This window comes from Peromyscus leucopus, chromosome 19, assembly GCF_004664715.2.
Source record: "Peromyscus leucopus breed LL Stock chromosome 19, UCI_PerLeu_2.1, whole genome shotgun sequence".
NCBI lineage: Eukaryota > Metazoa > Chordata > Mammalia > Rodentia > Cricetidae > Peromyscus > Peromyscus leucopus.
Genome location: NC_051079.1, coordinates 23,183,407 through 23,471,764, shown reverse-complemented (window position 1 = coordinate 23,471,764; position 288,358 = coordinate 23,183,407). Strand labels below are relative to the sequence as shown.

Below are 288,358 nucleotides of genomic sequence, written 5' to 3'. Positions count from 1 at the left end.
AGACACAGGCTGACATGTGTCCCATGGATGCAGCATGTGGAAGTCCGTGGCCTTTGAGAGCAGGTGCAGCAAACAGTGTAGGGAAGGGGGAGAGGGAGTTGGCGATGGAGGGGCTGGGACACCTGCATAAGAAGCAGAGGAGCAATGGAGTGGTAGCTGGGGAACTTGTGGGGAGGCCGTGGAAGGATTTATTAAGGATTTGATTGGCGAAGGTATAACAGTTGCCTGTTATGAAGGAACAAATAACCGGGGACAGCAAGTGTCGAGGAGAGACACAGACAGGTGACCTGGTACCAGTGGAGGCAGCCAGGAGTGCTGTCAGCCACACAGCGAGAGGAGTGGCCTCAACAAGAATATCTGTGCAAGACTCAACGTGAAGTGCGAGAGCTTCATTAAAAGATGTTCTGTTGCCAGGCAGGGTAAGTAGCATAAGGGCCTGTAGTTCCAGCACTGGGGAGGCAGAGACAGGAGGGTAAGGAGTTCAGTGCCCAGCCTCAGCTACAAAGAGAGCGAGTTCAAGGCCAGCCTGGGCTGCCTGAGACTCTGTCTTAAAAGGGGGGAGTGGTGAGATCTGCAAGATACTCTCTTCATATCTTTAAGAGTAATTTTAGGGGGCTGGAGAGATGGCTCAGCGGTCAAGAGTACTGGTTGCTTTTCCAGAGGACCTGGGTTCAATTCCCAGCAACCACAGGGCAGCTCACAACTGCCTGCAGCTCTGCTTTCAGGGAGGGAATCTGACACTTGGATGCAGACATGCATGCAGACACAACACGAATGCGCATGAAATAAAGGTAAATAAATTATATATAAAAAGAATCACGTTAGGGGCCCACGAGAGGATTGAGTGGTTAAGGGTGCTTGCTGCAAAAGCTTCGGGACCTGAGTTTGATCCCGAGCCCATGGTGGAAAGAGAGAGCAGGTTCCTGCAAGTTGTCCTCTGACCTCCACACATCTATCTATCTACGCTCTCTATCCTCTCTCTCCCCCCTCCTCCGCATCTCTCTCTCCCCATCTCTCTCTCCCCATCTCTCTCTCCCATCTCTCTCTCTCTCTCTCTCTCTCTCTCTCTCTCTCTCTCTCTCTCTCTCACACACACACACACACACACACACACACACATACACCCATGCATGCATACACACACACAGTATTTTTTTCATAAAGATAATGCTAAATTGAGAAATAGAATTAATGGAAAACTTAGAATGTATGAACATTTTACTCTTTTGATATTTTCAAATGCTTTTGGTACCATAAGCTTTATAATGATTTTTTCCCCTCCTCAAACCAGTCTCTATACAAACTCATTTCAACGAGTTAAGTACAACTGTTGAAAATGATGTTTTCTAAACACCAGTGTTACATCATCTGCTTTGTGTCTCCGGGAAGCCTTAGCTCACTGCCAGTCTTCTGGGCAGATTGGGTTTTAGGTACTTGGTGTCCTTTGTCTCAGCACTCAGTTCCCCATTTGCTAAGCTATATCCTTGGGACATTACTGACAGCACAGACATAATGGAATTTAAATGTCATTCCTGTGACCCTTCGGCCTTTCCTATTTTCATTGTATTTCTGAAAAGAGAAGTGGAAGTTTTTAATTAAATGCAGAGGCATCTGCACATAGCACATTCAACCCGTGAATCTGTGCAGCATTTACTGGGCTCAGGGTGGTGTTGCCTCTAGAGTATTGCCCTGTCCTGGCAGCAGCTGGTCACGGAGCCCTGGTAGGTAAGGAGAGAAAGATGGCAAGAATTACTGACAGAGAGAAGTGGAGAGGGAAGTTGTCGGGGAGGAGGTGAGAGGGAGCGCAGGAGAGGAAGAGAGTGTCGAAGAGGCTGGAAGAGGGATGCTGAGGGTTTTTTTCCAAGGAGGTTATAGGTGATCAGGGAAAGTTATTAAGTATTGGATGGGATAATCCAGTGGTTCATGCTTGTTCAACATGGGCTCCTTGTATGAGTCTTTTTCTGTCCTTCCAGCCAGCTCCCAAATAATGACACGGAGACTTCTTATTAATTATGAAAGCTCGGCCTTAGCTTAGGCTTTTTCCTAACTAGTTTTCATAACTTAAATTAACTCATTCATATTCATCTACATCCTGACATGTCCCTCGAGGCTGTTAACTCCTCCTGAATGTCCTGCTTCCTCTGTGTCTGGCTGGCAACTCTGCCTTTCTTCTTTCCAGAATTCTCTCTCTGCCCAGAAGTCCTGCCTATACCTCCTGCCATTCAGCCTTTTATTACACCAATCACAGCAATACATCTTAAGACAGTGTACAAATAACCCACAACATTTCCCTTTTTTTGTCTAAGTGAAAAGGAAAGGTTTTAACTCTGATACAATAAAACTATATACAATAAGAACAATTATCAGGTGAGGATTACATTTACAATATCCAGTCCATTTGTATTTGGCAAATTTGGAGAAACTACTCTATCTCTTCTATCTTGGTAACTCCAAAGTTTTATACCTAAACCATATTCTATCATAACTTGTATTACCATCCTAAAAATATCTTTTTAGACCTAAAAACATCTTCTTAAACAACTTAAGCTTTTATGTGTCTCAACTTTTCTGTGAAGCAGGAATTTTGAAGACTGCCCTACCTTTCTTTTGTGTTCTGCGTGTCCGATTTGAACAGCATACTGTCAGCAGTCGAGGCAAAGGCAGTTTCTTGCCCAGTGGCTTACTTTGCCACCATAAAAGCAAACTCCATATGAAGGGTCTTTGATGCCCATCATCTTTTTTTTTTTGAAGTAAATTGGTGTTGCCAGGAGCAGACATGTCTCATTGTCATGAAAAGCATTAGTTATTAAAACATCTTAAATGCCATATTCTGTAGGTCTCTGAAGTGTTTGAAGACTATCTATCTAAAATATATTTCTGTTTGATCTTGAAAACGTACCTAACCTGACTACAGTTGATTATTATAGATGACTATGAACCTGTATTTCTTAATTATATTTTACATTTTAAAATGACCTGCATAGGCGCAATACCTTAAAGAAGAGTAGAAACATATATACAGTATAACAAAAATAACCTTACTTTTGTATCAATATACAAAATCCATACCAATGTAAATATTTAAGACTAATAGTTGTTTTTTAGTTTAAAAGTAAATTTAATAATCTACCCCTTTGTCCTATCATTTCTATATCCCCCCTTTTTTTCTTTTCAGAAAGAGATCCCTGTCTCTAACATACTTTGTTTTTTTGTTCAGTTTTTTTCCTGACCATGACCAGTAACAACTTGCAACCAATCCCCCTAAAAATGACAAACATCCACTGAATGACTAAAAAACCACCCACACTACCTCTTGGAGATGTGGGTGTCATGTTCTCTAGACTGCTTTCTGTTGTCTGGGGGTGACGATATCTTTAGGGCACCCTGAAAAAATTTGGACAATGATCAAGTCCTGGGAGAGCTAGCTGTATTATTTTTGTTTAGTCTCTGTGTAATGGGGAAGTGTAGAGCTTATCTAAGTACTGGCAAGAGTAGTCTGTGAGGCAGGACCCTCTCAGCTAGCAGCTTTGAAGTTGTTCTGGATGCAGAATTTTGAGGAAACTGCAACAGAGGCATTTTAAGAGGCTGGATCATCTGGGCTACTTGTCTTTATTGGTGTCTGGTCCTTTTTTTTCTGAAAACACACGAACTTTTAAAGGTAACATACATATCTGCATTAATAGAAGTATAGAATGTGTGTTGTGCACAAATCAGCTAAAGATGATGTTTTTATTCTATGTTTGAGCAGGTAAAAGGCATCTGTTAACTTTATAAGTCCATCTGGACTATATAACCAAACTGTAACATAAATCTCTATGCCATATAAAAGGATGGCATGTAATAATAGGTAATGAGGACTATGTAGTCAACAAGATTTATCTCGTCTCATCCAGTCTTGGAGCTGTTCCCATGTCGAGGGATCAACATATACATCATCTGTCATGTAGTCTTTCTTGGCTTTTTCCCTCATGTCTGTAGCCAAGATCCTCAGGAGGTCTCTTTAGTCAAATCTGATCTTTATTAATTTCAAAGAGATCCATAGCTTTTGTTTCCTATGGAAACAAAGGCATAACCTCTCCCCCAATGCAACATATTTTCTGACTTCCATTCTGAAGTTAAGACATCTTTAAAATGTACAGGCTGGATTAATTCAGCAGTTTTTTCCCCCATATTTTCCATAATCCAGTATCTCTCAGCAGCTGTCATTTTTTGTTCACTAGCATTTAAAAAAGTCAAAGTCAACAAAGCACCATACAGATCCAGACACCCTGTGTATTTCCTACCTTCATGTGGCTTATTTTTTTATATTACTTTACTCTTTCTTTAAAGATTTTATTATTTTTAAACTATTTTTTATGAATGTCTATGTCCATTTTTTTTTTTTTTACTGTATGTTTGACATTTTTATTGGTCTGGACTGCTTTACTGTATGCCTGCAGCCTTCTCTGACTGCGTGAGCCAAGCCTTAAACCCTCTGTGTGCCTCTACACATGGCGTTGTGTAGACTCATTTCTAAACAGTCTTATTAAATAAGAAACACAGGGTCAAATACAGGGGTGAAAGTCGTAGAGATCAGAGAAATAGTGACAGCCACCAGCTAACCTTAGCTCACCATGCTGCCGTAGCTTCCCAAGCAAACCAGCTTCTTCCTGTCTAACCTGTGCCTTTATTGCCTCGCTGTTCTGCTTTCTCATTGGTTCTTAGCCCAGCCACCTGACTTCCTCGTCACTGCCTGTCTGTACACATCTCCAGGTCTCTATGGTGGGTACTGGGATTAAAGGCATGTGTCTTGGCTATGTCCTTGAACACACGGAGACTCTGACTACCATGTGATTGGATTAAGGGCGTGTGCTGCCACTGCCTCTAACTTCTGTTTATGGCTGCCTATGTATTTCCTCTGACCTCCAGGCAAACTTTATTAACATACAAATAAAATATTACCACAGTGTTGGCTGACTCAAGCAAGCAGAAGCAGGCCAGGAGCTGCGTCTTTGTATGCCAAGGCCTGCCTGAGAGACTGCAGGACTAGGAAGCCACGTCTGGCTCTGTGTTTGCATGTTTGGAACTTTTTAAAAAGCTTTTTCAGGTCCTATGTAGAAAAATGCATCCCTATGTTGGACACCATATGTACTAAGTCTTTCTTGTTGGACTGTCTTTGAATCACCAGCCCCCAAGTAATGACTTGGAGGCTTCTTATTAATTATGAAAGCTTGGCCTTTAGCTTAGGCTTGTCCCACTAGCTCTTATAACACAAATTAACTGTTTCTATTAATCTATGTTCTGTTACATGGCTTTTTTTTTTTTAACCTCTCCTTAATTCTGTATGTCTGACTTGGTCCACATCTGACTGGTATCCCTGTGCGCCTAGATTCATCCTCCTCTTTCTCTCTTTCCCCGCAAGTCCCGCCTATAACTCCTGCCTAGCTATTGGTTGTTCAGCTCTTAATTACACCAATCACAGCAATACATCTTCACACAGCGTACAAATATTCCACAACATCTCCTGCCTCTGACAATTCTGCCCTGCATTCCTAGGAGTGTTGGGCACAGCTGAGTGGTTGGTCTCACTACAGAAAGAGCTCTTGAAACCTCTATTTCTAGAGCAATCATTGACTGACCCTTTCTCTACTGCCTGGCTTCTCCCACTTCTGGGTACTCAGTCAGAGTCAGGTTCAAAGGTGTGCTCTGCTGTTGCCAGTCAGTGGAATCACACCCATGGAATCCATCTCTTCCAGATTTACCATGTGTGTTCAGAGGAAGTTTTCAATAAACCACTATCCCTACTTTGGAGGATATAATGTAGCATGGCCAGTATCACAAATATTAAGAAGCAGACAGCAGCTGGATGAGGTGGGACACACTTGTAATCTATGACTTGCTGGCTGAAGCAGAGGGACCCCAAGTTTTAGGCACCCAGGCCACGTATTGAGATTCTGTTAAAAAAATGAATTGTATCTGAAATACTTTGCTACTAAACATTCATGTACAGCCCCCCCTCCCCAGCCAACCTGTCAGGAAGATGGTAATATTTTGACTCAAAGTAAAATAAAAAAGTCATGATGTTTTATTTATAATTCAGCTCTATTGAAATCCCCAGTTTTTCCTCATTTTTTCCCTTAAATTTTCATTTATAATTCAACAAACATTTATTTTGTACTTGGTTGTTGCTAGAAACTAAAGTACACTTAGGAAATGAGGAATAAAATAAGATAGACAAATATTGAATCTAAGAAATAGATATCTTTCGTTAATTTTTCTGGATATTAAATTTAATTATTTTTCAGTATTTTTCAATATGGTACAGTCACATTAAGTTCTAAAATGTCTATGAATAAAAAGATATGTGCAGTTAATTATACTCTGGCCTAAGTACATTTATTTTATGGTTTATTTCCATTCGAGAAGTAAGTCTAGATGTAGGGGTTATTCTTGACCTTAAACAGAGACTGACACTGTTTATTGGGGGTTTAATTCATTGGTGATTAATGGCTTGTTCAGAAGTCTGAAAGAAATCTTGGCCGTTTCAGAGTCAGGGTATAGAGAGAAAGCCTTAATTGTTTTATGTTTTTTACTTTTTTAAAGATGTATTTTATTTTTAATTGTGTGTGTGTGTGTGTGTGTGTGTGAGAGAGAGAGAGAGAGAGAGAGAGAGAGAGAGAGAGAGAGAGAGAGAGAGAGAGAGAGAGAAGATGTGAGTGCTGATGTTCTGGGAGGCCGGTCAAGGGTGTCAGGTTCTGTCTTTGTCACTGTTCTATTGCTTTGTCACTGTTCTATTGCTTGGAGGAGACACCATTACTGAGACAACTTATAAAGGAAGGCATTTAATTGGGGGTTGGCTTACAGTTTCAGAGGGTTAGGCCATTGTCACCATGGTGGGAAGCAGACAGGCATGGTGCCAGAGCAGTAGCTGAGAGCTTTACATCCTGATACATAGGCGGCAGGTAGAAAGGGAGAGGAAGACAGAGATGGAGACAGACAGACAGACAGACAGACAGACAGACACACACACACACACACACACACACACACACACACACACACACAGAGAGCCTGGTGTAGGCTTTAGAAATCTCAAAGCCCACTCCTTGTAAAATACCTCCTTTGACAAGGCCACACCTATTCCAACAAGGCCACACCTCCTAATCATTCCTAAATCCATTAACTATGGATCAAACATTGAAACAGAAGCCTGTGGGAACTATTCTCCTTCAAACCACCACAGGTTCCCTGGAGCTGGAATTACAGGCGGTTTTTGAGATCCTGATATCCACGCTGGAATTTGGACACTGGTCCTCTGCAAGAATAGCAGTCACTCTGATCTACTGGTCCACCTCTCTAGCCCCTGTATTTTTTGTGGGGTGGGGGGATGGGGGCTCACATAGGCTCATGTAGGCTGTCCTCCAACTCTTGATTCTCCTGCCTCCACCTCCTGTGGGCTGGGATTACAGGTATGAGGCACTGTGCTCAGGAAAGAGCATCATGTTGACCCTGTTCTATGCGACCCTTGAAAAGCAAAGCAGCCTTTCAAACATTCATAGTCTCACTCATTCTCCCACCTCCATCCCAGGGACTGAACTGCTCCAGTTTTTATATTACTCTGCAAGTGATATTCCAACATCTTCTAGACCGTGTTAGGAGGTTGTAGCCTGCTTTTAAATTTCTACTTCCCCTCCCCAACTCTGACACCTAAGGAGTTTGTAATACCATGTTTTAGGTCCTAGGCATGATGTATTCAGTGCAGGACAGTGGACCTCCACAGACTTATCGCAGAGAGGAATGTTGTTACAGTATTGGGCAGAAATGCAAAAGTATGTTCTAGAGTCTTGGGGCAGGGGGTAGCACATGGCTTCTTGTGTTCTTTGCATATTAGTAAAGAGTTTTCTACCTTAATATCTTTATATCATGTCCAGGGGCTAAATATGCTCAAGAAAAGGTACTCCATTTAGTAAATTAGCCACATTAGTCACTGCCTGAAAGGGTCTCCGATAGCCCATAGCCATTCTCCAATCTGTTTGCTTTTTGCATAGATCAAAAGCGTAAATAGGTACATGACAAGAATTACTAATAGGTTTTCTGTGGCCCGATGATGGGTTTCTCTGCTGATGCAGTAAGCCAGATCAAGCCAAATTGAAAAAGTAAAGGAACAGGTTTATTTGAGCAGAGCAACTCCATGGTGAGTTCACTAGTCCCAGAGATCGAGGCTGGAGAAGTCAAGTGCCCAAACTAAAGCAGGGAGCTTATATGCCTGTAGGTGAGGGCTGTGATGATGTGTCCACCACAAGCTGGGTTTGTGCCCAAGTATGGTCAAAAGCTGAGCACTTTAGGTAGAGACTTGAGTTGCTGGCAGCTTCAGGGGAGGAGCTGCTACAGCCTTCAGGAATGCAGAACTGGGCTTTTTGTGCCTTTTCTTAGATGGAGATTCTCTGAGAGGGCAGGGTTTAGAGAGAGATGGGGCTTCTCAGACCTTGCAGGAGTGAGCTGGAGGTTCCAACCACACAATTCCCACCCTCCAACACTTCAGGATTTGATAGTTCTCCCAGGGATATGACTTCTTGTTTTTAGTTTACGGTCCTAAGAGAGTAAGTTGAGAGACTTCTGCTTGGTTACTACTATCACACACCCACATTCCATGGCCAGGAGTCCATATGGGAATTCTACCAATGGATGAGTATGTATAATCCATTAGCACAGTCACCATGCAACCTGAAAACTGACCATAGGTGGGACTGTGAACTCTTCAGACTTTCGGTGAAGCAAAAGAGGCCAACTTCATGAGTCATCGGCCACAGTCACCTTTCTTTTGGTGAACAGTGGCATTTTATGGCCCTAGATGTAGAGGAACTGTGCCTTTTCAATAGTAGAGAGGTGAGTGTTGTTCTCTGGGGGAATCAAGACAAATGGAATGTGTGTTTGTTAACACATTCATTTCCAGCCTAAGATCTCTCAGAATAGGGCTAAGCAGAGCATCCATGAGGTCGAACAGGTGGAGGCCAGCATTCTCCATGGCTGGTGTCCTTTTGTGAGTTGCAGGTCCACAGAGGCTATCATTGTGTCAGCAGAGATTGGAAGAGTATTCTTGTTTCACACGTTCCCTGATACTTTTGAACCTGTCTCTCTAATGAGGAACTAGGAATGAACTGCATTGCGTTGGAAGTTGTTTGGACTGTGAAATTCAGCCTGTGCTGATCCATAAACACAGTTAGCACTCCAGAAGCTTGTGAAACATCATCCTGAAGTGTGAAGCGTACCCGTGGAAAGGAGGGTGTAGGGATTCTTTTCCTCCTTGGAGACTGACTTTCAAGAAATTTCAGACTTTATTATTTAGGTAAAATTTTGAGCGTACTATGAACACGTAAGTTCCACTTGGGTACCATAGTGACACAAACTGCATGATACCAGCACAGAACAGAGCTGTGGACCAATGGAATGGAAGGGATGACCTGGATACCAGCACAGAGCAGAGCTGTGGATCATATAGACCAATGGAATGGAAGGGATGACCTGGATACCAGCACAGAGCAGAGCTGTGGACCATATAGACCAATGGAATGGAAGGGATGACCTGGATACCAGCACAGAGCAGAGCTGTGGACCATATAGACCAATGGAATGGAAGGGATGACCTGGAAATAGACTCACATAGCCATAGCCACCTAAGTTTCCTTCGAACTATTTAGAATTGTATTTATTTCTTTGTTCAGGGTGTATGTGTGCACCTATGTGATGTGGTCAGAGGACAGCTTGGCAGGGTCTGTTCTCTCCTTCACCAGGTTGTCAGGCTTGGTGGTGAGTGCCTTTAACCGAGGAGCCATTTCACCGACCCCAGCCACCCCGATGGTCAAGAGAGGTGTCAAAAGCATACGCTGGAAAAAAGACAGCCTCTTTAACAAATGGTTCTGGGAAAACTGGATTTCCACCTGTGAACAATGAAACTAGACCCTTGCTTTTGACCTTGCACAACTCAAAATGGACAAAGGATTCTACAGAAGATCTCAACCTTAGAACCTGCACAGTAGAAAAGAGTCAAGACTTTCTGTACCTTTTGAAAGGGACTCCAGTAACACAGGAAATAATTCCTGGAGTTGGTACATGGAATTCTGTGAAGTTAAAAAAGATTATGTATTGTAAAGAAAACAGTCGCCATACTGAAGAGATAGCCTACAGAATGGGGAAAAAAAAACTTTGCTAATTCTACACCTGACTGGAGATTAATATCTCAAGTATATAAAGAATTGTAAACATTAAAATATTATTCAGTTAATAGGCCAGTCAGCTAAATATATAGCTCTCATAAGAAATATAAATGACTAGTAAATATTTGAAGAGGTATTCAACACCCTTAGCTGCCGAGACAATTAGAGCTGCTATGAGAGTCCGTTTCACCCTAGTGGAGTGGCTGTCATCGAAAAACAAACCAAAATTCTAACAAGGATATGAAGGTAAGGCGACTTCTCTTGTACTGTTCGGAGAGCGCCATCTAATACAGCCAAAACCTGAGACTAGAACTACTGTACGACCCAGCTATACTTCTCCTGGGTACATGCTGGAGGGGTTCTTAACATACCACATAGAGACCTGTATGTCCATGTTTGCAGTACTGTTCACAGTAGCTGAGACACGGAACCTGCCTAGAGTGCTGTCAACAAACCAATGGATCAGTAAAATGTGGTACATACACACAATGGAATTTTTTAGCTATAAGGAAAAAACTGTGACCTTTGTGGGAAGATAGATGGAACGAAATGGAGATTATGATGTTAAGCAGAAATCAGCCAGACTGTCTTAGTTAGGGTTTCTATTGCTGTGAAGAGGCACCATGACCATGGCAACTCTTATAAACGAAAGTAACTGGGTGGCTTACAGTTTCAGAGGTTTAGTCCATTCTCATCATGGCGGGACATGGTGGAGTGTAGTCAGACATGGTGCTGGGGAAGGCGCAGAGAGTGGAGGAGGAGCTACATCTCGATCCTGTTGGCAACAGGAAGTGGTCTGCCTCACTGGGTGTAGCTTGAGCAAAGGAGCCCTCAAAGCCCACCCCCACAGTGACACACTTCCTCCTACAAGGCCACACCTACTCCAACAAATTCACACCTCCTAATCCCTTTGGGGACCATTTTCTTTCAAATCACCACACAGATTCGGAAGGGCACATACTGTGTGTTTTCTCTCATTGGCAGAAGTTGACTGTGTGTGTGTATGTGGGGGTCAAGGAAGTAGAAAGGAGTCAATGAGAGGGAGGAAGATATTTTGAGTGGGACAGGGAGAGGGTGATGGAGCACACAACATGAGAACAGTGGGGGTGAGGACTTCTGGGGAGGATGGAGAGGGGGCAGTGCAGGGAGGGGCAAATAAAACCAAATTATGATTAATGTCTGGAAACAGAGGAAAACTCATCTCTTTGTATGCTAAGAAATATTCCAGACTTTCTTATTTAGGAAAAACTTGAGCATAATGAGATCATCTGAAACACTTGATCTATGCACATCTCATTGATTTCAAGCATCTTGGTTATGTAGGAACTATCTTTGAAATAATTTTCAGTTTCTTGTATCCTCATATCTTACTAATTGTGAGTAAGTGAAATTACTTTATTACCTGTTTTTACTTGTAAGTTGGGAAAGGAGCTTTGCTGTCAGTGGCAAGTGAGATTTTACAGAAGTTTGTGTGCTTATGTGAAATTTCTGGAAAAATGAAACAAGCTTGTGATGGCGGCATTCCCTGGTGGCCCAGTGTCCAGTCCTCTACCCTTTGAGAATCCCTCATCTTTTCCTTTTCACTGTTTTGTAACTGTTCTTAAATAAAAATTTAAAAAGTGGTTTCCAGATCCACAGCTAACAATATTTTTTTTCACTTGAAGCTAATTTTCTGTTGTTAATGTATTAATGTTTTCTGAGACTCAAAAAAGTAGCTACAAATAGAAACAAAAGTTTGCTAGTAGTGTCTTAGCATATGGTTTGCAAAGATCCCAACGTTAACTAATTCAGTATGAATGTCACAATTCATCAGTCGTAAAGTATATATTAGTCACACATCAGAGTGGATCCCTGTAACTCCAGAATCTGGGAGGCTGAGGCTGGAGGATTGCATGAGTTTGAGGCCAGCCTATCCATCTAGTAAGTTAAGTTCAACTTGGGCTATTGTTTCCTTAGGGTTGCTGTTGCTGCCACGGAACACCATGACCAAAAGCAAAGTTGGCGAGGAAGGGGTTGATTTGGCTTACAGGTGCATATCATCACTGAAGGAAGTCGGGACAGGAACTCAAACAGGGCAGGGTCCTGGAGGCAGGAACTGATGCAGAGGCCATGGATGAGTGCTGCTTACTGGCTTGCTGTCTATGGCTTGCTCAGCCTGCTTTCTTATAACTGGGACCTCCAGCCCAGGGTCGGCACCACCCACTGACATGGCTATACTTCAGGCCTCTTCATCCTCTGGAACCTGTCAATCCTAGAAAGTCTTTTGACTTGTCAGTCTTTCACTAGAATCTGTCATCCTGTCCTCTGTAAGCTTCCAGATGTTGTCCTCTCTCTCTACCTGACCATTTCCCCATCGTTTCTTCCAGGCTTTCTCTTTTGCAGTTAATGGGACACAAACATATTGTGTTCTGGACATCTCCAGGGCTTTCCATTTTCCCTTTTCCTGGTGACATTCACAGTTGGCATCCTTCATGCTGTGTAGGAAGCTAGCTGTATTCCCTGCTGTTTGTCTCATTTCTGTTAGAGAAAACTGTCTTCTCACGAATGTCAGCAGAGCTTTTCAAGTCCATGCAGTGGGTTGTTCTGTGAAGAAGACACCCTTTTTTCTTCTTCTTCTTCTTCTTCTTCTTCTTCTTCTTCTCTTCTTCTCTTCTTCTTCTTTCTTCTTCCTTCTTCTTCTTCTTCTTCTTCTTCTTCTTCTTCTTCTTCAAGATTTATTTATTTATTGATTATGTATACAGAAGAGGGCACCAGGTCTCATTACAGATGGTTGTGAGCCACCATGTGGTTGCTGGGAATTGAACTCAGGACCTCTGGAAGAGCAGTCAGTGCTCTTAACCTCTGAGCCACCTCTCCAGCCCAGTTCTGTTACTTCTTATGCAGCTTTTCCTGCACTCCCACCCCCTGTCCAAACAGCTGTGTTACAGACCTTTTACTTCCTGATTGGTCAACCCTGCTCAGCCTCTGGAAGTGACCTAGAAGAAAGGGTGCACACACTCCTCTGTTATCCCATCACTCCTTTCCACGGTCTCTTCTCCAGCTGGCTATCCGAACTAAACCTCTTCTTCCTACACTAGGACTCGGCTCAAGCCCCTCCTGTCCTAAAGATACGTAGATGTGTTTTCTTGACTCTGCACCCCTTTAAAATGATGTTCTTACCCCACTCTTCTCTCTTAGTGTGTGTGTGTGTGTGTGTGTGTGTGTGTGTTTGTGTGTGTTTGTATGTGTGTGTGTGTGTTTGTGTGTGTGTGTGTGTGTGTGTTTGTATGTGTGTGTGAGTGTGTGTGTTGCTAGATTGGAACTCAAGAGCATCATGTATTCGAGGGAAATGCTATACACCCAGCTGTGTCTCCAGAGTTCTTTTCACTTGTTTTGAGACGGGCTCACTAAGTTGCCCAGACTGGACTTGAACTCACTGTGTATAGCCAGCTTGCCCCTGAAATTGTGGTCCTCCTGCCTCAGACTTTTCAGTAGCTGGGACTACAGGCTTTGCCCTACTGGGAACGGCTCCTTTGGCCAATTTTTACAGTTTTGAATTCTCTTCTGTCTGTCACACCTACTGTGGCGTCACTGACCTCACACTGAGATGTCTCTGTGGTGACAAAGTTGTTTGTCACCGCTCTCTCCTGAAACCGTCTTCACTGTTGGGTCCACGGAATTGTGTCTCAGTGTCGAAGAGTGTGTTTGTTCTGCAGTTACTGCCCAGAACCTGTACTCTGTGTCTCACGTGGTTGTCACACCGCACTGTGTGATTCGTGAGGTGTTGACACCCGTCTTGGTCGGGCATCCCAGCATCATGTTGTCGTGTGGTTGTGAACGGTGCTGAGTGGGATGAGGCTCTCGCGAGGTTCCGTGCGGGGATAATGGCTTGCTGGGCAACACCCTGAAACACACAACCCTGATTTGCCCGTCTGCTGTTCTGAACAGACAGATGGAATCCGGGATGCCCAAGTGGGATTCTTGGAATTTTTTTCCTTTTTTCTCTCCCCACAAAACTTGGAGACGCTTCCCCAGTACCATTGTCACGCCCCCCACCACAGTTTCTCTGTAGATGTCCTCTGACCTGCACCCCGCAGCTGTGTCTCTGGCCGGTACCCTGCTGTCCTTGCTGATTGACACTTAGGGCTTCTCAGTGGCTCCAGCTTTTGTGGTCAGCTGAGAACCATTCAGAGCCATATCTACAGACACACCTAGTTTCCAACAGGACAGCCTTCTGCTTAGGTTATATTCTTATTGACCAGTTCTCAGAATGATTACTTGACTTGGAAATTTATGAGGACAGTGTTCTTGGAGGCGCTGAGAGCATTAGAACACGGAATCCATGGCCCTTGCGTTTGCAAGCTGCTGGGAAAAAGTTCTGTTGTGCTTTGTTTTAATTCTGGCACAGGTGCCATGTGGTACCTGCACGTGGAGGGAGCTTTCACAAAGGTTTTGTGAAGGAGATGCCTGGAGAGGGAGCTGGGGGAAGCTTGAGGGATGTGCAGGGATTTCACTTGGTGGAGCCGACAGCGGCAGGGATGGGCAGGTCAGGTGGAGGCAGTGACGTGGATAAAGGAGGAAAAAGTATGTCATATATACTGGCTTTAGCAGAACGTTGGCAGTTGATTGGTGGAAGGGCACCTTGGAAGATAGAGGTGAACGGACGTGCAGCAGAGAACATCAGATGCTAGTCTCCGAGTGCAGAGGGTGTATGTGGTACGTGGCCTTTGGGAGTTTTTGTTGGAGGAGGTGCAGGGATTGGGAACTAGCAAGGCATGTTGAGCAGCGAATGGAAAGTTGAAGATGGTGGAGGGGGTGAGACGGGAACACGTGACTCGTGGCTAGCGCAGGGGGTGGTAGTGATGCAGGCTTCTCTTCAGAGTACCTGGGTTCCCCTCACTGTGCTCCACTCTGATTTGGGGCCTTCGGCCCCTGAGCTTTTTAGACTTAAGACGGAAGTCTGCAGGACAGACTGGGGCTGTCCTGATGTCCCTGGGCAGAACTTTTCCAGGGAATCCCTCGTCTGCTAGTTAGATCTTGCAATGGAACGAATTAGACTCATTCTGATAATCTAGAATGATTTCCCTAAAACTGCGCACAGACTTAAAGCACATCTGTAAAAACCTCACAGACACAGCCAGGTTGGTTCTTGATAAGTAACTGGGAATATACCCTAGTCAGGTTGATTCAAAACTGACTTTTGGACAGAATAGTCTCATGGAACCAGCTTCCCTTCAAACTGTGTCTCCATCCTGCAGCAGGCTTTCTTTTAGGCCACCAGTCAGCTCCCAAATCATGACACGGAGACTTATTGTTAGTTATGAATGCTCAGCCTTATCTTAGCTCTTATTTTAATCTGTTTCTCTTTATCTATGTTTTGCCTCAGGGCTTTTTTTTTTTTTTTTACTTTTCTTTTTTCTGTAATCTTACTTTCCTGCTGTCTCCATGGCTGGCGGGCTGATGAGTTCCTCTCTCTGTCCCTGTTCTCCTCTCCTTCTCTCTCTAGATTCTTCCTATTTATTCTCTCTGCCAGCCAGCCCACCTCCATCCCTCTCCTGCCTAGTTATTGGCTGTTCAGCTCTTTATTAGACCAGTCAGGTGCCTTAGACAGGCAAGTTGAAAAGCAACACATCTTTATATAATTAAACGAATTCAGCACAAACAGATGTAACACATCCTTGCATCATTAACAAAGGCAGCAGAAACAAAAGTAACATACCTTCACAGTTAAAGTAATATTCCGCAGCATAAATAAATGTAACCCATCTTTGCCAGTTAAAAGAATATTCCACAACATTATGCTCCTACCTTCCTATTTTATTTTGAAGTAGATTCTGGTCATTATCTTTTCATATATAAACGTCAATAAGCACTTAAGCATAATCTGGAATTTTCTGTGAGGGCAGGGGTCTCTGTAGGCACTTGGTGCATGTACCTATTGTGTGCAGAGAATGTGGCTAGTGAGACTGAGGAACTCACTTTTTTTTTTTCTTTTTTTCTTTTCGAGACAGGGTTTCTCTGTGTAGCTTTGCACCTTTCCTGGGACTCGCTTGGTAGAGCAGGCTGGCCTTGAACTCACAGAGATCCGCCTGGCTCTGCCTCCCGAGTGCTGGGATTAAAGGCATGCGCCACCACCGCCCGGCGGTTCACTTTGTTTTTTTAAGAATAGGATTTCATTTAGACCTCTCTGGCCTCTAACTATGTATCTGAGGATGACCTTGAGCTTCTGATACTTCTGTTTCTACGTCCCGAGCACAAAGATGACAGCCATGCACCACCATGCCTGATACATGCTGTGCTGGGGATTGAACCCAGGTCCTTGTGCATTCTAGGCAAGCACTCTACCACCTGAACACACCTTGGCCTGGAGCTGCATTTTATCTGTCGGTCTGTCTATCTATCTATGTCTTGAAGGCATATATGTGATATATGTGTTTATATATATATATATATGCATCTATTTGTGTGTGTGTGTGTGTGTGTGTGTGTGTGTGTGTGTGTGACGGTGCTGAGAGCAGACAGCAGCTTTGATGGTGGCTGTGAGGGTGGTGGTGATGGTGGTGAAGGGTAATGACAGGGACAGCATAGCTAACCCCGAGTATCTGCTGCGTACCCGGGACTTTCTAAAGCACTTTCTAGGCATCAACCCATTTCTTTCTCACAAGGGCCCTATAATGTCGATGTGTTAAGATCCCCCCCTTCTAGATTAGTCAAGTAACTTCTCAAATATCACACAGCTGGTGTCTTAGTTACTGTTCTGTTGCTGTGAAGAGACACCATGGCCAAGGAAACTTTTAAAAGGAAAGCATTTAATTTGGGGCTCACCGTTTCATAGGGTTAGTCCAGGGCCATTATGGCGGGCAGCATGGCAGCAGCCAGGCATGGTACTGCAACAGGAGCTAAGATTTACATCTGATCCATGGCTGGGGGTGGGGGTGGTAGAAACAGAGACAGAGACAGATAAAGGAGAAGAGGAGAGAAGAGAGACTAGGTCTGAAATCTCAAAGCCCACCACCACTCCAGTGACTCAACCCACTCCAACAAGGCCACACCCCCTAAACCTTCCCAAACAGTTCCACCAACTAGAGGCCAAGCATTCAAATATCTGAGCCGATGGGACCGCTCTCATTCAAACTGCCACAGCTGGTATCAGAGTTGAGATTTAAACATGACAGTCCAGACTCAGAGTGTGATGCTTCTTGTTTTCAGTTTTATGTCAGTTTGACATAAGCTCAAGTCTGAGTGTGGGGGAGCCACAGTTGGGAGGTGCCTCCATACATCTAGCTGTAGGTAAGCCTGTAAGGCATTTTCTTAATTAGCAATTGACGAGGGAGGGCTCAGCCCGTTGTGGGTGGAGTCATCCCTGGGCTGGAGAAAGCAGGCTGAGCAAGCCATGATGATCAAGGCAGTAAGTAGTTCCCCTCCATGGCCTCTGTATCAGCTCCTGCCTTCAGGTTCTGCCCTGTTTGAGTTCCTGCCCTGACTTCCTTCAGTGATTGGCTATGATGTACCCCAACTTGCTTTTGGTCATGGTGTTTCATCATGGCAATAGTAATGCAAACTAAGACAAAGCAATTTCTTTTTCTTTTTCTTTCTTTTTCCTTTTTTTTTTTTTTTTTTAATGACACAGGTGCATAACAGATTCCCACAATTACAGACTACATCAGCATCAACCAAATGACTTGGTTCTAGGAGCTGATCTCAGTGGTGGGTACTGTTGCTCAGTCTGAGTTCTTACCCCTGTGCTCCTTATCTCCACAGTTTCCTCTCAACACACTGAATGAAAAGTTCATGTTTGGCTGACTCTTAGAGACCTGGACATGTTTGAAATTATGAAGCCAAATTTGAACAAGTGTTTTTCCAGGGCCGCTGGGAGGACAGAATCAATTAATTCTTCAAAGCACTTGAGAACCCTTAATGTAAAAGATGTGATGGAAAGTATACTTGTCTGTAGTCAGCTCCTATTCCCGGCTTCTTAAGTCATGCTTTGTTTATATGGCAGTCGCTTTCAAGTGGAATGTGTTCCTGCAGGCCATGCTCTGAGTACCACGCTTTTTATTTAAAGTCACGTATGGATCAGAGACATCTTCTCAAAAGCCTGCTTAGAGCACACTCATCCTCTACAAAGTGTCTTGTGCCTTTCTAGACTGTTCTTTACCTCTGGGCTGTGAGAGGTTTCTTTGTGCTGCCTAGATGGACGGACGGACTGCTGAAACCTGCTCTTTCAGGTGTGGGTCCCAGGAGTGCGTCCATGCTGCAAGACCCAGGTATCTGGCCTTGGACTTGCCCTGCTTTGTATGCTCATCTGCTGAGTGGGGGCATAGAAGCTCTCCTGCTGGATCCTGGTGGCTACCGGCCCTTCACATACGTCTCTTCGAATCTGACCTTCATGCTTCCTCAGCCCAGGCGGCCACTTCCTCTCGCTGCTGTGTCAGCTTGCCAGGCACAGGAAGGGTAGACATGTTGGCATCAGTGGTGTGTTCGCCTGCAGTGGGTTAAACTGTTACTGATGGCACAGGGAACGTTGGTGTGACCGAGACAAAGGGCCTGGAAAGTGCCTGGCACTGTGAGAGAGTTAAGGTGCCCTGGGCCCAGCCTCTCCTCGGGACTGCCTGTCATTTGAACCTCCAGAGGACCGTGCGGAGCACAGTTTGTGTGAACGCCTAGCAGCAGCAGCGTTAGATATGGTGTAAGATAAGGTGTGTTTTCTGCGTCCACAGCTCAGTGGGAAGCAGAAGAGGAGGCCGAAGAGTTTGCAGGGAGAAGGGAGAAGGGGCTGCTGAGCTGGTTGGGTGCATGCTCCAGTGCATGGTTCATGTCCACGATTGTCTCCTTGTTACTCGGTATCTAATCTTTCATGAGGATAGTAACTTCTATCGAAGGTGACGTTTTAAGTAGTCTTTAAGTTAGATATTTCCTAACAAGGTACTTCCAATACAGAGTTTAGTTTTAGTTTGTTTCTTTTGTTGTTGTTTTTGTTTTTCATGACAGAGTTTCTCTATGTAGCTTTGTGCCTTTCATGGAACTCGCTCTGTAGACCAGGCTGGCCTTGAACTCACAGAGATCCTCCTGCCTTTGCCTCCTAAATGCTAGGATTAAAGGTGTGTGCCACCACGGCCTGGCCAGAGTTTAGTTTCTAATTGCCACCTGTTTTGTGAATTGTCTTGATCTAGTTCTGTTGAATGAAGTAGCTTTACATACAGACATTGGAACAAATTATCTCACTTTTATTTACACAATTTTGGATTACTGTGCAAAAATTTCTTGTTTTTTTTGTTTGTTGTTTTTTTTTTTTAGATATAGCACTCTATATAAGGTGTCTAATTTTTCAGCACATATAGTTAAGGATAAACATGTAAAATCATTTCCCTTCAGGATTATTAGATGTTATCCATGAACAGAAATGCTTTTTTAATGCTTTGCCTGCTCTGCTCATTTGTGAGGTTGATTCAGTATTAGGGAAGTCCTATTATGTGTTATTTCAGTTAATAAAGTATCAAATGATTTAGAAAGTCCACTTGATGGCCTCTGTTAGTAATACAGAGTTTTAGGCTGACAGTGCCAGAGATATATGTGCAAGCATGGGTCTATATGTGTGCACTCATACTCCCGTACACAATGGGATTTGAAATTTATTGCCTGGGGAATTAATAGGAAGTAGGTAAGCTACATTTGTGTCCATTTCAAATAGTAAGGTTAGTATATTATAACTGAATACGGTGGATTATAGGTAGGATATGGGGATTCGATAGTGATTGATTCACTAAATTAATTATGAATGTGAAGGCTGTGTATGTCTTCCTTTCATCTGTCTCAAACTGGTGGCCACTGTGAGGCCAGAGACCACGGGAAATGTGTGGCCTTTCTATCTGCCGTGTCCACATCACCAGGGAGCCTGCCAACATCCGTGCTGGCACCCCATCCCAGACCACCTGGATCAGAAACTGGAGGTGAATGCCATGGCTGTACTAAACAAGGCCGTCAGAGAGTTATCTTAGGCAAAAGCCAGAAATCCCCACGGGGGTACCTGCTGGGAAGTCTTCCTCCATTGCTCCTTCATTGTGTGTGTGTGTGTGTGTGTGTGTGTGTGTGTGTGTGTGTGTTTCTGTGGGTGCACACCTGTGGCCACTTGTATGTGGAGGCCGGGGGACAACCTTGAGTATTGATTGCTTCTTGGGTAACATTCTACTTTTTTGTCTGTTGTTGTTTTGTGACTGAGCCTCTCATGGTCCTGGACCTCACTAAGTAGGTGAGGCTGGGGGGCCATGAGCCCCGGGACCCACCCGACTTTTCCTTATCTATGCTGGGTGGCAGCCGTTGGCAAACCTTCCCTGGGAGAGTTAGGCAGTGAGTATTTCAGGCTCTGTGGGCTGTGAGGTCTGGGTTGCAGCCACATCTCTCTGCCTCTGACAATGTACGAAACAACAGAGGACTCCCTGCCCTAAGAGCTTAGGTGGGAATCCAGCTGTGGCCGCTGCATTGTGCTTTCTTTCCCAGGCCACACACAAGCAGTCAGTCAGCATGTGTGTCAAATCCCCGGTGAACGCAATGGCAAAATAAGGCAGAGCGAGGGGGTGAGTAAGGCTGGGGTGAGGGGAGGGGTGCTTTCTTTTGTTCACTGCCGATAGAAGGTGACTCTCTGATCTGAAGAAGGCGGAGGAAAGCAGAAGCACCTTCCCAGGGTGAGAACACAGGTGCTGTGGCCAGCGTGACCGCCTTAGGCTTGTTCAGGCGTAGAGAGAGCCAGGGCAGAGATAGCAGCGGGAACAGGCCGTGAGAGATAAGAGTTCACAAGCAGGCAGGCAGGGAGGGAGAACTTTGCAGAAAAGGAGCCGCCTGGGGGAAGTTGGGAGGGCCAGGAGGCTGGGCTGAGCAGGGAAGCCATGCCTGTGGTTCCTTCGGATGGCAGGGGAAGGGATGAGAAGGGATCTTCAGGAGTGTGAGGAGCGGGGGTCAGCAAAGTTTGCTTTGACTCCTCTGCCGTGGGCAGACTTTTAGGCAGAGGAACACGATCTGCCTGTGCATTGGAAAAGGTGACAGATGGTATTTGAAGGTCCCGAGATGGGGCATGAGGAGGGTGGAGGGCTTGGGGCTGGTGGATAGAGACAGATGGTAGGTTCATGTATTTGGGAGAGATGCTGCAGTCCCTTTAGTCTACCCGAGTTCTCCTTCATCTCACCATGTCTATGGCAATGAATACCTGCTCTCTATCTTCTCTCGGGGAAGCCTTCTGCTGTCCTCCTGGGAGAAACCTGCCCTGGTCCTCCAGTTAGAAGAACCCACTTCCTTCTAATTTTCATGGCTGCTGCTTCCTGGCGTTTCTCTTCCAACGTGGGTCAGTCGGGGCCCTTTGCTCACATGCCCTTTCCACATCTTAGATATTTTAACACTTGAGGTCAAGGGATTCTTCACTGATACTGGGATCCTAGTCTGTAGTGTGACAGGAAGTACTCTCTCAGGAATTGGCTTTGTGACCTTAGGTCAATGTCTGCCTTTCCAAGCCTGCATTTCCTTATCTGTGGGAGGAGATGAATGTCACCAGCCTCCTGGGGTCTCTAGTCACAGCCTGCTCTGTTCAGGAAGCACTTCAGATAATGCCTGCAAATTTTAAGTGCTCACTCCATGTTTCAGTTGCAACAGGGCTTAACACCTGGTAAATAATAGCTGCTCAACAAACATTGACAGACACGGGGAATGTGGAATGTGGATTTTTGTGGCAGATGGACTGTGTACTAGCCAGACTCTGGTAAAGCTGACTGGAATCAGTGGCTTTGAATTTTGTGCAGATGAAATTGTGAGGTTTCAGAGAAATTTACACACACACACACACACACACACACACACACACACACACACACATCTTAGAAAGCTGTAAAATTCTAGGAGAAAAGATGATACAGTGTCGTTTACATAGGCAAAAATGTCTGTATGCATGCATTAGCGGTGTTAATGATGAGGTGCTTTTACATCTTTCAGGATTTTTGTCTGACAGGTTCCACAGACGAACACTGAAGGGAAATAATTAATGTCAGCAATGCACCTTGCTTCCAGATGGAGAGCTAGCTGTTGTGTTTGAGTTCTCATACCCTTTGCTACACACACACACACACACACACACACACACCCATACACACACACACACACACACACACACACACACACACACACACTGCTATCACTGTCTTACGAGCAAGATTTGTGAACAGACTACAAAAGAAATTGCTAATGAAAATTTTGCCCTAGCGAGGCCACAAGCTGATTTTGGAAAGATACAGACTTGATTGCATGTACTTCTAGAATGCTGTCTACTTACCATTCCTGCATCTCAATTAAAAAAAAAAATATGACCATTATTCATGGGAAATCGTGTCCTGGTTCCTCAGTGGCCCAGGCATGAGGCCTTAGGACATTGTGCTCATCAGCTTTCAATCTCTCCCCTGACTAGCTTTCTAATCATGCCTTGGATCAACTTAGTGGCAAACCCGGTCACAGGTCCCCGTTTAGCCACAGATGTCCAGAAGTGCTGTCCTGCCACTGGGGACATCCTGGGGACAGTTTAATGTCCACTATAGTGATAAGGTGGGATAAAGAGCATCCCACCACAGTGGAGCATTGTGAGAGGGGCAGCCGGAGCAGGAAGGATGGACAAATCAGCCTTTATTCTTGGAAAATTGTGAAGGAGATTGCTGCTGGTCCTGCTAAGCAGCATCCAGGGAAACTGGGGACGACACCCTCCTGACCCAAAACGCCCACCTTGTAGCCTTTTGGTGAGTAATGTCTAAGCCAGGATAGTCCCCGTTCCCTAGGTAACAGACAGCCGTGCCCTTTGTTTGGTCCTTAACTTCTTGGTACAGAGCTCTTGTTGAGGGAATTCTAACTGGAACTCTCCTTTACTGGGCTGGTGCGGAGGTCCTACTGCCCCACGTCCATGCAGTTTTGACTGCAGGTTAATTCGTCAATTCCACCACGAGTTAAACTCCGGCTGTTCTCTGCTTTGTCTCTTGCTCATCTTTCCCTCCTACTTGGAGGACCTTCTCATTTCTCCCCACTTATCCAAGCCTTCCTCGTTCGCCAAAACTCGCCTTCTAGGAAGCTTTCCTGAAGCACAGGCCATCACAGAACACACCCCGATGGCTTAAAACAGTGGGGCAGGTGCCGTTCCCAGACAGGATGGCAGGTGTGAAAGATCCGTGCACAGCTGCCCGGTGCTGGGCGCTGGCTGTGAGGGAAGAAACACCCACCGGCTGGCTGCCATGATGGGTCAGGACCAGGTTGCAAAGGGAGCTTGGAGATCAAGGTGTAGGAATTTGGATTTTTGCCTTTATTATATCGAAACTCTACTAGAGAATTTTAAACGAGACAATGTTAAAGTCAAACTTAGTTGCTAAAATCCTCTGGCTTCTGTGTGGAGGTGTCGAGGGAGGAGCAAAATCAGATGGGACGAGATTCAGAGGCAGTTGCACCAAGGATCAGTGTGTTCGGTAGAATAAGCCTGACTCAGAGAGATGAACACAGCCTGCTTTACCTCGAATGCAGACTCTAGTATTGTGTGTGCATTTGTGTGTGGATTCATGTGAGCCTGTGTGTGCATGCGAGTGTGCATGTGTATATTTGTGTGCACGTGTGTGTGTGCACATGTGTGTGTACGTGTGCGCGTGCACATGTGTGTGTACAATGGAAATAGAGGGGCATGAGAAAGGAAGAAGAGATCCTAAAGGAAGGAAAAAAAGAGGGAGGAAAAAAAGAGAGAGTAATAGAATACATGTGACATGAAAGCAGGAGAAGGACTTTGGGAGGAGCTGGGGACCAGCAGGAGGGATGGAGTATGTTGGTTGAGGAGGGGGATGAATAAGAACAAAGTGAAATGATGTTCAGTATGAATAGGTCATGACAACACACACTCCTTTGTATGCAGACTTCCCAATAAACTGAAAACAAACTCAGTTTCAGTCATGGGGGGGTTGGCGGTGGGGGGGGGCACAGGGCGGTGGCAGTGGGGACAGGGAATCATAGACAGATTTATGTCCAGAATCTTGTCAAAATGATCCACCTGGCTGGCTGGCATACCTGGGCCAGATGAAGTGTGTGGAGAAGGTATATGCCGGCCTGGATTGACGGGGTGGAAGCCTAGAAGCTCTGCACTGGAGGCCCTTCCTTCCTCATGTCCCCCTTCCCTTGACTGTCCAGGCTTGGTGAAAGGTTTTTCTTTTTCTTTTTTAAAGGAAGCAGTAAGTGATATTTTCTGCATGCAGTTCTGCATTGGGTTTTCTTTACCTGTTAAAATGTCCTAGAAGGAGATGTTCGAGGAGGTCCCTGAGCACCGAGTCTCGGCGGCTTTGGAGTGGGTAGGTGTGGACTCTGGTGCAGATGCGCTGGGTTTGTTCCTTGTGCTCTGTCTCTCCCCTTGCTCCCCTGTGCTCACTGTCCAGCCCTGTTTAGTGGCTAAGGAGCTGTCCTGGGGCCAGGACCTCCTCTGTCCAGTCACTGTGCGGCCTCGGCTTCTCTAGCTGCCATAGTGGTTTGGTTTGGGTTTTGTTTTGTTTTCCGGCACAGTGACTTTGTGGGAGTGGAAACAGTTTGGAGGTGAGGTTTCACACTCGTCTAGACCAGTGTTTGGTGGAGCAGTTCCCAAAGCTGCTTTCTCTCCTGGGTTTAACCTTTGGCGGTGCCCAGTAGGACATCTGAGAAACACCCAGACCCGTGGTCTTGTTTTCTAAGACTCTTTCTTAGTGCTGTGGTTGCACTGCAGACCCATGGCTGACCTGAGGTGGGTGCTGAGCAGGCAGTTTTACTTCCTCCCTGGGGAAAATGGAAGGTAAGGCGGAGTGGTTCGACATGTTGTTCCTCCTGGCTAATCAGAAGCCTTGCAGATGGCTGGGTTGCCAGGGAGGCACTTATGCAGAAAGAGCTGGTGACCTCTGTATTAGAAAAGTGGGATACGATTTTGCTGTCAGCGTGTGTGTGTGTGTGTGTGTGTGTGTGTGTGTGTGTGTGTGTGACTCTGTGTGTGTGTGTGTGTGTGTGTGTGTGTGTGTGTGTGTGTGAGACTCTGTGTATGTGGAAGAGAACAGGGCAGGAGAAGGGAGGACAGGCAGTTTCAGAAAGCACATTCTCCCTCCCAGCAGAGCCTTTCTGAGCCAAGGGGCTGCAACCATAGCATCCCGTGGTTCCGCTTGTCTGTCACTGTGCGTGTTTGCTTCTTATCCATCTGCACCTCATCTCCTGGGGCTTGGTGTCACAACCATTATCTGTCCATCGTGAGCTGCCTGCAGCGTTCCGTGAAGACCAGCCATGTGTCTCCTTAATTGGCTGGTGGGGTCACTGCTCATCGACATGCGTGTTTCTGCCGCCTCCCCTCCTCCCCCGCCTCCCCTTCTCTGTCCTTGACATTCCTCTCCCCATCCCCTGCCCCCATGTAGTTTCTAGAAGGAGAGCAGGAGGCATCAGGGGTCTTGCTGAGAAAGGAAACCTGCTCAGGTGCAGCTTCTCAGCTGGTGGCTCCTTTCCAGGGAGCGGTGTTAGCCTTTTGAGAGGGTTTCCGTTGAACTCAGAGGAAGGAGATAGTCCTGTGGTCCGGGAGCTGTGGGCTCCCTAATGATGGCTGTGGTCCTTGCTTCTGTAGGCAGTGGCCACTCGATGGAGTCTTGAGAACCATGAGGGATGCTTAAAAAAAAAAAAAAAAAAAACCAATACCCACCATTTCTCTCCCCCTCCGCTGCGTGTTGTGTGTGATGAGTCTCTCACTGTGCCGTCTGGAACCGGCAATCCTCCAGCCTCAGCATCCTGAGTGCTGGCCTTACAGGTATGGCCCAGCATTGCCTGTCTTGATGGTGATCCCTTGATGGTAGGTTGTGATGCCTTCAAGATAGGAGAGGAAGAGAGCCTTCTGCCATTTGCAAATAGCCACAGAGTCCAGTGTTATAAACGCAAGAATGTGTTTCTCAGAAAATAGTGTAGATATTATAAAAGAAAACACAGCTCCACCACATCTGCCCTATTTTGACTTGCAAAAAATTTTTTTGTTTTTTTTCCCCTACTTGCAAATTCTAACTGTATTTTTTTTTTTTTTTTTATAATATAACGTCTGTTACTGAACACTATCAGTAGGGCAGAAATATAATATAATATAACCGATCAGCCAGCTTTTCCCTACAAGGGGAAAGAGGGAAAGGGAGGTGGGAAAGGAAGTTGTGTTCTGGTTAGGAAGTGGAGGAAAGGCTTTTGGGGGAGTCTGCGGATGACGCAGGAGCATTAGTGTCAATCACGCCCAGAGTTTTATCAAACAAGTCCCAGAGCCTTATCATGGTCTTGCAAAAACCAGAGCTGACAGGTTATTACCGCGTGGTAGATATTTTTGCACTCTGAAATAGCGTGAACAGTGGCCGACACAAAGAGGAGTCAAAGTCCCGATGGTCCCCAGGCTAGACAAGTAGTTCAAGTGATGACCTGGCTTGAGATCCTAGATACGCAGCTGGTGTGCGCTAGGTATTGCCGACACTTAAGGCTTCTTTGTAGCTTTAAGAATGGCTTAGAGGAGGAGAAGCAGCAGAGTAAAGGTTCTAGTTTGCTCTCTGTGGCTAAGTACCACGGATCCCGTAAGCCACAGATCTCTTCACTAGCTTTGGATGGATATTTAAATGTTTTTGAGTGATGGCGGGACACCCATTTAGATTGGGTTCTTGGCTTGTAACCATCTAAAATCCTATAAGAGAGGCAGACACAGAGGGTCAAGGACCTTTTCCAGTTCACTTGACGTGTAAAGGGAATTGGGCTTGAGCAACACAGTCATTGTCTCTACTGTGTTGGTTTAAGGATTTGTGAGACGAGTTCCTTAGGGTACTGAAAAGGTGACTTTTCTTTCCTAAACATGGCCACTGACTTAAACAAGATGGCAAGATCAGAGGATCAAAATAATGTAGAAGTTTACAGAGCAGAGAGTGTTCTCTTGGAGCACTGCATGTTCTCATGGAGTCTTGGTAGCGTTAGGGACTTGCACAGAGTCTGCTGTTGGACACACGCTCCAGGAACACCGGACACATTGCTGTGTTTCCCCGCCCCTGACTTTTAACATGTGGAAGCTTCTTCAGCCCCTTTATTCCCTTAAAAATGACTTTAGCAAATGAATAGGATGTGCTCTCACTGCCGTCTCTCCGTTCTACAGAGCCTGTTTAACATGAAATAGAGGCGTGATGGTGTGCCTCCGGCGTTTAATGGTAGGGATGAGACCAGAACTGTCTGTGTGGTGCTTTATATTTTTAAAGAGAGCTCCCAGGTATGTTTTATTTGATCTTCCAAGACAGCCTGTGATGTGGGCTGGGCAGGGGTTATTAATTCCTTTTTCGAACAAGGACAGAGTTTGAAAGTGATTCAGCCGACTTGCCGAAGGTCACATAGCCTTGCACAGACCTGTGAGGGTGGCAGGTACCCTGCCTCTCATTCAGTAAGGCAGGCAACCCCCTGGACCACTCTTCACCGTTTGTGTTCAGCTGAGGGGAGGATTAGAGTGCTGTAAGTGTTTCCCTCATGGAGGGATAGGTTTGCTCATAACTGTCCACACTCCTTTTCCTATTAAGAGTGACATAGATTTCATTTTCAGGACAGTTCCTGGGATGAGAATCCTGTTCCAGGCCACTGAACAGATAGAATCAGGAAGAGCGAGGATGTTTCCATTGTAAAGGACAGGAGGCAGTGAACCAGATGTGGGAACCGTGGACCTCAGCATCTTCATTGTTCAAAATGGTGACTGGGTCTTAGGTGCTGTCTGGCATTAAAGATGAGGATGCAGAGTTAGAGAAAATAGTGGCATTTCCAGTTCCCCCAGTGAGTTAACTGCTGAGCCAGGGATGAGTAGGCAAGGCCTGTAATAATGTAATTAGTAATCAGAACTGGCATCATCCTTTTTCTAACTCAGGAAAATCTGACTTTCCAAAACCTGTGATTTAGGAGTTGGTGATTCACGTTATAAAATGATTCATTATGTCTACTTTAAAATCTTTTAGTGCCTTTGCACTCTTCTCTAACATATTAGCCTCTAACTGAAAATTGCAGGGAGCTAAGCTGTTTGATTAAGTATTTGGCTATTTGAGGATTAATGAGTAGCTTCAGAAATTTCAGACATAAAAGAAGTAAGTGAATTATAAGATTGCAATGTTACAAATTTTCTTTCCTCACAACCTCTCAGTTGAGCATTGGGTGCTTACAGGTTTAAGCTGAATGGCATTTTTTTGCATGTCAATCATTTTATTACCTACATCAATCACTATAAAATGACGTGTTTCACTCAGACATACACGAACATACAGAACACGCACTTTGATCCTGTCTAAACGCCATCGTACTCTGTTATTCCCATCCACCATTCCCACGATCCTTTCTTCTCTAGTAGAACATTTTCTTTTCTAAAAATTATTTCTTTTTTGAGATGATAATGTAATTACATCATTTCTCCCTTCCCTTTCCTTCCTCCAGACCTATCCCATAATCCCTCCTTGCTCTCTTTCAAATCCATGGCCTCTCTTTTCATTAATTGTTGTTACAGACACATATGCACATGTATATACATATATATCCTTAAATGCGTGAATGTGTGATGTTACTCATATGTGTGTTTTCAGGGCTGACCATTCAGTGTGCTCTTCCCCGAAGACCGTTTTTCCCCTCTCAGGGTTCTTTAGTCGCTTGCAGTTCCTTGTGTAGGGTTGAGGCTGCGTGTGCTTTCCCTCCATGCTAGCATGTGTTCTGTGGTTGTCCTTCTCCTGCTCAAGTGTAGGCAGCCATGTTGGTGAGACTGCATGAGGGCAGCTTCTGACATTACTAGGAGACCAATCTCACAGCGAATCCTGTTCCCCCGGCTCTGAGCAGTCTTTCTGCCCCTCAGTTCCCGGGCCTTATGTGCAGTAGTTACGTGGACATGTATCCATTGGGACTGGGCTCCACAGCTCTGCCTTGGGTTGGCTGTGGTTTTCTGTAATGGCTGCTGTCTGTTGCAGAGTTTCCTTGATGAGGGGTGAAGACTGCACTTACTGTGGCTCTAAGGACAAATATTTAGAAGTAGTTAAGGGTCGTGCTGGTTTGTAAAGTAGTGGTTGTGGGTTCTCCTCCAAGACCCATAACTTCACTGGCTCTGGGTACTTGGGTAGGTCTCTAGTACCAAGCAGGCATGGTTTCTCTCTTGTTCGGTGGGTCCTGGATGGCATTTTAAAGCAAGTGGCTCTGCCACTGAGCAGTGGGGAGAAATGGTTTCTGGTCTGCACTCTGGTTATGAATTGACTCTAGGGTATATTTAAGTTAGATCCATTTCGGTGCTTGTATGACAATATCCACAATTGCTTTATTTGCTGAGAAATAGTTTCTGGTATAACCAGTGGAAAACAGTTACACGGTATTCAACCCTTTATTGTTCAGAAACATAACCCTTTATTCCTAATACTATGTTTCTGAAAATGTCAGAGTCTGCCAAGATCTTCTGATCATCTTCTCCCATACTTTTTAGCATCTTTTTAAAGGGCTGCAACTTGTCTGAATTTTATAGACAAAAAAAGAGATGAACTAGAGGCAAAGTCAGTTCACAGTGGAGACATCACGTGATGCAAACCTTTTTCGATTGCCTGGGCAGCCTCGTTACCAGCTGGGGTCCTGCTTGGCCCTTCCTGCCTGTTCTTTATTATTCAGGGTAATTTACTGAATGTTTACTGTACACCAGGTTATTTGTATTTGGAGCTAAAATTTGTGGGTTGCAGTTCTTATCACAAGAGAAACAAATGTCTTGCTGCACAAGTGTTGATAAGTTTGAAATTATTATACTGTAAGAAGTAGTGCTAGAAGATATTGTATAGAGTTAATGGAATTGAACATGAGGCGCTTCTTGTTTTTAAAGGCTTTGACAACAGCATTTTCAGTTTGTTTTCTTCAACAATGCCTTCTCTAGTTATTCTGCTGAGGAACACAGTTCTCCTGGGTCTTGGCGTATTTGGGAAGGAATGGGGTCGGGAGTCTCGAGCTTGCTTCTACACAGACCCACTTCTGGTTCCGGGGCACTCCACGTCCTGCAGCCGGCTCTTCTCAGCCTTGCTTTCCTTGTTTGGGAACAGGCCTGGGGCTGCCTTGTCCTATCCAGTTGCGAGACTTAACTGATGCGAAGGCCCGTGTGGTGTGCAGTCGCCGCTTGCGCTGGGTCATGGCGTGACTACTGGTCTGTGATGCAGTGAGGGCTCTTTGTCTCTGCAGGGTTTTGGTGGAGTGTCGAGCACACGTGGCATAGATAGGTAAGCACAGGAGCAAAGGAAGTGGGAGCGGAAGGAAAGGAGACTGAGTTCGGGAGAGCCTAGCGGTCCTTGGTACCATGAGCTGTCGCGCATTGCAGCCCTTCTAGAAGTTCTGAAGTAAGAAGCAGTGAACGAAAGGGCCATGCTGGACCAAGAGCCTGTCTGCAGAGGATGGCGGTGTTAGAACGTTGCAGATTTTAAAACTGTTGTTCTACTAGTGTTCTTTCCTTTCTCTGCCTTTTCAGAAATTTGAAATGAAAGGAAGCACTTCGATTTACTTTGTTTTACAGCTTGCCCACAGTCCTCTACAGGGCTTATTACTTTTCCGTGAAGCTGGGAGGCTCTGTTGTAGGGGGCTTCATCACCAGTTGTGGGTTGATTGCACATGCCCCGAGGAAGTCCCCTGATAGCCCTGTGATGAAGTTTTTTTTTGGGTATAAGGTTGGGTATACCTTCCAGTTGGCTTGCGGGGTAGAGCCTGACCAAATGACCAGGAGATGATGGTGTTGGCCGAGGGAGAAACTGATTTCTAAGCTGTTTGTTCTACAGTGTTCTTCGGGCCACAGCTGAGAAGAACCGTGATGTAGTTCAGTCATCTCATTTCGCATATGTGGGCTGGAACCTCTGTAGCAGTTCAGTATCTTCTGTGGTGTTATTTTTCTTTTGTATCTTTGTTTTCTTATGAATCTGAAGATCAAACCCAGGGCCTTGAGCATGCTTGAACACTCTATTACTGATGTTCTTCTATTGTATTTTCAAAACCCTTTTTCCCTGGGTGAAAAATACACTCGAAGTCTTCCTTGGGTTGTGGTGTAGTAGAGCCAGGGTGGAAAGGCTCCCCACATCAGTGACTTGACAGACATTAGATGTTATAAACATTATTTAAACAGCCACAGAGCCAGCAAGATGGCGTGTGTCGGGCGAGGTACTTTCTGCGCATGCCTGGTGTATTAGTTACCTTTCGTTGTGATAAAAGTTACCCGACCGAAAGAGAGACTTATGGAAGAATGTTTTGCCTGTGGTTCCTGTGGGAGAGTCCATAGTGATGGAGGAGGCATGGCAGCCTGGGGCTGGAGCAGGAAGCTGGCTGGCCACATTTCATCACACAGGGAACTGAGAGGGAAGACTGGGACAGGCTTTACGTTCTCAAAGTCTACCCCCGTGACCTGTTTCCTCTAGGAAGGTTCTCCTCAAGGTTCTGTGTTCTCCCCTAACAGCGGCACAAGCTGGGGTCCGGGTGTTCAAATACATGAGTCCGTGGGGGATATTCCTCATTTAAACCACCATTCCTGGTACCCCGAGTTGATCTTAGGACCTACATAAAGGTAGGAGAGAAGCAATTCCACAAACTTGGTTTAGACATCCACATTCTCTGACCTCCACATGCCCGCTGTGGCACACGCTTCCCCCACACCATCACGCACATGGTGATAAAAAATAGATTAAAAAGTGGCTGAACACTGGACAGGGTGAGCTGTGTGTAATTTAGGAGAGCGCATTTTGCCAATAATATAGATAGTAGCGCAGCACTATTTATAGCAAAGCGGGTAAAGCAATTGCAGGTTTTTGTCCTCAGAGAGCATGCCTCTGCTTTTCTTCTACTCATCTGCAGAAGTGAGCTGTAGAGGATGAAATGCCATGGAGAATGCATCCTTGTACAAATTACTCAGTCACCGTGTTCCTACAGGGAAGGTGGGAAGAAGTGGAGGCTGGGAACAAAGCTTTTTGGAATCCTTTCCTTGTGGGCTTTTCTCTTCCAATAAATTTCTGAACACCCAGTGCCCTTTGGCCCTCCTACCGGGAGCTGTGAGTGTCCCATTCTTGTTGGTTATCATTCTTCTGGTCAGTCTGTCTGTCCTGTGATCCCAAACCTTTTGAACTGTCTGTTACCCTAATAATATAAGAGTAGATTGGTGGCTGTGAGTCTCCTAGGTAGTTGTCATGCTTCTAAGCAAGACTGCAGAGACCCTGGAGGCTCTGTGACCTGAGGTCCTTGAGACCTTTTCCCTTCAGCTCCTCAGAGTCACTGTGGGTGCCACCTCAGATGTCTTCACTAGGTGAGTGAAGTACTGGGGTGCCTCAGATTGCTGAAAGAGGCAGAATGGGGATCTCCGCAATCCTGCCACCACTTTGTGGGCCACTGAATGAAATGATACTTCTGTTTATGGTGTGTGTGTGTGTGTGTGTGTGTGTGTGTGTGTGTGTGTGTGTGTGTGTGTGTGTTGGGGGATAGATACTCTATAGATGGAATTCAGGACCTTGTGCGTGCTGGATAGATGGCCTGTCTTAAATACATTAGTGAAAATAAAGGCTACCAAAGTGGCATGCATTGCCTATGCACAGGGACCCCGGGCACAACCTCTCTTCCAGCCTCGCTGCCTCTGGGGCCCTTCCTTCTTTTGTGGGTTCACCTACCTGCCCAGGCTGTGGAAGAAGATGCCCAGGAGGGAAGCAGGCTCTCCGGAAGCATGGCAGTCCCTTTCTGCCCTGCTGGTGCGGTTTTAAAGCATTGACCTTTTGTAGAAAAGCTAGTTATTGAAATGACTTTCATGAAATGTTTTCTTCAGTCACTCTGGGGTGATAAATGTTAACAGAGAAGTTATAATGTGCCACATATCCAGAGTTTCAGTGGAATCTTGTATTACATTGTGGGGTAGAATATAGATGATCCGTGTTGGGGGTTCACAGCCTTCTTTTCCCATACAGTCTTCCTCCTCACTGACCCCTTAAGAAAGGACAAAGGGACTAGGCATTGGACAGGGCTGGAAGATGACACTAATGAGAGCAAGTTGCAGGCTGGCCAGAGTGAGGGAGGCCCCGGGACTTTTGAGGAGCCAATTAAGAAATGATGAAGACTTTATTTAACTTCATTGACATAATTTGAGTCTTCCAGAAGAGCGAAGGAATAAATGCAAAGAACTCTGTACACCCTTCACATTGGGTATGATTGTTAGCGTTTCACCAGAGAAGCTTTATCATGATTTTTTCTCATGCTCAAACATTGGTGGGTTGAAAACACCACCTCTGGGTGTTGTATTTGTGTGCTGTCCACAAGCAAGGGCCCCTACTCCCCAGCCATGAGACAGCTATCCGTCGGGAAACTTGATACAACAGCTTCCAGCCCACAGACCCCAGTTGTTAGTCTTGTCCTTTGGACCAGAATAGGACAGCCTCGGGGTGTCTGTCACATTCATCCATGTGTTCTGAGGCCTCTTCAATTCAGCAGCTTGGTCCCTTCCTGATTGTACTCTTTGAAAGAGGCAGGGTGGTGTTATGTTGTAGTGTTCTTGGGCTTGGGTGTATCTGATGCTTCCTGCTTGTTATGGTTTTTTAATGCTTTCTCCTCTAATACTGTTTTTCACTTGTTAAGCATTAAAAGGAAGGTCCAAGAATTGCTAGTGTTTCATGTAAGGTCTGGCTGTCCTTCATGGAATATCTATTAGGCAGAGAACACTAAGGGTTGGTTGTGCAGTAGTTTAAGGATCTCTGGTTGTAAACAAACCCCCAACGTGGGTGGACAGTAGTCATTCATTCTCCTACCTTTCACGATTGGTAAGCTGGGACAGTGAGCAAGACCTAACACTGACTGCCATCCTTGACGGTGCTCTTCGGTCTGCAGCCTCGGATGTCTTCATCCATATGTCGGGTGCCTGTGAAAGAGCCCCACTTCCGTATTTTTCTAGCTGAGTAGCAAGTTAGGACTGCTTCTACCATAGCTTCAGGCTCTGCAGCAGCAGTGAGGGGCAGCCATCTGCAACTGATGCAGCATCGTTTGTGGAGAACTCATATAGGAATAGTCACAGGCTAGCCCAGAGAGAAGGGGAGGACAGATTCCATCTCATGATGGCAAGAATCGAGAAGTTTGCAGCAATCTGCATTCCACGATAGCTTGAAAGAATTATGAACAGAAGATGAGTGGATCTTCACACCTTTTTCTTAAACCTTCTATATAAATATGGAATATGATTCTTATGCCTTCTCTTGAACTCTTTTCCTTCTGTTGATTTTTTTCTGTTCGACTTAGATGTGATAGTTTTCGTTTTATCTTATTATATTTTTACTTTATTAATATTTCTTATAAATCTGTTCTTTTCTAATGAGAGACAGAAAGGGAGTAGATCCAGATGGGAGGGGAGATGCAGAGGAACTGGAAGGAGCGGGGAGTGGAGGACACACAATAATCAGGATATATTATGTGAGAAGATAATCTATTTTAAATAAAAGGGAAAAAAGATAAAAATAAAACAGTAGGATGTTTTGTTAGTATTAACGATAGTGCATTGAAAGATTATGAAATGTCTTTAAAATTCAAATGAGTTCATTCACATAACCATATATAATTTACTGTTTTTGTTTTTTATAAATCTCATGCTATGGCCTTGCTAGTGCAGAATTTGCCGTGTAGCCCAACATAGCCTCAAACTCATGGCAATCCACTAGCATCAGGCTTCTAGGTGCTGGGATTACAAGAGTGAGCCACCATGCCTGGCCTCAAATATCTATTTTAAGAGAATGTATTTTTATAGACTGGTGGCTTATTGCATGTTTTCCTGCTTTGTAAGGCTTGTGAGAAATAAGCATCTTGATGTTTTAGAAAATTAAAGCAAGGTTATCAATGAATTTTCGAAGATTTCATTGTAAATAGAACCCATTTAAAAAATATAAGTAAGTAAAGGCTGAGTGTGTTGTGTAGCCCATACCTGTGATCTCAGCACCCAGGGAGGCAGGAGGATCTCATGTCACAGAAAGATCCTTTCCCGGATAAACAAAGAGCAACTTGAAAGGCCATGTTATGACATTGTTGTTTTTTTTTTTTTTGTTTGTTTCCAACCTGTAAAGAGTATAATAGGCAACATAAAGTTTCTGAAGCATTTTGTATCTCTTAGCATTCAGAAACTTTCCTCATTAGAAAACTTCCTAACCCTTTTTGGGACACCATAAAATCAGGTTTGTAGAAGAGTTAACAAAATTAAGTCACTGAATGCTGTTCACTCACCCACCCTCAATGTTGCTCTCCTGGAGTTAAACTATATTTGTCCTAACAAGGACATTAACAATTTTAGTAACTAAACTACAGCTTACTTCCAGATTTTAGCACCACCCCCCTTCCAATATCTGTTCTTATTCTGAAATCCAACCTAGGACACTACAACAAATTTAGAAAGATTAATTTTTGAGATTCCGGACTTCACGAATTCGACACATTTTTGTGAATGAAAATTCACTGTGTTGCAGGCACTAATATTTATTTAGTGCAAACTCAATGGAACTGGGCTGTGCCTTAAACTGGTCGTGGAAGCAGCTTCCTGTGGTAGTTCCGATTTCCACTGGCAAAGTGTGGCGCTGTCTGTGGGCCAGCCTCTGAGCAGCCTCGGGCACGGTTCCTCTGTGTCTCATCTCACTAGTGACATTTTACAGGCGCCTGCTGTCACGTGATCAGCAGACATGCGGGAGGAAAATGGCTGGTGCAGTGGCAATCACACTGCATTGATTCTGTTCTTAGACTGCCAGCCAGCTGCCCTGTGTGGCCTGTGTGCAGCTCACCCTTGGGTCCCGTTTCCTCATGTATAAAACGAGGAAGGACTGGGACAGAAGGCTTTCCAGAAATGAAAGAATAAAGAACATTTCCTATTAAAAAATACACACATATATATTATGTATGTGTTGTATATAGATATATATCACCAAGAATATAATTTTGTCTTCAGTATAATGGGGAGCTACTTAGTTTGGAGTTTCTACACTATTTAAAATTATCGAGGATTTTTGCTTATGTAGATTATCACCCATGTATATTTACTATTGTTATAAATTAAAACTGAGAAATTAAACTAGTTCAAGAGGGAGTAATGGAATATATATATGTGTGTGTGTGTATGTATGTATGTCTATGTGCGTGTGTGTATATATATGTGTATGTATGTGTGTGTGTGTATATATATGTGTGTGTGTGTGTGTGTGTCATGAAGACAAATGGGAAGAGTAGAGGACTATTTTGAGGAGGAAGAGGTCTACTAATGGGGGGAGAGGAAGGAGAGGGCATTGAGGGAGCATATACAAACAAAACACAATGTTTTATATGTATGAAAAAGTCACAATAAAAGCCATTTCACATATACTAGCCAAAAACTTAAAAAAAAAATCTCATTAAGTAGCACATGCAGCAGGACATGGTGACATATGCCAGTCATCTCAGCACTTGGAGGTCGAAGCAGAAACTCAGGAGTTCAGGGTCATCCTCAGCTATGTAGCAAGGTCATGGGCAGCCTACGCTGTGTGGGACTGCGTTTCAAAACAACAGTAATAACAACAGTACACACAATTACAAAACTTTCATGTCAACAAAATTGTTTTCATAAACAATTTCATGGTTCTTTTTGCAAAGTGCAACAATGTTCGCTTTGTAATTTTACAGATTCTTTACTGTCTGACTTAATAGTAGATGGCTGGATTCTCTTCCATTTGATGTTATCTGTGGTGATATCAGGAACCATATCAATGCTTCTAAAAGAAGGAGTGTGGAATGATGACTAACTAGTAACATCATAAGGGCTGTTCTGTTTATCTGTTTGAGATAGGGTCTTCCTCTGTAACCCAACTGACCCTGAACTTCTGCCTCTGCCTCCAGAGTGCTGGGGATGCAGGGGTAACCCACACTGGAGTACTGTTGATTTCACAGACCGTGGAAGGTCCCTCATGCCCTCCATGCCTTGAGAGTAGACGGTGTCACAGAATGATTTTGGGCTTTAAGTCAGATACATTTGGGTAGAAATCCTCTCTGATTCCTTTCTATGTGGCAGTAACCATGCTGCTGGTACCTCTTCCCAGTTCTTGTAAAATAGGAATAAAATGCTCATTTCACATAACTTTTGTGAAGATGAAAGTGTATGAAAGCATTTAGTATGCTTTCTTAAATATAGAGGGCTGGAATAATGTACTCTGGTTTGTTCATTGCTTTATTGTAATTTGAAATGTGCGGGAAAGAATGAGTTAGGTGGGGAAAACATTGTAAAGCACAGAACCACTTTGGGAAATAAACAGATCAAGTTCATTGTCTACAAAGATGGCGACCTCTGCTTCCTTCAGCCACTCAACTTAGGTCCATACCAATGCTCCTGTCTGTCGAGAGGAGAAATCTATTTTGGCTCTTTTCCCTTCTGGGCTGACCTTGTGACTTGTTTGAATCAACAGCACAGCAAGACTGACGCTGTCCAGCTTTGGTCTGTGTTCTCTGAGCCCTGACTTACCTTAGAGTGAAGTCTCTTGCTGGAGAGACTTATAAGGCGAAGGGAGAGGATGAGCCAGCCCTGCCACCCCACCCACCTCAGGTGACTTGTCAATGTGTGAGTGAGGTCACACTGGATTCTTCAACACAGTTGAACAAACACCAGCTGTCTTGGGCTCTGGCCAAGTTTAAACCATGAGCAAACGATTGCTGTTTTATGCTGCTAAGATTGGTGCATACCAATAATGAATTAAAATCTTAAAGACTGAGAAAAGTTCATTCTAACTTTTTTAAAATCAGGATACACAAATTGTATATGAAAGAAATAGCAGCTTGAAAAACACCTATATTCTTTTCCACGATAAAGGGTTCTCTTGGTAAATGAAAGTGAGGCTTGCACTTACTTAGAAGCCATCAAGAGCTGCTTATCTTGCTTGCCTGACAAGAGATTCCCACTGATGCCTGAGAAGTGCTTTCTCCAAGTCCCTACTTACTGTACCTACTGGACGTATGCTACAATACTTAGTATGATTTATGTTTTCATGGAAGTCCTTTTGTTCAAAATAGTAAACAAGACAGAGTAGGTTTTCACAGGCCCAGCAGTGAAGTCCTTCGCAAGGCTCATTTTCCCTTTGCGAAGGAGCAAGCTGTCTCGCTGAGTGCAATAGTTATCATTCTGTGTGGCTGGCCAAAACCTGCCTTTCCGGTTTGTAAAGTCACGTTAATCTGCAAAGGTGTTATTACTCATTTGAAGGATCCTTTGTTCTGGTTAAAAGGCCCACTGGTGGTATTTCCAAATCAGCTTGTCCTCATTGGGAGTTGTTCTCAAAGACTCTATCTGGGCCTCTAGAAACTGTTGTTTCCAGAAAGTCACTGGAATGGAAACAGTCTGTGTCTATTTGCCGAGTCCTGTGCATATAATTCACGATCCAGAAATGCCACAGGCCGCTTCTTCACTCTCAAAGTCAAATGAGTGCTCTGTAACATCTAAGGTTTTTCTGAGTTAGTCAAGGGACGATGCTTTCCTTATTTGCTTAACTGTCTTATGCCCAGTCTTTTCTGTTTTCTTAATGATGGAAAACAGAATTCTTCTTGTCAGAGTTATTTTATTGCATGCAAAAAATTATACAGCTCTACATATTATATGTAACTTAATTTCAAGACTCTAATTTTCATGAATTTCAAGCGTAAGATACTGATTTCTTTTTGTATATTTAGAACATATCGAGTCCCCTGGAATTATATATCACTGAAACAAAGGGGACATTTTTAATTAAAAGTGAACTGAATTGATTTTGCTCATCTGATGTAGTAGGATGGCGAATCCACTCATTACCTGTTTACTGTCCTAAATCTGATTGGCCAGGAAAAATGGAAGCTTCATAAGATATGGGAGAAAGGGTCCAATGTTTTCATGATATTTTTGTTTTTCAGTTGTTTATTGGCTCTTAGTATTCATTCAGTGAGTTTTTAAGGTATCTTGCCAGGATTATAAATTATTAGATTATTCACAAAGGAAGTGGAATATAATAGCCAGCACCTGCTTCCAAACCATCTGAAATTTATTGTTTCTCAGCTTTTTGGATAAAGGTCAAATGTAGAATTAGTAGAAAAGAGATGTAACAGATGAACTTAGTAAAGGTCAGAAGATTAAGAGACAAGCAAAATCAAGAGACTTTGCAGGTTTGGTGGGTTGAAAGTCATAACCAAGCTGAGATCTCAGAAGCATCCTCCAGAGAAGGGAACATGACTATCAGGCCAGGTACAAGGGGGTACCCCTTAAAGTGGGAAGAACCCCTTTTCTGATAGTTGAATTCCTATTCAACACGGTAGTGAGAATCTCACTAGTGGAGGCCAATTATGACAGAGAAAATTTTATCTATTTAGAGAACTCCTTAGGCATGTTGCTAAGTGCCATGGTTGTAATTACATCTTCTGCGGCTTCTGGATTTCTCTTAGACATAGACAGGAAAACTGCAGCGATGCTAACTGCAGTCACATCCAGGCCTTCCTTTGCTAGGAAAGAAGCAAAGACTCAAACTTTTCTTAAATTTCAAATGAAGGTAGCAGTCTGGTTTAGGACTGACGGACTTGCTCGTCTTGAGGGCTGGGAGAACTCGGCCTCCGCAGTGGAGTCTCGTGGCCTGTGATTGGTATGCCCAATGCTGTAAGGACTCAAGAAGAAATCAGATGCAGACATCCTGAAGTGACTGTAAATGGGAATAAAGTGACAGCTTACTGCCATGTTCCCGTCTTGTCCCCACACATTTCTTTACAACATCCACTGCAGCAGATGCCAGATGCCTAACAGGGTAGGCATGGACCCAAACAAGATAAAGCCTCTCCTCTACTGCTGTACCTGTGGTTTTTAATGATATGTTACACAGGTAATACATGAAACTGGGTCTCTCCTTGTCTTCCTTCAGAGGTCACTTTAAGATGATTTTTTTGGTCACCCTTTATTTTTAATGTCTCTAGGGTTTTGATGGGCTTCCCTCATGACAGCTCTTTGTACTCGATGTCTTCCTCTCCTCTGGTGCCTATTAGTTTACTTTTCCCCATCTTCCAGAGAGTAATAATTTGAAACTGGGGCGTAAGCGCAATTGGTAGAGTGCTTGTTTCTTAGATTTGAGCCACAGAACACATACAACATCTGGGGTATGGTAGCACAGGCCTGTACTCCTAGCAGTGGGTGGGATGGAGGGAGTTGGGGGGGATCAGGATTTAAAGTCATTTTCAGCTAACAGGTCAAGTTCAAGGCTAGCCTGGGCTATGTGAGACTGAGGGAGACAGACATGGGGGAGCAGGGAGGAGGAGGATCCTAGGCAGGCTTGCTGTCCCGGTCCCCTACGTTCTAATTTCCTTACTGGAAGATGGTTTCTTAGGACTATGTAAGAAAGGAGAATGGAACCCAGGACTCTTCGGCTGACTTAGCTGTGCTCTCAGGGTGTGTTAGACCCATCCTTTCTGCCTAGAGTTCTGCAGATGGAGTCACGGGTCGTCATGTCCTTTCTTAGGGCAGAATGGCATCCATTGCCTAACACTGGATGCTCTCTCTCCTTGTGGTTCCTCTGTAGAGGATTTCCTTCTCTGAAGGAAGGAAAATAGTCCTAAATATTTTCAGAACCAGATTCTCAGTGAATGCAAAGCTGTCCCTGGAGGCTGGGTAGACTCTATTCTGGTACTTTGGGAATGATAGTTTTTAAAAGCTGATGGCCTTCTCATAGGCAGGAAATTCTCATAATTTCCATGTTGAGGTGGCTCCCCAACTCTCTTTTCTTGGGCCAGGGTCTCAATTTGAACCCCAGGCTGCCCTCAAACTCACGGCAATCTGCCTGTGTAAGCCTCCCGAGGGCTGCGATTGCAGGCGCGAGCCACCACATCAAGCTCTGAGGCGGTTGTTTCTCGGTTTGCTTTTGCAGACGCTCTTCATGACTAAGCATGTTAGGTCATTTTATGCTCTATAAGTAGCTTATACGTATGAAAGAGTGCCTGACATTTCTAGTGGATGTGGGGATATGAAAGTAGTGTTCACAGAGAAAGCTTGACTTACATTTTTTTTTTTTAAAGTCTCCAGTATTTCCTGCGTAATTCTTTCCATTTTTGTTCATGCTTTGCTTCTTGTTGGCTTGTTTGGGGATAGAATATTAGGAGCGGTGTGGCTGTCCCTCTCTGTTTATTCATCCTGTTCTCTGTGCCTGTATATAAGAATAGGAGAGATAAGGATAGGAGATTAGCCTTACACTCCAGCTTGCTGTAAACATTTTGAAATGATAGGAAAGTTGTTTAGACATATTCCATAGCCCTTGGGATGGTAAGAGAATGTGATTTTTCACTTGGTTAGAGATTATTTATTTGTAATTCTTGAGAAGCACCAGGAAACAATAGAAGGTGCCTGAATCATAGGCAGGAGGCGGTGGTGGATCAAATAGTCCAGACTTTGTTGCTGTGACTATATGAGACCAAGTGAAGCCTGGGTTCCCATCAGGTTGATGTCTATGGAGCCTACGAGATATTTGGTAATTTTCCAATAAATTGTTTTCATAGTGACATAGGCCATAATCAGCTTTAAAGATCCTATGGAAATGCTTAATATTGCGAGATTAAGTTGTGTTTATGATGACACTTTTTATACTCTCACTTGGGTTTTACTATCATGGCTCTTGGGCCAAGTATCACTGCTTCCATAGGGCACAGGAAGGCAAGTGCTGTGCCGTTTGGCCATTCCTGACTACCTCAGGAATAACGGCAAGCCTGGCTTAGCAGTCAATCACCATCCCTTCTTGTTGCATCTGGGTCCACAGCTAGATACCTCTACTGCAGGACACCTCTGACGGAATAACTCTAAGTCCTTATTATGTCTATATCACTGATCTGGAGGTCAAAGTCCTTGGCTGAACACTAGGTCATGCACCTATGACTTGGCTTCAGTCACTGGGGTTCTGATTCTACCCTCCACTAACACACACACACACACACACACACACACACACACACACACACACACACACACCCCTACACCTCTCCAGACAGGGAGGATGTTCATATTATGTATCCAGGACAGAAAACTAAAATGGGAATGTCTTCATTAAGAACATGCAACTCATAGATGAAAAGACAAAAGTCATTAATAACCATCTCTGCTTTCTAAGGAGAATTTGATGGAGTTATCACTTCTTGATTAAAAATCAAAAAGCAAAACAAAAGACAGAGAAAGCAGATTGAGACACCTTCTGCTTGAAAGAGAGTATATTTCAAGGCTGTGCAGCATCCATCATATTTAGTAGTGAGATTTTAGAAGCAGTGCCAATGGACCAGGAAGAGAAGGATGCAGAGCATCCTTCTGTGTTCTCACAGCAGCCGGTAACTGAGGTCCTTGTCAGCTCAGTAAGAAAAGAGAAGTGAGTAGTCAGAGGTGTTTTGTGGAGGAAGAACAAGAATTCTTTTATTTCAAATTTGAGTCAGGATTTCACTATGAAGCTGTGGCTGGCCTGAAACTATGTAGAGCAGACTGTTCTTGAATTCAGAGACTGGCTCTGTCTCTGCCTGGGAAGAAAGGTGTGCATTGCCACTCCAAAGAACAGAATTCATATTACTTATTTGTGGAAAATATGGTGATCTCAAAAGACAACATAGACATATTTGTTTAATAAGAGTTTAAGAAGATGGCTGGGAGTAAAACTAGGGTCAGCATATAATTGCTCTTCAGCAATGTAAACCAAACTATAACCAATCAGAAAGTATAACAGCAATAGAACTATAAACGGCCTAAGAGTAAGCCTGTGCGAGTTTTCTGTTTCAGCACAACAGATTGCTACATGTGGTGGCTTGAGTTCATAGTCACTCACTGCCTCCTGGTGCTGTAGGTCAGAGTCCAGCATCACCAACCATAGGACCCATGTACTGGTCAGAGTCCAGCATCACCAACCACAGTACCCATGTACTGGTCAGAGTCCAGCATCACCAACCACAGTATCTGTGTACTGGTCAGAGTCCAGCATCACCAACCACAGGACCTGTATACTGGTCAGAGTCCAGCATCACCAACCACAGGACCTGTGTACTGGTCAAAGTCCAGCATCACCAACCACAGGACCTGTGTACTAATCTCTTATCTGAAGACTCTGCTCCCGGTTTGTTTTTGGCTATTGGTAGAATCCCAGTTTTGTGATTATGGGGTGGTTCTTTCCTTACTGGCTGTCAGCTCTCAGCTGCTTCAGCTCCCTGAGGGTGCTTACATAGTATATTACCTTTCTAGTTATTGTGACAAAAATGCCCAGAAAGGCAACTGGAAATGGGAAGGTCTCAGAAGAGATACAGCCCCTCTCATCAGGAAAGGCATGCATGAGACAGTTGGTCACATCACAGCCTTAGTCAGTGCGCTGGTCAAGATTGGTCACCTTGACACAGCTGTACCTCACTGGGAAGAGGGAGCCACAGTTGAGGAGATGCCTCCATCAGATTGGCCTGTGCGCAAGTCTGCGGGGGGCACTTTCTTGGTTGATGGTGGGTGTGGAAGGCCCAGCCGACTGTGGTGGTGCTGTCCCTGGGCAGGAGGTCGTGGGGTGAATAGGAAAGCATGGGGCAAGCTAGGAAGCAGCATTTCTCTGTGAGCTCAGCTTTAGTTCCTGCCTTGGTTTCCCTCAGTGATGGAGTGTGATCAGAACGTGGAGGCCTGTTAGAGCCTTACCTCTCCAAGTTGCTTTCGGTCAGTGTTCAATCAGAAACAGAAAGTAAGTGAAGACAGTTGGGAAGCAGAGAGAGCGGGGAGGGAGGAAGGGGAGAGGAGGGAGGGAGGGAGGGAGGGAGGGAGGGAGAGAGAGAGAGAGAGAGAGAGAGAGAGAGAGAGAGAGAGAGAGAGAGAGAGAGAGACAGACTGCTCATGCTCAGCTCACTCTCTCCCCTTCACTCAGTTTGAGACCCAAATCCTGAATGTGTGCGTCTTTGCTCCTCAATTTAACCCTTCTGACCACACGCTCCCAGACATGCCCAGGTGGTCCTATGATCATTTGAAATCCAATCAGCACACAGCTTCGCAGACAGTCTTCTCCATCTTTCAAGTCGTGTTACAGCTCTGACAGGAAAGGCCTCCCCAGTGCAGGTGCCACAGCTCTGAGGGGAAAGGTGTCCTGGCAGTTGGGAGCCAAAGACGACCACAAAGTCACACCGTACAACAAACCTCACACAAGAGATGTATTGGGAAAGACACAAGAGGGTGGCTGTCTCTGCTCAGACAAGAAGCTACCAGGAACTATGCAGGAGATGGGCTTCTCTGGGGTTTCTTGGAGGTGGAGTTTTCCAGGCTGAGGATTGGTGGGATTTCAAGTCCTGTGCTTGGGGGATTGCTGGGATTTTTGAGCTCAGGGGTTGGTGGGTTTTTGAAACTTGGAAGTGAGCTTGAACTTTTTACCCTACACAAGTAGCAAGGACACTTGAGTCCTCAAGCATGGGTCTTGCTTCTCTTCTGCGAGAGTAACTGCTCTGCATCCTGGTACACCAACTCAGCAGGAAGTAATTTCTTTATCTCATGGTCTCTGTACCACCTAACGCACAATGGCTGGGGTGGCATGATGTAGAGAGATTCCAGAGGTGACGCAGGACATCTTTTCTTGGGAAGAGAATTTCTATAATTTTGTCTGCCACAAAACAGGTAAAATTTTATAAGATTATGTGTACAAGCATGTCCTAGTTCATATCACCATTGTTATGATAAACACTATGACCAAAAATGAGTTGGGGAGGAATGGGTTAATTTGTCTTATGTTTCCACATGGTAGTCCATCGTTGAAGGAAGTCAGGACAGGAGTTCAAAAGGGGCAGGAACCTGGAAGCAGGAGTGTTGCTTACCGGCTGGCTTGCTCCACAAGGCTTGCTCAGCTTGCTTTTTCTTTTTTCTTTTCTTTTCTTTTTTTTTTTTTACAGAACCCAGCTCAGGGATAGTCCTACTAACAATGGGCTGGCCCCTTCCTCATCAATCGCTACTTAAGAAAATGTGTTATAGGCATGCCTAAAGCCAGATCTTACGGAAGCGTTTTCTCAACTGAGGTCCCCTCTTCTCAGATGACTCTAGCTTTTGTCAAGCTGACATAAAACTAGCCAGTACAAAGCGTGTGAAAGAAAACCACACTGGTTTTACCTAGTAAATACTCTGTCACCTCCACTATCTAGTCCTCTAGTCTGTCAATTTAATTCCAAATTCCTAACATGATTAATTTATTTGGGATTTGAGGCATGGTCTCTTATGTAGCCCTGGCTGACCTGGAACTTGTTTTGTGGACTAGGCTAGCCTTGAACTCACAGAGATCCACCTGTCTCTATCTACTAAGTGATGAGAATAAAGGCATATTCCATCATGTCCAGCCTGCTAAAATTTTTAAAGTTAAGTTTGCAAGGTGCCTCTAAATTTCTCATAGAGAAAAATATCTAAGAACTGTCAAAAAACAATTTTGAAAAAAAGTATTTTGTGTAGAAAGAAAAGTATATTAAATTCATTAAAATTAGAAGTATTATTCCTTGAATATTTCTGGGAGAGAATTGGGACCTTAGGTGAAGATACTTCAAACCCTAAAAGAAATCATGGATTTTGAGTAAACCATGTTACAGTTTTTATCCATTTGGAAACAAAATTAGGCCTTATTCCAAGCACAAAAAATAATTTCCAGATGGAGTGAGGAGTTAATTCACTAGATAAAATTGTGTAGGTATTTAGCGCCTCAGAGGGTCAGCTCATAATGGAGTTAAGGACTAGCTAGCCCCTGTGCTGGCGAATGTAGTTGGCTGGTGAGTACAAGGAGGAGGACTAGTTTTTAATATAGTCAAGGAACTATAAATAAAAACGGTTTCTCTTTGCCGAGTACCTCGCATCTCCACCCAAGTTTTGGCAAGGATGAGGGAGCACGCATTTTCACTGAATGAATTAATTACATATTAATATAATTATAATGGTCTTCTTGGCAGTACTCACTCTAGTTTTAAGTTTGATATTCTTTCATTGAGTGATTTCATTTCCAGATGTTGAATGCAGAGAAATACATAGAGACACGAGCACCAAGGGCCATTTACGGGATGAGCCATTGTTATTAGGCAGAAGCAGCCCAGCAATGTAAAGTCCATCATGGAAGGGCTTTTGACTTTAAGTAAACAGTTTAGTGGACCTTGAAGCCTGGGGGTAGGGGGGCAGTAATTTAGTTAAACCAGTGTAATTTAGGGATTTGGGGATTTATAAGAAGGACTATCTTTTCCAAGTGTGTAATTTTATTACTCTTATCATAATCTATTTTCTAGAAGCCCCGTGGTATGTATAGTTTACCTGATATAATTACGCAGCTGGTGGTAATTGTCCAGGAGAAGCTGCAGATGAACAAAAGCCCCAGGAAGCAGTGAGTGAACTGGGAATTTCTTTCACTGCCCAATTATTCCTGCCCATGACGAGGCCAAGGAAGGAAGCTCTGACTCCCGTGCGCCTGTGCTGTCCTGACAGATCATTGTCAAGGCCAGGGTGGCATGCTGTGTGCTGCCTACATGCTTCTTGGATTTGCAGATAATTATGGAAGGGCCGTACTTATACTGTGCATGTGTTTTGGGGGCGGGGAAGACAGGGTAGACTATTTCTATAGGTGCCAGCACTTAAAATGCAACCCAGATGAATGTTTTCTGGCTGTGCTCGTGTGTAAGAGATCACGTAAAATGTCCTCATGAGGGTTTCAACACGTATTTAGCAGCTTTCATCTATGGATTTAGCCTTTGAAGGTTGAGAAAAAATAGAAGCTTTGGCTATTATTTTAATTTTATGGATTTTCTATTCTAGATACTTTTAAGAGTCCTGGTGTATCTCAGCCATGATGCAGGGGGGGAGGGGCTTGGTCTGGCCCCAACTTGGTGTGCCAGCCTGTGTTGACTACCCAAGGGAGGCCTTACTCCTATGGGGAGGGGATGGGAGTGGGATGGGGGAGGTGGGGGGAGCGGGGAAAGGGGAGGGAGGGGGAACAAGGGTTGGTATGTAAAATGAAAAACAATTTTTAAATCAAGAAATTAAAAAAAAGAATACTGGTGTATGTGGGAAATCTCTTCTCAAATGAAAGGATTATGGGAATTTTAACTATCATGATGCTTAATGAATTTATTGAATGTTATTTATATAGAGGGTTATCTTTATTTAAAGATGCATTTTGGGGCTGGACACATGGCTCAGTGGTTAAGAGTATTGGCTGGTCCTCCAGAGGACCCAAGTTCAATTCCCAGAACTCAACGTGGTGGCTTACAACTGTCTATAATTCTAGTTATAGGAGCTCTGATGCCCTCTCTTTGGCTTCTGTGGGCACTGAGCACACACATAATGCACAAATAAATGTTCAGAAAAAAAAACCCTATATACATAAAATTAAAAGTAAAGAAGCATTTCATCCTGGAGAGAATTTGTAATCACATAAGAGAAGGGTCTTATATTAACTAATGCTCCTAAAGTTTAAGGGGATTTTTCAAAGACCATTTCTTTAATGTACTGTAATTTATAGCACATCTGTCTTTGTAACTGAGGCAAAACCTAGAGTGAGTAGCGTGGTTTAATACAAATGCTCCCATGAGGACAGCTCGTAAGAGAGGAGAATATGATTGTGTCCCTGGGAGAAAGACACGACCACCTTGTTAAAAAGCAATCTGTGGATTATTTTGCAGAAGTCAACGAAAGGTTCCGTTGTCCTTGACCATGTTTTCCGTCACATAAACCTTGTGGAGATAGATTATTTTGGGCTGCGATACTGTGACAGAAGCCATCAGACAGTGAGTATAATGACTTCATGTTAACATTGTCTTGTTATAATATCTCTCTCTCTCTCTCTCTCTCTCTCTCTCTCTCTCTCTCTCTCTCTCTCTCTCTCTCTCTCTCTCTGTATCTCTGTCTCTTGCTCGGCTCGCTCGCCTTTCTGGGTGTGATTCTAGGTGGTTCGGTTCTTTGGAACCGAAAACGGCTTTGAATGCCTCGCTCTTGTTTTCCCAGGATAATTTCCTTGTACTTTTTTCTTTTCACGAAGTCTGCCGGATTGCTGGCTCACCCTCCTTTGCACGACAGCCTTTTTGCAGATGGCTGATGTGGCTTCACCTTTGCCGCCGTCTTGTAGGAGGGCTCTCGATGTGGGCTGTTGTTCCCCGCCTCACTGTGTTAGGAGGAAAGAGTCTCCGGAAGGGACAGACATTATTGCCTTTTAAGAAAGGAAATGTGTAAAGAGAAGGAGCATGTCTCCTGCCTCCTATCAAGTTTTAAGAGTGGCTTGGGCTGTGATAGAGGAAAATGAGGAGGTTTCCGTTCTTCGGCCTAGTGGAGTGAGGGCAGGAGAGACAGTCTGCCTTTACCTTCTGATATCAGCTGTCCACAGGTTAGCCCCCCAGATGCTGTCCTGTCTGCTCGGAGGGTAGAGTCTCTGTGACACTTGCCACACTGGGAAGACTCTGGAAGTGACTTTGAAGCATGAGAGGATATTTGTTGATTTAGTCTGCGAGAGATTTTAGTCTCAGCTAAAAACCTTATGCAAAATGCTCAGAGGCTTATCTTGGAAATACCCTGACTGACCATTTCTTTCTTAGCCTGCGAGGCTGTGTTGAAATGAAGATTCTTCCTTTCCTTTCGGGTCTGCTGGCCCTCCGTGGTCATTTGTCGGTGAAGTTGTTACAGAAGATGGCCCTAGAAATTCCTTAGGGTAAGAAGAAGCAGGAAATGTGAGATGCTGTTGCTGGTGGAACATGATGACTTTTTGGTTTTGTTTTGTTTGTTTGTTTGTTTTGGCTAGTTTCACAGTCTATTCTATTTCACAGGAGAATTTCACAAAATAGGGGTAAACATTGGCATGTTGGGTAGATCTTCACAGAAATAACTACATTCTACAAGGCAAGTGGGTATTAATGCACATTTTCAAAGGGTGCAGGCATGTTCAGAGATTCACTGAATTCTGTCCCATGTAGACCAGAGGCCTCTAGAGTACAACTGTAAATTTGTACAGAATAAGTAAACTGGAGGCTTTGGAAGGTCCTTCAGATTGCATTCATATTTTATTGGTAATATTTTTTTTTCTAACAAAGACAAATGCACTTTCCTGATTGATGAACAGACCTTGCCTGGAAAGATTGGCTGCCTTGCTAAAATTACATAGACCTTATCTTCTTTGATGGTGATTCAATTACAGGTGTCCTCATATGTGAGGGAGGAAGGCTGGACAGTCGAGGAGGAGCTGTAACGATGGAAACAGAGGTTGGAGTGGTGCATTACGAGAAGAGGTCCTTGAGCCAGCGAATGCAGGTGGCCTCCAGAGGCTGGGGAGGATGCGAGGAAGTGGCTGCTCCCCTAGAGCGCCTCCAGGAGGCATTCAGCCTGCCTGCATTTTTATTTTATCCTAGTCAAATTCATTTTGGACTTAGAGCCTCCAGAGTTAGGAGATAATACATTTCTGTTGTTTTAAGCCATCAAGTCTATAGCAATTTGTCACAGCAGCAGGAAGCCAGTTCTCATGGATATAGGGAGGAGAATTTCATTCTTGCTTGCTCAGTAGACATGTAAGACTTTCTAGTGTAGATTTTTCACCTCAGGCAGAGCCTGCAACACTGCTAAGCTCCCTGGGTAGTGCTATCTTATCCCTCTGTGTCAGATGAGCAGGGCTCCTTTGTGATTATAGCTGCATGCATGTCCCTGGTGTGTGTGAGCAATGTTGCTGTTTCAGAAGCGCGTGGGGTTCTTGCTGTGGGAGAGGGATGGTGAGATCTGTGGGTCATAGACACAGTGTTAGAATTGTAGCACAGCCTTCTTCACTTTAAATATTAAGAATTTGAAGATAACCGGAGGATGGAAGGAGCCAGGCCACCTCTTAGGGTTTCAGAGACTGTTATAAGTGGAGTATGATGTGGGAAAAAGGACAGCTGCTGTGGGAGTCACAGGTATCTTTCAATCCCATGTCTCTTCCTAATAAATGGTCAAGTCTCTTAATTCATTTAACTCTCTCAGAGATCCACCTGCCTCTGCCTCCCTAAGTGCTGGGACTAAAGGTGTGTGCCACCACTGCCCAGTTTATTTAACTCTTAATACCTGTATTAGTCTGTTTTGTTTTACCATAATGAGACACCAGAAGCTGGGTAACGAGTCAAGAAAAGCTTGCAAGTTCAAAGGCATGATGTTGGCATTTGTTCATCTGGTGAGGACCTCGTGGAGGATGGCATAAAATAACAGGGGTGCATCTATGAGAGGGGAGAGATCGAATGGCGGGAGAAGTGAGAGAGACAAGGAGAAGCCATGATTGCTCATTTATAACGACTTTCTCTAAAGAGCTAGCCAAGGTCCCAGGAGAACTAGATACATCACGTCCCCCCAGGGGGCAACTCCTTCATTAATCTAACTATTCACCACTATTAAAGGTTCTACGTCACCTCCAAATACTGCCACACCGAGGACTTGGCTGGTAGTTAAGTATGTCCAACCCATAGTGGGCGCCTGCTCGGGAATTGGAAAATTAAGTGCCTTTGCCCTGAACTCTCTAGAGTGTCATGGGACCAAAGCAGATTTTCATGAATGATCTCTGTAGATTAAGAGGCATTGAGCATATAATTGGCCTTTCCTGTGGAGGCGAGGCTGAGAGAAAGCAGTGGTCATTGTCTTTTATAAAGAAGGAAGAAGGGCACTGTCTGAAGGAAAGAGACAAAACAAGGTCTAGATTCTTACATATCCCAGGAAAATTTGAAGATGCCTATGATGACATTGAAGTGTTAGCCAGGATGAATGTGACAACCCACACCACCACTGGCTCTCATGGTGGCGGTTTTAACCTTGTTGTGTCTCAGTGTTAACAGCCTGAGGCTCCTTTCCTGATGACTCCTTTAGAGGTAGAGGTCGTAGATTCTTGGGACTTTTCTCACAGAATCGGAACTGGCTCTGAGAATCATGCTTCTAGACCTGCTGTCCTCTGACTTCCGGAAGTTAGGAAGGGAAAGATGAGGCATGCAGCTCACAGTGAGTGACACCCGGGTTTCCTCTTCTTTCAGTGAACTGAACCTTGGCTTCACCCAAACAATAAAGACAAGTGGAAATAACTTCCTGGGTCACTCCATTCCCAAACTCCATCTTTCCCTCTCCTGCCACAGGGGAGAGTCTCGGTGCCTCTGTCCTGAATTCTCTCGCCTCTGTCCTGAATTCTCTCGCCTCTCCCCTCTCCTGTGGTAGCTCCACCTCCCTTCTCTGCTCTTCCTTTCCCGGTAGTGTTGGGTTATGCCCAAGTGTCTCTAATTTAGAAGCAACTTCTGAGATCTCATGTGTTCCTTAACTTCTCATAGTTAATTTGTTTTTTTAAACATCTTTTGCCCTGAAGCTGCCAGAGATGTTCTTAGCCTTACAAAGAACCTCGGCTTCCTGCAGCATTGACAACAGTGACTCATTCTTTCTCGAAATCTTATTTTGTTGTAATGACAGACAGCGCATATTCCTTGTTTTTCTCCTCTCAGACTTTCTGCTGATTATTCTCTATGGTCACTCTTCCTGAGCCATTTAACACTGAGTTTGTCTTTCTTGTTTGTTTGGTTTTTGGTACTGTGTTTTATATGTGGGCCTTATATGTGATAGGCAAGCACTCTACCACTGAACTATCTCCTCAGCCCCAACTGTTGCCACTCATCAGATTTTTAGCCTTGATTTCCCATGTCCTAATGCTGCAGAGGCTCATGCATGTCGTGCTACCTCCAGGTATTCCAGTGTTGAGCATGATCTTGTCCACTGAGCATGAGTAGGCAGTCTCCACTCTGCCCTCTGCCATGAGTAATGACGCTCCACTTTACATCCAGATGCTGTATTTTGCAATGTATGTGAGCTTTCACCTGCTGTCTATTTTGGAAAATACCTATAATGACTGATAACATTGGAAAAGAAAGAAGATTGTCACACTTAGTACACACGGCCTTTCCTGTCTGGGGCATCTTTTGGTACTGGTAGGGGACCAGAGGGCAAAGATGAAGTAGGAAAATCTATTCAGGGATCCCTCTGACTTTGTGAGAAGCAGCATATAAACAGTGTAGTGGCTGGGGAGAGTAATGACTACAGATGAGGGGTGTCTGGGAAAGAAAGCCGCAGGAAGGCTAAGTTTCTCTTTAAGAGGATGACAGGAACATCCTCACAGGGCTGTGTAATGCTAACGTTCTCATTTTCCCGAGGATAAATACGTGTTCTTCCTAGGCAGTGTGATCTGCTCCATAGATACATTATTGTCTAAAGACAGATGATCCCTTTCCCTAATTAGTGTCTCCGGCCCAGGTATCTCGAGAGATGCTATCATGTGCAAAGACTATTGAAGGTCGAGGCTGTCTGGCTTTAAATTACATTCTGTTCTCCAGCAGAGCTGTGTGGTATTGGTGACTCTCCCTAAGGTCTGCTTCGCTGTCTCCTTTATATAGTGGTGTGGGGGCAGTACCAGCTTCATAGGGTGGTGATGACCATGGCGGGCATCTCTATGAATGCCACGGCTGGTGGCTAAATTGTGCGTTGAGCTCATGTGTTAGCCTTTCGTATTCATTGCCTGGACGGCCTCCTGGCACCACACGGGCCTTCAAAACTGAACATGCCTCATGCTCTCCCTGAGATCTTTGTTCTTTCACAATTCTGAGGGCAATGATTTTTCAACTACTTAAAAAAAAAAAACACTTAGCTGTGTATAATTTTAAGTTGAAGATAAGATTTTATCATAACTTTGGTAGATGCAGGTCTTGGTTTACCATAAATATTGACATTTTAAAGTCTATCACATCACTCTTAATAGGATCAGTGAATTTATATTTAATAATTGTATTGTACTTTTTCTTCTCCCTTTAAAAAGAATACAAAAACATGTTATTTACTATAAGTCAGAATTTTTCTCTATTACTAACATTTCTCTATTATTCTGCCCTTAAACTTGTATTATCTCCCACTTTCTCCAAAAATTTTTCTTTTCTATATGTATAGGTTTATTTATTGAGATAGGCGAGGCTAGCCCAATTTAATATAGCTGAGGCTGTCCTTGAATGCCTGATCCTCATGTCTCTACCTCCTGAGTTCTGAGATTACTGTCATGTGCTACCATGGTGGGCCCTCTTACATTTTATTAATAAAATATATTTATCCCTGAAAATACTATATATATAAATTGAAAAATTAAAGCTAATTTCCTGAGAATTAAAAAACCCTAATTGTTGAACCCAAGTGTAATTTTTACTATATAATTAAAGTAGCATAATATTGATTATTGAAGATTTATTTTACATTTATTTAATTACATTTATTTTTAGTTATGTGTCTGTGCATATCTATGTGTGGGAGGGTGCACGTGAGTGTGGATACCTATGGATGTTATGGCTCTGAACTGTGGACATGGGAGCTACAAACTGAACTCAGGTCCTCTACAAGAGCAGCATGTGCTCTTAACTGTTCAGTCATCTCTCCAGCCCTGAGAAGTTGTCATATATGCATTCCTGAGAGTCTTGGGGATCCAATCCCCTCCCCTCACCACCTTTACTTCATAGCTAACCTGTCACCAAGTCCTAATAGTTCTGTTCCTTTTTCTCTCCTAAGAAGTTTTACAGTACATCATAGGAGTTCAGGAGCTGATGTGTGAAAGAACCCTGGAGATGCTATGGTAAAGCTGCTGAGTGGCACCCTCAGAGCTGCCTGGTGGGCTTCATGTATTCCTGCCTGCAGCTCCTGGGACAAGCAGAGGTGGTCTGATTGATCTTGAGTTTCTTTGTCATCTGTGATGGAGTTGACAGGACTTTGTGTGTGAAAGGCTTTGTTTTGTCTAGAACTGTTCTGTGACATGCTTAGTCTAGAGTCTGTTCTGTGACATGCTTGGTCTAGAGTCTGTTCTGTGACATGCTTGGTCTAGAGTCTGTTCTGTGATGTGGCTTGGTCTAGAGTCTGTTCTGTGACATGCTTGGTCTAGAGTCTGTTCTGTAATATGGTTTGATCTAGAGTCTGTTCTATGACATGCTTGGTCTAGAGTCTATTCTGTGACATGCTTGGTCTAGAGTCTGTTCTGTGATGTGCTTGGTCTAGAGTCTGTTCTGTGACATGCTTGGTCTAGAGTCTGTTCTGTGACATGCTTGGTCTAGAGTCTGTTCTGTGATGTGGCTTGATCTAGAGTCTGTTCTGTGACATGCTTGGTCTAGAGTCTGTTCTGTGACATGGCTTGGTCTAGAGTCTGTTCTGTGACATGCTTGGTCTAGAGACTGTTCTGTGACATGGCTTGCATTCTTTTCCTGGTTCTTGATTTATTTTGTTTGCTGTCCTTTCCTAGATGGTTGATCACAGTAGGTGCCGGTGTGTCTTCTGCAGGGCATGTATGATTATCCTGTGCCTAGCCTAGCTGTGTTGTTTTCCAGGTTTAGGGATAAGGAAGGACTGAATTCTTGAAAGTTCTTTATTAATGACACTCAGTGCTTTAAATTTTTTTAAACCCACACTAGAGTAAAGTAAACAGTTGAAAGTAATAAAGGTTCAAAGAAAAGCAGAACTAATTGAAACATCAGTAAGTACAGAAACATTCAAGTGTGTGTGTGTGTGTGTGTGTATATGTATGTATGTATATGATGTATATAAATAAACAAGGCATGGAAGTATGGTAAACATTCTTCTACCAATGAAACAGACACCTGAGAAATTTCTTTAATTTATACTTTATTAGTTATATAAAAGGGATATTGCCAGTTTTGTTTCAGTGAACATTTTATTAAGTTAGACTGCCTTCTCCCTAGTTAAATCAGTGTGAGCTATAAAGATAGAATTTTGGATGTTTGATTGACAGCTAATGTGGAAGTAGTCATTTAAGATTTAATCATTCTAGACCCTCCCTCCCTCCTTCCCTCCCTCCCTCCCTCCTTCCCTTCCTCCCTCCTTTCTTTCCCTTTTAATGATATGGAGTCTTTCTGTTTAGCCCAGTCTGACCTGTAACTTGAAATGCTTGTCTAAATATATACACCACCACACTTGGCCTACACATTTGATTATCATGAGAGACTTTTTTTTTTTCAAATGTACAATTATGACATAAATCTGACAAATTAACCTTGATTTAACTTTGTTCTGAATCATAAGAGGATTCTGTTCTCCATGGCCTCCGTGAACGTTCTGACCTTCATAGATTGGGGTATGACAACCAAAGCCTACTGTTGCGTGCTTTATGCGGTATTTCCCATGTTATTTCAGCTTGAATTTACAGGCATTAAGTGCCGACTCATGTATTCACTATAGAATCTATTTCAGACAGAAGTTCTGAAGGAACTGTTTAAGGTTGGGCACCTGCTTGCTCAGGTAGCTGAGAGTTACACACACTTTCCTGTTGTTATGGACTGCAAAGTTTGAGATTTGCCTCGTGAATTAGAGATGATGATTTGCAGTTTAGTTTTTTGTTTTTGTTTGTTTGTTGTTTTTCCTTGCAAGATACTGCCCAGGTGTCTTTTGGGGGTCAGGATATTCTCTCGGGGATATTTACTTAGGAAGTTTCTTACGTAAAATTCTAAAGTGTTGTAGACGTCCTCTCACAGTACCTCTGGCCTGGGACTGTGCTTACTGTTTGTCACCTCTGTTCAATCAGCAGCAAATATTTCCTGGGCAGCTATTGTGTCTCAGAAGGGACAGGGTCCCTGGTTCCAAGGAGTTTATTTCCAGGAGAGGTGGCCGTTGGTGCTGAGTGCTCCCAAGTTGACACCTCACAGTGGCTGGGAGTCTTCTGCTGGCTGCTCAGATGAGTCATCTGCGATTCAACCAGAGTTGAATGATAAGCACAGGAGGGCTGTGGTGGACAGAGAACAGCCGTACATGGGCCCTAGGAAAGGACAAATAGGTGTCCCAGAACTGAAAGGCCACTGAAGCTAAGTAGCGGTAGAAATGAAGGGGTGATATTGAAGTGGTCATGTCATATGCATGCACATGCCCAGCAGCCTGTGTAGGCTGTATATTGGGCAGGCTCTGGGCATGTGAAATGAGGGAGGAGAGGATACAGTCTGATGGGCAGGCCGGTTTGGGGGAGGAGGGAGTTAGTAGTTTTGTTCTCGGAATACTAAATTTCAAATGTCCTTTAGACTTCCAAGTCCATCCACACTAGGTCATGAGGCTGGAATTACAGAGAGAGCCTAACTGTGAGAGAACAAAGAGGCTGCCATGTGCCTGTTCTAACCATGCAGTTCAGGGCTCTCATTCGATACAACGATGGAGTGTCGATCTGAGCAGGGGCCCCAAGGCCAGGATTACTTCTCAGCCCACCCCGGGCTTGATCTGGTTCCTTTGTGGCCAGTTACTTGGTTCACTGAACTGCATCAACTTTGAGGTGCTAGGACAGAGTTGAGACAAACCCCGTCTTAAATGCCGATGCTTGTTAAATCTCTGCTGTTTGAAAGCCGGTTGCTTCCCCACAGTGTTACTTGGCTTCCTCATAAAACAGCACCCAGGTTTCAGGGCCAAGCCTCCAGAACAGAGGGAAAGAGTGATGACAATTGTATTGTTGTTTATGACTTTTGACGTATTCTGTTCATTTGAAGAGAAGGCCAACCCCCATTTTAAAAATGAGAGGAAACCAGACAGCGCTTAATGATAATGTTAATTCATTTTAAAGATTTTTTTTTAGATGCATTTTATGTGTCTGAGTGTTTGGCCTGCACGTGTGTGTGTGTGTGTGTGTGTGTGTGTGTGTGTGTGTGTGTGTGTGCTTGGAGCCCTTGGAGAGCAGATGAGGGCATTGGATCCCCTGAAGCAGGAGTTAGAGGTGCTGTGAGCCTCCATGTGAGTGCCAGGAACTGACCCCAGTCCACTTCAAAACCAGTGTCTTAACCACTGAGCCATCTCTCCAGCTCTTAAAGACATGTTTTTAAACATCAGATTTCATTCTTTATTCAAACATTGTATTTTCCCCTAAATGAAAAAAAAAAATCTATGTATTGTTCCCATGGCTTCTTTAGATTCTCACTTATTATGATATAAGACTCCGACTTGAAGTCTCATCAGGTCAGACTCTGGGCGTTTTTCTTCAGATTTTCTCCTGAGTATGTAAGGAAATATGATATGCCCAGTGGCAGTGCGGGAGCTCCATCTGGATCGGTCTTTAGAGGATGAGGAAGAGAAGTGAATCCTTGCCTTAGGTCAACAGTGTGATGGCGTGGGTATTGTTGTGGCACCAGCACATCTTAGTTCTTCTTCCATGGCTGCGAGAAGACAGCATGGCGGCTCATAGAAGTCGGGGTCTATTCGGCTTATGGGTCTACAGGGAGAAGAGGCTGCTGTGGTAGCAAGTGCGGTCACAGCAGCTGGAACAGCAGGCTGGCGGGTCACATCTGGAACCCCAAGCACAAAACAGGGAACAAATTAGAATGACTTAAAACTCCCAAAGCCCACCCCTGGAACATACTGTGTTAGTATCAAGTCCACACTTCCAAAACCTACCCAAATAGTGCCACCAGCTGGGGACCAAGTATTCAGATGTCCAAGACTACACATTTATTTATTATTCAAACCTTCACAGTTACCATTTACTTATTTTATTTATAATAATAATAATAATAATAATAATAATAATAATAATAATAGTTTTTATTACTAGAGGGAAAGTCTTACTCTGTAGCCTGGGCTGACTACAAACTCATGGTAATCCTGCCTCAGCCTCTCAAGTCCTGGGATTACAGATGTGATCCACCAAGCATGGCTTGACACTTCTATTTGAAAAGGTGGGGGATGGGGAGAATAAAGAAAATGACAAAAAAAGTAGAAAAGAGAAACAGGAGGCCGTCAGTAGCCCATACAGTCTTTAATTTATGATCTTCTTTACATTTTGTTTTTAAAATTCAGAGACAATATTTGTGTACACTTACAGGGTTCTGCACAGCATTTTGGATTTTGAAATCAAGCTGGGCACATGCAACTCTTTCTTGGTCTTACGGCCCTGGGAGTTGTTCCTGGGATTGGTTGGCCCAGCTGTCTTGGCTGTGGATCTGTTCTCTGGATTTCCCTTCTGTCCCGTAAACAAGTAGTACATGTTTGCAGTCTCCTGTTTGCCTGAGGGAGACCAGATGAGCAGACCCTCTCTTCCTTTGCTTCTCTGCTCTCCTTGGGGACAGGGGTCTGGTGAAGACTATCCCTGTGAAGTCTAGGCGGGCCTTGAACTTGGTTTCCTCCTTCCTCTGTCTCCCCAGGTGCTGACTGGAATTACAGGCTTGTGCTACCACATTTGGTTGACATAATTATAAAACAAACTGAGAAGCGTCTTTGCAGATTTCCTACAAATTGTTTTTTAATCAGCTTTCCTAGACAAAGGCACAGGAACAAATTGCTTTGATATCAGCAGTAAGTTCCACTCATTGGATTCCCTGGAAGGCTGTTGCTGAACAACGCGCTCAGGATTCTTCAAGGAAACTTTTGTCATTTTGTAAGGGTCCGTGAAGCCTCGTGAAATCTTTCTTGAGGACTTAATAAAGAATTTTACAATTACATCTTGTTTTCCTGACGGCTTCTGGATTCAGCCTTTGCCTGGAAGCCATTTCTTAGTTGTAGCACTGGCTGCCTTCTGATAAGATGGGGGAATGAGAAAGTTTTTATTTCTGAACTGTGAGGCCTGCTTTTCCTTTATCCTTCAACTTTTTTTTTCTTCTTATCTCTCTCTCCTTGAATTTCACTGTAGGCAGCAAAGTGAAGCCATTGGCACTTTCTCCAGTCGGCTTGGAAATCTCCCTATCTGGATCATACAGTTCATTAGATACTTTAAAAAAATTTTTTTCTGTGTGTGTTGCCAGAGGCAACAGTATTGCTAAGTCTCTGACTATGTATAATTAGGTTCCTTTCTTCCTGCTTCCCAGGGCTTTCTCTTTGCTTTCTCCTCCTTGCTCTGATAACAGCCTCCAAGATCTCAGGCTTCCAATGATACTCTTGTGTAAGGCGCTTCCTGCTGCTCCACCCCCTGACTCAAAGGAGAAGGGGAGGCAGGAACGGTCTGGACTGGAGGGAGGGGGCCTGAGGAGTGAACTGATCCCACTGACTGGTGCTTCCTGTCAGTTCCTCTTCCTAACTACAAAGGCCAGGATTGGTGGTGGGGTGGCAGGGGGCCATGAAAGGAGTTCTTTTAGGAATCCAGGTAAGCTTGATGCCGTTCAGACCTGAGAATGCGGCTAAACCTTCAGATTTGGTTTCTGTTTAGAACATAGAAGCCAAAAGGATTTGCAGATGGGTAGAAGATAAAGGAATCATGAATAGAGTGTCAAAAAGTCTTATTCCATTAGTGGAGATGGGAAAATGGTGTGCACCTTTTTGTGCGTGCGTGCGTGCGTGCGTGCGTGCGTGCGTGTGTGTGTGTGTGTGTGTGTGTGTGTGTGTTTGCTCAAATAGAAACTTTTTTTTTTTTGACTCTTAGGATCTGAGAGTAAATGAGTTGGTTTCTATAAAGACTTCAGTAGTACCTGGCACATGACAACAACTGAATAGATGTGATTAAATTCATCAAGTCCCTTGCCATTGTTATTTCTTCAATGCTCAGGATGGTGCCAGGGTCCATGGGTGATAGAGATGGGGGTGGGTACTTTAGGAGGAGCCAATAGTGATTTGTGGAAATCGACCTCTGCTGAAAAGCAGAGCTCTCTCTCTCCTTGTGTGCAGATGGCCCCAGTGACAGGTTGTCGTCTGGGGCCATACTAAGGGATTGCTCCAGTGTGGTCCTCAGGCTTTAGTCATATTCGTACCAAGGAGCAAATTCAAGTCATAACCTCTTAGTGTTGCTTAGAGGCCCTGGGATATGTACCCAGAGGCAACGAGAAAAGAACACATTGCTGTTGACACAGCCCTGGACATCTTGGAGTGCAAGTGTGAATTGTGTTGAGTCCTAAGCTCCCTAGGATGACCTATTCTGTCATATTTTTTTTTTCGAGATCTTTGTGGCTCTTGTGACTTAGACTCTCTTTTGACTTATTAAATCAAGAAATTGTTTTGTTATTTTAAACAACAACAACAACAACAAAAATGTGTGTGTGGCAATTCTTTGGTTTGCAGAAAGTAGGTTTAAGGCAGCCTGGTGGGCACAGGCCTGTAATCCCAACTACTTGGAAGGCTGAGGCAGAAGAATCATAGGCTCAAGGCTAGCCTGGACTATATACAGAGTGGGTTCAAGGCTGGGCCAGGCAACTTAAGAAGTGAGAAAGGGCTGAGATGTCGCTCAGTAGTAGGGTTTGTGAAGTCCAGCGTTTGTGGAGCATACCCGAGACCCTAAATTTAATTCTCAGAACCAAGGAAAGGAGAAGGAAAACAGGAAACATAAATGTCTCATTCTTAAGTTCTTTGGTTGTCTGTTTTTGAGACAGATCTCACTGTGCAGACCCGGCTGACCTCTTCCTCCTGAGAGCTGGAATTAAAGTCGCCCAGCCATTCATTCCTAAATTCTTTAAGGAACCACCATTACATCATTACTGTAAACTAGATACAGTGAAACTATGTATACCGTAGATTCTGGCCATTTTAACCCCTGGTGTCCTTTCTCACCCCCTTTTGCTCTGCCTTTGAAAACATTCGTCCCAGCAAAGCCTTCCCCCTGCTTTGATCTTGTGTGTGTGTGACCCACTGAGTTCAGTTGTGGCTGCTTGCCTGAGCGTGAGTGGGAGGCTTTTTACTGGAACCTAGGCAACTTACCCACGTCTACACCACTGAAGAAAACGATTCATCCATCTCTAGGAGCCATTAGCAGCTCATATTCCTTTAGGGAGGGGTGGGGCCTTAGGGGTCCCTCTCGCAGGCATGATGCAGGGGCGGCATGCGCAGGTCGCTGCAGTGAGTTCATGAGTTCGGCAAGCCATGTCATGCTCACTTCCCCTCGTTTGGCTCTTGCGTTCTTTTTACCACGTTTGTGACGTTTCCCGAGCCTCACATGGGTGATACAGATGTCCTTTTTAGGACGGAGCCCACCGACCAGTGGCAAGTCTGCGTTCCCCACCGCCCAAGATACGGCCAAGCTTTTTATCACTGAATGCTGTCCGTTCTTTATTTAAATTGTCAAGGAGTCATTATACTGTGAGAACCCTAAGGAGACTCCCAGTGAACAGTTAGCAATGGCTGTGTCCTGAATTGAATATCTATTTTGAAGGTTGGGATATTGATTTAGTGGACGGTATTAGAATTTAAAATTTGAATCCTGAGACTGTTGCCTAGAAAGTTGATGAAACTGTGACATTTACCAGTCAAGGCGAAAGAAAGAGGCCCAGGGCGTCTAGCCAAGACTGTCAGAGACGACGAAGGCTCTGTCATTTTCCTCCTCGTTACACCAGTGCTGTTATTAAGATTGACAGGCTGGGGAAGGAAAGGTACCTAACTGCTTGCCTCTTATATCCTGGGGAAAGACTGGGGGCGGAGAGGACAGTGGTCATGCTTCCTGAGTAGCTGGGTGTTTAGGGCTTATGTTCATAAGTAGGCTGCATGAAATGAAGTGAGGCAGGAAGGTGTGTTTTGATTTATTGCTGTTTTTGTACAGAATAGGCTCTAGTCCAGTTTGTGAGTTTATACACACACTAAAGAGAGGGGTTTAAAGTAGAGAGGAATGAGGAGCTTTTCTAGAGAACACAGGCTGTTTCTCCTTGGGACCGCCTGGATAGGTGAGATGGCACACCCAAGCCCAGTCCCGAAATGCCACACCCTGATTGTCATTGTAGACTAGCGTGATCCTGAAATCCTTGTTTATCTTTTCCCTTTCACTCTGTGCAGCCGAAAGGACTAGAATAAGTAGAATAAGCTCCTGTTTTTCTTTCTTTCTAAAAATTATCTACCAGCCTGGTTTTTGTTGCTGTGATGGAGTACTTGAGACTGGTACATTAAACAAATTGATTTAGTTTGGTTTATGGTCCAAGGGGTTAGATGTCCAGGATGAGGCAGGTGCCTCTGGCCAGGCCTTGTGCTGGGGTAGGAAGAGGAAGAGGAAGAGACAAAACAGAAGGAGGAGCCTTGCTTCATAATAGTTCTGCTCCCATAAGTAGTTCATCCCCAGGAAAGCAGCATTAATCCATTCCTGAGGGTGACATCCTGTAAACTAATGTCTCTCAAAGGTCATACTCAGCACAGTTACACTGGGGACCAAATTTCAACATGAGTGTTGGGAGAGGACAAATGGTACCCAAACCACAGGGTGCTTCATGAGTACTGATGTCTTAGTTATTGGGTAACACCAATGTCACTATGGTGCTTTTTGGCAAAGGACTGTGCTGCCACTTAGAAGCAGGTTCACTTGCTTGAGCAGCAGTAGAGGAGGGTTAGGGAGGTAGTTCCCTTGGTAAAGGGCCTGACATGCAAGCAGGAGGGCCTGAGTTGGGATCCCCAGCACTTACCTAAGTGCTGGGCGGGGTGAGGCTTGCCTGTAACTCCAGGCTGTGGGGTGGAGATAAGCAGATCCCTGGAGTTCGTTGGCCAATTTGCCTAACTAAGTTCAAGACCGCCAGGCTCAATGAGAGACTCAGTCTCAGAACATAAGGTGGATCACAAAGTTGGGGGGAGGTGGGTTTAGGAAGTTAGGAAGGAATATGAACAACATATATAGTGTGCATGTATAAAATTCTCAATGGAAATATTATATATGAAATATATAAAAATCAGTAGAAACAATCGAGGAAGACATCTGATACGGACCTCTATACTCCACATGCATCCACATAAACACATACACATAGCACATACATACAGGCAATTGAGACAATTGACATGTATTTTATAACATTATAAGGTTCTTTTTTCCTCCAGACATAAATCTTGAGGACCTTTTTCATGAACATATTGTTCAGTGTTTTTTTTTCTTAGTATAGTCTTTTTTCATTTCCCTTGTGTGTAATTTTAATATCATGTATGTACTCATTTTATGTACATTTTCTCATGCTCTGTACTATAATTCTGTGTCTGTATATCACTGGCTAGGCTTCAAATACCTTGAGGTTAGAGGCCCATCTTACTTCCCAGGACAGTGCCTGGTGTGACATATAATGGGTGTCAATAGAGAGTGTTCTGTGCATGTTAAGTAGCTTAAAGCCTACCTCCAGAACCTTAAGAATGGGATACTGCATTCAGTAGCAAATTTCTGTGTCCTTTTTCCTCTTGGGTATGAGCAGTCTGGTGTGTTCAGTATGAACAGAGATGTGCTGTTGGATTGCTTGTTGATAATGTGTGGTAACAGTGCCCTAGTAACTGTGGCTGATTTGGTTCCAAGGTCATATCTCTCCCTTGGTTGAACATAAGTGGATTTTGCATTTTAGGATGTTGGCCTGTGGAACCTGGTAGATTGTGTTTATTGTTTACATTCTGCAGCATTTATCATTGTCTGACCTCCATCACCTCTGCCTTCCATTTTGATAAAATGAGATTTGTGCCTGGCATGCTCTGGATGGATGCGTAGTTAGCATATCTGATGTGCAGGGAGCTGATTGAATGGTCTTTGGCTGGATCTTGCTTTTCTTTGCTTTGCGCAAAACTGTAATTTCTGTTTCATCTCAGGAACTTTACTATGCTTTTTTTTTTTTACATGAAAATTTAAATCATTCTCATGGAAAGAGGTTAAATTGTACAGATTATCATTCATGTGCTTTGTTTGGTACACCAACCATACTTTCATATCCCTTAAAGATAAAAGCTTCCTTCCTGTTTTTTTTTTTTTTTTTTCATGGCTTTCCCAGTGTTTGAAAAACAGAAAATGGCACAGTATATACACAGACTGAGCTCCACGGTGCACCATTAACATACAACTTTTATGTTCTTGTGTACCAGCCAAAAATAAACATCAGAAAGCATTTTATTACCCAAAATGCCCTGAACTGAAGTGTCTATAAAATTTGACACTTTTTAATCATTTTAGAAGAGAAAGTTTAGAAGCTTTGCTCTCATTGGCTCCTTGCGGTTTCAATCTCCCTTCCCGTCCCTCCCATTCCTCCGTTGGCACTTCTTGTATCCTTCTGTGTGTGATGTAAGTCCTAAAATTAAAGCCTAGTATTTGGACCAGCCTTGACCCGTGGGAATGATGGGAAGAACCTCTAAGGGCCCACCTGCCTCCAGTACTCTCTCTTATGGGTTCTGTGAATGGGTCACCAGCCATTGGTGATGTCTTGAGCCCAGCCACCCAGAGAGAAGAGAGCCACTGACCTTCAGAACTCTGAGATAGTAAATGGGCGTTGTTTGAAGCCTCACTTTTTTGTTTTGACAACTTGTTATTTAGCAGTAGAAACCTAATCAACTGTCAAGTGGGTGTTTGTGTTTTTGTTAGCTTTCCCTCTGAAATACATAGGCATACTCAAGTCTTTAAAAAAATACATTTTATTTATTACCCCCCCTTTTGTGTGTGCACTTGCAAGCATGAGTATGGTCATGTGCTGTGTTACACATGTCACACTTAGGTTGCCAGGCTTGAACGGCAATTGTTATTATCCCCTGAGTCACCTCCCCAGCTTCCAACCCTTTCACTTACAGCAAAGGAAAGAAATAGTCCATCTGCTGTATGTTTCCATCTCATGGGAAGAATCCTTAGCTTTATACACAGAGAAGAATGAGTCTGCGTTGTGTCCAAAATACAGAGCAACAAGTGGATTGATTTCGCTCTGCACAGGGAGCCAGCATTTCCCTGTGAAGCAGTGTGTCAGCACTAAAGCAGCATCTTTGGTCACTGTGGGCTCCACAGAACTTCCCTGGTCACAGCCCCTGATTCAAACACCTCTTCTGTTTTAAGTCGGTGGACTTGTGTATGTTAGCTTAGAACTGCCTTGAGAGAGCGGCAAATGGGTGCCGATGAATTGAGGCTAGTACTGCAGTAATATGCTTTACTGGGGCACTCAGTATGAACGCTTATCATATATCACAGATCATTTGGAATAGAAGGTAAGGGGATTGCATAACATATTAGAACCTCTGTTTATAATCACGGTTCATCTAAGGGAAGGAAAGGGAACACTGGTGGGTAGGTTCTCCTGGACCTCCCTTGTAGCACCTGATTCCCTCCTGAGTGTTGGGGGGCAGAGGGAGGGGTCACGGCGGGTGTGTGGGGGGACTGAGTGATCTCATCAGGGTTAATGCGGAAGTGCTGGGAATTCGGTGGCCATAGTTGCAGGATGCCAGCTCCCCTCTCCCTGCTGTGGGAATGGAGCCTTATTTAGGCCAATGGAGATGGATCCTGGGTGTTCCTGTGGGTCCTCCATATTTGTCTAGGGTAAATGATGGAGAGGCTCCATCTGTTTTTCCCCCTGGGCCCTTCAGTGCCTCCCATGAGAGCCTGAGCCTCCTCTGCGGCTTCTCCTTGCTCCTCTTGCAGAGGGAGAGCCAAGGCTGTGGGGCTGGCTTCTTTCAGTGATTTTTGTTTCACGGGGCCAAGAATTCCCCATCCTGCCTGCAGTTCTAGTCCTTAAAGGTTGATGTGAATTAGTAAGCAAATACCTTACATGGGCTAAAGCCAGTTACCAAGAGCGAGCCTCACACCTTAATAATGATAGAGCATTGCATAGCTGTGGGTGAGCCCGCTAAAGACCGTGTGAATTGCAACATCTACTCTGCATCGACACCCAGTAGGGCACACGCAGAGCTTTTCAGTTCTTCATCCCCTGTTTCATGGTGATGGCAAGGGCGATCCAGGTAGAAATGCCCACAGCTGTGCTCCAGATTCAGGACCTCAGCGGAGCTGAACTCCCCTCTTGGGCCCCAAATGACGATTTGAGCTAATTTGATTGCTTTCTTCCTAATACCTAGTAGCAATTGTTACAGGGTATGGGACAGCTAGGGAAGAGGTTGGGGACATTTTTTGGGGAGACGTGACTCAGGGGACCATGAAGGAGGGCCATGGAAAGACACTTAGAGGGTCTTCTTAGTGGCCGCTGTCTTCCAGGTAATACCACTCATTTGTAAGTGTCTGGCTGCCGTCCACCCTTCAGTGAGTACAGTCCAGCTAAAGCACATCGTTGCCCTGGCTCTCCCTGGACGCCAGCGGCGGGCATCTTCCTTTCCTTTAGTACTCTGGCCACAGAAGGCTTCTTAGTGAGTCTGTGGATATGACACGATGCATGATGGTTTACTTGTCCAGTGTTTAAATAGCACTTGAGTAATACCTCAGAAATACTCTTGATGCCGAGGTGGACGAAACACATCTAACTTTACAATGGCCCCTTTCTGTCTTACAGTACTGGCTGGATCCAGCAAAAACTCTCGCGGAGCACAAGGAGCTGATCAACAGTAGGTATTTCATTTTAATTTTGTGAGAAGTGACTTGGGCACGGTGAAAGGTTTGTGATTGATTTAGTGCCGGCGAGGGAACAGTAGGGCTGAGAGAATCGTTCCTGGGTTGTGTGCTGTGAGACTCTCTAGACTGGGGTGGGGTTAATTTAATCAGATGCTCAGGACCCTATGATTGTGTCGAGTGTGTCCTAGGGATACACCTCTCTCTCTTTTTTTTTTTTTAATCTGTAACTTTTGTACATACTTGTCTTTAAAACTTGACCTTAAAAAGCAGAAAGGAGGAGAGAGGAAAGAGTTGGTTCCTGGGTTTTAGAGTGTTTTGTTATCATGCCACAGGGCCTGTGACATGAAAAGTTTCTGACTTCAAGGAGAGAGGTCATTTCTTGTCAGGGGTTAGCTTTTGGAATGATCAAAGTTGGTGTAGTTAAATACATATTCTTTAATCTTAATATCCATTCCCAAGGTTTTATTTATAAACATACTCACAAACTTAAGTATGCAAAAGAATAACCCTTTACAATTTTTTTGTGGTAAAATTACATAAATTAAAAATTTGAAACATTTTGTATGTAATTCACTGACATTAAATAATTCACATTGCTATAGATATCATTGTCTGCATAATTCTTCATTATCCCAGACTGACTTCTGTAGCCAGTGAGTCATTTTGTTCAAATTTGTGACTGACTGTCAATCAGAACCTCGTGGGCCCTCCTGCCTTTGGGCCCCATCGCTCGCTCGCTCGCTCGCTCCCATGCCTGTCTGCCCGTTCTCTGGGGTCCTATTGGTTGTGTGAACTTTCGTGGATCCCAGCTTAGGGATGCAGCCACACCTGAGAAAGGACTGGGAACCTGGAACTGCAGGACCCTCAGGAGCAAGTCCAGATTCTCTGAACATCAGCACCATTGTTATTATCTGCTTTCTCCCTTGGTGGAAATCACCAAAGTTTATAAATTACAGCCCTGGACCATTTGAACCAATTAAAAAAAAATGCCTATCAGAAACTCAGGAAAATTTCAGGGATAATTATTTTAAAACAAACTTGCAGGTTTTTCCTGAGATAATAAAAAAAATGTAAACATTTTAGTGGAACATGGTGGTTCATGCCTGTAATGCTAGTAAAATAGTAGTAGACAGGGGGATTGCCACACACTGAGGCCAGCTTGGGCTACGTAGTGGTTCCAGGCTAGCCTGGGCTACAGAGTAAGTTCTTATTTCAAAAACAAGCAGACAAACACAGGGGCTGGAGAGATGGCCCAGTGGTTAGAACACTTGCTGCTCTTCCAGAGGACCTGGGTTTGATTCCCAGCACCTACACAATGGCTCATAACCTGGGTAACTCCGATTCCAGAGGATCCAATGTTGTCTTCTGGCCTTCCTGGACACCAGACATACATATTGTGTATAGACATACATGCAGACAAAACACCCATACACATAAAAGTGAGTAAGTCTTTCAAAATATTTTAAGGTGATTTTTTTTTTTTTAGAAATAATTCATTTTTATTTTACTTGCATGTCTGTCTGAGAGTGTCAGATCTTGGAGTTACAGACACTTGTGAGCTGTCATGTGGGTTCTGGGAATTGAACCCAGATCCTCTGGAAGACCAGGCAGGGCTCTTAACCATTGAGCCATCTCTTCAGCCCATTAAGGTGAAATTTTAAAGCGTGCCTACTCAATGCATTAAGATATTCTATTTAAACAGCATTGTAAGAAGCAGTACTTTTTTCCCCCCAAATGCAGTGATGTTAAATACGTGATGTATCGTGTGTAAAAGACACAGTCTCAACTGAAGAACTGTGTCATGGAAGACTTTTTGTCTTATCTTGTGAACTGCTTTGATAAGGGAGGAAAATAGCATGGTCGGAGTGAGTAGCCATACAAATGGGAGGCCATTTCTGGTCACCAAAATCCTCATAGGTATATCTGGATTTACTTGCCCTAAACTAAGTGGAAATTCATTATTGTCGTTAAGACACTATGAATGGTAGATTGGGGAATTCCTAGTGTCTGGTTCCTACATTTTTTTTCTTTGATAAAACAAAATGATATTAGCTTCACTTTAAAAGTTTCTTAACGTCGATCTCGTTAAAGGGATGGATTCCAGATTCTACTGAGTTAGTAATTTGCTCCATCAGCATCCATTTTTGTAGTTAGTCTTAGATAAGAAGCCAGAAAATGTCTGGCTAGAAATATTCTTGCATATAAATGACCATTTCTAGGGCCGTAGATTTCTCTAACAGGTGCTCCAGATGGGAGTTTGCACCCAAGGTCTGTTTCCCCAGGCTGTAGAAGACAGTGCCCACACAGCACCAAATACTAGGCATGGGTAAGCTTCCTTCTCATCCCTGGGGTTTCAGGCAAGCTGCTTAACTCCCCAACGCTTCGCCTGCTCTGTGGTGGCTTCCAGGCTGTGGGCAAGAATGAAATATTCATGTATTTGCTGTTGTTACTGTTGTTTGAGACAGGGTCTCACTGTATATCCTTAGCTGACTTGGAACTTACGATGTACCAGACTGGTCTCGAACTCACAGAGATGCACCCATCTCTGCCTCCTGAGTGCTGGGATTAAGGGTGTGTGCCACCACACTGGGCAATATGAACTAACACAAGGCCCTCTGTATGACGGTGGAAAAGGCCGAAGCCCTTAAAGAAAATTAACTCAAGCTGAGTGGTTTTCATTGTGCATTTTTCAAGTTTCTGCTTAGCTACCCATGACTGGACAGAGATGAAGTGTCTGGGCCGGGTGACTAGGGGTCATCTGTCATGTTCCACAGAATGAACGTAGCCCTGGAGTCTATAGAAGGCCTCTTCTCTTTGTGCACATCTTAGTGGCATGCGTGCCTGCGTCCCTGCCCCCCTAGGTGAAAGCCCAGCTGCCTGCGGGCACAGGCAGACCCATCTGCTCAGGAACAGAGCTTGATTGACACAGACCATCAGCCGTCGGCCTGGACTTCCTGCCTCTTCTAAATATTTAATAGTCTTGCCTCCCTGGTGTCTGTGTTGAGGGGTGTGTTTGTCAGAAATACAAACAGTGATTGACTGACTATGCATAAAAACCAAATATATGGAGTACTGATAGGAAACTAGAGCAAAGGTTTTAAAATGTCGATTTAAAAAAAAAATCACGAGCCGGGCGGTGGTGGCGCACGCCTTTAATCCCAGCACTCGGGAGGCAGAGCCAGGCGGATCGCTGTGAGTTCGAGGCCAGCCTGGGCTACCAAGTGAGCTCCAGGAAAGGCGCAAAACTACGCAGAGAAACCCTGTCTCGAAAAACCAAAAAAAAAAAAAAAATCACGAAATGTAAGAAGTAACTCATGAAGGAAGGCAGAGATGAAGGGAGAGGCAGGGGCCTGCCCTTGATGTCTTACATATGTCGTTAATAGGGCTTTGGGAGAGTACAGAAATGTGTGAGTATGTGATAATAGCCAATAATGTGGTTTGTATGTTATAAATGAACTTTATTTTTATTACTGGATCTAATTTGTTTCTTTCACCCAGCATTTAAGTTATGACTTCATTTATTTAACTTAAAATGAAAGCGCATTAGAGTTTCTTTATATCAATTACGTGGCGTCCACTGTTTTCACCAGGCACATGCCATGCTTTCTGTTGGTGGGGCAGAGCCTTGGGTGAAATAATCAGTTGCACCACTGACAATCAGTTGGAGCACCAAGTAAAAAGCCCGTTTTAAAACAAAGGAAGCGGCAGCTGGGAGGTGGAGATGGGGGATCGGGACTTCAGATCAACCTCAGCTGTAGGGCAGGTTCAAGGCCAGCATGAGCCACAGGAGACCTTGCCTCAAAACAAAAACAAAGCATATTAGCTCTACTAATAGTTACTGCCAGCTTGCAAGTTCAAAGTTTTGAAAACAGTACAGTCCACATCCACTCACTCTGAAGTAAGAAATGTTTTTAGGAGCGGCTTACTACAATATGACAGCACCCACGAAACCATCATACTCCTGTATGATGTGTTGACTGTATTTCCCCACGAATCTGCAATGCTAGGCTTTGTTTCTGAATTTTTAAATTTTGTCTTTTTGTCGTCCATAGATTTAGTCCTTTTGTGTGTGGTAAATGAATAAGAAGTATCTTCTTTGCATATGTGAGGAAGTATTTCTCTATTTAGAATAGTTAATGGGGCTGGAGAGATGGCTCAGTGGTTAAGAGCACTGGCTGCTCTTACAGAGGACCTGAGTTTAATTCACCTGTATGGCAGCTCACAACTGTCTGTACTTAGAGTTCCAGGGCTCTGACTCCTTCTTCCAACCTCGGAGGGTGACGGACATGCACGTGGTGTGTGCATACATATATGCAGGCAAACACGCATACACATAAAATAAATGAATTAAAAAAATTAGAATCGTTTAAATGCAACAGATAGTGTGCTATCACATGGCTTCTTTGATTACTTTTCTTAAGAAATATACATGATTATGAAAATTCTAGCTAATCCGTTTGCAGAGTACTGCTACTTCCTCTTCCCAGCATTTGCCACAGTTTACACTTCCGAGTGTATTTTTTCCTGGGACAGACATCATAGATTAACTTTTCTTCCCTGTGAGGTGTCAGGACTGTAGACTGGTGAGCCTCTCTACACCGGCTTATACAGATCTCCACCGTGTGAATACTCAGGGGCTGGTCCATGGTCCCGTGGCTGTGACTCACGGACACAGTCCCCTCTGCTGCTCAGCGGTCTTGACAGCCTTTTGCAGAGAAGTTTAGAAAACCTTCTTTTTGATAGTTGATGTGATAAGTGGATGGCTTTAAAAGGTCATTTATTTGTCAATATGCATCCTCGATGGCAAGAAGAGCCTCTCCTTCCTACCTCCTTCCCTTAATAATGAATACTAGGAAAATATAAATTAATAAAAATTGTACATAGACTGTCTAACCAGAGATGAGAACCGGGACATTGTGATATTTTGGGTCTTAAATGTTTTCTGTGTTTATGTGGGAATGAACATGCGCTTAGAATTCATTTCCTGCTTTCAATAGTCTTGAACCATGCCTTTTCCATTTTGTGTTCTTATGTCTTTAGAAATATTTTGTAAATGTTATTCTGTGCGTGTGTATGTGTGTGTGTGTGCACGCGCGCGCCTGTGTACTTGTGGGTACATGTACCTACATGCAGAGACTAGAAGAGGATGTCAGGCATCCTACTCTGTCATTCCCTGCCTTACTCCCTTGAGACAGGACCCCGCATGGAACCAGGAGCTAGATTATTGGCGGTCAGAAAACTCCAGAAACTCCTCTGTCAGCCCGGCTGGGGCTACAGGAGCATGCTCAGCCACACCCAGCTTTCTGCAGTGAAATTGGGATCTGAACTCAGATCCTATTGCTTGTACAGGAAGTGCTTTTACCCACTGAACCGTCTCCCCAGCCCCTAATTCTGTTTTTTTCCCAAGTAAAGAACCTTCCATTTTAGCACAGTTTAAATTCCAACTCATTAATGATTTTTAAAAGTATATATAAGCTTGGTGTGGTGGCACATAAGGGTATTTTAATCCCACATTGGGGACACAGAGGCAGGTGGATCTCTCTGAGTTTAAGGCCATCCTGGTCTACATGGCAGGTCTCAGTCAGGCCAGCCAGAATTACATAGAGACCCTGACACACACACACACACACACACACACACACACACACACACACACACACACACACATTATGTCAGTGGATACACAGTATACCTAAAGGCAAATTGTAATACTAATATTATTTGATGTGAGAGTGTAAATCTTAAAATATAATTTATATTTTAAATGAACTGTCAACGGCTTGAAATAGATGTTTTTATATTTAATGCACTTTCCATATGTGAATATAATTCCTAATTGTTACATATTACAATGCAACTTTGATTATAATGTGAAATATAATTAGTTTTTATTTTTATTTTTTTTTAAGCTGGACCTCCATATACTTTGTATTTTGGTATTAAATTCTATGCTGAAGATCCCTGTAAACTCAAAGAAGAAATAACCAGGTATAGTACTAACTTTATCTTTGAATAGTGTGCTATATATGAAAGGCTGTATTGAAAGTGGATTACAAGTTGGGGTTAGACACCTGAGTGTGTGTTGAGCTGTGTCTTGTGAAGCATCTGCCGTGAGGATTAAATTTTAGCCTTGCATGGAGGTAGCTCAGTGTCCGATGAGAGATGTGCTGGAAAGCAGCAGGAACCTGGGTGACATGTTGGTAGATTTTCCATCTGCTGTGATAGGCTATTCCCTGTCATTGATCAGTGTGCCTTTGGCCTTTGTGTCTGTGGAAGAGCAGTCGTTTGAACTGCAAAGGGAGGGCATTTGGATGCCAGGTTCCTGCCTGTGAATATATATTTGAAAAGCTGGTTATTTTCCTTTAATTAGTTGTAGCTGAAATATCAGCTGTTTAAATATTTCACTTATCTTTGCCGGAAATGAAAAGATAATTACTTTATTAATATTAAAAAGGGAGAGAAAAGATCAGTATTATACTGTATTACTTCACCTTTATCTCCAAAAACTATATTTCAGTAAAGACAGATTTACTTATTGAAATTGATTATATAGATTACCAAAATAGTCCAGACCAGCATTTGAAAGTGCCCTCTAAAGAGGGGGCGGGGGACATCAGTGTCCTGTTGCACTTTTCTTGTCCATTGAGCTGGCTGCAAAAACCAAAGCATTTGTCGTAACTCAGATAGTTAATTTTCCAGTGAACTTTTATTATGGGCCGAAGCAAAACTTTATACATTATATGAAAAACTGGAAATCATATCAACAAAGGCAGCCTAGTTTTTTCCCCCCATCTATTCCTTCCTTTTGTATATGCATATGCATGTGGGGATATGTGTGCATGTGGAGGTCAGAGGTCAGGTGTCTTCTTCAATCACTCTCCTTCATCTTTGTGACAAGGTCTATTATTGAACGTGAAGCTCATTCATCGGCTAGACTGGCTGGCTCGCAAGTCCCAGGGAAATGTCTGCCTCTGTGACCCAGAGGTGGGGTTACAGGAATGCACCGCTGTGCCTGGCTTGTGACGTGGGTGCTGGGGACCCGAACTCATGTACTCGTGCTTGCTCAGCGGGCACTGCGTTGACCTAGCCACTTCCCAGCCACTGTGCATTCGTGCATCTTTCAGCTCAGACGTTCTTTCCTCTTTATTTTGGACTCACTGGGGTTCCCATCCCACTCTGACCTACACGTGCAGGCCTCGTCTTTAGATCCGTGTGACGTCTGCCTCCACATCACCCACCTCTGTTTACTCCTGAGCACTCTGGAAAGCCAGCACATACACCTTTGCAGCACACAGCTTTCTGTGGGAAGGGAGTTGTTCTGAGAGGAGAGGCATTTATATTAGATCTTCGTGGGGGGCGGGGGTGGGAATCAAGTCTGAAAGTGTAAAAATGCTTCAACGCCCATAACTTATTAGAGAAGGGCAAAGGCACGTTTTGTTTAAAAATGGCGCAAGGCCATCATTTCCATGGACTCTGCCTCAGTGTATGTGTCTTAAAGGACTTTTGTAAGTGTTAGATAGCATGATCTATGTGTTTAGAGTGGTAAGTGCTTAATCAACGTGAGTTCTTAGTAATCCATCCTTGTTTGTCATGACAGTGCAGTGCAGTCACACTTAAGTAGCGTTAGCTTATGTTTATAAATATATCTATATTGTTATATCTATGTTTAACTGGTATTAATAGGGAGCAGGAATTTTTCTTCGGAATCAACTAATGCCTGTGCCGCAGAGTTTGACAGAGTAGACATTTTCCCTCAGGCATCTCACCAGATTATCTAAGAACCAGATGATATAATTGGCTTATAGGTGATGACTATGACTTTTTTCTTTTTGGTCTAAATCGTAGTTAATGTAAGTAATAAACTAAATGCACATTTAATATGTGACCAGTATGTGATATACTGAGGATGATGCCATTTTGCCTTGCGTGAAGACATTGCTCCATCGACAGGTCTGTAATACAATAGACATGAAAAAGTGGACTGATTACATGAAATTGTTTTGGTTATTTGTTATGTATGTACAATTGTAAATGTGAGTGATATATGTGTGTGTTTACGTGTGTGTGCCTGTGTGTGTGAGTGAGTTTGAGTGTGGTGCGTATGTGTCATGGCATGTGTGTGGAGGTCAGAGGGCATCTCTTCAGTCTTTCTCTTCCTGAGGCAGGTTATCTCTTGTTTGGGCTGCTGTGCAGCGCACTTCTGGCTAGACTGACCCATGAGCTTCCAGCATGTTCTCCTGTCTCTGACTTCCATCTTGTAGTAATGCTGGGGTTGTAGATACATGCTACCGCATCATCTAGCCACTTATGTGGCTTCGAGAGCTGGAACTCAGTCACCAGGTTTTTGCTCAGCAAGCACTTTTGCACACTGAGCCATCTCTCTGGCTAAAAGGTAAAACTGAAACCCAAAAGCCAAATTCCCTTATATGGTGTTAAAGGAAACTCTTTTAATGGCCAGTATTTCCAAGACATATTTTTCAGTGTTTTCAAGTTTAAGTTCAGCTAGGTCTTGTGTCTCATGCTTGTAATCCTAGCACTTGGGGAACTGAGGCAGGAGGATTACCATGAGTCCAGGGCCAAAAAGCAAGCAAGCAAGCAAGCAAGCAAAAATCCTAAATAGAGTGACTATCTTGATTCTGTTCTTTGGAGCATTGCTCCACCCTACTCTGTGTTGGTTTTTCAGTTTTCGATAATTTTATATGAAATGTAAGATAAAGGAGACTTTTGTGTATATAATCACACAATCTAGCTGGTTGTGTGATTTTGGGAAAATGGTGTAGCCCTTTTTAAAAATCTCAATTTTCTGTCTACATAGCAGAATTACAGGATTTCCATGTAAATAGTTTTTTTTTTTTTTAATCATACTATTTCATCTATCTTGCTTGGCCCTCATTCACCGAGTTCTCTTGTGGTAAATGGGGTTTGGGTATTTCTACAAGAGAGATGAATGGAGGAATACGATAAGTTAATGTGTGCACAGTGCCGACTCCAGTGCAAATGATGTAGATGCTCAATTGGCAGGGTAGCTGGAGCGGGGGTGGGGGGGATGGTGGTCGTTTTATATGTTTTTGTTTGTTGCTTCAAGAAATAGAAAAAGACCAATGTGGAGCCTTGAGATACAGGCCTTTCGGTTTATCTATCAAACTGTTAGTCAGAACTTTCTGGGCATATGTGTTCCTTTTGCTGTAGCCTGCGTTTCTGGAATCTGTATGTTAAGACTGTATGTATTAACTGTATGTTAATACCCACCTGCTCATTCTTCCTTCAGTAGTTCATGGAGTGTTGTGCTCCGTGTGTGACCACGTGACCAAGGAAAGGCCTGGCTTCCATCACTTGATGAGAACATTTTTATACTTCTAACTATGTAGTGATTTTTTTTTTTTTTTTTGAGCTTAAAAGAAGGAGGACAGTCCTCTTTACCTCTGAAATGCACTCCTTACCCTTGAGCAGACCGGAAGGAGGAGAGATGTGGATGGTGGCAGGCCAGGTTTTAAACTTGCAGGGTCCTGGGTATGGGGTGGAGAGGAGTGTACTGCTGCCACATTCTCATGTATGTTGTGATTGATGTGGATGTCTGGGGTGGCTTTCCAGCATTCTAGGTTTCTCTTACACGGGCACCTGAGACTAGTGTGCCAGCTCCTGAAGCAGCCAGTCAAGGAGGTTTTGCCTCCAGCCTGCAGCCTCGGTCTTCCGGGAATGGCCAGTGTGGCCTCCAGCATTTGGATTTCCTCCTTGGGCTGTAGCTGTGAGCAGGTGGAGAAGAGATTTATCACAGATGATTTCTGCAATCCATTTATTTTTCTTGTCTTTGCCTTTCCCAGTAACATCAAGCGTCACCTTACAAAGAAGGGAAATTACAGGGCAGCCTGAAGATGCAGGTGTGTGTGCGTGTGCGTGTGCGTGTGCGTGTGCGTGTGTGTGTGTGTGTGTGTGTGTGTGTGTAGACGAGAGATTAGCCCTGGGAATTACTCCTCAGGCACTGTCCACCTTGAATTTAGAGACAGGCGCTCTCACTAACCTCGAATTCATCATTTAGGCTAGGCGGGTTTAATGAGAACTCCAGGAATTTGCCCATCTCTGCATCCTGAAAGCTGGGGTTATAAACACACCACCGTGTCTGGGAACAAACTCTGGTTCTTCTCCTTGAACAGTGAGCACATTACCAACAGAGCCATCCCCCAGCTCACATAGAGTCTCTTGATTGGGAGGTTCTAGAATCCGCTTGCTTGGGCTACAGTTCTGTTTCTGCTGACTAACTGGTGGTGAGATCTTGGGCAGTTACCTCATCTACAGAATGAAGATGCTGACCTCATTTTTCTAGGTTATTGTGTGTAAAATACATACAGTTTTTACATTGTTGAAAACAGTTCTTGGCGCTGTGATTATTAAAGGCGTCACGGAATGAACAAAGCTGAAATGATGAGCGGGGTTAATAAGTGGGAAGATACAGGAAAATACACTACGAGTTGATTTTTATCTGGGACACATGGTTTTGAGCCTTGTTGATGACACATGTAACATAGGTAGGATCCTTGTCATTTCTTTCTCTTGAGAATGGCATCTGTTGAAGTACGGACAGTGACATTACATTTAATCTTCTCAGTGACCCCGTGAATTGTTATTATCCTTAATGGATCCTGAGAGGCGACTGGCCTTTAGGGAAACCAAGTAGCATGGAAAAGCAACAGATGTGGCGAGCAGCAGAGCCTTGTGCAAGCCAGCCAGTCTGCGTTGAGTTCAGTAACTCAGTGAGGCCATGTAAAGTCGGTTGGTCGGTCTCCTCCTCCCTTCCTGTCGGTTCAGTAGACTTTTAAAACTGAGGATGATTGAGTTTTCTCTTGCTCATCAGGGCCTGAAGCTTCAAGTCTGAACAGCATCAGAGATTGTTAATCTCCTTTTTCCATTTCTCTTTTAGATATCAGTTTTTCTTACAGGTGAAGCAAGATGCCCTTCAGGGCCGGCTGCCCTGTCCTGTCAACATTGCTGCTCAGCTGGGAGCATATGCCATCCAAGGTAGGTTCCGCTTAAGTATATTTGCTTCAGGAATGCTTGGAGAAAATATTTGATTTTTTATTTGTATGTGAGTTTATTTCCTGAGAACATTTCAAATTCAATGTAGGGAATATGAGATAGCCTGGTCTTTGTTCTTGAGACACTAGTAGACTAGACATTATATAGAATAAATATCCCAGGCAGAATGTCAACTAGACTAATTGAGTTGACTTTAGAAAAATGATTATTACAGGAAGAAGTTGATCAGAACTTTCTGGTTTTTTTCCCCCCTGCTTCTTTGCGCTAAGGGTGACAGGACAGCCCAGTCCTGTAGAGTGTTCTGGAAGCATCCCATGCAGCATGATTGTTTGAAGGCCATGCTTGCTCTTGGTTTCATTGTCTGAGAGGATATATTGGGATCATCTCTAGTGCTCCTAGAATGCATACCCTAAACTCTAGTAGCTATATGACGCAAAATGTTCATATTCATTTTATTTCATCTATACTGATAAGAGTAATTGAAATAAAATGATGATAGACTCTGTGGGAAAGCAAAAACATAGACTTTTATCTTCTAAATCCTAATTTGTTTATACCACACACATATCTTTGGCAAAGTTTTTTTTTAAGTAATATTTTAGAAAAGTTATTTAGTAGTTAGCTACATCAATAAATCAACAAGGCATTTGAAGAAAAATGTTTAAGCGTGATAGAAAAATTCCATTCCTTTATTTTTTTAGGAGCATTTTCCTAAAATACCCTTACCTGTGATAGTTAAGAAAAAAAAAACTATATGAATAAAATTACATTGTGTCTTCCAGCTGAACTTGGAGATCACGATCCATGTAAGCATACTGCAGGATATGTGTCGGAGTACCGGTTCGTTCCTGACCAGAAGGAAGAGCTGGAAGAAGCCATCGAAAGGATTCATAAGACTCTAATGTAGGATCATGCTTTTTGTTGTATCAACCATCGTCATTGTTGGCTAAGACAATCATAATGTGTTTCCAGTGATAAATTCCTGTGCTCTGGATGCTGGTTTTCTTTGCATCTTTTATAACAATAAATGCTCATTGAAAACTCCAGCTATCTAAATAAAATAAAGGTGGCAGTAAACCCAGTACTTAAAGACACCACAGTTTTGGTTAATGACCTTTGACCTCTCCTCTCTATATAATTTCCATAGAGAAAATTGATTTTGTACAGATTTATGTATTGTGATTTTTACTTAAGTGGAGTCATTCTCTAAGAGCTGGGTTTTGTAGTTTTTTTTTTTTTTTTTAATGCTGAATGCATTATGTTTATTGAAGGATGGAGGAGGTCTTGAATACAGGCTTACAGCACAATGGGAGAACCCTGGAGGGCAGAAGTTCACTACAGATGTTTTACAATCTTGCATCTAAGCTGTTAACATCCATTATGCAGGATACACAGACAAGGAACTTCCCTTTAGCATTCAGGAGGTTTTGTAATTTTTTTTCCGCCATCACTACTCTTGTGAAATCCTACAATGTATATATACTACTTTTATTTATATGAAAATAAGTATATGTGCCTTTGTGTCTTTGAGATTTGCCCCATGGTAAGTATGTAAATCTTTAGAATTAGAAGAAAAAAAAAAAAAATCCCGTCTGGGCCATAGCAGTGAGTCTGTGCTCATGAAGACACAGGCGTGATATTTCTGCAGTCATTATGCTAACCCTGCATGCACCTCGACAGTTCACGTGCTCCTCTGGGAAGATTTACAGTTAATAGCCCAGAGCATTGAAGTTATAATTTAATTATAGTATTTTGGTTAAATCCTCTATACTGATTAACTTCGCTGTTTTTGCTTCTTGTGTAACATTTCCCTTTGAATATACTTGGTTTCAGATCTATTATGGTTAAGAAAAAAAATGTAGAATTATTCTGCTCAGCAAAAATGTTCACTGAATGGATCTGCCTCAGTGGGTAGAGGCAGAAATCAATTGCTGAATAGCAATCAGAGGGGCCGACTCTCCATCTTGGATTAGCGTGCACTAGAGTGCTCTGTCGCCTGAAAACAGACTCCTTCGTTTTAAGGTTTTGCTGAAGTGGATGCTAATAAGAGAGAGCTTGTTACACATTATAAAGGGCAGTGTGTTTGGCACGGTCTGGGAATACTAATTCTATTAGGAGTTCCAAAGTACAATTGTATTTTGAAATTATGGGGCTTTGGATAAAGGCGCTCATACATATTTTATGTGATAGTGTGGCCAGTTATCTTTTTCTAGGAATAAAGCATGATCAAAATTGGGTAGTTTTCTTGTGACCAATTTATGAAGAACAGTCTTGCGGGCTTTCATCTAAGTGCACGGCGGCTGAAGCAACAGAATACATCAGAAAACCATTCTCAAATTTGAGACATTCTTAGCAGCTTTTATCTTTGGTTAGCCATCAGCCCCCCCACACTACCCCTCCCTGCATTCATCCATGGAGATTCCTGGCAGATGCTCACCCTCATTATGAGCAAAGGGTGTTCACGGGGATATTACCGCCAGCGAAGGCCTTCGGAAGACTTCCGTACTAATTATGAAAATGACAAGCACTTTACAGTTTCTGTATGTTAACTAATGTGCTTCCAAACCACACCTGTGCTCAGGAGCTGCTGCCGTGACCCCTGCTGGGCGGCGGCGGCGGGGGTGGGTGGGGGGTGGGGGTGGGGGGGTGGGGGGGGGGGGGGGGGGCGGGGGGGGTGCCCTTCCACCCCTTGCCTGGTGTGTGCCAGCTCCTGTTGCTGCCCACGCACAGCTGCTGGTGCTGGTGCATGGCGACATTTTGCTCCCTGGGAAGTGGCTGCTTTTTCATTTGAATGCTTCTATTCTCAATCATCTCTTTGGGAGCTTTTGAAACTGAGAGTTTTTAATGCACACTGAGAATTCGGGAATAGACCATAATGAGCAGAAATAGGTTTGGAAAATGAAATTAACTTAATATAAATATTAACTTCTTGTCACAAGACCAAGAACAAGGCCAAGTTCTTCCTCAAGTACAAAGCCGCATCTTTCACGCACGTTAGTGCAGAGCCTTTCTTGTTTTACTGGCGAACACATTGAAGCATCCTTCTCTCTCAAGTGGTGTAGCTATGAGTAAAAAAGCCTTTGCTTTTACTCCGGGTGTAGGGGTCAGGCTCCTTCGGAAGCTGAGCTGAATTACTTGAGGACTGCCAAATCCCTGGAGATGTATGGTGTTGACCTCCATCCGGTCTATGTGAGTAACATTTAATTAACACGAAATATTTTAAGCGGATGACATTTTTGTTAAAAAGTCAGAGAAGCTCCCTAGGGAAGCTGCCGTCCTCTTGTTTACCAAGCAGATGATAACTTCTCCTGCTTTTCAAACTCAAAGCAGTTCTTACGTGGATTAAACCCTAATGAGTTTTGCATAGAAGTCTGTGATTGTATTTCCACGTGTAGAAAACAATTAACTGGGCTTGCAAACACAATCTGGATAAGAGTTCCAAAGGGCTTCGCTAAATGTCAAAACAGTTTAACATCAGTCTATCATGACATTGATGATATTAGACAGGAAACGGGAGGGTTTTTTACAAATAGATTTTTATGGCAGAAAAAAAAAATGAAGTTCTGTGCCAGGTAAAGTAGGCATTGGGCAACAGTCCTGGTGTGGTGGCTGGTGGATTTAGATTAGTTTTCTTCAGTGGCTATGGACACCTGCTGGCCGTGGTCAGTGAGCATCATCGGATCCACATCAGTGTTTTAAAGCCCAGCACTACCCTCACAGACATTTCTCTTGGACTATCACTTTCGTATTTTCACTCCTGTATTCATTTTATAGCATGTCTTTAGCTCGTTAGTGTCTTCTGAGTCAGTCAGTCGGTCTTTCAGGGTCTTGCTGTGTAGACCCTGGCTCAGACTCCTCTTGTCTGACTGTGGAGTGCTGGGATTCCAGGCACCTGCCGTTGTTCCTGGTCCATATTACTCTTAACTGTTAGAAGCATCCGTGTGCACACATTCAGTGTGATAATGGGAAGGTACAGACTCAGAGGATCCAAAAGTTCCCTGATATTAGATACCAGTCTCATTAGAGAATGAAATGCTGCCGACTTTAAGAACACCTCTAAGATCTGGGTAGCACAGTCCTGTAATGGCAGGATCCACTGTGATCCCAGGTGGAGGCCAGACAGTCTCACATTCGAGACCAGCCTGATCACGTAGTAAGAAATGAAAGGAGGAAGGTAGGTATTAAAACTCCATGAAGTCATTATCTTCTCCTCTGCTGGCCTCTTGGTAGGTTTGGGGCGTGTTTAAGAAAGTGGTGGCGCACACCTTTAATCCCAGCACTGATGAGGCAGAGCCAGGCGGATCTCTGTGAGTTCGAGGCCAGCCTGGTCTACAGAGCGAGATCCAGGACAGCCACCAAAATTATGCAGAGAAATCCTGTCTCAAAAAACCCAAAACAAAACAAAACAAAACAAAACAAAACAACCTCACAACAGCCCCTAGGAAATGTGTAGAGGCTTCTGCCAAGTGCTTTGAATTCTGTAACACTTATCTTAATTCCTAACCAAGTTTCCTGGTTTGGGAGGCGGTGGGAAGGATCTATGGGAAACGACCCAGATCTGTTAGGTCTTCCATCCCTTGAGGACGGTTTCTCGAGGTGAAGGTTGGCCATGACTGGGCTTTTCCAGAGCAGCTGCGTGGTCTGCTTGCGGGCTGTTTAGTGAACGGCTCTGTGCATGTTCTTGGTACCCACCCGGCCCGTGGCTCTGTCATTTCAGAGTCCTGTTTTCTTATTTGAGATTTGTCTCTGCCTGGAAATGGACTGTCTCCAGGATTTATGAGAAGGGATCGTGCTTCTCAATTTTTGAGCAGTCTTAAAGTTCCAAGTGTAGGTAGGAAGGACCATGGTAGACCTCAGGAAATTGAAGCCTCTGTGTGCAGGCAGCTGCCTAAAATTCCTCATGAGGCTTGTGGTACTGGCAGTTTACCAGGCCCAGTTTTATCCACATCAGAGAGCAAAACCAAGACAAACCATCTGGAAGCACCTTTGGTTAGAAGCCAGTGGGTCTCAGGTTTGTGGCTCAGAATTGTTTGAAGCCACTATGTGTTTTGACACTCTGCCTGTCACTGCAGATTCTGAGGTCACCAATTTAGTGGCTCATCCTCGTCAGCATTTTAAGCTGCGTGGCGATTCCCCTGGGCATAAGCACCACTCACTGCGTAAGCAGCATCAGACTGATTGTCCTTGCATTGTGGTGATATTGTGTCCCCCAATATATTGTGCACCCTAATAAACTTATCTGGGTTCAGAGAACAGAACAGCCACTAGATAGACATACAGGCCAGAAAATGGTGGCACACACACCTTTAATCCTATCACTTGGGAGGCAGGGATCCATCCAGATCTCTGAGTTTAAAGCCACACTGGGAACAGACAGGCATGGTGATTCACGCCTTTAATTCCAGGAGTGATGGCAGGAAGCAGAAAGGTATATAAGGCGTGAAAACCAGGAACTAGAGCTGGTTAAGCTTTTAGGCTTTTGAGCGGCACAATTCAGCTGAGAGGCATCCAGTCTGAGGAACTGGCAAGGTGAGGAAGCTGTGGCTTGTTCTGCTTCTCTGACCTTCCAGCATTCACCCCAATACCTGGCTCCAGGTTTGTTCTCATTAATAGGACCTTTTAAGATTCGTGCTACATCCCATGCCTCTTGGTGAACTGAAATCACAGGTGTAGATTGATGTTAAGATCGGGAGGGGAAAGAGCATCCACTTAGTTACTGTTACACTTTAGCTAGTTTTTTGTTTGTTTGTTTGATGTCTTTCAAAACCTAAATCCAGTATTAACTATATTTTAATTATTTTATTATATAATTACTGTTAATTATATAACCATTCTAGCAAATTATGTTTGTATGGCCAATTATAGTTTTACCAGGAACTTCTTTAGGAATAAGTTAATGGTCCTGGGAATATATGTGTTTGCTTATTTTTCTTTTTTTCAGGGAGAAAATAAGTCTGAGTATTTCTTAGGACTAACTCCAGTGGGTGTCGTTGTCTATAAGAATAAAAAGCAAGTGGGGAAGTATTTCTGGTAAGTATAACGTGGGGGCAGAGTTAGGATTAAAGCGGTGTACTGTATACATTGGGGCTTGGGGCCTTGTGTGCCAGCGGGTCTGGGGGAAAAACATGTATCTTTAAGGAAGTGAGTAGTAAGTAGATAAAAGTGCTTGTGAGTTTGTGTATCTTCTTTGTCCTGTTCAGTCCTGGTTGTTCTGGGCTCTCTTGTCCATGGAAACTGTAGAGTAGGCTATCCCAGCCATGTCCCTATGTGCTGGTGGCCCGTGGATCCAGGACTTTCTGGAGTTTTAGCTCTAACTGGGGAAGGAACGGAGGGATTGGGGAGCTGTGGCCCTGTGTGTGTGTGTGTGTGTGTGTGTGTAAGGTGGTACCCTCAGGGCATGGGCGTTCCAAGTCTGTTTGTCTATTAGTGGAGAAGCCTCGGGAGGCTGTCCAGAGCAGAGGGCATACAGGGATGCTCTGGAGTGTCCTCGACAGGACCTAAAAGAGCCTGCAGTTTCTCAGTCCTTTCCTGCCGGATACCCCTCTGCATTCTGAACAACGAAGTTCTGAAAAGAGCAAGCATAGCCTTACCTGCCTTGTTTTTTCAGGCCCCGGATTACAAAGGTGCACTTCAAGGAAACCCAGTTCGAACTCAGAGTCCTGGGAAAAGATGTAAGTTTTTGTGAGCATCTAGCTCTCCTGTGAGGGAGAGGGTCTCACCTGCTCATGAATGACGTAGAAGGCCTTGGTAAGGTGAAGCTACCACGCTTTCTTCAGCTGCAGCAGTGCAGAGCCGGGTTAATTATGTCACACAGGCATTTCTTGTGGGAGAGAAAGGGAAATGGGGATGGGGAAAATGGCATTTTAGTTTTGGCAAAAGAAAGCAAAACCTTCCTAGGTAGAGGAGAGACCTCGGTGGCCTGTATTATCTCCGAAGGTTTAAGTTGCCTTTCAGTCCTGCCTGTGAAGGTGGGGTTCATCTCCCCTGGAAGGTGTAGGCTGTGTGGCACCGCAGAACTGTATCTTCTGAAGTAAACAAGACAACCCGTTGGGTACCACGCATCTGTTCTTGCTGAGCATGATACTCAAGCTGGATGGAAATTCTGGACGCTTTCAGTGGGGACCGGAAGTCAAGGGTGGGCCCTGCTGACCTCGTGGCACCCCGGCAGGGTTTCGGCAGTGGGCACAGTGTCTGTGTCTGGCTGTGCTTTCGACCCTTCACAGGTAGCTCTCGGAAGCTGGTCAAGGATGGCAAAGACGTGAAAGATTCCTTCTGATCTGTCTGTGAAGATCCTGCTGCCTGTTTGTGCTGTTAGGGCAACCCGTGCAGGATAAATGGGTGAAAAGGTGACGCCGGAGGAATCCATTCCTCTGTGTCGTCGTCATCGTCTCCTCCTCCTCCGTTGTTGTTTTGTTTTGTTTTTTCAAGACAGGGTTTCTCTGTGTAGCTTTGCACCTTTCCTGGAACTCACTCTGTAGCCCAGGCTGGCCTCAAACTCACAGAGATCCGCCTGGCTCTGCCTCCCCAGTGCTGGGATTAAAGGCGTGCGCCACCACCGCCCAGCCCTCTGTGTCTTCTTAACTTCATGCAGGGTCAAGCCAAGGAGGGAATTGAGCTGACTTCATTGACTCTTTTCATAAATCTTGTTTTCTTATTTAGCCTCTTACTTGCTCTCTAGCTCAGGGTAGACGTGAACTCACAGCAGTCCTCCTGCCTCAGTCTCCCAAGTGCTGGGATTGTAGGTGTGTGCTGCCACAGCAAGCTTTGAATTGATTTTTTTTTTTTTTTTGGTGCTAAAAAGATTTTAGGAATAAACTGGTACTTTTATGACCACACATGGAACTGTCCGCCCAGTGTAGCAGCCCCAAGGGTTGGGGACATGGCATTTAGCAGAGGGTCTCACTTGTGGAGACTCCTCTGTAATATCTGTCTGTGAAGTGGCCAATGAACTGATTTTTGAGGTATACTGCAAAGACTCAAACTCTGATACCATACGTTTTTTCCTCTAGGGAGAAAAAAAATGGCTGTTATTATTGATGAAATTAATATCAGGTTTTGAGGTGAATCTGAACTCAAGAGGATGAGAGATTGTAGACTTTTCAGACAGTGGTAGTCCCAAAGTCACATACAAACTCTTAATTGTATAGTTTTTTTTGGGGTGGTGGTGGTGGTGGATATTTATTTTGTTTTTCAACTTCTAATTAGATATGTCAGTCTTTAAAAGATTCGCTAATGTGTAAGTAGATTTGAGAAGTAGGGAAGCTAGTTAGGCGAATCTTGTAATTTTCCCCCTGTCTTGCAGGGGGTTCCCATGACTTCATGCAAAGAATCCCACCTACCAAATGCATTCAAAATAATGCTTGGCAGGGGCCGCTGCCTTGGGGCTAGGCCTCCCGTGGAACAATTCCTGTTATCCAGAACATCCTTCCCCTTAGGCCTAAATTACTTTTGTTTCTTCTTCTTCTTCTTCTTCTTCTTCTTCTTCTTCTTCTTCTTCTTCTTCTTCTTCTTCTTCTTCTTCTTCTTCTTCTTCTTCTTCTTCTTCTTCTTCTTCTCCTTCTCCTCCTTCCTCCTTCCTCCTTCCTCCTTCCTCCTTCCTCTTCTTCTTCTTCCTCCTCCTCCTCCTCCTCCTCCTCCTCCTTCTTCTTCTTCTTTGTGTATGTTATCACTGCAGTGCTTTAACTCTTCTTGTGTTGTCTCAGAAGAAGAAATTGGTGAGGTCGCCAGTACCCTGAGCTTCCAGCTTCTCAGCCGCCTTCATTACCAGCCAGAACTAAGGCAGCAAGGTTGATGTCATTGTGCTACTCCCCAGTGGCAGTCTCTGTGATGCTGTCTCCAGATGCCGGCTGGTCCCCGCCTAGCTTTGAGAGAGAGTGGATGTTGGGAGGACCCTGAGTCATTACGTGCCCACTGTCCTGGGTCCTTAAAGGCTACAGATGTTGGTGACCTTTAAATAAGGTGCCAAAGCTGGTCAGTTACTTCAGCTCCTTTTTTTTTATGTGTAGAGCCCAGGCTGGCTCTAACCTTGAGTTCCTGATTGCACTCCTCTACTTCCCAAGTGATGGGATTGCGGACTTGCGACACCATGCCTCCTCCTAAATTTGTTATTAAATAGCACATTAATTTAACCCAAACATTCTATTTCCTGGTTGTTCTTGCTTGCAGGCCTTTTTTTTTCCTTTCCCCTCTCTCCATCAGGGTTCCTGTCTGTGAAGCAGTGATTTGCATAATGGTAGAATTAAGTTGATTAGTATAGAGGCCTAACTGTAATCACAGATTGAATTAAAAAGACCCTGAAAACCCCTCACCTGGAACAGTAATCTCATTCAGCTTGACAAATGGCTGGAGCGCTTCCTTAGCCTGCTGGTGTTCTGGTCGACTGGTCTGGTTAAACCAGGAGACTTATCTCTGTGTGCTTAGTGCTTCGAGACCGAGTTCAGAGACACTCCCATGCATTATAAACACTTCAGAGTGCACTGTGGTTTAAATTGCACCTCGCTGGAAATAGGAACTCTGAATAAAGGTTTCACATAATAATGGTAGAAGATATGGAAAATACAATGCAAAGAAGAAAATCGGTGTTTCCTGTGACCCTAAAATTTAGAGGTAATGATTGTTAACATTTTGGTTATGATTGCTTATAGACTCTTTTTGCCTCATTAGTGTAAATGGATTATGTGTTTATATAGAGATATTATCTTTGTATGGTTGTGTATATCCTTTCTTGATTTTGAGATAGTCTTACTCTGTTGGCCATTTGGCCTTGGAATCATGAGTTTTCTTGCCTCTGCTTCCAAAGTGCTGGAATTATAGGCAAGGTACTATGCTCAGCGTGTGTATGCTTTTGTACTTAATATTGTATCATAAAGATTTCCCTTCTTGGTATATTTGCATATATGTGTCTGCTTGGAGTCTTGTAAGTTCTATTTTTTATGTGTTTTGCTGTTTCTTTTTTTATTAAATATTTTATTTTATAATTAATTAAATTTTACATATCAGCCATGGATTCCACTGTCCTCTTTCCTCCCATCTGCCTGTTTTGCTGTTTCTTTCTGATATTTCAAATGTACACTTTTTTTTATTCCCCCAAGATGGGGTCTCTCTGTGTAGCCCTAGCTGTCCTGGAACTTGCTCTGTAGATCAGGCTGGCCTCGAACTCACATAGATCCCACAGAGATCCGCTGCCTCTGCCTCCCCAGTGCTGGGATTAAAGGTGTGTACCACCACGCCTGGCATGCTTTCTTTCTGTTTTCTGAGTGGTTTTGTTTGTTTTGTGTTTTATTTTTAATTGCATGTATTTGTGTATGGTTGTGTGTGGTATGTGCACACGTGAGTGCAGGTGTCGGTGAAGTACAGGAGAGGGCATTGGATCTCAGTAGAGCTGGAGTTAACAGGAGGTGTGAGCTGCCTGACATGGGTGCTGAGAAGTGAACTCAAGGCATCGCTAAACCACCTCTGGCTTTCCCCAGCTTGGTGTTTTTTTTTTTTTTTTTTTTTTTTTGTTTTGTTTTGTTTTGTTTTGTTTTAAGGAAAGTTCCCAATCTGTAGCCCAGGCTAGCCTCAGACTCCTAGCAATCCTTCTACCTCAGCTTCTAAGTACCGGGATGACAGGATGAGCCCCCTCCCCCACCCAACAGCCCGTGAGTTCTTAATAGAATTCTCATAAATTTTATAGCTGTCTAGCGATACATATTTTTAATGAAGATCGCTCATCTGCTCCTGTTACTCCTGCTTTCCACTCGGCAGTGTTGGTCTGAACGTCTGTAAGTGTCAGCTGGTCTGGCGGTGTGAGGCCTCCTTGAGTCTGAGAGCCCTTGTGCCTCTACTCCAACATCATCAGTGAAGCAGAGGAGGACAGTGCTTCTCTCTCAGCTGAAAGACTGAGAGGTTCTAATTCCACACTTAACCACCAGGGTATTTGGGATGTGGGGAGAAAAAGTCCCAGGTACTGAACAGGGCGTTAACAAGTTTGTCTTGAGGGGCCGGAAAGATGGAGCCGTCCTCAGACAGGCAAGAGGAGGCTCTCCGGGTAGCACCTGTGTGGGGAGAGGCCCAGGAACCCTCCGGTGAATGCACAGAGTTTAAGACTTCTTCCAGGCACCTCAGTAGAGATATTGAATAAGAAGTACACCGTATGAGTTTAGACTTCAGGACCAGAATCAGCATAATATATGAATGTGAGAATCATTAGCCTAACCTGGAATACTAATTTTGATAAAAATTGGGGGAGAATTTGGAATCAAATTTCTCAGCTCTGGCAACAGTAAGAGGGTGTCCAAACCCCAAAACCAAACCTGTAACCTGGCGTGTAAGAAGCATGTTTGGAAGGGATACTGGGAGTACTTTTATGAACAGTGCATCCAGATACCAAACTCAGCTAAGCTTAGTGTCACAGGATGTGAGACAGAAAGGTTCCTGGACCGACTGACAGAAGCTGGGAGAGCTTTGGGGAACATACCCAGGAACTGATGGTGGCCAGGGGTGGCTGGTCCCTGTTGGTCAACCCAGGACGATGGTTAACACACAGGGGGTTCTTGCACATAATGGATATAAATCACTACTACAAAATTACTGTAAATGCTCTTATGATGTGGCTTGACCTGATAATACCCTCCATGCTCCATGGCTCTCCTGTGTCATAGACTGGCTTCAGTCTGGACTTTTTTGTGACAGCGTTCCTTTATCTTTTGTGACATGGACATTTCAGACCCAACCTTAACCCTGCTGTAGTCAAGTAAAACTCTCCCTTCCATGCTTTTCTGGTGGTTTGTGGTTAGAGTGTATCATGCATTCCCAGCTCCATCGTCACATTGGTGAGGGTGTGTCTATTTCAGCGTGCCACATCTGGAGGCACACAGTGACCGTCTGCTGGCCCTTGTTGTCTGGTAAGGTTGAGCTGCCGGCTATGACGTTGAAAGACCCCCGAAGGCAGTCTTCCCTCTGGAGAGACCCTCGCCCAGAGATCACACCGAGACCACAAGTCAGATGCAAACAGCAAGAGGCTTTATTCAGGAACACAGGTACCCGGGGCAACACAGTCCCTCAAGAGGCTCAAGAGACTGGCGCGCCCACGGGCTGGAGTGGAGGGTTTTTATAGGGTCTGGCAGCAGGAGCACGAGGAGCTCGGTTTACAGGGTTCTGATTGGACGATTCAAATGAGCCAGGTTCAAACTCAGGACACCAGGTTCAAACTCAGGACAGCTCGTGGGTTCTGATTGGACGATTCAAATGAGGCCAGGTTCAAACTCAGGACAGCTCGTGGTTCTCCCCGAGCTCGACACGCCTGCTGTCTGGCTCCAAGTTGTTTTTCTGACCTTTAGTACCCTTTTCTGGGGCCAGGTGGCCGACCGCAGACACCCTGAACTTTCCTGTACTTTTCAGGCTTAGCTCAAAATGGTGTTAGGCTAAGCAAGTTTGCTGGGGTCTTTCATTCCCCCATTTTCTTATTTCAGGGAATGGAATCCTCCATTCATGGGGAAGAATGGGGATGTGGCTCCATTTCCACCTGGTTGAGTCGTTGGTATTGTTGGGTCAATACCAAGGTCTGAACAATAGAAACACGTTCCCTGACAAATTGGACAAGTCTGTTTAGGATACAGGGCCCGAGCGTCAGAAGGAGCAATAAGATCAGAAGGGGTCCCATAAGGGTGGAGATGAGGGTGGTGAGCCAGGGGGACCTTCCGAACCATCCTTCAAACCATCCCTGCTGTCCTTCAAAGAGTTTTTGTCTTTGTTCTAATCTCTTTCTTAATTTAGCCATGCTATCCCTTACCACCCCAGTATGATCCGCATAGAAGCAACATTCTTCTCTAAGGGCAGCACATAACCCCCCCTCCTGCAGGAAGAGGAGGTCTAATCCCCTCCGGTTCTGCAGAACTACCTCAGACAGGGAGGTGAGCGATTTTTCCAAGGCACTCACGGATTCCTCCAGTGCCTGGATATCGGTATGCATGGCAGCCTTCACATGAGAGGCGTGGATCCATGCAGCAATCCCGTCGACCTTAAGTGCAGTGGGGGTGGTCAGCAAGACAGTGTAGGGCCCCTTCCACCGTGATTCCAGGTTCTTGGTCTGGTGTCGTCGGACCCAAACGGAGTCCCCGATCTGGAAGGGGTGGGGCACCACCGGCTTGTCTAGCTGCTCCTGATAAGCTTTGGCCAGGGGCTTCCAGATCTCCCTCTGCACCAGTTGGAGGGCTTGAAGATGTGCCTCTAAAGTAGGGGTGGTGGCAAAAGATGAAATATCAGGATGGAGAAAGCTTACAACAGGAGGTGGGGCCCCGTACATGATCTCAAAAGGGGTTAGGCCATGTGGGCCAGGAGTATTTCGGGCTCGGTAGAGAGCCAAGGGAAGTAGGAGCACCCAATCTCTAGTGCCAGTTGCAAGCGTTAATTTAGTTAAAGTCTCCTTGATCGTTCTATTAGCTCGTTCTACCTGTCCTGAGCTTTGGGGGCGGTATGCACAATGAAGTTTCCAATCAACCCCCAATAGTTTGGCCACCTTCTGACTTACCTGGGAGACGAAGGCAGGCCCGTTATCTGACCCCAATATTTGAGGCATCCCATACCTGGGGAAGATTTCTTCTAACAGTTTCTTTGTTACCACGTTAGCTGTCTCATTCTTGGTTGGAAATGCCTCAATCCATCCGGAAAAAGTGTCCACGAAGACCAGGAGGTACCGGTACCCGTAGAGTCCAGGTTTTATTTCTGTAAAGTCTATTTCCCAATGAACACCAGGACGATGGCCTCTTTGGCGGACCCCCTTGTTCAGATGAACCTTCCCTGCATTGACCTGAGCACAGGCTGGGCAGGTAGAAGTTACCTGCTGGAGTACCTGATCCTGGTTCAGCAGCACTGCCCCGGTGTTTTCTCTGTCTAATAGGGTCTTCATCTTGTTTTTTGCTCAAATGGGTCAATGCATGTAGGAATCTCAGCATATATCGGGTATGGGTGGTTGGCATGACCATCCGGTCCCCTAGTATATATGCCTGTCTTCCTTGTTCCCAGTCCGCCCCCATTTTCTTTGCTAGCTCATGGTCTTCTGGGCTATAGGGCACGGGGTCTCTCTCAGGCTGTGGTTCTTGTATAGCCATTAACTGGCTGTTTCCTGCTGGCTGGGAAGCCACTGTTCGAGCAGTCAGATCTGCCAGCCGATTCCCTCTGGCTGCCGCCGAGTCATCCTTTTGATGCCCCGGGCAGTGGACAATACTGAGTTGGAGCGGGAGGAACAGGGCCTTTAGGAGGTCTAGGATCTCTTTTTTGTTCTTGATTTCCTTACCCGCGGACGTCAGCAGGCCTCTTCGTCTGTAGATTTCCCCGTGGACATGCGCAGTGGCGAAGGCATATCTGCTGTCAGTATAAACTGTGAGCTTCTTACCTTCTGCCATCCGGAGAGCTTGGGTGAGCGCAATCAGTTCTGCGCGCTGGGCCGATGTCCCGGGCGGGAGCGACGATGCCCATACCACTTCCGATTCGGTGGTTATAGCTGCCCCGGCTCTGCGTTCCCCCTCTTCCAGGAAACTGCTCCCATCTGTGTACCAGACAGCGTCTGGGTCCTTAAGCGGCTGATCTGTCAGATCGGGGCGGGTGCCATGTGCTTCGGCTAGAATCTGGAGACAGTCATGCTCCTCGGAGGGGCTAGGCAGTGGCAGCAAGGTAGCAGGGTTAAGGGAAACTACCGGCCCAAAATTTACCCTGTCTGAGTCCAGTAATAAAGCCTGATAGTAAGTCATTCTGGCGTTAGAAAGCCATCTGTCGGTGGTTGTCGGACCAAGGCCTCCACTGCATGGGAGGCCAGCACAGTCAACGGCTGTCCCAGAGTCAGTTTTCCGGCATCTTTGAGTAATACGGCAATGGCTGCCACCATGCGGAGGCATGGAGGCCATCCTGTAGCCACCGGGTCCAATTTCTTGGACAAATACGCTACAGGTCTCCTCCAAGGTCCCAATCTTTGCACCAGTACCCCTTTAGCAAGGCCTGAGTTCTCATCCACAAACAGCTCAAAGGGCTTGGTCAGATCTGGCAGACCCAGAGCCGGGGCCTCAAGCAAGGCTTTCTTAATCTGTTGGAACGCTTTCTGATGCTTCTCCTCCCATTGGAACATGGTCCCTGGTTTAGTGAGGGGGTATAATGGGGCTGCCAGTTCGGCAAAGCCAGGAATCCAAAGGCGGCAGTACCCAGCCGTACCCAGGAACTCTCGAACTTGGCGGGGGTTTCGAGGAGGGGGATGGAGATTATCGTCTCCTTCCTTGCTTCTGTTAACCATCTTTGCCCCCCGCTCAGGGTGTAGCCTAGGTAGGTGACCTTGTCTCGGCATATTTGGGCCTTTTTGGCTGAGGCTCTATAGCCCTTCTGCCCAAGTCTGGCCAGTAAGGCTCGAGTGCCCTCCATGCACTCGGTTCGACTCCTGGCCGCCAGGAGTAGATCATCCACGTACTGGAGCAGAGTCAGGGTTGGGTGTTCGACCCGGAATCCGGCCAGATCTGCATGTAGGGCCTCATCAAAGAGGGTTGGGCTATTTTTGAAACCCTGCGGGAGCCTGGTCCAGGTTAATTGTCCCGAGAGCCCTTTTTCTGGGTCCCTCCATTCGAAAGCGAATAACAATTGACTTTGAGGGTGCAGTTTTAAACAAAAGAAGGCATCCTTCAGGTCTAGCACAGTGTACCAGACGTGGGTCGGTGGGAGGGTGCTCAGAAGGTTATAGGGTTAGGCACCGTGGGGTGTATGTCCTCCACCCGCTTATTGACCTCTCTCAAGTCCTGGACCGGCCTGTAGTCTCCTGTCCCCGGTTTCTTAACAGGCAAGAGAGGGGTGTTCCAAGGTGACTGGCAGGGCTTTAACACCCCTTGGTCCAGGAGTCTCCGAATATGGGGCTTAATCCCCTCATGAGCTTCCCGTGACATTGGGTATTGTCTGATTGAAACGGGAGTCGCGGAGGCCTTTAGTGAGATCATCAGCGGCGGCTGATCGCGTGCCAGCCCCAAGCCCCCAGTCTCTGCCCAGGCCTGAGGAAACTCTCTCAGCCAGTTCTGTAGCTCTTCAGGTGATTTCTCCGGGGGTTCTGCCTCAAACAACCGGTATTCTTCCTCTAAGCTGAGGGCAAGGATTTGTAAGGGTCTCCTTTAGGACCCGTGACCCTTGGTCCCTTCTCATCAAAGTAGATTTGTGCCTTCAATTTGGTTAATAGGTCCCGTCCCAACAGCGGATGGGGGCATTCAGGTATATGTAGGAAGGAGTGAGTTACTTGCCCTGATGCCAGTTGGACCTTTCTCTCGGTAGTCCAGTAATACCTCTTGTTTCCAGTTGCCCCTTGCACCAGTGCAGAATGCCGGCTAAGAGGCACTCCGGCATGGGTTAGGACTGAATGTTCGGCACCAGTATCAACCAGGAAGGTCACGGGCTGCCCCCCGATCTTGAGGGTTATCCTAGGCTCAGGGGGGGGCTCCTGGCCTCGTCTCCCCTAGTCCTCTAGACTAAGGAGGTCCACAGTTTTGGGCTTGGGTCGGCGGGGTCCTTGTAGCTTCTTGGGGCAGTCTTGGGCCCAGTGTCCCTTCTCCTTACAGTAAGCACATTGATCCTTATCAAGGGGTGGCCTCCTTCGCTCTCCCAACCTATCTCCCTCTCTCCGCTGTCCCTTAGACACAACGGCGGCCAAAACCTTTTTCATTTCCCTATGCTGTTTCTTGTCCCTTTCCTCTTGTTTCTGCCATCTCCTTTCCTCACGCTCTTCAGGAGTTTCTCTCTTATTGTACACTTTCTCTGCTTCCTTCAATAAGTCTGGCAAACCTAGCGCCTGTAAACCTTCCAACCGCTGCAATTTGGCTCGGATATCTGAGCTAGACTGGTAAATAAATGATAAGATGACACCTGGTGCTTGCCCTGGGTCTTCTGGATCATACGGAGTGTACATCCTATAAGCCTCCTTCAGCCTCTCTAAAAATGCAGCGGGTGATTCCTCCTTTCCCTGCATCACATTCCTTACCTGAGCCAAATTGGTAGGCCTTCTGGCGGCCGCTCGGAGACCCGCTAAGAGCAACTGGCGATAGAGACGTAGATGCTCCCTACCTTCAGGTGTATTGAAGTCCCAGTCTGGGCGGGTCAAGGGAAAAGCTGCCTCGATGATATTTGGGAGTTGGGTTGGCCTCCCGTCATCGCCCGGAACCTGCTTCCGGGCCTCCAGGAAAACTCTCTGCTTTTCCTCTACGGTTAAGAGGGTCTGCAGGAGCTGCTGACAGTCGTCCCAAGTCGGCCTGTGAGTCACTAGGATGGACTCAATTAGGCCGGTCAGGGCAACAGGATCCCTGGAGAAAGGGGGATTATGTTGTTTCCAATTATAAAGGTCTGAGGCAGAAAAGGGCCAATATTGTAACTGATGATTGGGTCCTTCCCGAAGCGGGAAGGCTCTGGACTCAGTGGGGGGGCCGGCTCGGTGGCCCCTGAGGCGGCCTGCGATGGGGGACTGGACCGTTTCTTTTTCTTCCTCCGAGTCTCCAGTGAGCGGGTCATCACAAGGGGGGCGGCCACCGGGGAGGTCACAGCCGGCGTCGCGACTAGGGTCACCGCGGGCACAGCCGCCGCCGCGAGCACAGCCGCCGGGGTCGCGGCTGGCACCGCGGCGGGGGCCGCCGCGAGCACAGCCGCCGGGGTCGCGGCTGGCGCCGCAGCGGGGGCCACCGCGAGCACAGCCGCCGGGGCGGCGGGGGCCGCCGCGAGCACAGCCGCCGGGGTCGCGGCTGGCACCGCGGCGGGGCCGCCGTGAGCACAGCCGCCGGGGCGGCGGGGGCCGCCGCGAGCACAGCCGCCGGGGTCGCGGCTGGCACCGCGGCGGGGCCGCCGTGAGCACAGCCGGCGGGGTCGCGGCGGGGGCCGCCGCGCGTGCAGCCGCAGGGGCCGCGGGTGACGCTGGGGGGTCGGCTGGTAGGGCGGTGGTTCATTCACCAGCATGTCTAGGAGAGGAGAGTTAGGGTCAGGGGGAAGGACAGGGGGCTTGGAAGGCTCCCTGTGGGGAAGGACTGGGTAGAGAGAAGAAAGGGGATTAGGAGGCGCCGAAGGCTGGGGAGTAAGGGGGGGTTGTGGGAGGAAGGGCTTGACCCAGGGGAATGGGTTTTCAACCAGGGATCTCCAAATGGTGATGTAGGAACCTGGTCTGGATGCCCATGGGGGCTAGGGGCAAACACCTTCCTCTCAACCTGGAAATGAGAGAGAGATTAAATGCCCCTCCCGTGGCCATCCTACATTCATCATGACCCATTCAGCCTTACAGAGGTCATCCATTTATTTTTCTTGATGACTACACCTTCATTTCTCCCCGGCCTTTGACGTCCGACCAATGGTTAGTAGTTAGGCTCAAGGGGGTAACGACAGTCTGTCCCATATTAATTCCTGGATGGAGAAGGATTAGACAAAGAACACAGAACAACCCGACAACACAAACAAGAAACAATTTCGCTGCGCGGCTCCGGCGTAAAACCGAGAGCAAAAACTCAGATGGGGACACGGAGTGCTTAAATTCTCCGTCCCCTACCAGCACCACGTATTCTTCTGATTCGGGGATGGCCCCGAAAAACCGTGCCCCAGAGGGGACTTCAAACCGTGCCCCAGAGGGGACTTCAGACCGTGCCCCAGAGGGGACTTCAGACCGTGCCCCAGAGGGGACTTCAGACCGCGCCCCAGAGGGGACTTCCCGTGCCCCAGAGGGGACTTCAGACCGTGCCCCAGAGGGGACTTCAGACCGTGCCCCAGAGGGGACTTCCCGTGCCCCAGAGGGGACTTCAGACCGCGCCCCAGAGGGGACTTCAGACCGTGCCCCAGAGGGGACTTCAGAGACCCGTGGAACGTCTTCCAGGGTTGCAGTGGCGAAGTCCGAGCTCGTCAGCTCCTTCAGCCCACTGACTCCAGACCGATTCAGGCGCGCAAACAGACAACATTCAACATTCAGACAAACCGACAACACTCAGACAGGACAGAGATGACATACACCAAGGCCGGCCGGCTTACCTCCTGACAGTGGGTCGGTGGTCCCGAGGCGGAGGGGTCTCCGATCCCGGACGAGCCCCCAAATGAAAGACCCCCGAAGGCAGTCTTCCCTCTGGAGAGACCCTCGCCCAGAGATCACACCGAGACCACAAGTCAGATGCAAACAGCAAGAGGCTTTATTCAGGAACACAGGTACCCGGGCAACACAGTCCCTCAAGAGGCTCAAGAGACTGGCGCGCCCACGGCTGGAGTGGAGGGTTTTTATAGGGTCTGGCAGCAGGAGCACGAGGAGCTCGGTTTACAGGGTTCTGATTGGACGATTCAAATGAGGCCAGGTTCAAACTCAGGACACCAGGTTCAAACTCAGGACAGCTCGTGGGTTCTGATTGGACGATTCAAATGAGGCCAGGTTCAAACTCAGGACAGCTCGTGGGTTCTCCCCGAGCTCGACACGCCTGCTGTCTGGCTCCAAGTTGTTTTTCTGACCTTTAGTACCCTTTTCTGGGGCCAGGTGGCCGACCGCAGACACCCTGAACTTTCCTGTACTTTTCAGGCTTAGCTCAAAATGGTGTTAGGCTAAGCAAGTTTGCTGGGGTCTTTCAACGTCACCTAATTTCTTCAGTGTATGATTCCTATTGTGGGTACCCGCCCCACAAGCTAGAAAGTGAGTAGTCCACAGGGAGACCCAGTATGTCCATGCAAGCACTTCTTTCCTTGTCAGAATTTTCCTGTGTTTTTGACATTCACTGGACATCTTTACCTAATCCAGTCTTTTCCGGTAATGATGGTAGATGCTGGTTTTCTAGTCTCCCATCCCCCACTTCACATGTATCTTCTGACTCCAGCATTCCACTGTAGGCAAGGGCCCTGCCCTCTCTCCCTTCCATGTATTTGTCTGTTTTTGACATGGACTTATTAACCTTTTCCCCCTCAATGATTTATGATGCATTCCAGCGCCCAGAGGTGTTGATGGTCAAGAATTCCTAGGTTTGATTGGTAGGAGGCCCCCCCCCCAGCCTGACCTCTGTGCTCCTCGGACCTGTTTCCGTCATCATTGTGGTACTTTTTTCCTTTTAGTGTGTGCTCTGATATTTAGATGCATCTTGTCTGTTTTGCCCCTAGCTCAGCATCCACCACATCTCTCAAGGTCATGGTTCCTCACCGTGGGCGATGGTCCAGATCTTGGCTAGGAGGTGGCTGTTGCTCCTCCGTGAGTTTTCTGCCTGAGCTTTTCCGTGGCCAGAACTAGAAAATCTATGCGTGCATGTACACAAGCACTGCCCAGATGCACATACATGACATATAAAGGTGTACATATGTACATGTGCCTTTAAGTGTACACACACCCATGTATAGTTTAGAAATTATGAGTTTGCTTCATACAGGCCTCTCTCTTAGCTTTTTCTCATTTCATGTTTTATGTCCTTGCTTTGACCATGAGACCTTTCACTTCCAGTAGCTACACTTTTAGTCATTTGCTTAATTCTAAAGTACGCATCAGATAGTTGTAGAGTTGCTTTGGCCAAACACTGAAATGGCCATTCTTCCTTCACCCGATGTGAGGACCGAGGACCCCCGCTGTCTTGTGGTCACAACTGACTCGGCTCCCGCCCCCTTCATTCCTTTCTTCCTTCTTCACTGCTGTGGTTGTATATACCCTCAAAATCTAATTAGGTTTATTTATTTCCAGTTATGGTTCCCTCGGCCTTACATTCTTGCTTGTTTAAGTCTATGTTTTAAATATGCAGAAGATTAACATTCTTCTAAAGGTTGAGACTGTACAGAAAGATGCACCCAGAGGAGTACCACAAACTCCCACTCTCTCGGGCTTTTTCTTACCTTTCCTTGAATCTATTGAATTTCGCTGCTTTCTAGTTTGTTTTCTGCATGGTTTTCTTTTGTAAAGAATGTGTGTGTGTGTGTGTGTGTGTGTGTGTGTGTGTGTGTGTGTGTGTGTGTACATGTGCCTACACATTACTCTTTCTTAGCTAGAAGGTTGCATAGTATAAAAGTATTTGTTCATTTCTCCTTATTTTTCTTCTAGAAATAACTCTGTGTCAGTTCATCAGGAGCTTTCTAGTTCCATTTTATCGTTTTTTCTTTAGTGGTGCTGGGGTGGAGTCCAGGGCCTTGTAGATGCTGTACAGGTGCTCCACTACCAAGCCTCACCTCACCCTCATTCTTAGAAGCTGCAGTGGTGTAAGTCCCACGCTGTAGACTGTTTGTGCTCGAATGTTTAGGTAGCTTTAAAATAGTTTGTGTTCCTTCGCTCAGTCACCGTCCATCTGTGTGTTTGGAGTGGCTTGTCTGTCGTCTGTTCATGGGGGAGGATTGATCAGCCACAGGTTAAGTGCACATGTGGGTTTTTTGTTTGGCATTTCTGTATGGTCCTCCCAACTGAAAGTTACACGATTTTGCATTTCTGTCCACAGTATGAAAGTACCTGAAATACAGATTATCAAGTGTGGCCCACAGTAATATTTGGACCCTGATGCCATGTAACGTTTTTGTTGGAGTCTTTCTGACTCCATGAACTGCTGGAGTTGTGGTTAGGTCACGTGATTTCAGTTCAAGGCTGCCACTCACTAGCTAACTTTGGACGGTTCACTGTCATCGTATCGCCTGTGTCCCTCGCCTGCGTCAGGGGTGTGGGGTGAGGGTGGGGGTGGGGATGGATGGGGGATATACAGAACATCTACCTACAGAAGCCTTAGGGGACTGGAAGGACCTAGTCCAGAGCTGGTAGGAGAGGAGCAGCCAGTCTGTGCTTCTCAACTGGAGCTGTCGTGGCACTGGGCCCCTGATGTGGCCTCCTATGAGGTCACCTTGTACCTGCCACCCTTGCCTTGGGTAGCTTGTGCCAGGGCTGGAGGGAAGCCTGCATCTTTCAGCCCATGGGTCTTCCTGTATTTTATTTGTTACCTCTTCTGTTGACTTTCTCCACGATTAAAACAGATTAAACCACTTTTTCAAAAGGAATAAAAACTTCAGAGTGAAGACTATCATACCATTAAATGTCAATAAATGGAATTAATCCATTAGAAACTCAGGTATTTTACCAGATATCTAGACCTTCACTTGGACAAGCATAACAGGGTTATTAGGCTGTTTCCTAATAACGATTTCCAGGCCCTAGTCCTTGAGTGACAAGCACATCACTCACTCAGTTATCTCCCCAGCCCTTGTGTTAGTACCTTGACTATGCAGAAATGTCAACCAGGGTGACATAGTGAGACCTCATCTCAGAAAACAACAAAAACCCAAACCAAACAAAGCTGTGCTAGATACATTTCAAAAGTGTTTATAATGGGTGTGAACATATGTTCATACTGTACATGATGCATGTATGTAGAGGAGTGTTTGTAATCCTATCTTCTCAAACTGGGGGACTTAAAAAATCTTTTCCTAAGACGCAGACAGTTCTCTGTCCAAATTAATTCTGTTGACACCCCAGTGCCTTGCCCGGTGGACACTGACAGTGCATACAACCACATTAAATGTGAGTGGTTACCCAGCATGCCCCATACTTACTTGACATCCCATAGACTACTGTACGCAAATACCTTAAGGCACTAGCATTGTGAGAATTACCCTTTGGGGGTGGGCGCTCTGTAAAGCTTAGCTTGGGAGAACAAGGTGAGGTAAACTCAGAGCTTTAACATTTCTTTCCGACTCCCCTTTTCAAGTAATAACAAGAGTGGCATTTTAAAAATGGGGTTGAACTTGAAGAAAGAGCAATGAAAGATGATGAGAGCCATTGAGACCAACGTCATGTCCAGTGTCTCATGTATGCCCGCGTAATTTCGTGTTTAGGATGGCGGCCGCGCAATCTCACCATTTGAAAGATGAAATTTCCTCATCTGCTTCAAATTCTGTGTCTCTTCGAACTGAAGAATGTGTGTGTTTCCTGATTTCACTGCTTGCCTTTGCTTTATGAGTAGTTCAGAAGGAAGTTATTTTAGTCATTTGCTATCATGTTTCTTATTCTTTCTGTTTCTCCCTGCATGCCTAAAATAAGTTTAAAAGTACAAAATACTGTTTGGATTGAATGGAAAACACCTACAGTATTTCAAACGTTGCACCTCTCCCGCTCCTCAGTGAGGCCTGGGCAGGAACGTCTCTGCCACAGGTCTCCAGGTATTTGCTGAATGACTATAGCTTACCATCTTTAGAAACACCGATCTCTTTGGCTCCCCAGTGGGCATGCAGTGCATCTTATTTATTTATTTATTTATTTATTTATTTATTTATTTATTTATTTATTTAATTTAAAGATTTATTTATTTATTATGTATACAGTGTTCTGCTGCACACATCCTGCAGCCAGAAGAGGAACCAGATCTCATTACAGATGTTGTGAGCACCATGTGTTGCTGGAATTGAACTCAGGACCTCTGGAAGAGCAGCCAGTGCTCTTAACCTCTGAGCCATCTCTCCAGCCCTATTTATTTATTTATTATTCATGCATTTATTTATTTTTGTTTTGTTTTTCGAGACAGGGTTTCTCTGTGTAGTTTTGGTGCCTGTCCTGGATCTCACTCTGTAGACCAGGCTGGCTTCGAACTCACAGAGATCCGCCTGGCTCTGCCTTCCGGGTGCTGGGATTAAAGGTGTGCGCCACGGCCCAGCGCAGTGTATCTTTAAAAAATTACATTTCTTTTTGTATGTGTGAGTGCTTGTATATATGTATTGGGGGGACATGTGTGGAGGTCAGAGAACAACTTCTGTTCTCTCCGTCCATCATGTGGGTCCCAGGGGTTAAAGTCAGGTCATCTGCCTTTACCCACTGAAGGATCTTACTCCCCCATCCCTCCCCCCCCCTCCCGTGGCTGTGTCTCCATAGAAACACAGGGAAGCCGGTTGAACACAGGTCTCTGTGACACAGACTCTTGTGTCAGGAGCACAGGCTTGAGAGACACGGAGAATGGAGTGGAACAAGAGGCCTGAGCAGCTGTGCTTGGCCAGTAAGCCACAGCTGTGATCAGCAGTGACGGTGATGGGTGATGGTGACGCACAGGGGACAGAGCAGAGCAGTCGCCTCCCCCTCCCCCTCCTTAAGCTCCTCAGAGACGCAGCTGGCAGCCATGAGCAAAGAGACCAAGGGGATGAAAGGTGCTCGGCTGGGAGTTTGTGGATAGAACACAGATTCTGCACTCACCATCAAAGGGCATGCCCCCCTCGATTCTCCTTAGAGGCCCCAGGGACAGCGATGTCCACATTCTATCTTAGATACAAAGGACATAAGCTTGGTTAACTTATTGACCGAAAGAACAGATCCAGACAGGAGCATTGCTTGTAGCGTGAATGCCCGAAGCTCTAAAGGTGTTTGCGTAACTTAGCAAGCTTTGAGAGCTGGATAGGGTATCTTAGCTGCTGCTCAGAATGGTTCGCTTTCTTCCGTTAAACTGCTGAGTGGGATGAAAGGAGATGTGTGAACGGCCACGTCTGTCTTGAAAAGGTCCCCAAGTGCCTCGTCAGCTCACTGGTGCCAGCAGCACACGACAAAAGTCACAGAATTTACTCAGAATGCCTGGCTCCTATGTTAGTAATGTCAATCTTCCTTTGATGTTTGGATCATTCTGTCAGTAATACAACAGAAAATGGGCCGCTTATCTGAGGCCTTGTGTACATGGGAATGAGTTCATACTTGCATTTGTTCATGGCAGAGGTAATTAGCCCTCTGGGAGGCTCTTCTGTCCCTCTGTCTGTGCCCAAGAAAATTCGAGAAAAACCAAGTTCCAGTTGGATTTGAACTGACTTTTATCTTTCCATTATGTGATGACAGATTAAAATATATATGAAGAATTAGATAGCCCTTGACCGGCTTTCCATAAGAGAAGCAAAATAATACAGACATGTGAAGGATAACTTGAAAAACAATCCAAGGAAAGTTTGAAATTAGGAGGAAATGTATTGTGTTTAAAAGACGGGACAGTTGTAAGTTTCCCCTGTGCTTTTGGAAATGTGGGGTCTATGTAATTCAAGTTTTGGGAAATTTGACTTAGGCACTTACAAAACATTCTTGACGGGTGCTTTTGCTGAAATGTGAGTGTGTGCGAGACCGGCCTCAGCTGCTGTCTGCCATCCATGCTGGGACCCAGTGTGCACTGCCATCCCTGGTGTTTCCATTGTTGAGAAGCGCAGGGAGATGGCCTGTCACCATGTGTGTGTGGCACAGGGAGAGGCCGCCTGCCCTGGAGGTCCCTTTTCCTTGTGACATACCCCTGTAGGATGCACGCACAGGCCAACTTTGAAACGAGTGACCTGGGCACTGTAGTGTAGTGAGGACAGTCCAGTGGTGGCCGTGTCGGGAGATGGGAAGTGGGGACAGTGTCAGTCTGTCACTGTGGCAGGGGGGACTGAATTGGTACTGTGAATCCACCTTGGGTATCCTGTGCTTTTGTGTCATACATATACGTGCTTGAGAAGGAAACCTGAAGGAGAGAGATTCTCTCCTGGCACTCCATCTCCAGGAGCCTGAGCTTTCTTACCTTGCCCTGGTCTCTGCTCCTCCCCAGCCTCAGTTTCTTTTGCTGTCAAGGAAAAGGTGTTCTGAAGCCACTGAATTTCTCCCTCATCTCTTTTTATAGTCCTCCATCTTGCACAAAAGTCACCATGTAGTCTCACTACGGAAAGCAGTAACGGCCTTTGAATCCCACTTGGCCTTCCTGGGTCCCCTGAGACTTGTGTTTGTCTCTTCCCAGCCTCTCTGACACCCTCGCTCACCTTGACTCACCTCACAAGCATCGTCCTGTGATTCACCTTTAACGCCTGCGCTCTCTTCTGGCCATCTTATGCTCTCAGGGGACAGGGCTTGTGTCAGGAGATGTGACCTCTCTTTTGCATGGGACACCCATGTGCTTCCTGGCCCACTTGGTATTCTGTGGACGTTTCACTTAGTATCTTGGCCTGACCTTACTGTCCATTATCTCCAGTTTTCCCCGCTTCCTGTCTGCTGACGGTAACACGTCAACAGAGACCTGAGGTCTTCCCTACATTTCTTCCTTTACCTCTTAAGATTTTGGTATTGGGCTAGCTTTGCTGTGATGTGGATGTGTTGGCCATGTTTCTGCCATACCCTAGTCTTTACAAATACACTCCTAAGTTAGGCAGCGTCATTCCCGTTGGGCTTGGAAGGAACTTCAGGTATACAAAGGTTACATTCCTTGTTAGAACGGTAGACAGTATTCCAGTTAGTCCTGTGCACTGCCAATATTGTGTTGATGAGTTCATAGGAAACTCATTCCACAAGAATTGCTGTGTTGGAGGCTAGCATTTGATTTTTAAAGTTGAAGCTAAATTATCAATGAATAGCTTCATAGAGCTCCTGGTGCTTATTCTGTTTTGCTTGATTTTCTGTTTAGACATTGACAATAGCATTTCACACACACACAAATGGTTACCTTTAATGTGGTCTTAGTTTCTTATATATCAAAGAACCACTAGATTAAAATGGCAGTTAAATTTTTTGTGTCCCGATTGCTTGGCATGCTGCATCTCTCATAGAATTGAATTTTATCTACTTAATAGTTCAGTGTGGTGGAGGCTGTCTCCCTCGCTGCTGCTTCCGGAGACACTCCCGACAGAGTCTGGGGTGATTTTTTTCCATCTCTGAAAGCGGTAGGGTTAAGGACTGTGTGGACACCCCCCTCTTCGTTAGGAGCGGAATTCCACAGTGTTTGGTGTACACAGTGGCCGCTTAGGGTGGACAGCCTTGCAAGATTCCCGAACCATTGCCTGGATTATCCATAGTCACGAGATGACACAGAGGAATTAATAAAGGTGACTGCGCCGAGATTTAAATAGAAGTTATGTTTCGTAATTGTCGACAGTGGAAAGTCATTTTTCATGCAACCTCCAAACATAGCTGTCTTTAGGCGCTAATCTCTGTTCATCTGAGTTTCCGTTCCCACGAGGAGGGCCGCCCTCCACAGAGCGTGGCAGCCAGTGACCAATATTCTCTTCCTGTCTCTTGCAGTGTAATGAAACCTCGTTCTTTTTTGAAGCTCGAAGCAAAACTGCTTGCCGGCATCTCTGGAAGTGCAGCGTAGAGCATCATACGTTTTTCAGGTATGTTGATGGACCCTTTGTCCTCTGTTATAGGAATGAAGGTAGTGTTTGATGTTCAGGACAAGCATTCTGCTCTGTGAATGTAGAAACATTTCTTTAATTTATTCAGCTCCTCATTCTCTTGGTTGCATTAATGCATATATATATACACACATGTGTGGTACATCTACATATGTACTTATGTTCAGATTGATACATATATATACACACATGTGTGGTACATCTACATATGTACTTATGTTCAGATTGATACATATATACACACATGTGTGGTACATCTACATATGTACTTATGTTCAGATTGATATGCACATATATACACATATGTGTGGTACATCTACATATGTACTTATGTTCAGATTGATGTGCACATATATACACAAATGTGTGGTACATCTACATACGTGCTTATATACAGACTGATAGATATTCTTTGCTCACATTGTAAGAACAATTTAGGGATAATTTTAAAAAACTGTATGTAAAAAGCTCAGAGTTCTGTAGCACCTGTGTGACATGGATGGAAATTTGGTGTTTTGCGATGAAGACACTGCAGTTGAAGTACCCGTGAGGGGTCTCAGAGGAGCTGGGACAGGCGTGTGCTATCACGCTCGGCTCTGTAGGTGCACTTTCTACATCATGACACTTTTTTCTTATGGTTTCACGTCCTTTTGTTGTGAAGTTCAAAACAACAAAACCAACCTCAATTGATAACACATTGTTTATTGACTCAAGATTGGGTTCTTTCCCTAATCCCCATGCTGGTTGACTGGAGTATTACAGAGTGAACTGTTAATCCTGCCTGGTACACGCCTTTAGTCCCAGCATGGGAGGCAGAGGCAGCTGGATCTCTGTGAGTTCAAGGCCAGCCTGGTCTATGGAGTGAGTTCCAGGCCAGGCATGGCTACACAGAGAAACTCGGTCTCGAAAGAAAAGAAGAATCCTTTGTACAGTTTATACTAGTCTGTGAGGGGAAGGGGTGACCCGGAAGCCTAAGCTCTCCCCACAGCCTGCGACCCTGGGCTCAGGATCTGTCCATGGTGGTGTCTGTGGACAGTGCCCCGAAATGGGAAACGCTGGAATATGTCGTACAGAAAGAGTGAGCCAGCACATACACGATGTGATTAGCTGCTGTCCAGCCTTCACTGAGTAAATGAGAACAGTGACAGAATTTCCAAGATTATAGAAGAAGGTGAACCACCATTAGCATTTCCTAGGAAATTTCAGAAAGTATGAATGAGTTGCATTTCCAATTTAAGTTAAAGTAACTGGTTATGGTTATTGGGCTGGACAGATGGTCCAGTTGTTCAGTGAGCTTGTGGTTCCAGCAGAGAACCTGGGTTCAGTTCCCAGAACACTTAGCAGGCAGCTCACAACCACCTTTAACTCCATATCCAGGGTATTTGAAGCCCTCTTCTGGCCTCCATGGGCACCTGCACTCAGGTGGCGCACACACACACACACATACACACACACACACACACACACACACACACAAAAATAAATCTTCAAAATAATAGCTATTATTTCCTCCTAGTATGTAGAATAAGTAAAATATTTTGGTTATCTCTATTAGTTTTCTGTATAGCTTTGTGCTCAGATGTTGTATACATTCTTATATTTACAAGTCTTTGGTTTTCTTTTTAAAATTAATTAGAATGCCAGAAACAGAGTCAAATTCATTGTCAAGAAAACTCAGCAAGTTTGGGTCCATAAGTTACAAACATCGGTACAGGTAAATGGCATTCCCCACACCCCCTCAGGCTTGTGCATGTAAATGAAATTTTAATTCTGTTACCTACATACAGGCATAATGAATATGTGGGTTCCTCCCCCCCCCGCCCCCCCCCCCGCCAGCAGTGCCAATGTACTGTATAAATAAATCTTTCTTGACAGAAATGACTTTCCAGTTTTAAATGTATTTAACATCTCCATTAGCTATGTAAAGTTATGGGCTTTTAGAGCATGGTAGAATTTATTACATTCAGGATTTCATTTTGCTGTAATTATCTGTTATTTCCAATTATGTTCTGTGATTATGAAACAAAGCAGATATTCTGGATCGTAATTGACTGGTTGTGATGTTAGAAGATTCAGTTGATCCCATATTGAACAATTTATATTCTACATCAAAACATGTTTTACATACATAACTTACTTACATATAAACCTGCTTATAGTCATGCTTATTTTATATCAACTTTGCTGGGCATATTGTCTTTGTTATGTAATACTTCCTATTGCTTCAGTTAACTGTCACGGTCTTCTGTGATATTATCTACACCAAAAAACCTGAGGCTTAGGGACTCCAAGGGACTTCTCATAGTAACCTCGCTAGGAAGCAGTGAAGTGGGACCCAGGACTCCACAGCCTGTGCTTAGATTATTAGACAGACTCAGCCTGTGGAGAGAAAACCTGACCGCCAGGCAGCTAGGTGCCTTTCTTATCTGCATTAAAAGTGAGAGTGAGCTCTGTATTTTGAAAAGGCATTGGCTATGTTTCAATTCCTTCTGTTCAGTGGAGAGCTGTGATGCTTAAGGAATGCTGTTAGGGCCTCGGGTGTACAAAGACTCAGCTCTAAGCATCCTGCCATCAAAGAGATGCAGCGTTCCTTAGGCAGAGAAGCAGGCTACCAGGCCTAGTGAAGCCACGCAGGGTGCGGAGATGCCACCTAGGAGACGGGAGACCACTCCATCGGTTGATTAGGGACATCACTGGATGAGCTGCCTCCACAGAAGATGGCAGAAGTCCTGTTGGCAGGACTGTAGTGTGCCAGCTTTTAATTCCTCTTGAATGACTCCCTCTGAAGTCTTAAATCTGAGACAAGAGACAGTCATTGAGAGTGATCAGCTGTAGATGTCCAGTGCCTCCTGGAATATGGTGTCTAGTAGAGCATTCGCTCATTTGGTGACGAAAAGGAAAGTATTATTTATTCTGGGTACTTCTGATTTTGCATGAAGGTTTTTGTTGATATATTCAGCCTTCAGATTTTCAGAATTCTTCCTTAGATGAGAATATGGTTATGAGATATTTAGGAAGGTAGTATACACTCTTACATTGAGAAGAACAATCAATACCCAGTATTTGTGCTGGTTTTCCAATCATGGTATTGCCAAGGCTACAGAGAAAGTGCTTAAATCTGTCTCCTTGTCAACAGACTGCAGCTAATGCAAAGGCATCTGTCTTATTAGCACTTAGATGATTAAAATTATAATCATGCTGTTTAACATACGCTGGAGTTAGTTGGCGTCTGCAAATATAGCCATACCTGATTTCTCAAGTTTATTGAAATGCAAATATTGTGGCTACTGGGAATTATTATTAGAAATTATTTTTATTGGATTTTGCATATTAAATATAATTTTTCTGAGAAAGCAATTAAATGTAACCTTTGCAGAATTGGACATTCTGCTAAATCTGCTCTGATTTCATGGCTAATGTTAACTGCCTGGTAAATCTTAATGAAACCCAAATCTATTTATTTGTATGTAAGAAGTACTAACTTCATGCCACTTGTGGGAGAGAGGCGTTTCATCTGTCTGGTCAGAGGTCAGGCGGGACAGGTCTCTGATTGCTGGGTGGCCACTAATGTAGACTGTTTAGTGGTAAGAGTTGGCAAACTAACATCCTTTTAACCAGTATCACATGCCTGCCTCTTTATTCTGGAGCACAATAGCCAGTCAGCTCTTGCAGCCTTGTGAGATATGGTAGCAAAGGAGCGGTGTCTCAGGGCTGCATTGTGTGAATATGGATGTCTCCATGTGCACATATGCATGAACGTGTGTGTGTGTGTGTGTGTGTGTGTGTGTGTGTGTGTGGTGGTGTGTGGTGGTGCGTGCGTGGTGGGGGGGGTGGTGGTGTGGTGTGTGTGTGTGTGTGTTTGCAGGGGCTCTTATGATGTGTATGTATGGACAGGAAGACAGTTTTCTGGTCTTTCTTTTTTCTGTCTTAGGGCTTACAGAATGCCAGGGTGATTCTTGCATCTTTTAGGAAAACTAGTTAAGATTTAAGAAGGAAAAAAAAAATCAAACATTTTAAGTGATGTGAGACAATCAGATTTCAAAATTAAATTGGGAAGAGGACTGAGCTGAAGCCTGATGTTTTGATTCTCTTGTTTTTATTTTGAGGGGCCAGTAATCTGAAATGAAGACTGATTAAATCTCTGATTAAGTATTTTGTTACATATTGATATCTCCTTATTAGAGTCTCTTGAAAATTAGCCTCTCTTCTTCAGTGTTATTGGGTTCCTTGAAAGAATGAGTTGCCTGACTTCAGAGGAGGTCTGAGAAGCAGGCATCCTCCCTCTAGGATTGAACCATAGGCGCTCTCAAATTTCATGGAGTGTGGAAGAGACCAGTTCTCAGGACTGCCTCCGTGGTGTCGGGTGCTTTCCCAGGCACTGGGTACATGATCTGCGCAGTGGCCCACCAAAGAGGTATCCTGTCCTCAATTACAGGATAGAAATTGGAGCCCTCCCCTGGGAAAGTCTAAGGGACCTGTATACAGCAAATCTGCTCTCTGAAGCCAGGCAACTCTCCCTGTTATTTCCCTCTCCTTCACTGTGATGCTCAAGGACTTTGCCAGCCAGCACAGAGAAGACGGATGTGCCAGGGTGGGAGGAGACACGAAGTGGGGAATCTCATAAGTACGTGCCCATTACTTGAAACCACAGAGAAACAGCATACTGTAAGAAGAGGTATAGTATAATACAGCTGATAAAGGGGGGCTGCAGAGATCTTTAAAAAAAGTCCCAAAGACCCCAAGGCTAGGAAAAGGCAGATCTGAGTTTTCCTCGGGGCTTGGAATTTCAAATCAAATAGCTAAGTGTTCTGTTCTTCCGAGCCTGCAGACTGATCGGTACTGACCAGATGCGGAGTCTGAACGCTGTTCTCAGCCTTGGTCTTGTATAGCCTGTAGTGGATTAGGTGACATTTCTGGACCTTAGTCTTATTAATCTTGGGAAGTTATTTTCCTATTACTTTGTTCCTGAGAAAGGAACTATGAAGAAAAATTGAATAATAAAATATAATTTCGTTATAAAATGCCCCAGTGGTCTGTACACTTAGTTATGTTTTTATGACAAATGTTTTTTTCCTCTGTGAAGTGAGGTACACACTATCCAAGCCTTTGTGATGTCGGAGAAAGTCTGGAGTAGATAGACCTGATCTTTATGCTCCAAACCATATGTAATAATGGAATCTTGTCTTTCTATGGGATTTTTAAAAAGCTGTTCAGAAAAAGAGCCTCTGCACATAGAGCCCTCTAAGCTTGAGGAAGACCGGTTTATTTTGGTTTAGAGTTTCAGAGATTTCAGCTGAAGATTAGCTGGGTTCATTACCTTGGGTCCCTAGTGAGGTGGCACCTCATGGCAGTGGGAGTTTGTGGTGGCAGAGACTGATGATCTCATGCTTGCTAAAGAGGGTGGTGGTCAGGAAGGAGGAAGAGAGAGGAGACAGATAGTTCTGGGCCCATATGTATATTATTCGTATTCACTCAGAAGGCACACCTCAGTGATCTGCTTCTTCCAGCCAGGCCCCGCCTTCTAGCAATCTGCTGGACTATGAACTGACCAATGGATTAACCCATGACTGAGATGATTAACTTCACAACCTAGTCAACTCATTTTGGCCACTGGCTGGAGCCAAACCTTCAACATATAAGCCGTGTGTGTGTGTGTGTGTGTGTGTGTGTGTGTGTGTTGAGAGGTGTGAGAGGAGAGAGAGAGAGAGAGAGAGAGAGAGAGAGAGAGAGAGAGAGAGAGAGAGAGAGAGATGTTTAAACCAGAATGCCAGCTCAGGGAAGGAAGCTTGGGCTCCAGATCCTCACATGACCTCTAGAGAAGCAAACCCCATGTGGACTTCTCGGTCTGTTTCCTCTCTTTCTGAACACATGGTTTATTAAGCGAGGGATATAATAAATGACTGATAGTGTCAGAGCTCAGAGACAAAAATCGCACTGCTCAATTGCAGGGGACGCCTTACAACTTGCTGTGTGAGCACAGGACAGGACAGGCTTGTAGAATTCCAGCCCTTTCGTAGTCACCCACTGTTACTTCTCTGGTGCTCAGCAGTGAACCCCAAGGCCATCAGCAACCTTTATTTTTAGCTTGTCCTACCTAAACATAAACCTAACCTTTGATAAATCATCCCATCCCGGTCCCTCCGCAAGCTCTTCTTTTTACCTGACGTGGCCCCTCCCTTAGGTTAGGGCTACTTTCTTGGTTATCAATTAAAAACCTCTGTATGCTCGTGTCCTGTTGCATCTGTGCTGTTCTTCCTCTTCTTCTTTGCAAGAGACTCTGACTGGACGGTTGTTTGATTCTGTGGCCATATGGTTTTACTTTTGCTAATCAAAATGTCACATTTTCAAGTGGCAGGACAGCTTTGCAAATGAGCCGAGATCTTTCTATCCAACTTCCCCGGCCCAATCAGAACGTGGCAAGAAGTCGAAGCAAGACGTACCCCAAGAGGGTAGCACAAACTCAGCCAGCTGGTAAGTAGTCAAGCCCCTGGGCATTCAAATGATCCAGCAATTTCTTTTAGGCTGGTGTATAAAATGTGCTCACATGGTGACTACAGATATGTAAGCTTTTAATTCTTTTTATGATCTTTTGAGTGCATGATGTGTGTGTGTGCGTACATGTGTGTATATGTATATGCTAACATTTGTGTACGTGACTGTATGCACACATTGGGGTTGGGTCAACTTTGGGTGTTGGTTTTCACTTTCTATCTTGTTTGAGACAGGGTCTCTTTTTGGTTGTTCATAGCTGTGTATACCAGGCTAGCAGGCCTCTGAACTTCTGGGGATCATCCTGACTCTGCCTCCTATGTTGGGGCAGGAACACAGTGACAGCAGGTGCATGACCACACCCAGAGCTTTTTACTTGGGACCAGGGGTTTCGAACTCATGTCCTCACACGTGTACTGCAGATGCCTTGGCCACTCAGCCATCCTCCTTTGCTTCTAATACTAGATTTTTAGTTTGGAAAGTTTCAAACCACCAATAATTATTATTACTGAACATTACTATTGTTACTTTGTGTGTTTTGGAGGAACAGGGTCTCATATATCCCAGCCTGGTCTGGACTCAGTAGACAAGGCTAGACTTGAACTCCTGATCTTCTGCTCCACCACCCAAGTGCTGGGACTCCTTGTTCGCTCACCACATCTGGATATTGATCAGAAATTACCAATAAACAGACAGAGCAGTCCTGGGAGTAGCTACGACTTCCCTATGATTATACTTTGGTTTTGGAGGCATTTTATTTTCCTATGACTATACTTTATTTTTGGAGGAGTTTTATTTTAAGTGAGTAATTTCCTAATTTAGTGGATGTGAGATTGAACCCAAATAACTTTTAATAAAAAGTCTTTATTTTTTAAAATAAGAAAGCATTGTTGAAATAAATTATACGGAACCCAGGACAGCCTTTTAAAATTATTTACTATTCTTTATTTTTATCATGAAACATAAATAGAAGTACATGAAATCATAGACAGACATCCATATGTGACCACGGGTATCTGCACACGTATGAAGTTTAACTGGACTATCAATGCTCGAAATTCTGAAGCAGTTCCCCAATCATGCTGTCACCAGCCCATCTCCCCAGACAGAGGAAACGAAAACTATCATAAAAGATAATTATTTTTTCACACTGTGACTTTAGTGCTTGTATAGCCCTTTTCTGAGCAAGTTAAGTTAGTTTATCTGGTATGTGTTTAATGTTGTGTGACTGGATCAAGCTGCGTGTTCTTTGGGTCTTGGTTCTTCTCATCAGCTCTGTATACAGAACACCAAAGTGCTGGTTTCTAGTCCGAGTATTCATTCTCACACTTATCAGTTTTTCTATTTTGCTGTGGTGGACATGGTGCTGTTTAGAGTTTTTGTATTGCTGGTGCATACTATTTCTTTAATAAAGCCACCCAATTAGTCCATTTTAATGTTTGGTGCTCAAAGCTCACAGAATTTCACACCTCTCCAACCTTGTCTAGTCCTCTCCAAGCCTTACACATGCAGCACCTCCTTTAAGCCTCATAATAACCCTGGAAGGCAGGACCCGAAGAAAAAGTATATTTATGTTTTACAGCAGAGGAAAACATGGTTCTAGGAGCTATAAGGATGTGGGGCTTTCTGATTAGGGATAGGATCCCTTTTCTCCTGGGTCTTTCTGCTTTATTCTTTGAAATGAATTGTTAATAATAAATATCAACATCTAGCCTTTGTGTGAGAGCTGGTGTAGCCAGCCTGCTTCATGCTTTCTTTCCTGTCTTGTCCCGTACCGTCCCTTCCTCCTCCCTCCTCCCTCCCTCCCTCCCTCCCTCCCTCCCTCCTCCCTCCCTCTCTTTACCTCCTCTCTCCTCTCTAAGACAGAGTCAGTCTTTATAGCTCTGGCTGTCGTGGAACTCATTATGTAGACCAGGCTGGATTGGATCTCACAGAGATCTGCCTCGATTTACTCCTAAATGCTGAGGTTAAAAGGCGTTTCCCACCAAGCCTATCTTGATGGATCATTTAGGCATTCACTTCTTTGTTCTAGCCTCACACTAAGGCCATGAAGGGAGTGAGTGAGTTTGTTGTTCCATTCCTGGATTAGGAATGACACTTGATTTACCTTTTTTTTGGTTGTGAGCCTAGCCTTTAATGGCTGAGCCATCTCTCCAGCCCTGATTTACCATTTTTAAAGTCATTTTAATCTGTTCACCCTTAGGTTACCTCCTCCCATTGGTCTTGGAGACACAATCCTTTTTGATGATTCTGTAGTGGCAAAAATAAACCATGGTTTAAATTTGCAGTAGAGTACCTTACTATAATCCTCGTGTCACTGAAAAGGGCCCTACGATTCCAAAAATAGCTGGGTCAGGATTACCGTGGAGCTAATCTGCTGTGCACTGGCTTTCCTGCTTGTCATGAGTCCATTGGGAGAGGACACACTGAGACAGTCACAAGAAATGGATGCATTACTTATTACTTAAGTAAGAAGCAAGGGGCACAAGAAGCCTCAAATCTCCTGTGAGCCGGTCTCTCGGGGCTTAGTCATGCTTCATGGGGCAGGTGGAATCTTAACTGAGTTTGCCTCACTTCTGCCACACCTGAGGAACTCCAGAAGGCAACACAACCCTGCATTCTGTACTCAGATGATCACAGAGAAACCGGGCTAAAGCTCTGACCTGCATCCAGCATGCAGGGAAGAGGAGAAGAGCCCAGGCTATCCTGGGAAGGGACTTTCTAACTCAGGATGCCACCTTCCCTGGGGGGCACAGGAATAAGGGCTGGGTGTGTCAGACACTTCCTACCTCAGCACATGACATTTCCCACACACTTCACAGTTAGTACAGCCAAGGAAAACTGGGTCAACCCAAGGTCACCCAGAGAGCTGCTGCAATCACATAGTAAATCGGTGAAGTCAGGGTCTTAGGCATACACCTCTAGTCTTCTAATGGCTGGTCTTACGTTTTTATTTAACATATTGTACCATCTTTTTATGTGATATCTTTTTATGAAATCCCATCGGGCTAATCATCCTGTGCTTAAGATTAATAAGCAAACTTTCCACTCTTATTTTACTTCTGAAACATCATAAACACCGTCTCCTTCCCATCGTCATACCCCCACCCTTTCCTATTTCTTTGGTTGTTGTTGTTGTTCTTTTTAACTCAGTCTAATTAATGCTGCTCATATGCACATAGGTGTGGGATCACCCCCCACCCCCGGCAAGGGCGGCCTTCCAATGACCTCACTGCTGTGGGAGGATAGTGGTGGTGGTGGTGGGTCCTAAGTTGAAGCAGATATCTGAGGCGAGCCCTCTAGTCTCACCCTCAGCGATCACTGTGAGCTTTCCTCTCCAGCCCTGCAGGCCCTGTGGAGGAGGGCCATCCCTGTGGAGCTGCTCTGAGAGAGATGAGATGGTGGTCTACAGAAAGGCCTCCTAGCATCCCAGCTGCCCAGAGAATCCACCTCGCCAGCTGTGTCCTCCCTCTTATCCTGGTTTCTCCAGCACAGCCTTTCACGACTGTCTCTGTTGCTAGGACACGACCATCACTAACTGGTCAGCAAAGAGCAGTAGTTCTTATTTGTTAAAATTGTTTTTTTTTTTTTTTTTTTTTTTTTTTTTTTTTTAAAACTAGGCTGGAGATACAGTGCAGTTTAAAGTATGTCAGGCTCTGGATTTTATCCCTAGAACTTGAAGAAGAAAAAGAAAAAAAAAAAAAGCCTAAATTCCACTGGTTAAAAGGAAACAAGGTATTACCTTAATAAATAACCTTGCTTAAAATATTTGAAAAATTTCATCATTGAAATGGCAGAAGCAGATTCTTTATTTTGGCAGTATTAGGGTTTGAACCTAGGACCGCATGCTTTACCACTGAATTATATCGTCAGATTTGTTTCTTTTCGATTTTTATTTTGGGAGACTGGGAGATGGCTTAGCAGTTTGAGTACCTCGCTGCTCTTCCAGAGGATGAGAGTTCAGTTTCCAGCACCCATGGCAGGTGGTTCCCAGCCACCTGTAACTCCAGCTCCAGGGCCACACACAGACACACACACCTACATAGAATTAAAACATAAGAAGAAGAATAAATCTTTTTTTAAATAAAATTTTTTGTTTTGGGTAAGGGTCTTGATAAATTGTCCATGGTAGCCTTGGACTGTCCTACTAGACCAAGCTTAACAATTTTTAAAATAGAGACTATGATTTTTTTTGTTTGTTTTTTTTTTTTTTTAGGACTTGCCCTGTATTTGGCAGAAGTGGAGTTATAGTTTAGAGAAGACATAGATTCTTTTTTACTCTAATAAGGCCAACTACTATTGTTTATAGACCGAGTCCTCTTAATGTGATCACCCAATAAAGTTTTAGAACTACAGCTTTTGCAATTATCAGCATATATTCCCACCCCTCATTTCACATTTTTGTATAATTAACAAGTAGCAATTGATTAGAGGTGGTTGTTGCTAGTTTGTGGTTTTAGTTTACACGCACCACCTTTTACCTTAGAAGACATTCTTTAGTCCATGGGAAGAGAAAACAGTTCAGTCTCATTTAGCCCACATCACCCCAGCTCTCCGTGAGTGTAGAGCCTCGGACTCACCTCTCAGTTGGGAATAATAACTGTCTGGTAGCTTAAAGGTCATTGTGTTTAGCATCTGCCAGGCATAGGCCTTGGCACCTCTGTGAGGAAGTACATTCCAGAGTCAAGATTCTGCACCCCGCAGCCTGCCGCCCCACCCAGAGGAGTTCAGTGCCAGGGCAGGCAGCCAGAGCATTCCGCAAATCGGAGCCGCCTCCGTGGCTAGAGCCCCAGTGTGTGGAGGGAGAGGAAGGGAGGAGGCTGCGGCGGGCAGGAAATATGCATATTTGCACAGCCCTGACTCTGATAAGGTCTTGGCAACTCAGGCAGGTGGGTTCTTATGAGAAGTGTCTGCTGTCCGCAGGCAGTAAGGACAGAATATTTAGGCGGAGCCCAGAATTAGCTGTAAGGGACACAGTGGTGAGGCCATTTATACTGTCCGCAGTGCTGTGGCTCAGTGGTTAGGAGCACCTGCTGCTCTTGCAGGGGACGGGGTTTGGTTCCCTTTACCTGCACCGCAACTTATAGCCCATCTATAATTCCTCTTACAGGGGACCCAGTGCCCTCTTCTGGCCTCTGTGGACACTTGGCATGCACACAGTACACATACATACACGCAGGCAAATACTCATGCACATAAAATATTTCTTTAAAGCAAGATGATGTCATTACTCTTCAGGCTCTGTGGAAGGGGCCATGGACACCACGACCAAAGGGATGTGAGGATTGTTGGTCTGGACATGCAAGCAGACAGCTACTGCCTCAGCCATGGCAGTGGAGTAGACCCATTATTTATTCATGGTTCTTCAGTGTTGTAGGAAGCATAAAACCTGGATATTTATGTGTACTTTTCAGAATTTAAAATATTAGTAATTGATTTATTTCATTGAGGAAAACTATGTGCTAAATCTGAGTGATGGGTTTGGTTTGTAGACTGCCTCTTTGAGATTCCTGTTTGGAAGAGTTAGGGTAAATGGTTGACCTATCACATGGCCATGAGATGCCTGCCCCTGTCTTGGGGTTCCCATTGGGCTTCTTTAGTGATCCCTGGGACAATCTATTTCCTTCCAACACTCCATCACTCTTGGCATGAACACTTTGTTATTAGTAGGTTGGTCAGCCAACTACAGGGAGAGAGAGATGTTGCCAAAGCTCTGGGCCATGATTGACCTGCAGGTAGCTGACTGGCAGTGTCTGTTGGAGACATGAGGTAGGTCCAGCCGAAGCAGTAGCTATGGAGAAAGCATTGATACAGTGAAGAACATTTTCACCAACTGCAGTGTAGCTCTGGACTGTCGAAGAGACATGTCAAGAAAGAGGCATTTACTGGACACGTGCTGTAGCTGTGTAGTGAGTGTGTTAGATGTGAGACAGCAGAAGCCCCGCATGGTGAATGGCCATCAGATCTTTCATGGTCAAGTAGAGAAAAAAAGGAAGCTGTGTGAATAGGGTGTTCATCAATCCAGGGTGTGCCATCAACCCAAAGCATCGTGGGTCTAGTAAACATAGGAAGCCAGACCTGGTAAACCTGCATTTGGCCTCAGAGGTCCATGTTAATAAGTGTGTAGCACCGGGTGATGGTGGCGCACACCTTTAATCCCAGCACTCGGGAGGCAGAGACAGGCAGATCTTTGTGAGTTCGAGGCCAGCCTGGTCTACAGAGTGAGATCCAGGAAAGGCGCAAAGCTACACAGAGAAACCCTGTCTTGAAAAACCAAAACCAAACAAACAAAAAGTAAGTGTGTAGTATTTTAAAGGCACATCACTACCTTGAACCTCAGTTTCTTCATCTGCCAAATGGGGATATTAACCCTGCCTCCTGGGTTATTGTCCTGGAGATGGTGGTTCCAAATAAGTTGAATGTCTTATTGTGCTTTATGGGGGCTTGGCACACTTTAGTTTCCTTCCGGAATCCACCCATCTGTGTTTGACTTATGCTTATGATGCTATCATACACAGGATAGTATGGCTGTTATGGGACTGTGGGCAGAGGAGAATGAGGGATTGGGGATGGAGAGAGGCCATGTAAGTACAATGGATGGAGATGGAGAAGAAAATTGGGGACTTTCATGTCACTGAACAAGACTGAGTATTAACAGACTATGAAGGAAGAAACCCACTCTGTTCGGTTCTTTCCCCTTGTGAGATAGGGTTCCAGGCTGGCCATGAACGCATGATCTTCCTGCCTCCCAAGTGCTGGGATGAACATGGTTAGGTCTTGTGCTCCTTATTATTGGCTTCCTACTTCTTAGAGTAAGTAGCCTTTAGTCCAAACTGATTTCTTTGAATTGTGGTAAGAAAACATATACTACTAAGTTTAGTATCTTTCCAACTCTCATAAGTTCAGCAATGCAAAACATTCACCGTCTTGTAGACAGTTCTCTAGAACAGTTTTCTCTTGCAACACTGAGTGTTTGTTCTCACTAAACCCTCCCTCCTGCCTGCTGCCTGCCTCCTGTCTACATCTCTTATGTCCCCTCCAAACGTGCATTGTTCTCTCCCCCTTCAGGATTTCCTATGGCTGAACTGGAAAACAGCTTTTTTTTTTTTTGTTTTTTTTGTTTTTTGTTTTTTGAGACAGGATTTCTCTTTGTAGCTTTGGAGCCTGTCCTGGATTTCGCTCTGTAGACCAGGCTGGCCTTGAACTCACAGAGATCCACCTGGCTCTGCCTTCCAAGTGCTGGGATTAAAGGCGTGCACCACCACTGCCTGGCAAACAATAGGTAAACATGTTTCCTTCCTTCCTTCCTTCCTTCCTTCCTTCCTTCCTTCCTTCCTTCCTTCCTTCCTTCCTTCCTTCCTTCCTTCCTCCCTCCCTCCCTCCCTCCCTCCCTCCCTCCCTCCCTCCCTCCTCTCTCTTTCTTTTTTCTTTTCTTTTTAGCTAAAGACCAAACCCAGGGCCTTGCGCTTACTAGGCAAGCGCTCTACCACTGAGCTAAATCCCCAACCCAGAAAACAGCTCCTTACAGCACATTTGTCACGGGGCCTACCTGACAGTTCCCAAGTTCCCATATGTGATCGTTCCTTCTGTGCCTGGTGGCCTCCCTACTGAAGGAATTGGTTGCTAGTCCTCCCGGGTGCATTTTCCCATCAAGCAGACCATAGAAAGAGAACAGACAAAGAAAGGGCACAGCCCAAGGCTGCAGAGAGGGGGACAGCATTGTGGAAGGCACACACAACATGGCGACACCAGGGCTCTGGATCAAGGAATCCTTAGTAAAGTCAACAGCTTCACCTGTCTAATAGGAGCAGGCTGTGTTGTAGGCACATGGTAACCACCTACATCTCCCGTAGTCAGGAAGCAGCCTAGGAACGCACACTGTGTCCAGGACTACGCATCTGCCTAAAGGAGTCTGAGGACAAGGTTTGAACCTGCATTGATGTGATTCTACAGCCATGAAGGGCCAGTCTGCACAAGGAGCCCATCAAGGGAAGAGAACGTGAATAAGTAGCATCTGTTGGGCATTCTTGTGTGCTTGGGTCCATGCTTGAGCTCGGCAGGCGGTGTCCCACTATTTCTTTCAGAAGATGCTATGACTGTGAGTGCTTAGGTTAGAAGGTTGGAGCTGGGACTTGTCTGGGAACCACAGAGCAAACATGGCTGTAATAAGTATCTAGAATGATCTCTGGGAAACAGCATAAGCAAGGAGTCGGGGAGGGAACAGAGCAGCATGGGCCCTGGTAGTGACTCATGCTCCCATTGTATAAAAAGACATACAAAAAAGCCCTGGGTGGGGTATATGTGTGCAGATACCCACGCAGGCAGGGTATATTACAGGCTGGCAACAATAGTGGCCTTCAAAGGGGAAGTGTTTCTGAGCAAATGGAGAATGGGAGGAAGGTTTATTTGATTTGATCCCCTGCCCCATGTTGTAATTTTAAAAAGCCTAGAGGTTAATTGTCAGGGATGTATTATGCTGGGAAAATGGTTTCAGACATACATCCATGTTTTTTTTTTTTTTCAATAGAGATGGCTCTGAGCTGAAGACACTGATACTATTCTAGAAAGCATTCGGTGTGATTCGTAGAGCAAGTCATGGTACACACTAGACCAAGCTTAGAACACTCGAGTGTCAGGAATGTCTCCAGTGTTGAGAAGCCAATGGAAGAGAGAGGACAAAGAAGGACAGAGCCCGTTGGGCTCAGAGAGGGGGACTGAGTTACTGAACAAGGAGGACTCTGGACACTGGATCCGGGGATCCACAAGTCCCTCAAGTTACAAACTTAGCCACATTCCCTCCACACCATGAGCAGAGCAGAGTTTTGAGGCTGGAGTGAGGCACTTGGGTGCCTGTGCATGTTACCCCAATGTTAGCAAGGATCGCAGATAGTGCCTCATGGAACACCTGCTTTATTCCAGAGAAAGGAAGAGTCGTGAGCACGCAGAGTCCTTGCAGGGCAGAAGTGGGACTGGTGCTTTGTGTGGTAGGTAAGGGATGTGGTTAAACTAATAATAACTGGTTCTTCAGCGCGGAGGCTATCTGGATCATGATCACTTGGGACTAGGGACTGGAAAAAGCGAGAGGAAGGAGCCTGGGAAAAGACAGGACATGATAGTCTTCACACCTGTCAGGCTTTGCAGGTTTGTTTGTGTTTGTTTATCTTCTCTGGTGGTCAGCCGAGGACAGGGAAAGGAGGAAATTGGTGTTCGCTCTCTTCCCAGGGCATTAGAACAAAGCGTTCTGAACAGAAGCTGCCGTGTGGTGGCTGTGGAGATGGTGTCTAGAAAATTAACACAGTGCTATCTTTGTTTTGGACAGCATGTGATTTGGGCTCTTCTTTTTCAATGTGACAGATTAGATAATCTACTGAGATAATGTCCAAATCCCGGTCTCTACATTGTCTTCAGCCTGACTGTAAGAATGCCTTGAGGAGAATTTCGGTTGCTCTTTGCCTGATTATGCAAGCTTCCCGTTAGGAAAGCATGCAGGGGTCAGTGAGGAAAAGGAGAAAGGAGCAGGGAGAAAGGCGTGTGGTTGTAAATAAATTCTGCTCTAACTGTAAAAAGACCTTACAGCACACACTCTCATTCCATTATCCATAAAACAAAGGAACCGGTTATATAAGGACCCTTCTCCCAAAAATTCTCTCTTATGTTCCCTGGCTTACCTGACTCAGAGTTGGAAGACTCAAAACACAAAAAAGAAAAAGAGACTCTGGGGAAAACATCACTGTATGCTCGATTGTTGCCCCTTCAAAAGCCTCACAGATCTGTGAAAACTTGTGCCCAATTGTGAAATGTATCTTTGTGGGGCTGGAGAGATGGCTCAGTGGTTAAGAGCACTGGTTGCTCATGCAGAGGACCCAAGGTCCATTCTAACCCCCACATGGTGGCTCCCAATCCTGTGTAACTCCAGTCTAAGGGACCTGATACCTTCTTCTGACCTCATTGAGCACCAGGCACACACGCAGTGCACGTACATGCATGCCGGCAAAGCATATACATAAAATAATCTCAAATCATTGAAATATATTTTTGATATTGGAAATACGTAGCATTTTATATTTCAAAAAACATTTTAGCATATTCATTAGATCCCCGCAAAGGTTAAATGAAATTCTTATTGCCAAGTTGGATATATTAATTGTAACAACCTTTGCTCTGATCCCACTTTTAAATTATTCTTTTAGTTAAAATTGGCCAGCTGACTGGCGTTTTATCTCTTTGGTTAGTTCCTAGTTAGAAATGAGTGCTGCCCCGCCTGGTGAGACCCAGGGAGAGATGGACATGTCTTCTGGGAGGCTTGTATAGCTTCTGTTTGATTTTGACAGCTGTGCTCACACAGCTTCTTGATCGGCTTGTGGAAGCCAGTGGTGGGTGGGTTTGACTCGGCCTGGGCCTGTGTTTGTTGTCGGGATTCATAACACCGTGCCTGGATCGCAAAGTTGGGAAAATGCTTTGTTAGTGAAATGCACTCCCTGTGTGCCCCGTTTCTCCTCCCCAGGCAGCCGTTAAAGGATGTTTTTGAACTGTTTGAAATTCTGTTTGGGGCATAGGTATTCTGGAGCAGGTGACGCCTAAGATTGACGTCTCTGCTTTCCTCTAAGACTGTGCACGCATTTTCTTCAGACTCTGAAGTCTGGAGTGGACGGATTTGCATGGCTCTGTTTGCCTTAGCTATCAATTTAATATGGAACACGTTTGGGGTTCCCTGAGTTCAGGGTAGCTATAGTAGGTATAGGGAGAGGAGGTGAGGCAGGAGAGAATGGAGCTGCATTCACTGCTGCTGAAGCCCCCTGCTTGGCCTGTGGAGTTCTTTGCTGTGTGGGCTTTCGGACTAGCGGGCTTCCAAATGGGACCGCCCTCGGTATGGGTGGCCTTGTTTGTGGTGAGAATGGGGCATCCGAGGAGCTCTCACGTCAGACTCCTCCAGCGAAGGTGAACCGGAGCGCAGCAGGTGAGTCCCTTGGCTGGGCACAGCCCAACACTAGGGGCTGTATTGGGGGGGAGGAGGGTGTACTGCTGTGAACAGCTGGTTTGCGGAAAGTGGGGTGAGCTGACCGTTTGAAACACTGAGGCACCACGCTGCCCTGAGCACAGAGGGGAAGGGAGGTCGATGAATTCCAGTCTGGGAGACCCCGCAGGGTCCCCACCCTCAATCTCTTTTTAACTGGAGCTGGCTTCATCCCTGAACGGAAGGAACAGTTTTAGTAACACTATAAGGGGGATGGCTTCTTTCTTTCTTTTTTTAATTAACGAGGAAACCAAAACAACTGTGGAGAAGCATCAAGCAGCCATTCGAGGCTGAACAGACACCCGCAACAGACTAGGATTTGAATCCGGGTCTTTAGAATGCTAGGGAACATAATTGAAAAAAAGTCAGTGTAAACTTTAAAAAGTAAAAAGTCTAGAATTATTTGAAAATGCACAAACATGCCCTCCCTCCTGTTGTGTGATTTCTTACTTCAGCAGATACAGCTTGCTTCAAAAGATTGGGGTGTGTGTATGTGTGTGTGTATGTGTGTGTGCACGCTGCATGCATACTATGTGTGTATGTGGAGGTCAGAACACAACACGTGGGAGTCAAGCCCCTTCCTCCACCACGTGGATTCCAGGGGTTGGACTTGGGTTACCAGCCTTGGCAGCAAAGCTCTTGTACCTGCTGAGCCATCTTGCCAGCCCTTAGCAATGTTCTGCTGATTTATGAAGGAACAGCAAGTCAGTCTGCTGGAACTCAATTGTAGCAGTCCAGGCTGGTTTCGAACTTACGCTTCTCTGGACTCTAGAGTGCTGGGCTTACAGAGTTATGCTTGGAGTTTTGGAGGGGAAAGGCCATAACAGGTCAACTTCAGTGAGCATTGGGTAGTGCAAGTGTTGGTTCAAGGCTGCTTCCCTTTGTTCACACCCTTTCCTATTCTGCCTTGAAGCTGATGCTTATTCTCATTGTGTAAAAGATTTATTAATGTATGGCCAGTCTGATTAGATGTATTCTGAGAAACTAGCGTGTGCCCCCTTTCTGCGAGTGCTTGGCATTCCAAGCATAGCTACCCAAATTGGAAAAGCAAGGAAAACTAAAAACCTATTATTATATGTTCACATTCAAGCCTTAACTTTAGTGAAATTACCATAAAGGATACCTTTTTTCTTCTCCTTCTTATTTAGCAAGAATTTATTGATCACCTCTGTGGCATGAGACCCTATTTCATGAAGGAAAATAAATAAATAAAACATGGCCACTGATCTGTACAAGTTCAGACACCCAAACACAAGGCAGCTGTTTAACACTTATAAATGCTATTGCCCGGGACTTTCTATAAATCGTCTAAGTTAATCCTCTTGTTCACTCTGCAAATGGTTGGTGGTACCCCACTTTGCAGATGAGAGACCAGGAACCCAGAAGAGTTTTTGTTCAAGATCACCAGCTCAGCTAGTAATGAGTAAGCTGGCGAAGATGAGAAACAGATCTGTATTTTAAGTTTGCATACTTAACCACTTAAGCCAAGAGGTATAAAAGATGTGGTTCAGGCAGGTGGGATGTGCCACGTGTCTGTGGGGCACTCAAACGGAAGACCAGAGAGGGACCAGAGAGGTGCCTCAGCCTTGAAGAGCACTTGCTCTGTCAGAGGACAGGAATTGGGATGCTAGCCACCCATGTGAGGGGACTCACAGGGGATCTGAAGCTGCCTCTGGCCTCAGTGGGTATATGTATGACACACTAAAATGAAAATAAAATAAAATGGTCTTTAACAACAATAGCAAAGGCCTGATGGTCACACCTTTGATTCCAGCAGGTGGATTTCTATGAGTTCAAGGCCAGCTGTGGCTGCATCTCCACAAATAAATAACAAAACCTCTTGGAAAAAATGAGGAGGATAATTTGATTATGGAGAGAGGTAATCTATAGTGACATTGTGAAGGAAGCCATTTTTGAAGGACATGTAATAATAGTAGATCTCTAGCTGGTATTTTTCCTCCATCCCTAGGTTTGTATATAGATGAATTTCTAAATAGTCTTATTAAATAAGAAACACAGAGCCAAATACAGAGGTAATAGCCAAAGAGATCAGAGCAAGAGCCATGACTACCTTATCTTACTACCTCGGCTGTTGCTTCTCCAGAGAGAGTTTCTTCCTGTCTAACTTGTGTTTTTATTACCTTCCTGTTCTGCCTGGCTCTATGTCCAGCCACATGACTTCCTCGTCATTGCCTGTCTATACAGACCTCCAGGTCTCTATGGTTGGTACTGGGATTAAAGGCTCGTGTCATCACACTTGGCTGTGTCCTTGACCACACAGAGACTCTTCCTGCCATGTGATAGGATTAAGGGCGAGTGCTACCACCACCTGACTCCTGCTTATGACTATGTGACCACACTATATGACCTCTGATCTCCAGGCAAACTTTATTAACATACAAATAAAATCATATTTCAGCACAATTAAACTATCACCACATTTCCCCTTTTATTCTAATAAAAAGAAAAAAGTTCTAACTAATAAAGAAAAACTATATACAATAAGTACAATAACTATATACAATATATACAAGCAATAAATACCTCAACAATGTCTAGTCCATTTGCATTTGACAGGCTCAGAGAAAATATTCCATTATCTCTTCTATTTTGGTGAGTCCAAATGTACCTGATTCACTTTCTGTCCTAACTTATATTACTAGCAGAGAACTATCTTATAATGTCTTTCAAATTTATACACTTACACCTCTTTAGTGAGGTTTTTTTTTAAAAATTCTTAACAAGGAAAACTATGACTACCCAATCATTAACTATAACTATCTAATCTTTAACTCACTATAACTATCTAATTTTCAACTAACTATAATCATAACTATCTAATCTTCAACTCCCTCAGAGACCCAAGAAGGAAATAATATTACCTAATAAAACAAGAAATGCAAACAAGTGACTTCCAAAAAATGTGAGTTGACAGAAACAGCCAGCTGCCTGGACAGTCACCCGAGGTTTCTCCGCAGTGTTGGGACATCTTCTTCAGCCTATAGGCTTAGCGTATCTGACAGACTCATTTGTGAAGGAGGATGTACACAAGGTCTACAGCTCGACCTCACATTGGGTGAGAGCAGTCCATGTACCAGAAACACCTGAATTCCACTAGTGTCCTGTCATGATTCAGAATTTTAAATTCTGGAAATTGTTGATGGTTTTTGGAATTCAGCTGTCCATTCTTCTTGGCTTGTGGGTGGCTTCATCTCGGCATCCCGTTCTCACCTTTGATTCCAGCAGAGGCAGGTGAATCTCTATGAGTTCAGGGCCAGCTGTGGCTGCATCTCCACAAACAAACAGCAAAAACTCTTGGGAAAAAATGAGGAGTTTAGCCGGGCGGCAGTGGCGCACGCCTTTAATCCCAGCACTCGGGAGGCAGAGGCAGGCGGATCTCTGTGAGTTCGAGGCCAGCCTGGTCTACAGAGTGAGTTCCAGGAAAGGCGCAAAACTACACAGACACAGAGAAACCCTGTCTCGAAAACCAAAAAAAAAAAAAAAAAAAAAAAAGGATAATATGATTGTGGAGAGAGGTAATCTATAGTGATACTGTAAAGGAAGTTATTTTTGAAGGACATGTAATAATAGTAAATTTCTAGCTGGTATTTTTCATCCATCCCTAGGTTGGTAGCTGAGGAGTCTATAATAAGATGCAGTTTGTAAGGCAAAGGGTATGGCTTTTTGTTTATTTGTTTACCTGTTACTACCCCCTCCCAGTCTGTCTCTCTCCCCTCCCTGACCCCTCCCCCCAGCCCCTCTCTTTCAGGGTGGTGGTACCCTGCTTCTTTTGCTTTCTCCAGCTCCAAAGAGCTCTATTTGGGGCCATGTGTCCTGATTCCTACTAAGAGTAGGACATCATGGAGGCTTTTTAGGACACAGTAGTTTAGTAGTTTGGATTGAATCCACTTCTAGATTTTTTTTTTTTCCTGAAAGAAATCTATCTGTGGTCCTAGGCATGCCGGCTTTTTTCTCCAGTGTGCCCTTTGCAGTGAATCTCCCCATATTTTATGAAGGAAAATGGAGCGCTCCTCTAACTGGAATCCATTGAGTCTGCGTTCTTAAACCTCCTTCCCTGGTGTTGGGGAAGTAAATGATTCTAATTACCAAGTCACATCTCTTTTTTTCTAAGTCATTTTCTCATTTTGAGTTACATCAAAATTGAAGGATCCAATGGACTTGTGACCTGGTAGAATATTCAGAATAATTGCTTATAATGAGTCACTACTAGAAACGTAATTCTTAGAGGTGCTTGGGGATGTCAGTGTGACCCCTTAGCAGAATACTTTTTTTCTCTACTTGCTTATGTGTGCAAGAAGTCTGAACACTAAGGGAAAAAAAATCAATGGGATTAAAATGGTAATAGAGTCTTTGTTAAACTGCTTCATTCTAGCAAAAGGTAATTTTTTTTCTTTTCTTTTTTTTTCTTTTTCTTTTTTAAGACAAGATTTCTTTGTGTAGCCTCTAATTTTTTTTTTTTTTTTTTTTTAAGATAAGGTCTCACTGTATAGCCTTTATTGTCTTGGAACTTGCTTTGTTGGGCAGGCTGTCCCTACAAACTCAGAAATCTGCCTGCTGCTGCCTCCTGTGTGCCAGAATTAAAGGCGTGCACTGTTACATCCAGCCAATAGTAGAATTTAAAAAAATAGGCATTTTGTTATTTGTGGGGGGGGGGGCACACACGTGTAGATGCAGGTGCCCGTAGAGGCCAAATGAAGGAATCAGACACCAGGAGCTGAAGTTACAGGTGGTTGTGAACCAATGATATGTGATGAGAACCAAACTCTAGTCCCCTGAAAGAGAGACAAGTGCTCTTAACTGGTGAGCTGTCTGTCTAGTTTCCCAAAAGCATAATTTATTCCATTCATTTGTTTTGTTTTGTTTTGTTTTTGATGGTCTCACAATATAGCCTTGGCTAATCAGGAGTTTGCTGTGTAGACCAGGCTATCCTCAGAATAAAAGAGATCTACCTGTCTTTGCCACTTGAATGCTAGGATTAAAGGAGTATATGCCACAACGAGCCCCAAAAGAAAATTCTTAATTGGGTATAATACATGGAACCATTAGGAAAACAGGACCCCGTTTAGCTCATTAAGCACGACTTTCTAGGGATTAGAGAGATGCCTCAGCTGTTAAGAGTGCTTGCTGCTCTTGCAGAGGACACAGGTTTGGTTCCCAGCACCCACATCAGGTGACTCCATACTTCTTGTAACTACAGTTTCAGGGGATCCAATGCCTTCTGGACACCAGCATACATGTAGTGCACATGAACTCTTGCATGTACACATACACACACACATACACACACACACACACACACTTAATTGTAAAAGGATTTTTCTTTGAGCTGGCAGCTCACAAAAAATGACATGTAGACTTATTATTAATTACGAAAGCTTGGCCTATAGCTTAGGCTTGTCCCACTAGCTCTTATAACAAATTGACCCATTTCTGTTCAGCTACATGTTGTCACGTGACTCACGGCTTTTACCTCTCCTCCTGCATGTCTTGTTCCCTCTTCATCCAGCTGGCGACCCTGCCTTTCTTCTTCCCCAAGACCTCTCCGTCCCTAGAAGTCCCACCTAGCCTCATTCTGCCTAGCTATTGGCCATTTAGCTTTATTAAACCAATCACAGTGACACATCTTTACACAGCATAAAGAAATATTCTGCAACAATTGATAAATATTTAAAAAGAACTACTTTCCAGTACAATTTACTTTATATTTAATATTTTGTCAACATTGGTATTATTAGTATGACATGTTATTATTAGCGCTAAATGTAATAAAAATTCAGAAGTTAACTTTTTGTGTGCCTCTCTGTGTGATGTACATGTGTGTTGTATGTGTGTGTATGTGGTGTGTGTGTGTGAAGGCCAAAAGTGGGTGTCAGGTATCCTGCTTGTCTCTCTACCATATTTCTCTGAGAGAGGGTCTCTTTCTGAACCTGGAACTCACCATTTCAGCGATACGCCAGGCATCCCCGGAGGCCAGGCATCCCTGGAGATCTATCTTCTGCTCCACTCCCACCCCCACCCCATCCCCCCGCATGTGCCTCTACCCCTCTGCACTTCCCCTCCCACCAGGGTCCAGGTCATGTAAGCTACAGACAGACTGGCTTTTTACATGGTTGCTGAGGGTCAAACTCAGGTGCTCATGATTGCACAGCAACTGTTCTCGCCTACTGAGCCATCTCCCCAGCCCCAGAAGTTAATTTTATCATCTAGGGAATTATTTTAATTCATGTCTGTATTTGGTCGCAGATAAATATGATAGAGTGATAAAAGATGAATCAGTAAAAAGTCTGTCATCCAAGACCAGCCCAAGACCAGATGGCTTTGTTGCCCTGTGTTATGAAACATTTGAAGAAGAACAAATCATCATCAGTTTTCCTTGTTACTCGATAAAAGAAGATGAAGGAATTCATCTAAACACGTAGGAGGCTAGCACTGTCCTGATAACCAAACCAGGAAACTTTCAAGGAAAAAGCACAACTTTTCATCTTGTATGCACACACTGAGATACATAGCTTTTAAAAATTCTTTGCATGAAAGAATTAGATACCACCACGTTAAAACCTCAGAGAGAGGAGCTTGGACATAGAAATATATGTTGTAAAAGAAAATTTCCAGCTTTCTTTCAACTAAATAGCCTTTTAAAAGTAACCCGTGGGGCTGGAGAGGTGGCTCAGTGGCAGCAGCATTGACTGTTCTTCCCTAAGGACCTGGGTTCAATTCCCAGTGTCTACATGGCAGCCCACAACTCTCTGGAACTCCAGTGCCAGGGTCTCTGACACCATCTTCTGGCCTACATGGGCTATAAACACATGTGGTACATGTATGCTCATGCAGGCAAAATAGCCATACATATAATAAGATGAAGTAATTTGTAAAGTAATCCTTATGCATGTGCTTTGTATACTGTAAAGCAGTGAGCGGCCCAGTGTCCTCCACTGATACAGATGCAGTGAATCCCCCTCCTAGACCGAGAGAACACTGGTTGTGGGTTTGAGAGAAGGCCGCTAGGGAAGGTTTGCTATCTGTTACCCCAAGTTGTACGGTCTCATTTGGGCTTTGGAGGAAATCACCAGAGCCTTGAGAAACTTGGATACCAGCTCTTTCTTCCTATGACACAATTTGCGTCCTCAAATCATGGGGAAAAATAATTGGTATCTGGGTACTTGAGATACTTTCTGATTCCATCCAACCATCCAGAGATCAGGGCTGTCCTTGGGCCCTGAAGGCTGAGGAAAGGGCACCCCACCCTTGCTGGCAGGCTCTCCAGCAAGCCTCCGGAGTGAGCAAGGCTCCCGAGTGCCTTTTTTGTTTTTGAACCTGGCATTCTGAGCTGGAGAGAAGAACGTCTCTAGCTGCCTCTCACTCAGTATGTGTGCCTCTCTGTAGCTGTGGTGAAGGGCAGGGGAAGAGGTACCTTTGTGCCCATCTGCCTCACATCTCCAAGTTGACTGACTGTGCCAGTAAAAATGGAGTGTTGGGCAGTGTTGTGCCGGGACGAGCGAATGGCAAGCAGATGAGCTGTGGACGGACGGCTCTTTTGTGCATTGACGTATTTTCCTAGTAGCTTTCCCTGCCCCTCCCATCTTGTTAATCTCCCCTCTAGCGTGTTAGTAGATGCCCTGTTTGATCTTGCAGTTGACAGGTAGCAAATCGATGTTGAGAAGTCTGTACGTCTACAGCGAGGAGGTAGATGTGCTGAAATTACTGTCTTGGGACTCTGAAGCCAGAAACTCTTCAGAGCAGTAGGGACCCCTTTGTCTGCATGAGCTGACATCAGGAATTTGAACTTCAAATAATTGGCCACTGGATGCAGAAACACTTCTAGTTTCCAGAGCTTGTCTTTTAAAACTTGCTTTTGTTTTACAGTTTACTAAGTCTGTGTTCTGCCAAATGAGTATCTTCGTGGTGATAGAGAAGAGACTTTTCTTGTTGAGCATTTTTGTGTTTGACTGTAATCTGTGGAATTAGAAAAGGCACCTTTTATTTTATTGATTTAGTCTGCTTGGCTGTGTTATCCATGATACTCAGTGAAAAGCTGGTGCAGCTAAGGCGAGGTGACTTTGTACTGCCAGTGTGGCAAGAAAGTGGAAACCGTTCTGACGGCTAGCTCAGGTCTCTTCTTCAATACAGTGTTGCTTCAGATAGGTTGTGCCAGACTAGACGGTTGGCTAACAACCTCAGATTTCTTGTCTGGGAATGGCCACAGTGTTCCTGACTTTATGGCTTAAGTATTAGATGTAGTTGTTTTTTTAATTCAAAGGTTAGGGAAAGGATATGATTAAGTAAACTAAAATTAAACATAAAGATTTATCAATTTGGGTGTGTGTGCATGCTGGAGAGATGTCTCAGCAATTAAAGAACTCTTCAGAGGAGGCAGGTTTAGTTCTGAGCACCCACATGGTGACTCACAACAACCCAAAACTCCAGTTCCAGGGGATATGATTTCCCTCTCCTGGCTTCGGCAGGCACCAGTCATGTGCACGGTGCACATATATACATTCAGACAAAACAGTCATGCATAGAATATAAATAAATATATTTAACTTTACAAATTGATATTTGGAGATATTTAAATGAAATTACTACTATGGCAAAAACCCCCTTTACAGAGACACCCTGTGTCCTTTTACTTTTCCTACAAATAAGTTTTTCTCAGTCACCAAACACGGCTTTATTTTTTCATTTTAATGTCATGTGCTCACCCATTCCAACTCTGAAGGAATAGTAATGGTGCTATTTGAGTAACATCGGAGAGCTGGCTGTGGCTTGACTAGTTAGGAACTGTGTACAAGTCTTTGGTAGTAAAATGAGTGTGTTTTTGTCGTTGAAAATGCATGTGTGCTCACCACCAAGGCATCACAAGAAGGCTAAAGAATTGTCCCCAAATCAAGTCGCTAATAGATCCTGGGCAATTGAGTCTGTTTCTGTCAGCTGCTCCTTCTGACTGAAGGAGGGGGTCACTTACCGAGCACTATTGCCTGTAAGGCCAGCGGGTAAGAAGGGCGGGCATGTGCTAAACAGAGCTGTGTGCCCGGCTTAGCCCAGGCTTGCTCCAACTCTCTTCTCAGACTCACTAATCTTCCCTTAGTCTAACAACCAGTTGTTTGGGGGAAGTCAAGTCACTTTAACCCTCTTCATCTAGTTCCTGCTAACCATTTCTCCTCAAATTTAGTAACTAGGGAGATCTCTCTCTTTCTCTCTCTCTCTCTCTCTCTCTCCCCCCCCCCCCAGTTGACCTTTAATTTCTGTTGACTCACACTGTTTATATGTGGCATTTAAATGGCAGATAGAAAACAATAGTATGTTGTGGTGGGGGAGATTTAAATCTTTGTGGCTGAGCTGATACATTTCAAAGCTGGTTGACTGGGGAGCTATAGGGTTAAAGGCTTGATTTTTTTTTTTTTAGACATTTATTTATTTTGCATGTATGAAAATTTTGCCTGCATGTATGTGTGTGTACCATGTGCCCATGGAGGTCATAAGAGGGTGTCAGGTCCCCTGGAACTGGAGTTGCAGATGGTTGTGAGCCACTGTGTGGGTGCTGGGAACCAAACCCAGGTCTTGCTCTTAACCACTGAGCCATCTCTCCAGCCCCAAAGGCTCACATTTGTGTCTTTAAAATGAAGTGATATCAGTGTCTGCTTTACAAAGCTACTTTGAGGATGACGCGATAAATACCCATGGACTGCTTGCAACAGTGCCTGACACACGGTAAGGACTCGATGCGAGTTACTGTTTGTTAGTTTTCCAGCTCTCTCCATGACTCCACCGCTTAGCACTTAGTGATGAGTAGGCACAGAGATTTGGGTCTCTGCCTGTGGAGATAACCCCCAAGGAATCGCCCTCCAGAAGACGCCCCTGTCTGCCACATGTTGGCTGGTTGTCCCTCCCAGACAGACTGCCTCCTCCCAGTGAGGTGCTTGCTGGAGAAGAGTCACCCCTGGAGCCACACATGTCATTCCCGTCGCTGGTCTCCGCCCTGAGATCAGGACCCAGACTTTAGCAGGAAAGCCCCGCAGAGTGTCTGCTGTGGGCTCCCTCTGCTGGCCCACCTAGCCAGTATGCAAATCAGCAGTGGAATAAGCCTAAAAAGTCAGCTTTAGGTGTTGAGGCATGCTTTATAAGAGGTGCATTTGGAAACGTGTGTGTGTGTGTGTGTGTGTGTGTGTGTGTGTGTGTGTGTGTGTGAGAATGTACATTTCACATGTATATTCTTTCTGCCATTTGCATTTTGAGTTGGGGTGTTCTCACGGGTTTCGGTTTGGGGGAGTTCACTGTGATTTCAGATGGGACCAGTCATGACACATTGACAGCCTTAGTAGCTCTGTTCTCAAGAACTGATAAGAGTTTATATTCCAACATGGTCACGAGTATCCTAGACTCTTATTTTTGGAATCTCTAAGTTTAATTAAAAAAAAAAAAGTCCATGGTATGGAGACTTACGAGTATTCTTCAAAGGTCATAGCTTAGACCCACCCTGGGGCAGTACTGTGCGGAGAGTTTAATATGTGTCAGCTAGTAATATCTCAGGTTTATTGAGTGGCTGATCATTTATTTGGAGTCATACTCTATCAATAAAAGGTGCCACAAATTACCCAGAATTGCATATTATTTCTTTATTTTTGTGTAAGAGTGTGTTTGTGTGTGAGAGCGTGGGCTTGTTCGTACAGACCAGAGGACAACCTTGGGTGTTGTTCCTTGGGAGCAGTGCACCTGGTTTTTGAGACATGGTCTCTCACAGGGACTTGGGGCTTCCCTGTTAGGCTAGACTGGATGGCTGTTGTGCCTCTAGGACCGGGCCTTCCTGTCTCCACCTTCCCAGAGTTGTGATCATCAGTAGCTGCACTATGTATGCTTGGCTTTTTGACGTGGGTTCTGGGACCCCAACTCTGGTCCCCATGCTTGCCTGGCACACACTTGACTGACTGAGCCATTCCCCAGCCCTAAAACTGCACTGACAAGTAATTCTTCGGTGTCTTTGTCTTCCTTCTCTTTCTCTCTCTCCTTCTGTCTTCCATCTTTCCTTTTGTTTTGTTACTAGGATCAAACAACATAAATCGGATAACTGCAAACACGGACAATGGGGAGACTGAAGGAACAACTAAAATTATCGCACCTTCACCAGTGAAAAGGTCGGTGTGTGCAATTGTGTGCTGTCGTAAAAGCCTCCCCCCACCCCCCCCCCGCCTTGTTGGCAAGGTTACGAATCTTTTCGCTTTGGTGACTGAGTAGTTTTTTACCCCGGGTGGCCCAGTGGGTAGCGTCTGAGCCAAAGGATATGTTATTATGTCAGCAAAATACAGACCTGGCCCTCATTGATGTGCCCTTGCTCTCACAGCGTGGTGAAGCCACACCGTATGTGGTCTGCAACCCCTCAGCAGCACGCTGAAAATTCCACGTGGTTTTTAAAGTCAGAATACAATGGTCTAGCTCACGGGGACTGGTGAAGTAAAGGGGGTGATAATGTTACTTTCGTTTAATGGACTGTATTCCTTGCAATGGTGCACTGAGCTGTGGTTCCGGGAAGAGGCTTATAGCTTTCGAGCCTCAGGATTCAAAGATTGCATACGTATAAAGATCTGTCATGGTCCTCGGCGTCACGTTTCCCAAGGGCATTCCCACTGGGAACCTCCTCTTAACGTGCTGCATGGATTGGTTCCTGAAAGATGAGCTCTGTTCTCTGTTAAGGGAGTTCTGGAGTCACTTTTTCCTGTCTCCAATTATGTCTGTGGAGCAGCAGCATCAACGCACAATGAACAGCTTTCAGGAGCTCACTGTGCTTACAGAGGCTGCACCACTTGCATCATGGAGAAGTCCCAGAAGTCAGAGATGTGTGACCTGCAGAGGCGCCTTAGGTCATCCTCCACTCCATCATTCGTTAGTAGATAATGGCCCCTTCATCCAGCCGCACTGTGGTGACTGTGGAATACACCATAGTCCAGAGCTGTGATGGCGTTCGTCGTTCTCTCTCTCTCTCTCTCTCTCTCTCTCTCTCTCTCTCTCTTCTCAAGACAGGGTTTTTTTTGTGTGTAACCTTGGCCTGTCCTGGAACTCACTCTGTAGACCAGGCTGGCCTTGAACTCACAGAAATCCACCTGCCTCTGCCTCCCAGAGTGCTGGGATTAAAGGCGTGCACTACCACTGCCCGACCTATTTTCTTTTCTTTAGTTCTGGAGCCTTCTCCTTATAGATCAACCTTTTGGAATGATGCATTCTTTACCTTTGTATGAAGATTGTATGTTCTTAGCTATATTTCCCTAGTTGACCTCCCAGTCCTGGGTGGAGGCAGCTTCATCTGCATGTACAGGGCACACTCATGACATAGCCAACAGAAGAACAGTACTCTTCCATGAAATTCAGATCCCAGGCCTCTTAGAAGAATTCAGTCCCCTTTGCAACTCATTGCCGCCAACAGTCCTGAAACCAGAGGAGTGGCCGGCTCCCACCCGGGCTGTGAGAAGGAGCGCAGGGAAGGAACACAGTCACCATGCCACCTGGGATTTTGTTATTCATTAACATTTATCTCCTTGCAATTCCTTTTTCATCCCTCTGTTCTCCCCCTCTTTTCTCCTCACTTTTTCTTTCTGACCTAGTAAACACATGCGTTTCATACGACTGTACTGAATCTCTGCTGTGTTTTTTTGCTTTTCCTTGTTTCAAAAGGGAAGCATTTACTTTGGGAATTTGATCTTTGAAATTGTGGTTTTAAATCATTATTAAGCAATATCTTGGGCCTATGTGAAACAGCCTACTGTCTCCTAAGTCTTGGATGTGTATGCATTTGTTGGATGTACCTTCTACAGGTGTGTATTATTCCTGTGTGGAAAGAGCGTCCCAAGACAGAAGTTTGTTTGTTTTGTTTCTGTAACATCCTTGTCATCTCCTCCTTTCCCTCTTGGTTGCTGTTACCAAGAATTCTGCTCCAGCCATATTCTGTGACAACTATCCAGATCCCTCAAAAGGCCAGGATTAGAAGTGGCTTAGCAGCTAAGGAACTCTTTTTCTCTGCAAGCTAAGACTCCAGAGGAAGTGAGCAGTGGCCCTGTGCCCTGCTGCTGATCCCTTCCTCTGTTTGCCGAGGTGTTCCAAAACAGTTTGTTGGGCTTGAGTTATATTTACATTCTTAGGGCAGAAAGCCGATACTAGGTCAGGAAATGGTCTTCAAAAGTCATTCTGATCCGGAAGGATGGAGCCAAGATATCCGGAAGCTGGGCAGAGGTCAGATAGGGTAGCCTGGTCCTGCCCAGGGTTAGCTTTCAGAGTTCTAGAGCCAAAGCTCGAGCCAGGGCATCTGGCCACTGCTGAAGAATGCCAGCCTCATGTCAATGGATGCTCCAGTGTTGTGGTTACTTTTCTGTTGCCATGACAAAACACCATGACTAAGGTAACTTGACTCACAAAGAAACATTTAATTTAGGGCTCATGATTGCAGAGGATTAGAGTCCATGGCAGTCATCATGGCGGCAGGCAGGCAGGCAGGCAGGCGTGGCACAGTAGCTGAGAGGTTGCATCTGATCCATAAACATGAAGCAGAGAGGACTAACTGGGAATAGCACCGGCTTTTGAAACCCCAAGGCACCAGTGACACACCTCCTCTGGCCAGGTCACACCTTCTGATCCTTCCCAAACAGTTCTGCCAACTGGGGACCAAGCACTCAAACACATGAGCCCACGATGACCGTTCCCATTCAGACTTCTACCCAGGTTCTCTTCCTCTTCATTGTGGTGCTTTCTCTATCTGCTAGTTCTTACTGCTGCTTTTCCTGGGAAGGACCATCTCTCCTCTTCCCCTCCATTGGCCCTTCCTTCTCTCCCTCTCTTCCCCAAGCCCCTTCTCACTAGGCAAGTATTGTCTCTTGTAGAACAGACCTCAAATTCAATCAGAAAGCAGTTGGTTAGCCCCATTAACCGCCATTACATTGTTATACCTGTGGGCACATGTCGCCTGGCATGTATTGCAGGGCAGAAAACACCCTGATGGCTTGTCTCCCGCTGCGGCCTGCATAGCAACTTTCAGCACTGTGAAAGGTGGCCAGAAGGGAGAAAGCTTCCGGGTCAGTTCTGGCTTGATTTCTGTATGTTTTACAACTGAATTGTGTTGTTTTCTTCAGCAGTGGGGTCTTATTGTCTAGTTATGGTGGGCAAGCAAGCACAATGCCCGTGGCCTCTGTTGTTTTGGGTGCCTCTGCGCCTCGCTGACGAAATTCATAGGAAGGTTTCCACACCTGATACTGAGATTTTCATCTAATAACCCAAGGAAAGTGGTCATCCATGCGGAATACTCCATTTAAACTCCTTAGAAATAATACACACACACACACACACACACACACACACACACACACACACACACATATATATATCAAACATCATATATATTTATATACAACATATAATGTGCAGGTACACCCTATGTAGACCAGCCTGGTCCTGGGCTCAGAGATCCATTTGTCTCTACTGTCCAAGTGCAGGCATTAAATGCATTTGCGACCATACTCCAACTTAAATTCTGTTTTTTAATTAACTTACTAAGGAGTGGTTTTGTGTAAGGCTTTTCCTCACATCCTTAGTTTTGGCTTACCTGGTTCCCACCATCTCCTCTTCCCCACTAGAGTGGACTCTTTGGAAAGTTTTTAACAATTGATCAGCTTGGCTTCTCTTCACGTAAAGTAATACAACTAGACTCAGGGAGGAGACATGAAGTACTTACTAGAGAAAGACTGTTTATTAAGCAGCCATCTTAGGTCCTTTTTGGAATGAGTCACAGCTATACACAAGGAAGTATGTGTGTATGTATCCATCTTAACGTTTGTTACATAAGTCTTCTGAATAAACCAGTGTGAATTAACATAATTTATCTTTCTGATGCACTTACTTTCCATTCTTTACTATTAAAGTTTTAAGAAAGCAAAGAGTGAGAACAGCCCTGATCCCCAAAGAAGCAAATCTCATGCGCCGTGGGAAGAAAACGGACCCCAGAGGTAAGACGTCTCACTGTCTTTAGAAAGAAGGGCAGCAGAGAGCGTTATCTGTCACACTTACCCAGGAAGCTAACTGCTCTGTGGCTTCAGGAAGTGCTGAAGTGGACACCAGGAGCATGTTTCCTAATGTGAAACCTTTTAGAATGTCAAAAAGGGAAACAAGTGATCATAAAGAAATCACCCACAGGGCCATTATGATGGTTCAGAACAGTGGTTCTCAACCTGTGGGTCACGACCCCCTTGGGGTTCACACAGCAGATGTTTAATATTACAATTCATAACAGTAGCAAAATTACAGTCATGAGGTGGGAACAAAATTATTTTATGGTGTGTGTGTGTGGGGGGTCACCACAGCATGAGGAACTATATTAAAAGGGTCACAGCATTAGGAAGGTTAAGAACCACTGATTCTGAGAAAAATTCCCAATGACATCAATGCTAACATTCCACACTTGTTCTTGTAAAAAAAAACAAACTCTCAAGCTGGTACATGAACCATTTCTCTTTCCCTCCAGCGGCCTCTACAACTCTCCCAGTGACCGCACTAGGTCACCAAAGTTTCCCTGTACCCGCCAGCGTAACCTCTCCTGCGGCAGTGATAACGACTCTGCGCAGCCAATGAGGCGGAGGTGAGCTGAGCACAGTTCCCATCCCAGATGGATCGGAAGCGTTAGGACCTGGGCTCGCTTCTGTGACGTGATCCTCAGAAAGCCACTGCTGTTTGTCTTCTCGTGATAACCGGAATCCTGTTCTTTTCAAAATAAAGCAAGTTGGGGGTCCTGAAGTATTTATCTGAAATGGTTTTAGAGAATATTTTTTTTTTATGGAATATTGATAGTCACATGCTTTCTTTATTAAAAACGGCAAATTTAAAAACATAGATAATACACTAACAATATAATGTGCCTTGCATGGTATCAATAATACATATTAAATGTTACTCCATTGGGAACTAGAACTACACTTGAAGTCATTGTGCTCCATCCTCCAAAGTGATACTGATGGTGTAAGCTTGCATCGGTGAGCCTCTTTTGAAGCAGAGACCATGAACCTGCTGTCTTTATAGGTGCCACTTTGCTTGTGTGGATGTTTAATCACCCCCAAGTTAACATGAGGGCAGGGGCGTGTTTAAGTATGTTAGAGGCAATGGGAAGACAGCGGCCCGGTGGTGGTGTTGAGGAGGCAGGTCCACTCTTCTGAGAGTTGGATGGTATATAGGAAGGGGGTGGGGCGGTCTTTAGACACCTCTCAGGAAGTTAGGCTCTGAAAGAGCGGAAGGAACGGGTGGAGGAAGAGGAGTGTATAGATCAAAGTTTATGTTGAGGGCCAGTATGACGGTTCCACAAGTACGGTGCTCGCTGCCAAGTCCGATGACCTGAGTTCAATCCTGGAAGCCATATGGTGGAAGGAGAGAGCCAGCCCCTTCAAGCCGCCCTCTGGCCCCTCACATACAAACACCAGCATGGTGTTAAGAAAAAGGTGATAATATTAAAAGCGACAAAAAGGGTTTTGTCAGGGCACGTTGACTATAATGTGAGAGGTGAGCGGGAAGTTAATAAAGATGGCCGGGACTCACGTAGGATGTGGGGGTGGTGGGGGAGCTAACTTTGGTGGTCAAGTTCCATAGGTAACGGGGAGATGTAAGTTTTGTTTCCGATGGAGGGAAGATGGAAGCGTTCCGTCTGAGGCCGCCACCTTTGCCTTTGGGAGGAGAAAGCAGAGACCAGCTAATGCAGACGCCCCTTAGCCAAAGGGCACCAAAGGAGATGTTGACACTCTACGGAGACAGTGCTTAGGTCAGAAAGAGGTGTCACTCTGTTGAGTGCCTGAAGCATGAAGTCAGGAAAGCCGGTTGACGGTGTACCCAACACACTCTTGTCCAGCTCTTTCTGGCCACTGATGCTCAGCTAGCTGTTTGGGGCTGGCCCCCAAAACCCGAATCCTTTGTGTGATAGTTTGCCAAGATGAGGGGATAAAAAGCAGAGCCGGGGGTAGTACCGAGAATTGGCGTGTAGGTTACTGACTGGAACCTAAGCTGACTAAGGATGCAGTAGGCAGAGCTCATGGGGTCAGGTAAAGGGAAGGGTGACGGTAGGCGAGTAAGCAGGAATAGTGACAGCCTACAGTGACACATGTCCCTTTCACTGGAAATGCCTGGTTTTGAAGATTTCCTATTTTTAAATTGTGTATGTGTGTGCGCGTGCGTGTTGGGAGGGGGAGCAGTGCATCTGAGTGCAGGTGCCTGTACTGTTCGATCCCCAGGAGCTGGAGTGACAGATCATTGTAAGCTGCCCGGTAAACTGAACTCAGGCCCTCTACAGGAGCAGTTCATGCTCTTACCTGCCGCAACATCTCTCCAGCTGTTTTCTTCCTCCTCACAACTGTTTATGGGAGGTTCTATTAAAACTGGGGCACTTGAGGCTGGAGACATGGCTCAGTGGTTAAGAACACTGGTTGTTCTTCCAGGACCAAGCTTTGATGCCTAGTACCTAAATAGCAGCCCACAGTCATCTGTAACTCCAGCTCTAGGGGATTCAACACTGTCTTCTGCAGAGCCTTTGAGGGCACCAGGTACATCCTTGGTATGCAGACGTACATGCAGGCAAAACGCCCTTACATACAAAAATTAACGCCAAGTCACTGAAAGGAGTAGCTTGAGTCACAAAGCTCTTCAATGGGGAAGGTGGGATTCCTAGTCACGTGGTCTGGCTTCAGTGCCTGCATTTTTTTTTAAAACAAAATATCCTACTAGAAGTGCTTAAAGGTAGACAGGAAGGAGGGGGCGGTGTGGTGAGAAAGCAGTGTGTTTGGAGATGGTTTGAGGTAATAAAGGTTCCAGTTTAACGAAGATGTAGGTTGGTGAGTTGTGGTGGGTGAGGTTATTATAGAAGAAAGAAGGAATTCAAGGTCAGGATGTTGGAAAGTGAATTCAAGTGAGAGCTGGAACCAGCTGAACATTGGCTTGGAGGGTTACATACCTAGAAACCACAGGCTAGCCCTGTTGTTGGGTGGATGTAGCTTATCCAACATGGCCATTACACATAAACCACAGCCTCGCTCTCGATGACGGGGTTCCTGAGGCCAGCTGGTGGTGTGCCGTGTTTCTGGGACCTGTCATAGGGCTGGATGTATACACATGACTTAAATGTGTGGCCAGTGAACCAGTACAAAAGGCATTTGGGTTAACTGATGGGAAGCTCTGTGTGCTTTCTTAGCTGTTGATAATGCTGCTTTGTGTAATTTCTTCTTTTGTTCTCCTCAGGAAAGCTCATAACAGTGGTGAAGACTCAGATCTAAAGCAGAGGAGGAGGTAAAAAGCAAAGGGGGGAGGAGTCGGGGAGGAGAAAGGGGGGTGTTCACAGCCGAGGCAAGAGTGGAGATTCTTCCCTCTGCTGCGGCTGCTTTACGGCTGTATCACTCGTCTTTGGGTTTTAGCTCCAGTTCCAGTTGGATCTCCGTCTTCCACTCTGTTCTGACCCTTGGTGTTTCTCTTTTATCTGTTCCTTTTGTGCTTCTGGGGAGCTGTCTCAGGCTGTGCCCTGCCATATTATAAACCACCCCACACTTGGTTTAAAAGAGCAACGTGTGTGTGTGTGTGTGTGTGTGTGTGTGTCTGTGTGTGTCCACGTGGATTGAACAGTGGTCAGATGGTAGCTGATGCTGTGTTGCCCAAAGGGTCTCTCTCAGGTAGATGTAGCATCTTGGCAGGATGGTTGGAGCACAGGCTTCCTTAGAGGGTGGTTGGAAGGAAGCAGAGCGAATGGCCCTGATTTGGGCTCCTCTTGGAACTAGCAGGCTATCTCCACACCTCATTCTGTTGGTGAAGCCTGTCACATGATCAGTACAAGTTGAGAGCAGTAGGAATAACCTCTACCTGCCCTTGGAAGGGTTGGAGAAGATGAGATGGCATCCCTGTTTTGTCCACCATGTGCGTTTGGCTTTGCCGCGTTGGGTTTTGTTAGGCACGCTGGGTCTCCGGAGTCCTTTCTGGGAATCCGTTTTCCTTAATGTGCTTCTCTCTTCCTCCTGCCTTGCTCTTTCTCTGAGCTGTGGACTTACTGTTTGACTGAGTCCGGAAACACTCCTGGGAGAGGGGTAGCATGGCTCTTTGTGTTTGGGTTAGTGGTTTTGCTCACACTCACACCTGGAGTACCGGATGAACCTCTCTATAAACTTGACATACATTTCCCGTGTTTGCTTGGTCTTCAGGTCCCGCTCCCGCTGTAACACAAGCAGTGGCAGTGAGTCAGAAAATTCTAACCGCGAGCACCGGAAAAAGAGAAACAGGTAATACTTAAAGACCGCAGTACCTACAGCTCTGCCGTGGTCCCTGCCCTGGGGTCATGAGCCTGCCTCCTTCCCTGATGGTCCAAAGGCCACAATCACTCATTTAGGAAACCTCTGCTCTTTGAGTTTCTTATCTCTAGGTAAGATAGTAAATAACTTGATAGTTTAAGCACATTCTTGTTTTTTTTTTAAGATAATTCTATATTTAGGGTATAATGTGTGTTGAATTTATCTAAGATGGGGAGGAGTTTGCCGTTTGTGTGGAGATTTCTCCTTGAAGTACCTCTGGATATGGTATTTCTGTATTTTACTTAGCCCCAAAGTGAGACTCATCGTCTTAGAGATTCTGTTAGTCTTAGCTTCTCTATAGCTACATGTGTTTCCAGTCATGAGGTACAACAGGCCAGTGTGTTTCGGTCACCTTTGTAGGAGTCAGGTTTTAAGAGCTTGTTAATAAGACCACTTGGCACGTAGTCAACGTGAGTGTTGGCTTCTTGCATTAATCACGTCTCCCTAGTTCCAAATAATTTATTTAAAAACAAAAGACATTCATGAGCTATGGAAACACCACCCGGGCAGGCCTCAGAGAGGTTTGATTGTCAGTCATACCCATTTCAGAGCCAGTGGTTCTTAACTGGGAAGGCGCTGCCCCTTCGGGGGACATTTGGTTGTGTTTGGAGACGTCTGTTTTTGTCACATTTGGGTGGGAGCGATTGCTGCTGACCGGGGTTGATGCTAAGCGTTCTCCAGCATGCAGGGCAGCCACCACCGCAAATACACGTCTAGCACTAAAGCATCCGTGATGCCGAGAGAGAGAGAGAGAGAGAGAGGAGGAGAGAGAGAGAGAGAGAGAGAGAGAGAGAGAGAGAGAGAGAGAGAGAGAGAGAGAGAGAGATACCTGCTTCCACTCCTGTGGTGCTCAGACCTGCTCGCTCCTCTTTTCTAAGCCATCTTTTTCTCTTCTGAGTGAGAGGTTGGACCAATCTCCAAGGGCGTTCTTTAGTGCTGGGGGGCCTCGCTCCGCACTGACTGGATGCTCTCCCCTCTGACTACAAAGCCCGTGGACTAAGAGCCTGGACAGCCTTGTGAGAGTAGGTCTCTTGCTTAGGAAAGCCCTCTCTGCCTACCACCCTCTTGGAGGCTAGGATTATACTAGATAGTTGCAAGATCTCTGCGTGTCATAACACTCCTCGAAGAAACAATTTCAGTTTCTGTATCTGTGAAAATCCAATTATGAGAGCTGGCTCTCCCTCAGGTACGTCCTTCCTGCTGTAAAACCAAGCAATTTCGCACAAAACAAAACAAAACGGCTTTGGCTTTTCTGCTTAACAGCCTGTGCTGATTCATCAAGGCAGAATCTATTTGTTTTATTTAGTGTCTTCCAACTGTGTTCCTAAATGGCCTGTTCTCACCTGCATGGAAGATAACCTGTTTAAAAACAACAAACAAAAACACAAAACAAAAACAAAAAAACACAGTGTCTTTGGGGCCAAATGTGCTAAGGGTGACATTTGCTATTGAAAATGAAACAGAATTGAAAGGTTGCCACCGGATCCTTAAATTGCCCATTGCTGGTCTGGCTGTGCTGACAGTGGCTTATGTCCCCACCATGGGGAATTATCTTTGTCTCCCACAGACAGCTTTTTGTTTTCTTTTCATTTGGCTTTCTTAGTGTTAGAATGGCAGTGATTCTGAATGTTCAGATGCTAATGTACTTTGTAGTACTAGTGATGAGACGTGGCTTCCCATGCACCCGCTCACATTTTACAGAAAGGATCCAGAAGGCTTTGGCGATTGATTTTTACCCTCTGGGCACTATTGCCCTAGGATCACGCAAGCTCCTGTGCCCTAAGTCGATGAGGAGGCATAGCAGGAAACCGGTGGAGGAAGAAGCGTGTCCAGCTCTGACCTCCATCCACGCAGGTTCCGCCTCAGCAGGCAATGGTGTGCGTAGAAGGAGGGCGCAAAGTCAGGGGGCTTCCTCGGGGTGCCACTGGCCCACCGTGCTGTGCTGATTCCAGCCCCCTCCAGCTGGCGTTAGCCTTTGATCTTCGTACCAGGATGCCTCCTTTGGTATCAGACCTGGACGTTTAAGCGGCAGCTCTGCGCCTGCGCAGGAAGTCTTCTGTGTTCAGCAAAGCGCTGGTCCTCCATATCTGCCTTTGCGCTTGGCGGGAGGCTCCTGGCGGGAGGCTGAACCTTCAGCTGTGTGCGGCTGCCCTGTGCTTGGCTGCCAGTGGGGCTAGCGAGCACTCAGCAGCATCCTTTACACTTTTATGAAAGGTTTTTAGTGACCACAGCACTAGCCAAACAGAATCTGGTACGTGTTGATGTTCTGTTTCTTACGATTGGATGTTTCCTTGTCTTTGCTTTAGGAAATTTTAACCTTGGAGCGACTTTTCGGACAAACTTATTTTTAAATTTTCATTAGCATATATTATAGCTGTTGATCGGTTTGATTATGCTGTTTTTATGCACGTATATGATATACGTCAATCACAGTCACTCCTGTTTCCTTCTCTTCCCACCCTCATCATTGGTTTCCTCTTCTCATCCAGCCTCCCTTCTACTGTCCTTTCTTTTTTTCATGATGATGACCCAATCAGTGAATTTCATGAAGATTGTTTACAGGCGCACAGGCCCTTTACCAATTTCCATACCAGTGAAGAAAACGTGTGTCGTCTCCCACCCCACATTCAATGTTAGCTGCACATAAATCTGTAGGGGGGCAGGTGGGACCCTATGAGCCCTCCCACTTCGGGGACAAGCTGTTGACAGGCCTCGCCATGTGCAAGTAATTGCATCTGCTGTGAACCCCAGAGTACAGCGGCTTATCATGCCTCCCAGCCAGTGTTACACACTGCCCTTCCCAGTTCGCTCTGACTCTTTGTCTTCCTGGTCCCTAAGCCTTGGAGGAGCGTGTTGTTGATTGATGGCTGAGCATTCAGTAGTCATTTATGCTTAGCACTTTAACCAGTATGAGTCTCTAGAGTTCCCACGGGGCACTGCAGGTAAGAAACTCCGATGATCAGTGCTGACATTAGCACCGTTCTATGTACATGCACCGGGTTGATTGGAAGGCAGTCTGAAAGGTACATGCACCGAGTTGTTTGGAAGGCAGTCTGAAAGGTACATCATACGAAGCAAAACAACAGCAGGAACTTCCCCACCAGGGCCGACAGCCTTCCCAACCATAGGCTTTGGACCAGGTTCCTGATGCCGGATGTGAATTCCCTCCTGTGGAGAGGGCCTCGAATCAGTGGTTACCTCCGTATCGGCCTTGCCACTGGTCCGCCAGTGGCTTCATCTTGCCTGGCAGGTCAGTCTTGCTGAACATGGGGCCCACAACTGAATACCACGATGGATGACAGTTTTCCCCAGCAGCCTGCATAGCACCTGACTGTGCCATGAGGACTAGCCAGCAGGGAGGAAGCTTCCGGGCCAATCGCAGCTTGATTCTTTCCCTGTGCCCCACAGCCACAGTGTATGGTATTTTCAGCAATAGGCCTCACTATCCAGTTCTGATGAGCAGCCAATGGCAATTTACCATTATTTTTGGTGTGTGTGTGTGTGTGTGTGTGTGTGTGTGTGTGTGTCCCCGTCTGTCTGTCTATCTGTGTGTCAGGGTCCTCCCTGCCTAGCAGCTTGTAGGGAGATGGGCCCACTTCTGGCCCTGGGATTTTCATTTAATAACCTGTGGCCTTGCCTCTAAGGGCAGCTTTATTCACCTCCCAAGGTACCTCCATTCAAATTGTTATTGCTTTATGTTTCCATCAGCTTGTAAAGGTCAGCCTTCCTTGTGTATTTTTCACATATTACTAGTTTGGGTTATACTCCTCCCGTCTCCCAAGTGTTTTCTAGTCTTTGAAGCGAGCACCTGCTCCCGACACACCCCATTCTCCCCTCTTACTATGAGGAATTGTAGCCTTGGAGAGAGGAGAAGCTAGTGTGCTAATTTCTGTGGGTCCTATGGATATTCAGAATCAGTTTCACTCCAGAGGTTGTGCCTGGTCTTCACATGTTGATTACTTTGCTATACCTTCTTCCTGGATTTTACAGATATGTATGTATATATGTATTTTTTTTTGTATGTTTTTGTTTTATATGTATTTATGTATGTAGATAAAGGGAATTCCCTCTTGGCGTGTTTGAGACAGGGTGTCATGAAGCTCTCTTGGCTTCAGACTGGCATTGGAGCACAGGCTGACCTTCAGTCTCCATTCTCCGGCCTCCACCAAGATCTCAAGGGCGGAGATTATAGGCAAGCATCACCATTCTGCCGTTTTATGTGTCTTCTGGGGACCAAACCCAGGGCCTCATTCATGCTGGGCAAGTACTCTACCAACTGAGCTATATCCCCAGCCAGGAAGTCTTGATTAGGCCTGAGGCTACTCTGGGAATGCTGGGATTTTTGTTGTTGCTCTTGTGACAGAAAACTTGACCCATTGGGGCTTACTTTTCCGTTATTGTTTTCGTGAGTAACATTTTAACATCCCTGTTTATGTGTGAAGAGAAATAATGTTTACAATAGAGTTCATCCAGAAGAGGCTTTTAGCACCACTTAAAAAGGCAAAATCTATACCAACGGAGGAATGCCAGCTGCAAGGACTGTTGCTTTCTTACAGTTGAAAACAATACAGCCAGAATAAGTACGCACAGCCCTTTGGGTTCGGAACTGATGCGGATGTAGGGGGTTCTTCCTACAGATGTGTCTCTGTGAGGTTCCCTCACAGCAGAAGGGCCCGCCCTCCTTATGCTGGCATCATTTATGTCGTCTCCATGCCTTTCCACTTCAGTCATTCTTCGTGGCTGCCGTCATAACGCCGTGAGTATCCCACTGCCTTCAAGGCTGAGAGATTTAAGAGGGCAGATTTTCACTCCCTTTTTATAGCCAGCTACAAATCATGGTCATAAAAGTTTAGTGTTTGTTTGTTTGGAGGCTGGGTCTCACTGCGTGGCCCTGGCTGTCCTGGAACTCACCATATAGACGAGGCTGGTTTTGAACTCACAGAGATCCACCTCGTCCCCCTTCCTACGGAATGCTGGGGTTAAAGGCATGTGCCACCACTCCTGGCAAATTTTCTTGCTCAAGGCCCAAGTCGATGAGCTCCTTCCCGTCTCTCTCTCTCGTTACATCACCTCCTCTTCATTTTCCTGTTTCCCTCTGTGTTTTATGATTTTTCCTTCCTCGTCTTCTCTGAGCTTCCTTCCTTTCCTCTGTCTTCCCTGAGTCATTTCTTTGCACAGGAGCCACCGGTGTGTGACGGGACAACCCACAGCTTGTCAACATCTTGGCTCTGCTGTGGTGATACTTGGGCATCTCATTTGCCGTCTCAATTCTTAGTAGTCTGGGTCTTGAACATGGGCGTGGAATACGATCATGAGGTGTTTTGTTGAATGTGGCATCAAATGGGGTCTCTGAGGTGAGCGTGCGCTGGGGTGCAGGGTCCCAGTCCAGTCCCAGTCTGGACTCCCTGCTTCTTCAGCTGCCCTCTCCTTCCCCTCTCCTCTTCTGCTCTTCATTTCCTCCCGTCTTCCATTCTCCCACCTGCCCTAACTTGACGTATTTAGCGGCAGTCTAGCAGTCACCCCTGTTCGGTGTTTTGAAACAGGATCTCCTTGTGTGGTGCAGGGTTCTCCCACTGCATTGGCATGAGGACGTTATGTCAGGAGCAGACCAACATGTTTGTGTCTTTCCTCGACGGCAGAGTGTATTAAGTGATAAATAGGCTATGTGGATTTGGTCGGCAGCAGTTGGCCAAGCAGGGCTGATTTCCTCCACAGCCTGTCGAGACACACGGTGCTTTCATTCCAGTCCTAATTGCTAATAGTAGCTCTCAGGTCACACATTGCACATCCCCGCAAGACCCTTGGTTTTTAGATTGTTTAATCTCCCTACCTGTGTATATGTGTGTGCTGCAGAGTGGCTAGATAAAGCTCATAGACACTCAAAATAAAGTGTTTTTTTTCTTTTTCTTTTTCCCCTGTCAGCTTCTGTTTCTCAGGCCTCCTTGAACCCTGCTGTGGCTTTTTAACCCTTTGTAGCCATTTCTAGAATCTGTCCCTCAATTTGATGCCTCCAGTAAGTTCTTGGGCCTGGCTTTCCTGTTGTGACTGTTATGCCCATGTGTTCCTACAGCCTCCCAAGTGCTGGGGTTAGAGGTACACTACCACACTTGGTTTGTACCAGGCTTTCTCATCCTCACCCTTGCATTGGTTCTAAGAGGCCTCCTAGCTCGTGTGTGCTTCCGATACACAGTTTCTTGGTGGCAGTATCTATAGTTTTCTAATCGGATTTTTGAGGGTTTTTATGTCATGTCTCCCAAGAAGGTATGATGTGTTGGTTATGATCTAAATAGTGAAGGATTGGTATTGGAAAATGAAATGTGTATTTCAGTTTACTGGTAGGATTGAGAACTAAACTGTTTTAAGTTTTCTTTTTCTTTCTTTCATTCCTTATCTATTTACTTACTTTCTTATTTTGAGGCAAGATCTCAGGTATCCCGGCCTGGCCTCAGACTTGCATGTAGCAAAGGGTGACTTTGAATCGATTGTCCTGCAACTCCATCCCCCTCCTCCGCTGAGATCGTAGGTGTGCCCTGCCTAGTTTAGGCAGTGCAGGAGATGGAGCCTCATGCATGCCAAGCAAACGCTGCATCAGCTGAGGCCACCCCCAGCCCGCTCAAGCTTCAGTCAGAGCTTCCTTTGCTGTTCCCATTAGTGAAACAATTGATCCGGTTACGATCATCACATTGGGAGCCTGTCACAATACTAGCACTTAGAAGTTAATGAGCCGTGTGAATATTAGATTGTAGTTGTTTTAATTGGCTAGAATTTCCAGTCTTATACCTGAGATCAGAAAGGTCAGTCAGTAATTGAGAAGAGGAAGGAGATCAGTGAGAGTGTCAGAGGAGCAAGAGAGGATGATTGAAAGACATCATGGGCACGTATAAAATGTCATGATGAAACCATTAATTATAATTAGTATATGCTAATAAAAAAAACCCTAAAAAGTAAAAGCAAGGCCAGGCTGTTTACCGCTATAGGTTTGAGCACAGGGTACATGCACCCTGAACTTGTCCATGACATGTGCTGGGAAGAGAGACCTGGGAAGTGGGCTGAGAGAGACCTGGGAAGTGGGCTGAGCAGAATAAAGCCTTTCATAGACCAGCTTTCCCTGGAAATGCCCCAAGCTTGATAAAAAACATTCTTCACATTCAAGAAGCCGCAGAACATCCTGCTCTTGGTGTGGACGTTCCGAGGGACGGTCCGTGGATTCCAGCCTCCTCCTTGGCTTTGATGTGTTGCTTGGTTCTGAGAGTTCACAAGTAGGGGGTTTGGAGAGGTGAGAGACGCAGGCAAGAGGAGAGGGCTAGTGGTTTCTGTGGAGATGGAAAAGCAATCTGCAGCAGGGCACCTGCTGAACCCTTCCCGAGTTTACCCCTGGGAGTTTGCACCACAACAGGAGTCACGTGCGTGAAACATGTGTGTTCCTGTGAAAAGCAGGGAGCCCTGTGTTCTAAAAGTGGTCCTGTTATGAGAGGTTTCCGTGGCTGTGGCCTGGTCACTCTATCGTCTGAATCTTCGATTCTCAGGCTCGGATGGGAAGAGTACCAGCTCCGTCTTCCCCACAGGAAGTTGTCGGCGATTCAGGAGATAATGCCTCGTGGAATGGAGACAGTGTCCTGCACCGGCAGGCACTGTTAACCTAATGAGAATATTCAGCTGCTCCATGTTCTCCCGAGGCCCCAGAGGAAATGGAAAGTGGAGCTGGCTCCCTCGACCAAAAATGAAGTCAGGGTTTGCAGCATGAGTTCATTCTGGCCTGAATCTATTGGAGTTTGTTCCTGGCTTTTAATGTCGGTTAACCTGTTAGTCTGTGGATGTCTTAGTGGTATCTGAAGAATAGCTTAAGACAGTCTTAAATGTGAGCGATAAGGGCTTTAGTGTTATTTTCTAATTGAGGAAGAAGCATGTTTCTGTGGCAGAAATCCAGCACCGAACTAACGGAGAGGAGACAGCTGAGTAGGGTGAATGCAGAAGATCATGACTCGGGGAGGATTTTGTCATGAGAGTGCTTTTTTAAAAAAGGCGTGGCTGGGGAGATTGCCCAGTGAGTAAGAATGCTTGCTGCAGCTGGGTATGGTGGTGCAGGCCTTTAATCCCGGCAGAGGTTGGCAGATCTTCGTGAGTTAGAGGCCAGCCTGGTCTACATTGTGAGTTCAGGACAGCCAGGGATATATAATAGAAAGACCCTGTCTCAAAATAATGAATGAATGAATGAATAAATAAATAAGAGTACTTGCTGCATAAACGTGAGGCTCCGAGTTCAGATTCCAGCACCTATATAAAAGTCCAGATGTGGCTGCACATATGCCTATAGCCTTAGCACTGTGGGTAGGTGGGTTGGGGGAGCTGGAGACAGGTCTCCCTGGGGCTAGCTGGCCACCGGACTAGCTCCAGGTTCAGTGAGTGACCCTGTCTCAGAGGGATAGAATGGGGACTGGTAGGGCAGGGCACCGCTGGATGTGCTTTCCTGTCCTCCGTGAGCATGTGCACAGGCTCGTGTGCACATGTGTGTAAACACCACACACACACACATACGCGCACACACACACACACACACACACACACACGCAGGAGGCTGCTGTTTCATCAACCCTAGGGCATGTTAGCACGTGGGATGTCAGCAAATTTAAAACCATATGGGCTTCCTTCCACGAACCCGAAAAGAGTCATTTTCCTTGCAAACCTTCCCTACTGTGCTGCCGTTGATGTAAAGGCAACCACAAGATACAAACTGCGGTTATGAAGGGGACCGTTCATAGACAGCTGGTGCAGACAGCCTGCGGTCGCCATGCCGCAGACGCAAGGACTTCCGATTTCTGTTTCACTAGGACGTACCAAGATGTAGACCTGTGCTGTGGGTAACGTGGGGCTCCCGAGTGTGATCCGAGCTGACAGAGTCCCTGGAAATAACAAAGCTTGTACGCCGGAGACAAGCTACCAGATTATAGAGGGTGAGACAGATTTAAAATCACGGAGATGTGAGAGTTTCAGAGTGCAGCTGCGTCAGAGGTCGTCCATGGTGGTAGCAGGGGCAGGAGGAATATGTAGAGGAAGGTAAAACAACTTTCGGAGCAAATAAGAAGAATGTATTGATGGCGAGGGGAGGCTGGGAAAGCAAACGGAGTTCTTGTTTCCTGGCCTTCAGAGAATACGCTGGGATGAACAAATTTCCCTAGGGAGGCAAAGCCACTGACATAAATAAGAAAAGAAGACTGCTTTCTATCAGGTGAGGGAAAAATGAGTGTAGCTGAACGAGAACACCGGTTCCCAGGCTGCTGGGAGCTGGTGATTTAATTTTAGCAGCATTGTGGTCACACAAAGCAATTGTCGAGGATGTTACGCTACAGGCAGAGAGAGAGGAGCTTTGCCTCAGAGTCCTAGTGGTTTGGAAATAAAACACAAATAGAGAAACATTGAGTTTTAAAGATAGAAAAGATCTTTGTAATAGTTTTTCACATGAGCAAATTGAGACCTGACCAAGAGAGTTAAGCGGTTTGCTCAGAGTCTCCAAGTCGGGTAGAGGCCAAGCGGGAAAGAGACAGAACTCAAGAGCGAGCTGGCTTATGCATTTGCTCCGAAAGTCTTTGGGTTCAGCATTGAACGTGGCCTTCATCTGAATGAATTAGGAGGGGATTAAGAGCCGGTCTAAAGGAAGGTCCCATTAAGAACAAAACTGATAAAGGAGAGGACAGAGGAGAGCCCCGGGAGATTTGTGTAAGAATTCATTTGGTAATGTGAGGATTTGTGTGGAAGAGGCAGGGCTCTAATTGAGGAGAAAGGGAAGAATAGGAATTGCTGTTATCTTGACTTTGCTAGCAAGTGATTACGTGGATTCCATCTTCACAGCCTTAGCACACTTTAATTAAGTGTCAGATACAGTCAGAATCTCAATTGCGAGGGTAACCTGGGAAAAGGTGGGCTGTGGGGGCCTGGGGAGAGTGTCTGTACCCTGAAATAGTGTTGAAATGGTTCCCCCATCTCCCCCTTTTCCCTGTTTACTCTCCTCCCCCTCCTACCCCACCCCCTCCCCCAGTCAAGAGTTTCTCTGTGTAGCCCTGGCTGTCTTGGAACTCACCCTGTAGACCAGGCTGGCTTAGATCTCAGAGATCCGCCTGCCTCTGCCTCTCAAGCGCTGGGATTGAGAGAGTGTACTACCACCACCCAGCCCCCCTCCCCATACATTAATTTAAAACAAAGGTCTCGTTAGGATGTGTTCCCACACATATCCTAACTCTCAGGTGGAGAAATAGACAAGGTGTGCCGAATATAGGTTTAAGACTGAGATTCAGGCAGGAAAGGTGTTGGGTTTTGAGGTTCATCTTTTGTAGCATTTGAGGTGACTAGATCTGCACTATAAAAGATGATGGACCCCTTCCTCCTTTGATAATTTCCTGATTGTGATTTTTTTTAAAAGATTGTGTGTCAGTTCAGGGCTTTTAATATTTCTATTAATATTTTATTAATATTTCTATTCCTGATGATATAAATCCTTACACCAGAATTAATGGAAGGTAGCAAAAACCACTCGCATATTCTACACCTATGAATAAACAAGACTTCAGAATCATGCCCGGAGGTGGTGCATACCTATGTTCTCAGCATTTGGGAGATCAAGCCAGGAGGATCAGGAGTGCATGCTACATGACGAAACCCTCTCAAAAGAAAAAAAAAATCATTATAGGAGATATATATAAATATTTCCTTTATTTGCTAATGATTTTTTAAAAGAGGAATAGGTAACTTCTGCCTTTAAGGACTGAGTGCTGAAGTATCCTTGCTTCTAAGTGCTAGGGTTTTACTGTTCCCAGATTACACCCATGTTTTCTGGAACAGTTCAGTAATGGAAGAAATGACACTTTGATTCTTGTAATGAGGCATCATTAAGCCGAGGCCTTTTGTAAGCATGTAATTTCAAACTTCATTACGAGCTGGACTTGGGTGTCCACACCGGCATTGCTCAGGAGACTGCTTGTCCTGTGACTCCGCAATGAGCCTTGCATTTTTAATGTATCTGTTAGAATATTTATGAAACAGCATCACCTGTAGAGAGCATCTGTCTTCAGAGCACCTGGGCCATGAGGCTATGAAGGTGTAAGATTTCACTGGTCTTACGTGAGACTTTGCAGTTTGAAAAACAAAAGTACATGGTATAATCTGAAATTCATTTTGATTTAGTCCTTTTTACTGACAAAGTAAAGGAAATCCACATGTATGTTTCTAGGATTTGTTTTTCTTATTGTGTATGTGGCTGGCTCAGAATTTGCTATTTGGACCAGACTGGCCTCAAATTCACAGATATCCTCTACCTGCCTCTGCCTTCCGAGTTCTGGCATTAAAAGAATGCGCCACCATGCCTGGCCAGTATTTTTTCTTTTTTTTAGTCATCTGAGTGTGGTAGCTAACCTTCTGAATTCTCCAGTGCATAAGAATATACACACAGCACTTGTCTTCCTTTTAAGTGTCTGCACTTAGAGGAAAGTATGAGCTGGACTAAGTCATCCCAGCCTTGCTAGGAGAATTGAACTTGAGATAATGAAGGTCCTGACTTCCTGATAGCAAAATGTGTAGTGATATTTAAGCTTGCCCATGAACTGTACAGTAATTCCATCCAGAATTTTACATCTAATCCTAACCCCTTTGACAGCATCTACTGAGCCCTGATCCCTCAGTCCTGAGAGTGTCTCAGGACTTCCGGAAAGCCTGATGGGTTTCTCTCCTGTTTGATGTGGAAGGCTTGTAGGTATAGGTGCAGCCATGAAAATACACATGTGCCCACATGCACGTGAGTGAGCATATGTTCCCATATGATGCTGTTACATGGAGGTGCTAGTTTCAGAGGATGGTTGGTGACCTCAGGTTGTATACCTTCGCATATTTCTAATGCTAATATCCACAGCATGTGTGTTCATTTCAAATTTGCTCTGCAATGAGAAGATGTTCAAGTTGAGAACAGTGTTCTTCAAGCTGTACAAACTACCATGACTAGGCTCCTTCCCATCCCAGAGGCCTGCGTGGGTCCCATGCCATTTCCTTCTGTTATACTACCAGCTAGGTCCACTCCTTCCCACCCCAAAGGCCTGCTCAGCGATTCAGCCGCATGAGTTCACGGGAAATAAACAAACAGTGACCGTACATGTAATCAAAAGAGGCCTAACACAATACCACGAAATCAACAGAAATGTCAGATATTAGACTGGCTAATATCTGGCAAAGTAGACTTCAAACCATAACTAATTAGAAGAAATAAGGAAGGCCACTTCATATTCACCAACGGAACAATCCACCAAAAGGATATTTGAAATGTAAGCGTATACTCAACAAACGTGGGCGTACCCACCTTTGTAAAACTAGATCTAAAACCACAGAGTAAGCCCAACAGGTGATTATAGGTGACTTCAGCACCCCATTCTCACCAATGCACAGGTCACCTGGTCAGAAATTAAACAGAGAAAAACTGGAGCTAAATGACATCATAAATCAGATGGACCCAAGAGCTATAGGACATTTCACCCAAACACTAATGAATATACAGTTTTCTCCACACTCATGGGACTTGCTCCAACACCTCCACGTAGAGTGGGCAGAGAAAGTCTTAACAAATATGGGAAAAGCTAACTAACATCCTGCATCCTTCTTCCCACAGTGGAAGAATGCTGGGTATCACCCCCAACAGAAACTGCAAAAGTACACAAAGTCATGGAGAACATAACACACCACTAAATGATCAGTGAGTGCAAGAAGACATCAGGACGGACGTTAAAACTTCCTAGCATTGAATGGAAATGGAAACACAACACACCCACATCTGTGGGACACCGTGAAGGCAGTCCTAAGAGGAGTATTTATGGCTCTAACTACCCACACAAACAAAACCCGAGAGTGCTCAAGTTAATAACTTCACGGTACACTTGAAAGCTTTGGGAAAACAGTAGCAGAGGACACCCCAAAGTAGTACACAGGAAGAGAGAATCAAAGTTGGGGCTGACATGAATGAAAGAGAAGGGATAAAGACTACAGAATCAGTGAAAGAAGAGCTGGGTCTATGAAAATATTAACGGGATTGCCACATCCTTCATCCAAATTAACCAAAAGACAGGGAAAGAAGACTCGGGTCAATAAAATTGATGAAAAGAGAAATTTTACAACAGACTGAGGATCTACAGAAAAGCATAAGGACATACTTCAAAATAAGTTATTTTTATAGACTTAATATGAACATTGTATACTAATGTGTGTAATTTACAGGTAGATACACCTACTTAAGGATATATTAGTCTGCCGGGCAGTGGTGGCGCACGCCTTTAATCCCAGCACTCGGGAGGCAGAGCCAGGTGGATCTCTGTGAGTTCGAGGCCAGCCTGGGCTACCAAGTGAGCTCCAGGAAAGGCGCAAAGCTACGCAGGGAAACCCTGTCTCGAAAAACCAAAAAAAAAAAAAAAAAAAAAAAGGATATGTTAGTCTGGTTTTTTATCCTCAGCTTTTATGATGTAATCAGATTGGTGTGCTCTTATCTGAAAAGCGAGGGTCACGTGAGTGAGAAGTCAGGGTTGCCTTCATGGTGTCGCGTAGATTTTGTTATGTTTTCATTTTCATTCATGTGTGGATGTTAACTTGACATTTCTTCATTGTCCCTGAGACAGGGTCTCTGTATGCTGCCCAGGGTGGCTCAGAGTCCTCATTTCCCCACCTCAGCCTGCTGAGTGCTGGGATCCCAGGTGAGTTTCGCCGTGCCCCGGCATGGATGTGCACTCCAGATGCCTGCTTTGTCTTTTCAGAATACGGCAGGAGAATGACATGGTTGACTCAACGCCTCAGTGGGAAGCTGTATTAAGGAGACAGAAGGAAAAAAACCAAGCGGATCCTAACAACAGGCGATCCAGACACAGATCTCGCTCGTATGTGGGTTCTTTTTCCACTTGATTCCAAATCCGGGAGCTTGACCGAGCAGGTGGAGAGAGGCTCGGGTCTGCTCCCTCACGAGGCTTCAGTTCAGCCGGGAACAGCCTTGTTATTTGTTGCTTTTCCTTCTCACATTCATGAACCAGTTTTGAAGGCTTAGAAGCTGGAGCTCAGGCGGAACAAAATGTCATGGGAATAAGGGCATCAAAACCCATATTTTTTGTTTACGCGTTGTTTTTCAACAAATGCACACATCCAAGCAGATGACTAGAGCCTCCTTTGTTCTGGAGCCTGGCTGTTGGAGAAACACCTGCTGCTTCGCCCAATTTGTGTCTACAGAATTCCCGAAAGTCTTGCTCTAAATTGAACTATCCTCCTGTTAAATTACCATTTGTGAGCAGTAGTCATTGAATGATTCATTACACCCCCAATGTTGAGATTTGCCTGTCCCTCCTGTTGCTAGGCAATGACATGTGTGAGCACAATTACCCCATAAAGGTGAGTTGCCTGTCCCCCCAGATCGATTTCCTGTGAGCTGATAATGTGGTGTACCTACATGCTCGTGTGTGTGTGTGTGTGTGTGTGTGTGTGTGTGTGTGTGTGTGTGTGGTGTGTTAGTCTATACATCAAGAGTTAGGCCACCCATGCCTGCTCCACTTGCCAAACATACCTGTTTCAAGTACGCTGGGACTAACTGCAAAGCCTTTCTTGATCCTCGTGGTCCCTGTAATGGTGTGGTGTCCTAACTCCTGGGAGGAGAGAGCAGTGTCTGAACAGGGAGAGGATGGACATGGGAAGCAGATGGAACAGCCAGAAGAAAGATGGGGATGCAGGTTGACAGGCCAGGAGAGGACCCTGGAGGCTACAGCATAGATCCCACGTGCCTTATATTTGAAGGGATACTCCTCCATCATAGATACTTAGCTTTTGATTACAACTTTTTTTTTTTTAAAGATGGGGTTTCATGGGGCTGGAGAGATGGCTCAGTGGTTAAAAGCATGTATTGCTCTTGCAGAAGACTTAGATTATGTCCCCAGCCTCCACATGGTAGTTCACAATCATCTGTAACTCCAGTTCAAGAGACCCAACGTCTTCTTCTGACCCCCTTTGACATCAGACATACAGGTGGTGCACAGATATCTAAATGGGCAAAAGATACACATTAAAGGAAATACATCTAAGACAAGCAATACAAAACAGGGTCTTATGTGTAGCCCTGACTGGCCTGGAACTTGCTCTATAGGCTTAGCTGGCCTGCAACTCAGAGCTCTGCCTGCCTTTGATTCCCAGGGGTTGGGGATTAAAGGCATGTGTCCTTATACCTAGTGTAGAACTTTCTGGTTGTTGTTGAGAAAGGATTTCAAGTAGTCCCCCTGGCCTTCAGGCTGGCCTTTGGTCTTATACTCACTCATTCCTGCCTGCCTGCCTTCTTGTCTCCTTTCTTTCTTTTTCTTTTCTTTTGAGACAGGGTTTCACTGTGGAGCCCTAGCTGACCTGGCCTGGGTCTTGCTCTAGAACCCAGACTGGCCTGGAGTTCACAGAGATCCACCTGTTTCTGAAACTTTCTGAGTTCTGGGGTCAAAGGTATACACCTTTACATCCTGCCTAGGGCCTTGAATTTCTGAGCTTTCTGCCTCTATACCTCCCAAAAGTAAGGATTACAGGCAGATACTATCATATCCAGTTTTATTTTCTTCTCTTTTTAATGTGACACTCTGATTTTCCATTTTTTTTTTAAATAACAAAGTTACATTATAATTTGGGAATAACAAAGTTAGGTTATAATTTGGGATATGTTCCTCTTTGTTTTTGGAGTTAATATGAAATCAGCATTACTTCTTCTTTAAATATTTTGTATAATACTTCATTGAAATTGTTGTCCTCTTGGGGCCTGGGCTGAATGTTTACATGTTCTCGACCTCTTTCTTATTCAAAGACTTGCAATAAAGACCTGCACAGATTGGCAAAGTAGCATGGTAACTTTATTCTGAGCTAAGTGGCAGGGCAGGCCAGATACACAGTCTAGAGTGACAGCAGGCCACACACGTGAGAATGCTCAAGGGCCCCAGGCACTCAAGGGTCTGGGGCGTCTTCGTACACACTGTCTAAAGGAAGGAGGAGTTTGGTTACAGGGGTGTGTTCTGTGTAGGTTCTCTGTTTTGACTGGAAGATTTGGATCAGTAGACCTTTGCTCCTTGCACAGCCCTTTCCCATAATGCATCTGATTTTAATCATGTATACATCCAAACACACAGGCACACGATGGAAAGTGGAGGGTTTTCCCTACAAGTTCACCGAGAGGACTAAGTGTGCCTTGTTGTGCATGCACTGCGAACTAGTTCACGTTGAATTGGCCACATACTCACACACTATAGTGTGTGACTTAACTATATAGTGTGTGACATAACTATAGTATGAAGGAGCAGAATCTGAGTTTAATGGCTTTAAGGGGTAAAGGAACGAGAAAGTTATTTCATTGTTGAGAGTTCAGTGTGTATGTAGCCTGATGCAGGTAGGAGTCCTAGGGTACGGACAGCTTGTTGGGTACATTGTTGAGAGGGGTGTGTGTGTGTGTGTGTGTGTGTGTGTGTGTGTGTGTGTGTGTGTGCGCGCGCGCGCGCGCCCCCGCCCGTCATCCCCTGAACAAGCATTAAACTGAAAATGACTGGGTCTTATCTATAAATGTTATGAAGCTCAGTATTATCTAGTGTATTTTTCAGTTCCATTTCTATGGCTTTTGTGTTTGATGCTGTGATATATACATAAAATAGGGCCAGTTTTTTCAAGTTTCTCCTTGAAACTGCTTTCCACATGAGTAAACCTGACTCCTTGGGTTGTATGGGAGAGGCCCTGCCCTGGGCCCTCAAACAATAGTCTCTGTGTGTGTGTGAGTGGGCTCCACCGCCCCCTGGTGGCCTCCTTGTGGTACTATTTTTACTGACAAAACTGTTGATCATGTGATCAGTAAGGCTGCCTAGGAAGTGATGGGCTCAATAAAACACAAAGTCCAGCTTAGGTGAATATTCAGATAAGTTCCTGGATGCTCCTGTGCAGACTTCCACAGCTGGGCTACTGGACTTCATGTTCCTGATTAGGACAGGAAGGGAGGAAGGAGGAATAAGATGTTCCATAATTTCCTTTTTCTGACCATTAAGGAGTATCAGAAGAAGTACTAAGAATTGGTTAGGTGCTTTGAAGTCTCTAAGTAAATAGAACTCTTGTATTTACATATTTTCCAACTTTAAATTCTCTTTTAGAGATGCAGTTAGCTTAAAGATGACAGAATAATATACCATGTTTGTTATTTGAAGTCAACATTGTATAGTATATATTATTACATAGTTATTTTGAGACTATGTAGCACAGACTGGCCTTGTGGTTTTGATTCTCCCCCTAGCTGCCCAAGTGCTCGGATTACAAGCTAATCTGTACAAACTTATTTCTCTGATTGATTTGAAGTTGAATCATTGCATACGTGTAGGCAGAGATGCTTTTGAAAAATACTGGTAGCATGTTTATATTTGGCATATTTTGTATCTATGGGTAACTGAGGGACTTCTTTGAAGAGTTTAGACAGAGTGTCTGCATAAGTTTGTTTGTTTGTTTATTTATTTTAAGACAGAGTTTCATGTAGCCGAGGCTGGCCTGGAACTCAACATGTAGCTGAGGATGGAGTCGTTATCCTGAGCCATCTGCTGAGTGCTCAGTTTACAGGCATGTGCGGCCATGCCTGTCTTATGTGTGCTGGCACTGAGCCCAAGGCGTTGCACACACTAAGCAGCTCTCCCATTGAGCTATAGACAAATGGCTATTAAAATTTCACGGTTTTCTAAACCCACAAAACTGTATTGAACTGTAGACAATATAAAAATTATATGTGCCAACATAAAGTAACATACCCACCATTTTGGTGGCTGGTATTTGTATATCACAGGTGGTCTAGCAGTCATAGGAAATTGGCATTTCCCCCCCCAGCTTTAGAATTTCCCCATGTCCTGAGTGGGGCATTTTAGAATCCAGTTTCCTCAGAATACTGCCCTTTTAGGGCCATAGGACATGAAGGCACAGACTAAATGCCAGAACCTCTTAGGTCCAGAATGTATGGCGTAGAGGGACTGCCCATCCAGGCCGAGGCAGCTTTCCTGCTAAGTTTTTGGAGACAGAATGATTGGCATCTTGAATAGGAATCACAAGACTTATTATTTACACATGAAAAAGTTCTTATATGCCGCCCCCCACTCCCTTTTCACCCCCCTCTCCCCCATCATAAGCTAAAGAAGTCTTCTGGTTAAAAAGTACAGACACAAAGGCAGAAATAAGAAGCTAACGTTACCCGAAGCTCCAGCAGTCAGGAGAATCCCCGCTGCGGTTGGTCGGGCCTTTGTTGTTTCTTGGTGTGTCTGGGCATGCAGCACTGGATGGAGGTCTGATGCAGGCGTTGCATGTGTTTGGCTATTGCTTTATCACAGAGCAATATGCTTACCCTTTTACCAGGTTGTTAGCTGTGTGGATGTGTGCGTTTGAATTAGGTTGCGTTTCTTTTGAGTGCATGTGTGTGTATTTACATGTATTGGAACGTGCATGCCATGGTGATCATGTAGAAGTCGGGACGACCCATGAGAGTTGGTTTGTTCCTTCTATCTTGGGTCCTGGGGATGGAACATGGGACCCCAGCAGGTGCTTTTACCTGCTGAGTCATTGCATGTGCGCGCGCACGCACGCACGCACGCACGCACGCACGCACGCGCGCACACACATACAACTTTTCAAATAATGGTTCCTGTTTGGCAGGGTGGTCATGGACTGTATGTTCCTTGCACGTGGTTTTTCTTTCTCCTCATCTTTTGTAAAAGCATTAAGCCTGGGACCTCACGCTTTCAGATCACACCACCCTTTACTTACTCTCTCTCTCTCTCTCTCTCTCTCTCTCTCTCTCTCTCTCTCTCGTCACTGTCATCAACTGTGACACAGGTCCCACCCACCTTGCTTTTAATATCTAACCTCTGCCTGCTGTCAGTGTTGTTTCTGTAGCCGCACACTGGATCTTTACACTAACGTATCCAGTCACTTCTGCCACTCAGCTTTAGCTACATTCAGACTTGTTTTCAGTCTGTTCTTTGTTTCTTCCCGGGACACTTGGCAATGTCTATAGTCATTTAACAGTTTTAATTACATTTATTTACTTGTGTGTGTTAGGGGGCGGGGTGGGAATTATGTGCCAGATCATGTGCGTGGAGGCCAGAGAACAGCCTTTTGGGAGTTTCCACCATGTAAGTCCCAGGGATCAAACTTGGGTCATCAGGTTTGGTGGCAAGCTCTTTACCTTCTGAGCCTGCTCCTGGGCTCCCCAGAGTCATTTCTGTTGTTAACACAAGGGAGGCAGGCTACTGGTTTCTAGTGGGTAGATGCTGTGGGTGTCACTGACCTCATCTTACAAAGCACGGGGAAGCTCCCAAAGTTATTTGTAGCTGGAATTTTTCCTGTCCTGCCTGGTCCTGCTGCCGTTCGGTCTCAAGTAAATACACAGAGGCTTATATTAATTACAAACTGTTTGGTCTATAGCTCAGGCTTCTTACTACCTAGCTCTTTCATCTTAAATTAACACATTTCTATTAATCTGTTTTGCCACGTGGCCATGGCATTGCCGGTCTGCTGACATATTGCTCCTTGGGCAGCAGGCTGGCCTCTCCCTGACTCCACCTTCCTTTTTCCTGTGTCTCTCTTGGATTTCCAGCCTGGCTATAAGCTGCTGCTGCTGCTGTTGCTGCTGCTGCTGCTGCTGCTGCTGCTTCTCCTTCTCCTCCTCCTCCTTCTTCTTCTTCTCCTTCCTCTTCCTCTTCTTCCTCCTCCTCCCTGTTTTTATTTTATTTTATTTGGGATAGGGTTTCTCTGTGTAGTTTTGGTGCCTGTCCTGGAACTCGCTCTGTAGACCAGGCCAGCCTCGAACTCTCAGAGATCTGCCTGGCTCTGCCTCCCGAGTGCTGGGATTAAAGACGTGCGTCACCACTGCCCAGCCAGAGCAGCTTCTTTATTAACCAGTGGTAGCAACACATATTCACAGCATTCAGAAAGACCATCCCACAGCAAATACTGCTCAAATATTAGCAGTGCTGAGGTTTCGAAACCTTCCTGCACCATGAAGACAGCTAACTAGTCCTTCTTGCACCTCCCTGTACCATGAAGAGAGCTAACTAGTCCTTCCTGCACTTCCCTGAAAGAACAGCTTATCAGCAGAAGAGCACCTTGGCCTACACATCGTATGATAGACTGTTGAGTGGCCTCCAGTGAGATCCGAATGCTGACCCAGCATGCTGGGGTGGAAGAAGAGCTTAGTACTCTGAAATATTTGCACCTTCTTGGTATCATTTAACAGACTACCCCAGGGGATCAGATGGGCCAAGTGTAGGAGAGGCAGGTTTGTTCAAGAGACCTTTCAGAACCATTTGTATGATTTTTTTTTTAAGCATACGGTTTTATATAACAAAATCTGTGGCCAACATCCTTCTTGGTCAGACACCAAGACTTTGTCCCCTGTTCCTTACCACATTTCACTCCTTTGGATTGGACCGAAAAAAGCAGATTTTTGTTTTCCCACCCAATCCACACATGCAAAGGAGGAACTGTAGTAAATTCTGTAGCTAAGTAAATAGCTTATTGTATTCTGTGGATTCAGCAGGCCCTGCCAGAACGCATGAGAGAAAAATGAAAGCCTTGGTGATACTGTATGCTGGAAGCAAACTGAGCCTCTGTGTAAAATTCCACAGGGCGGGGTTTATCAGTGGCTTAACTCTTGGCCTTGTTCGTTGTTAGGGCTTAGGACTTTCCTTTGGGCCTCTTAATAGATCTCTTTCCTCCAGAGGGTTCTGAAGAGTCCCATTCTGTGGCAACAACTGAAATAATTTTACTGTTCCTTGCTATAATGGGGGTTAACAGTTAACCCGATGGAGAGGATGGATGGACACAAACAGTAACTTCAGCTTTCTTCTTTTAGGACTTTCAACATAATGGTCTAATTTCTATCCCAGGAGGTCTTCAGGGAGGAGGCCACAGAGAGGCCACAGAGAGGCTCTGCTCCCATGTGGCCTAAGTTTGGTGCAGAACTTGAGATGTCACTCGAAAGGGGGACTTTATTGTACCTCTTGCCTTTCCCTCATGGCTGTCGCTTGTACTAGGTCATCAGAGGCCATGTTGAGAGCCTTCACAATGGCTGAAAGAAATGAGTTCTTTTCTGCTCGAACTTAGCTAGTGGGTGGCGCGTGAAATGGCTGTGCAGGTTAGGGCTACCTGCCGCCTGGCCTGAGGACCTAACCTTGGGACCAATACGGTGAGAGCAGATGGCCGACTCCTGCCAACTGCCCTAAGTGCACCACGAGGCACACGTGTGCACTCATAAATAAATGTAATAAAAAGTAGACAGCAAGGTCCGGAACCAGAGCCCCTGGACCACTGTCCAGTGTCCAGTCACAACAGTTGGGGTTTGCACACCTGTCCCCAAAGTTCTAAGCTCTGTCCTTTCTTCCTTTTTTTTTTTTTTCTTGTGCTACGTAGGGGCTTGCTATGTGGCCCTGGGTGGCCAGGCTGGCATCAAACCTGTGGTGAGCCCCCTGCGTCTGCCTCTGAAGTACTGAGATTGTAGGGCTGTGCCACCAAACCTGGCTTCTAGGCTCTTTGGTTCACGAAGCTCTGGTGATGCCTCACTTTTATTTGAGTTTTTTGGGTGACACTGGCCCATAAATTACCCGCCGTCTTTTCACTGGTCATTGCCATAGCCCTGGCTGCTCATGAGTCCTATCAGCAGCCAGATGGCGAGTAAGACCTCACAGAAGTATTCAGGGAACTCGGGGGTTTGTGAAGGACACATGTTGCAGAGGTGAATTTTGTTTCGTTTATTTACAGAAGAAGTCCGGATGTCCAAGCGAAAGAGGAGCTGTGGAAGCATATCCAGTAAGTAGTGGGTCTCCCCATGTGTCCAGGGTTAGAGTGTCTGTGTATGCCTTACACACACACACACACACACACACACATACACCACACACACACCACACACATACACCACACATACCACACATACACACCACACACATACACACACACACACACACACCACACACACACACCACACACACACACCACACCACACACCACACATACACACCACACACACACCACACATACACCACACACACACACACCACACACACACACATACACACATACACATACACCACACATACACCACACACACACACACAAACACACACATACACCACACATACACCACACACACACACACACCACACACATACACATACACCACACATACACCACACACACACACACACACACACCACACACATACACACACACACACACACACACACACACACACACACACGAGTGTTTTGTTTGTGTGTATATATGTGTACCACGTGCGTACCTGATGGTCCTGGATTCCCTAGAACTGGAGTTATGAATGTGAGCCGCCATGTGGTGCTGGGTACAGAACTTGGGTCTTCCGCAAGAGCAGCCAGTGCCTTTAATTGCTGAGCCATATGTCCAGCATGGCGTGTGCCGCTTTAAATCAGTTGTAAGAAAAACCCGTGCCACTCCAAGGAGCCTCTGTGGGACACCCCAGCAGGTCCCTGTGCAGGACTCTGTGGTGTCTGATGCTGACCCTCTTGACAGTGGTGTCAGGGGCCGGACACCAGCAGCTGTCCACGGGCTGCACCCGTTCCTCCTCTCCAGGGTCACTAGTTTGCCTGTGAATGCACCTCAGCTAGGCCAGTCATTTGCAAGGATGCAAAGAAGCAAATCCATATAGAAAAGGACACCGCTTAGCCATGGGGAAATGGGGGCCCCGAGGGGTGTGATTATAGAAAGGAGGGAAAGAGGGTCTCCCTTTCTTCCTTGAATGCATTCTAGTTTTCTCAGCGTTGTGCACGTCATACGGGCGTACTGCTTTCACTAACCCCACGTTTTGAGACAAGGGCAGAAAGGGGACGCTCGTCACGTGGAGGAGGTATCAGGGTGAATGCAGGCGTGACAGCTGTGACCTCACTGCTTACTCTCTCGTAGGAAGGAACTTGTGGATCCATCTGGACTGTCGGAAGAGCAGCTGAAAGAGATCCCGTACACTAAAGTAGAGTGAGTGTCCCCCTTGGGAAGTCTTTGCAGTTTTATTAGTGTGACAGTTTTATTTGCTGTGACAAAACACCTCGACCAAGGAAAGTTATATAAGAAAGTGCTTAATTTGGCCGACAGTTCAGAGGGTTAGGATCCTGCTTAGAGTCCGGGACGGCAGGGTGGAGGTGGCAGGAACAGCCGACAGCTCATCCTGACCCACAGTAGGAAGCAGGGCACACTGGGATGGCTCCAGTCACCGAAACCCCAAGCCCACCCTGGAGACCCCCCTCTAGTGAGGCCACACCTCCTCGTCCTCCCTAGCAGTTCCAGCTGGGCACTAAGCATTCAAACCTGAGCCCGTGGGGGCCGTTCCCTTTCAACCTACCAGAGAAGGGAACCGTGTATTCTTGCTCTATGTTCCATGCAGTGTTTCAGTTTGTACATTAGTTAAAGATTAAGGGAAGAGGTAGAAAAGGTAGCTATAACTATCCTCTCTGTGTGGTGGCTCAGGTTTCTGATCTTTGAGCTTGGGAGGTCGAGGCAGGAGGATTGACACAAGTTCAATGCCAGCGTGGTCTCTAGTGAGTTCAGGCCTGGCTGGGCTAGAGTGAGAGATCTGTCTCAAACAAATGACACCCATAAACCCGCTCTTGTTCTGTCCTCCATGACTCTCCTGCTTGTTTGTGAGTGAGTGAGAAGTTACAATGAATGATGAATGGTGTCCATTCTAAATAGTTTTTTTTTTTTTTTGCTGAGATATTCATTGATAACAAGTCACCTTTATTGAATATTTTAACATTAGGAGAATTATATTCACTACAAAACCCGGTCCCTATGAGTTCAAGTGAGTCCCCTGAACAGGCTTTGTGAACACTTCGTAGGAGTCTCCATGCTCAAGCCCAGGCTGCTGAGCACATATTGGCTGTTTTCTGTCTTATAATGGGTCAAGGAAAACTGTCTTTGACTGTGTAGATGGGGGCGGGCACCACAGCCTAGAACTTAAGTGCCCCACCGTCCTGCCTCCTCCTGAGATTACAGGTGTGCTCTGCCCGTCCTAACCACTAAAGTTGAAATACTAATGAGAATTCACTTGGATTCTCTTGGGGAATATGGAGGGAGTACACTCACTGCTTTATTTCCTTCTATAACCCACTTTCTCCCATCCAGGAAAACTCTCAGCCTCTTCCCACTGGCCAACTTCTTCTCATGATCTTTTTCATTTTTTAAGCTGCTTGTTTATCAATGTGTGTGCCACTTACAAGTGGCAACTTGTAAATCAGCAACTTGTGGGAGTCAGTTCTCTCCTCCCATCATGCTGGCCTGAGACCCAAACTTAGGCCAAGCTTGCCAGCCCTCTTACCATGATTTTTAGGTCAAAAATTGAGTTTTTGTTTCTGTTTTGTTTTTTAAGTAAATGCACAGATTAAGAGATTTATGGCATATAATGTGATATTCTAATATGTGTTTACACTGTGAAATATATTCTAATATGTGTTTACACTGTGAAATCATGAAGTCAGGAAAGCTTAAGTCTACCACCTCATTGTTGTGTGTGTGTGCTTAGAACATTTAAGAACTCAGCAAGTGCCCCATGAAGACTGAATCAGCTAGAACCGACCTTTTCTTATAGGAAGTTGAAGCTTTTCTGTTCTCACTGTAAAGTTTCCCTCCATATTCCTGGAGAAAATTCAAGGGAATTCTCAGAAGTGTTTAAATTTTAGTGGTTAAGCCGGGCTAGGCAGAGCACACTTGTAATATCAGAGTCTGAAGCAGAGGCAGGAGGGATACCCACATTCTAGCCTTCTGTCTACACAGTCCAGGCCAGGACCCTGGCTCCAAACACCAGCCACCAGCAACAAAAATTGTGGTTAAACACACACACACACACACACACACACACCAGCTCCATTTGCAGCGTAAGCAGGAGAGCATTTTTCTTTTGTAAAATGCTATGAGATTTAAATCACTGTTGCTTTCCCAGCCCAGAAAGTCAAGTTCTTAAAAAAAAAAAAATCCAAAACAAAGTCTGAGCTAGGTGTGGAGGTACATGCTTATAATCCAGCACATGGGGTATGGAGCTGGGAGGGTCACGAGTCTAATTCACCTTCAGCTTTATAATCAGTTCCAGTCTGACGCCAGCCTGGACATCATGAGACCCGCTATCAAACAAAATAAAACCGAGAATAATTAAAGGCAGTTTTTAAGTTCCATTTTTATAGCTTAGTATTCAGGAAGATTTGCACATCATCCTGCCTCGACTTCTGAGTATTTCCTTGCTTTGTTGGTGTCCTCTCAGGACTCAGGGCGACCCCGTCCGCATCAGGCACTCGCATTCTCCGAGGAGTTACAGGCAGTACCGCAGATCCCAGTGTTCGGATGGAGAGCGGTCTGTTCTCTCGGAAGTGAAGTAAGTGGCGGAAGTGAAGTAAGTGGTCAGGCCTGAGGACATGTCAGCCTCACGGCTCCACATGACAGCCTGCAGAGCTTAAGAGCTGACGTCTGTCCAGTTGACAAAGTCTGACACTTTCTCTTTGGCAGCTCAAAAACGGATCTTGTACCACCACTTCCAGTGACCCGTTCCTCAGATGCTCAGGGGTCAGGCGGCTCCACAGTTCATCAGGTTAGTAAGATTTTAAGGTATCCCACTGATGACTGTTAAAAAAATATGTATTTATTGTGCAGGATTGTATGGGCATGCCTGTGTGGTCAGAGAGCTGCTTTGTGGACTGTTCACATGGGTCCTGGGGTTTGAACTCAGGTATCGATGATTGAACTGCAATGGCTTTTACCCACTGAGCCATCCTGCCACCCCGACAGATAACATCGTTTAACTTCATTTTCTTTGTGAGGCAGGGTCTCACTTTGTATCCCTCTCCATCCTTGAACTCATAGAATCTGCCTGCCTTTGCCTCCCAAGTGCCAGAGGTCAGAGGTGTTGCCCAGGGGCAAGCAACTGTGAGAATTCTGAGAAACATCCCGTGCTTCCAGGAATTCCTTTGGATACACCGAGCAATGAGTCTTTAACTCCATTTTCATATTCTGTTTATCAAAAAACCACATACAAAATCTGCAAGCAGAAGGAAGTGATCAAAAACCATGGGCACAGACTCCAAAAGAGCTGCTAGGAATTAAAAGAAGCAGTGCAGCCGGGCGGTGGTGGCGCACGCCTTTAATCCCAGCACTTGGGAGGCAGAGCCAGGCAGATCTCTGTGAGTTCGAGGCCAGCCTGGGCTACCAAGTGAGTTCTAGGAAAAGGCGCAAAGCTACACAGAGAAACCCTGTCTCGAAAAACCACAAAAAAAAAAAAAAAAAAAAAAAAAAAAAAAAAAAAAAGAAGCAGTGCAAGATCCCCAAAGATTAGAGGTTGGGGGGAGGTGCTAAGGGTAAGACTAAAATCACATGGACTATGATAAAAATAATTGCTTCACTGATTTCAAAGAGTGCTTTAAGGTATTTTCTTTTTCAAGCTGGAGAAATGGTGGGCACAGCTGTTCTGTTAAAGGGATGGCAGACACAAGTACTTAGGTCCTGTTGTAGCTGTCCTCCACAGCAAAGGGCAGGCCGTCCTGGAAATGTTTATTCATACAGTTGAAAGAGAAGTCCTAACAAACTCAGGCATCCCTAGGGGGCACGGGCAGAGAGCTGTTGTGAGGCATTGTTGGTGGCATCCTTGGGTTTTCATCTGACATTAGGAGTTGTGTACAAGTTCCGACTCCAGAAGTCCTGGGTATGGTGTCCATGCTCAGGTAGGTCAATTAAGCTCTCTTGATAATGCAAACCTCCAAGGCTCCTCAGCCTAGACAGTGACACTCAGTTCCCGATGACAGGGAACTAACTCTAAGCCACCACACTGTACAGTAACTGTCTCAGGCTTTTGGGCTCCTCTGGCCTTGCTCATAAAAAAAAGCCTAGTTAAGGAAGTCTTTTTAGTAATGACTAAAACTGCTGTTTACCCAATTGTCAGACCAAGATCAAACACATTTGCTTTTGCAGTTAACTAGAGGGAACTTTCAAAGGGTATTATAGACTTTTCTTTGCATTATTACAACTTGCAATGTTATGGGTGAATGAATTTAAGGTGGCCACACTATGTTGCTACTGGACTTACTTTTCCTGGGATTATACAGGTGTGCCCCTCTATGCCCAGCTTCTGGTGTGTTTCTAAAAGTACTCAAGCTGATTGTTTTCTTCTGGTGTCAAATCTCTTTCTAGAGAAGAAATGGATCTAAAGACAGCTTGATTGAAGAAAAACCTCAGTTATCTACAATCAATCTGGCTGGAAAACACACAGTAAAAACAATAAAAACTATCCAGGCTGCCCGCCTCAAGACAGAGACTTGACCCGGAGTGGAAATGCTGTGTGCCCCTGCTACTTTCGAAACTGTGAATTAGATACTACCCACATATCTCGGACATGTCTTTAGCACAAGGAAATAAGCATTTAAGGTTTATGTACAGCCTTCTTGTGCTGTGGGGCCTTTTGACTGGAAGGACCTTATGAACTCACTGGATGTCAGTCTTTTCCGAAACCCCTCCGACTCCGTGCACCTCATCTCCAGCACAGCCAGGACCAGATGGCTCTGAAAGAAGTCCCTGGACTCCTGGCCTGCAGACTGTCCTGACTTTTATCCCCATAAAGCTGTTTGTAATATTGTATTTTGTGGCATTAAGTCCCAATTGTTATTTACAAATATTGTAAAAAGCCCTTAAGTGTTGATTTAAGTGTTGTCTTGTTTTCTGAGAAAAAAAAAAAAAAAAGCCTGTTTGGACTGTCACCCCTCCCACATGTACCCAAGTTCTAGACCTTTTCCCTGTGCAAGGTGACTTCAGATAGGGACAATAAGAACCTTCTGTATCACCGTCAGCTGTAACCCATCTTTTCCCGTGGCAGGCCGTCTCCAGCCTCCTGGAAATTCTGTTCCCTCCTTACTGTTTAAGCCTCTTCACATTTTAAGACAGTCTCACCCTCTGTCCGCTTAGGAGTCTGTTGACTTGTCCCCTCTAGCCATTCAGTTTTATTACAGCCCAGTAATTCAACTTTGCCCCAACAATGCCTCCAGCTATTCCTTTGAGGACATCTTCAGCACCCTAATGTTCATTAAAACCCCTCTCAACTGGGGTAGACAGCTCAGTGATACAGTGCTCTCTAAACTCAACTGTGGCCTTTATTTACTCCCCGACACAGAAGCAAGCCAAACCCAAGGGTTCCCTCCATCCTGTGTCTGCAGTCTCATTGTCTCATCCCCCCCCCACCCTGCTGTAATTCTAGTCTGCTTCTACAGGACATCCTTTGCAGCTCACCTCACTGGCCCACCTCCCTGGAACCACCCTCTCCCGTTATTCCTGATCTTGCTTTAATAAAAACCCAAGCCTTAGCGGTCTGGTCTCTTTACTGCTTGACACTCCCAGCTCTGAAACCTTAACAGAGTCGCTGATATCACACTTCAAGGCGCTTGCACAATGCTATCTCTTTCCAACTTTGCTTTGCAGTGGCACCTGCCCCCACCAAATGCTTCCTCAGGTCTCCCTGACTTGGTCAGATCTGACTGGATTCCTCTCAAAGGAAACTTTCCATCTAGGATATTCCACTCCAGCAAGGAAAGTGTTTTAAGTAAATTTTACAACTAATGAATCCCCAGTGTATTATCTATCCTTTCCTGTTAAGCAAAGGGTCATCAGTTTAGCTGTTACATAGGAACCCACAGTAAGGCGCTCTGGCAGCACGTCATTGAGCACACAAGACTCAAAGCAGCATATTAAATATTTTATTCATAGCCTTGTTACAAAATGCATTCATCTATGCAGTGTCTTGACAGACCTCTTAGAAAATTTAAGTCATCCATGTTTCTGAAGATCAAATTTCCAAATCATCAAGGACACCCTAAAAGAAAAAAAATATATATAAACTTTACTCATCTGCCTTAAGTATTTTGTAACATAAATCCCAACCACAGCCATTGAACTTACAAATGTGGCGGGTTTTTTCCCAGCTAATACGAAGACCACCATTTTATACATGCAAGATTTCTAACATCCCTAAAAGTAAGCCAACCTTTGTTAGTTACCTTCCGGGCTAGCTTCGGGTAAGCAGCGACAACGCAAACGAACCAGTTAACACTGGTGATTCGGGTGGCACTCGGACTGGAGGGAAAGCCCCACCAAACTTTGCAGTCTCCTACCTTAACGCCTCCTTGGCGCTCCCTCGTGTCGTCCTGGGAGTGTGGCTCAGCTTCAGACACCCACCTGCCAGAAGAGTACGAACCAGTTCAAGGCAACCGCCCTCCCGACGTTGGGCAGTACGTTCACCCGCATACCCAAGTTCCGGGGGACTTTGTCACTTACGCAGCCTCCACACCCAAGACACCGAACTCCAGGGCAGGGAAAAGGCTGCGAAGCGTTACTTTATGCCTTTTTTGACACCGCATTCACTAGTGACCGAAGGTGAACGGGCAACACAAAGGCGGCATTGCATGCACAGCGCCTCTCAGGCCGGCCCTTCCCCCTCCGCAAAACCCGGAAAGGGGAAACCGACCCCACCTGCGGACTCCGATCTCCACTCCGCCCTCGCCCAGCGTGCACCTTTGCACACACGGTGACGATCTCCATCACGGCCGGCGCTTGGCTTTCCCGCCGGCCGGGCTCCTCACACGGCCGCCGAGTCCGCGCCGTCTCCCCTTCGCCCGGGAAGGGACGGGAGGCCCAAAGCCGCCGCGGTCACTTCTGATTCCCGCGCCATCAGCAGCCACCGAGCCCCAGCGTGCGGACCCGCCATGCTGCGCGCCACGTGAGAGCGGAGAGAGGAAGCCCGGCGCTCCCACAATGCTTTTCTACACCTGGGAGAGCCCACCGTCCGCGGAAGAGAGGGGGGGACGGGATGGCGGACTGTACCACGGCCGCCGCGCGCTCTCCTGCCGCCGTGTGGCCGGAGGGAGAAGTGCACCGCGGGAGGCTGCGCCGCGGGTTTCCTAGAAAGAGGGCCCGGCAGCCGGGCGCTCGCCCCCGCTTCCTTTGCTGTTGTGGGACCCCGTCCTGCCCCGCACCCACCCCGCAAATAGGATGATAAGGAGGTTTTGTCACGTGTGTATCCAGCTCCCCTTCCTCCAAGAGAGTTGGGTCAGAGATGAGCAGCGGGGGTAGAGCTGGAGGGACCCAGACCCAGAGCTGGGGGAGGCGGGACGTGGCTTCCTCCTCCGGATAAGAAAACAGCAAGGTCGAAAATGAAAAAAAAAAAGCTAAACCAAAACCAGTCCAGAGTCCGTACGTGCTTCAGGTTCTGTCTGAAATGCCTGGGAATCGGGATGTGAGTGCTCTGTCTTGAAGGCTGGTGTTGCACGATCAATAGACAAACAAACAAACAAACAGCGTTGAGAGCCGGGAAGAGTGGTGTGTGATGCTGTGCGTCTGTTGAGAGAGGAGGATCGGGAGTTCAGGGTCATCCTGAGCTACTTAGTGATATCTAGGCAAGCCTGGGCTACGAAAGCCCAGTCTCAAAACAACAACAATCCACACGCCACCACCACTCAAGCCAGAAAAGCGGGGTTATGGCAATGCACGCCTTTAATCTCAGCTTTTGCAGGCAGAAGCAGGAAGATCTCTGTGAGTTCTAGGTTTATACTCAGTGAGTTCCAGGCCAGCCATGGCTTTATAAGTGAGTCCTTGTCTGGGAAAAGACAAAAAAAAAACCCAAAAAGAAAAGCATTGTCCAGTAGAAACACAATAAGGATTACAGTACTAATTTTAGAGTCTCAAATTACCAAATTACAAGACGTGAAAATTTAACTTAAATAATAACCCAACATTCATAGGAAATTTTTAATAAGGTGCTTTGATTCTTTTTTTTTTTTTTTTTTTTTGTTGTTGTTTTTCTTCGAGACAGGGTTTCTCTGTTTCTCTGTGTAGCTTTGCTCCTTTCCTGGAACTCTGTAGCCCAGGCTGTCCTCGAACTCACAGAGATCCACCTGGCTCTGCCTCCCGAGTGCTGGGATTAAAGGTGTGCACCACCACTGCCCGGCTGCTTTGGTTTTTCGAGACAGGATTTTCTCTGTGTAGCCGTGGCTGTCCCAGAACTCCATTTGTAGACCAGGCTGGCCTTGAACTCTCAGAGATCCGCCTGCCTCTGCCTCCAGGGTGCTGGGATTAAAGGCACACACCACCATGCCTGGCTTAATTCCTTTAAAATCTCAAAAATCATATTAAATGCCAGAAAATCAGCACATTTCAGTTCAGAAAAGGGACATTTTATGTGACCCCTGCCGCCCCCAGCCGATGGCGCTAATTACAGGGAGGTTGCCGGTAAACTTTGTAGGATCTGGGGGCACCAGGCTGTTGTCAGCCTGACTGGAGTGGATGGAGTGGTACACTGGGGAGATGCAGGCAGAAACAAGACTTGTAGGGCTTTTTTTTTTGGTTTTTCGAGACAGAGTTTCTCTGTGTAGCTTTGCACCTTTCCTGGGGACTCACTTGGTAGCCCAGGCTGGCCTCGAACTCACAGAGATCCGCCTGGCTCTGCCTCCCGAGTGCTGGGATTAAAGGCGTGTGCCACTGCCGCCCAGAGTATTTCCTTATCTTCCTTTTCAAACTACTTTGAAAAAGTAGTTATGATGCTCCAAGTGTTTCATGTACACATTAAATGGATTTACATTCATTCATTTTAAAAGCCAGGCATGGTGGTGAATGCTGTAATCACAGTACTCTGGGAAGCTGAGGAGCTGAAGCAGGCATATCACTGTGAGTTCAAAGCTAGCCTGGGCTACATAACAAGAACCAGTTTCAAGGTGTGGAGATGAGAGGAAAGAAGAAAAAATGAAGGAAGAAGGGGTGGGGGACAGGAGACACAGAACTTACTCAGAAGAGAATCCTCATTGGGCCACACAGTCATCCCAATGCCTCCCTTCTCTCTGTAAGCAGTGATGATTCCGGTGCAAGGTGGCTAGTTCAGAATCTCTGCTTCACTTCTGAGGTAAAAATGTACTGGTGGTGCATGTCTTTAATCCCAGCACTCGGGAGGCAGAGCCAGGCGGATCTCTGTGAGTTCAAGGCCAGCCTGGGCTACAGAGCAGAGATCCAGGACAGGCAACAAAAGCTACACAGAGAAACCCTGTCTTGAAAAACAAACAAACAAAAGAAGGAAAGAAAAGAAAGAAAATAGAGGCCCCCAGATGGGTTATCTTCACAGTAGAACTATGCTGAATAAGGCAGGCAATACATCTGGGGAAATAACCACATAGAGGTGAAATGTGTTGTGACCAGGAGGAAGTAGTAACTCTTGACCTGCCTTGAGAAGTCACTGTAACATCTTGGGTGACAGAAAGGTTGGATCAAGGAGACCAGTACTATCAGGATCGTCATTTAGACACCAAAGGGTACAATATGGAGACTGTGATGGATTTCAGTCTTGTCTTCTTGCCAGACAGAACCAGAGTGAGGACATCTTCTGGTGTTGGGCTGGCAGCAGGCTTAGGTTCCCATCTAGCTCCGACACTTGTTCCCTTGGGTTACAGACCGCCGTTCAGCGCTTGAATTTCCTCGTTTACAGGTAACAGCCATCGATAAATGTATATATACTATATACTTATATATAGTACATATTCCATCCATATGTGTACCCATAGGAGCCTAAAGAATTAAGGGGGGCTGTGGAGTTCTTATGCTGTATACGGTGCGTCGTGACATCTAATAGAGGACTCAAATGAACTGAACTCTTCCTCTTCACCCCCAGCGAGCATTAGAGCTCCCTGGATTAAGATCTTAGGAAGGGGGAGGTGCTGCCGGTTTTCTTTCCACGGCTTCACACTTTGTTCCCGCCTTTTGTGTTCTCCTCTTTCACCCTCTTCTTCCCCCTGAACGTTGGAGAGTACAAGGACAAGTGGAGGAAAAGCATGTGCATCCACATTCGATTATCAGTGTCCAGGGGCCATTTCCAAATTCTCCATCTTCCTGATGACTTCAGCTGCACACATCCTTGTAGGGAAAGCCCGGTGATGAAGTCTGGGCCAGGAGAAAGGACCTTGGAAGAAGACAGGGAGGGCATCTGTACCTGCTCCTCCCTTCCCCTCTCCCTCTGGAGCTGGGGCCCTGAGTAAGGGCACAGCCATGTGCCCCAGTGAGGAAAGACGAACATCTCCAGTTTCCCCGGAACATCTCCAGTTTCCCCGGGTGGTCGGCGGGACGGTCCTCCAAGATGTCTGCGCCGTTGTGGTTCCTAGGCTTTACAGGTGCGGGGGGAAGGGGGGTACCAACTGTCCTCCCTTGGGAGCTTGGATTGCACCTTCTGGTGCTTCGAGAGCCGGTCCTCAGGGAGGAGACTTCCAGGTCAGTCCCAGCTCACCCCCGAGTCCTGTGTCCAAAGCGTGTGATGTCTTCAGCAATAGGGACTTACCCTCAACCTCTGGGAGACGGCCAAGAGGCGGCCAAGGGCAATGGCAATGGCCTGGGAGTCTCACTTGTCCCTCTGGCCAACAGAGGGGAGGTTTCACCTGCTAGGTACCACCGGGATATGTGTTAGATGTGCGTGACCTTGGGGTGAGTACTGTCATATCCCAATATGTATGTGCACACACATGTATATGTATTTGAGAGTAAGCTTAATGTATCCTAATGTTTTGTTTCAAACACCCTCAACGCTATCCCCCGCCCAACCCCTTCCACAGTATTACTCCCCCCCCCCCCCCCCCCCCGGCTCCTCAGCTAAGGCTTCCCACTTTCCCATACCTCCTACTATTTGGGATCTTAGTACATCTTAATGCAAATGTTTCAGGTCAGCAGGGGTAGTGTTGTGGGGTGTTCACCAGGGAAGACTGCTCGGACATGGGTTTAAGTCAATAGAAAGTCTTTACTAGCTGGCCAGAGACTACACTGGATGTTTGGAATTCCAGTGTAACCCCGAGCCTTTCTCAGGGTGACTTTTAAGCACAAAAAACATGTCCTGGGTTGACATCCTTCAGTTAACAAGAACAGTTAGCCAGAAGCAGAACTACAGAACTACTAAAAGCAAGATTAGAACATTTAGAGACTTTCCCAGAACTACGGACTTGGATGGATTAGGTCTTAGTTTTTATTTTGGCAGGTGGTGCTGTTTATGTTCTGAGTTTTATGGCCTGAATGGTACTTCCATCATGGAGTCAGTTGGTTTGGTAGCCTACTAAAATTTGGGTCCTGTTACATTGTGTGTGTGTGTGGGTGTCTGTCTTCAATATTTTGCCATCATATGAGTTATTGGTTATTTAGGAAAAAAGAAAGCAAATTAATTGTATCGATTTGGTTATTTGGTTAACCAATTAACTTGGTTAACAAAAATTGGAGAAAATATGACATGATAAAAAGGCCAAGTCAAACATTTGTCAGATGGCAGAGAGATTATGGTAAATTAAAAACCCAGCTGTTGTGTTATTTTCCTGTTTCGGTGACAGAATGTTCACCAGAAAAACAGCCAGAAGGTGGAACCATTTATTTGGCTCACTATTTCAGGGGGTTCTGTCCGCCTGGGCTCGGCTGGACTCCTTTGGGCGGAGAGTCCAAGGGGCGGAAGTGAGGCTGGAGGAGGAAGAGGGAGAGAGGAAGCGGGTTGGCGATCAGGTCTGACCTTCAAATCCTTGTCCTCGGCTATCTACTTCCTCCGGCTAAGCCCTGTCTTTTGGTTCCCACCACCTCTCCATAAAACGCCACGGGGGTGGGGTGAGGTGGGGTGAGGGAATGGGGACAGGACAGACAGGGGACACCGAGACAGAGGGTCAGGTCACACTGAGCAGTAAGCACATGAGTCTGTGGGCGCGTTTCATATACAAAATGCAACAAGGTCTGATTTTCTTTTGGAAAGTGGCAAGAAGCTGATAACGAGTGCTGAGAAAATGTTACTACGTAAAATGGTAGGTAACGTTTACGTAGTAAATAAAGGACTGAAAGAACAGAGAAAATAATTAGTGGTTTTGATTTGGCAGTAATATAAGATTTCCCTATTAAGTCAGATTAATAAAAAGGACATTCTATGTATTAATTGGCCAAATACTTGTAGTAAATGTAATTATAAGTAATTATCCTTAATAAAATATTCATGTTTATTCACAACAGAAATCAGGGAAGCCCAAGATAAGAAGAGACATTTTACAAATGAGAAATGTGAGTTCTAAAATATAGCAAGGACCCCTGTGAAAATGATTATAGCCTTACTCTTAATTTTTTTTTTTTTTGGACAGGGCCTCCAACTTACCATGTAGTCGAGGACAATTGATCTCAAACTACAGATCCTCCTGCCTCTACCTTCCAAGTGCTGAGATTAGAGCCCACTTCAACTCCTTGTCTGTGCTGTGCTGGGGATGAGACTCCAGACTTCACTATTTTAGGCAAGCGTTGTTTACCAACTCAGCTGAGTCCACAGCCCTGTAACTCCTAATTATGTCCTTCTCATGTTTCTGTGTTGATTGTCATTAATATCTAGGTAAGTCTATGCTTGGAAAAGCCTTATTCTTTTCTTTTCTTTGTTTAAGTCTGGGGTATAGGTGACCTTAAATTTTTTTCTTACAATTTTTTTCATTATGCATTATTGGTTATGTGTTATGTTAAATAACAGATAAGTGATATGGCTCAGTAAGATATGCCGATCTTAATTGAGTAAGAAAGATGATATGAAAATTCCTTCGGCACCATTTTAGAGGTCTTTCAGGGGAGACTGCGGAATGAATGTTAATTCAGGAAATTTCATCAGGCCTGCTGTAAGTACATACATGACCACCAGGTGGCAGTACAAGACAATCACAAACCTACATTGAGTGCTGGAGTCCTCTTCACACAGTAAAACACTTCAATTGGGAAATTAGTAAAACAACACCCGAACAGAATATCTGAGTAGCATGTCCTATACTCCAGGAATTAAAAAACTGGCTTTTATGCTGCTTTTAAATAGAGTAGACATTGGTGTTTTTAAAAAGCTGATGGAAAAGATTTGTTTTGCCAGGCAGTGGTGGTGCATGCCTTTAATCCCAGCACTCAGGAGGTGGAGGCAGGTGGATCTCTGTGAGTTCGAGGCCAGCCTGGTCTATAGAGTGAGATCCAGGACAGCCAGGGCTACACAGAGAAACCCTGTCTTGAAAAACCAAAACCAACCAACCAAAAACAAAACAAAACAAAAACCCCCCAAACCCAAAGATTTGCTTTATTTTTTTATATTCATTTAAAATTTTAAATTAATTAACTAAGTGTGTGTGTGTGTGTGTGTGTGTGTGTGTGTGTGTGTTTGTGTGTGTGTGTGTTGGGGCATGTGTATGCCAAGGTCTGCCTATGGTGGTCAGAGGACTACGTGTGGAAGGCTGTTCCCTTTTTCCACGATGCTGGTTCCAGGGACTGAGCTCAGATCATCAGACTTGGCATCAAGCACCTTCACCCACTGGGCCCTCTTGATAGCCCAAGACTTGTCTGAATACGTTATTTAATCCAAAAGAACATATTATGCATTCTGGTCCAGACAGGAATGGAACATATCTGCATGATAACATTATGTGACCACAGCAGATGTGTGTGTCCTCACTGAGCAGGAACACGAAGAGCTGATGTACTAGATGGGAGCCAGCCTGCCAGGAAACACACGGACTTGGGGACCGCATTACTGAGATGTCTCTGTTGTGGTTAGTCTGTGTTCTGCTTCGGTTTTTTTTTTTTTTCCCCTTTTGGTCAGGTATGACTTCATTGTTGTACTTACACATTGGAAAATAAATAGTAGCTAGACAGAAACATGTGGTCTCAAGGATTGTGGTGAATGGGCTGGAGAGAAGGCTCAGTGATAAAGAGCACATAGTCCTTTTCAGTCCAGAGGTGCAGAGTTCAGATCCCAGCACCCACACTGGGAGGCTCACAACCAACCACCTGTTATTAGTCCCGGCAGGTCCAGCGCCCCCTGCTGGCCCCCAGCAGCCACCTGTACTTGCACATGCACACAGGCATCCACAGAAATAAAGTTGTAAAGAATTTTTAGTGACTAACTGCATGTGGCATTTGTTTTCTGTGGTGATAATTTATTTGTGCTCTAACAAATAAAGCTTGCCTGGAGATCAGAGTGCAGAGCTAGCCACTAATTAACTAATAGAGGCCAGGCAGTGGTGGCACATACCTTTAATCCCAGCACTAGGGAGGTGGAGGCAGTAATAATAGAAGGCGGGAGGAGACAGGAGCTCAGCCCCTTTTTCAGTCTGAGGATTCCTAGAGGTAAGAAGTCTGTAGGTGGCTGGCTGCACTGCTTCTCTGATCTTTCACCTTCGATATCTGACTCCGGGTTTTCATTGTTAAGACTAATTAGGATCGCGCTTTGGTTTTCTGTCCATGTTTCCAAGGGTATTTTTAGAGAAATCTGCTTCTCTGCCAGTATCTCTGCTGCTGAACACTGGACGGTCTTCTGGGGCTCAGAGCACAGGAGGATGCTGACGGGGAGGGGTCTCTAATGGGGCAGGAGGGGCGCCAAGAGCACCGAGCACAGAGCCTTCAGCTCTGTTTACCTTTAGTTCAGTCAGTGTTAGATTCCAAGTCTCCAAATCACGTCCCTGCAGACTGGGCCACTTGAAGCCTGGGATCCAGACTCTCTCCAGAATCATGGAGCCCGAGAGTAGAGCTGGCAGATGGGAGCAGTTGGTGGATTTTGATCTTTCCTTCTGTGATTCTGGTCTATGATAGTCACTGTGGTCTGTAACGCACTATCCGTTAATGGCTGGTGATGCTCATAACACCCACCCCAGCAAACTTCCTTCTTCAGTGGGGTGTCCACCTCCGGAGTGGGAAAGGGATGGGACTTAGAAACCTGAATTTGAGTGTGATTCTTGCCGAAATCTCAGCACTCTCCCAGAGGAAGTGAAATAGGAGCTTTGATGTAACTGTAATTCTGTGTACGGACACCCGGTTGGCCGTTCAGTAGGTTGTTATTAAAGGGAAGGATGCTAGAGATGTCCCCAGCTTAAAACATTTCTTTTCAGCTGGAGGTTTATCCGAAGACACTGGAGGAGGCGCTTCTCCAGCTTGGTATGACATGAAGTCAAAGAGCCTGAGCGAAATGGCCAAGTCAGTGTTCTAAAACAGACGTCTCCGTGGTTCGAAAGAGATCACATTCGAAGACCAGGATGTATGTCCTAAAACCAACAGCATATGCACACAGGTTAGCTGTAGCCTGTCTGGAAAAGATGTAGGAGATGCGGTTGGCAGTGAGTTTGGTATCAGTTAGGTGCATGTTGAGGCACCATCAGCAGAAGCGCTGGTTTGGGTTTTACTGATGTGGTGAAGAAGAGACAGGGTGTGCCCTCTTCTACGGGCTAGACCACCTTCTTTTCAGTTACTGGTGCCGCACCTCAAGTGGGGACCTCGGTAGGCTGCAGAGAGTTGCAGAAAGTTGCATGCAGCAGAGCCCCATCCCACTGGAAAGTGGCGGAAGCAAATGCAGACCATGGGGCATGGTGGTTTCCACGTATCTGAGTCTGTTCTCTGAGTGACGATTTGTATCCTGTTCTGTGTGATCCCAAGGGACCAAATTAAGGCAAATTGGGTGGAAGGTTTAAAGAGACAGTTCTGAGGCTCATTTAGCGACTTTCTGGTGCCTAGAAATAATCCCACTGGGAATGAGCAATGATGCCTCTCTCATCAGGGCATTCAAGCAGAGGCTAGTAAGACCTTGGAAATGTGCAGTTGACGGACAGTTGAAAGAACTGAAGGTTCTCCTTTGAATTGTTGTTTTCTTAAGTCATTATCCAGCCAGTGACAACTTTTAAGAGAATGAGAGCTTTTCAATATTAGCTAATCCCAATAGTCCAAGTACAGCTTGGCTTTCGCTGCTCCTCAGTGAGTTAGCATTTGTTTGTTTTCTGAGACAGCCTTTAAAAGTGTTTTTGTTAGCATTATTAGTTCTATGTAATAGTGGGTTTCACGATCGTATTTTATACATGTGCATAATGCATTTCTAGTCTATTTATCCCAGTTACTGTTTGTCCCTCTCCCATTAATCTGCTTCCTCTCCCAACTAACCTCTCTTCTCCCTGCCCCACCCCATCTCTCTGTATGTGACCCAGTGACTTTCATTAGGGTTGTTTGCAGGAGCGTGGGCATGGCTGAGGGCTGGTTTTCAGGAACATGGGCATGAGTGAGTGCTGTGGGATGTCGTTCTGTATGCTGTGAATATGTGTTGCTCTGATTGGTTGATAAATAAAACACTGATTGGCAGTATAGGCAGGGCATGCAGATGAGGAGAATTCTGGGAAAGGAAGGGCTGAATCAGGAGTCACCAGCCAGATACAGAGGAAGCAAGATGTCAATGAGAAAAGGTACAAAGCCACGTGGCTAAACGTAGATAAGAATTATGGGTTAATTTAAGTGTAAGAGCTAGTCAGTAATAAGCCTGAGCTAATGGCCAAGCAGTTATAATTAATATAAGCTTCTGAGTGATTACTTTATAAGCAGGCCACAGGACTGCTGGGGGTCTGGCAGGACTGGAGAAACCTTTTGACTACAGGTGAGGGTTGGTTTGCGGGGACAGGGGCATGGGTGAGGGTTGGTTTGCGGGGACACGGGCATGGGTGAGGGTTGGTTTTCGGGACACGGGCATGGGTGAGGGTTGGTTTTCGGGGACATGGGCATGGGTGAGGGTTGGTTTGCAGGAACATGGGCACCTGACTAGTGATGCCTCTGAACTAAATGTCTTCCCCTCCCTCAGCTCCTTCAGAAACCATTATCTGCCCATAAATGCTCAGGGGTTGGGGGTGGGGCTCCACGAGCATTCCTCATGCCAGGGTGTTGAAGGACCCAGTCGTGGAGATCTGGTGGAGGCCATCATGGCCGCTGTGCATTCAGGAGTGCCACCGTTATGCCATGCTCAGAAGTTAGCCTTTCACCATACCTTCCATTTTCTCCAGCTCTTACATCCTTTCTTCCCCTTCTTCCTCGATGTTCCCTGAGGTTTGGAGAGGGGTGCGGATACTATACAGATGTCTGTTTTATGGCTGAGCATCCCGCAGTCATTTATTCTCAGGACCTTGGCCAGTTATGTATCTCTACCACCGAGTACTACAAAAGAAGTTTGTAGCGCTTCTGACAGTGGCGCTAGTCTATGGGCATAAACATAATTATTTAGCAGGCGGTTGACAGGCACATCATATCTATTCAGCAAAACAGAAGCAATGGCTTTCCCCTGAGGGCTTATAACTTCCCCAGCCACAGGCTGTTGACCTGGTGTATAGGACCAGATGTGAATTCCCTCTTAGGGTGTGGGCTTCAAATCCAACAGAAAGCTCAGAGCTTCTTACCACTGTTGTATCAGGGGAATTATCTTGCCTGGTCCTTCAGTGTTACACCCAGGGCTTAAAGCTAACTAAGACTTCTGGTGATTTTCCTCCCCCACCAGTCTGCACAGAGCCTTCTGGAACTGTGAGGGCTAGCCAGCAGGGAGGAAACGTCCGGCCTACTTGCTGCTAGGTTTCTCCATGTCTTGCAACCAAGGTGTGCAGTGTCTTCATCAGCAGGGTCTTATCACGTAGTAAGGCTGGTCAACCACAGCACCGGCAATGGCCTGTGGTGATGGGGGCTTCCTGAACAACAACCTGGCCGTAGGTCACCCAGGGTCTTGCTCCGTAGGCCCAGGTTCAGCCTCCCGAGAGCTGGGATTACAGATGTGAGCCACTGTGCCTGGCGATACTAGGCTATAAAATATAACCAATATTCCTGTCACCTCAGAAATGTCGTCAAGGGCCTAAATGTCCCCGGAACCCATTTCAAATGCCACCCAACCATCAAGGAGTTTCTGGGAAGGTTATCCCAAGTAGTTTGTGCAGCTAGCTCTTCCTTGGCAAGACCGTTGCTCACTTCTGCGGTTAGTGTCAGAGTTCCTGGTGAGGGGGGACTCGAGGTGCTGCTCCCCTGTGAGGAACAGCTAGGGTTACTTGAGATGCATCTCTTGCAGTCCGGGAGACTAGGAATGTGACGTGCATACCAGAGCCTGCAGCTGGAACCAGCTGTTCGTGGCGGTGGGGCAAATGAGAGAGGAGGTTTGGCTAGGACATTTTCTCTCAGCACCCAAGGAGCATGGCGGGCAGAGGAGCACTTCTCCTAGGTCAGACATGGACTTACCTTAAGGGGCCTTGTTTAACAGCCTCCTCCACAGCAATTGGCCGATGTTGGGAGACTATCGGTAGGCTGTGGGCATGAGGCCCATGTTAAGATCTCTGGTTCCAGACTCTCTGGATTTAAACCCCGCCTCTGCTGCTGTTTGCTTGCTGTGAGCCTGGGCAGAGTTAGAGCAAGAACAGGAGAGGAGGACTGGAGAGGTGGCTGGGCAGTTAAGAGCCCGGGCTGCTTTTCCAAAGGGCCTGGGTTTGATTCCCAGCCCCGACATGGGGGGGCTCACGATCTTTGCATCTCCAGTTCCAGGCGACCTTCTCTGGCCTTTGTGGACACCGCACACAGTTGGTGCACAGATAGACATCCAGGCAAATCATGTGTACATATTAGACGGAAAACTAGAGGAAGAAATCGAGAACTAACCTCACACTCCAGCCTGAAACTGAGAAAGGTGTCTCAGGGAAGTCAAAGCCTAAATTGGACAGAAAGGACCTAAAAATACTGAAGCTAGTTATTTTTACAACTTAAGGAAATGGAGGGAGTGGTAATACTTTCCTGTGTTTTCATCCAGGGGTCAGAAGGAGCGTGGGAAGCAGGTTGGAGGGAAGAGAGGAGGAGGCTGGGCTGTGTTTGCATCCTGTAGAGACCAGCTCAGTGTCCTCACGGCCTGGCTGTGGCCATCAGGGGGATGCAGGGAGCTGTAGGGGAGGCTAGACAGGCAGTTTCTTCACCTAGAGGCAACCTGGTTCCTCCAAGTTTTGCAGTCTCCTATGTCTACTACCATGGCAACCAAGATTTGATGTGCATACGTGATTTCACACTTACCAGTATTTATTCATGCCTAGACTTTCCCAGGAAACTGTGCATCCGCATTTTCTTTCTGGTGACATACTGACTGTGTCTTCACATGTGTTTCTCCAGGAGTTTTCATCTCTGCTAAATTTTCTGTGGAGAAGTGCAGGAAGATGGCGTTTGAGCATGTGTACTGTGGGCTTTCCTATGTGAATTCCGCTGATTCAATATACACACGGTGTCTCTATTTTCTAGATGAAAACTCACAGGCAAACTCAATTCTAGAAGGTAAAAGAAATGGTCCATTAAATATAATTAAATGTTGAAGAGTTCCCTGGGCCTCTTAGAATTCATGAATTATTCATTCTCTTCTCATCCATAACAAAAAAAGTTTGTTTCTGAATTCTAAGCATCGTCAGGATATGAGTTCTGTCTAAAAAGCATAATTATCCATAAGTTCTTGTCAGTGTCTGGCGTGCTCTGGGGCTCTTGGCCTAGCTGAGCTGTTTTAAACAGTACAGCAAGGTGTGTGTTCAATTCAGTGAAGACAGAACATAGCTGGACCATTCTAAAGTCCAGGATGGGGGCAGCAGCCATCTTCCTCTGCTTGGTTCTTTGCTGGAATTCCTAATTTCTGGACTATAATATTGATGGCATTATTTGGCTATTAAAAAATAAACCTAGATTGTTTCATTGTTGTTTTTTTCTTTTTAAAATTACTTTAAAAAATTTGAGACTAAAATATAATTACATTGCTTCCCCTTCCCTATCTCCTTCCAAACCCTTCCATGTGAGAGTACGTACACTAATTGGTTATCCAAAACCAAACAGTCAACCCCCCAAACATACATTCACTAGTTTTTTGTTTTTTAAAGATTTACTATTGTTTTATTTATGTGTGTGTTCACTCAAATGCACGTGCCCTCAGAGACCAGAAGATGGGAGTTACAGATGGTTGTAAGCTGTCCAATATTGGTTCTGGAACCAAATTCTGGTCCTCTGCATGAGCAGTGCCTTAGTTAGGGTTACTACTGCTGTGAAGAGACACCATGACCACGGCAACTCTTATAAAGGGAAGCATTGAATTGTGGTGGCTTGTGTATATCGTTGGAGAGCATGGCAGCATGCAGCTGGAGAAATAGCCGAGCGTCTTCCATCTTGCAGGCAACAGGAAGTTGACTGACTGTCACACCGAGTGAAGCTTGAGAAAAGAGACCTCGAAGCCTGTCTCCACAGTGACACACTTCCCCCAGCAAGGCCACACCTCCTAATAGTGCCACTCCCTTTGGGGGCCATGTTCTTTCACACCACCACACGCACTCTCCCTTAACCATTGAGCCACCTCTTCGGATCGCTTTATTAGTTTTTGTATCCAGCCTTTTCAACAGTACTGAACAGACAATTTCCAGTTTAGCGCTGTGTCAACATTACAGGAAAGCAGAGGCCATGATTGCTGCACACGAGGTTTCGCCGCCTGTAACAGGAGACTTCTTGGTAGGTTCCTCCCATTTAGAGTTTAGATCTAAATCATCTCTTCATTTTCGGCTCTCTTATGATTCACGAGCTCGTTTAGAAAGCTTAGTTGTCAATTCATCCACAGTCACTAAATCCTCTAAGAATCTCAGTCTCCAGAAAACTCCAACCCCATTAGCTTGCAGTCAGCCTATTTATGTGTTGGTAATAGGGCGGGCTATCAAGCCACCTAAAATGTCTTTCTGTGAAATGGTGTAATTTCAAGGAGGCAGAAGTAGTCCAAACTCTGTTCTGAGGGCATGGTTGTATCTAAAATAAATTGGAAGGTGGCAGCAGCACCCTTTACGATTCCAGGCTTCTGGTATCATGATCATCATCACGATCATCATGATCATCATCACGATCATCATGATCATCATCACTATCATCATCATAATCATTTTATTGGTTTTTTGAAACAGGGTTTCTCTGTGTAGCCCTGGCTGTCCTGGAATTCACTCTGTAGACCAGGCTGGCCTCGAACTTGGAGATCTGCTTGCTTTTCTGCCTCCTGATTGCTAGGATTAAAGGCATGTGCCACCACCACCAGGTTTAATATTAGTGTTGGGGGCATATTTCCCTCACCATTTTGGCGCACACTCTGATTTCTCTGTCTTTCTGTAGGAATCAGCACATGACCTCGTGTCTCCCTCGCCACTGGGGTTGGTTCAGATAACCCAGACCCACGCTGGGCTAACTGGAGCCCTTCTGTGGAGCTTCTCTCTGCTGGAGTCTGTGGGAACACTGTCCCTCATGCTCCCGGGAGGCAGGGGAAGCTGAGGACCACTGGTTCTGTCACCTGTGGAGAAGCCCAGCTGTGATAGAACAAGGCCAGCACACAGAGGCGGGCAGGGCAGACACGGTGATACTATTTGATGTCTGGGTCTGTGTCTTATCATAACGTATCACTCTATAGGGCTGTAGATAGGGCTCAATGGTGATACTGACTGCTCTTCCTGGGAACTCAGATTCAATTCCCAGCGCCCACTTTGGGGACTCACAAGTATCTGTAACTCCAGTTCTAGGAGATCCCATGCCTGCCTCTGGCCACTGTGGGCATCAGGCACACAAGCGGTGCATAGATATACGTGCAGGCAAAATAGCCATACACATAAAAATTTTTAAAAAGTCGCTTTATGACCATAAAAATAAAGATTTTAATTGAAGGACAAACTAGTCTTGAAATTTATTGAGCATATCCTGTGTGCTAGGTGCTACAGTAATTTTAGTATGCATTTTGAGGGTTTAACCTCACTACAGCCTGTGTAAAACTAAGTGACTTGAAACAACAAGAATGTAATTCACAAGCCTCTGTCTTGCTTGGGTGATTCTCCTGGTCTGGACCGGGACCATTTGGTATCAGCTGGGCTTGCTCATGAATCTGTAATAATCCTCCTCACATCTCCTTCTGAGAGCACACTGCTCTGGGGCGGCCTCCCTCACGGGGTCTCCTCAGCGGGACACACAGGGGTGGGAGGACACTGGGTTTCTATGCGCCAGCCTGGCTTCACGGGGACCTTAGAGGTTCCATGAGAGTGAGTGATGGAGGCATGTATGGCCTTGCTTGGTTGCTAACTTCTCTTGCATTGTTGCATTGTTGGTTTAGATTCTCTGTCTGTCTGTCTCTTCCTCTTTATCACCGTATATATTATATATAATAAAAATAATAATATAATAAAATGTATGTTTGTGTATTTGGCCTTTTGAGGCAGGGTCTTCCTATGGTAGTCTTAGCTGGCCTCAGACTCACCCTGTAGCACCAGGCTTGTCTTAATCTCATGATCTCTGTCTCTCTGTCTGTCTCTTTCCCTTCTCTCTCTCATGCCTGGCTTACATAGCTCTGGGCACCTGAACTCAGATCCTCATGCTCCTCCTGAAATTCCTTACTCATGGAGATGTCTGTTGAGTGCTGGGATTGCAGGCAGTGCACTTGATTCTATTTTTTTTTTGTTTGTTTGTTTGTTAAGAAAGGGCCCTGGCTGTCTGGAACTCCCTCTGTAGACCAGGCTGGCCTCGATTTCAGGGATTTGCCTGCCTCTGCCCCCTGAGTACTGGGATTAAAGGTGTCGCCACTACGACCGTTTAGTAGTAATCTCTCTTCTTAATGGGAAGAACTGAGAAGTTGCAGGGGATGGGTTAGGGGGCATGGGATACGTGAGAGCTCGGCTCGTCTGCTGTAAAAGGCGTGTGCGCATGCGCTTCAGAAGTAAAGCGATTTATTCAAGGTCATATTCAAGTGAGGGAGCGGCCGAGCCAGGACTGGAGCCTTGATCTTCTGACTGGAAAACCCACTCTCTTTTAACATTTTTTTCTAGTTTGCTGATTGATCCATGTGTTCTGTGTGCAGTGCACACTTTAGTCTCTAAAGCGCTATTTTTAGACCAGTTTTGAATGACTTCAGAGTTATTGTGGCAAATTCTTTGTTGAAACAACGGGTTTTCTTGGCCCGTGTTACGAGCCTTTCCCCTCATATTCATCCCTATCACAAAGCCAGTCTCAAGTTCTCATCTTGTATCACAGCTGCGGTTTGAACTACCAGGTTCAGAAAAACAGGTAAATAGCTTTTGGTCCTTAGCACATTCTTAGTAGTTATAGGGATGGGGCAGGATGAGGCCAGTCCCCGGGAAGCTGGAGGGTGGCGATGAACAGATCTGCAGAACACAAGAGAGCCTCAAAGAACAGGAGAGAAAGCTGTAGCCCCTGGATCCTGTGGGCTTCTCAGGAGAGGGGCAGTGGCAAGTGGCTGTCATTCAAGCTGTGGAATTTTATAGACTTGTGTGTGTGTGTGGCTTTGTACATAGGCCAGAGCCTGCCTTCTCCCAGGAGCTTAAAAAGGAGCCGAATATACAGAACAGAGACAGGGTGCGGAGAGCCTGGCCTGGCATTACAAGACCCGAATGTCCCACAGTGTGCCTCTGTCAAAATCGCTCTCTTGAAATCACTCTCTTGTGCTTCACTGAACAGTGTGACATTTATGACCTGTAGCACGGTCCTCAGGTTCCTTCTTGGTAGCAGTGGTCACACAAGCAGCTTGAGCTAAAAGTCAATGACTACAAATGCACAGGATGCTGGGAATAAAGGGAAACACAGAGGTGCAACACGTGAAAAGGTGGGGTACACACAGAAGTTCAGAGAACCCTACCTCTGGGGACCAGTTTCCTGTTTTCCTCCAATCTACATCTTTATTCTGGTCATGTAGCCACCTAGGTCAGCGGAGCCTTGGGGTCTTGGACTGTGGTACCTGGCATTCCTAGGCAGTCTAGGGACTTTGTGTCTGCAGATCCTTCTCCTGTGACTGAGAGAGAGAGAGAGAGAGAGAGAGAGAGAGAGATAGAGAGAGAGAGAGAGAGAGAACGAGAGAGAGAGAGAATTCAAGCCACAAGAGTAAAAACCTGAAATCATCTCTCCATATAGACCTTTTGAGACTTTAGATAAAATTTAATAGTATTAAAGGAAAGAACCCAAGGAGATTAAAAGAAACCTGATCAGTATCAGTTAGATGGAAATGGACTTTTGAAAAAAAAAAAAAAGTTCAGACAGGGCACCACCACTTAGTAAAACCAGGCTTTTAGCCCATAAGCTTGAGATGCAGAACGCCTTTGTTGATAGATGCAGGGCAAATAGCAGCTTCTGGAGCCGTGCTGAACTTACATTTGTTTAAAGCATTAAATAAGGGAGAGGCAATTGTGTAATCTTTGGAATTTTACTATGACGTGACACATACTCAAAGATAAAGAGTTGGAGGATCAGCAGATATTCCATTTATTTATTTATTTTGCACGGATTGACCAACCCTTTCTAAAGCTGGAATCATAAAGGAAAGAAAGGTAAGTAAACGCTAAAGCACGTTCAGCCCTGGCGAAGACGTTGAAGAGGCCGAGGCCCTTCTCCGCCTCTGGTGGCTGTGTCTGAGTGCCGTCACTATGACATGAGGTGATCAGCTACAGAGAGAAGAGGGTAATTCTGGCTTCCGGTTTGTGAGGTTTCAGCCCACAGATGGTTGCTCCCATTACCCGGGAGCTCCCAGGGCAGGCAGCACACTGTAACAGTGTCTTGTGGGAAAACTTTTCACCTCAGAGTTGATGTGACAGAGAAGGGGAGGGAACGCAGGGACCCCAATGCCACGTTGAAGGACACAAGACTCCCTTCAACACCGGTCTTTGGGGAACAATTGTCCTACTCCTGGCAATGATGGATATTTGCTTACAAAAACAATATATGATCTGAGTGCTTTCTAGGATGCTGCTGCTAACCTGAGTGTTACTCTTTACCTGTTTATAGATAACAACTGTGACCTCATCTGTTATCTACAAAGGGACACCTTACCTGGCTACTTCTCTTTCCATGTGAGTCTTTGGCTTTTCTTGTTCTTGAGACAGAGTCTCCTGTAACCTTGGCTGACCTGGAACTCACTGTGTAGATGAAGCCGATGCTGAGTTTCTGGATCCTTCTGCTTCCACATCCCAAGTGTTGGGTTTACTTGTGTGAGCCGCCATGTGTGGTTTTATAAAATGCTGGTAATCAAAACAAAACAAAACAAACAAAAAAACCCAAATACCCTACCAACTAAGCTACATCTCATCCAACTTTGCCTAAATATTTTACCTGTATTAAAATTTTTTTGAATATGTTAGATTGACAGAAAAATTCCAGTTACATTATAGCAAATTCCCTCTGTGCTTCCCTCACCTCCCTCATTTTAGTATCTCTAGTGCTGTAGACAGTGGTTCCAAACAGAAATGTCAACATGCTGATCTCCCATGAGCTGTAAAGGAGGTTTGGGAAAGGAGTCTTTACAGATATAAGTAGGTGAAGAATCTCAGAATGAGATTATATAGATTATCCTGAGATCTTAAATCTAATAACAAAAGTTTAGCTTTGTAAAGGTGGGAGAATTATGGTATCTGTGATTTTCGTTTCAAACAAGTGAGTTTGCTAAGTCTACGGCAAGCAAAAGGAAAGGAATGAATAGCAAGTGGCAGATGGATAGGAACAGCGGATAGACATCATCAAATCAGGAGTTCACAGCACCCAGCAGAGATTGCTGGAGTAACCCAGCTGAGAGAGCAAACAAAGGTACCTCCATCAAATTGGGGTTACAGCATCCAGCAAAATCCAGCTAGGGAAGATGAGGCAGTCAGCTGGAGATACCACCTGAGCTGCCCCTCCACGGAGAGTTTCCTGTGACTGGATTTCTGGCTTCCTGTGTCCGCTGCCAAGCGCTTCTATATCATGGAATGAGCCAAAGAAACCTCTGTTGGAAATGGTTCCTCTTCTTGCTTTTCTCAAAGACAGTGTTTTAAACCAAAGCTGCTTCCTGTTTTCTCTTTTTCAGCATTAAGGGGCCAGGACTGGATTTTGGAGGATACTTGATATAAACATATACGTGTCTGAGACGTGGGGGCAACCCTGTTTCTAGAGGCGGCTTCTCAGTGAGCTCAAACAGCACAAGGCAGCTTACAATGCAATGTATGCTACAGATGTGCAGGCAGGAGTATGGGGAGGGGGGGAAGGGCTAGTTTTTCTGCTTCCTTTTTCTGCTCTGTATACCGCAGTCCACACAGTTGCTGGGTGTCTACAGAATCCACTAGTTGCCCACAGTTTCTTAGTCTTTTTTAAAAAAATTTAATTAATTAATAAGTTTAAGTTTTATTGATTCTTTGTGGATTTCACATAATGTATTCCGATCCCACTTATCTCCCCTCCCCCACACCTCCGCCTTCTTTCTTATCCTTGCAACCTTACCCCACAAACAAGACAAAATAAGAAAACAAAACAAAACAAAGAAAGCAAACAAAATAAATGAGAGAGAGAGAGAGAGAGAGAGAGAGAGAGAGAGAGAGAGAGAGAGATTAAGAGAGAAAGAGAGAAAGAGAAGAATCTTGTTGTAGAAGCTGTAGTGTGGCCCATTGAGTCAACACAGCTTACCCTTTAGTCCATTCATCTGTACATGCAAGTGTTCATTGCCATAGTCTGACTCGAGGTCTCTGACTTCTGTTACGCCTCCAATAATGGGCTCTCACTGGGTGAGATATTGGCGAGCTCTTGGATATCCTGTTGTCCAGTGTCCGTGGAGATCCTGCTATTTTGGATCAGTAGATTCATCCCCTTTACATGCTCCAACAGTTCACAGATGAGGTGGATGTTGGGGTGGGCCAACTCATAGCCCTGGTTCTGGGCCTGGGTGGTAGCTGGGTTGGTCAGCCCACCAGCTGTCCTTCATGGTTGCTACCTGGGCGAGCTCTCCAGCACTACCTGGTCTAACTCACCCAATGCAGCCTGCAGCAAGCATCAGGGCCAGTTCTCCGGCTCCCAGGTCCTCAGATCCAGGTCACCCCCACTCACACCACCAAGGCCAGCTCTACTGTTTTGCCCACGAGAGTTGCAGGGCCCCCTCTCTCATTTACTGTAGGGGGTATTATGAGGGGTAGGTGGGCAGGGTCAGCTCTCCTGCTCTCCTGCCCCCAGGGCTGTCTCACCTGGGCACTGGACAGCAGAGTCAGCTCTAGTGTGCTGTCCAGGTGGGGTGCAGGGCCTGTGTGCTCTCCGGTGTGCTGCAGCTAGTGAGGGGCAGGGCCAGTTCTCTCACTCTTGTGACCCCGCGCCCAGCTCTCTCACCTGCCATTGGTAGCAAGGGGTGGAGGGGGAGGGACTCTTTGCCTCACCCATGCATGGCAGATGAGGGGGGGGACAGGATCAGCTTTCTTGTTCTCACACCCTTAGAGTCAGCTCACCTGAGTCCCTGACCACAGGCTCAGCTCTAGTGTGTTGCCCAGGTGAGGTGCACACCTGTGATGATGGGTAAGGCCATCTTTCCCAAGTGTAGGGGTGAGCTCTCTCCTGAGGACCAGGGCCAGCTTTCCTGCTGCAGTATCCATCGAAGAGAGGACCAGCTATCTCAGGGCCTGTGAAGATGGGGGCCGGTTCAACACAGCATGGTTCCGATAACTCCCTGTGCTAACACGGGCCATGGATATCATCACAGACCCCATCTACAGTAGAACCATGGGCCCCGACATGGCCCTCAGCAGTTGCTCGGACCTGGACATCACTATGGCTTTTATGGGAGCACAGGCCACCCAGATCGGTATGGCCCCTGTGGCAGCACAGCCCTCAGGCACCAACGTGGTCTCAGGTGGCTGGTCAGACCCTGGGCATCTGCAGAGCCCGTGGTGGTAACAGGAGCAGACCCTGGCTGCTTCAGGGCCATGGACCCAGACATGGCCCCAGGCAGTGGCCCAGGCCCAGATGTCTCCATGGCCCCTGGTGGCTGCACCAGCCACCCAGATCAGTATGGCCCTGACAGCATGGTATTCCTTGGACACTGACAGTCTCAGGTGACTACCAGACCCTTGTCATCCCCACAGCCCTCAGCGGTAACAGGAACATTTATTTGTTTGTTTGTATGGCACTGACTGTCTTAGCAGGTTAGGTAGTTTGTAGATATTCACTACTCTGGGTTTATCTGCCATTTTCTCTTGTAATTAAACTAAATAAGAGTTTTGGAGATGACTAGCACAGAGTACCTTTATTGTTTTTTGTTTGTCTGTTTTTTTTTTTTTTTTTTTTTTTTTTTTTTGAGATAGGGTTTCATGTAGCTTAGCCTCAAAGTTTCTACATGGCCAAGGATTGCCTGGAATGCCCGATCCTCCTGCCCCATCTTCCGGAGTTCTGGGATCCCAGATATGTGCCATCACATCCAGCTTTCCCTTTTTACAACCTCCTAAAATTTAACAAATGATTTTATTATGCATCGGAGTGTTTTGCCTATATGTATGTGTGTGCACAGTGTGCATGTCTGCTGCCTGAAGAGGCCACAAGAGGCTGTCAGATCCCATGGAGCTGGAGTTACAGATGGTTGTGAGCTACCAGGTGGGTGCTGGGAGTTAAAGCAGGGTCCTCTGGAAGAGCAGCCAATGCTTTCAACGGCTGAGTCATCTCTCTAGACTGCCTGCTGCATCATCTCAGAGGATGCACATTTACAGACTTGATCGTTGATGCTGTTGGTCTTGATCATAGATGAGGCAGTTTTCTAGGTTTCAATATAATAGTCAGATATTCTATTTTGTTGCCCAAATTGCTCCGACTCATGTTCCCATTTTCTTAAACTTTTCTTATGGTATTGGCTTGTTTTCTTTTTTGTTCCCAGTCTATTCATTTCTATTGCTATATGACAACACACCCCCAAACCCAGGTTCTTATAAGAGGCATTGTTGCATAGCTCCTATAGGTCTGGAATTGAGGTGCAGTTTAACCTCTTGTTCCTCACAAAACTCAGCTGCAATGAAGGTGTGTGTGGAAAGGGAGAGGATTCCGGTCCATTCCTGGGGAGGATCCAGGTTCCTACACATGGTTATTAGCCCTCATGGCCTCACCAGCCATACAGCAGTCCACTGCTGTATGGGTCTCTTCAGAGAGTCCCTCACCACATAGCAGCTGGTTTCCTGTAGAGCAAGTGTGAAGAAAGGGACCCAGATGGAAACCACAACCTTCTGTAACCTACTCGTGGAAGGGGCTCCTACCACCTTGTTACATGTGAGTCATTCATCCAACCCCCACTCAGAGGGAGGAATTCTAAAAAGGCAGGAGCATGAGGAGGCAGGAGCCTCAGAGGAGACTGCCCACCTCCTTGAGTATTCTCTCTACAGTTATGTTCAGTCACTTCAGTGAATTAGAATGGGCAGAGGAGAAAAGAAGGAGGAAGCTAAAAAAATTCTGATGGATTAGATATTTTGTTTGCAATAATTTTAGCACATTGTCACAATAACTGTGGTGCATACTTCTTACTAGTTATTTAATTCATCTATGACATGTGTCTTCCAAGCCATGTATAACTATTTTGGCCCAGGATGCTGGCTATGTGAGATTTGGGAAGAGTGTTTCTGTGTTTTGAAACAGGACCTCTGCTGTGGAATAATCCTTCTGTACACTGTGAAAATGTGTTGCTCTCCTTGTTAATAAAAAACTATTTGGCCAATTTTCTGGTCACAGAGCATGCTGGGAAGAAGAAAGGCAGAGTCAGAAGAGTCACCAGGAGATGAACAAGGAGAGGGAACAAGACATGCTGGAGGACATGTAAGGCCATGAGCCATGTGGCAATACATAGATTAATAGAAATGGGTCAATTTAAGTTGTAAGAGCTAGTTAGTAATAAGCCTGAGCTATCAGCCGAGCATCTATAATTAATACTAAGTCTCCATGTCAGTTATTTGGGAACTGGTGGGCGGGAAAGAAAAGTCCACCTATAGACCTCTGTCTTAGGGTTTCTGTTGCTGGGAAGAGAAACCATGACCACTGGCTTACAGTTCAGAGGTTTAGTTCATTGTCATCATGGTGGGAAGCAGGGCAGTATGCAGGCAGACATGGTGCTAGAGACGTAGCAGAGTTCTACATCTGGATCCAGAGGCAGCAGGAAGAGACTGTGAGACACTGGGCCTAGCGTGAGCATCTGAAACCTCCAAGCCCATCCTCAGTGACACACTTTCTCCAACAATGCCACACCTACACCAGCAAGGCCACACCTCTTAATAGTGTCACTCTCTATGAGCCGGTGGGGCCATTTTCTTTTAAACCGCTACAGCCTCAAACTTGAAATTCTCCTGCAGTGACTTCCCAAAGAAATGATGGAATTATAGGCATGTGCTACTGTACTTAACGAAAGTATTTTTTCTTAGAGTGCACCTTTGCAGAGCAGGTCATTTTGGTCACTGCCACTCGGAGTCTGGAGTTGTCCTGGTTCTTCATGCAGCACGTCTATCAACAGCAGACTACTGACCCTCTAGAATTGGTGCATGCTTTGGGGACAGTATTCATGGTGTGTGCAGAGACAGGGTACATATGTGAAACCCACCAGTGACTGCAAGGACTCAGTGTAGTCTGGTGAGGCCAAGTTAGAGAGAGCGCTAACAAAAATGTTTGAAAGCTTTTGGGTATCCTGAGAAGAACGAGGGGAAGGAAGAGCTGGCAAGTGGAACCCTGATAGAAGTCTCAGACAGATTGGAATTTCATACCAGAAAAACAGTTCTGCAGGAAGGCTCATGGGATAGTCTTTAAAAAAAGATTATTTTTATTTTATGTGTGTGAGTGTTTTGCTTGCACGTAAGCATGCCACACATGAGCAGTGCCTTCAGAGATGAGAAGAGGGTGGTGGATCCTTAGAATTGGATGTGAGCTGCCATGTGGATGCTGAGAACCAAACCCAGGTTCTCTGCAAGAGCACCAAGTGCTCTTAACCACAGAGCCCTTTCTGTAGTCTCTCACGTGGGGTATTCTTGTCAAGCATATTTCCAGCCTCTGAATTTAGAATGAACTTTGGACCTGGAGAGGGAAGGATGATTTCAGCCACACCGCTCAAGCCCTCCCGGGTAGCACAGCTGGACACTTACCACAGCAGTTCTTGTAAAATATCCTACTCATACTGTTCACACGGCAGTCGCTGCAGAGCGATCCTGGTACTCCCCAGATGACTGTCTCCTTAATGTGTTCCTTGGGTGTGTCTGTATCACAGTCAGGCAGACCCCCCCTCTTTTTTATTTAACACCCCCCCCCCAGACAGGGTTTCTCTGTGTAGCCCTGGCTGTCCTGGAACTCGCTTTGTAGACCAGATTGGCCTCCAGCTCAAAGAGATCCACCTGCCTCTGCCCTCCCCTACAAGTGTTCAGATTAAAGACTTGGGACACCATGTCCAGCAACATAATTACTTTACTGAACCTTTTGGGAATTTCACATCATGCACCTCAACTCCACTCATCTCCTAGACCCTCCGTCTATTTGTCCTTCCTGCAGCCATCCCCAAATGAAAACAAAACAAAAAACAAAACAAAACAAAAGCCCAAATAAGCAAGCAAACAAAAAGAAAAAGAAAAACAACAACAACAAAAAAACAAAACCAAACAACAACAGAGCTCTTGGCTCCTCCATCTTTCCCACCTCTCCAACGCCTCTTCATTAGTCTTCGTGGCATTGGGAGCTGAGGTGAGTCACACAGTACACCCTTTGTCCAATCAGCTTTACCTGCAAATATTCATTGCAGTGAGTGACCGGCCCGGTTCAAGGCGTCTGGTTTCTGGTAGACCATCATCACTGGATCCTCATCGGAACTCCTCTTGGATATCCTGAAAGTGATGTATCTAAGACACCAAGGAAGAATAAGAACATTTCCCATTTTCCTTTGTTTGTAGGGAAATAAGCAACATTTCAATCACTTTGTTGCCTTGAGAGAAGCCCTCAACCATTGACATTGGAGGAATGCCAGTTAGGGAAGGAAAAAAAAATATCCTGGAAAACAGAGGAGGAGCAAAGAATGGAGTCCCGCACCTTCATGGATCTGGCTCTGGGGCTGGAGAGATGGTGCAGGGGTACGAACAGGTGCTCCTCCAGAAGATCTGGGTTTGGTTCTCAGGACCTATGTCAGGCAGCTCCCACCACCTGCAGTTCCAGCTGGAGAAGATCTGATGGCCTGGCTTTTCTGGCTTCCAAGGGCACCTGCACCCGCATGTACATGCCCACACCGACACATATACATGCAATTGAAAATGAAATCAAATCTTAAAAGAAGAATCTGGGCTTAGGGACTGAGGTGGATGGTAGTGGGAGAGTGTGTGCTTAGTAGGCATGAGGTCACAGTTTCTATTAATAGAGCAAAACCCAAATCATAAAGCATAAAGCATAAGATTTTGAGCTTTGCACTACCCACTCCTCTTTCTTTGTGTGCAGTGTAATATTTTAGGAATGAAGAAGTTAGGGAGGAGATGCAGAGTGGATGTGTTGCTTACATCTACCACTGCCTTCTTTTAGGCAACGACTGCTTTTTACCTGTTGGATAAAGTGACTCACTCATGGTTTCTTTTTAGTTTAGTGAATCTGATGGGTGAGTCTGAGAGCTAGTGATGGGTGGAGGGAGAATTTTGAAGCCTACCTTAGTAAAAGAGCATTGTAAGTTGAAGAACTTACCCAGGGTCTATTCTTGTCTAGCTCATCCTTGAGGGATCCGGATAAAATATCAGCCTTGTGGCCAGTGGCTTTTTTTTTTCCTCCCCATGTGCAAAGTACTCTCCTCTTTTTGAGGTTTGGACTCAGTCTCTCAGGCTGGGATGTGTGCGTGTTCGGAAGGGTGTGTTTGGTAAGTGTCACTTGGATGTGAAGTAAACACTCTTGGCTGCAGTGATGTAATATTTAACTCCCCGGGACAATATGGCGGGATGATGTCATTGAGATTGGTTTATTTTTTGTTTCTGTTGGCACACCTTTCTTTTCCTCACTGGAGCAGATGGGCAGCTCTGAGCTCATCACCTCAGGGAAGGGAAGTGGCAATAGAGAGTCCCTAGAATTGGGTTCCAAAATCCTAAGTCTTTAAATATAGACTATTTGGGGAATGGACATAATACATGGAAAGATCTCGAGGGAGGGACTAGGGCTTCCCCTAAATTAGAGGAAATCCCTAGCTAGGGTGGAGGGGAAGAAGTGTGCCATTGGTAGATCTCAGACACTCTGAGCTTGGGTACCTAACACCATATTGCAGGAAGTTCTTCATGGAATACCTCCCAGTGTGCCCAAGATGACCTTTCAGATATTCCCATACACCATGGGAGTCAAGTATAGTCAGTTCACACACCGATATCTAGACACATACTGTATCTTCTTGACCTATACTCATCAGTCCATACGGCTCTCTACTGACAAGTTCCTTACAGTGAATGATCTTTGTGGTCATTCAGTTCTCTCTGCTGCTTCTTCAGTGCTAGGTAAGAGGAGTGAGGAGTTTTGTTTTGTTTTTAAATCTCAATGTTCCATGATAAAACAAAGATATCTGTGGGAGGCTGTGGTCCCACTGACTTGATGTACTTCAAAGTCAATCTGTCTGAGGCCCTAATGCCTTTGTGACAGTAGAGCTCTCGCAATGATTTTGTCCTGTGTCTTGGCTCTAGATCATTCCTTATGGCTTCATTTAAGATTTCGTGGATTTCTAAGATGTCTACCAAGACTACAGGCTTACAGATTCCCATGTGATACTCATTAGAATTGACTGTATCTTTCTTTGTCTGCAGATCCAGAACATCATGTATCTCATTGGGTCACAATTGGGTCACGTGTTCACCCCTAAGGTCATGACTGTGAGTGGTGGTGGTGGTGGTGGTGGTGGTGGTGGTGGTGGTGGTGGTGTATGATCAGAGGAAGGGAGTAGAATGCAGAGACAGCCCCATTTTCTGCAGAGATCATCCAAAGCTCACTACTGGATGTTGGAAGCCTTAGATATTTTCAGACCCAGACGGGGTCTACATACTACTGTTTTCATACAAATACTTACTTATGACAAGGTTCAATGTAGAGATTTACAATAGAACAACTATAGCAGTAGACTGCAATAAAAGTCATATGATGGAGCCGGGCGTTGGTGGCGCACGCCTTTAATCCCAGCACTCGGGAGGCAGAGCCAGGCGGATCTCTGTGAGTTCGAGGCCAGCCTGGGCTACCAAGTGAGCTCCAGGAAAGGCACAAAGATACACAGAGAAACCCTGTCTTGAAAAACCAAAAAAAAAAAAAAAAAGTCATATGATGGTTCTCCATGTGTGTTAGTTACATTTCCAGGTGTTATGATAAAATATTCCATCCAAAGCAAATCAGGTGATAAAGGGTTAATTTTTGGATCACAACTCCAGGATACAGTCCATCATGGGCTGGAAATTCTGGTAATAGAGGCTTTGACAGCTGGTCACACTGCATCCATACTCAGAAAGCAAAGAATTGCGTCTGCTAATGCTCAATTAGTCTAGAATTTCAGTTGGGGAATGGTAACACCATAGGTTGGTCTTCCCACCTCAATTAACCCAATCAAGACAATCCCTCAAGGGGAAATAGATGAGATCTCCATGAATAAACTGGGGGTGAGGGGGCAATAGAGGGGAGTGGATGGGGGTGGGAACAGGAGGGAATACGATGGTTGAGCTGGGGGAGGGACGGAGTGGAAGAGCAATGAAGGAGAGATGTTGATAGAGGGAGACATGGGGTTATGGAGAAACCTGGTGCTAGGGAAATTCCCAGGAATCCACAAGGACAACCCCAGATTAGACTACTAGCAATGGTGGAGAGGGTGCCTGAACTGGCCTACCCAGGTAATCAGATTGGTGAATACCCTAACTGTCATCATAGAGCCTTCATCCAGTAACTGATGGAAGCAGATGCAGAGTTCCACAGTCAAGTACCGGACTGAGCTCCGGGAGTCCAGCAAAGAGAGGGAAGAGGGATTATATGAGTAGGGGGTGGAGCAAGGTCATGGTGGGGAAATCTACAGAGACAACTGAACCAAGCTCTTATGAACTCACAAACATTAGACCAACAGCTGTGGAGCCTGCATGGGACTGAACTACACCCTCTGCATATGGGAGACAGTGTGTAGTTTGGTCTGTTTGAAGGGTCCCTGGTAATGGCATTAAGATCTATCCCTGGCACATGAGCTAGCTTTCTGGAGCCCATTGCCTATGGAGGGACGCCTTATTCAGCCTTGATGCAGTGGGGAGGGGCTTGGTCCTGCCTCAGCTGAATGTACCAGGCTTTGCTGACCCCCCATGGGAGCCCTTACCCTTTTGGAGGAGGGGATGAAGGGTGGATTGTGGAGGGAGGGGAGGAGTGGGAAGAGGGATGGGTGGGGGATCTGCGATTGATATGTAGAATGAGTGGAAAGTTTTCTTAAATAAAAAAAAATCTTAAAAAAAAGATAATCCCTCACTGGTGTGTCTAGAGGCTCATCTCCCAGATTATCCTAGATCTCATACAAACTATGCACATCTCCCTTGTACTTGTAAATGTATTATTTATAATACCCAATACAATGTAAGTGCTATGCAAATTGTTATTGTATTACATGATATAGAGAATAATGATGAGGGAAAATAAAATCTGTACATGTTCTGTACAGATATAGTTTTTCTCTCAAATATTTCTGGTCCATGGCTGGTCATATTGTTAGATGTAGAACCCTTAACTACTGGACTCAACTTTCTGTTTGTGATGACCTCATTCTTGTACTGGAGCTTCTCTGTGGGTTAACCCTTGGGGTTCTATGTGGTAAGATGAAATGAAGTGAGTATATGGGCATTGTGATCTAACATTGAACATGACCTCAGATACTGTCATAGTCTACTTGATAACTGAGAAGGCTACTGAGTGACAGGAGTGTGGATAACATATGTAATGTAGATACATGGGACAACAGACAATTCATGTTCTGCCTTAGTCAGTGTGATAGTATAAGACCATCATGTGCTCAGAATGGTGTGATTTAAAATTTATAAATTACTTCTGGAATTACCCAGCTAGCATTTTCAGGGTGTTGGCAACTGAAACCTTTGGAAGGGGAACTGTAGAAAAAGTGGGGGACTACCACAACCACTGTTCTGTTTTTTGGGTATTCCTGGAGATAGAAGTGCAGCTAACTTTCTTATAAGTACCAGGACTGAATGAGGATGAAGTTAATTTCCTCAAAGAAAACTGGAGTAAGGTGATCCTGAAAAGGATAAATGGATGCTGGATAGAGGAATAATATTCTTTGTTTTTTTTTGTTTGTTTTTTGTTTTTTGGAGCTGAGGATCGAACCCAGGGCCTTGTGCTTGCTAGGCAAGCGCTCTACCACTGAGCTAAATCCCCAACCCCGGAATAATATTCTTTAAAAGATAAAAGTGTTGGATTTTTCTGTGTATAAGAATGATAGTATATGCATAGATTAAGAGGTAGGCAATTGGGAATACCTCTCCAAGGCCTATGCGTTAAAGGGTTGACTTTCATCATGTGCTACCAAAAGGAAGTGTAAGGACCCTCAGGAGGTACAGCATCGTGGAAGGAAGTTAGGCCATTGTGGGGATAGCCCTGATGGGGACATTAGGATCCCAGCCATTTCTCCCTTTCTTTCTTCATTCCTGGCAGCCTCTGGTGCCAGGCTTCCTGTGCCAGATACTCCTTCCATAATGTCATTCCCCATCACAGGTCCAGGAGCAAGGGGGAAACCAAATATGAACTGAACCTTCAAAGCTATGAGTCATAACACAGCTTCCCTCTTATAGCTTGATTATCTCAGGTACTTTAAGCCAAGCAGCCAACCAGCCAAGCAGCCAATCAACCAACCACCAACCAACAAACCAACTAACCAACCAACCAACCACCAACCAACCACCAACCACCAACCAACCAACCAACCAACAAATCAATCAACTAGTAACAACTGAGTTGAGGAAATGCCTCAGCCAGTAAAGTTGCCTGTCACAAAGCCTGCTGGCCTAGTTCAATCTCCGGCATTCAAATAGTAGGACGAGAACCAACTACCACAAGTTGTCTTCTGGCCTCCAAAAGTGTGCTGTGGTATGTGCTTTTATCACACACACACACACACACACACACACACACACACACACACACACACACACGTAAATCAATAAATTACTATGAAATAAAAAATAAAAAGTTAACAAAACAAAACAAAGAGAAAACTGGTGTACACATTGAGTGCTTAATTTGGTGTGAAAGTTTTTTTAAGTTTATTTCTTAGTTGTAGGTTCTTATTTACCTGATATAATTTACAGAGGACCTGAGACATTAAAGGTAGATTTCCAGATGAGCTGGCATTGAGGTGAAACGTTTTATCTAAGAATAGCATGTTCCCAGCCAGGGAGTGGTATGCGTGATGGCATATTGTATTTTTCCCACTCTTACTCTTTCTTTTCTTGCTTAGGGCTGTCATTTAAAACCACACAGAACGAGGGCAGAAGTCCATCTTGCAAGTGATCACAAAGCTCCTTTGGTGTTTTCTGTATCATGAACATGAGATTCATTGAGCAGTTACAGGACTGAAGGCATTTTACATGCTTTAAGCAGACTCTGGATTCGATTTAGAGAGCTTCTAGTCTTCATTCTGAAAACAATCTGATTTATGTCTTACAGAATTCTGATGCTGAACTCAACCAGGAAATAATCTAATTGAGTTCCTGTAGAACTCTTTAAATGCTTTGTAAAACACAGAAAGACAGGTTATTTATACTCCTTAGATTATTAGATGAGAATTTATTTATTTATTTTGGAGACAGTGTGTGGAACTGGCTGGCCTGGAACTTGCTATGGAGAACAGGGAGGCTTCAAGCTCACTGAGTTCTGCCTGCCTGTCTCTGGAGTGCTGGGGCATTAGTCTCTGGAGTGCTGGGACCAAAGGCCTGTGCCACCAGACTTGAGACTTTGTTTTCAATGAGGTCTATATTATGACAGCATTTAGACATCTAAGTCTTTAGTATTATCCTGCCAGGATCCACAGCAACCAGGACTGAAGCATTTTATTGGGAAAATAAAGAACGGAGGGCTCTTTCCTTTTATGAGAGTAGTGGTTAATCTTGCATCTGTCTCTGGAGACCTCACCATTGCCATATGTTAGCCCTACCAAATGGATGATGTGATTCAGGCTGCCGATTTCCTGCCAAGAACTCCATGCTGTCTCCTCCCTTTCATAAGCCTTACTCCAATATGTGCATATATCATCACCCAGCGGTCGCTTCTTATGCAATCCCCTTAGTCCTTGGGTCCACAACCTTATCCATCACCTTGACAGGCTCTGCCACATTTCCCCCTGAACTTAAAGTAATGAAAAACAACAGGAAACCAAAACAAATGGCAAAGAATAATTTAGAGGAAAATACTCTGACACACTGGCTCATTGATTAAACAACAACAAAACCAAGGAGAGAGGTTGAAACCTAAGACAAAATTACAATGGGTGATTAGGAGAATTCTGCTTTCTCTACCATGTGAATGATGCAATTTTTTTTTTTTTTTTTTTTTTTTTGCAATAAGTAGATGGTGCACAGCATTCTGATGAGCAGGTGATATGAGGGTGACCATAGTACAAATAAAAGCCATTCATATAGTTCATGACCTTTTCTCACGCTACTTCTGGTGACTGCTACCCAGGAAGACACAAAAAGTTTAACCCGAGCATCTCATCTCAGATATTTATTCGCCAGTACTTAGTAGAATGACTTTGATAGAAATTTTGTTTTTAGAGCTACATTAGTAGGGCTGGGACGTGGTTCAGCCAGTGTCTTAGTTAAAGAGTTTCTATTGCTCTGAAAAAACACATTAACCAAAAGCAGCTTGGGGGAGAAAATGGTTTATTTCATCTTACACTTTTAGGGAACCATTCATTGTCCAAAAGTCAGGGCTAGGAACTCAAGGAATCTGCAGACAGGAACTGAAGCAGAAACCACTGAGGAGTGCCGCTTACTGGCTTGCTCCTCACGGCTTGCCCAGCCTCTTTCTTAGAGACCCCAGGAGAACCAGCCTGGGGGTGACACTGCTCACAGTGAGAAGGCTCTCCCCATACATCATCAACCGAGAAAATACACCACAGGCTTGTCCTCAGGTCACTTTTGTGGGGGCATTTCCTCAATTGGGGTTCCCTGTTCCAAAATAACTCTAGCTAGTGTCAAGTTGACATAAAAACTAGCCAGCACAGTCAGTAAATGCCGGTTAACTAACACAAGCAGGAGGACCTGAGTCTGGCTCTCCAGTACCCATGTTATAAGCCCAGGTGTGGCCCAGTTGCCTGTAACCCCAGTGCTGGGGTGTTGCACAGACAGACAGGCAGATCCCTGGAAGCCACTGGTCAGCTAGCCTTGCTTAATCAGTGACCCTGTCTTAAAAATGAAGGTGGAGCCCAATCGAGGAAAACGTGATGCTGAACTCTGGTCTCCACATGCATGTATGCAAATGTGCACACACCTGTTCAAACATGCACACACACACACAATTATATGAGGAAAACTCTGTTGTCAATGAATTAATAAATTTATTTGAAGTATATTTCTTTTGAGCCTTACTTCCATTGTTATAATCATCTACTGTTTTTTATTATAAGTCTTCAAACAGTAAGACACTTGATGAGGCTTTTTTTTTTTTCAGCATATAAGAGAGGTTTAGAATTTGCCATTACGAGGTTTTGAAGGTTTCAATGTGGTAGGTATGTGCTCACCTACTTATTTTAATCTAGTACTTTAATATGACAGATTTTGTGTTGTGTGGATTTCAGTGTACTTTGGAAATGTTATTTTCCCTGTATACCTGGGATCAGTGAGGTAATCTTCTTTAATTTACACCTTTTGTGTGGTCCAGCAGGACCTAAAATTAATCCTTTCCTGTACAAGGAGGGCAGAGCAGTTGTACCCTTAGGTAATCACATGTCACCTTAATGAACTTCCCCGCTTCCTACTGTTTTACAATCTGTCTTTTGGCACCCCAAAGCTGTCCACACTCTTCGTTTGGGGGGCACATTAGCTTGCCAGGGCTGCCACAGCCCAGGACCACACTGCAGGTGGCTTCAGCGACCGACCTTCATTTTCTCACAGTTAGGAAGGCCGGAAGTCTGAGATCAAGGCATTGGCAGGCTTGGTTCCTCTGTGGTGCTGTGTGGGAGGGGGTCTTTCTGTCTGTATCCCCCCTTTTTTATTTTTCAGTGCTGGGGACGACAGCGAGGCCTCACACATGCGGGCCAGAGCTTTGACCCTGAGCTGCATCCTCAGCTTCCCTGTGCCTTCAGGTCATTTTCCCTCTGTGACTTGCAGCGTCTGGACTTTCTCTCCTTACAAAGGACGCCAGTTACACTGGCTAAGAGTCCACCCAAATGACGTCACTGTAATCTGGTCACCTCTACAAAGACCTTATCCGGAAACAGAGTCAACCTCTGACATCCTGGGGGTGGGGTGGGGGAGGATTTCAACACGAGTTTTAGGGTGTGAGGCAATAAGGATCTAACAGTTTAAAGGAAGAACACAGAAATATTTTATGTCACATGGCACTTCTGAGGTGCTGAGATTCTACACAAAAATATGCATTTTAAGGCAAGAGATATGGTGAGTCACTTGCATAGTGATGCCAATCTGGCTGTCGAAATGCTAACCTAAGAGGACTTCCCTTCCCTTCCCATTTCAGATGATTAGGAAACAATGCAAGCCGAGTTAGCCACTGCCTTGGTCTAGTTCCTGTTTCTAACAATGTAATGCCACCCACTGGGTAAGTTTTAAAGAAAAGCGATTTGTTCACAGGTGGTGACTCTTGATTCTGGAGTCCAAGGTGAAGGTGGCGTAGTGCAAGGCTGCATCTGAGGATGGCCTTATTTCTGGCCGAACCTGAAGTGGTGCAAAAGGTCACATGGAAAAAGACGGGGAGCTCTGAGTGTGTGTGCCTGCGTGTGCATGCGTGTGCGCATGTGTGCGCACACATGTGTGCACGTGTGTGTGTACATGTGTGTGTACATGTGTGTGTGCCTGCGTGTGCATGTGTGCGCATGTGTGCGCATGTGTGTGCACGCGCATGTGTGTGCACATGTGTGTGTACATGTGTGTGTGCACGTGTGTGTGTGTACACATGCACTCCTCTGGTGTCTCCTTATTTTAATTTTATAAATCATATTATTTTCTAAAGATTTTATTATTTTTATTTTAATTATATGTGTATGTGTGTGATTATGTGCATATAAGCACAGTGCCCTCGGAGTCCAGAAGACGGCATCAGAGTCCCTGGAGCTGGAGTGACAGGCAGCTGTGTGGCACCCAATGAGGAAGTTGGGGATTGAACTCTGGTCTTCTGTAGGAGCACTATGCACTCTTAACTTCGGAACGATCTCTGCAGCCCCTCTCTCTTCTTATAAATCTATCCATTTGCCGCTATGTGGGTTCCATGCTAATGATTTTATTTACTCCAGATCGCCTCTCCAACAGCTCACCTCTCAACACTGTACTTGCTTAACGTTTTCGTGGACTTAATTCTGTACAGAGGGCATTTAGCTCTGCTGAGAGTTTCAGAAGAGATAAACTGCATTTAAACCAAAGAAGCGAGGATGTGCAGAGTGGAGTCTAAAATAGAAACGGCACTAAGAGCTGTCAGAGCCTTGCATACCAAGTGATAAAATAGTTGGACCCTCTTAAATCATACAGCTGTATTTTTTCTTCTCTCTCTCTCTCTCTCTCTCTCTCTCTCTCTCTCTCTCTCTCTCACACACACACACACACACACACACACAAGCCAATACCCATTTTATTTAGCACAGTATTGATTTAATGTATACTGTTTCATGGGAGCTTATGGTTTCTTTCCTGTTTTTCAGCTCTTTCAGTGTAAGGATAAACTTCTAAATAACAAGATTGTACAATCACTCCAAAATGTCCAGATGGATAAGAATCTATTTTTTGGAATCATTATTAACAGAACGGCATTAAAAAAATCAGGAATTATCAGAAGACAAATAAATTTGGAAGCTCTCAACAGCTCCTGGCACTTAGTGCCATGATTTCATCTCCTCAGTTAGAAGAAGCTGCAGTTGTATAGCAATTTCAGCATTTGTGTGTGTGTGTGTGTGTGTGTGTGTGTGTGTGTGTGTGTCATTATCTAGATAAAATGATTTGGAGAAGGCTGGTGGTTGGTTAAATACTATAGACGGTTATCCTAGAAAACAACCAGACTTTAACCAGACAGACCAGCGTCCACCTGCTCTGCTCACAGGGCGGTGCAGGGGCCGGGATCTGTTGGGAAGAGGGGGAAGGGCGTTTCTCCAGCCTTTTCTCCATGGAAACTGAGTGGCTTCGTGAAGGTCTCCTCTGGCTTGACGAAGCCAGATCAGGATCTGTTTCTCAGAGTAGTCACAGTCAGCAGAGAGACAGAAAGGGAAATGGTGTAAAAGCATCTCCTCTCAGATGCCTCTCCTGAGGGTTATCACCAAAGGCTGGCATGCCACAGATCCACCGACATGTTTCTGGAGAAGCATGCACTACTGCATGCTGACCATTTTGCTCAAGCAAGTTCTGAGTAAGCAGGATTACATCATGATTGAATGTTTCCAGTAGGCTTTCAGAACTTTCAAATTAATCTGGGTCATATTTAACATGGCTTAGAAATAATGGAGATGAGTGTCAGGTTTTTTTTTTTTTTTTTTTAGTAGGGTTTTCTTGAGCTATTATGAAGAACAGTGATTAACAATGTGCTTAAGTCAACAAATTGCTATTTCACTAATTGGTAAAAACTGGACAGCTCATCCCTTTCTCAGAAAGTATTAGTGATTTCCTGTGGAAGACAAGAAATAGCACAAGAATCTTTCCTTCCTGTGTCCCTCCCAAGCTTCCTACGTCATTTTCTGTGGCCTAAAAAAGATGTATCCTGTTCCCCTTTCTATGCTCATTAATTCCTCTCATATTCAGTCCCAACACACCCACAGGGATCAGTTCTCACCTACTCTTTCTTTACCTTCACTTATTTATACGGTCCTTGCAAGCGACTCAGAAAGTACATGTACATATATTCTTAGAGGCGGCATCTCACTTGTTTTTACATTATAACACCAAACAATTTTAGTTAAACTTCCAAGTCAGTTAAATATGGATATAAACCAAGAGTTAGAGTCAAGGTTATTAAATTTTATGGGATACATTTCAATAATGGGAAAAAATTCTCTGGTGATAAATGACAGTTCTCCACCTTTTGGGTGAGGGAAGAGACCTAAGGGCTCTCTCCCGTCTGTCATCCACTCTGTGAGTACATCCGTTCTCTGTCTCTGTGCTTCAGAATCTCAAGCATTTCAGGCTCAGTATGTGCTTGGACTGCTAGTCCCCAGTGAAGTGATGGGTGTCCTGGGATCTTATGGGGATGTTTTTGGCTTTTCTCCCCCTCCCTCCCATTTTTTGAAAAACAAATAAAACATACGCTAGAATTAGTGGTAATGTTAGACTCCACACTTTGGAAGAACAATTAGTAGGATTTGGGAAGGATATTTAAATGAAAACCTTAGGGAAATATTTGCTTGTTTTTTTTAGGGTAAGGAACAAATAAATAGTTAGCTAGGCTGTGGCCAGAAACCTAAGTACCAATTCCAATAGGTGCTTTATTTGGGGGTAGAGGGCTGAAAGAAGATGATCACAGGCAGGTTGAGCTAAGAGCCAGCTGGGGAGCTCTGTTGAGAATAGACTGACGTCGGTAAATGGTGTCAGGCCTTAAAGGAACAAAAAGATGAAGAGAGACCATCTTTCTTCCTCTATCTAGAACCAATCAGTAATGACTCTATGTTTCAACTAGTTAAGCCATTCAATGTACTCACCACAAAGAAACGACAACAGTTTAAGGTGACAGGCATTCTGATTGTTTTGATTTAATCAATACATGAGATACACTTGAATTTAAGCAAAAACATGGCCATCATAAATATATGCAAATGTTATCTGTTAATCAGAATATAAAATTAGGGCTGTTGGGATGGCTCAGTTGTTAAGAGCTCTTGCTGCACAAACCTGATTAGCTGAGTTTGATCCTCAGAATCCATGGTAGAAGGAAGACCCAACCCCTGACAGTGTCTTGCACACGCACACACAAATACACATGGTAATAATAGCAACACCTTAAGCCAGGGGTGGTGGTACATAACCACAACCTCCACAATTCAGGAGGTGAGGGAGTAGGACCCAGAGTTCAATGCCATATGAAAAAGAAAAGAAAACAAATGAAACATTAATCAAAAAAACAAAACAAAACAACAACAAAAACAAAAACAAAAACAAATGGGAAACGAAGAGCCAGCAAGATGTCTCAGCAGGTAAAGGCATTTGCCAATTACCTGAATTCCATCCCTAGGACCCGCATAATGGAAAGTGAAATATTCTGACCTCTAGGAACAAGTATACCACCCTACTTACAAAATAAACGAATGTAACAACAACAATCTAAAGATAGAATTTTAAGACAAATGTAAATGTCCCCCCCATGCCCCATGTTTTGATGGGGTTTTGTTCGACAGCTCAGGCTGGCCTCCAAATTGCAAACCTCCTTCCTCACTGTGATGATATAGGCATGGATCACCACCCTATACTTATAAAAAAACAAACCAATCTCTGGGGAAAAGAGACAATTTCAAAGCAGGAGTTTACACACTCTTTCTGGTTAGTCAGCTGTTTTCCTTACTCAATAATATCAACCGGCAACGCTGTATGTGTAAAATGACTTAACCTGGGGAGGGTCCACTCCTTAACAGGATGAAGAAAGGGACACATGTAATAACTCAGGAAGGCTTCTGAAAAGGATGAAAAGATAGTATAAGCCGCCATAAATTTATTCATAATTGAAGGCATATGACATACTGACATCATTTCTCTCCAAATGAGCTAAGGATCCAAATAATATCTTGCAGTGATTCTCACTGTAGGTGGGGTTTGCTGCCTCCAAAGGAACATTTGGCAACATCTACAGATAGTTTTGACTGCCATGACTACAGCAGGTCTTTGACATCTAGTTGGGAGAGGCCAGGGATGTTACCAAAATCCTATCATGCACTAGACAGTGCCTCCCATCCCCCCTAGCCCACAGCAAACAAAACGTGGCTGGGTACAAAGTGATAGCAGTCGAGAAAACTGGTTTAGAGGCAAATGGCCAACTCTACTGAAAACCAGGGAGAGGAATGAATCTTTCTACAAGGCTTGGCACAGGAATACGGTGACTGGCACTCTGTGGGTAAGAACCTTCTAGAAAGCAAAGAGTATCTCAAGTATGGGAGTGACAGGGTGGAATGTAGTGGGGAGTGTTTGGAGCACTGCCCTACATTTCTTCCCAGATATTTGTGAAAGAGCCAACACCCATTACTAAAGACAGGGAGTCGGTTTTCCCCCAGTTTCTTTTCTGGAGAGATTTGTGGTCAAACCCACTCTCATCTACTTCCGTTGGCTTTTGGTCATCTTCAGAGCCAAGATGAAGGAGCTCAAATCCATTTCTCTTTTAGGTCTACTCCACCTTGAGAAAATTTCTGCATCCCTCTTGAGCTATCATTTGGTCCTGGATATCCTTCAATGGCAGAAATGGTTTGTTTACTGGCTTCATTTTATCTCCCTCCCCTCTCCATTACAATAGGAAGAAGTCTATTGTTCTCTATAGATTCTTGCTTGCATTTGGGCAAAGGTAAGGATGGCAATGTTTTCCTTTTCCAATGAAGCATATATAATTTAGTTAATCTGAGAATTTCATGCATGCATATAATGTATTTTAGCCATACCTGTTCCTTTATAACTCTTCTCAGGTCCACCCACCTCTACCCTTCTTAACTTTGTGACTCTTCCTCCTCCTCCTCTTCTTCTTCATTTTCTTCATCTTCTTCATCTTTTTCTTCTATAACCTACCAGGTTCCATTCATGCTAGCTATAAACTCATGGGATGGGGCCACTGACTGAAGTGTGGTTAACCTTCCAGGGGTCACACATGAAAGCAAATGGACTCTCCTTCCTGTATTATTATATAGAGAAGTAGCTGTAGGGTCGAGAGGAGAGCTGGACAGAGACACAAAGTAAGGACATTACTGACAGATAAGTAATGGCTGTTGTGCTGTATGAGAGGCACAGTTCAGAACTCCTGTGTAGCTCTGTCTCATCATTGCTGTTCCTCAGTGGAGCACTTGAGGGTGGCCCTGGCTGCAGACACTGGGAACCCCTTCTATGAGACGCCTACTCGCCCAGCTTGTATAGATTTCCTGGTAGGGTCTTTTAGTCTCTCAGTCGGCCTGCACTAGAACACAGCTTTGTTAGTAGCTGCATGGGTTGCAGTCCAGGAACAAGTTCAGTCAGATGGTCGAGGAAGCTCGAGGGTCTGATGGAAGATGTTTGTTGGGGGAATCAAAGTTGACTTGGGGACTGGAGAAAGAGCCAGTGGACTGATAAAGTAGTTCTGTCCCCTTTTTCCAACTGTAACCATCCACTCCTTACAACACAGCTTCTGCTCTGTCCTCTCACCAGGAAGTCTAGTGTATACCTCTGAACGCCCACTGAATCAATGCAGAGAGGGCTCATCAGTGTCTCCCTTATCCTGTGCCCTGAGCATCTCCATAGTTCTTATTCTGCCTGCCTTCCTGAAGTTCACACTCTCGATCACATACCTTTTTCTCGGTGTTCTTTCTTTTAATTATTTACATCCTGTGGCTTTCTTTTCATCCCTAAATCCTTTTCTTGCTTTTTTCCCTCTTACATCAGCATTTCCTCCCCCTTTCTATTACCATGGCTGCTACTTTCCTTTCCTTAATATATGTCTTTGTTTATTTTTATAGTTTGAATTGCCTCGTCCTCTTCAATCTCCTTCAGAAACTCATCATGGATGAGCTTTAACCACGAGATTTGCTTCTCTAAGTTATTCACCCTTGACGCCATTCTCCTGAATTTGACTTCTCTTCCATGTATCCAGTCCCCAAATCAATTTGATCAATTCTCCAATAAATTTCTTTTGTCAGACTTGCTGATGTTTTCTTGTCGACCCTCAGTGCTGGATCTTGCGCCAGACTTACATCACAGGTCAGTCTGGACTAAGAGTACTCTCAGGAAATCTATAAAATCTGGGGGTAGCATGGCATCTCATAGAAGAGTTCCCAGTGACTTGTGCTAGGGCTACATCAAGTGCTTGATGAAGAACAGCAAAGTTATGGAGCTATGGACAAGCTCAGAATATTGCATATAAAGTTAGATCTGTCGCCATGGCCTGACTGGAGTGGCTGCGTGCCTTGCTTGCTGACCTTGATCAGATGTCTCGCTATTCAATTCCTGCGTATCCATTCTGAATGCTTAAGGAAGTTCTTGTTTTGTATCCTGCATTTTGCGTTAACATTGATGCAAGAATGTAGAACATTGGGTCTGGAATGTAGACCATTGTGTTGCGAACTTCTGCCCTCACGGGGTTCTTCATTTTGTACTGTAAGCTGTATTTAAGTTTCTTCCTCTTTCAATAAACGGCATTCGACATCCAATCGTACGAATGACCAGCTGTTCTTGTCTCTATTTTATTTGACCCCACAGTCTGACTGTGTAGAAAATTTCTAAACAGTCTTATTAAATAGAACACGAGCCAAATACAGGGTGAAGCTGTAGCGATCAGAGAAATAGGAACAACCACCAGCTAACCTTAGCTCACCATGCTGCCGTAGCTTCCCAAGTGAACCAGCTTCTTCCTGTCTAACCTGCACCTTTATTGCCTTCCTGTTCTGCCTTCTCATTGGCTCTTAGCCCAGCTACTTCACTTCCTTGTCACTGCCTGTCTGTACAGACCTCCAGGTTCTATGGTTGTACTGGATTAAAGCACATGTCGGGCTGGAGAGTGGCTCAGTGGTTAAGAGCACTGGCTTTCTTCCAATCTGATTCATTCCACACCATGTGACTCAAACCACTGCAACAGATCTGGCTTTTCTGGCTGCATATACATGCTGTATACATAATAAAAATAAATCTTTAAAAAAAAAAGGCTCATGTCACCACACTTGACTGTGTCCTTGAACACACAGAGACTCTGCCTGCCATGTGATCAGATTAAGGGCATGTGCTACCACCACCTGACTTCTGTTTATGGCTGGCTATGACCTCTGATCTCCAGGCAAACTTATTTATTGACATTCAAATCAAATATCACCACATAGATGAAGTTTCCACTTTACTTAACGTGGGTGTTGCAGTCTCCCACTAAGTATACTTGGCTCACAACTCTCACTGGCTCATAATTTTATCACTCAGACCTTGAGATAATATCAGTCATCAAGCAAAAGTATCTACCATCTTGGGTTAGAGTGCAAACTATGGAAATTACTGGTGTGAAGTAGGAGCTAGAAAGCAAAAATATGGGGAATTCAGGGATATCTTTTAGAATTTTCAAAATCACAGGATGCTGGCAGCTGCCACAATGTAAGCTCAGGTATCACTAGTGCGGCTTCTGTTGACACCTCCTGGCTTTGGATGGCGATTGCCACCTCCAGAGTGGAAACATTGAGGCCTCCAGAGCTTGGCAATATGAGTGACAGAAAAGAAGATATGAGATGCAGAGAAATAGAAGGAAATTATACTGAGTCCCAGGGTTTCCGTATTCTAGCTATGGTGCAAATGATTTAATAAGCCCGGGGTGCTTTACTTTAAAAGCAGTTTTGAAATTTTGCATTGAAATGAAGTTTTGCAAATCAAGTTCCATTTCAGACACATTTAAATTTTGCTCAGGTCGCTCCTGCCAGATCACAAAGAATGCTTTACCGCAGTAACTTTTACTCTAGAGAAGCGAGCCACGTGTTTTAATTTCAGGTTTGTTTGTATTTACTCCACACTCTTGATCACACAGCCAGAACAATAATTTCTCTTCTGCCACTGGTCAATACTCATATTAAAGCTACCCGCTGGCTAAGAAGAATTTTAAATATCAAGTCTCCTTTCCATCTAGTTTTAGTATTGGAAACTGAGGTGAGAAATTTAAAGCAGTTCTCTGTGAGTCCAACTTGGCCATACCATAACACATCTCCAGTGGAGTTTTAAAAATAGTTTCTCCTTATTCTTGAGAATTCCTGAGATATGATCAGATCCACCCTCCATTTCCCCCTCCACCTTCCTCCATGTACCGCCCCCAACCCTCCTCCTCCTAAGTTGGTCTCTGTCCATTTGATAACACACTAAGTCCTGTACATGCAAGGGTGTGGGGCCAGTCCCAGGACCATGGGGAACCTACCGATGGCCAAGCCCTCAAGGAAGAATGATTCTCCCAGCCCCAGACCCTATCACCTTCCTCTGCTTTGTGCCGTCCCATTTTATCCTTTAATTCTATGTGATTTCTTTGACACCTAGAAAAAACCAAAATCATTATTTTTTTTTTCTCTTTCCCCGTTTTACATTTCTAGGGAGAGAACTGAGCGAGGGCAGTGGGTAAGCTGTGACACTCATATTTGGGATGTGATGCCTCAGAAGGAGAATGGCAAGGCCAGACCTTGGAGGATTAGTGTGAGACCAACACAGGGACAATATACCTTGCAGGTTAAGGGTTCTGTTTGCAGGTAAGACAGTCAAGAATAAGTTTCTGTTTGTCCTATGCAGGTAAGGGTTCTTTCTGTTTGTAGTTAAAGAATAATTTCCTGTTTGTTGTCCTGTGTTAAGTCCTTGCAAGTTAAGGTTTCTATTTGTAATTAAGGAAAAGTTCCTGTTTCTCAGAGCTGATGTAAACTGTAAAACATGTTTTTCAGCCTACACTAAACTTGTGACCCCATCCACACGATGTACACCCTGACCCTGTTCCTTCCCTTTCACTGCATCTTTCTAACAATGTGTAACAGCCGACTCTCTCACCCCTGGGAACACCTAATCTCTCTTCTATGAAAAGGACCTCAAGAGGCCAGCAGGGGCTGCCCTCTCAAATCCTGACTTAGGGTGAGATGGCTGGCTGGCCAGTCCTGGGTGCACCCCAAAATACAGCTTACTTTAATTGGACAGTTGTGGATTTAGTCTTTTTTTTCCTCGTGATTCTCAGGTTTAATATTAGAAAGGCGTTGTTTTTATTTTTCCTAGAAAAAATGTAGCCATATTTTCTGAGACACTGGTGATGGCAGAAAAATTAAGCTGAAACTTTTTAGCCAGGAACACCCTTATATATTCCTTAGGGTGGGCAGAAAAGTTTGGTAAAGATGTTTGAAACATCCACGGCAATTCAGTTGTGTTTTTTTTTTTTTTTTTTTTTTTTTTTTTTTTTGAGAGTGTGTTGTTTCTGTGGGTAGATACTTAAAAAGAAAAAAATAAACCACAATAGTTCAGAAAGCATTATAATAGAATTAGGGGGTATTTGGGGTTTGATTTTGTTTTCTATTCTTATGGTATGACAGCTATTTATTTGATGTGTGAAGTTCCATTTCTGCTGGTGTAGACAGGTGTGAATTTCATGTCAAAAGCAGTGTAGCAGCAGGGCTATTCCATGCCCTAGGAAATGTTATCAGCGTCTTATTTTGCTTAGAAATTACACGGTGTGCCTCTGTAAGGCCAACAGCATGCAGTATCCAGGCTGAGATAAATTACCAAGGTCTAGAAACAAGCAAAAGAAACATCAAATGAAAGGAACATCAGACACTGCTTTGCCAGTTACAGGAGTCATTTAACCCTATCTCTTAAATTAACATGACATTAACAATTCCTTATCCGCACAATAGAAAGTGGAATTTTTTTTTTCTACTGTTAAAGGTTCCACTGTCATGTCAGGATTATGCTCTCTGAGGAACTTCCGGAAGCCTCTGTGGGAAGGCTGGGTGTGGAGTTGAGTGTAGGCCTACTTGCTCACTGTGTGAGGCCTCCGGTTTGATTTCTAGCACTACAAAACCAAACCACAGACACACCAAGAAAAAGCAAAAACTTCTGTGGGTGGTAATCTGATAAACTGACAGATGGGCCCATTTCTCTCCTTCTCAGCCTGTCTATTCTTCTTACAGAACCCTGAGTAATTTCTTAAATACTTAAACCAGGTCTCTTCTTTCTGCTTAAAAATTATTCAACAAACTTTTGTAGTAGTCAGCCCAGAGGGCCACCCACATTCCATATCCACAATGCTTCATACCTGCACCTCTCATGCATTGGTCTCAGGATTTCCCACAATGCTTCACATTTGCACTTCTCATTCATTGGTCCCAGAAGCCTTTATACTTTTAAACTTTTCTAAGGCTCTGCAGTAGACTTTATGTGGATTATGACCTGTCAGTATACAGAAATACAGAAATCTAAAAGTATGTACTTGTTTATACATGTAATAGTAATGGCACACTGAAATGTTTAATGAAAAAAAAACTTTTTCAAATAGAAAGCACTGAAGAGATTAGCAGGTTTTATAATTTTGCAAACTTCTTTGCTTTTTAGTATTTGGATTAACAGAAGGTGGCTGGAGTCTCATATCTACTTTTAATTTTTGTGAACTACTTGCCCTTCCCCTTGAATATTGTTAATACTCCACTCCGTCTCTGCAGAGACACCTTCCTTCCCATCCACTTATGCACCCATCTGCAAGACTGTTTCCTGGCTTTGACTTTCTCTGTAGCACTGAAAAATATGTAAAATTATACAACTACGTTTGTAGTTATTATCCATCTCTACCCACTGAGTTGTAAACTCTGTTTAAACAAGGACCTCAGTTATCTTCTAAGCTGTTGTTTGTTTTCTGTTGCAATGAAAAGTTGCCGACAAGATGGCTTTGTAGGCAAAGATGCTTGCTACCAAGCATGATGACCTGAGTCTGTCTCTGGAACCTGTGAGGAAGGGCTCAGAGAAGCCAGGAATCGAATGTGCCGTGGGTGAAGAAAAGGGCTTTTTGTTTGTTTGCTTTGTTTTATAGAAAGGGTCACAATATGCAGCTTTGGCTGTGTAGAACTCACTGTGTAAATCAGACTGTCCTTAAAACTCATGAAATCCTCCTGCCTCTGCCTCCTGAGTGCTGGGATTAAAGGCGAGCATCACTATTTTCATCTGACAGGGACAGTTTTTAATAATGAGATAAGAGAGAGAGATTAGCTAGGGGTCTTTGGGAAAGTCCAAAGCAGCCATGGCTACCTCTCTGGGGTAGAGAGGAGAGGACAGATTGACAAGGGCCAGGGCTCTCTCTCAGGAGCAGAGAGAAGAGCCGGAGCAGGGAAAATCTCCTGGATTATAAAGAAAAACTTGTAGCTGCAGGGTTGGGGAGAGAATTCTGTGATCTGGAGCAGCCTGGATATTACAGGCCAATAGGGACCAGCGGAGCTGAGGCTGCCATGGCTTTGTGTGCTCCATCGGGACAAGCCAATAGGGAGCCAGATTCCTCATCCTCCAGAGGAAGGCAGGATAGTGAAGTGGCTCTTCCTGGCAGAAGGAAGGTTCCTGAGGAATGCTGAAAGTGTCTGCCAGCAATCCTTCTGTTTTTCCTGTCAGCGTCCAGCCCGAGCTGAGCCCAGCCTGTTGTCTTAGACAGAGACATGGGCCTGTCCTTCCTGGGTGCTTGGAGTTTTCCTTCAGGTCTACAGAACCTACCTCATGAAGGGTGAGAACCAATTCCTTGAAACTGTCCTCCACACCTACACCCCATAGCACATGATATAATTGAAATATTCCAAATTTAGCAGTTTGAAATGACAAAACGTTTGATAGCTTACATTCTCTTTGGGTCAGCAATGTGGGTGTGTCTTAGCTCTGAGTCAGCAATGTGGGTGTGTCTTAGCTCTGAGTCAGCAATGTGGGTGTGTCTTAGCTCTGAGTCAGCAATGTAGGTGTGTCTTAGCTCTGAGTCAGCAAGGTGGGTGTGGCTTAGCTCTCCTAAGGTTGCAGTCAGGTTGGGCTGTGAAGGGATTAACGTGGAGCTCCTACTATTCAGAAGAAGCTTTCCACTTCAGTCATTTTTGTCATTGTTGGAATCACATACCCAACAGAAGAAACAGAGGGAAGGAAGATTGATTTTGGTTCCCTGTACAGAGGACACCCTCCATGATGGGGAAGGTCTAGCAGCCAGAGTGGGTTAGTCTGTGGCTGTGGCGACTTCTCACTTGACACTGACCAGAGAACATAGAGCTTGGTTTGGAAGCAGGACTTGCGTACAGATCAACATTAGGCTGTCTCCACAAGCTAAGTCTTATGTACAAAGGGTTCCACAACCTCCCCAAAATACAACTGTCTGGAGTCCAAGTGTTCAAACAGACAAATCTGGTGGTGGTAGTGACATCTCACATTCAATCTGTAATACTAATAATCTTATTTTCCATGTCCCCACCCCTTCTCTTTCTCTGGAATGACCCAGTGATCCGTTCCATGACTAATTTTTGACCAAAAAGGAGTAGATATTATTTTAGTGTCTGTTTTATATTTAGACACAACAGCATTTGAGAAAAAAATGGAATGTAGATTAGAAATTTCAGTGGGACTGACATCTATGGAATAGAAAATAAAAAACATAAATTGCTACGTTGATAAGTCATTCAGCCTTGCATTATTTTTCATCCTTTGAAAGAAACCCAAAGGCATATTGATATTTAGTGTTTAATGCTTAATACACATTCTCTCAAAATATATTAGGAATCTAGGTGAATTCTGTTCATCAATATTTCATATTAACCAGAAGAGAGTTATTTATGAGGTTATTTTTCTTTTTGTTCCGTGTGCGTGTGCTCACATGCTCTCACTCATGTGTGTGCGTACTCCTGTGGAGACCATACATAGGAGGTACCTTCCTCCATCACTCTTCACCTTATTTTTTGAGACAGGGTCTCTCACTGAATATGGAGCTCCCTGATTCAGCACACTGGCTACCCAGCAAGCCTCCAGGGCCTCCTGTCTCTACCTCCCCAGTGTTGGGATTGCGGGTGTACACCTGGGTACTTGAGATTTGCACTCAGATCTTTTCGACCCCATGGAAACTTCTCAAGAAAGCTACAGAAATACAGGAAGAGAAGAAGTCTTCTCCTTGTGATATGCAACAGATCTGCCCTGCTGGAGAGGAACCTGGTCTAGATGAATACCAAAATATATTCAGCTCTTGGTCATAGGCCTTGACTACTGTGGCCAACTATCATCTCTACATCCCAATTTCCTATTTGGTAATTTCTCTGGTTTCCATTTGCTTGTGCTGTAAGAAGTAACATCTATAAAAAAAAAAACCTAGAATGAATCTACCTTCAAAGAAATTTAAGGAGCCATGGGATAACCATTAAAAAAATCAAATGAGGCTGGGCAGTGGTGGCTCACACCTTTAGTCCCAGCACTCAGGAGGCAAAGGCAGGTGGATCCCTGTAAGTTCAAGGCCAGCCTGGTCTACAAATTGAGTTCCAAAACAATCAGAGCTATATAGTGAGACCCTATCTTAAGACAAAAACCAAAAACCAAATGACTTCTAATACTTTCTGAAGTCCATAAAAGATAACTGTTATCAAAATTAAATCTTTTTCCCTCAAGCTATCTATCTATCTATCTATCTATCTATCTATCTATCTATCTATCTATCTATCTATTTATTTTTGTGTGTGGGGTCTTCTTTCTCTCTTGTTGGCTACCAGGTCAAGAGGGCAAGAGGCAGTAGTGGTGACAGAAAGCTTTATACTCAGCCGTGAACATGAGCAGAGACTGCTCTCCGGGAGGCAGACCTCAGTGAATCATCTCAACTTTATTCCAGAGTATAAGGAATATATAGGATTGGGGAGCCTGGGGACAAACCCTACTTTGCATGAAGTGGCACACTCCTATCGTAAGGCTCCTGGCACAAGTCTTAGTTATTATATGTGCAGCAAGGGAGCCTTCCAGCAGGGATCTGTGTCAGGATACAAGCTAAAGATAAGTCAGGCATCTGGTTTAGAGAGAGCTTTCAGTCCTGTAGCCCAGGGACCTTCTCCAGATAAGGGCAGGTAGAGGCAGGAAGTTCCGCTGGAGGCAGGGAGCTCCACGTTGATGAGCTATTGAGATGAACTGCCAGGCCATGGGGAGATTGAGAACTCTTCCAGCCAGCCATGTCTTCCAACATTTAGTTATTTTTGAGACTGGTTTTTCTGTGTAGTCCTAGCTGTCCTGTAGACCAGGCTGGCTTTGAACTCAGAGATCTGTCTGCTTCTGCCTCCCCAGTGGTGGTATTAAAGACGTATGCCACTACATCTGTCCAAGCTAAGTGTTCTTTATATACAATTCTATGTTGGAGAAATAGAGAAGTCTGAAGCTTAACAATTTTCTTTTGATTATTAATTTACATTTTTATACAAAGGAATAAAAACCTTTGAATAAAACTTGGGACCCAGTTAGATTGCTTTCTGGTACCCACCAGAAAATATGCCACATACCTTGGAGATAAGATCTCTTATGTAATTTCTTATTATTTTTTTCCTGTAAGTGCCTTGAAGAATGAACATGCTTGATGTAAAGAATTCTGGTTGCTGATTTTGTGTTCAGCCCTTGTTGGGAGTCCACAGAGAGATGGGATTCCAGCTTGCTTGCCAGATAAATCAATCACAGCTGCTTTGTTTATTTTAGCATCTTTATCTTCTTATCCATGTGATCTGATATTGGGCCAACTTGCTACCTTTCTGATGCTGCTAATTAGTGGCTTTACATGGCTATCTGACTTTACAATGTAAAAGTAGACTTAGGACACTAAGAAACCAATTCAGTAATTTCCTCAAAATTCCTGAGTGACTTTTAACATGGACAAATATTGAAGCCTCATTGAATCAGAGTCTACTGTGAGTGGGACTCAGGGGCCTGCAGATCCTTTTAATCACCCTGTTTAGAAATAATGCCACAAAACATTGGCAAACTACCCCCAAACCCCCAGGGGTGGGAGCCTTACATCTTTGTTTTCATTTAGACTTTAAATATCTGCCCAGAGAATCCTGAAAAGGGAAAACAGCCTCAAAATGAAAACAGAAGAGTTCAAAGGTTTTGTATTTTTTATTTGGTAACCCGATTCTGTTCTGACAGAGGTCTTGAAGTGTCAGGGGACTCTATGAAGTCTTTCAGGACAATTTGGAATAGAATCATTGCTGTCCTCAGTCACACTCAGTCGGCTAGTCTCCCACGCTGGGATAGGAGATGGATTTACCCTTTGATCTCCGCTGTGGCATTTAATGGATGTTTTATAATGTTTAGAATTTATTCCACCTGTCTATGTTTGTATTTCAGACATTAGGAGATTGGTTTTTTTTTTGCTTAATTTTTTTTTTTGAGTAAGGTTTGGGCAAAATAAAGTACAAACCATAGATAAAAATATCAATGGTATCTCTTTCTGGAGAACCCTTTCTTCACGGCTAAATTATTTTCAATGTTAAAAATTAAAAACTTCATGACATAAAAATTGTTAATTATAACTTTACTCTTTCCATTTTTGAGTGCGAAGTCAAGTCAAAAGAGAATTATTTCATTTACTTCTTACCTGTCTGAACTGCCTGAGTAGACTCATTCCTGAGCTTCGGAGTTTCTTCCACTGTTCAACAGTCCACTTTTGTTATTCTTTATTTTCATTCCTGTGGACATTTCAGAGCATAAGTATGCAAATCTGTGCATCTGTTTCACCATAGATAGCTATTCAGGTCATTCCGGACCTTGGGTGTTATGAGCACTGTTGTGAATATTCTTTCGAAACCTGTGTTGGCATGTCACTCACCACAGATCTCATTTATATGTATCTGCATCTTGTGGTATTAGTGGACTTACAAAACTGTAGCTACCACCAAAATACGTCTGGAACACTTCCTCCCCTAAAGCTCACTAACAGTCATCCTTCCTTCCCTTCAACCCCGCTGGTGCCTGGAAACCTATGATCTGCTTTCTGTCTGTGTAGACTCGCCTGTTTTGAACAATCTGTGCAAATGAATCAGGCAGCACGCAGTCTTTATTGTCTGGATTCTTTCGCTTAAGACAACGCTTTCAAGGTCCGTCCTTGTACGTGTCAGAACTTCAGTTATCTTGATTGACAGGTGGTGTCCCATTTTACGGATATACTACACTTGTGTACCCTTTCACCAGGTGACGGACATACAGGCTTTGCTGTTTTGGGCTTTGACAGACTGCTATAGTGCTGCTGTTCATGCACATGCTGACGCAATTTTCCATAATTTTGTATATAGATAACCAGTAATGAAGGTCTTATGATAACTTTATACTGTTTTGAGGAACTTCTAAGTTGTTTAGCAAAGTAATGGTACCACTTTGTGTTCCCATGGGCAATATATGAGAGCTCTGATTTCCCCATATACTCAGCGACTCTTATAATTATTTTTTTTTGATAATAGTTGCTTAATACCAGTACAAACTGGGACCTCATTGACTTCAGATTGCATTTCTCTGATGAGTAATGTTGAGCGCTTTTCCATTTACTTATTGATTCTTATTCATACATCTCACTCAGTGAATTATTTGAAACTTTTGCCCCTTTGAAAGTTTGACCACATATCTTATTGTTGAATTATAAAGCTTTTTTGTATATTGCAGACACAAGACCTTATCAGTTGTAAGGACTACAAGTATCTTCTCTCACCTTGTGACTTTACCACTTCTGTGCTGATTGTTTTTAATTTGACACAAACTAGAGTCACCAGGGAATCACCTCCATCAGATTGGCCTATGGATATGTCTGTGGATCATATTTTGATTAATGATTGATGTAGGAGGGTCCAGCCTACCATGAGAGCGCCGCCTCTGGGCAGATGGTCCTAAGTTCTATCAGAAAGCAGGCTGAGCAAGCCATGAGAAGCAAGCCAGTAAGCAGCATTCTTCCGTGGCCTCTGCTTCAGCTCCCGCCTTCAGGTTTCTGCCTTGAGTTCCTGCCCTGCCTTTCCTAGATGATAGACTGGAGCCTGTGAGCTGAAATAAACCCTTTCTTCCCTGAGCTGTGCTGTGGGATGATGCTCTTGTACACTGTAAAGATTTGTCACTCCTATTGGTTTAATAAAGTGCTGATTGGCCATTAACCAGGCAGGAAGTGAAGGTGGGGTGACCAGACTAGAAAGCTGGGAAGAGGAAAGGCAGAGATAAGTCACCAGACAGATGCAGAGAAAGTAAGATGAGAATGTTGACTGAGAAAAGGTACCAAGTCACGTGGCTTAACATAGATAAGAATTATGGGTTAATTAAAGTGTAAGAGCTAGTTAGTAATAAGCCTGAACTACCTGTCAAGCATTTATAAGTAATATTAAGCCTTGGAGTCAATTATTTAGGAAGTGGCTGCTGGGTATTTGGGAACAGGCAGGTGGGAGAGAAACTTCTACCTACAATGGTGCTTATCATAGCAACAGAAAAACACTGCAATAGCTTTACTTCCTTAGTGATGCCTTTACAAACACAATTTTTATTTCTGATAAACTGTAATTTTCTTTTCTTGCCGATGCCTTTAGCGGAGACCAGAATAGGGTGTTGGATCCCTTGGAGTTAAGTTACAGGCTCATGTGAACCATCTGACAATGGTGTTGGGAACTAAACTTGGGTCCTTTGCAAAAGTAATATGTGTTCTTAACTCCTGAGCCATCTCTCTAGCCTGTTTATCTTTATTGTTAGCAAATATTCAATGTATAAAATAATGGGCTTAATTTCATAATATATATAATGTAATTACTTTGTGGCGTGTTGATGCTTATGTGAGGCCTGTGCCTCCTGGACATTTGCAATGCTGTTTTGAGATGAGTGGGAGTCACTTCCTCAGGGGCTGTGGCAACAAAAGATGGGAAATCAGTGCATCGGAAGGAGGGAAAAGTGTGGGGAAAAGGAAATGATCGCACAAGTTAAGGACTGTCTGATTTCTTTTTTTTTTTTTCCTTTTTTTTCCAGAGCTGAGGACTGAACCCAGGGCCTTGCACTTGCTAAGGAAGTGCTCTACCACTGAGCTAAATCCCCAACCCCAGGACTGTCTGATTTAATGCAACAGAGACCCAAGCTCTTCCTATACAAAGGGGAGATGACTCAACATTGTCCCAAGAGTTGGCCTTTCTTCCTCGCCAAACAGCAAATGTAGCTCCGTGTGTGGACTGTGCCACTGAGCACTGCTTAACTGTGTGCACATTTTCTTTCTTCCTTTTTTTAACCTGTAGAGCCCTAACCTGCTCCTGACTATGTCATCTCAATACTCTTGTCTTCTGGCAACTTCCTCTTTCTGTGCCATTCTGCACACAGCAGCTGAGACTTTGCAAGCATGAACTGAGCTGTGCCATTTCCACATTTGAAAATGTCTGGTGATTTATCATTGCAGCTTTATGAATATCTTCAAGTTACCAAGTATGTTCAATGGTGAAATTTGTGTACTGAGTGTGAGTCAGTACAGAAATAAGCATGCCAGGTAAAACAAAATAATATTATAGAAACTTAATTCTGGTACCAAGTTGTTATATGGCCCATGCCACTTAAAAAAAAAAAAGGTTGAACTAAAATATAGGACCTCTTAAGTTTCACAATTCTAAGGACTAATGTCCTATTTTTCTAATGCTGAACAATTAAATGATAAAAATATGTCAAGATTTCTATGTCATCAATGTCTTTTCTTTGCCTAGTGCTATATGAATTAACCAGTGTTTCTGTATGACTCACATTGTTTTTTGCCTGTTTATTTACATTTTGAGATTAAAATATAATTATATCCTTCGCCCTTTTCATCCCTCCAACCCCTTTCATGTCCTTTCACCTCTTTAGAATCATTCATAACCTCTTATTCTTTAATTGTTATTGTCACATATATGCATGTGCGAATAAATATATAAACGCAACTGGCTGGGTCCATTTAATGTTGCTTGTATGCACTCTGTTTTTCAGAACTGATCTCTTGGCATTGAATAGCCACTTAGGGCTGGGCGGTGGTGGTGCACGCCTTTAATCCCAGCACTCAGGAGGCAGTAGCCAGGCGGATCTTTGTGAGTTCGAGGCCAGCCTGGTCTGCAGAGCGAGATCCAGGAAAGGCTCCAAAACTACACTGAGAAACTCTGTCTCAAAAAACAAAACAAAACAAAACAAACCAACCAAACAAACAAACAAACACATGAATAGCCACTTAGAGTGCTCATCTCCGGGAAATACTAACTCTGCCTTTCTCAGCAGTTTTGAATGACTAGTTCTTCATCTAGGGGTGGGACCCTGTGTGGTTTTCCCCAGCTACTTTGGCACATCCACTCATGCCATTGTTCAAGTCTTGTTTAAGGAACCATATTGTTGAGGTTTCATGGACATAGTTCTTCTGTCAAGTCCAGAAGAGCCAATGTTGCAACAGATTCTCTTTTCCTCTGGCTCTTAGAGTCTTTCCACCCGTCTTGTGTGGTATCCCTGAGCCTTGCAGAAAGGCTGTGCTGTAGATGTATCAGATGGCGCTGGGTACCCCACAGTCAGTCTCTACATTTCGGGTGTTTGTGGCTCTCTGTAGAGGTCTCCATCTACTACAAAAAAAAGAAACTTCCTTGATAAAGCATGAAAGCTGTACTAATGCGTGGCTGTAAGTATTTAGAATACTTGGAGTTAGGAATTATGCTGATGTGGGAACGGGACAATAGTATATTCTCCTGAGATCTGTAACCTCATTAGCCGTGGATGGTTGGCTAGGATCAAACTACAAGGCGAGATTCCCCTGTTGTTTGGTGGGCCTTAAGTCCAATGAGGCAGGTCTTGGTTACTTCTAAGATGTATGTGCCACAGTTGTACCTTCAGGGATATCTTGCCATGCTGATCACTGTTGTGGTTCGTAAGTGTTACAGCTGAGTGTCACTGTTGTGCTAGAACTGTTGTGTGCTTTACTCCCTGGCAGCTTGCATAGGACTTTCAGGTGTGATGAGAGCCTCATGCAGGAGGCTTTGAGTCAGATCCAGCTCATTTCTTGAGTCCTGTTTCCAAAGGGCATGGTGTCTTCAACAATAGGGAATTATTTCCAGTTTCTGGGAGGCAACCAAAAGCAACAGCAATTGTCTACATTGTGTGGGGAGTCTTTTTGACTCCCCTGACCAAAACTCCAAAAGGAGGTTTCTCATGTCTCATATTGGGAATTTTGTTGATCGTCAATGGCTCTTGGGGGAGCATTATCACACCAAATGGTATAACCTCATTTAAAGTATACACACACATCAAAACACACACACACACACACACACACACACACACACACACTGCAGTTTTAGCCAAGTATAAAATACTATGATTCCCTATGGCCTTTTCAAGAATTCTTAATGCTATTTTTCCCATCCCCCTCCACTTCGGTATTGATCTCCTTTCCCCTTCACCAATTAAAGTCTCCCCCACTCCCACTTTTCCCCATCCCTCCCTTCACATTTCCTCCATCCTATTCCTCTCTCTAGCGCTCTTCCTCTCTCACTCATCACACTTTTTTTTTACTTCCCTGGTTTCTGCGGTTACTCCAGGTTATATACTCACATCTGAAGATTCAGAGTTAGGATCTGAGATGAGGGAGAACACGCGGTGTTTATCTTTCTGGCTCTGGATCACCTCACTCGATATAGTATCTTCTGGTTTCATCTGTTGGCCCGTGTCTTCGCAACGAGGGGAGTCTCACTCCGTATCCTTTTGTTTTTCACTACCCTTTGCTTTTTCTAGAGTAAGCAGATCAAGGATAATTGAGTTTTTCCTCTTCTTGCTCAGTATTTTACCTTGTGTGTTCTAAAGGATGCCCCAGTGTCTGTGACAGAAAACTATTCTGAAAATAAAGTTCATTTCCTTCTCTCATTTTAGTTGAACTTCAGTAAAAACATTTAGGAACACTAATACTTGCTAGTTGTGTGAACTTTGGAAGAATTTTACAACATACAGTCTTATTTGAATATTTTAATGACAATTTTAGAAAGTCTACGTTCTTGAACATAATGAGAAATTTCAACTATATTTATTTCCATTTCTAGACTATGTAAATGATTAAAATTTGAAATGTAGCAATTGTCAAAAATGATTCTAAAATTATTCTAATTGTATTAACAAATTAAAGTTTGTAATAATTACTTCTTTGTAGCATGACATGTTTAGCAGACTTATAAAATAAAGTAGAAAAATTGGGGGAACAGAATTGAAAAGGCTCAATAATAAATTGTGCAAGCATAATATTCTGCTATGTTTCTAATGAGCTCTGAGCTGTAATTTTCTAACAGAATGAAATAACTCTGTCAGAGGCAAAATCAATACCTTGAGAGTACACAGCAATGCTCTGTGAAATTAGAAATTGACCTTCCTTTTCCTTCATCGAGGAAATACAAGTGGGTTTAGATAGTTGGAGAATATAGAGTATTTCAAGTCCAGAGCTGATGACTATTCCTGCTGAGAATGAAATTTTAGTGTTGAGTGTCTTCTTCCTTATTCCTACAGCATGTAGAGGTCAGAGGGCAACATGTGGAGGTCAGAGGATGACCTGTGGAGTGACCTGTGGAGGTCAGAGGTGACTCAGGAGTCCATGCTGTCCTGCCGACTTGTGCGACCTGGGTAGAAGTCAGGTCACAAGTCTTGAGTGCAGCTCTTCCCAAGAGCCACCTCGCCGGCTCTCGCTTACCTAGAACCAGTGGTGTGTGGTTGACTCTACGCATTCTCCTTCCCACATTGATTTCATTAATGTCTGCCCAGATCTTCTTATTTTTATGCCATATCCTGCTTTCAGGTTTGGAAAGCTCTTGCTTTTCCAGGACCTTGAATCTCATCTCTGTTACTTTTTTTTTTTTTTAAGATTTATTTATGTATTATGTATACAGTGTTCTGCCTACATCCATATCTCATTACCGATGGTTGTGAGCCACCATGTGGTTTCTGGGAATTGAACTCAGGACCTCTGGAAGAACAGCCAGTGCTCTTAACCGCTGAGCCATCTCTCCATCTCGATCTCTCTCTCTCTCTCTCTCTCTCTCTCTCTCTCTCTCTCTCTCTCTCTCTCTTTTTCAAGACAGTGTTTCTCTGTGTAGTTTTTGGTGCCTTTCCTGGAACTCGCTTTGGAGACCAAGCTGGCCTCAAACTCACAGAGATCCGCCTGCCTCTGCCTCCCGAGTGCTGGGATTAAAGGCGTGTGCCACCACCACCCGGCCCTCTGTTACTTTTAAAGTATGTCTAAAAATTGAATGTAGATTCATACATGTAAACGCCCTTCTCAGAACCGCCTCAGTCGCATCACAAATGTCTGGGGAAGTTGTGTTCTCATTGTCACCGAGTCTAGGAATTTTAGAGTCTTCCCCATTTCTTTTTTTTTTTTTTTCGAGACAGGGTTTCTCTGTGTAGCTTTGCGCCTTTCCTGGAGCTCACTTGGTAGCCCAGGCTGGCCTCGAACTCACAGAGATCCACCTGCCTCTGCCTCCCGAGTGCTGGGATTAAAGGCGTGCGCCACCAACGCCCGGCTGAGTCTTCCCCATTTCTTCAGTGGTCCACCGGCTGCCTCCTCACGTGTCCGGGCAGCTCCTGCACTGACTTCTAGCTCTGCTGTGCTGCGACCTGATTGTGTCTCTTTTCGTGCTTTGATGGTTAATTTCCACAACTTCTTTCTCGTTTTGTGAGAATCCATTTTGTGGTCTGCTCATATTGTGTATGTGTGTGTGTGTTTGTGTGTGTGTATGTTTGTGTGTGTGTGGTGTGTGGTGTGGTGTGGTGGTGTGTGTGTGTGTGTGTGTGTGTGTGTGTGTGTGTGGTGTGTGTAGTGTCTGTGTGTGGTGTTAGGAATTCAATGCAGTTATACATGCTAGCCAAGTTCTCTACCTAGCTGCATTTCTAGCCCAGAACAATATCTTTTCTTTTCTCACTGCGGATGTTAACTAGGTTTCATTCAAACTTTTCTCCACTCTTGTATTTTGTCTTTCAACTTCTTTCTTTTTTTTTTTCACCTTGGGGGGCAATTTGATCGGTATAATATTGACAGTAGCAGATTTAGAGGTCAAACTTTGGGCATTTGAAGATAGTTTGTACTCTAGGCACTTGGGATATTCTGCCTGCTCAGATTCACCTGCTCAGGTCGCCCTCTGCCCATTTGACCAGATGGCTATGACAAAGATGTGACTATCATTTATTAGCTTGTTTTTCTCTGGGGGGAGTCTGAAATCTGAGAGGTGAGGCTGGTCATGTGAGCACTCTCTGTAGTGTTGACTGATTCTCTAGTAAGAACCCTGGAGCCCAAGACTCAGGAGAGCCCTCCTGGCTGGGAACACCGAAGGTGCCACTTATAATGATAAGTCGGGAGAATTAAGTGCCTCCCTGTGTGATACACTGGGAGGGGACGTTGGAAGCTCTGCTATGTTTCCCTTGGATTTTATCCCAGGAGCCTTTCTCTTCGATGACTTTAATTTGGATACTTTCCTATTATAAAGTGTAATCACTTACATGTCAGCATTTCTGAGTTCAGTGAGTTCTTTGACTCCAGAGCTAGGATTATTTTGGGAGCATGCAAAGTGACTCTTCTGTTTTCTACTTGTTCTTCTTTTCTTTCTTTCTTTTTGTTTGTTTTTGAGACAAAGTCTTACTATCTGTAGACCAGGCTGGCCTCAAACTCAGAGGTCTTCCTGCTTCTGTCTCCCAAATGCTGGGCTTAACGCCATGTGCCACTACACTTGGCTGGCAATTCTTAGTTGAATCTTCATATTTTATGTAAAGTACTAAGCACATATGGGCATCTCTAAATACAAAGAAAAGAACCCTTCATTTCACAACAGAGTAGGGTTTTTTAAAGTTTTTTTTTTCAGCTATTCCTAAAGTCTCAAAGGTCCTTACCAGGTGCTCCTGAACACAAAACTCTTTCATATTAATCCAGGGTTTTGTGTTTCTCACAACACTCACATTTGCACTAATGGCATAAAACAGTGATGGATGAAACTCCGTGGCCCAAGCTATAGCAGTCTTAAATTTATTGTCTGTTCCTCTATATGTGTATGTATGTGCATGTGTGTATGTGTGCATGCATGTGCATGCCCATATAAACTACAGGTGGAGTTCAGAGGATAATCTCAGGTAGTTGGTTCTTTTCTTCTGGGTTCTGGAGATTGAACTTCAGGCTGTTAGATATGCAGAGTAAGCACTTTCCTCACTGATGGCTAACCAGTTTTAACAGCACATGAATTGTGATCCTAATTAGTCTTATCAATAAAAACCTGGAGTCAGATATCGAGAAATGTTGAAAGATCAGAGAAGCATAGGAGCAGCCACAGTCACGTCTTACTTCTCTGAATCCTCAGACCCAAGGGGCCCAAGGTCCTGTCTCTATCCACTTTTATGATCCTGTCTCTACCTCCCAAATGCTGGGATCAAAGGTGTGAGCCTTCCAAGTGCTGGGATCAAAGGTGTGAGCCTTCCAAGTGCTGGGATCAAAGGTGTGAGCCTTCCAAGGGCTGGGATTGAAAGAGTGTACCTCTACTGCCTGGCCTTTATGGTTAACTAGTGGCTAGCTCCACCCTCTGATCTCCAGGCAAGCTTTATTTGTCAAGACACAAACAAAATATCACACAACAAGGACAGAGTGTTGTAAGAAAAGACTTAATTTCCCTTGAGACTGACCTGAGGACACAGTAAAACTTGGAGATTGAATAGCAATTTTAAAATATTTTATGTGAGAAAATAGGAATTATATCTACAATTCTGAATGCAGAATTATTTCTGTATGCAGACATGCAGCAGCCATCACAAAGAACTCTAGAACAGTGGTTTAGTTGAAATCACATTTTCCCCATGGTAACCCAGCTTTAAGCCAGCCTGAGTGACAGAAGGACCATAGTTACACAGTTGTTGGTATTTGGAAGACAGTTTTTTAGTCTAATTTTATTATTTTTAAATGAACAAAGTAAGCCTGTGACTTAAGGAAAACAATTGATAATTTTAACTTCCAATGAGAAATATCAGACTTTATGAAAAAAAAAATTAGAGCCAGGTATGGTGGCACTCATCTTTAATCCCAGCACTCAGGAGACAGAGGCAGGTGGATCTCTGTGAATCTGAAGTCAGCTTGGTCTAGAGGGTGAGTTCCAGGACAGCCAGGAATCAGGGATACAGACAGAGACCTTGCCTCGAAAAATAATTATAAGTTTAAACACCTTAAATTGACTGCTGGGACCTTTCCCAATATGACATTTTTTCGATGAGATCAGTGGTAATAAGTATGTTTCACTGGAAATTGTGTAGTGGAATTTACCAGCACTTTGAAGATCTGTATAACTTAAACAAAGATTCGCCAAGGATGTTACAAAATCATGCAATGATGAAAGACACATCCCCAGTGTGAAATACATCAGTGTCTTTAATGCAGCAGAAAGAGTTCATTAATGGTCATCAGCTTCTGCCTTGCAGTTTATCTTCAGGAAACCACCCCTTTCCAATTTATGACACAGTTTCAGTGCACAAATGTCTGAAAGAGGCTGCTAGAACATTCTTGCCTTTTCCAGGAGTGTCTTGCTGTGAGGGTGCATTTCTTCCATATACCTCTGCCAAAACATGTTGCAACTGGTTAAATGTAGAAGCAGATATGAGCCCAGATGTTTCTTATTAGGACAGACGTTAAAGAGTTTGCCAAAAATACCACTCATCTACTAAATCTTCTTTTGTTTTGGAAAATGTAATTATTTTCATAAATTATATTATTAGGCTATATTATTGTTATTTTGAAATGAGTTAATAAACATTTTAAAGTGCTCATTTTAATTTCAAGACGGCAGATTTGAATAGCTGTAACTCATATGAAAAGAGGTCTCTGAATGGAAAATATAAAGCCGTTCTCATTGAAAAGTCTGAGAATTATTGCTCTGGGGATTAAGAAGGGAACTGTACGTTTGGGGGGTGGGTGTCGTCAAATGTTATTATTTGTTGGCACATTTCTCTGGAATTGTTCATTCCTTTGTTCCATACAAGATTTCTCCATCCCCTGGCATGGGGCTGACTGGTGGCATCTTGGGAAAGTGTCAAGAAGGGGTTTACAAGTGCATTAGCTAACAACGTGGACACAGTCCTCTCTCCGTTTTGCTCAGCGGTCATGAGTCTGAGGTGCTCTTGAGATTAACTTGGCTCTCCTGTCAGGATGCAGGCTTGTACACTGACTAGCTTTTGCTGGCACCCCACCTTCCGGTTAACCTTTTCTGTTGTAGAAGTTTCTCCTGCCTTATCTAATAATTTTCAAGCAGTTGCATTTAACCTGTCATGATTCTTCTTGTTGCATCCTTTCCGGCATCTGGCAGGCTGCTCTCTCAATAGACTTGTCTTCATTCCTGGGAACATGCATGTTCCTATATACGGCAAAGACAATGACAACGAGGTTAAGTTGAAGATTTTGAAATAGGAAACCAAACCTGTACATTCTCTAAGCATTTTATGTGAGATTTTCAGAGAGTGTGGTGGAGAGCTCCAGGTGTTGACATGAGTTTCTAGCACTTACATCAGACAGCTCACTGCCACTTGTAACTCCAGCTCCTGGAGACTGATGTCCTCTTCTGGCTTCTATGAACACCTGCATGCATGTGGCTCAGAGACATACTTAGGCTCTAATGCAAACTCAAGAGAGAGAGAGAGAAGAGAAGACGAGAGAGAAGAGAGAGAGAGAGAGAGAGAGAGAGAGAGAAGCAAATCGAAGAAACAGAGATGAGGACCCAACAGACAGCCAAGGAAGGAACCAACCATGAAAAACTGAAAGAGCAGGGGCCACACTGCTGTGACAGGGGTTTCAGACAAGAGGCCACCAGACATAGGAGGGGATTAAATTCTCCTATTTCAAACCATTCTTTGCCATAATATGCAACAGTAGGTTAATTATTTATTATTTATTATTTATTTATTTATTATTTATTTTATTTGGTCGAACAGGGTTTCTCTGTGTATGTGCGCCTTTCCTGAGCTCACTTTGGTAGCCCAGGGGTTGGCTCGAAACTCACAGAGATCCGCCCTGCCTCTGCTTCCCGAGTGGGATAAATAGCGCCACCACCGCCCGGCTTTAGTTTTTAAACACTCCTATGAGGTATTATTTGGGAAGTGGCAAGGACTAGGGGTGAGTGATAGGGGTGTCGTTCTGTATGCTATGTGAATATGACTTGCTCTGATTGGTTGATAAATAAAGCTGTTTGGCCAATGGTGAGGGAGAATAAGGTTAGGTGGACATTCTAACTGGAGAGATAGGAGAGGAGAAAAGGAGAGGAGATGCTGCTAGCCGCTGCCAAGAGAAACAAGATGTAAAGGTACCAGTGAGCCCCAAGCCACGAGGCAAAGTATAGATTTATAGGAATGGGTTAATTAAGATGTAAGAGTTAGCTAGCGAGAAGCTTGAGCCATTGGTCATACAGTTTGCAATTGATATAAGACTCTGTGTGTTTACTTGGGTCTGAGTGGCTGCGGGACAGGGCGGGACACAGGAAAATTCAAGCTACAGGTGAAGGAGGAGGGAGAAGAGAAAGCTGGGTGGTGGTGGCGCACACCTTTAATCTCAGCACTTGGGAGGCAGGTGGATCTGTGATTTCCAGACCAGCCTGGTCTATACAGCAAGTTTCAGGATAGCCAGGGCTACGCAGAGAAACCCTGTCTTGAAAAACCGAGAGAGAGAGAGAGAGAGAGAGAGAGAGAGAGAGAGAGAAGAGAGACAGAAGACAGAGACAGAGAGAGAGAGACAGAGAGAGACAGAGAGAGAGAGAGACAGAGAGACAGAGAGAAACCATTGTTTTGAATCATTAATGAATCAATGAAAAAGAAAAGCAAGCCCCCTTCCCTGTGGTATAATGACGATTTAAGGTGTCTACCAGGCAAGGTGTGCATCTAGGTCAGGTGTGCTCTGAAGTTGCCAGTGAGCTTTTAATCCCCTTGACAATGAAGCAAGAAAGGGAGGGGGAAAAAAAACCCAGAACACTTGGGCAGGGGAATGGCTGGTGGAACACCTAGGTTTTGCTTACTCCCATCTTGGATTCTCAAGAAAAGCTCTTACCCACGACCATAGCTTGCCTGAGATTTTAGAAACAGCTAACAACAGTAGGAATTCCTGCTCCAGCTCTAAAAACTTGGAGGAATTTGAGACATCACTCATTTTGGGGGAAGCAATGAGCTGTCCATCATGTTTTATACTATTCCTTTGGTGTAGGGGGAACTATGAATTGTAAAATTTGAGATGCATGGATTATTTCTGCAGGGTTGTCCCCAGGTCCCTATGCAGTTTACTCACGGGAGGAAGCTGCTTTCCTGCCTTTCTCCATGTGTGATGTCAGTCAGGCTTCACAGCTGTGTTATCTGCATGTGAACCCAGATCACAGAGAGCTGCCAGGGCACATGGCTGGGGAGATCTGGTAGAGGACAGGAATTGCAAGGCCCAAGGAAGCCTCTGAGGGGTGTCAGTGGGCCCCGGGAACATGTGCCTTTCTTTCCGAGCTAACCAAGGTTTAAGTGGCACCCGCTGTGGTGAGGCTTGGTGCTACAGCCATTTGGGGAGTTGCAACTCTCGCTCACCTATCCTTTCTTTAACACAAGAAATCACACTGCATAAGAAGTTATAGCACATTTAGCAAAATAAGTGTCTGAGGGGATGCTTCTCTGAAGTCACGGTGATATCAAGAATAAAGCACCAAGTTCGATGCCTAGAATTTGCAGCATTTAAGCTGCAAAGACAATGAACTATTATTTGGACATCAGTGCATGACCAGAGAAATATCCTACTTTATAACATGTTCCAGTCTCAGGTGTTTTCTACAAATTAGGGTTTCTCTTTCTTCATGTGACTAGAATTACTTTGGGTATTTAAAAATACTGGAGAATTAGAGATGACAAATATAACCTGAATTGATGGACTAGGTCAGATAAATAGAATTGTATGAGACAGAAGGAAGAAAATGACCATTGTGGGCAGCATGCCCACAGGGCTGTAATTAATTCTAACGCTGCTGATGGTGGGCACGTGCTTTCGGCCGTCCGTGAGAGTTTGAAACACAAGCAGACACGGAATCTGCAGTAAAACATTTCACTTTGCTACACAGAGACTTGAGAATACAAATTACTGCTACTAATTAAAAAAATATTACTCCCAAACACACGGCCCTCTTTAATCAACACCTTCTAGTTTCTTGACAACACAGAAAGTACTACCCGATATGAAAAAAAAAATGATTTCTTTAAAATTCACTGAATATTGAATAAATCACTGGTTAGTGTTAATGGTAAAACAAGGGAAGAAATATTAGGTAATAAAGAGAGCAGAGATTACAGGTGAATAATAAGGGAATCATGAGGACAGCAGTTAATAAAAAACTATTATACTAAATCCTGGATTTAGAATACCAATAATTTCTTTCTTCTACTGACTGGCCTGTTCCAAATGCTCTAAAGTTTACAGATGTGTGTGTGTGTGTGTGTTGAGTAGGTAGGTGGGTGAGGTGTTTGAATGAAAGCAGGAGAGAGAAGGAGAAATAATGTGTTATTTCAGGAAAAAAGAGGGCGGCACAAAGTCATGGCCAGTAACATGAATCAAGAAGGAACTAGAACAAAATGTCAACCACAAAGACCCAAGAGGGTTCAGCTGGAATCTGAAATTCTAGCAGCTATTCAGAAAAGAAATAGCGGGGAAGAAGATACAGACATATCTGTGGCTCCAGAAATGCAGAAGTCTCTTTGAGGCTGGGGAGAGGCAGATGTTTTCTGAAATTAGACATGACATAATGTGATATAATGAACACTATTTTTTAAAATAAATGTATTTTACATCCCTGCTACAGTTTCCCCTCCTTCCTCTACTCCTAGTCTCTCCCTCCCATCCACTCCCTGTTCCCACCCGCCATCCCCTCCTCTTCTGTCTCCATCCAGGAAAGAACAGGTCTCCCATGAGTAACAGCAAAACATGGCACATCAAGTTGTAGTAAGACTAAGCACCTCCCCATGTAGTAAGGCTGGCAAGGCGACCAGGTATGAGGAGTAGGGTCCCAAAGCCAATAAAAGAGTTGAAGACAGCCCCTGTTAGGAGTCCCACAAGAGGACCAAGCTGCACAACTGTAGCATATATGCAGACTGCCTAGGTCAGTCCCATTCAGGCTCCAGGTCGGTTCAGTGTCTGTGAGCCCCTTTGAGCCCAGGTTAGTTGATTCTGTGAGTTTTCTTGTGATGTCCTTGACTCCTCTGGTTCCTACAATCCTTTCTCCCCCTCTTCTGTTGGATTGCCCAAGCTCCATCTAATATTTGGTTGTGGGTTTGCATCTGTTTCCATAAGTTCCTGGATGAAGCCTCTCTGATGACTCTTGGACTTGACACCAATCTGTGAGTATAGCAGAATATCATTAGGCAACATTGGCATTTTCCCTCCAGTCATGTTTGGTTCTATCCTGGGTCTCTGGGTCACCTAGTCTGTGGGTGCTCCAGGCGGTGCCAAGGGGTGGGCTTACTCTTCTGACATGAGTTTTAGGCTAGACCAGCCATTGGTTGGTGTGGTGATATATTGTGTCTCCAATAAATTGTATATCCTAATAAAACTTATCTGAGGATCAGAGAACAGAGCAGCCGCTAGATTAGACAAAGAGGCAAGAAAATGGTGGCATACACGCCTTTAATCCTGTCACTTTGGAGGCAGAGATTCATCTGCATCTCTGAGTTCAAGGCCACACTGAAAACAGCCAGGCATGGTGACACACACCTTTAATCCCAGGAAGTGATGGCAGGGAGCAGAAAGGTACATAAGGCATGAGGACCAGGAACAGAGGCTTTTAAGCTTTTAGGCTTTTAGCAGCAGTTCAGTGGAGATCCATTCAGATGAGGACTCAGAGGCATCCAGTTTGAGGAAACAGGATCAACTGAGAAGCTGGCAAAGTGAGGTTAGCTGTGGCTTTTTCTGCTTCTCTGATCTTTCAGCATTCAGCCCAATACCAGGCTCTGGATTTTTTTTTTTTTTTATTAATAAGACTGTTTAGCAATTCATGTTATAGGTTGGCCACTCCATTAATCTCTAGGCTACCCTTACCCCAGCATGTCCCATAGGCAGGACAGACTGTAGGTCAAAGTGTATGTGGCTGTGTTGGTTTCCCAATCCCTCCTTTTGAGGTCTTGCCTGGTCACAGGAGACGGCCAGTTCAGGCTGCATATTTGCCATTGCTAGGAGTCTTAGCTGGGGTCATCCTTGTAGATTCCTGGTAGATTCCTTGTGCCAGGGTTTTACCTGACCCCTAAGTGTCCCCTTTTGTAGGCAGAAGCTTTCTCTGGTCCCATCTGGCCCTGTGGTCCCACAGCTGTGTAGTCAGAGTTTTCCTGTGTCCCACCCAATCTGCAGCCACTCAGACCCAAGTAAACACACACAGGCTTATATTAATTAAAACTCCTCGGCCATTAGCTCAGGCTTCCTACTGACTAGTTCTTACATTTAAACTCATCCCATTTCTGTTAATTTATATGTCGCTACGTGTTCCGTGGCTTTACCTGTGTGCCATTACATGCTGCTCCCTGGAGAGTGGGCTGGCATCTCCTGACTCAGATTTCCTCTTCCCAGAATTCTCCTTGTCTGTTTATCCCACCTGTACTTCCTGCCTGGCTACTGGCCAATCAGCATTTTATTTACCAATCAGAGCAACATATTCATAGCATACAGAACATCCTATAATAGCACAGCTACTTATAAAATAATCACTTGGAGGCTTAATATTATTTACAAACTGTATGGTCTATGGCAGGCCTCTTGCTAAATAACTCTTATATCTTAAGTTAATCCATTTCTGTTGATCTATGTTTTGCCACGTGTTCTATGGCTTACCAGTCTGCTGGGATGTTGTTCCTTTGGTGCAGGCTGGCGTCTCTCCCCAGATTCCACCTCTCTCTTTCCTGTCTCTCTCCTTGGATTTCCTGCCTGCCTCTAAGCTGCCTTGCCATAGGCCAAAGCAGCTTATTTATTAACCAATGGGAACAACATATATTCACAGCATACAGAAAGACATCCTCCAGCACCCTTTCCAGTAGTAGTCTCTTTCAGTACTCTCCCCTTCCTTCCCTCCCCAATCTGATCGTTCATAATGAACACTATTTTTTTTTAACAGATCTCTTCTTTACTGTAACCATATGTTGCTATGGGTTGCAGATTGTGTAAGCCCCAATGTAGATGTGTGACTTCAAACCTAGCAACCATTCAGCTAAATCTTTTCAACCAAGGTCTGTCATGCTGTGGAGCATGTAGATAGATGGACAGACAGAAGGAAAGGGATTTGTATTGAGATAGAGTACTCTGAAAGTAACAAGTAGAGACAGCTGGCTTTGTACTGTCTTTCTGGCCTCCTGAGTTGCTTGTCTGTGCAAAGACTGAGAATGCAATTGCTTGTATACATAAGTGAATGGTTTTCTGTAGAACAGTGAGAAATGGGAAAGACATTACATATATTTAAGCAGGGAATAGCCGCTTCTTCCTTCATTTTTACTATTGCAGATGTGGCTTATAGAGCTTATTTAACTTGTAGATGAGTATTTGTCTAGCATAGAATCAGAGAGTATGGGCAAAATACAAACACACTCTAAGGATCCTGCCCATCCTTCTAAGACCCAGTGGAGTCCGTTCCCAGCTGCTCACATTATACAACTTCAGAAGGTATCATTTAGAATTTGGGGGAGGGGGAATGTAAAGGATGCCTGGAATTGTGCCACTGGAGGCCCAAGGAGGATAAAGCAAATCTCAACAGATACAAAACAATTGGAATAACCTCCTGTGTTCTATCAGACCACCATGGTTTAAAGTTAGATTTCAACAACAACAAAAACTACAGAAAACCTACAATCTCATGGAAACTGAATAATGCTCAACTGAATCACCAATGGCTTAAGGAAGAAATAAAGAAAGAAATTAAAGACTTCCTAGAGATCAACGAAAATGAAGACACCACATACCCAAACTTATGGGACACTATGAAAGCAGTGCTAAGAGGGAAATTCATAGCACTAAATGCCCACATAAAGAAGTTGGAGAAAATCCCACACTAGTGACTTAACAGCACACCTGAAAGCTCTAGAACAAGAAGAAGCAAAGTCTCCCAGGAAGAATAGACGCCAGAAATTATCAAAGTGAGAGGTGAAATTAATAAATTAGAAACTAAGAGAATAATACAAAAAATTAATGAAACAAAGAGTTGGTTCTTCGAGAAAATCAACAAGATAGACAAGCCCTTATCCAAACTAACCAAAAGACAGAGAGAGAGAATCCAAATCAACAAAATCAGAAATGAAAAGGTGGACATAACAACAGACATTGAGGAAATCCAGAGAATTATCAGGTCATATTTCAAAAACCTCTACTCCACAAAACTGGAAAACCTAAAAGAAATGGACATTTTTCTGGATAGGTACCACATACCTAAGTTAAATCAAGACCAGATAAACTATTTAAATAGTCCAATAACCCCTAAGGAAATAGAAACAGTCATTAAAAGTCTCCCAACCAAAAAAAGCCCAGGACCAGATGGTTTCAGCGCAGAATTCTACCAGATCTTCAAAGAAGAGTTAATACCAATACTCTCTAAATTGTTCCAAGTAATAGAAACAGAAGGAACATTACAAACTCCTTCTACGAGGCCACAATTACCCTGATTCCTAAACCAAACAAGGATGCAACAAAGAAAGAGAACTACAGACCGATCTCCCTCATGAACATTGATGCAAAAATACTCAATAAAATACTGGCAAACAGACTCCAAGAACACATCAGAACAATTATCCACCATGATTCAAGTAGGCTTCATCCCAGGGATGCAAGGTGGTTCAACATACGAAAGTCCATCAATGTAATACACCATATAAACAAACTCAAAGAAAAAAACCACATGATCATCTCACTAGATGCAGAAAAGGCATTTGACAAAATCCAACACCCCTTCATGATAAAAGTCTTGGAGCGATCAGGAATACAGGGAACATACCTAAACATAATAAAGGCAATTTACAGCAAGCCAACAGCCAACATCAAATTAAATGGAGAGAAACTCAAAGCAATTCCACTAAAATCAGGAACGAGGCAAGGCTGTCCACTCTCCCCATACTTATTCAATATAGTACTTGAAGTTCTAGCCAGAGCAATAAGACAACATAAGGAGATTAAGGGGATACAAATTGGAAAGGAAGAAGTCAAGCTTTCCCTATTTGCAGATGACATGATAGTATACTTGAGTGACCCCAAAGATTCCACCCAGGAACTGATAAAGCTTATAAACACCTTCAGCAACATAGCAGGATACAAGATCAACTCAAAAAAATCAGTAGCCCTCCTATATACAATGGACAAAGAAGCTGAGAAGGCAATTAGAGATACATCACCCTTTACAATAGCCACAAATGACATAAAATTTTTGCTAGAATAGACTTAAGAGTTGATTTTTTTTTCCATTTCCATCAAGGTAAAGAACACATTTCTATTACAGAGGAGACAGTGATATGGTCTCAAGAAAAAAAAAAAGAGTGTTTCCCTTAGTAGGTGGTAGAGATGTAAAAGCCATGCTGAGGTGTGAGTCCACCTGCCATGATGTGGTGTGAGTCCACCTGCCATGATGTGGTGTGAGTCCATTTACCATGATGTGATGTGAGTCCGCCTGCCATGGTGTGGTGTGATTCCTCCTGCCATGATGAGGTGTGAGCCCACCTGTTGTGATAAGGTGTGAGTCCACCTGCCGTGATGAGGTGTGAGTCTGCCTGCCATGATGTGGTGTGAGTCCACCTGCTGTGATGAGGTATGATTCCACCTGCCATGATGAGGTGTGAATCCACCTCTCCTGCTACATGTTCTGTTGCAATGATGGCTGTTGGATTCTCCAGTAAATATAATTTTCAGAAAGTTGATAAAGTAACTTTTGGGGGCTGACAAGATTGCCCAGTGAGTAAAAGAAACTTGCGATCAAGCTAATAATGAGTTTGATTTCTGGAACCCATGAGGAGAAAAGAGAACACTGAAAGTTGTTCCGTGACCTCACATGATTGCTGTGGCATGTGCATACTCCAGCAAGTGTGTGCACACAGCTAATAAAAATTCAAGAAAAAAATCCATATAACTTACACAAACACAAATACTTGTTTTTGCTCGACTCTTAAGTCAATGCAGAATCCATGCTATGGAAGGCTGGTTCTAAGAGCATTTGAGGAACTGGACACTTACAGAAAGCTTAGTCAGAGGACATGAGGCTAAAACTGCTGAGTTAGACAGGAGTCTGGTTAATGGCCTAAAAGGCAATAGACTTTAACATATAGGGTCATTTTTTTCTATGTGATATACACCATCTGGATGACATTTCTTAATAGTCCTTTTACATATCAATTGAGTGAGTCTTGACTTATCAGGATATGAGAGATATCCTAATCAGCAAATGTGAAACAAGACTGAGTTACTGTTGAATTTTTAATATTCTCATTAATTTATCCTGAAAGCATATACAAAGCATTATCTTGGTTCAGAGAGAGAGATTTCTTAAACACATACACTTCATTGCACCAGATTTTACCTCTGGCTGACTTACTAATAACTGGGCTAAATGTTCTTCTGAGGACTGGGCACTCTGTAGGCGAGGGTCAAAAGAAAACGTTTCCTCTTGCTTGTATGAGGGAAGAAGGCAGCCACCCTCTTCATATTGAAAGGTCTCTTGGGAAATCTAATGGCCAGAATTCTCTCAACCCTTGACTTGTAAATAAACCCCTGGAGCCACGTGCCTTATTTTTTCAAGTAGCAAGAGATGTCTCCAAGTCCAGAGGCTTGGTCCTTCTTGAAATGTCGGTGTCCAGGGAGACAACACACGGTGAGGGCAGTGACTAGCCGCCTGGCCCTGCATCTCCCCTAGTACCCTCTCCTCTGGCCTGTCTTTCTATTCCCCACCCCGTTTACCCTCACTCGCCCCGTTTCTCCCCTTTTCCTCTCTCACACCAGCTGTGTTTGGTTATTCCTCTACTCTTGAAACCCTCCCTTCAAAGTCTCCTTTGAGTTCCCTGACTTCTATAGGTAATCTAATTTAAACATATACGGCGAAAGATTCAAAGCTAGGGCGCACATACGAAACAAAACGTGTGACATTTGTCTTTCTGAGTCTCACTTTATTCAGAATGGTCATTTCCAGCTCCGCCCGTTTACCTGCAAGCTTCATTTTTCTTTATAGCTGAATAAAATTCCATTGGATGTATGGACCACACTTTCATTGTCCATTCATCAATAGATGGATATCAAGGGTTGTTTCCATTCCCTGGCTATTGCCAATAGAGCAGCCATGAGCATGGGTGAGCAAATATCTCTGAGCAGAATATATAGTCTTTCAGTTTTGTCCAGAAGCAATATGGCGGGATCCTATGGTAGATCTGCTTTTAGCTCTTTCAGGACCCTCCACACTGACTCCATGGTTTACAAGTCCACCAGCCGCACCGAGTGTTTCTCTTCCTTAACATTGTCATCACCACATGTTGTCATTTATTTTCTTGACCTCAGTTGCTTTGGCTGGGTAAGATGAAATTTCAAAGTAGTTTTAATTTGCATTTCCCTGATTGCTAAGGATGTTGGACAATTTAAAAAAAAATTTCTTAGCTATTTATAATTCTTCTCTTGAGAACATTGTGTTCAGTTTCATAGACAATTTTTAATTGGGTTGCTTGTTTTCCTGGTGTTTAGTTTTATGAGTTATTTGTATATTTTAGATACTAGTCCTCTGTCAGACGTATAGCTCCTAAAGACTTCTCATGCAGTTTTGTAGGCTGCCTCTTTTGGGGTCCTTTGCTTTAGCCTCATGAAGTCCCATTGGCCAGTGGTTGGTTTTAATCCCTGAACTACTAGAATAGTGTTCCTAAAGTCCTCACCTGTCAGACGAGGGCTTTACAGGGGTAACTGTAGCAACATCAGCACCACTGGAAATTTTCATAGCTGCATAACACCATGTTTGCTAAGTTAGGAGTCCTGGGCCAGGGCCAGCGGTTGCTTGAATCTGTCCCCCTAGGTGGCTCTAATAGAGGCCGCAGCTTGGGAACTTCTGCCATAGGCCATCCATTTGTGAGCCAGTCCCATTCTTTATTTCCTGCATCTATCTTATTGTTCCTTAGCAACCGCAGTCTACAGGCTGCTATGATGATGCTTACTACTGAATGGGTTGGATGGGAGTCAGAAAGAGTAAACCCATCTTCAGGGAGCACATCTCTATGCAATGAGAAGGTTATTGATTTCCTGCATCTTTAGGAAGGGCTGCATAATTGGATTAGCAATCAATCATTTCATACATCTTAAATATGGACACGTTAGCAGCATGGGCTGGACTGAGTGATGTGAACTTGCTCACTTTCTTCAAAGCACATAGTATTTGCAATGTCAAGTAAATAGTTTTTTATTTGACATTTGCAACGTCAAAATAGTTTCTTACTGAAGAGTGATGAACAGAGCTATACTATGTAAGATCCACCACAGAGCAGAAAGCAGACATTTGCCATGTTTTATCCTATTTTTTTTTTATTGTAACACCAGTGCATTTAGGAAATAATAATGACCAATTTCATCTGTTTCATAGATGTTTTTAAGTGGATGGAATTCATTGCTACCTCTCTCTTTTGATACCAGAATTGTCTAAAGTGTTCTTTGGTGTGTGCTACTTGCTTTCTGGTACCCTCACAAGGGGGACATCAGGATGCCTTTTATCTGTAAACAATGCCTTCTCTTACTCAGAAGTGGATCCAATCTTATTTGAGACCCCTAGGGGCCCAAAATAAACAACCCATTTGCTCAGGTAATCTGTTCTTTTGGAACGTTAGTGCAAATATCAGACTGTAAAAATTCCATTTCTAAAAACCCCCAAGTGACCTCTTGAAATTCTCTCCCATCTTTATTAGTATAAGCAAACAGAACATGTGGGTTTGATTATAAACATTTCCAAATTCTTGTTACAGTTCCCTGAACATAAATCTGATTTGCTTGGCTTTCATGACAAAGATCAGAAGAATTAACCCACAGAGGAGGAGAAATACATGGTGAGGAAGATATAATTGCCAACATGTGTATTTCAGTGCCACAACACTGTTGTGGACACAAATGCAAGCATGACATTAAAAAACCCAATGAGGGGGGGAAAGACCCAGATTTAGCTAATAGTATGTCCCTTAAAATTTAAGAGTGAATAATCCAGGCTAACATAAATTCTAGCACACAGACCATAAGCATTTATGACTTCAGGAACCGAATGTGTTCCTGTTTCCGGTGTTGCTCATTTTCATAAGGCAGACTTGTGTTTACGGACTGCGGAATGACTCCGTGTGGTCCTCTGCTCCTTGTCACTTCTGAGATTGCTTTGGAAGAGGCAGTCATTACTTTAAAAATTGTCAGTGTTTTTTTCAAGTTTCTACGGCTGTTATGTTGCTGTGTCGAAGAGCTATTCCAAATCTTAATATCCAAATGTGAGCAAAATGAGTAAGTCCCCCTTTCCTATTGAGAGCTTATGTTTTAGAGGGTTTTAAAATTTATTTCAAGTTTAAATTTTTTAAAACTTCATGTGTATGGATGTTTTGTCTGCATACATGTCTGTGTACTGCATGCATGCCTGGTGCCCTCAGAGGCCCGAAGAGGGCATGAGATCTCCTGGAACTGGGTGCTGGGAATCAACCAGGATTCTCTGGAAGAGCAGCCAGTGCTCTGAACCACAGAGTCAACTCTCCACCCCAGGGTTATTATTATTATTTATAGCCACTTTATATGCAACTTTCCTGTGTGATGACTCAGTTGCTGTTTACCCCTCTGTCTATTTTTTAGTTCTATTTTCTGACTTTTTCTTTTCAGACTAATGATTTGTTTTGGGGGGGTTGGCTTGATAGTCACATAGTATTAGGAAAGAATAAATGCTGAATTATTCTGTCTGTGGACTGTGCACTCATCACTGTTGGTGGACTGTGTACTCATCACTGTTCTGTGGACTGTGCACTCATCACTGTTGGTGGACTGTGCACTCATCACTGTTGGTGGACTGTGTGTGATCATCACTGTTGGTGGACTGTGAGTGATCATCACTGTTGGTGGACTGTGAGATCATCACTGTTGGTAGACTGTGCACTCATCACTGTTGGTGGACTGTGAGATCATCACTGTTGGTAGACTGTGCACTCATCACTGTTGGTGGACTGTGAGATCATCACTGTTGGTGGACTGTGTGTGATCATCACTGTTGGTGGACTGTGAGATCATCACTGTTGGTGGACTGTGAGATCATCACTGTTGGTGGACTGTGTGTGATCATCACTGTTGGTAGACTGTGCACTCATCACTGTTGGTGGACTGTGAGATCATCACTGTTGGTGGACTGTGCACTCATCACTGTTGGTGGACTGTGTGTGCTCATCACTGTTGGTGGACTGTGTGTGATCATCACTGTTGGTGGACTGTGCACTCATCACTGTTGGTGGACTGTGTGTGATCATCACTGTTGGTGGACTGTGAGATCATCACTGTTGGTGGACTGTGAGATCATCACTGTTGGTGGACTGTGCACTCATCACTGTTGGTGGACTGTGCACTCATCACTGTTGGTGGACTGTGCACTCATCACTGTTGGTGGACTATGCGATCATCACTGCTACGATATACCCTTCCCCTGTGGCCCTAACTTGGCTAAAAACTGTTCTGTAACTATAGCATTCTTCTTTTCCAGTTAAATCTGGAATCTTTTGTTGTTCAAAGATGCTACTAGTGTGTGTGTGTGCGCGTGTGCCTGTGTGTGTGTGTGTGTATGCGCGTGTGTGCGTGTGTGTTGTGTGTGTCTGTGTGCGCTGTAGCGCGTGCACATGCACAATCCCTTTCCCATGACTCTGTCTGAGGATTCAGGGGTGGTCATTTTGTTTCACCTTCTGGGCTTAAAGACAGAACACAGCATCTTCTTTTAATGATCATCAAGATGGACAAAAGAAAAGAAATAATAAACTCAAAATTAAAAAGTATTTAAAAAGCACAGTCACTTCTACATTAGTTCTCGTGTGCCCTTTCCTCTTTTTCTGTTTTCTTGTTATCAACTCAGAAAACCAGTTCCAGAACAGGAAAGGTGTGGTGCCATGTCTTATGAGCTGTGAACTTACAAAACAAATCTTACCAGAGCAAAGGAGTAAAAGCGTGTTGATTCCAGAACACCCCTCAATGGAATTGAAACCAGCCAGAGGATGGAAGGGATGCACAGACACACATTTGATTATAAAACTTATTCCTTAAAAGTAACTCAAATAACCTTGTCATAGCATTTCTTAGTAACACATAACCTATGAAATTGAGAACATTTAATATTTCTTTACTGCACCAGAGCAGGCTGTAATCTTGCCTTACAGATAACAAAAAAGGCCGAGGCGGTGAGCAGAGACGTCTTTGTGGGCCTGAGCACCATTCTAAACCAAGATTTATAGATATCTCACTTTACGCTGCCCCAAGGTAACTAGGCTGGCTGTCCTGTGTCTCTCCTTGCCCTCCTTACCGATGCAATTTGTATACTGTTATTCTCTCTCTCTATGTATATATTTTTAACCTCTAGTGAATTCTTTTAGAAAAGCATTTCTCTGTGACTGCCTGCCACTCAGTGATTCAGCCTAATCTTAATACAGCGCTCCACCTCAGGAGGAAGCCACGAGTACTAGCATGTGGTTAACCGTAACACAGTAAATCACCTGCACTGGACAGCTGTACATTTTTATCCCTGGCAGTGTAAATGTGCGCAGTGGTTCATTTTACACCACTCTACAGCCCAAGAGTTTGTGTCTGACAGCTTTAAATAGAGAAAATGAATATTTTTAAAAGAGCCAGAACTATTGGTATGAATCAAGTAATTTTGGGCTAGGAATGGATAGCGAGTAAAAGCTATTTACTGCGTTCTGTAATTTTGCTGCAACTACCTGTTTCTGACATGAAAAGTGGGCACTAAATCTAGATTTTTTTTTTTAAAGTTTTGGTTCTGAGGGTGTCTATCAAACCTCACTGAAGGAACTGAAGTGGCAGGGAGATTGCTTGCCTTAGTTCTCTCTTTGGCTCTCCAAGAGTGCCAGGCTCCCCAGGATGGTGAGGCAGGAAGATGTGACTATAACTCCTTGTGCTAGGACCCATCCTCCAGGTTTAATGCTAGGACTTACCTTCCGGGTTTCTGGATGGAATTCACTGAGAAACAGATGTGGAGTCCTTAGCACAGACGTACGGGGCACTCTGCGAACATCATGATCGTGGCTGTTACCAGCGGATTCCCTGGGCAGTCTTAGTCCACCATTATCAAGACAGAAGGATGGAGGACGCATGCGTACAGTCTCTCCTCACCATGTGACCCGCTTCCTCAGGAGGACCAGAGGGCACAGCTGTTCTCTGCTGGATCTAGAAATGCTACCACGTAACTGTTTTCTTGGTGGGATTCTGACAGGGAGGAGTTTTATTTCATAATTTGTTTTACCCAGAAGCCCTGCCTCATCCTCTTCTTTATGAAGGGGGTACTGTCTGGGGAAGATGATGTAACTTCCTTCAGTGTACTCGTGAACTGGAGACCATCCCCTTTTCAGATGTTAGAAGTTGACGGAGCTGGTGCGCCCTCTCTGCACAGCGGCTGTTCAGATGCCCTTCCCCCACAGGCTGCTGGGACTGGTTCTTCGCAGGCTCCCTGTGGGGAACAGTTCACCCACGGCTTCTGGGTGCAGTGCGGCGCAGGCGATGGTTTTTTTTTTTGCTGGAGCTTTTGGACTCTTGGCCCTATACCAGGCGAAAGCACTGCTAGCCTTTCTGGAAAGTGGTTCTCACGATGCCTGTGCCCTGGCTTGCCACTGGGGTATGCATTCCTGGCCCACTGCAGGGTCCTTCCCATATCCCATCAAGGCAAAATGATTCCAGATAAATCAGAATCCCCTAGTTTGGGGGGAAACGCACATTCTCTCAACATTTCTGTTCTGTGCTCAGTTGCTCCAGGGTTCCTCTTCTTCAGAAAGATGCACAACAGATAGGCATAATGAACGCTGAACCGGTGTTTGGAAGGGTGAGTACCACCCGTCATCTTCAGCAAGAATGGCTGACAGTGGAACCATCTTACAGATACGGTGTCATGGATAACAAAACACAAAGTAGATCCATTTACTTGCCTGGGTTTCCAGGTGTTTTTACATGGGGGTGAAAGCACACAGTCACACAATGCACACAACATCAGCCCCCTCAAAGTCTCATTTATTTGGAAGACTAACTGGCAATCCACATAACACAGTGTCAGTTCAGGGCATAGAGTAGGGATTGGCGGTGAAGAGACCTTTTGACTCTCATTCTATTCTTTTATATTGATCACATTCATGTACTAGCGGAGCAAAGCTCAGTTTTTTAAAAAAAATAGTTTTTGAGGAAAAAAGCCCATTTATACATACAATCAAAGTTTAAGGCTTATAAATAAAAAGGTGATTATTTCAGACACAATGGCATGAATTAAATCCTTTTGGTTGCAAATTCTGCTTCTTAGGAGCCTGCTTACATATCATTAATTATTTGACAGGGACCAGAAAAGCAAATACATTTACAGCTTCTCTGAGGAATCATGCCTAGGGTGATCAAGGTGGAAAATCAACCTCTAGACTAGGGTGGAAGTATAAGTCAATGAAAATATAGTGCCATTAATTTTTAAAATGACCCACATTTTCAGGAAAATTCCATATCTCTTATAGAGGTAGAACAGAATAGCTTCTCTCTAAGGCATCAGGAAGTGATTTAAAAAGCAAGCAAATGCCAGACACTGCATTCTCACTGCGTCAAGCCTTTCTGTGGGGATCTCATCTCATATATTTATTCATTGTTTAGCACACCATCATGCTTTAAGACAGTCTAGACACTGGGATGAAGAGATGGTTTATGAGCACTTGCTGCTCTTCTAGAGAGTCCAAGTTTGGTTCCTAGCACCCACATGAGGTGGCTCGATACCATCTATAACTCCAATGCCAGGCATTCAAATGTCTCTGGTCTGGATGGACACTGGCACTGCATATGCACATATCCAAATTCACACACACACACACACACACACACACACACACACACACACCTGCACATAATAAAAAAATAAAAAATAAATCTTTAAAAAGTAAAATATCTCAACATAAAACTGTGAACAACCTAAATGTCCTTCAACTGATGAGTGGGTAATGAAAACATGGTATGTATACACTGTGGAATACTATTCAGATGTAAAGAAAAATAAAGTCATGAACTTTGAAGGTACATATTAGAACTAGAAAAAAATCATATTACTGAAGTAATCCAGACCCAGAATTACAAACATCGTGTGTTCTCTCTCATCAGTGGCTCCTAGCCCCAAATTGTCAGATGTGATGTCTTAGGGTTTCTATCACCGTGATGAAACACCATGATCAAAAAGCAAGTTGGAGAGGAAAGAGTTTATTCAGCTTACACTTCAGCATTGCTGTTCATCACTGAAGGAAGTCAGGACAGGAACTCAAACAGGCCAGGATCCTGGAGCAGGAGCTGATGCAGAGGCCATGGAGGGGTGCTGCTTACTGGCTTGCTTCCCATGGCTTGCTCAGCCTGCTTTCTTATAGAACCCAGGACCAACGGCCAGGGATGGCACCACCTACCAGGCATGGCTAGGCCTCCCCCATTGATCACTAGATGAGAAAATGGCTTACATCTGGATCTCACTGAGGCATTTCCTCAGCTGAGGCTCCTTCCTCTGATGACTCTAGCTTGTGTCAAGTTGACAGACAAAACCAGCCAGTACATGTGAATACATATCCTGGTACAATTGCAGAAACCAGGAAGGCAACAATGGACCAATGGTAGAGGACGTGAAGGAGCAATATAGAGGGGGTTAGCAGGGTACTAGTGATATGATCAGGGAAACCGGGAAAGGGAGAGGCTTTAATTAGGGAGGGGGGGAGAGAGAAATGCAGAATAAGGAGAGTAAAATGGCACTTAAAATGTATTTAAAAGTCATGAGGAATCATACTATTAATAATCTACCTAAAAATCCCATAATACTCACAAGTCTGTGTATAACTTTTTATATATAGTTTTTTACATATATATATATATTTTACATATATATACTTTACATATATATATAGTTTAAATGAAAATTTCTCATCTGGGCTGACAATGCTCTCTTCCAGAGGCAAAGACCATCTAACATTATAAACCCCAGCTGAAGCATGAGAAGCCCTCTTTTGAGTTGGTGGTCAGTGTTGTCCAAGAGACTTTCAAAGCATTACAGTCTACTACTATGGCTCTTGTTTGCCCTCCAGAAGTGGAAGGTAAGTCCTTCTTGCTGAAGATGCCACGTGCTTCAGACACAGGGTCCAGAGGCTGATCTGGAACTGATTTGAAAGCCTCCTCCCTGCCAGGCAGTGGTGGCGCATGCCTTTAATCCCAGCACTCGGGAGGCAGAGGCAGGCGGATCTCTGTGAGTTTGAGGCCAGCATGGTGTACAAAGCAAGTTTCAGGAAAGGCACCAAACTACACAGAGAAACCCTGTCCTGGAAAAAAACAAACAAAACAAAACAAACAAACAAACAAACAAACAAAAAAAGCCTCCTCCCTGAGGACTTTCGTGGGACCAGAAGATGCCACGCAAGTTTCCAAAGAGGGGAAGTAACTAACAGTCCTAACAAATTGTGATATCCGTGAGCCACCCCCAAACCAGCCTGGCATAATAACCTGAGGGTGCAATAGGGGTGCACATGCTTTGTTGGTAACCAGCAGCTCTCTAATTGGACTTCAACCCGCTCAACAAGAAGGAAAGCACACATTGTTTTTAAATCTCCTCCTCTTGGCTGCAACATGGAATCTCCTGGTGCCCCTTTTCTCTTCAAACTGCACATTTTCTATTTATTTTTGCTCCACTTGTCCTTCTTCTTTATAGATCCCTATGAGGCTGATTACTAATAACCACGTGACAGAGTCAGTATTAAGCTGTCTGGAAATCTCTTCCACCAGATAAATGAGTATATTACTTTTTAATTTAGCCTCAGGCAAATTCTTAGGAAAAGGCCTGAAAGCAGTCACATACTTTGCTGAAATAACACAAAAATGCTTCCCAACCCTGTCTCATGGCCAGTATTGTTCCCGTCTGAAACCTCTTGAATAGGGAGAGCTGGACCTTTATAGTATGCATTGCTCTCAGCCCCATTGTCTTCTGAGCTCATTGTAGGATGGTCTGTTATGTTCTACTACAGTGTTTAACCATATTGCTCGCCCCAAGGCCTAAAGTCTTCCAAGGTCTTTCAGAAATCAAAACCACAAAGTCAGGTCTGTAACAGTAATAGCCTACTTCCTCCTGGTACCAATTTCTGTCTTAGTCACTTTCCTGGTGCTGTGACAAAGCACCAGGACCGAGGCAACTTAAAAAAGAAAGTGAGCTGGGCATAGTGGCCTTTAATCCCAGCACTTGGGAGGCAGAGGCAGAGGAAGGTGGATCTTAGTGTGTTTGAGGCCAGCTTGCTTTATACAGTGAATTACTGGCTTAGCCAGAGCTACATTGTGAGACTCTGCCTCAAAAGAGCAAGCAAACAACAAACAAAACCAAAGCGTTTCCTTGGTCTTACAGTCCCAGAGAGTTAGACTCCAGGATGGTGGGGTAAGGCATGGTGACAGGAATAGCTGAGAGCTCACATCTTTTTTTTTTTTTAATCTTTTTTTATTTTTTATTTATTATGTATAGTATTCTATCTGCATATATCCCTGCAGGCAGAGAGGCACCAGTCTCATTACAGATGTTGTGAGCACATGTGGTGCTGGGAATAATCAGACCTAGAAGAGCAACCAGTGCTCTTAACCTCTGAGCCATCTCTCCAGCCCGAGATCTCACATCTTGAACCACAGCAGGTGGCAGAGAGGCACAGCTAACTCAAAAGTGACATATTTCCTCTAGCAAGACCACACCTCCTAATCCTCCCCAAACAGCTGTCAACTGGAGGCTAAGCATTCAAACATACGAACCTAGGGGGGCGTTGTCATTCAAACATGTACAACCAGGGGAAAACCATTGCAATGGTTGGTCTTGTCAACTTGACTTGATCTAGACTCAAATAAGAGGCAAGCCTGTGGGCACACCTACTGGGTTTTTTTTCTTGACCCAGTTAATTTAAGTGGGAAGACATAGTGTAAATGTGAGGGCATTTTTCAGTGGTGACCCAGATACATGAGGAGGGCTGAGAGGAAATCAGTTACTTTCTGCCTGCTTGATTTTGTACCTTGCTGGTGGGTTCTCCTACCCTGCTTGTAAGTTCATTTGCTCTTGATGCCATTGCCATTGGTGCGGCCTCTGCCGATGCTATCCTCTGCTGGCATCAGAACCCAGCTCCTTCAGCTTTCCAGTGTAGATTGAAGACAGGTGGGCTGCAGGAATCTACCAACCCACCAGCACCAGGCCGAGGGAGACTGCCTAGGCATTAGAGCCGTCCTAGAACACTAGGGCTGCCAAGTGCTGGGGTGATAGGGGAGTGTGTGTGTGTGTGTGTGTCTGTGTGTGTTGGGGATGGGGGTGAGGACAACTTGAGGGTCACTCCTATCCATTTGTTTTGAATTTTGAGACAAGGTCTCTCACAGGCCTCGAGTTTCTAAGTAGGCCAGACCGTGTGCCCAGAGAGCCCCGGGGACCCCCATAGCCCCTTCTCTCAGCACTGGGGTTGTGAGTGCATACCGCCGTGCCCAGCTTTTGTTTACATGGGTTCTGGGGGTCTAACTCATGCCTGCGAAGGAAGCATTTTTACTGACTGAGCCATCTCTCCAGTCCAGGTGGGAGAAAATTTAATGTCAAATTATAAATATCATTTTATAAAATAAGAAATAATAAAATTAAAGATAATTTCATGATGGAACAGCCCAACCTTAGTCAAATTCTAGAAAATACTGTGCACAATGTATTCTACGTGCCATAAGTTTGACACAGACAGTTGATGTCCAGTCATGCTGGTGGGTTTCAAATCAATGTCCAAGGTTTGGGAACAGAGAGAAAGGGCTGGAGAGATGGCCCAGTCTATGAAGGGTTTGTGCACAATCCTGAGGAACGGACTTTAACTCCCAGCATCCATTGGGAAAACTGGGCATGGCAATATGCATCTGTAGTCCCAGTGCTGGAAGTAGGGTAGCGCTAGGAAGACTCCCGGAGCTCATTGGCCAGCTAGCCTACCTGCATTGCTGAGCTCCAGGTTCAGTAGAGAACAGTAGAGAAAGCTACCCCACACTGATCTCTATCCTATGTAGGCACACACACAAATGTGCATATACTCACATCAGTGTGTACATACATGTATACACACACACACACACACACACACACACACACACACACACAACCAGAGTGAAAGCAAACTGAAAAGTTGTGGATTTCCCATAGGTGCCTTCATTTCTTAAAAAGTGTTACATATTTTCTCAAGTGACATTAATGACACAAATTCAATGTCTGCTTTTTTAAAACCATGGAAGCTCCATGAGGAATACACGCATGTTAAAGACTGTGACGTGACAGCTGTGAACCAGTCACTGAATCAAGTCCATGACCAAAAGGAAAGGAACACTTCTTTATTGTTTAGAGAACTGATTCTTCCAAAACTCTATTTTTTCCTTTTAGGCTAATTGAAGGTTAAAATGAAAGAAAAGGTACAATTCTGTAGTTATTTATGTGCAAAAACTTCTCAGTGCTTGCTAGACCTCGCTTTGAAGTGCCCTGATATTGCTGTCTTTCTAGACCACACGTATGAAGAACAACTGCTGTTAGCAATCTCTTGCTAAATTCACCGTCTCAGGCCCTTCTGACAGTTTTCAGCATACACATTGTGAATGGCTGCAGATCCCAGGCTGCAGCTAGCTCCAGCTGCTGGGAATGTGGTCCTGCCATCAGAGCATCATGTTCAGAATGGATTAACCTGTGCAACATGCTTTCTTCCTATCAAGATAGTGAATTCACGCTACACATGCGTTGTCCTATCTTGCTGGTTGTGATAGTTAATCTTAGTCATCTGGACATAAGCCTCTGGGCATGGCTGTGAAGGGTTTTCCACACCGGGTTAATTGAGGTGGGGAAGACTCATTCTAAGTGTGGGTAGCACTATTTCCTTCCTTCCTCCTTCCTTCCTTCCTCCTTCCTTCCTTCCCTTCCTCCTTCCTTTCTTTCTTTCTTTTTAAAAATTATTCTCTCTGTATTACATCCTGACTGCATTTTCCCTCCCTACCCCTAAACCTCCTCCCCTCTCCCAGATCCACCCTGATTCTGTCTCCCCTCAGAAAGAGCAAGCCTCCCAGGGACATCAACCACACACAGCATACCAAGCTACAATAAGACCAGGCACATACCATCACATCAAGGCAGAACAAGGCAACCCAGTAAGAGGAAAAGGGTTCCATAAACAGGTAAAAGAGTCATTGACCACCTGTGTTCCCACTGTTAGGAATTCCATAAGAATACCAAGCTACTCAGCCATAATATATATGCAGAGGACCTAGGTCAGACCTGTACAGGCTCCCTGATTTCTGCCAGTCCCCATAAGTCCCAGTCAGTTGATTCTGTGGGCTGAGTTCTCATGGTGTTCCTGTCCCCTCTGTCACATACAATCCTTCCTCACCCTCTTCTGAAGGATTCCCCAAGCTCTGCCTGATGTTTGGCTGTGGATGAAGTCTCTCTGGTCTCTTTGATGAGGATTCTACTAGACTCTCGATCCAGAACACTCTCCGTGCAGGACAACCTGTAGGTCTAAGGTTTTGTGGCTGAGTTGGTGTCCCAAACCCTCCACTTGAGGCCTTGCCTGGTTACAGAAGATGGCTGGTTCAGGCGCCATGTTCCCTATTACTAGTCTTTGCTAGAGTTTACTCTCATAGATTCCATGAACTTTCCATTATGCAAGATTTCTACCTCACTGTTGAAATGCTTCCTGCCAATTCCATTTCTTTTCCTCAGTATTCTCTCCCCTCAACCTGATTTTCAAGCCCACCCACACCCAGTCCACCCTCAAAATCTATTCTATTTTCTCTTTCTAAGGAGAGCCTTGTGTCCTCCCTTAAGCTCTCTTTGCTACTTAGCCTCTCTGTGTCTGAGGGCTGCAGCATGATTATATTTTTTACTTTACTGCTAATATCCACTTATGAGTACATACCATGTGTGTCTTTCTGGGTCTGGGTTACCTCATTCAGGATGATCTTTTCTATTTCCATCCATCTGCCTGCAAATTTTATGATGTCATTTTTTTTTTCGAGACAGGGTTTCTCTGTGTAGCTTTGCACCTTTCCTGGAACTCACTTCATAGCCCAGGCTGGCCTCGAACTCACAGAAATCTGCCTGGCTCTGCCTCCCGAGTGCTGGGATTAAAGGCGTGTGCCGCAAGCATCTGGCAATGTCATTGTTTTTAACAGCTGAGTAATACACTGTTGAATAAATGTACCACATTTTCTCTATCCATTCTGTTGGCACTATTTCATGGGCTAGAGCTCTGGACTGATAAAAGGGAAAAGAGCTGAACATGAGCATTCACCTTTGCTTCCTAATGTGAACATCTGTCTCACCTCTGCTGCTATGCCCTCCCCACTATGATGGACTAGGGTTTCCAACCCTGAGCCAGAATAAACCCTTCCTTCCTTAAGTAGATTCTGTCAGGTGTTCTGTTGCTGCAATGGGAAAAGTAACCAAAGAACAGCCATATTTTAAAGTTAGCCTTGCACGGATACCACATGGGAAAGTATATACACACTACATGCATATGTGTATATATAAATATGAATGTATGCACATATGTAGCTAATACACCTGTGACTTATCAATTAGGTAAGAAAAAGCACATTGGAATTCATGATTAATTCTGTGTGGCTTTATTTGTTTTGAGTGATAGTTTATGGTCATTACTTATGCAAACTAGAGGCGTGGTGATGCAGTAATTATGACTTGTGAGCGGGATGAAGGGGAAGCATAGGGAATAAAGAAACTCAGAGCCAAGAGGAGGGTGCTGTTATCATCCCTGGACTGAATGGAACAAGGGGAAAGAGACACTCTTGGAAGCCAGAGAGTGTAGCCCAGGCACCCAGCTTGGGAGAACCAGAGCCTTCCTCTTGAGTGATACAAGCAGCTGCATGTGAACCCCTGGAGGGAGGAATCTGAGGAGCAGCACTCTGGCTTCAATCTCTTCCCTTCTGTTTAGGGTTTGAGTTTCCACATAGGCTGGAACTTACCAGAAATCTCAAGGCACAGAAGGCTGTTGGGTAAGAGCAGGCTAGAGAGGAGGGCTGAGGGGTCTGAATGAGGCAGACAGAACACACCGTACACACTAGCCAACTGTCCAGTTAGGTGAGGGCTCTTTCACATGGACACACACCCCGACGTTGTACACCTTACACACATGACAATTGAGTAAGGGCCTCACTCGTTGACTGAGATAGGAGACAGTTTCCTTCTCTGAACACGCACACCTGTTAGTAGATAAGCATAGATTTATATTTTTATCCCCACTTCTTCCCTCCCTTAAAACAAAATTAAAATATAATGACCACTCACCTCACTTAAAGATCATTCTAGAAGTCAACTGTAGAAAGAAAGAACTTGAAGAATGTATACAGAACCAAAAGTTAGTAGAAACAAACTCAATCACTGTAAGTTTTATTTGCTTGTATCCTCTTATACATACATACACACATTCATACATACACACATATATTTATACATACATACATATATATGTATATACACATACATATATATGTCTTGTGCCACTTTATGACAGATTCTGGGAAATGTGCCCTTAGGCAATTTCATCATAATACCACCATAGAGTGTATGTACACAAGCCTAGGCATGTAGGTCAATCACTCAAAATAGGCTCTTGATTCAGTAAAAAACCTGCAGCCTGCTGCTGCTGCTGCTGCCACGATGATGGGATGACCCTGCTTTGCAGTAAGCATTTTTGTTTGTTTTAATAAACAGGAGCATGCTTTCAAATAAAGATAAAATGTGGCCCAGGAAATATATAAAGTAACAACATAATTTGTCATTTGTTATTACTGTCAAATATCATGTGTATTCATAATTGCATGTGTTTTCCTTTTTTTTTTTTTTTTTTTGGCTGGGAGTGCAGAAGGTGTGTTCATACCAGTGTCACCACCAGTGTGGAAGTGTTACATCATGCTATGATGTCACAGCAACTACATCAGCTGACCATGGGGATTTTCAGCTCTCTAAAGATCTTACGGAATGTCCATTGTATATAGACAGGGAAACACACACACACACACACACACACACACACACACACACGCACGCACGCACGCACGCACGCACGCACGCATCAACAATGTTACAAACTTTATTCTAGACTTTGACAGATATTAATAATACTAAGTCCTCAGTACATCTTATCTGCTCATAATGACATCTAAAAGATCTTCCATCTATTATATGACAATTAAGCATATGCATCAGCCAAGATAGACTAGATTACATAGTTGTGACAGATAACCGCCAAACCTTAGTGATTTAAAATAACAAACTACTTAATAAGGGCCAGAAGCAGGTTTCTTATCTCAGGAGGAAGGATACACTGTCCTGTGGCAATGCTGAATCATAACATGTTTATGTGATCAATAGCAGGCAGAAACTCTGGAGAGTGTCATGCCAGTAATTAAATGTTTTTGTCCAAAAAAGGCACTCAGCACTCAGCTTGTAACATTGACCAGAATTCATTTCTTGGCCTTGCACAGCTACCAGGAAGTGCTGTCTTCTGTGTCTGGGAGGCAGGTCTGTATGTCTGTGAGCTTGGGTAACCTCCCCACAGTTCAAGGCCCTGACTGGATTGAGCCAAATGAGACCAAAGATACCTTATGGGGTAACAGCCTTCCATTGTATGCTTTCTCTAGACAGCTGAGGTTTACTTTTAGGATTTTAATCCTTGGAGACTTGTGGCCAGGTCTTCTTCAGGTTGGCAATGGTAGGCTTTGCTCACATTTTATACAAATCTCATGGAACCACCATTGTACACGGTCTGGTGTTGCCCAGAATGTTTTGTGTGGCGTGTGTCTGTATACACACACACACACACACACACACACACACACACACACACACACACATATCTGCACATACACTCACTCATCCAATGTGGATCTGGACCTCAAGAGGATCAGACCCCTTGTTGGAGACCGAGACTGACAGAAGGAAAGACAGTTTCTCTGTAAATTCACAAAGGGACACAGCAAAGGGCCACAGGCTGTGATTAGCCTTCTGCTACGAGAGGGCACAACAGAGCAGGCTACTTTCTTTCCATAGAAAGGATGTCTGGTATCTACATTGTGGATGTCTCCATCACTACACAAACTCCTAAATCACTAGAGATCTAGAGAAGACAGTGTTCACATCTGTTTATATGAATCATTCCTATATTTTAATGGAAGAAAAAAATTTCTATGAGAACTTTGACCTTTTGTCTTAGAAATATTTAATGTATCAACTGGGAAAGCTTCCTTGTTTAAAGTTCCTATCATTTATCATTACCTATACTGTGGAAATATAAATTGTAGATGAATATATGTAAATCCATTGAGTATATTTCTAGTCTGTAGAAGCCAGTATACAGTTCATATGCTACTGGACCAATATGAGGAAGACAGAAAGAAATAAAGTTCACAAAGTAAAACACCTTCCTCCTCACACTGCTGAACAGCCCCTAGGCTGTCTGCTGATATTAATCCAGCAGTAATAAGGTTGATAAGGAGTAGCTGGGTGTGGTGGTGCATGACTTTAGTCCCAGCACTTAGGGGAGGCAGAGACAGGTGGATCTCAGTGAGTTTGAGGCCAGCCTGGTCTATAAAGCAAGTTCCGGGACAGTCTGGGGCTGTTACAAAAAAGAAACCCTGTCTCAAAAAACCAAAAAAGAAAAAAAGAAAAGATTCATAAGGAGGAAGCCTGTCCAAGAGTGTTCCTGGATTCTGAAAACATTGCAAACTCTCTTGCTATAAATAACCCTCTGTTGCTTCCCCAACAGGATTCTTAGATTGCTGACTTGGCAAAGCACAATTATTTCCATTCCTTTCATATTATTTCTATAAATCAGCAATAGCTTTCCAACATTTCTTGCCTAATGGCTCTGAAAATCAACAATCCAAGCACTCCAGGGAGATAGATTGTGGGAGTGTTGGGTGTCAGGGTAAAGCTTTGATGGGGACCACTCTGCTCTCTCTGATCTTTTCTGTTAGTGACCGGAAGGGATGGAATGACCACACATGGGATGGAAATAAGAAATTCATAAATGGGTCACAGGACAGGGGCTCAGAAAGAACAAAGCAGAAGAGAAACCAGTGTGGAGACACGCTGTCTTTCCAACTTGGCTCACATCTTCGTTTTTATCTTGAAATATTTATTTCAAAGCAATATAGACTGTTGTAAATAATTAAATGGTATGCAAATATTTAATAAGACAAAATTCCCCTACAGTCTCACTCTCCAGAAATGACTGCCTCTAACAGTTTGTGTGCATTCTTCTAGGATTTATTTTAAGTCTCTCTGCAGTGCTTTTTCTCTGCTCCTCCCTTCTCTCTCTTTCATCCCGTCCTTTCCTCTTTGGCTTCTTCTCTTCCTCTCTCTTCTCCTTCTCTTCTTTTCTAGCTTCCTTCTTCCCATGTCTTCTCTTCAGTCTGGTTCCTCTCTTCCTACTGTTTATGGAACAAAGACTGCTGTGTCTATCTTTATCTAGAATTTAGTGTGTGTGTGTGTGTGTGTGTGTGTGTGTGTGTGTGTGTGTGTGTGTATGTGTGCCAAGCCACAGCACATGTATAGAGGTCCAAGAACAACCAGGAACCTTTTCTCACTTTCCACTTTGTTGAGGCAGGATCACTCTTACTCTGCTCTACTGCATAGTCCAGGCTAGCTGCCTTAGGACCTTCTGGGTGATTCCCCTGCCTCTGCCCCCTCTGTTGCTGTGAGTGTGTTAGGGCTGCAGGTAGTGGCTGCTTTACATGGGTTCTGGTGATGAAACTTAAGCTGTCAAAGGTGCTCTTACCTACTGTGCCATCTTGCTGGTCAGTTGTTTGTCTTTTTGAGTCAGGGTCTCGATGCATAGCTCAGGTTGGCTTGGAGTTCTCTACGTAGCTCAACTTGGTTCTGAACTAAAGAACTTTCTGTCTCAGTGTTCCAAGTTCTGGGGTTACAGGTGTGCCCCACCACTCCTGACTGATAATTCAGGTAAGGACATTGCTTTGGCGTAGCAGAGTCTCTGTAAGTTTTTCCTCACAGCTACCTTAACAGATGAATAATGAATCCATAAGAAAGATCCACTGACAATGTGCGAGTGTGAGTTTGTGTGTGTATGTGTGTGTATTGGTGATTAAATCCAGGGCCTCATAGATCCCAGGTAAGCACCCTAGCACTGAACTGCATCTCTAGCCTTAAAAAAAATTCTTTTTAAGTTTTGAGACAGGGTTTCACTTATTTACACACAAGCAATCCTGATGATCCTCCTGCCTCAGCCTCCTGAGTGACTAGGCTTACAAATATGTATCACCATGTCTGTATTTCTTTTTCTCTATATTCATTGTTAGCTTCCAGTCTTTATTCTATGACTTCCCTATTAAAGTCTATATTTTTCACTTAAAATACTGATTTTAATATATATGTATGTTAACTTGTTTCACATGCATTATGTATGTTGCCTATGCATTTTCATTTATTGCCTTTCTTCTCTTTATTTTGTTTGTGATTTGTAGCTTTCAAATATTTGCATGAACATGTATTTCTCTAATTTCTCCCATGTTTCATATGATACTTAGCAACACTGTATTCTCAGCTTACGAGGGATATTTATAGTGCTTCCTCTGTGAGCTTAATTTCTTGCTTTTTATGTAAGTTTATCATGCTTCTGGAATTTATTTTGTAGCAAGATGAATTCAATTTAATTATTTCCCAAATAGCTGGCTTATTTTACAGCCTGCTTCTCTGAGTAGTCTGTGTCCTGCTCTGCTGACTTAAAATCCTTTCCTTATCAGATATTGGACTTCATGTTGGGTGTATTTTGTCTCCCTAATTCTGAGATGAATGCTGTGGTTTTATTTCTATAGTTTTAATGTATTTGAATAATTAAGCAATCTTTCACTTCCCCTTGCTTAAAAAAAGATTAATTTTAAAACTAGAATGGGATTATTTATTTTTATAGTATTGAATTTATAGATTAATTTGAGGAAAAATAATGCTTTTAAATGGAGTCTTTCTGGCCAAAAATGAAAGTAGTTTTTCTAGTCCTCATTAATGTCTGTGGCAGGATCGCATCCTTTCTTTTTACGAGGGGTGCCTTTCTGGCTTTCCTGGGAAGGTTTGTAGTCTTTGTTTCAGCAATAAACATGCTTTCCCCACTCCCCACTATGATTCTAAGAAAATGCCAAGCAAGTGGTTTTGAATACTCAGTTTGGGCCCAGCAAAATGTTCAAGATGTTGATCTCTCCCCCAGTCCTTTCTCACTGGCTTGGCTTTGGTTTGTGAGATGTCCAATGTGTAGTCTGTGAACAGTGATGATGCTTCCTGCTTTTTGATATTTCTAGACCTAGTATCATAACTAATGCTTCATAACTCTTCTTTCAAGGTTTGTTGCATGGCTTCCAATGTTATTGTGACTGTATTTTTTTTAAATTAGTGTATACACTGATTTCTTTCGCTCTTCTTCCTTGTGAGTTCTTTGAGTATTTCAGTGTGATTTGTTTAGAATTCATGTATGCTTTTTCAGAAAAATCAGGTTTTCAATCTTTATTTTTATTTTATTTATTTACTTTTTAAAGACAGGATCTTAGCCAGGCGGTGGTGGCACACGCCTTTAATCCCAGCACTCATGAGGCAGAGCCAGGCGGATCTCTGTGAGCTCAAGGCCAGCCTGGGCTACAGAGTGAGATCCAGGAAAGGCGCAAAGCTACACAGAGAAACCCTGTCTTGAAAAACCAAAATAAATAAATAAATAAATAATAAAGACAGGATCTCACATGTAACTCTGGTTCACTTGGAACTGACTATGTAGATCAGGCTAGCACTGGACTCAGAGATATCCCCTGCTTCTGCTTTCTAAGTACTGGGTTATAGGTGCTACCATGCCCAGCTAAGGGCAGCTTTGAAGAATTTACTTATTTTTTATTACATGTGTATGAGTGTTTTGTCAGCATGTATATCTGTGCACCCCTGTGCAGGCCTGGTACCCGTGGAGGCCAGAAGAGGGCATCAGATGCCTTAGAACTGCAGTTTGAGACATTTGTGAGCCACCACGTGGCTGCTGAGAATTGAACCCAGGTTTTCTGGAAGAACCGCCAGTGCTCTTGACTACTGAGCCATCTTTCCAGCCCCCAGAAGAGCTTCGAAGTGCTTTTAGTCCACAAGTTTTGTAAACTCAGACACGTCCTTCTCCGTGCATAGCAGCCTGTGTGAATAGAAAGTATTGAGTTTCATCCCCTGCACCTTCCACACCGTGAGGATAAGATTCCTGGGTCTTTTCAGTGTTTTTGAGGCGAAGCCAGAGTTCATCCTAAAAACAAAACAACACAACACAACCAAACCAACCAAACAAACAAAAAATCAAACCAAACCAACAAAAACAACAAATTACAGGAACCTGTTCGGGTAGGTCTTCTTTCAGAAAATGACCGTTATTGATGAATAATTTTATATTTTATCCTTCTGATAGGACACCTTCCAAATCTGTTCACTTCTCAGTAATTTCCTTCAGTGTCCTTTCTGCGTCTTTATCAGAGTCGGGTCTTCTCATCCACCAGCTTTCTCCCATTTCTGTAAGGCGTTTTCTCCTTAGGGTTCCTGGTAACTTTTAAATCTCCTTCAGTTGAAGCAGCACGCCACCTTTGGTCCTTTGTGTGTCTTGTCTGTGATTTCCTCACATATTGGAGATATTTTGTCTGAAATACTCATTTTTAACATTTTTTTAATGATTCTTTGTGAATTTCACATAATGCACCCCAATCCTACTTATTCCCCCCAAAAAGAAAACTAAAAAGAAATACTAAAAATAAGATAAAAATAAAAAATACAAATAAGAATATTAATTAAAAAACAAAGAAACAACCAAACCAAACTAAACAAACTAAACAAACTAAACAAACAAACAAAAAAGCAAACAACAACAACAACAACACCTCACTTCACTCCTCCGGCTCTCCCATCGCCTCCTCATTCGTCTCTGTGGCATTGGGAGCTGTGGTATATCACACAGTAGACCCTTTTGCTCTCCTTGTAGATCTTCATTGTTTAATGTGTTGTTGATCTGGTTCAAGGCCTTTGGCTTCTGGTACACCATCAATACTGGACCATGACCGAAGCTCCGGGGCCAGTTCCTTCACATGCTCCAGTGGGTCATGGATGGGGTGGATGTTGGGGTGAGCCAACTCAAAGCCCTAGATGTAGGCCTGGGTGGCAGTTGAGTTGATCTAACTAGGCCGCTGAGATCACCCCCTCAGAAGAGAAGTGGAGCCAGCTCTTCCAAGGCTGAGGTGAGGGGTGGGACCACCTTTCCCAAGTGCAAGGGGACAGTTCTCCTATTAGGGCTGGGGGACAACTTTCCTGTGCCCCAGGAGCCAGTGAGGGGCGGGGTCAGCTCTCCAGTGTGTGGAGGGGTGGCTCTCCCCTGGCTAGTGAGGGGCAGGGCCAGCTCAGCACAGCCCTCATACTCAATACATGGTTCAACACATGGTTCAACATCTGGTTCACATGAGCCCCTGTGGTAACATGGGTAACAGACATCAACACAGACCTCAGCTGTGGGGGGACCATGAACCCAGACATGGCCCTTGACAGTAGCCCAGGACCAGATATCACCTTGGCCCCGGGTGGCAAGCAGGCCTCCGACATCAGCCGGTTCCTCACCTTCTTTAGTTCTGCCTGGTTCCATAGGACATGAACCATCCTGCCTGTCTCTCTCTTCCATATTCCACTATATATCTGCTCACCATAATGGCGTCTGATCACCCGGCGCTGCAAAGTGGGGGCAGGCCCATGGTTTCTCTCTCCACCTAGTGCAACCGACCCCAGGCGTGTGTGTGTGTGTGTGTGTGTGTGTGTGTGTGTGTGTGTGTGTGTTCTCAGCTTATTCTTATGTTTTTTTTCTGTATCTTATTTGGAAGTCTTTTTCTGCATCTGTCTTTTATTAGATATGTTCTGTTTTTTTATTTCTCTGTCTTAGAGATTTTGCCCGACATGTGAGTCTGGGTTGTTGTGGGGGTACAAGAAGCTAATTCCACTCTTGAAAGCCCAGAAATTTATAGCTGGGAATGCGTATCATAGCATCACTGGAAGGACAGAAGGATCCTGCTGGAGGCTGGTGGACTTGGGTGTCACAAGCTGCTCCCCTTGTGACAAACAAAGAACGAATAGGAGGCAGATGGCTGTAGTGGGTACCTGTTCCACCCATGCCTTGAAGTACCAGCCCTAGGGCGTGGCCTCGGGTTGTCTTTAAGACCCGAGGGCACGTAGGCCTCACTTTGCTCTTCCTTGTAGACTTGGATGGTGGGGACTGACTTGGGCAGCAGAGGCTGCGTGAAACAGACCGTTAGCCTTCCAGGACCCTGTGACAGAAATGTCTTGTCCTGTTCAGTGAGTTGTTCTCCCCAAACTAATTTCTAAATAAATTTATCAGTCTCTATGGATTATTCTGCAATGGCTGCCTGCTTGGAGTTGGGGTGGGTGGGTGGGGATTGGGAGGGTGCAGCAGTAGAACCCTGTCAGATTGTCTTCTGATGGCACTTTAGTCTTGCAGGTAAAACCGGAGGCGAGACCGTCTTTACCATAAAAAAATGTGGTAAGAAATGATGGACGCTTGAGAGAAGAAGGAAAAAGAAGAGCCTTGAGTGTTGCTGTCGCAGACACGTCGCTCTGAGATGAGCTAGGAAGAAGCGCTAGTGTTGAGACATGCCAGTACCAAATACCAGCAATCTTAGGGACTGTTGTAGAGCTTTGTCTGCCGCAGAGATTAAAATATTTTAGCCTTCTGAGAGTCACTTACACCTTTAAAATAATTAGGACTTGAAATTTATTTGGTCTTATAAGTACTAAAATTAATTGCTTTTAGGAGATTACAACAATTCTGAATTTGTATATAAAACATTTTACCTACCAGTTTTTACATCAGTAAAATTTACAGCTGTTCTCAAATGCCTTCTTTCCTGGTGGTCTTCAGGTTTTCTTCCTGATCACAAGGCTTGTTGCTTTACAGTGCATGCACATGTGGGCTCTCACGTTGTCAAGACACTCGCCGTGGACTGACTTTGGCTGAGGGCCTCTGGGGCTCTACACACACCTCCCTTTTGTTGTTATCTAAGGTTGTTTTAAACTTAGTCACCCTGGGTGGCAGTGGAGCACGCCTTTAACCCCAGCACTCAGGAGGCAGAAGCAGGCGGATCTCTGTGAGTTCGAGGCCAGCCTGGTCTACAGCGCGAGATCCAGGACAGCCACCAGAACTACATACAGAAACCCTGTCTCAAACAAACAAACAAACAAACAAAAAGCAAAACAACAACTAAAACAAAAACTTAGTCACCGCAGACAAATCAGATACAAGGTCTGTTTCCCTACTTCCCTTGCTTCTTTTTTTTTAAAGTGTCCTCACAACTCTCATAAGGGTTAAATTCCTTTTCATGATGTTTCTTTTTCTTTCTTTCTGTGTGTGACACATGCATGAGTTGGCATGCAGAGGTCAGGGGACAACCTCAGCTGTTCTTCCTCCATCATCTGCCACCTTGTTTTGTTTGGGACCAAGTTTCCCACGTGCCTGGAACCTTGCCAAAATAGGTGAGGCTAGTCATTCGGTGAGTTCCAGGGACCTGCCTGTCTCTGCTCCCTTCTCCCCGTTACTAGGAGACAAGTGCACAGCACCATGGCTGAGTTTTAATGTGGGTTCTGGAGATCTACCTTAGTTCTGGATGCTTGCTTTCTTGACTGAGCTCCAAGCCCCTTGTGTGGTTTCTTGATGAAGGTTGCTTCATTTTTCTCTTCCATGTGCAGTTTTAGATTTTTCTTCCTCGATCTACATGAACGTCGGAGTGTGTAAGAAAAAGTGCCCTGTGTTAACTATTCCATCATAGTTTATGAACAATGGATACTGGATAATCTAGCACTTTATTAGGAAAAGGATCATAGGCTTAGTGAAAAAGAGTTAAAAACACTTGTGTTTCTTTAAGAGACTCGATGCTTTTAAAATCAGTTTCTTCTTAATGTTCACTGTGTGAACCAAGAGCAGCTCTCACAATCCTGCTGCTGGACCAGGGAAGGGGCAGGGTTTCAAGGGCTTCTCAGTGTGCCCAATTCTTTCTATATAAACTTCTTGAATATTTCATAAGTAAAGATTCACAAAAAGGTGACATTGCTCTGTTGATCCTTGTCCCGAGATCTGAAAAAGATGAAACTCAAAACATGCATATCTGAAATGGAAAGTTATTGTGAGAATATTAAGTAACATTGTATTTTTGACAGAACTTCCATCTTCATTCACAAACACATTTTCATGTAATGCAAATCTGATTTTGCTCATTTGCCAAAGGAAAATGCCAAATTACTGATTAATTTGGTTGCATTAAGATGTTTATTGGAATCTGATTATAGCAGTGTATATGCAACAAATGTCATTTCTTACCATTCAAAATCTTAATGTTACACACGGATAGATGCAGTGTAGATTGTTTAGTTTAAATTTCTAATTTATACTGCTAATGGTTTTTAATATTAAGTCTATAACTGAGCAGAAAAACATTGAGAGGGAAGCTCACATTATTGGTGGCTAGCCTTGTAAATATGTAGAAAGTCAATCATGGAAGGATTCTGGAGTTAATTTTGAGGGGTGGGTTCCATTAGATAGCTATCAGAACTAACCCATAATTTTATGACATAATAGAACACGGATTTGACTATAGTCTGATCTAGTCTGGAAGCACAGAGTTCTCCAGGCTGCTTCTTCAGGTTTTATTTATATTATACATTTTGTTGTACTTGTCTGTTTGTTTGTTTGTTTGTTTACCAATCTTGGACCAGTGTCTATTCAGCAGTTCATTTTTTTCCACCTATGGCAAAAGTTAACTTATTAATTAGGCACAGCCAGAGACTACCGACTAACAATATAATAAAACATTTATGACCATATGCTGATATCAAAGCTATTTACAACTTATAGGCTGCTTTTGTAAAGTAACTTTTTTCTAGGATTTTTCCATCGAGTATTTTTGGATTGTATTTGACCTTGGATCACTGAAACTTTGGACAGTGAAAAGGGAAGGAGAGGCTATAATGTAGATAACAGCCGTCAGTCTTGGATGGTTTAGATGTTGACATGAAACCCCTTTCCGAGACAGGGTCTCAATAGGTAGCACAGGCTAGTATAGAAGTTTTGATCCTCCTGTCTCAGTCCTACCCCCAACTAGTTCTTGTGGCAAAGAGCAAGAATACATTAATCAAACATAATGATGTAAACACATTACAGATATGTCTTATTACATCACCCGCACATGGCAGATGTTCCATTACACACACACACACACACACACACACACACACACGTCTGTGTATGTATGTATGTTTTATGGATTGGTAACATTCACTCATTATTTTTGTCTTACGTTTTTCATCTAAGCATAACATGTCTCTGTCAGGAGAAAAGAAATGGAAGTATGGATATCTTGTTAAGATGGAGGGCTGTGTAAGGGCAGAGCCGTATCTGTGTTTATTTGTGTCTGTGTCTCATTCCCCTGCCCAGGGCTTTCCTCTCAGTAGGCACTCAATAAATGCTCCAGTGACTGATTACAACAATCATGAAGAAAGTCAGCCTTTCATGTTTTCTATCTCTGTTTTTGCCTAATTTTTCAGTATTTGGTACAGTGCCAGGAAAAAAATATGGTTGTTTGCTGTGGGATAATGCTTTTGTACACTGGTTTAATAAAATGCTGATTGTCCAGTAGCCAGGCAGGAAGTATAGGTGGTATAAGCAGATAAGGAGAATTCTGGGAAGAGGAAGTCTGAGTGAGGAGACACCAGCCTGCCATCCAGGAAACAGCATGTAATGGCACACAGGTAAAGCCACGGAACATGTGGCAACATATAGATAAACAGAAATGGGCTGGATTTAAGTGTAAGAGCTAGTCAGTGGTAGGCCTGAGCTAATGGCTGAGCAGTTGTAATTAATATAAGCCTCTGTGTATTTACTTGGGTCTGAGCAGCTGCAGACCGGGAGGGACAAAGGAAAACTTTTAGCTACAATTGTATTTATTGTGGTAAAATACATGCAGAATAAAATGTTAAGTTTTAAAAAAATGTACAGTACAGTGGCACGAAGTACATTTATGCTGTTGGATAGTCAACACACTATGCAATTCCAGTACTTAAAATAAATTCCCCAGTCCGGGCACGAGGACTCACTATTGTAACCCCAGAGGCCCAGGCAGGAAGAGTGCAGTGAGTTGGAGGCCTGCTTGGGCTACACAATGAGTGCTGTGGATATTGTTCTATATAAATAAAACACTGATGGCCAGTGACCAGGCAGGAAGTAGGTGGGACAAGGAGAGAGGAGAATTCTGGGAAGCGGAAGGCTGAGGGGAGAGACTGCAGCCACCGCCATGACAAGCAGCATGTGAAGACACCGGTAAGCCACCAGCCACGTGGCAAAGTATAGATTTATAAAAATGGGTTAATTTAAGATAAAAGAACAGTTAGCAGGAAGCCTGCCACGGCCATACAGTTTATAAGTGATATAAGTGTCTGAGTGATTATTTTATAAGTGGATTGTGGGACTACGGGGCTTGGGGAACCTGGAAAGAAGCCCTCCAGCTACAAATGAGACCTTGTTTCAATCAATCAATCAATCAATAAACAAACAAACAACAAATAAATGCCAAACCAAAAAGAAAACCATCAAAAATACCTTTACCAAAAACAAACAACAAACATTAAACCTAAAAATACCAACCAACTGACCAACCAGACAAAAACTTCCTAAATGGGAATCTTGTCCCTAATGAGCAGTCAAACCTTGTCACTCTCTTTTTCCACCTCCTTGGCAACCATTAGTCTACTTTCTGTGTCTATGGATTTGCCTGTTCTGAACATTTCATAAAACGTGATCCCAAGCAGGTGAATTTTGTGTCCAGCGTTTGTCATTCGGCACGGTGCTTTCAATATGTGTTGGTAATTCGTTCCATTTTGTTGCTGTATCACATTCCACTGCAATTCATCCATTCTGTTAGTGTTTTCAGGAAAGTAGTTTATACATGTGCTAGCTGATTTTAGATATTATATGAAGCATCGTTCATACACTGACACCCTAAGTCTTCATGTTTCTCTTTTCAGAGTATAGCAGGGAGAGGGAGTCTTCTACAGAACTTGGAAAAGGAAGGAAGAGAACTGGTAAGTTTTATAGAAAAATACAATCAGCTCAGTGACCAGTGGAGGCCCCCTACCTTGTTCAATTGTAAAAATATAGTTACTCTCAAATTTTCAGTTTCCATTACTATTATCAAACACAATCACTCAACAGTGAGTTGGTAGGAAGCCAGAGATCAGCAGCTGGTTACTTTAATTGGGACTTTAATCTTGTATCCTTTACTATTTACTGTGACCCATCTTAGTTACCTTTTTATGAAACTATAACATGCATGGGGTGCTTTCCCATTTTTCTCAACTTTACGTACCAATTATACATGTGTTTTCCAGCCTTCTCTTGCTCTCTAAAAATGTCTTAAGTCTGAGATCATGTGAGACTTTGATTTAAGATTTAAAAGTACTCCCTTCCCTGAAGGTTTATTACCCAATTAGAATCTGAACTGCATGACTATTTCATTATCCACAGAGCCCGAAAGAAGTGCATTGGAATTAATTTAAAGGCTTGGGAAATAAGATATATGAGTAAAATGATAGGGACTGGCAATTTGTAACTTGGAGACATGAAGGCTGGGATCTTTAATGCATGGAAGGTTGTTATATGCAGGATGAATGGACTTCCTGTCTTCTGTAAGAACAGAATATGAGAGGAAGTGGGTTTAAACTACAGCAGGCAAGATTCAGATTAGAAATGAAAAGCTTCCTGTTGCTATAGACAATAAGGTGGTTCATTGAATCCTTGCTAAGCTCCAAGAGATGTTTAAGGAAAACAAATTGGAAGAAAAGAGTTATTTTTGCTGTTAGTATTGCTGGTTGAGAGATGTTCTCAACTGCCTTTCCTTGTGAATGTTTAGGGTAGGACCACTATATAGTGCCCGGGATGAATAAGTGGTTTCCCATCCCTGAGGATAATAGGTGCCGGAGTCTCATGCTTTCCTAGTCAGGAGTGTTGGTACAGCCTCACAGGAAGGAGCCCCTCAACACATTTAAATAAGTAAGTTCTACTTTCAAAGTTTAAAAAAAAAGCAAAACATTGCCAGGCAGTGGTGGCACATGCCTTTAATCCCAGCACTCGGGAGGCAGAGGCAGAACTCTGTGAGTTCTCTGTGAGGCCAGCCTGGTCTACAGAGCGAGATCCAGGACAGCCACCAAACTACACAGAGAAACCCTGTTTCAAAAAACCAAAAAAAAAAAAGCAAAACACACACAAAAATGAAGTAATAATATAGCCTAAGATCCAGCAATAGCTTAAAAGGGTCAAATTCACACAAAAATACAAGCTGATGGGTAGATCTGAGGCAGAACATAGATTTCTTCCTGTTTAGTACCTAGACACTGGATGAATAAGGCAGAACTGGACGTTGGACAGTGTTCTTACTTCCACACCTAGACGGTTCTGAATTCACGTTTTTGTAATCTAGGGTTAGCTCACTATATGGGTTGGTGGCCTGGGTCTACTGTGACATACACATCCAGTGCCACTTCCTTGAAAAGAAAATGACTAAAGATAATCCAGTAATTTGCTTTTGTCTTTCAGGAGAATGAAGGGTAAGGAATCTGAAGAACACTGGACAAATGAGACATCTGAAGAAAAAGGACAAATCATCCAGAAGAAAATGTCCCAAGAAAAGGAGTAAATTGGCCTATTGGTATATCACATATAAAATCTCATAAGTCTTCCTAAATGTTTGTTTCTGTTCTTCTCTACAGACACTTAACACAAATGGTCTTTTTGTAGTCCCAGTTCAATTAAAAATTAAAGCTGGCTTTGGAGTTGGAGAATCATTCTCTCCTCTAAACTCAAGCATTCTGTTAAAAGGAAAACCCAAAATCTCTGTATCATGTCAGAAGAAAGAGCCATCTGATATGGGACAGAAGAAAACCAAAAAATTAAGGGACTATTCTTTTGCCACTAATCTTAATTCTTTGGTTCTATTTTGATTCTTCAAACTTTTCTTAAGGTATGAATTTTATATCAAAATTTATAAGATTAATATATATTTTAAACTTTTGTTATGACATTAATGGTCATATAGAGTACTAACTAATTCTAGAAAAAAGGCTTCATTTAGCTGCCTATACATGTTTTTGTGTTGGAGTCTCTATCAGTTTTCTGCAGGTAATCATGACCAGGCCTAACAGCAAATTTGAAGTCTCCAGAAAGATGATGGGGCCCCACAACAACAATTCCATGTGGAAAATAATAATCCCACTAAACTGACAAACATCACCAAAAGATCAGCTTTGGACTACAAACTGCTGAGGACAATTTTGAGATGGCTAGCTAAGATGATCCAGCCTCACAGACTGTTTGAGTGACGACTTAAGATAAGCCCTGCACTTTTGCATTATGCAGAGACTAGACAACAAATGATATAGCTACCACTTCCGAACTTGACAATTAAACCAACAATTTTCTTTTCAGGATGCCCTAAAGTTGCTTTTGCCCACAAACAGCAGGAAGTAATTTTAAGAACATGATGCCCACATTCCCAAGAGGTGGGGTGAGTGGTTTTTGGTCTTTCAATGGGTTTTGGGTTTGGGATAGTTGTCATTGTTTAGGAGGGTTGGTTACAAGTTGTTGGTGTTAATGGCCAAGGAAAGGGCTAAACAAAGGAGATTAGATGTAAGGTTCTTGTTTGAAGAAGAAAAAAAAAACAAAAAAGAAAAGAAAAAGAGGGTATAAATAAGAGGTCGATTATTGAATCTACTCTGAAAAAAAAAGATACATAGAAATGATAGAATAAAGGGTAGATTATTGAATCTACCCTGAAAAGAAAAAAAGAGAGGATATAGTTATGATATAGATAAAAAGGTAGATTATTAAATCTACTTTAAAAAGACAGCTGTGAGTTTTAAATACTTTAAATTAGATTGGATTTTTATATATTGCATACAAATTATATATATATATATATATAGTTAGAAAATGCTCTATGTATATTTCTAATCTTGTTCAGGATATTGTACTTATACAGTTCATTTAACAATATAATGCAACTTGCTAATTCTTGAATGTTATTATTACCAACTATTAGGATATAAAGAAATGAAAGTTAGTTAGACACTACAATCAAACTTGTAGTCATATTAGGTATGTTTTCAAGGTCAAGAAGAGATATATTTTAGACAGACAGGTCATCTTCAAACCCTTCAGAGATCTACAGAATATGGCATTTAAGATGTTTTAATAACATAGATTTTTTTTTCCTTTTTTATGACTATGAGACATGTCTGCTCCTGGCAGCACCAATCTACTTCAGAAAAGATATGGGCATTGAAGAAAATGCATATGGAATTAACTTTCTTTTTTTTTTTTAAAGATTTATTTATTTATTTATTTATTTATTTATTTATTTATTTATTTATTATGTATACAATATTCTGCCTGCATGTGTCCCTGCAGGCCAGAAGAAGGCACCAGATCTCATTACAAGTGGTTGTGAGCCACCATGTGGTTGCTGGGAATTGAACTCAGGACCTCTGGAAGAGCAGTTGGTGCTCTTAACCACTGATCCATCTCTCCAGCACTGGAATTAACTTTCATTGTGGCAAAAGTTAGTCACTGGGCAACAAAGTGCCCTTGTATTGACTGCTGACAGTATGCTGTCCAAAATTAACAGACAGGACACACATGCGTGCACGCGAACACACACACACACACACACAGACACAGACACAGACACACACAGACAGACAGACAGACAGACAGACAGACAGACAGACAGACACACACACACACACACACACACACACACAAAGGGCTACTGATTCTTGCCAAGATGTGTGGTTGCAGCTTTGGCAACAGGTGTCCTCTGAGGCTAGGACAATATGGTACCATCGCTGAAGTGGCTTTGCAATCTGGAAAAGGTACAGTGCCTCTTTCTTCGAAGGCAGCTGAACAGGCAGTGGACCGATGGCTTCTGGTGTGCAGTGGAACAGTAGCTGAAACAGTTATTCTTGAAAGAGTAACTAGGCAGACAGAGTCTAACCTCTCAATGGTAGATTGGCACTTAATAAAGGAGATGAAGCCACCCACAAGTCGAGAAGAATAGACAGCCAAATCCAAAATCACCAGCATTTTCCAAAATTTAAAATCCTGAATCATGACAGGACACTGGTGGAATTCAATTTTTATCTGGTACATGGAATACTCACACTGAATGTGAAGTTGAGTTGTAGACCTTGTGTATATCCTACTTCACAAATGAGTCTGTCAGATATGCTAAGCCTGTAGGCCAAAGATGGTGCCCCAATGTGCAGAAAATCCTCAGGTGACTGTCCAGGCAGCTGGCTGCTTCTGTCAACTCGCATTTTTTTGGAAGCCGCTTGTTTGCACTTTCTGTTTTACTAGGTAATATTATTTCCTTCTTGGGTCTCTGAGGGAGTTGAAGATTAGATAGTTGTAGTTACAATTTTCCATTTAGAAATCCATCTACATTTACATTTTTACATTGTCTGAGGTATTATGTCCATCCTGGTCTCAGTAGTGCACAAGACAGAAAATACACCTGTAAAATGGAGTTCCCAACCTCTCTTTTCAAGGCACTTCGTGATATCATTAAGGTCTTACTGTCATCAAGAAAGCAAAAAAAGAAATCAGTCCGAGGGAGCACTGTGCTTTCTCTGAAGGTATCGAGGTGAAGAGTCACAGATTGCCTACTTCTTTCTCTACAGAGCCCTCCTCACCCATTTCTTCTCCAATCTGAAAGGACTGATGCGCTCCTCTCACCCTGCCCTGCATGTTCCCGCCCGTGTGTGCTTGCTTGAGATTGCATCTGCTCCTCCTCTGACATAACCCACATGGCCGTTTTCCTGGTGCTTTAGACATAAGGACGTGGAGGTCCTCATGGAGGCAGAGTGGTTAAAGTGGCATTTGAAAGGACTGCTGTGTTGGTGGAGGAATGGGAGGAGGGGGTGTGGGCGGGGCCGAGAGGCTCCTGCGACAAATCTTGGGCTTCAACTTAAAGCACCAGGTTAAGAGCCTTGTTTGAACTTGTATGATAAAAGAGTAAGAATTACAGCAGGGGGAGCCCAGCTAAGCAATGCTGACAGTGGGTACTGATAAACAGAAAGGAGAAAAGGTGGTCATAAATACCAACTACGAAAAATTATATTTTTTTTTCATGTATTGTCCATTACGTGAAATCACTACACAACACAATGATCCTTATTCATATGTCAGATCAATTTACCATCTGGTTACCTGCACTTCATTCTAAACTGAATTTCATGCAGCTCAGGTTTTTAGATTTCTTGCTTTGGTAGCTCATTGTCTGTCCAGGACATATGCAAGAGGGCCTGGAGACACAGCTTCGTAGTCAGGAGTGCGTCCTAGTTTGGTTTCTGAGTCTGGATGAAAACTGCCCAGAATAGATTTGGGGGAGGAGAGGGTCTATTCAGTCCACAGGTTACAGTCTATGATGTAGCAAAGGGAAGACAGGAACTCAGCACAGGAACTCGGAAGCAGACATGGAGGAGCAATGCTTACTGGCTTGTTTCCAGGCTCACTGTTCAGCTACTATTTGTATACAACCCAGTACTTCCCGCCCAGGGTGGCACTGCCCTCCTCCGTCACTTAGCAATATAGAAAATGCCAACAGGCTAATCTGATGGTGGCCACTCCTCAGTTGTGCTTTCCTCTTCCCATGTGTCTTGAGTTTGTGTCAAGTTGACAAAGACTAACCAGTGCAGCTAATTCCTTGTCAATCTGAACAAAACACATCACTCTTAAACCATAACCTTTCCTTTCTAGTTTATTCCTGAGATCTCATGTTAATATCAAATATGAAGCGTAGTTCAACTTTAGAGATCACATGATCTTTAAACAAATTTAAACACTTTAGAAATCTAAGGTCTTTTTTTAAATACCTGAAGTCCTTGTGGGCTCCTGTAAAGTCCAACATAGGTTACATATTTTCTTATTCCCAGAGAGAGCTAGAGCATGATTACAAACAAATCAAAGTGAAATTCAGGAGCGTGAAAAGCTCGGTGTCTGATGTCTGGGACTCAGTGATGATCTTCTGGGCTCCAAGGGCTTGGCAGCCCCATTTCTATAGCTCTCCCCCCACAACACACAGCTCGTCTCTCAGCTCAGCCTCGCCCCATTTCTCACCTGCTGCTGTTCTTGGTGGTTGTCCCATGGTCCTGGCAAATCCGATACGCTGGGGTCTCCACCGCAACTGAGGCTGGGTTTATTTTCCCTAATTGTTTCTTCTGAATTCCCAGGGACTCCAACTCTGCCACATGGTGCTAAACCTTAGAGTCTCTTTGCAGCCCCTTCAATCCTGGGGTTCCCATTGCAACGGAGGTTCTCTGCAGGGATCCCCAACCCTGCCACATGATGCCAAGCCCCAGCTGCTCTCCATGACCTTTCATGCCTTCAAAACCAGCACCATGTGAGAGACTTTTCACGTTTTCAAGTTTGGCGGCTGGCTTGTGTGGCATTGACTCCTTCTGGAGCACAGCTCTGTATGCTGACACTGAGGGAACATTTCCCAGAAGATTTCACCTCAATGACTCCAGTCTCTTAATTGTGGCTGATTTTTCAGTCCCAGCTAACCATCATCCATTGTCTCAGGAAAGCAAAGATTTCACTTTCACAGATTTTTGATACAAATACATCATGCAGATGATCCTGATAGAGTCTTTGCTTCCCTCTGAAACTTCCAAAGCCTGGCCTCCATTTTCTGCATTTCTCTCCACATTCTTCCTGTCTTAGCCCCCACTGCAGCTCATTAGGTCCCTGAGCAGACAAAGGCTTTTCCAGCCCAAAGCTCCCAAAACCTTCACGTAGGGTGAAAGCTCCAGGCCCACTTCTGGATTTGAAAACCTACCAAACCTCACCAATCCCTGATCTCAAAACACCACCAGTCCCTGAGCTCGAAATCCCACCAATCCCCACCCCAGAGAATCTCCACTCTGGAAAACTCCCTCACGAAATCTTTCATAAACCTGCCTCTTGCTCAGCTCCCTGCTGCTTCTTGCCTGAGCAGAGTCTTGTGTCTTTCCCAAGTCATCCTCTTGTGTCTTTCCCAAGAAATCTCTTACATAAGGTTTGTAGTGCGGTGTGACTTTGTGGTATTCCTAGGCTCCTGACTGCCAGGATACCTTTCCCTTCACAGCCGTAACAGGTGCATTAGGGAAGCCTATCAGAGCTGTAACTTACCCTCCACCTTCTTGCCATAAAACAGTCCAAGGTATAAAGACAACATGGTTAGGTCTATCAAAGAAACACCCCACGTTCCCAGTACCAATTTCTGCTTTAGTTTGTCCTTTGCGGCTGTAATAAAACACTGAACAAGACAGCTTGGGAGGAGAGGATTTCTTTGGCCCATCCTTGGGAGAAGCCAGGAAAGGAATCGGAAGGCAGGAACTGAAGAAAGGGCTATGGAGGAATGATGCTTGCTGGTTTGCTCCCAGGCTCACGTTCAGGTCCCTTCATCATACAACCACAAGACTAAGTGGCATATCCTTCTACCCGCAATGGACTAGGCCCTCCTCCATCAACCAAGAAAATGCTCCACAGGCCAATCTGATGGAGGCCATCCCTGAGTTGAAGTTCTGTCACACCAGGGGGCTGGAGTTTGTGCCAAGTGGACAAAAACTAACGGGCACAGAGTGCTTGCAGCGCTTTCAGAGGGTACATGTTTGGTGCCCAGCACCTGTGATGGGCTGTTCACAACTGCCTATAACTCCAGGGGCAGGGGATCCAATTTCTTTTTCTGGCCTCTGCGGGTACCCACATACTCACTGCATATACACACTCACATACACATAAAAAACACACATACACACATAAATAAAATGAAAATAAATCTTAAAAAGAGACAACACCCACCCACAGAATAGACTTCTCCCTTAGTAATTAATCATGATGTTTGGATTGCTGTTTCATAAATAATACTGATATTTTAAAATATTTTGATGTTGACACGGAAAGAGAATATTTTGATGACATTTCTAAATTGCCGCAATTGGCATATTGTTCTAATTGCCTTAGCTGCCTTTCCTAAAGGAAACATATTTGTTTCCAGGACTGGACAGTTCTGGCACAATTATAAATTGTTCCTAATGTTAAGCCGAGAAGAAATTTAATCAGAGTGTTTTAAATTTGGCAACTGCAGGATTTCTCCCATGTCTCCAGCACAAAGCTGAATAGAGAATTGGGTTTCCTGCTCACCAGATACTTCATGCAAGCCTTACTCAAGACAGAAAAACAAAAGCCAACAAAATACAGCAAAAATTAACCAAAGCCAGTCAAGGGAAGTCTGGTCCCTTGCTGACTCTGATCCTCGGCTGGGCATTGCTTTTAAGTATGAAAAAAACTGTCGTCTATATTCTGATTTTGAGAGAAAAAAAAATAAGGCACCAAGGAAAGAGAAGAAAGCAAAGCTTGAAGGTAAACGTTTGCAATTAAGGAAAGAAAATGGAAATTAGTGTGTGTGTGTGGGGGTGGAGGTCAAAGGCAGACTTCAGCAACACTTCTTTGCAAGCTTCTTCACCCTGCTGGAGCAGTGTTTCTCAACTGGTGTGTCGCAGCCTCTCTGGGGGGTCAAACAACCCTGACACAGGGGTCACATATCAGATATTACATTAGGACTCATAGAAGTAGCAGAATTACAGTTACGAAGTAGCAAGGAGCTAATCTTGTGGTTGGGGTCACCACAGCACAAGGAACTGTACTAAAGGGGGAGTTGAGATGCCGCTGCTCTGGGGAGTTGAGATGCACTGCTCTGGGGAGTTGAGATGCACCGCTCTGGGCCTTCATCTGACTTGAGCTGCAGCTCTGCCCGTCCTCCGTTTTGGGTGCCCTTGTTTGCTTCTCCCTTTCCCTTGAAGGAAGGCATTATCCCAAGTTCTTGGCAGCCTTGCTGATCCGCCGTGCAACCAAGGACTTTTGTGTATTTGAATTCCTGATTGTAAACATTGTGACAAGCGCTGGCAAGCTGGAAGTTGGCAGAGTTGGTGTGATGTCATAGGAAATAATTGCCTTTGTTTCATTTTAAGAGGTTTCCAAGTCTCCCCCCAAGCAAGTCTGGCTTTTATCTCAAGTTCTGAGAGAGCGGTATACCAGATGTCAGAGCCCAGACGTTATCTCTGGCTTCTAAGGACCTTGCCCAGGCTGACCTAGATTGCCTCTCTTCATGGACTGAATGCAAGCCTCTTGAATAACGCTCCATTTCTCGAGGCCAATGGGCTTTTTTTCCTGTGTTTTTCTTCATCTTTTGTCTCAGGTAATGAATGATTTCTCTCCTTTACACCATAGCAGGAAAGCGATCCTCCAGCTTCGTCATTTCTTTCAGATCTTTTCAGAGAGGAGTTGTCATCTCCTTGATTTTTATCTTTTATAAACATGCAGGTATACACTGGGTATGATGTCAGTTAGTGGCAAAATCCTAAAACAAAACCTTTTTACGAGAGCTCAATTATCCCTCAGGGAGAAGACCATGATTAATTATGAATTTTCTGGAACAAATAACACATATTATATCAACCTTCTCTCTCACTGGTACTGACTAAGGTCAGGAAGACTGACTCTTTCACAGGCAGCTTCTTAGACACGATGGAGAAGCAGATGTGGGAGGAAGAGTCATGGCTATTAATGATGCTATAGACCTTAGGAGGTGGTGTTGAAAGTGTGCTTTGCAAATCTCCAGTCTTGGCACACGCCTGCTCAGCATTTCAGTTTTTAATGTGGAAGAGTTACAGAGGGCCCTTTTCTTTATCTTTTAGCTAAGACATATTTGATCTTCAGAATTCGACTTTCAAATCTCCTTTCAGTGGATGTCTCCAGTCTGGTTTAGAGCTCTGTCTTGTGTTTGTCAAATAAGTTCCCATCAGACCATGTTGTCCATGATTTCTCACTGGATTAGTTACTTTTCTCTTGCTGTAAGGAAATACTGTGACCCAAAGCCACTTAGAGGAGAGGAATTTATTTTGGCTTACGGCTCCAGAGCTCTTCGTGGTAGGGAAGGCAACAGCCAGGAGCAGGAAGCTTACTGATCACATTTTCATCCATTCGCAGGAAGGAGCAGGATCAGGAGGAGGAGGGGGAAAGGAGGAGGAGGGGGAGGAGGAGGAGGATGAGGACAGAAAGTCCTCACCTCCATAACCTTCCCAAGTAGCATCGCCCACCCACTGGAGATCAAGTGTTTGGACACAGGGCTGTCATGGGATACAGTTACTTGTACCCACGGGGGACATGTACATCACACACTCAATTTTTGTTTCTTTTACCAGGCTGTATAATGTTTTTGTAGTCAATTGGCAGTCTGTTTCTTTTCATATTATATAGCCTCTGGTACTCCATAAACATTAGAAAGGGTGTGTGTGTGTGGGGGGGGGGTGAAGCTGTGAAGTTTTGACAAGGCAAATGAATGAATTCTTATTTTGATTATCATTATTTCCATATGGCATATAAACATATAATGTGATAACTGACAGACTCAGGGGTCAGAAAGAATCGAACGATAGACAAAAGTGAGCCCAACAGTGAGGGTGGAGTTCAGTCTCTCCACTGGGTGGTCCTACTACTTTTGACTTTCTCTTCCTCCTCAGTGGTCTCTGCCCCCTGCTCACCAATCTGAATTTCATGCTTGAACTGGAACCTGAACAGCTACATCTCTGGCACTGTCTTCAACCTAACCTTAGCTCTAGGTGATACAACGCTTGCACCCACTGTTGAAAGCCTGCTTCTGTGCAGACACTCTGCACTTGGACCACAGCCACCAGCCTTCTCTGAATGCTGCCACCAACCATTTGCACGCCCCCAATTCACTCCTTCCTCAGATCCCAGGTGACGACATTTTCTGTCCCTCTCCTCAAATGGTATTGTTTCTTCCTTTCTCCTCTTCACTGGGAAGATGTAAACGACTGATTTCCACAGTGTTACTAGCGTGAATTTTAGAACCAGGTAGATAGTCACCTTTATACATAGATTCGACCCCAAGAACATCTTCCAGAAATTCTGAAACTTCTTATGAAGTCATAACTTGCACTCTCCCATGTTAAATTCTTATATGCATGCTGTATCACTATTCCTATTTTTAAAAATAACCCTCTGTTAAATCTTAATTCTCCCCCAGTTCTTTGTAGCAATTCTCCAACTCTCTTTATTTGTTTATTAATATTAGATAGTACATATTATTTTCCCTTTATGTTAAACATAATTTTTCCCTGGCATGGTAACCTATGCTGAAAATCCTCATTTCATTTGAAGGACAAGCCAGACCTCACAGTGGCCAGAAGACCCAGCGTGCTGCACACCTGTCCCCTCATCTCCCCTTATTTCTTCTTGCTCTCACTCTTGCTGTCTCTGTCCCAGGACCCAGGACCTCCTTCCTTCTGCCCAAATCCCTTCTGCCAAATCCTCTTTAGGGCTCTCATACCGTCCTTAGAGATCCCACAGTGTCCTTAGGAATCCGAAACTGTCCTTAGGGTTCCCACACCCTCCTTAGAGCTCCCACACCGTCCTTAGGCTCCCACACCCTCCCACACCGTCCTTAGGGCTCCCACACCGTCCTTAGGTCCGCACCCTAGGCTCCCGCACCTCCTTAGGCTCCCCACCGTCCTTAGGCTCCCCACCGTCCTTAGGACTCCCGACACCGTCCTTAGGGCTCCCGCACCGTCCTTAGGGCTCCCGCACCGTCCTTAGGCTCCCGCACCGTCCTTAGGGCTCCCACACCGTCCTTAGGGCACACCTCCTTAGGACTCCCACACCGTCCTTAGGGCTCCCACACCGTCCTTAGGGCTCCCGCACCGTCCTTAGGGCTCCCACACCGTCCTTAGGGCTCCCGCACCGTCCTTAGGGCTCCCACACCGTCCTTAGGGCTCCCACACCCTCCTTAGGACTCCCACACCGTCCTTAGGGCTCCCACCTCCCACACCGTCCTTAGGCTCCACACCCTCCTTAGGGCTCCCACACCGTCCTTAGGGCTCCCACACCGTCCTTAGGGCTCCCACACCGTCCTTAGAGCTCCCACATCGTCCCACACCGTCCTTAGAGCTCCCACACCATCCTTAGGCTCCCGCACCGTCCTTAGAGCTCCCACCCCACACCGTCCTTAGAGCTCCCACACCGCCCACCGTCCTTAGAGCTCCCACACCATCCTTAGGGCTCCCACACCGTCCTTAGGGCTCCCACACCTCCTTAGGGCTCCCACACCGTCCTTAGGGCTCCCACACCCTCCTTAGGACTCCCACACCGTCCTTAGGGCTCCCACACCCGTCCTTAGGGCTCCCACACCCTCCTTAGGGCTCCCACACCCTCCTTTGGGTTCCCACATCCTCCTTAGCTTCCTACACTGGCTCTTTTCTCTGCAACACTCTTCCTCCAGGTATTCAAATGTCTAATTGTGTCACCTTCTAGTGTCACATTTTAATGAAGTTTGCTTGGGAAAAAGATGAAATAAAACAATAGTAACCCTTCTACAGCACTCTGATCTTCTTAGTACATTTTCTTTCTTACTTTACGACTTATTTTTTCAGCATAATTATTTATGAAATTTATTATTGACTGTCTGTCTTCCACAATAGAACACAAGTTCTGTGAACACAGGACATTTTGTTCTGACCTCTGATAGATCTTAAATAATTAGATATCACAACATGGTACATGCATTTAATAAATATTTGTTTGATGAATAAATACTTTTTCCTATTTGTTTTCCTACTGTGTGTATGTGTGTGTGTGTGTGTGTGTGTGTGCTCACATGGAGGTCAGATGTCAATGTTGGCTATCTTACTCAAGTATATGATCCACATTATTATTTTGAGTCAAGGTCTCTTACCAAACATAGAGTTCACTTTTAGGCTAGAATGATTGGCTAGCAAGCCCCAGGATCCTCCTGTCTCCTCCTCCCCAGTGTTAGGATTAAAGTTGTAGGTCATTGGGCCTATGTGGTGTATTATTATTATTATTATTATATTTATTTTATAGATTTATCCTGACTTCAGTTTCCCCTCCCTCTTCTCCTTCTCCCCTCGAGTTCACTCCTCCTCAGTCTCTGTTCAGAAAAAGGGCAGGCCTCCCATGGATATCAACTCAGAATCTGAACCAACGACCACAGAGCCTGCATGGAACTGACCCAGGCCCTCTACATATATGTGACAGTTGTGTAGCTGGGTCTTTTTGTGGGACTCCTAACAGTGGGAGCAGGGGCTGCCTCTAGCTCTTTGGCTGGCTTTGGGGAATGTATTCCTCATACTGGGTCGCCTTGCCCAGCCTAAATACAAGGGGAGGTGCTTAGTCGTACTGCAACTTGATGTGCTATGTGATATTTTTGTTTTCTTTAAGTGTGAATGCTGGGAATCGAACTCAGTTCACTCCTCAAAGTGCAGCGAGCTCTTTTCTGACTGAACCACCCCCCCATCCCTTGTCCTGGTTTTGAGACAGGGTCTGGAACTGTAACTCTTGCTCTTCAGGAACTTACTATGTAGTGTGGGCTAGCCTCAAACAGCCTCCCAAGTTCTGGAATTTCAGACTTGAACCAGTAAATATTATTTTTAGAACATGTCATGATTACATAATGGAAGAGTCACAGTTGTTCGTGGAAAAATTAAGCATTTTAGTCAGATAGAAATACAATAAAATTACTGTTGTCTTCTTAATGCTAAGCAAGTTAGGCATTAGATTGTGTAAGTACTAAAGGGAAATAATAATAATCTATTGTCCACAAATATTTCTTAATGGCTCTATGTATTAGTCATCTTCCATGGGTTTTAGACTTACAGGACAGAACAAAACAGACAAATCCCTGACCTCATTCAGTTATATTCGAATGTACGCTGTTATACACCGAAGTATTTAATATAAAACCAAACTGTACTCCATATGAGTTTGCCAGACTAATCATATTACATTTTATTTGGTTATTATTCTTTAAATTAATATGTCCCACTTTTTAAGGTCATGGATGTTGGAATGAGACAAAGATTTACATCAAAAGTAATTTTAGATAATACGTAAAACAATGAATTTCATCACGGCGTTCTCATCACACGCACACACGGCTGTACTTTGCCCATACTTCCCTCCCCCGTTGCTCTCCCCTCCACGTTTCTTCTGCTTTCGTGTCATAAATATCCCAATCTAGATTCTGCACAAGGGCAGGTGTGTGATATTTGTTCTTCTCCCTCGACTGTACCTTCTCTTGCTTGCCCTTCCGGCTCACTGTGTGCCCACCTTCTCTCTCTGCCTTGGTCCCTCTCTGTAGATTCGTGTGTATTACATACTTGTGCTCATGGGTGCACACAAACACAAACAGACAGACACACAGACATAGACAGACACACACATACAGAGAGACACACAGATACAGACAGACACACAGATACAGACAGACAGATACAGACAGACAGACAGACAGACACACACACACACACACACACACACACACACACACACACACACACACTTTCCCCCATGGGAAGGGAAGCATGTAGTGTTGATTTCATTTTGGCTTAACCACATACTGCCTATTTATCCATCAGCAAATTATTTAACCTACAATATCGACAGAATCAATACCTACAGAAAAGATTATTTTCTTAGACTTCAGGCCTACCCTTCCCAGATTGGTATTTATGGATTTACATATCTTAGCTCTGAAGGAGCACAGAGTTTTACAGAAGACACTTTAGCTTTGATATATAACATGACATGTCAATATGGTAAGAAATAAACACTTTTAAAATATGTGAATGTCCTATAAAATATTTTTTTATTTAAATGTCAGATCACTTCAAAAATTCATTGTATGTCTGTGGATGTTTTGTGTTGAATGGAAAGTAGATGTATTCAGCCTAGATATTCAATAATGTAGACATTACATAATTAATATATTTGCCTACCAAGTTATTACTGCAAAAATCAGAATCTGTAATCTATATGAATTTTTATAAAATATAGTTTAAAAGAACATTAAGTGATTTTCTTAAGCAAAAAAACATATTTTCTAAAAACAAGAAGTTTGTCATTAGCCTGCGCAGAGGATGCTGTAAGACCACCAATCATTAGAATCAGCATTGGCTCTGGGGTTCTCGGGAGAGGATGTTACACTTTGGAAAAGACAGGCAGGGTCCCGTGCTTAACCGAGCCAGCCTTTGCTTGTAAGATTCCCTTCCGTCCTACAGGTCTGGAGCAGCCTCTGTGGTCAGTTCTGTTCCGCAGCATTTACAGAAGTTTTGCGTCGTAGAGGAGCCCACGAGGCTCATGGGCAGCCATCACTCAGGCTCAGTACACGCTCCATCATGTTCTCAGCGGCCTATCCTTTGCGGCTGTGGTGCTCACAGCGCCCTTGGCGCCGCACACTGCAGCTAACGGTCCTGTGGTAACACGGGTAGTTCAGAACGGTGGCCGTTTAGGAAAATTGTTCAGACTTTCAGAAACAGAAATGTATCGAAAGAATGGAACACAATCAATGGGCAGAGAAGTCCCTTAATCATGATTTTCATTATTGTCACTATACTAAGAGTTGGTGAATATTTGGAGGAGAATCTCTAGGATCATTAAACAATTCAGAATCATGTGAAGATTTTTAATTTTCTTTAATTTTTTTAAAAAAGAATTCTACATTGCTTAAGGAAGAGAAGACTCCGAAACAAAGGGTGTCTGGGTCGGGCCTGTGTCCCCGTGGGAAAGTAAAAGGCTTTCTTTCGGAATCTGATTTGATTCCCATTACACATATGCGTAAGCAAGCATGCTCGTGCTTGTGCATGTGCGCGTGCGCGTGCGCGCGTGTGCGCACACACACACACACACACACACACACACACACTCCATAAATGAAAGCTAACCAAACAAGAAAACCAACCCAAACCAAACAAGAAAACAAGCCCAGAGCCGTCTAAAATGGAGCAGAACCTATAGCTTATGAGGAACATCAGCACGGACAAGTAAGATCAGGATTCCACGGGGTCAGTTTTAATGTATGGAAGAAGTTTCCAAGCATGCCCTTGCCTACAGTGGACCAAAGGTGAGGACTCTGCGTCTCCAACTGTGGAAGTGCTTGTAGTGCCTGCCTATGACAGATGTTCCTTAAGGATGCTTTCATGGGTGAAAGGCTGGACAAAGACACCAATATCGGTTTCATCAGCCCAGTGTGGATCTACACACACACACACACACACACACACACACACACACACACACACGTATTTATATTGTCTGTATATATACATACATACATATATATATATATATATATATTTGTTTGTTTGTTCATATTTCCTTAAAATGTTCCTGTGTTATACCCCTATTATCTGATAAGTTTCTAGGTGACAAGAAGCTTGCCAATTTAATTGTATTTTGGAATCTCTAAACAAGCACTAAGTATATTATAAGCACAATCTAGTTGGATTAGATTAATCAAATTAATTGAATGTATTTTTTTCCATGGAAGGTGGCCGGGAGTTTCCACCCATTCTTGGAAATCATTAAATCCAGATTAGTGATTATCTGTACAGAAGGTCTATACTGCATGGCTTCCTGTTCGACAAGGTCAGAGACTCGTTTGCTTATTCAGCCTGTTGTTTTCAAGTCATTCAGTAAGCACCACTGAGTGTTTCTGACATCGAGCTGGTCAGAAGTACAACCCGAGTCCTATGCACACAGGTCTCCACAGCCAAGACCCCAGGACAGGTGTGAACCGGTTCGAAATGGCTGAGAGTCATGCATAGTCATGTTAATTTTCTATGTTTGCAATTTAAATTACATTGTGATCACACATTCTATCTAGCAATGTTGTCATCATGCTTTTTAATGCTGCATTATCAACTATTTCCCTTTTTAGGGTAATAGGGAAAAATGTTCTTAATTCATATAATAAAGCATCATCAAGTTGATTAATTATTTATATTTATCCCAGGTCTCTCTTGAGCTCCAGGTAGGAAGATTTTAATGCACATACCTGTAACGAGGGTGCACCTGAAGACGATTTTTCTTTATGTCACTAACAGAGTTCACGAGCGTGCACAGAAACAGCGGATTTTCTAGCTTTGTGGTATTTTTGCTCTAAGCTTCTTCCATCTAATGGCCAAGACAGTCTTTCCTCTTTATTAATAATATGAGGTAGGCAGTAACACAACCGAGTCCTCCGTCTATCACTGAAGACACGATATGAAGATAAAGCTTTGCTTGTTTCCTGAGGGCAGGTAATGTATGCTTGAATTTCATATCATAAAATAATTCCGCACACAACTCCTTTGCTCTGCTGGTTGCTTTAAATTTATAAACTATGATTATCACAGAGCCCAGCGAGGCAGTTCTTGTATCCATCTGTCACATTTCCCAGGTGCCTGGTCACCCTTAACTGTTCACACGTCGGAGGGAAGCAGAGAAACAACCAGCCACATCGGCACGTTTGGACGACACAGGCTGCTGGATGTCACCGTGCTGGCCAAAGCCTCTCCTTTCCAGTTGTGCACTTCTGAGACTTTTTGTTGTGACAAGGTGTTCGACTTCCTTCTGTGGGACCTTCAGCGTGGTGGAACTGGGGGGCAGCGTGGGTTGGAGGCTTCCACGGGTTTTCCTGTTGACAGCAAGGATCCTAGTGTTTTAACAGACGCTGTCCCCCAGCCTGCTGTGTGCATGGTGTTCTGGGCTAGAGCCCCCTGTTTCAGTATTTGGGGTTTATTGGGAGAGGTGCAGTCCCCTAACTGTGGAGAGCTCCTGAACCCAGTTTTATCTATGACTGCACTTGAAAATTTCCAGGACTCTGGAGATCAGAACATTTTATATCTCCTCTGCATCGCCCTGTCCATTATTTTTTACCATTGTCCTATGCCATCTGTGTATATGATTATTATTATTATTATTTTACCATTGTCCTATGTGATCTCTGTGTATGTGATTATTATTATTATTATTATTATTATTATTATTATTTTCCATTGTCCTATGCGATCTCTGTGTATGTGATTATTATTATTATTATTATTATTTTACCATCGTCCTATGTGATCTCTGTGTATGCGATTATGTGTTTGTTTTTTTACCATTGTCCTATGCGATCTCTGTGTATGTGATTATTATTATTATTATTATTATTATTATTATTGTTGTTATTATTATTTTTACCATTGTCCTATGTGATCTCTGAGACCATGTATTTGGTTTAGGGAAATGTGAATTTCTTAGTTGCACTGAAATGAAAACTTTCATTGCCCAAGCTTTTATAGAGCAATTTAAAAATGATAAAAATGTTTTCGTCATCTTTAAACCACCCATCCTCTAATTTGTAATTCTCTTGATGTCAATCACTAGTTTCACAAGTGTGCACTGGTGCACGTGCTCTTTTTTGTTACTAAAAATTAGTGATATAGGGCACTCTTTTTCCTAGGAAGGAGGTCCAAGGAACGACATCATCTTCTGTGTAAACTCTTTCATTTAGGTGTGTGTGTGTTCAGGTGTACTCATGGGGATGGTATGAGGTACTTCATCCACATAAAAGTGACAGCTCATGAAACATCTGTGTTAAGCAGGACATCTTCTAGACAAACCAAACTGTAAAAAGTAAATGTGATTGTTTATTAACTGTGCATGATTCTTATAACATATAGAAAAACAGACTTTCCAAAATGGAGTCAATGTGAACATGCTCTCAGGCAACTTAACCCTGCTTTTAAAGTGGTGAAAGCCACTGCCTTAGGTAGAAAATTTCTTTCTCTGTTTTTTTTTTCTTTTTAGAATTTTAAAGGTGAAATGTTTATTAGGATTCAGATGCTGACTTATACATTGGAGAAACAATGATTAAAAAAAATAACTATTATTCAGGAGGTGGTGGTGCACACCTATAATCCCAGTGCTTGGGAGGCAGAGACAGATGGATCTCTGTGAGTTCAAGGCCAGCCTGGTCTATAGAGTGAGTTCCAGGACAGCGAGAGGTGTTATACAGAGAAATCCTGTCTTGAAAAGCCTAAGTAAATAAATAAATAAAACTGAATTGTAGCTTGAGTTTTTCTGCCTTGCCCACAGTCAGGACAAATCTCTGTCACCCACCAGTCCCACAGCCGCTCAGACCCAACCAAGTAAACACAGAGACTTATATTGCTTGCAAACTGTATGGCCGTGGCAGGCTTCTTGTTAACTATTCTTATATCTTAAAGTAACGCATTTCTACAAATCTATACCTCGCCACGTGGCTGGTGGCTTATCGGCGTCTTCACATGCTGCTGGTCATGGCGGCAGCTGCAGTGTCTCTGGTCATGGCGGCGGCTGCAGCCAGTCCTTCTGCCTTCCTGTCCTTTTATTTCTCCTCTCTGTTAGTCCCGCCTATCCTTCCTGCCTAGCCACAGCCGATCAGGTTTTATTTATTGACCAATCAGAACAACTTGACATACAGACCATCCCCCAGCACAGCCAAGTGCAGACCATCTCAAACACCTACACTCAGGCCCATGGTCCTAATCATCCTCTATACGGACCTGCTGGGTAACGCCACAAGGAACCCAAGAAGGACTCCCACAGGACATACAGAACATCCCACAGCACTGAATAAATAAAACTGTTAAATAACCCCAATGCTTTCCCTTTCTGGTACCTTGAGGAATACCCTTTTGGAAAGGTGATTACAAAAAAAACGATATAACATAAGACAATTTCTACCCATATTTGGGCCTGAGATGTAACGTGTCCTCTGACTTATAAGCCACAAGGTCCATACTTATTTATGTATTTCCTCTCCTTTCCCCACATCTTTCTCTCTTTTCTGAATGCCTTTAGTCTGCTTTGTCAGCAATTAAACATTTCTATATGTTTGGTCAAAGGCCAAAGGTTAATGCTAAGTCAACTGAGTCACTTCTTTGATGACTAATGATGGGATTCTACCCAGCATGCCTCTGGCCTGCTATGCTCACATTTTGCCAAGATAAATCACTGGGAAGTCCAGTTCATGTTTGGAAGAAAATTGAGAAAAGTTTAATAATTTGTGGGGTTGATTTTTTTGACAGGCCAGCAGAAAACGGCTTTATTGAATCTAGATTCATGTATTCATGCAAGACTCATGAAACAAAGTGACTTGGGTTTGGTGGCAGGTTTAGGCAGCGGCTATTGCAGGGAGCTTCTGGGAGGGCCACAAGTGAGCCTGCACATCTCTGGGGAAAATTCCTTGGAAGCCACTGAAATAGCTGTAAAGTACCAATTGTTTCTAGACACAGTTGGCTGGAGAAGGAAAAAATTGGAACCTGGTTTGGGTTCA

At 44.4% G+C, this 288,358-nt stretch overlaps 1 protein-coding gene, 1 long non-coding RNA gene and 2 other non-coding genes across 4 annotated transcripts; 1 reads left to right on the top strand and 3 right to left on the bottom strand.

Annotated features, from left to right (window-relative positions):
- Nucleotides 1-47,774: 47,774 nt before the first annotated feature.
- On the top strand, nt 47,775-169,713 carry Epb41l4a (erythrocyte membrane protein band 4.1 like 4A; the record flags this gene model as incomplete). Its single annotated transcript, XM_028867173.2, has 22 exons — nt 47,775-47,939; nt 66,306-66,357; nt 72,274-72,352; nt 77,280-77,377; nt 78,178-78,298; nt 80,497-80,584; nt 83,337-83,425; nt 84,003-84,066; nt 104,346-104,437; nt 106,095-106,172; nt 110,808-110,929; nt 133,021-133,111; nt 136,877-136,960; nt 137,476-137,589; nt 140,223-140,270; nt 141,170-141,247; nt 155,092-155,211; nt 163,112-163,159; nt 164,291-164,359; nt 166,635-166,745; nt 166,877-166,958; nt 168,551-169,713. Coding segments are annotated over 22 exons (2,022 nt in total), but the record flags the coding sequence as incomplete, so codon positions are not given.
- Nucleotides 169,714-170,081: 368 nt separating this feature from the next.
- Nucleotides 170,082-171,152, bottom strand: LOC114691633. The gene is made up of 3 exons (XR_003734242.2): nt 170,876-171,152; nt 170,518-170,581; nt 170,082-170,219 (listed from the first exon to the last, which is right to left on the bottom strand). It is a non-coding gene; the product is annotated as an uncharacterized LOC114691633 (long non-coding RNA).
- LOC114691691 lies at nt 170,668-170,801 on the bottom strand. Its single transcript, XR_003734259.1, has one exon. It is a non-coding gene; the product is annotated as a small nucleolar RNA SNORA13 (small nucleolar RNA).
- A 29,136-nt stretch (nt 171,153-200,288) lies between the features above and the next one.
- Trnaa-agc lies at nt 200,289-200,361 on the bottom strand. The gene has a single exon. It is a non-coding gene; the product is annotated as a tRNA-Ala (tRNA).
- Nucleotides 200,362-288,358: the final 87,997 nt, after the last annotated feature.